The sequence below is a fragment of the Nuphar pumila genome, chromosome 1 (assembly GCF_984573655.1).
Source record: "Nuphar pumila chromosome 1, dmNupPumi1.hap1.1, whole genome shotgun sequence".
NCBI lineage: Eukaryota > Viridiplantae > Streptophyta > Magnoliopsida > Nymphaeales > Nymphaeaceae > Nuphar > Nuphar pumila.
In genome coordinates, this window is record NC_143249.1 from 22,605,259 (window position 1) to 22,852,256 (window position 246,998).

A 246,998-nucleotide genomic window follows, 5' to 3' on the forward strand; every position below is an offset into this window, starting at 1 on the left:
ATTTTAAATTCATTTAAAGAATGAGATATGATCTTCAAATTCAATTTTAAATTCTTTAAATTCATTCATCATTTAAGATAGAATTTCATCATATTTTCAAAATTCTCTTTTCAAAAACTCAAGTGATTGTCTTTTCTTCAATTTCTATTTCAAATTCATCAATTCTATCTCATCTTCAAAGTCCAAATTTTGACTTTGAAATCAAATTCAAAGTTCAATTTAACTTTGAAATTCTTGATTCATTTTCTAAATTCCAAATTCAAGTTTTCAAATTCAAAGTCCAATTTGACTTTGAAATTCATTTATATATTCAAAGTTTAAATTTTCAAATCAATTTTGAAATTCCAAATCCAAAGCCAGATCCAAATTCCATTTCAGGATTCAGAGTTCAACTTCACTTTGGATCTCAGAACCCAGATCCGTCTTCGAAAGTCCCATTTGGACTTTCAAAAACCAAAACCAAAGTTAGAATCCAATCTCCATTGTTGGATCTCATACTTCAGATCCAAAATCCATTTTAGGATCCAGAATCCAACTTTACCTTGGATCTTAGACTTCAGATCCAAAATCCATTTTAGGATCCTTTATCCAGTTCCATATTGGATCTCAGATCCAAAAACCTATTTTAGGATCCAGAACCCAATTCTACTTTGGATCTCAGACTTCAGATCCAAATTCCATTTAGGATCCAGAATTCACTTCCATCTCGGATCTCAGACTTCAGATCCGAATTCCATTCCAAACTTCGGATCCGAATTCCACCATTGGATCTCAGATTTCAGATCCAATTTCCATTAAGGATTCTCGATCCAGAATTAAATCCAGACTTTGGATTCAAATTCCATTTTAAATTCCAGATATCAAACCAACTTCCATTCTCAATTCCAATTCTTAAATCCAATTCCATTTCACCCCAGGTTTCAAAATCCAAGTTTACCTTGATTCCTAAAAATTCCAAAAGCCAATTCCATTCTCAACCTTATTTGGATCTCTTAGAACTTCAAAGTTAGAGTTCAAAACGTTTATCCAAGTTCTAAACTCTAAATTGAAAGTCCATTTATGACTTTGAAGTTTTTTTTCTTCTCCTTTTATCTCAATTTCAAGATCCTTCCTTTCAAAAGTCTAGATTATTTTCTCAATCTCTGATTATTCCAAAAAATTCAGAATTTTAAATCTTAAGTTGTGAGTTAGAAACCATTTCTTCACTCTATTGTCAGATTCATCTCAGAAATACTTGGAGATTAACAAAACATTTTAAAAAAGAGCATACATCTTTAAATTGCACAAGCATGATTCTTTGTGCATTTAGACTTAGGATAAATTCTTAGATAATTTCTTAGCAAAGCAAAAGGCATGAATTCGACCCTTGGTTCGATTACCCCTGGTAAATGCGTCAGGAACGGTCGAACCTCGTACCGACGAGCGGATTCCGTCTCCCAATTTTCCCGCAAATATTTCAAAACGGAGGCGAGTTATTTTCTCAAATACTTTCAAAATTAAGGTCAAGTGAGACCCCACAAAAGAGTTCATCTTTCTCTTCTTTTCTTATTTCTTCTCTCTTATTTTCTGTCTTTTATTTTCTCCCTTCAAAAAGGAGGAAATAGAGGTTGGAAAGAAAAAGAGAAGGAAGAGAGAAAATATCATGAGAGGAATTTTTTTTGCGATGATCACACCCCCGAACTGAAAAAGGATGTTGATGTTATATGACGCTATGTTCAACAAGCTAAAGCGTGAAAGATAAGAGATGATGTTCGAGAACAAGTATTTTGGTGATTGCTCTTGTTGGTGATTAACTAAGTGAAATGAGAAAAATAAGGTGGCTACACGAAGGAGGGGTAGAAAGACAAATATACCTCTATGTGAGAAAACAATGATAGGGTGTTGATGATGTCATCTTTAGCAAGACAGAAAGTGAAATTGTGTGTGACAAGACATGATGTTCTGTTGATTGACTGAATGCGAAATTGTGCGTGACAGGGCAAAATGTTACATGAGTTATAATTAAGGAAATTCTAACAACATAACTCACATGGGTATTCATCATACTTTGATTTTGATGTGATTGTTTCCAATCCGTAGTTTTATTGATGTCTAATATGCGAAAAACATGTGAAAAGTAATAAATACCAAGTCTACATGTCGGTGGGTAAAAACAAAAAACTACCCCGAAACTGAAAAAGAATGCAGGTTTACAGGGCGCCATGTTCAACAATAGAAATTATAAAAGTGTGAATGATAGGAGATGATGTTTGAGAATAGGTATTTTGATGATGGTTGCGGTTGGTCATTGATCGGGCAAAATGAGAGAAATGAAGTGGCTACACGAAGGCAGGGTAGAAAGACTAACATAACCCTATGTGAGGAAACAATGATAGGGTATTCATGATGTGATCTTGAATAGGACGAAATTTGAAATTGTGTGTGACACGATATGATGTTCTGTTGACGGAATGTGAAATTGTGTGTGACAAGACACAATGTTCTGTTATTTATAATTAATGAAACTCTAACAACATAACCCATGTGGGATTTGAGCACATTTAATTTGGTAATGCGATTTGAGTGTGACGTTCGACTCCAACAAATACTTTTATTATAAGTTGCATTATAAATGGTCGTGTAAAAAGATATAAATAGCACGACTACAAATTTTTATGGTAGGAAGACAAAACTACCCGTGAAATAGATGGTGTCATGTTCAACAAGATGGTGTGAAAGTGTGAATCACAAGATAAGATGTTCAACAACTAGTACTCTCGCGATGGCTACAATAACAACCTGTCTATATAAAAGAAGAAAAATTGGAGACTGCACAATGTTGGCGTAGAAAAACGAACCTACCCTTTCGTAATAAAACAACAAGACATTCATAAAGCCATCTTCAACAAGATGAAATATGAAACTGTGGGTGACAAGATACGATGCTCATTTAGTTATTGTCCTTAAAACTTTAACTACATAATGTTTGTGGGTTTTAACTAAGCTCTAATTATCATTAGCAAACTTAGCGGGTCTCTTATCTTCAACACGAACTTTATGATGGTCGGGGTAAAAAGACAAGACGATCTATGAATATGATTTCTAAGTCGATGTATAAATGGTGTTGTGGTCAACAAGAACAAGTTTGAAAATGTGGATGACACAATATAATATTAACCAACAAGAACATTGGTGGTGTAGAAAGACAATCCTACCCTTATGGTGGTGGTGTAAAAGGCAAACCTGTCATTACTTGAAAAAATAACTAGTCATTCAGAGTGCCATCTTCAACCAAATGGAATATGAAAATGTGTGACAAGATACGATGTCCAATTACTTATTATCCTTGTAATTCTAACTAAATGATGTTTGTGGGTTTTCACCAAATTTGAATTATCATTAGGAAACTAAGCGAGTCTATGGTCTTCAACAAAGACTTCATGAAAGTGAGTGTAAAAAGACAAAACTACCCGTCACGTAGATATGTAATTTGATGTATACAAGGCATTGTGGTGAACAAGAGCAAGTTTGAAAATATGGATGACACGATATGATGTTAAGCAATACGTACACACAGATGGTGATGAATATTGTTTGAGATTGATTAGATGAAATGAGAAAAATTGAAAAAGTACACAGTGGCAAGGTAAAAAGACAAACCTATCCGTGTACGACCAAGGAATAAGAAAGGCATTAATAATCCCATGTACAACAAGATGAAAAGTGGAAGTGTCATTGACAAGGTATACCTACAACTTGTAACTTTAACAATATAACGCAAGTGGGTATTCACCATACTTTAATTTTGATGTTTTATTGATGGCTAGTATAACACATCTAGGTGTACTCTCTAGTGAACTTAGCATGATGTTTTTTTTGTTATTCCAACGGTAAAATATTTTATTATAGTTGCTCAATAGAAATTGGCCAGGACGAGTTAAGAGTTCAGTACTAGTGCGTATTCTTATCGGCATAAAATGGATATGCTTGATGGTTGAATTGGCTATTTTTGATAAATATAAAAAGAGTGCTTAAAATTAATTTTAATATTATTTTAATAGCTATAACATGTGCCATTTCTCATTGACACATAATATTTTTTAGTTCTTCTCGACCGCGCTGCAGGTAAATGATCGCACAACCAAAGAATTGTACAATACGAAATGACTTGAAAAAACTAAATTACTAATTATGCAATAAAAAATTTGTGAGGCTGACTAATATTTTATGATCAAAACTCCATAAACTAAAATTATCATATATCGTATTCTTTGCAATAAAAAAAAAACCTCGCTTTTAATTTTTAAGTAAAAAAATTACCATTTTTTTTCAAAAAATGTAAGGAAGAAAAGTTGATTTTTATCACGAGAAAGTGGCTGCCGATATTTACCCAAAAAAACGTTTAGTTACTATGCTCAGCACCATTATTTTCTGTACTGATCCAAATCTGATTGGATCCGTCTGAGACAGGCTTAAAAAAGGCTTTCTTCAACCGACATTAGTACCGATTTCATTCGATCCATACCCACACCAGAGTTTACACCTAAAGCGTACTCCATACGCAATTACGCACCGCCTACGGGTTTTCTTGATAATGACAAAATTATAAATTCCGCCCATACGCAATTAAGCAATTACTCCCGCCAAGTGCCAACTGCCGTCCGCAAGCCAGATTTAAAAATCGTTACGTTCCCTCTTTCACTCTCTACTCCAAGAACAAGAACCAGAACATCGACGTCTCTGGAAGGTCCCGCTGAGCGCATCATCGTCCTCCCCCTTTCCCCTCGAGAATCAGAGACGATCTGAGATTCTCGGTCCATTCGAAGCCCTAATCTCGCCGTCTGCCGACTCTCGTCGCCGTTCCCGCGAGGCTTCTGCTTCCCTTCCGCTCCCCTCTCCACGCTCAGAGCTCGGCGATGATCGTCGAATCGAGGCGATTCGTCTGGAGATCTCCTGCGTTGTACGCGAGTTCTAAGCTGCGGAGCTGCGTGGTGTACTTCTTCTTGCGAAAGGAACCCGACCGGACGGAGGATTCCTGGGAATGTGCAGAGAGGGAGGACGATCGCGTCCCGTTTGATCTCAACATCTTCGTCGTTCTCTCTGGGTTCGCCTTCTGAGCGTACACGAGCCCGCTTATGAGTTTAGCTGCGTTTGCCTGCCTTTTTCTTTCGATTTTCATTTTTTCTTACTCCGGTTTTGGTTTTTGTGGATCTAGTGTGCGATGGTTTTGATCTCAGCGTGGTTTCTTGCTCGTTGAGGCAGGAAGATACGGGCACGCATGAGATTGGTGCCAAGTTGAGGCAGGAGAACGCGGGGACGCGTGAGATTGGTGCAGCGGAGTGCCGTAGCGGAGTGCCAGACGGTGTATCTCTCAGAGTAAGACGGTTTGATCGTTTGCTATTTTCTTTTTTCCCGATCCATTTGTTTTTAGCATACGCACCGCCAAACGATTTTCTTGATTTTAGTCAAATTCGTGTAGGAAATTCATGATCTACTGTGTCGATCTTCTTTTCGAATGATTTGTACTCAAGCGAGGTTGTTTCCATTGGTGAATTGTAGGGTTCTTTGTGTTTTAAATTTTGCATGTTCTCTTCAAAGAAGTTCTGGGTTAAGTGATGTATGTGTTGTCTGTGAAGTTGACACGCTTTTGTAAATTCATTTAGCTGTTAAAATAGTCTTGGATGCTTTCTTGTTTGTCGATTCTAACCCTTCAAAATATTTATCTGACCAGGAAGTTCCTTCGTGAGGTTTATGATGGGCAGCTATTTAATCAATTTGAAGAAGGGTGTGGATTTGCCTGCCATGGATCCTTAGGTCGGTTCCTTTTCTCCTTTGTCTTTATTGACTCATTTTGTTGAATCTGAGTTTGCTGCCTAATGGATTTGGAGAATGTAGACTGGTCTAAAATCTTTTCCATCTTTCTTTTATGTTGAAACTGATTTTGAGTTGACCAATATGATTGCGTTAGTAATTTGAGTGAATATTGGATGAGAAGTGTTAAAACTGTTGTGAAACCCGATTTTCCTGACAAACTAGACAGTGCGCCCTTCTAGTTAACCTGGGTCAACATCTGCATTTTGATATCCTAAACAAATAGAATTATCTACCACAATGCACATTAACACCTACTCGGTCTTTGGACATAGAAAATCACTTTGGATGGAGTGATAGAAGATGAAAAGGAATCTTTGCCATCTAGGGTAACTTCAGTAAGGCACTTAGACACCTTTGCATGGTCATGAAGATGAGATGCTCGTTTCTTTTTATCATGGCCTCATGTGGAGTTTGTATATATATGTATATATGTGTATGTATGCATGTATGTATGTATGTGCCATTATCTTTATTATCTTTTTTGTATTTTTGTCTGAATCCTTGTTTGGTGTGGTTAGCTAGCCCTAGGCATTTTAGCCATCTGAGATTGAAATATGGGTTTGTAAATTCTGGTTCATCTCTTGATCATTAGAGAGAAATAAGCCATTAACACTGTTTGGGTGAGGCTTTTTGGTCACAGTCTTTTTGACCAATTTATATGGACGTTCTGGGTGGCTCTGGGCTATATAATGTTTTTCTCAAGAAAATGCTATCATGTGAAAATAGTTTCTAACAAATGCATTTGTTACACTCATTGGCAGTTCCAGTAATGTTCCATTTTGAAAATAATGCCACTTACTGATACAAAATTTCCAGGAACAAGCGATCTTTATGCAGTCATACAATATGACAACCAGGTTGTGAAATGCATGCTGAAATGGTCGTAAGTTTCACACTATTCCTTCTTAGCACTAGTTGGTATGTCAGTAAAACTCAAAATTAGTTTCCTTTTTGAATTAGAATTTTCTGGGTTCTGCAGAATTGCTTATTCACATGCATGCTATTGGAATCTTTTGATTCAATCTATGTTTAACATGATTTTATTGGGTTGTTTATAGTTTACCCTTGCCTCTTAAGCTTGATTTTCTTAAACAGGAAAGCTTATCAGTTTTTTTTCTGAAAATTTTGGTCATTGGAGATCAAATTCTCTACCTAGGGTTTAACACATCATTGTCTAACTTCATTTTATTACACTATTATGAGTGCCTTTATCAAATGTTCTATTTATCTATACTAAGAATGATATTTATTGGATTGAATGTGATATCATGATCAGTAAAACTGCTATCAGCTGAAGGGTCCAGCTTGGCCATCAAAAGAAAAAAGGGGCACAGTTTCCATTAAAAAAGTGGTACACTTGTGATTTGCACCCAACATCACAAATAAATCATGTTAGTCTTTACCATTCTCATGGTATTATCTGTTATAATAGTGTCTGGCGCATGTCCATTTGACAAGCCTGATTGAGAAAGCAAATCAAAGTACCTTTTATCTGGTAGCTTTACGTGCAAGAGTGTGTAGCCTTAAGGCTTGATCAGTCTGAATGGGCTCTGTGATTGACCTGCTCTAAACCAGGTTATACGTTATCATTTTGATTGCATGGTTAGTGGTTGCTGAGTTGTTTGATTATGTCTGAGATGCCAGTCATTATGTGCAGAGAATATATTTCTGCCTGCTATGAGAATACACATGCTTGGGCATTTCCAAGAAACTGAAGTTGTATGAGCGTGTAAAATACGCAGCTCATGACAGTTAAGTTTACTTCTTTGTTAAAAAGAAGGTGCTTTTTCCTGATTTATATGTTGTGCATTTTATCAAGGATTGGTTGCTGCCAAAGTATCAAATTTCAAATATAATGCAAGTTGATCTTATGCACAGAGCAAAACATACATAATACCACATACCATGCACGTACGCCAGCTACAACTCATGCTCCAGGGTCATGCAGGTCTTCTTTAGTTGCCCTTGACTATCTGCACAGTATCCCAATCCCAATTCTAGTAAAGCCTGTGCATGATGTAGGAAGTTTTTGTTTGTCAGAGAGGCAGGGATTTGTGTAGATTAGATATTTTCAAGCCCCATATATGGACTACTTGGAGTAGAAGAATATTATGTAGTTGTTTTTAACGATAGGTATCTATTGATCAAATATTTTCTAGCCCGATATAAAGACAATTTGGAGTTGAAGAATATCATATCATTACGGTTAATGATTGTTATGGGTCAGAAGTGATGGAGGCAAGGCGGATGGTTAAACTGAAATTCTTAGTTTTCTAAAGAAATTATTGGAAATGTTAGCAATACACTTTACTACACTGAATCTAAAAGGGCTGCAATTTGATTTTGACTGTTGTTTAGTATTTCTAAGAATACTAATTGTGTTTTCTTTGCCCCTCATCCAACAAGTACTTTTATAAGTAGTACAACTATACAATTATGGGGTAAAAAAAGAAAACTACCCATGAGATACAAAACTATGTCGGTGTGTACACTGTGTTGTGTTCAATTAGAACATGCGCGAAAGTGCGAATGACACAATATGATGTTCAACAACAACTATGTTGGTGATAGCCATTTTTAAAGATTTATCGTACAAAATGAGAAAAATAACCCATGTGGGTATTAACCATACCTTAATTTTGATGCGATCATTTTCAACAAGTACTTTTATTGATGGCTGGTATGCGAAAAGTAATAAATAGCAAGTCTATACATTGGTGGGGTAAAAACGCAAAACTACCCCCGAACTGAAAAATGATGCTGATGTTTATTTGATGCTCAATTAGTTATTGTCCTTAACACTTTATCTATATAATGTTTTGTGGGTTTTCACTAAACTTTAATTATCATTAGCAATAGCGGTTCTCTTGTCTCCAACAAGGACTATACGATGGTTGCAGTAAAAAGACAAAAGTACTCCTGAATTTGATTTATATGTTGATGTATACATGGTGTTGTGGCCAATAAGAACAAGTTTTAAATGTGGATGACATGATATAATGTTAAGCTACAATTCCGTGGTTGATGGATATTGTTAGAGATCGACATGATGAAATGAGAGAAATTGGAAAGCTACACGTTGACAGGGTAAGAAGACAAACCTATCCCCGGTATAACAAGTACTTTTAACAAGGCAACAATTATTGGGTGACGTCATGTTCAACAAGATAAAGCGTAAAAGTGTGAATGATGGGAATTGATGTTCGAGAACAAATATTTTGGTGATGGCTGTTGTTCGTGATTGACTGGGCGAAACGAGAGAAATAAGGTATCTACATGAAGGCAGGGTAGTAAGACAAACGTAGCCCTGTGTCAGAAAACAATGATAGGGTATTCATGATGTCATCTTCAACAAGACAAAATGTGAAATTGTGTAACAAGACACAATGTGAAATTGTGTATGACAAGACAATGTTCTCGTAGTTATAATCAATGAAACTCTGACAACATAATACGTGGGTTTTGAGCATATTTTAATTTGGTAATGCAAATTGAGTTGGGATTTTCGACTCCAACAAGTACTTTTATTATAAGTTGCATGAGAAAAGGGTCTGCGAAAAAATTAAATACAATGACTACAGAGTTTTAGGGTAGGAAGACAAAACTACCCCTGAAATAAATATGTATTTTGATGCATAGATGGTGTCGTGTTCAACAAGATGGTCTGGAAGTGTGAATCACAAGATAAGATGTTCAATAACTAGTACTCTCGTGATAACTACAATAAGAGCTTGTACATATGAAATAAGAAAAATAAGATAGCTACACGATGACTAGGTAGAAAGACAAACATACCCTTTCGTGAGAAAACAACAAGACATTCATAATGTCATCTTGAACAAGATGAAATATGACACTGAGTGACTAGCTACCATGTTCATTTAGTTATTGTTCTAAAAACTTTAACTATATAATATTTGTGGATGTTCACTAAACTTTAATTATTATTAGCGAATCTAGTCGGTCTCTCATCTCCAACAAGGACTATACGATGGTCAGGGTAACAAGACAACACTACCCCTGAATTTGATTTCTATGTCGATGTATACATGGTGTTGTGGTCAACAAGAACAAGTTTGAAAATGTGGATGACACAATATGATATTAACCAACAAGAACATTGGTGGTGTAGAAAGACAAACCTACCCTTATGGTCATGGTGTAAAAAGACTTACCCATCGTTACATGAACAAATAACAAGTCCTTAGTGCCGTCTTCAACGAGATGAAATATGAAAATGTGTGGCAAGATACGATGTTTAATTACTTATTATGGTTGTAACTCCATCTAAACGATGTTTGTGGGTTTTTACCAAATTTTAATTATCATTAGCGAATTAAGCGGATCTATTGTCTCCAACAAGGACTTTACGATAGTGAAGGTAAAAAGACAAAAGTACCCCTCAAATAGATATCTATTTCGATGTATACAACACATTATGGTCAACAAGAACAAGTTTGAAAATGTGGATGACACGATGTGATGTTAAGCAAAGCGTATGTTGGTGATGAATATTGTTAGAGATTGATCAGATGAAATGGGCGAAATTGGAAAAGTATACGGTGGTAGGGTAAAAAGACAAACCTATCCCTGTATGACATATCAATAAGAAAATTATTCATAATTCCATGTACAACAAGATGAAATGTGGAAGTGTCATTGACAAGGTACGATGTTCAGTTACCTATAACTTGAAACTCTAACAATATAATGCATGTGGGTATCCACCATACTTTAATTTTGATGCAATCGTTTCCAACGAGTGCTTTTATTGATGGCTAGTATGCGAAAAAACATGCATAAAGTAATAAATAACAAGTCTACACATCGGTGAGGCACAAAACCACCCCCGAACTTAAAAAGGATGTTGATGTTTACATGGCGCCATGTTCAACAATATAAAGCGTAAAAGTGTGAAAGATAGGAGATGATGTTCGAGAACAAGTATTTTGGTGATTGCTGTTGTTGGTGATGTCATCTTCAGCAAGACGGAATGTGAAAGAGTCTGTGATAAGACACGATGTTCTGTTGACTGAATGTAAAATTGTGTGTGACAAGACACAATGTTCTTTATTTATAAACAATGAAATGCTAACATAACCGATGTGGGTATTCACCATACTTTAATTTTGATGCGATCGTTTCCAACGAGTACTTTTATTGATGTCTAGTATGCGAAAAACATGCGAAAAGTAATAAATAGCAAGTCTACACATCAGTGTGATTAAAACAGAAAACTACCCCAGAACTAAAAAACGATGCTGGTTTACATGACACCATGTTCAACAAGGTAAAGCTTAAAAGTATGAATGATAGGAGATGATGTTCGAGAATAAGTATTTTGGTGATGGCGATTGATCCGGCGAAATGAGAGAAATAAGGTGGCTACACAATGTCGGGGTAGAAAGACGTGAGAAAACAACAAGACATTCATAATGCCTTCTTCAACAAGATGGATTATGAAACTGTGAGTGACAAGATACGATGTTCATTTAGTTATTGTCCTTGAAACTTTAACTATATAATGTTTGTAAGTTCACTAAACTTTAATTATCATTAGCGAACCTAGCCGATCTCTCGTCTCCGACAAGGACTATACGATGGTCTTGGTAAAAAGCGAAGCCTATGCCTGAATATGATTTCTATGTCGATGTATAGATGGTGTTGTTTTCAACAAGAACAAGTTTGAAAATGTCGATGACACAATATAATATTAACCAACAAGAACATTGGTGGTGTAGAAAGACAATCCTACCTTTATGGTGGTGGTGTAATAGACAAACCTATCATCACTTGAAAAAATAACAAGTCATTCATAGTGCCTTCTTCAACCAGATGGAATATGAAAATGTGTGACAAGATACGATGTTCAATTACTTATTATCCTTGTAAATCTAACTAAACGATGTTTGTGGTTATTCTCCAAATTCCAATTATCATTAAGGAACTAAGCGGGTCTATCGTCTCCAACAAGGACTTCACGTTAGTGAGGGTAAAAAGACAAAACTACCCCTCAAGTAGATATCTATTTTGATGTATACCAGGCATTACAGTCAACAAGATGTTTGAAAATGTGGATGACACGATATGATGTTAAGCAACACGTACGTTGGTGATGAATATTGTTAGAGATTGATCAGTTGAAATGAGAGAAATTGGAAAAGTACACGGTGGCAAGGTAAAAAGACAAACCTATCCATGTATGACAAAACAATAAGAAAGACATTCATAATCTCATGTACAACAAGATGAAATGTGGAAGTGTCATTGACAAGGTACGATGTTCAGTTACCTATAACCTTAAACTTTAACAATATAATGCATGTGGGTATTCACCATACTTTATTTCTGATGTTTTGGTTTCCACGAAGTACTTTTATTGATGGCTAATATGTAAAAGTGATAAATTGCATGTAAAACTCGCTTTAAAAAAAAAAAATTATTGGACCCGGGCCGGGTCCGGACCCGACCCGGGTCCGGACCCGACCCGGGCCCCTCTTCATTAGGGTTTTAATAACTCGACTCAGGAAGAGGATTTTAAATCCTCTTCCCGAGTGCCACCCCCACCCTTCCACCTTCGTTTTCGGAAGGATTGGGGAAACCCATCGGGGTTTCCCCATTCGTCGCCCCCCCTGAGGCTTTTAAAAGCACTGCAAGGGGGCGGGGGAAGGCACACAGCCCTTCGCCCCCCCTGTGCGTCTCCTTCTTCTCTGCGCACACCTCCAGAGCCGCCAACCACCTTGCCTCCTCTCCTTCCAGGTACGCCGTCTCCACCTTCTTCTCCTCCTCCCCCTCCCATCTCTCTCTGTCACCTCGCCATGACGCCGGCAGGCGGCGCACGGCCTCTGCCGCGCCCTCCCACCTCCCTCCTTACCCATTGGAGACCCGACAGGGGGCCTACAGGGCCCCTGTCGTCCCCTTCTCTCTTTTGGGGTGCGCCGGAGTGCCGGCAGGGGCCAATGGCCCTTGCAGACCCCCCTTCTCTTCTCCGTGAGAGATCGGGCGACCGACAGGAGGTCGGTCGTCCCCCTGTCACCCTCCCCTCTTCCTTGACCTGCGTAGGGGGGGTCGGCAGGACGCTGGTGGCTCCTGCCGCCCCGATCTCTCTCTCTCTCTCTCTCTCTTACCTTTCGGCAGGGGCCATCGGCCCCTGCCCCTCTTCTTTTAAAACTCGGCAGGGGTCGATGGCCCCTGCCCTCCTCCTCTTTTAAAGACCAGCAGGGGCCGATGGCCCCTGCCCTTTTTCTCCATGAACGACAGGGGCCATTGGCCCCTGCCTCCTCTTTGAAAGACGTAGGGGGGCCTTTGGCCCCTGCGCTCCCCTCTCTCTGCTCATTCCATTTCTGGTAGGGGCCGATGGCCCCTGCCCTTCCTTTAAAGCCAGTAGGAGCCTTCGGCTCCTGCCTCCCTTTTTGGAAACCCAGCAGGGGCCGATGGCCCCTGCCCCTCTCTTAGTCGTCTGGCAGGGGCCGATGGGCCCTGCCCTTCTTTAGATATCCGGCAGGGGCCGATGGCCCCTGCACTTGTTTCTTTTGGTAGCATGGGTCATTAGACCCTACCCCATTCCGTTTCAGGTCAGTAGGGACCGTTGATCCCTGCCTTGTTTTGCAGAGAAGCCGAGACCCCAGTCCTTTGTTGCCGTTTTTCCTATTCATTTAAATGCATACTAATAACGTACCTTTGCAATTTGCGCAATAGGTCCCATTCGTGCTCCGCGGCCCGACCCTCGTATTATCCTCACGCGTAGGCGTACGCAACTGCACGACATCCCAAGGTTGGGTAAAGTCGCACAAAGGGCAATTGATGAACGTAATTAAGTTGAAATAATTAAGATGTCGATGCTAGTTGTACTTAGATTTATATTGCTTTTGCGTGGCGTATTATTCTTGTCTGCATTGCGTATTATGATGTTTGTATGCTCATGGGTTGATGTACAATTTCATTCTTCGATTATTATTTTATGTAGTTGTTTATGAATTTGAGGTGTGATTTCGTACTTTTTGAAATACATATGCCCTTGTTTGCATGTATACATTTCTGCCTGCATATTTCCTTTGAGTGAGGTACGACTTCGTGTCTCATGTATTACTTATGACCTTATGTGTCTGCCTATCTAAGTGGTCAAGGTATGGTTTGGCACCTCGAGTGTTACTTAGGCGTTTTTCACTCGATGTGCGGCATCGCAAGTCGAGAGTTGTTTGTTGACATGTTATAACCTGCATATGCTCACATTTATGGTAAATACGTACTTACATAAATGAAGTCTTGTGCCTATCCTGATTCAGTTGTCTTCAAAACACTTGAAGTTGTACTTGTGCATTGCAATTCTTTAAAAGAGGGTTTCCTCCTGCGAACCCAGTGCTCTTCAAATGGCACAGCTTTTGCAAAGTTAAGTTTTAATCCTCGCAGGATTTCGAAGTTGCATTTGAGTCCTCCCAAGTCCGCACACTTGGGAGAAATGTTTTATAACCTTGATTCAAGTTGCGGCTCAATTTAAATAACCCCGATTGGGGCCAGGAGCCTGTGATCGAGTGAGGTTATGTTGAAGGACCCATTCTTCATTTATTAAACTTAGTGTCGCGTGTCGTGCGAATCATGTCGATATTAATATAAATTTTGGATGCAAGATTGATAGTGATGTGCCTTGTGTGAATTGTGGCTTTTAAGGATGAATCGTGCCAAATGAGCACTCCTTTATTCTTGGGATCATTATGAAGTTGTGTGTTCCTTTTGAGAAGCCCACACACCTCCCTGGTTCAGTATAGCGTACTTTTAGACATGCACAACATGTTAAGTACTTTGTTGATCACACGAGAGATCCGAGATGACATTGCATCATGAAATATGAAAAATGTTGTTGAAGTGAACTCAAGACTTATCTTGCCAGGCTGTGTTGTATTAATTCTTTTGCAGATAATATTTGTTGGGGTTTCTTTTGGTGGAACCATTACCCTTCCATCGTAGTCGTACTTTTGACAAGTACGACCATACTTTTTGACAAGTACGTCTTCTTACGTTGCGATGATTGGATGAGTAGGTTGTGGCAACCTCGATGAGTGCAAATAACAAAATGTTGTGATCACCTAAATACGTGATGTTTCCGCCTTCACCGGCAAGATACTCGAATTGGTCGAAAGGCCAGAGTATGTAGAATGGGTCTTCAGTTAACTACCCCTGATGTACTCATTCGAATCGCTGACTCCTGTCAGGAGAGAGGACGGGAAGGTACAAAACTTCAATGGACAGGCCATTAATGGCAGTTACGAGCAAAAGACTCGGCTTCCCCAGTCATCGGAGTTAGGGGAATGGGACTACCATAATTATCCTAGGTGGTAGCTCTCCATGTTTGGGATGCATCCATTGCTTATGCTGCTTTGGGGATTTCTCTCTTGGTCACCGACCGTCCCCTTAGGTGCGGACTCAGTCAGCTATCCGGGTTATCATAAAATACATAGCATAATAAACCCTCGGATCAGTCTAGGCTGTTTATAGAGTCGTGCCTTGTGCGTACCCGCTTGGCCAGTTAATATCGAAACATAATTTAAATCCGATCACACAATGTGTTCAGTTATGCACGTATAAAAGTTATAGGGTACAACAGGTTCAATACTTATGGAATTGTGTGTGTGGTTGATGAAGCATTGCATTTTGCTAGTTAACTTTCTTGTGCAGTGCTTTGCTTGTAATAGTTAGCCTACTTGTGCCAGTAAAATACTTGTAATAATTTTAGCATTGTGCTCATGACAGTTGCTCTGTGAATCTGTTGAACTTAAATTGCTATATAATTGTCTGTCTACTTGACATATTAAATTATTCTGCTTAATTATGTTCAATATTGTCATGTCTGTGCACCTACCAGTTTTTAGCGAAACTGACCCATTTTATAGATAGGTAATGGATAGGTAATACAGTTTGCGATGACACGATGGCATGATGAGGTCAAGATAGAGCTCTTTCCGTGACGTTTCGCTCCTGAGGACATGTTGGTAAATTTGGTATAAAGTGTGTTTCAAAATTTCTTTTTTATTAAACCGTGAGTTAATAAAACTGTTTTAGTAAGCTTCTTTTTTATTTCAACAAACGAATTCTCAATTATTGAAACTCCATTTCTAAACCATTTGATTTCAATGGTTGTGCGGGATTTGACAAAGGAAAGTTTACGCTGTAATGCGCTCAAGATCCATTGACTTGTGGTTTTAAAAATATCATTTTCCGCTGAAGTACTATTTAAACTCTGATTATTGTATGATTTCAAAGCTTTCTAAACTATTCTAAAAGTTACAAGTCCTGGATTTTTGGGGCGTTACATTGCAAGTGTACACACCGGTGGGGTAAAAACACAAAACTACACCCTAACTCAAAAAAGGATGCTCATGTTTATATGACGCCTTGTCCAACAAGATAAAGCGTAAAAGTGTGAATGATAGGAGATGATGTTCGAGAACAAGTATTTTCGTGATGACAAGAACAAGTTTGAAAATGTTGATGATACAATATAATATTAACCAACAAGAACATTGGTGGTGTGGAAAAACAATCCTACCCTTATGGTGGTGGTGTAAAAGACAAACCTATCATCACTTGAAAAAATAACAAGTCATTCATAGTTCCATCTTCAACCAGATGGAATATGAAAATGTGTGACAAGATACAATTTTCAATTACTTATTATCCTTCCAACTCTAACCAAATATTCTTTGTGGGTTTTCAACAAATTCTAATTATCATTAGCGAACTAAGCGAGTCTATCGTCTCCAACAAGGACTTCACAATAGTGAGGTTAAAAAGACAGAACTACCCCTCAAGTAGATATCTATTTCGATGTATACATGGCATTGTGGCCAACAAGAACAAGTTTTAAAATGTGGATGCCACGATATGATGTACAAATTAAGTACAAAACAACAAAATCAATAGCACTTACCGTGCGATGCAGATGTCGGATGGTCAAGAATCACTATTTTCCCTGTCGCTCTGATACCAAGTTGTACCGCCCAAAAAATCCAGGACTTGTAACTTTTTAGAATAGTTTAGAAAGCTTTGAAATCATACAATAATCAGAGTTTAAATAATACTTCAGCGGAAAATGATATTTTTAAAACCACAAGTCAATGGACCATGAGCGCATTACAGCGTAAACTTTCCTTTGTCAAATCCCTCACAACCATTGAAATCAAATGGTTTAGAAATGGAGTTTCAATAATTGAGAATTCGTTTGTTGAAACCAAGAAGAAGCTTACTAAAACAGTTTTATTAACTCACGGTTTAATAAAAGAGAAATTTTGAAACACACTTTATACCAAATTTACCAACATGTCCTCAGGAGCGAAACGTCAGGGAAAGAGCTCTATCTTGACCTCATCATGCCATCGTGCCATCGCAAACTGTATTACCTATCCATTACCTGCTCATAAAATGGGCCAGTTTCGCTAAAAACTGGTAGGTGCACAAACATGACAATATTGAACATAATTAAGCAGAATAATTTAATATGTCAAGTAGACAGACAATTATATAGCAATTTAAGTTCAACAGATTCACAGAGCAACTGTCATGAGCACAATGCTAAAATTATTACAAGTATTTTACTGGCACAAGTAGGCTAACTATTACAAGCAAAGCACTGCACAAGAAAGTTAACTAGCAAAATGCAATGCTTCATCAACCACACACACAATTCCATAAGTATTGAACCTGTTGTACCCTATAACTTTTATACGTGCATAATTGAACACATTGTGTGATCGGATTTAAATTATGTTTCGATATTAACTGGCCAAGCGGGTACGCACAAGGCACGACTCTATAAACAGCCTAGACTGATCCGAGGGTTTATTATGGTATGTATTTTATGATAACCCGGATAGCTGACTGAGTCCGCACCTAAGGGGACGGTCGGTGACCAAGAGAGAAATCCCCAAAGCAGCATAAGCAATGGATGCATCCCAAACATGGAGAGCTACCACCTAGGATAATTATGGTAGTCCCATTCCCCTAACTCCGATGACTGGGGAAGCCGGGTCTTTTGCTCGTAACTGCCATTAATGGCCTGTCCATTGAAGTTTTGTACCTTCCCGTCCTCTCTCCTGACAGGAGTCAGCGATTCGAATGAGTATATCAGGGGTAGTTAACTGAAGACTCATTCTACATACTCTGGTCTTTCGACCAACTCGAGTATCTTGCCGGTGAAGGCGAAAACATCACTTATTTAGGTGTAAAACCCGAGATTTTTATTAGAAAATATTTCAAATTAATTCAAATTGGGCCTAAATCCATATTTCGGATCTATGACCCATAAAGGGGTATTTACGCTTAAGTGTTTGCGTTATACTAAAATAATTAGTAATAAATTAGAAATATACCTATATATATGTATATATATTAAGCAAATTCGAGGATCCACAGTTGGATCCAACTTGTGGATCCATATTTTGGGGGTTAAAATTTTTATGTTTAAAGTGAGATTTAAAATAAATAAAATTTTTAAGTTTTTAAAAGTTTATCCGAGGATCCACAGTGGATCCATTGGGATCCACTTGTGGATCCATATTTTTTTGGGGCCGGGTTGCGGGTCCCGGGTTCGGACCCGAGCCCCACTCTATGATAGCCCTTTTAAGAGAAAAGGGCAACCCGATAAGGGTTGCCCGATACGTTGTAACAGAAAAGGAAGGGGGGCAGGAGGGGGGTTACGCAGGGCGTAACCGACCTCCCCCCCCATCACGGCATGAGGGGGGCTAATAAAAGGGAGGATGGGGAGTTAGGGTTTCCCATCCCTCAGTCCCCCATCTCTCCCCGTCTCTCTCACTTGCTCGGTGCGCACACGCCGAAAGAAAGAAGGTCGCCGACGAGCAACCAGCAGCCATCAGCCCTCCTCGAGCATCCCTGTCACGACAGCAGTGGGGGGCGACTCTAGCCAGCCCGGTGCTCCCGCCACGACTGTCTCTGATCGCCGGAAAAGTCATCGGAGAAATGTACGGTACTTCTTGGACTCGGGGTGAGGAATCGAACGTGGGTTCGATTCCATGGGTGGATTGAGGGGAGGATTCGGGGATTAGGTTGTTTCCCCATTTCGAAAACCCAAACGATTTGGGGATTTTTTCTTACCTAACCCTACGTTGCAAAAATTCCTAGCCCAAACGATTTGGGGTTTGGCTGTGGTATCAGACTAGCCCCATTCGTGGGGTTTCCGATTCTTTGAAATGGATAACCCCAATTTTTGGGTGATTTCTGTTTTGGGACCCAATAACCTAAATACTAAAGGGAAAGAGGAAACCGAAGTCTGTTTATTTTGGGTGCTATGCACCTTTTGAACCGGGCCATAGCAGGCCCAGCTGACCCAGTTAGCTGGGAGCTGGCCTGTACCTCGGCTTGTGTAGATCTTTTCCTAGCTGTGTTATAAATTCTTGAAATGACATACTGTCAGATTCGTTGGTGGTTCGGTTTTGTTACATTTGTATGCTAACATAATCTTTCTCGGGGATATCCTTGTAATCTTTGTATGCCGTTATAGTAGTAACTTTCATTACGGTTGTTTCTTTTCCACTAAGTATTCAAAACTCTGTTTTCTGGAGGTGTATTTGGATTTTTCTCTCAATGATCTAGACTGTTGGCATATGGCTTGAAATAGCATACCGACTTCTGTATTTCATTTAGAGCAGTCCCTTCTTCTTCTTTTTCTCCATCATATCCCTTGAGACCTTGTGGTAAGTGATTTCGGGTTTTATGTGGTAAACTGTGTAAATATGTCTAGATTTAAGGCAGATTGTATTTGCAGATGCTGGTCAAATATTTATCATAATCTTTTGATTCATTAATTTAGTTATGAGGATTAACTTGTGTAGAAAGTGATCAGTTTTCTTATTACCAGGATTGCTTGGCTTGGATTTAGCCGCAAGATAGCATCCTATTATTGAATAGTCTGAGAACTGGGGTCATCCTTGTTCATACAGTAGGATAGGTGTATAAAATTAGCATGTAGTATTAGAAAGAATTGAATATGCAGGCTGAATGAATAATTGTCATCTGTATCTATCTAATGTAATTAAGTCAGAACTCTTTACCTTTACACTACTATAATGCTTCGGGCGTATTGAGATTTTGTTGAGCAAATGAAACCTTAATGGTCACAGATCTATATAAAAATGTATTCATTTAGGTCAGGGATTTATTAAGACTGTAAGAGGCAAAGACTCTGAAATTAACTACACATGGTCTTGGGTAATCAGATGCATATTGTACTACTTTTCCCTTGTATTCAAAACCCTGCTATGATGCATGTCTACTGTTTCAAATGTATGAATGAGTCGTACGCTTGAAAGGTTAGTTGCCTAGTAAAATACTTGTATTCTGAAATAGTTTGTGACTGCATAAATGTGTAAATTCTGGAATATGTGTGGGTATTGAGGAAGGGGTATATAACCATGCTCTTAAAAACTTTTGTAATCGGGATGGCATACTCTCTATGGAATCAATGGGCTGTAATTCTCTAATTGCTTATGAGAAATTTAGACACATGCCTTGCCGAATGGACAAGATGGATTAGATACCCGAGGCAGGTATTTGGAGCTGATAATTAATGCACATTGAAAGATAAATCTAAAGATAACTTTAAACTTAATGGTTGTGTGCTTACGGGTTTAAAGGTACCGGGGCATCGGTGCTTGTGCTGTAGAATTTGTAACATGGGAAATAGTTGATTTTTGTTAAAATGTATTGCTTTGGTACAAGTGTATACATGATAAGAATGTGAGCATGATCCAATTATTGATAATTCTTCTTGAAATGGTACATGTACACTCGCACACTTAAAGAACTAGTTTGAAAATGTGGATGACACGATATGATGTTAAGCAAGATGTACGTTGGTGATGAATATTGCTAGAGATTTATGAGATGAAATGAGTGAAATTGGAAAAGTATACGGTGCTAGGGTAAAAAGACAAACCTATCCCTGTATGACATAGCAATAAGAAAGTTATTCATAATTCCATGTACAACCAGATGAAATGTGGGAGTGTCATTGACAAGGTACGATGTTCAGTTACCTATAACTGTAAACTCTAACAATATAATGCATGTGGGTATTTACCATACTTTAATTTTGATGCAATCATTTCCAACGAGTGCTTTTATTGATGGCTAGTATGCGAAAAAACATGCAAAAAGTAATAAATAACAGGTCTACACATCGGTGGGGTAAAAAGACAAAACCACTCCCGAACTGAAAAAGGATGTTGATGTTTACGTGATGCCATGTTCAACAAGATAAAGCGTAAAAGTGTGAATGATAGGTATGATGTTCGTGAACAAGTATTTTGGTGATGGTCTCTTTTGGTGATTGACTAGGTGAAATGAGAAGAATAAGGTGGCTACACGAAGGTCGGGTAGAAAGACAAATGTAACCCTATGTGAGAAACCAATGATAGGCTCTTCATGATGTCATCTTCAGAGAGATGGAATCTGAAATTGTGTGTGACAAGACACGGTGCTCTGTTGACTGAATGTGAAATTGTGTGTGACAATAGACGTTGTTCTCTTATAATTAATGAAATTCTAGCAACAATACCCATGGGGGTATTCACCATACTTTAATTTTGATGTGATCGTTTCCAATGAATACTTTTATTGATGGCTAGTATTGCGAAAAAACATTTGAAAAGTAATAAATAGCAAGTCCACACATTGGTGGGGTCGAAACACAAAACTACCGTCAAACTGAAAAAGGTTGTTGATGTTTATTTGGCGTCATGTTCAACAAGAGAAAACATACAAGTTCGAATAGTAGGACATGATGTTTGATTGCTGATGTTGGTGGTTGATCGGCCGAAATGAGAGAAATAAGGTGGCTACACGAAGGCGGAGTAGAAAAAAAAACATACCCCTTTGCGAGAAAATAATGATAGGGTATTCTTGATGTCATCTTCAACAAGACGGAATGTAAAATTGTGTGACAAGTCAGGATGTTCACATGATGGACTGTGAAATTGTGTATGACAAGACACAGTGTTCAGTTAGCTATAATCAATGAAACTCTAACAACATAACCCATGTGGGTTTTGAGTAGACTTTAATCTGGTAGTGAGAATTGAGTGGGGCTTTTGACTCCAAAAGTGCTTTTATAATAAGTTTAACGAGAAAAGGGTCTGCGAAAAGATATAAATACCACGACTACACAATGGAGGGGTGGGAAGACAAAACTACCTGTGAAATACATGTGTATGTTGATGTATACTTGGTGTCGTATTGAGCAAGATTGTGAGGAAGTGTGAATCACTCGATAGGATGTTCGACTATTTCTCTGGTCTTGTCTACAATAAGATCTTGAGCGTATGAAATAAAAAAAATAAGAGATCTACACGATGGCGGGGTAGAAAGACAAATCTACCCTTACATCTCCAACAAGGGTTATACGATGTTTCGGGTAAAATGACAAAACTACACTTGAATTTGATTTATATGTGGATGTATACATGGTGTTGTGGTCAATAAGAACATGTTTGAAGATGTGGATGACATGATATAATGTTAAGCCACAATTGCGTGGTTGATGGATATTGTTAAAGATCGACCTGATGAAATGAGAGAAATTGGAAAGCTAGATGTTGGCAGTGTAAGAAGACAAACCTATCCAGTTATGACAACACAATAACGAGTCAACAATTATTGGGTGACGCCGTGTTCAACAAGATAAAGCGTAAAAGTGTGAATGATAAGAGTTGATGTTCGAGAACAAGTATTTTGGTGATGGCTGCTGTTAGTGATTGACCGAGTATTTTGGTGATGGCTGCTGTTAGTGATTGACCGAGCGAAATCAGAGAAAGAAGATATCTACACGAAAGTGGGGTCGAAAGACAAACATAGCCCTGTGTGAGAGAACAATGATAGGGCATTCATGATGTCATTTTCAAGAAGACGAAATGTGAAATTGTGTGTGACACGACACAATGTTCTGTTGATGGAATATGAAATTGCATATGACAAGACATTGTTCTGTTAATTATAATCAATTGAACTCTAACATCATTACACATGGGTTTTGAGCATAGTTTAATTTGATAATGCAAATTGAGTGGGATTTTCCACTCCAACAAGTACTTTTATTATAAGTTGCATGAGAAAAGGGTTTGCGAAAAGATATAAATACCACAACTATAGAGTTTTGGGGTAGGAAGATAAAACTACCCTTGAAATAAATATGTATGTTGATGCATAGATGGTGTCATGTTCGACAAGATGGTGTGGAAGTGTGAATAAGAAGATAAGATGTTCAACTGCTTGTACTCTCGTGATGGCTAGAATAAGAGCTTGTCTATATGAAATACGTAAAATAGGAGAGCTACACGATGGCGGGGTAGAAAGACATACCTACCCTTATGTGATAAAACAACAAGACATTCGTAATGTCTTTTTCAACAAGATGAAATACTAAATTGTGAGTGACAAGATACAATGTTCATTTAGTTATTGCCCTTAAAATATAAACTATATATTATTTGTGGGTTTTCACTAAACTTTAATTATCATTAGCGAACCTAGCGGGTCTCTCGTCTCCAACAATGACTATATGATGGTCGGTGTAAAAAGACAAAACAACCCCTGAATTTCATTTCTATGTCGATTTATACATGGTGTTGTGTTCAACAACAACAAGCTTGAAAATGTGGATGACGCAATATGATATTAACCAACAAGAACATTGTTGGTGTAGAACGACAAACCTACCCTTATGGTGGTGGTGTAAAAAGACAAACCTGTCATTACATGAAAAAATTACAAGTCATTCATAGTGCTATCTTCAACCAGATGGAATATGAAAATGTGTGACAAGATACGATGTTCAATTACTTATTATCCTTGTAAGTCTAACTAAACGATGTTTGTGGGTTTTCACCAAATTTTAATAAACATTAGCGAACTAAGCGGGTCTATCGTCTCCAACATGGACTTCCCGATAGTGAGGGTTAAAAGACAAAACTACCTCCAAAGTAGATATCTATTTCGATGTATACAAGGCATTGTGGTCAACAAGAACTAGTTTGAAAATGTGGATGACACGATATGATGTTAAGCAAGATGTACGTTGGTGATGAATATTGCTAGAGATTTATGAGAAGAAATGAGTGAAATTGGAAAAGTATACGGTGCTAGGGTAAAAAGACAAACCTATCCCTGTATGACATAGCAATAAGAAAGTTATTCATAATTCCATGTACAACCAGATGAAATGTGGGAGTGTCATTGACAAGGTACGATGTTCAGTTACCTATAACTGTAAACTCTAACAATATAATGCATGTGGGTATTTACCATACTTTAATTTTGATGCAATCATTTCCAACGAGTGCTTTTATTGATGGCTAGTATGCGAAAAAAACATGCAAAAAGTAATAAATAACAGGTCTACACATCGGTGGGGTAAAAAGACAAAACCACTCCCGAACTGAAAAAGGATGTTGATGTTTACGTGATGCCATGTTCAACAAGATAAAGCGTAAAAGTGTGAATGATAGGTATGATGTTCGTGAACAAGTATTTTGGTGATGGTCTCTTTTGGTGATTGACTAGGTGAAATGAGAAGAATAAGGTGGCTACACGAAGGTCGGGTAGAAAGACAAATGTAACCCTATGTGAGAAACCAATGATAGGCTCTTCATGATGTCATCTTCAGAGAGATGGAATCTGAAATTGTGTGTGACAAGACACGGTGTTCTGTTGACTGAATGTGAAATTGTGTGTGACAATAGACGTTGTTCTCTTATAATTAATGAAATTCTAGCAACAATACCCATGGGGGTATTCACCATACTTTAATTTTGATGTGATCGTTTCCAATGAATACTTTTATTGATGGCTAGTATTGCGAAAAAACATTTGAAAAGTAATAAATAGCAAGTCCACACATTGGTGGGGTCGAAACACAAAACTACCGTCAAACTGAAAAAGGTTGTTGATGTTTATTTGGCGTCATGTTCAACAAGAGAAAACATACAAGTTCGAATAGTAAGACATGATGTTTGATTGCTGATGTTGGTGGTTGATCGGCCGAAATGAGAGAAATAAGGTGGCTACACGAAGGCGGAGTAGAAAAAAAAACATACCCCTTTGCGAGAAAATAATGATAGGGTATTCTTGATGTCATCTTCAACAAGACGGAATGTAAAATTGTGTGACAAGTCAGGATGTTCACATGATGGACTGTGAAATTGTGTATGACAAGACACAGTGTTCAGTTAGCTATAATCAATGAAACTCTAACAACATAACCCATGTGGGTTTTGAGTAGACTTTAATCTGGTAGTGAGAATTGAGTGGGGCTTTTGACTCCAAAAGTGCTTTTATAATAAGTTTAACGAGAAAAGGGTCTGCGAAAAGATATAAATACCACGACTACACAATGGAGGGGTGGGAAGACAAAACTACCTGTGAAATACATGTGTATGTTGATGTATACTTGGTGTCGTATTGAGCAAGATTGTGAGGAAGTGTGAATCACTCGATAGGATGTTCGACTATTTCTCTGGTCTTGTCTACAATAAGATCTTGACCGTATGAAATAAAAAAAATAAGAGATCTACACGATGGCGGGGTAGAAAGACAAATCTACCCTTACATCTCCAACAAGGGTTATACGATGTTTCGGGTAAAATTACAAAACTACACTTGAATTTGATTTATATGTGGATGTATACATGGTGTTGTGGTCAATAAGAACATGTTTGAAGATGTGGATGACATGATATAATGTTAAGCCACAATTGCGTGGTTGATGGATATTGTTAAAGATCGACCAGATGAAATGAGAGAAATTGGAAAGCTAGATGTTGGCAGTGTAAGAAGACAAACCTATCCAGTTATGACAACACAATAACGAGTCAACAATTATTGGGTGACGCCGTGTTCAACAAGATAAAGCGTAAAAGTGTGAATGATAAGAGTTGATGTTCGAGAACAAGTATTTTGGTGATGGCTGCTGTTAGTGATTGACCGAGTATTTTGGTGATGGCTGCTGTTAGTGATTGACCGAGCGAAATCAGAGAAAGAAGATATCTACACGAAAGTGGGGTCGAAAGACAAACATAGCCCTGTGTGAGAGAACAATGATAGGGCATTCATGATGTCATTTTCAAGAAGACGAAATGTGAAATTGTGTGTGACACGACACAATGTTCTGTTGATGGAATATGAAATTGCATATGAGAAGACATTGTTCTGTTAATTATAATCAATTGAACTCTAACATCATTACACATGGGTTTTGAGCATAGTTTAATTTGATAATGCAAATTGAGTGGGATTTTCCACTCCAACAAGTACTTTTATTATAAGTTGCATGAGAAAAGGGTTTGCGAAAAGATATAAATACTACAACTATAGAGTTTTGGGTTAGGAAGATAAAACTACCCTTGAAATAAATATGTATGTTGATGCATAGATGGTGTCATGTTCGACAAGATGGTGTGGAAGTGTGAATAAGAAGATAAGATGTTCAACTGCTTGTACTTTTATGATGGCTAGAATAAGAGCTTGTCTATATGAAATACGTAAAATAGGAGAGCTACATGATGGCGGGGTAGAAAGACATACCTACCCTTATGTGATAAAACAACAAGACATTCGTAATGTCTTTTTCAACAAGATGAAATACTAAATTGTGAGTGACAAGATACAATGTTCATTTAGTTATTGCCCTTAAAATATAAACTATATATTATTTGTGGGTTTTCACTAAACTTTAATTATCATTAGCGAACCTAGCGGGTCTCTCGTCTCCAACAATGACTATATGATGGTCGGTGTAAAAAGACAAAACAACCCCTGAATTTCATTTCTATGTCGATTTATACATGGTGTTGTGTTCAACAAGAACAAGTTTGAAAATGTGGATGACGCAATATGATATTAACCAACAAGAACATTGTTGGTGTAGAACGACAAACCTACCCTTATGGTGGTGGTGTAAAAAGACAAACCTGTCATTACATGAAAAAATTACAAGTCATTCATAGTGCTATCTTCAACCAGATGGAATATGAAAATGTGTGGCAAGATACGATGTTCAATTACTTATTATCCTTGTAACTCTAAGTAAACGATGTTTGTGGGTTTTCACCAAATTTTAATAAACATTATCGAACTAAGCGGGTCTATCGTCTCCAACATGGACTTCCCGATAGTGAGGGTAAAAAGACAAAACTACCTCCAAAGTAGATATCTATTTCGATGTATACAAGGCATTGTGGTCAACAAGAACTAGTTTGAAAATGTGGATGACACGATATGATGTTAAGCAAGATGTACGTTGGTGATGAATATTGCTAGAGATTTATGAGATGAAATGAGTGAAATTGGAAAAGTATACGGTGCTAGGGTAAAAAGACAAACCTATCCCTGTATGACATAGCAATAAGAAAGTTATTCATAATTCCATGTACAACCAGATGAAATGTGGAAGTGTCATTGACAAGGTACGATGTTCAGTTACCTATAACTGTAAACTCTAACAATATAATGCATGTGGGTATTTACCATACTTTAATTTTGATGCAATCATTTCCAACGAGTGCTTTTATTGATGGCTACTATGCGAAAAAACATGCAAAAAGTAATAAATAACAGGTCTACACATCGGTGGGGTAAAAAGACAAAACCACTCCCGAACTGAAAAAGGATGTTGATGTTTACGTGATGCCATGTTCAACAAGATAAAGCGTAAAAGTGTGAATGATAGGTATGATGTTCGTGAACAAGTATTTTGGTGATGGTCTCTTTTGGTGATTGACTAGGTGAAATGAGAAGAATAAGGTGGCTACACGAAGGTCGGGTAGAAAGACAAATGTAACCCTATGTGAGAAACCAATGATAGGCTCTTCATGATGTCATCTTCAGAGAGATGGAATCTGAAATTGTGTGTGACAAGACACGGTGTTCTGTTGACTGAATGTGAAATTGTGTGTGACAATAGACGTTGTTCTCTTATAATTAATGAAATTCTAGCAACAATACCCATGGGGGTATTCACCATACTTTAATTTTGATGTGATCGTTTCCAATGAATACTTTTATTGATGGCTAGTATTGCGAAAAAACATTTGAAAAGTAATAAATAGCAAGTCCACACATTGGTGGGGTCGAAACACAAAACTACCGTCAAACTGAAAAAGGTTGTTGATGTTTATTTGGCGTCATGTTCAACAAGAGAAAACATACAAGTTCGAATAGTAGGACATGATGTTTGATTGCTGATGTTGGTGGTTGATCGGCCGAAATGAGAGAAATAAGGTGGCTACACGAAGGCGGAGTAGAAAAAAAACATACCCCTTTGCGAGAAAATAATGATAGGGTATTCTTGATGTCATCTTCAACAAGACGGAATGTAAAATTGTGTGACAAGTCAGGATGTTCACATGATGGACTGTGAAATTGTGTATGACAAGACACAGTGTTCAGTTAGCTATAATCAATGAAACTCTAACAACATAACCCATGTGGGTTTTGAGTAGACTTTAATCTGGTAGTGAGAATTGAGTGGGGCTTTTGACTCCAAAAGTGCTTTTATAATAAGTTTAACGAGAAAAGGGTCTGCGAAAAGATATAAATACCACGACTACACAATGGAGGGGTGGGAAGACAAAACTACCTGTGAAATACATGTGTATGTTGATGTATACTTGGTGTCGTATTGAGCAAGATTGTGAGGATGTGTGAATCACTCGATAGGATGTTCGACTATTTCTCTGGTCTTGTCTACAATAAGATCTTGAGCGTATGAAATAAAAAAAATAAGAGATCTACACGATGGCGGGGTAGAAAGACAAATCTACCCTTACATCTCCAACAAGGGTTATACGATGTTTCGGGTAAAATGACAAAACTACACTTGAATTTGATTTATATGTGGATGTATACATGGTGTTGTGGTCAATAAGAACATGTTTGAAGATGTGGATGACATGATATAATGTTAAGCCACAATTGCGTGGTTGATGGATATTGTTAAAGATCGACCTGATGAAATGAGAGAAATTGGAAAGCTAGATGTTGGCAGTGTAAGAAGACAAACCTATCCAGTTATGACAACACAATAACGAGTCAACAATTATTGGGTGACGCCGTGTTCAACAAGATAAAGTGTAAAAGTGTGAATGATAAGAGTTGATGTTCGAGAACAAGTATTTTGGTGATGGCTGCTGTTAGTGATTGACCGAGTATTTTGGTGATGGCTGCTGTTAGTGATTGACCGAGCGCAATCAGAGAAAGAAGATATCTACACGAAAGTGGGGTCGAAAGACAAACATAGCCCTGTGTGAGAGAACAATGATAGGGCATTCATGATGTCATTTTCAAGAAGACGAAATGTGAAATTGTGTGTGACACGACACAATGTTCTGTTGATGGAATATGAAATTGCATATGAGAAGACATTGTTCTGTTAATTATAATCAATTGAACTCTAACATCATTACACATGGGTTTTGAGCATAGTTTAATTTGATAATGCAAATTGAGTGGGATTTTCCACTCCAACAAGTACTTTTATTATAAATTGCATGAGAAAAGGGTTTGCGAAAAGATATAAATACTACAACTATAGAGTTTTGGGTTAGGAAGATAAAACTACCCTTGAAATAAATATGTATGTTGATGCATAGATGGTGTCATGTTCGACAAGATGGTGTGGAAGTGTGAATAAGAAGATAAGATGTTCAACTGCTTGTACTCTTATGATGGCTAGAATAAGAGCTTGTCTATATGAAATACGTAAAATAGGAGAGCTACATGATGGCGGGGTAGAAAGACATACCTACCCTTATGTGATAAAACAACAAGACATTCGTAATGTCTTTTTCAACAAGATGAAATACTAAATTGTGAGTGACAAGATACAATGTTCATTTAGTTATTGCCCTTAAAATATAAACTATATATTATTTGTGGGTTTTCACTAAACTTTAATTATCATTAGCGAACCTAGCGGGTCTCTCGTCTCCAACAGTGACTATATGATGGTCGGTGTAAAAAGACAAAACAACCCCTGAAATTCATTTCTATGTCGATTTATACATGGTGTTGTGTTCAACAAGAACAAGTTTGAAAATGTGGATGACGCAATATGATATTAACCAACAAGAACATTGTTGGTGTAGAACGACAAACCTACCCTTATGGTGGTGGTGTAAAAAGACAAACCTGTCATTACATGAAAAAATTACAAGTCATTCATAGTGCTATCTTCAACCAGATGGAATATGAAAATGTGTGACAAGATACGATGTTCAATTACTTATTATCCTTGTAAGTCTAACTAAACGATGTTTGTGGGTTTTCACCAAATTTTAATAAACATTAGCGAACTAAGCGTGTCTATCGTCTCCAACATGGACTTCCCGATAGTGAGGGTTAAAAGACAAAACTACCTCCAAAGTAGATATCTATTTCGATGTATACAAGGCATTGTGGTCAACAAGAACTAGTTTGAAAATGTGGATGACACGATATGATGTTAAGCAAGATGTACGTTGGTGAAGAATATTGCTAGAGATTTATGAGAAGAAATGAGTGAAATTGGAAAAGTATACGGTGCTAGGGTAAAAAGACAAACCTATCCCTGTATGACAGCAATAAGAAAGTTATTCATAATTCCATGTACAACCAGATGAAATGTGGAAGTGTCATTGACAAGGTACGATGTTCAGTTACCTATAACTGTAAACTCTAACAATATAATGCATGTGGGTATTTACCATACTTTAATTTTGATGCAATCATTTCCAACGAGTGCTTTTATTGATGGCTAGTATGCGAAAAAACATGCAAAAAGTAATAAATAACAGGTCTACACATCGGTGGGGTAAAAAGACAAAACCACACCCGAACTGAAAAAGGATGTTGATGTTTACGTGATGCCATGTTCAACAAGATAAAGCGTAAAAGTGTGAATGATAGGTATGATGTTCGTGAACAAGTATTTTGGTGATGGTCTCTTTTGGTGATTGACTAGGTGAAATGAGAAGAATAAGGTGGCTACACGAAGGTCGGGTAGAAAGACAAATGTAACCCTATGTGAGAAACCAATGATAGGCTCTTCATGATGTCATCTTCAGAGAGATGGAATCTGAAATTGTGTGTGACAAGACACGGTGTTCTGTTGACTGAATGTGAAATTGTGTGTGACAATAGACATTGTTCTCTTATAATTAATGAAATTCTAGCAACAATACCCATGGGGGTATTCACCATACTTTAATTTTGATGTGATCGTTTCCAATGAATACTTTTATTGATGGCTAGTATTGCGAAAAAACATTTGAAAAGTAATAAATAGCAAGTCCACACATTGGTGGGGTCGAAACACAAAACTACCGTCAAACTGAAAAAGGTTGTTGATGTTTATTTGGCGTCATGTTCAACAAGAGAAAACATACAAGTTCGAATAGTAGGACATGATGTTTGATTGCTGATGTTGGTGGTTGATCGGCCGAAATGAGAGAAATAAGGTGGCTACACGAAGGCGGAGTAGAAAAAAAAACATACCCCTTTGCGAGAAAATAATGATAGGGTATTCTTGATGTTATCTTCAACAAGACGGAATGTAAAATTGTGTGACAAGTCAGGATGTTCACATGATGGGCTGTGAAATTGTGTATGACAAGACACAGTGTTCAGTTAGCTATAATCAATGAAACTCTAACAACATAACCCATGTGGGTTTTGAGTAGACTTTAATCTGGTAGTGAGAATTGAGTGGGGCTTTTCACTCCAAAAGTGCTTTTATAATAAGTTTAACGAGAAAAGGGTCTGCGAAAAGATATAAATACCACGACTACACAATGGAGGGGTGGGAAGACAAAACTACCTGTGAAATACATGTGTATGTTGATGTATACTTGGTGTCGTATTGAGCAAGATTGTGAGGAAGTGTGAATCACTCGATAGGATGTTCGACTATTTCTCTGGTCTTGTCTACAATAAGATCTTGACCGTATGAAATAAAAAAAATAAGAGATCTACACGATGGCGGGGTAGAAAGACAAATCTACCCTTACATCTCCAACAAGGGTTATACGATGTTTCGGGTAAAATGACAAAACTACACTTGAATTTGATTTATATGTGGATGTATACATGGTGTTGTGGTCAATAAGAACATGTTTGAAGATGTGGATGACATGATATAATGTTAAGCCACAATTGCGTGGTTGATGGATATTGTTAAAGATCGACCTGATGAAATGAGAGAAATTGGAAAGCTAGATGTTGGCAGTGTAAGAAGACAAACCTATCCAGTTATGACAACACAATAACGAGTCAACAATTATTGGGTGACGCCGTGTTCAACAAGATAAAGCGTAAAAGTGTGAATGATAAGAGTTGATGTTCGAGAACAAGTATTTTGGTGATGGCTGCTGTTAGTGATTGACCGAGCGAAATCAGAGAAAGAAGATATCTACACGAAAGTGTGGTCGAAAGACAAACATAGCCCTGTGTGAGAGAACAATGATAGGGCATTCATGATGTCATTTTCAAGAAGACGAAATGTGAAATTGTGTGTGACACGACACAATGTTCTGTTGATGGAATATGAAATTGCATATGACAAGACATTGTTCTGTTAATTATAATCAATTGAACTCTAACATCATTACACATGGGTTTTGAGCATAGTTTAATTTGATAATGCAAATTGAGTGGGATTTTCCACTCCAACAAGTACTTTTATTATAAGTTGCATGAGAAAAGGGTTTGCGAAAAGATATAAATACCACAACTATAGAGTTTTGGGGTAGGAAGATAAAACTACCCTTGAAATAAATATGTATGTTGATGCATAGATGGTGTCATGTTCGACAAGATGGTGTGGAAGTGTGAATAAGAAGATAAGAAGTTCAACTGCTTGTACTCTCGTGATGGCTTGAATAAGGGCTTGTCTATATGAAATACGTAAAATAGGAGAGCTACACGATGGCGGGGTAGAAAGACATACCTACCCTTATGTGATAAAACAACAAGACATTCGTAATGTCTTTTTCAACAAGATGAAATACTAAATTGTGAGTGACAAGATACAATGTTCATTTAGTTATTGCCCTTAAAATATAAACTATATATTATTTGTGGGTTTTCACTAAACTTTAATTATCATTAGCGAACCTAGCGGGTCTCTCGTCTCCAACAATGACTATATGATGGTCGGTGTAAAAAGACAAAACAACCCCTGAATTTCATTTCTATGTCGATTTATACATGGTGTTGTGTTCAACAAGAACAAGCTTGAAAATGTGGATGACGCAATATGATATTAACCAACAAGAACATTGTTGGTGTAGAACGACAAACCTACCCTTATGGTGGTGGTGTAAAAAGACAAACCTGTCATTACATGAAAAAATTACAAGTCATTCATAGTGCTATCTTCAACCAGATGGAATATGAAAATGTGTGACAAGATAAGATGTTCAATTACTTATTATCCTTGTAACTCTAAGTAAACGATGTTTGTGGGTTTTCACCAAATTTTAATAAACATTATCGAACTAAGCGGGTCTATCGTCTCCAACATGGACTTCCCGATAGTGAGGGTAAAAAGACAAAACTACCTCCAAAGTAGATATCTATTTCGATGTATACAAGGCATTGTGGTCAACAAGAACTAGTTTGAAAATGTGGATGACACGATATGATGTTAAGCAAGATGTACGTTGGTGATGAATATTGCTAGAGATTTATGAGATGAAATGAGTGAAATTGGAAAAGTATACGGTGCTAGGGTAAAAAGACAAACCTATCCCTGTATGACATAGCAATAAGAAAGTTATTCATAATTCCATGTACAACTAGATGAAATGTGGAAGTGTCATTGACAATGTACGATGTTCAGTTACCTATAACTGTAAACTCTAACAATATAATGCATGTGGGTATTTACCATACTTTAATTTTGATGCAATCATTTCCAACGAGTGCTTTTATTGATGGCTAGTATGCGAAAAAACATGCAAAAAGTAATAAATAACAGGTCTACACATCGATGGGGTAAAAAGACAAAACCACTCCCGAACTGAAAAAGGATGTTGATGTTTACGTGATGCCATGTTCAACAAGATAAAGCGTAAAAGTGTGAATGATAGGTATGATGTTCGTGAACAAGTATTTTGGTGATGGTCTCTTTTGGTGATTGACTAGGTGAAATGAGAAGAATAAGGTGGCTACACGAAGGTCGGGTAGAAAGACAAATGTAACCCTATGTGAGAAACCAATGATAGGCTCTTCATGATGTCATCTTCAGAGAGATGGAATCTGAAATTGTGTGTGACAAGACACGGTGTTCTGTTGACTGAATGTGAAATTGTGTATGACAATAGACGTTGTTCTCTTATAATTAATGAAATTCTAGCAACAATACCCATGGGGGTATTCACCATACTTTAATTTTGATGTGATCGTTTCCAATGAATACTTTTATTGATGGCTAGTATTGCGAAAAAACATTTGAAAAGTAATAAATAGCAAGTCCACACATTGGTGGGGTCGAAACACAAAACTACCGTCAAACTGAAAAAGGTTGTTGATGTTTATTTGGCGTCATGTTCAACAAGAGAAAACATACAAGTTCGAATAGTAGGACATGATGTTTGATTGCTGATGTTGGTGGTTGATCGGCCGAAATGAGAGAAATAAGGTGGCTACACGAAGGCGGAGTAGAAAAAAAAACATACCCCTTTGCGAGAAAATAATGATAGGGTATTCTTGATGTCATCTTCAACAAGACGGAATGTAAAATTGTGTGACAAGTCAGGATGTTCACATGATGGACTGTGAAATTGTGTATGACAAGACACAGTGTTCAGTTAGCTATAATCAATGAAACTCTAACAACATAACCCATGTGGGTTTTGAGTAGACTTTAATCTGGTAGTGAGAATTGAGTGGGGCTTTTGACTCCAAAAGTGCTTTTATAATAAGTTTAACGAGAAAAGGGTCTGCGAAAAGATATAAATACCACGACTACACAATGGAGGGGTGGGAAGACAAAACTACCTGTGAAATACATGTGTATGTTGATGTATACTTGGTGTCGTATTGAGCAAGATTGTGAGGAAGTGTGAATCACTCGATAGGATGTTCGACTATTTCTCTGGTCTTGTCTACAATAAGATCTTGACCGTATGAAATAAAAAAAATAAGAGATCTACACGATGGCGGGGTAGAAAGACAAATCTACCCTTACATCTCCAACAAGGGTTATACGATGTTTCGGGTAAAATTACAAAACTACCCTTGAATTTGATTTATATGTGGATGTATACATGGTGTTGTGGTCAATAAGAACATGTTTGAAGATGTGGATGACATGATATAATGTTAAGCCACAATTGCGTGGTTGATGGATATTGTTAAAGATCGACCTGATGAAATGAGAGAAATTGGAAAGCTAGATGTTGGCAGTGTAAGAAGACAAACCTATCCAGTTATGACAACACAATAACGAGTCAACAATTATTGGGTGACGCCGTGTTCAACAAGATAAAGCGTAAAAGTGTGAATGATAAGAGTTGATGTTCGAGAACAAGTATTTTGGTGATGGCTGCTGTTAGTGATTGACCGAGTATTTTGGTGATGGCTGCTGTTAGTGATTGACCGAGCGAAATCAGAGAAAGAAGATATCTACACGAAAGTGGGGTCGAAAGACAAACATAGCCCTGTGTGAGAGAACAATGATAGGGCATTCATGATGTCATTTTCAAGAAGACGAAATGTGAAATTGTGTGTGACACGACACAATGTTCTGTTGATGGAATATGAAATTGCATATGACAAGACATTGTTCTGTTAATTATAATCAATTGAACTCTAACATCATTACACATGGGTTTTGAGCATAGTTTAATTTGATAATGCAAATTGAGTGGGATTTTCCACTCCAACAAGTACTTTTATTATAAGTTGCATGAGAAAAGGGTTTGCGAAAAGATATAAATACCACAACTATAGAGTTTTGGGGTAGGAAGATAAAACTACCCTTGAAATAAATATGTATGTTGATGCATAGATGGTGTCATGTTCGACAAGATGGTGTGGAAGTGTGAATAAGAAGATAAGAAGTTCAACTGCTTGTACTCTCGTGATGTCTAGAATAAGGGCTTGTCTATATGAAATACGTAAAATAGGAGAGCTACACGATGGCGGGGTAGAAAGACATACCTACCCTTATGTGATAAAACAACAAGACATTCGTAATGTCTTTTTCAAAAAGATGAAATACTAAATTGTGAGTGACAAGATACAATGTTCATTTAGTTATTGCCCTTAAAATATAAACTATATATTATTTGTGGGTTTTCACTAAACTTTAATTATCATTAGCGAACCTAGCGGGTCTCTCGTCTCCAACAATGACTATATGATGGTCGGTGTAAAAAGACAAAACAACCCCTGAATTTCATTTCTATGTCGATTTATACATGGTGTTGTGTTCAACAAGAACAAGTTTGAAAATGTGGATGACGCAATATGATATTAACCAACAAGAACATTGTTGGTGTAGAACGACAAACCTACCCTTATGGTGGTGGTGTAAAAAGACAAACCTATCATTACATGAAAAAATTACAAGTCATTCATAGTGCTATCTTCAACCAGATGGAATATGAAAATGTGTGACAAGATACGATGTTCAATTACTTATTATCCTTGTAACTCTAAGTAAACGATGTTTGTGGGTTTTCACCAAATTTTAATAAACATTATCGAACTAAGCGGGTCTATCGTCTCCAACATGGACTTCCCGATAGTGAGGGTAAAAAGACAAAACTACCTCCAAAGTAGATATCTATTTCGATGTATACAAGGCATTGTGGTCAACAAGAACTAGTTTGAAAATGTGGATGACACGATATGATGTTAAGCAAGATGTACGTTGGTGATGAATATTGCTAGAGATTTATGAGATGAAATGAGTGAAATTGGAAAAGTATACGGTGCTAGGGTAAAAAGACAAACCTATCCCTGTATGACATAGCAATAAGAAAGTTATTCATAATTCCATGTACAACCAGATGAAATGTGGGAGTGTCATTGACAAGGTACGATGTTCAGTTACCTATAACTGTAAACTCTAACAATATAATGCATGTGGGTATTTACCATACTTTAATTTTGATGCAATCATTTCCAACGAGTGCTTTTATTGATGGCTAGTATGCGAAAAAACATGCAAAAAGTAATAAATAACAGGTCTACACATCGGTGGGGTAAAAAGACAAAACCACTCCCGAACTGAAAAAGGATGTTGATGTTTACGTGATGCCATGTTCAACAAGATAAAGCGTAAAAGTGTGAATGATAGGTATGATGTTCGTGAACAAGTATTTTGGTGATGGTCTCTTTTGGTGATTGACTAGGTGAAATGAGAAGAATAAGGTGGCTACACGAAGGTCGGGTAGAAAGACAAATGTAACCCTATGTGAGAAACCAATGATAGGCTCTTCATGATGTCATCTTCAGAGAGATGGAATCTGAAATTGTGTGTGACAAGACACGGTGTTCTGTTGACTGAATGTGAAATTGTGTGTGACAATAGACATTGTTCTCTTATAATTAATGAAATTCTAGCAACAATACCCATGGGGGTATTCACCATACTTTAATTTTGATGTGATCGTTTCCAATGAATACTTTTATTGATGGCTAGTATTGCGAAAAAACATTTGAAAAGTAATAAATAGCAAGTCCACACATTGGTGGGGTCGAAACACAAAACTACCGTCAAACTGAAAAAGGTTGTTGATGTTTATTTGGCGTCATGTTCAACAAGAGAAAACATACAAGTTCGAATAGTAGGACATGATGTTTGATTGCTGATGTTGGTGGTTGATCGGCCGAAATGAGAGAAATAAGGTGGCTACACGAAGGCGGAGTAGAAAAAAAAACATACCCCTTTGCGAGAAAATAATGATAGGGTATTCTTGATGTCATCTTCAACAAGACGGAATGTAAAATTGTGTGACAAGTCAGGATGTTCACATGATGGACTGTGAAATTGTGTATGACAAGACACAGTGTTCAGTTAGCTATAATCAATGAAACTCTAACAACATAACCCATGTGGGTTTTGAGTAGACTTTAATCTGGTAGTGAGAATTGAGTGGGGCTTTTGACTCCAAAAGTGCTTTTATAATAAGTTTAACGAGAAAAGGGTCTGCGAAAAGATATAAATACTACGACTACACAATGGAGGGGTGGGAAGACAAAACTACCTGTGAAATACATGTGTATGTTGATGTATACTTGGTGTCGTATTGAGCAAGATTGTGAGGAAGTGTGAATCACTCGATAGGGTGTTCGACTATTTCTCTGGTCTTGTCTACAATAAGATCTTGACCGTATGAAATAAAAACAATAAGAGATCTACACGATGGCGGGGTAGAAAGACAAATCTACCCTTACATCTCCAACAAGGGTTATACGATGTTTCGGGTAAAATGACAAAACTACCCTTGAATTTGATTTATATGTGGATGTATACATGGTGTTGTGGTCAATAAGAACATGTTTGAAGATGTGGATGACATGATATAATGTTAAGCCACAATTGCGTGGTTGATGGATATTGTTAAAGATCGACCTGATGAAATGAGAGAAATTGGAAAGCTAGATGTTGGCAGTGTAAGAAGACAAACCTATCCAGTTATGACAACACAATAACGAGTCAACAATTATTGGGTGACGCCGTGTTCAACAAGATAAAGCGTAAAAGTGTGAATGATAAGAGTTGATGTTCGAGAACAAGTATTTTGGTGATGGCTGCTGTTAGTGATTGACCGAGTATTTTGGTGATGGCTGCTGTTAGTGATTGACCGAGCGAAATCAGAGAAAGAAGATATCTACACGAAAGTGGGGTCGAAAGACAAACATAGCCCTGTGTGAGAGAACAATGATAGGGCATTCATGATGTCATTTTCAAGAAGACGAAATGTGAAATTGTGTGTGACACGACACAATGTTCTGTTGATGGAATATAAAATTGTATATGACAAGACATTGTTTTGTTAATTATAATCAATTGAACTCTAACATCATTACACATGGGTTTTGAGCATAGTTTAATTTGATAATGCAAATTAAGTGGGATTTTCCACTCCAACAAGTACTTTTATTATAGGTTGCATGAGAAAAGAGTTTGGGAAAAGATATAAATACCACAACTAGAGAGTTTTGGGGTAGGAAGACAAAACTACCCTTGAAATAAATATGTATGTTGATGCATAGATGGTGTCATGTTCGACAAGATGGTGTGGAAGTGTGAATAAGAAGATAAGATGTTCAACTGCTTGTACTCTCGTGATGGCTAGAATAAGAGCTTGTCTATATGAAATACGTAAAATAGGAGAGCTACACGATGGCGGGGTAGAAAGACATACCTACCCTTATGTGATAAAACAACAAGACATTCGTAATGTCTTTTTCAACAAGATGAAATACTAAATTGTGAGTGACAAGATACAATGTTCATTTAGTTATTGCCCTTAAAATATAAACTATATATTATTTGTGGGTTTTCACTAAACTTTAATTATCATTAGCGAACCTAGCGGGTCTCTCGTCTCCAACAATGACTATATGATGGTCGGTGTAAAAAGACAAAACAACCCCTGAATTTCATTTCTATGTCGATTTATACATGGTGTTGTGTTCAACAAGAACAAGCTTGAAAATGTGGATGACGCAATATGATATTAACCAACAAGAACATTGTTGGTGTAGAACGACAAACCTACCCTTATGGTGGTGGTGTAAAAAGACAAACCTGTCATTACATGAAAAAATTACAAGTCATTCATAGTGCTATCTTCAACCAGATGGAATATGAAAATGTGTGACAAGATACGATGTTCAATTACTTATTATCCTTGTAAGTCTAACTAAACGATGTTTGTGGGTTTTCACCAAATTTTAATAAACATTAGCGAACTAAGCGGGTCTATCGTCTCCAACATGGACTTCCCGATAGTGAGGGTTAAAAGACAAAACTACCTCCAAAGTAGATATCTATTTCGATGTATACAAGGCATTGTGGTCAACAAGAACTAGTTTGAAAATGTGGATGACACGATATGATGTTAAGCAAGATGTACGTTGGTGATGAATATTGCTAGAGATTTATGAGATGAAATGAGTGAAATTGGAAAAGTATACGGTGCTAGGGTAAAAAGACAAACCTATCCCTGTATGACATAGCAATAAGAAAGTTATTCATAATTCCATGTACAACCAGATGAAATGTGGGAGTGTCATTGACAAGGTACGATGTTCAGTTACCTATAACTGCAAACTCTAACAATATAATGCATGTGGGTATTTACCATACTTTAATTTTGATGCAATCATTTCCAACGAGTGCTTTTATTGATGGCTAGTATGCGAAAAAACATGCAAAAAGTAATAAATAACAGGTCTACACATCGGTGGGGTAAAAAGACAAAACCACTCCCGAACTGAAAAAGGATGTTGATGTTTACGTGATGCCATGTTCAACAAGATAAAGCGTAAAAGTGTGAATGATAGGTATGATGTTCGTGAACAAGTATTTTGGTGATGGTCTCTTTTGGTGATTGACTAGGTGAAATGAGAAGAATAAGGTGGCTACACGAAGGTCGGGTAGAAAGACAAATGTAACCCTATGTGAGAAACCAATGATAGGCTCTTCATGATGTCATCTTCAGAGAGATGGAATCTGAAATTGTGTGTGACAAGACACGGTGTTCTGTTGACTGAATGTGAAATTGTGTGTGACAATAGACGTTGTTCTCTTATAATTAATGAAATTCTAGCAACAATACCCATGGGGGTATTCACCATACTTTAATTTTGATGTGATCGTTTCCAATGAATACTTTTATTGATGGCTAGTATTGCGAAAAAACATTTGAAAAGTAATAAATAGCAAGTCCACACATTGGTGGGGTCGAAACACAAAACTACCGTCAAACTGAAAAAGGTTGTTGATGTTTATTTGGCGTCGTGTTCAACAAGAGAAAACATACAAGTTCGAATAGTAGGACATGATGTTTGATTGCTGATGTTGGTGGTTGATCGGCCGAAATGAGAGAAATAAGGTGGCTACACGAAGGCGGAGTAGAAAAAAAACATACCCCTTTGCGAGAAAATAATGATAGGGTATTCTTGATGTCATCTTCAACAAGACGGAATGTAAAATTGTGTGACAAGTCAGGATGTTCACATGATGGACTGTGAAATTGTGTATGACAAGACACAGTGTTCAGTTAGCTATAATCAATGAAACTCTAACAACATAACCCATGTGGGTTTTGAGTAGACTTTAATCTGGTAGTGAGAATTGAGTGGGGCTTTTGACTCCAAAAGTGCTTTTATAATAAGTTTAACGAGAAAAGGGTCTGCGAAAAGATATAAATACTACGACTACACAATGGAGGGGTGGGAAGACAAAACTACCTGTGAAATACATGTGTATGTTGATGTATACTTGGTGTCGTATTGAGCAAGATTGTGAGGAAGTGTGAATCACTCGATAGGGTGTTCGACTATTTCTCTGGTCTTGTCTACAATAAGATCTTGACCGTATGAAATAAAAAAAATCAGAGATCTACACGATGGCGGGGTAGAAAGACAAATCTACCCTTACATCTCCAACAAGGGTTATACGATGTTTCGGGTAAAATGACAAAACTACCCTTGAATTTGATTTATATGTGGATGTATACATGGTGTTGTGGTCAATAAGAACATGTTTGAAGATGTGGATGACATGATATAATGTTAAGCCACAATTGCGTGGTTGATGGATATTGTTAAAGATCGACCTGATGAAATGAGAGAAATTGGAAAGCTAGATGTTGGCAGTGTAAGAAGACAAACCTATCCAGTTATGACAACACAATAACGAGTCAACAATTATTGGGTGACGCCGTGTTCAACAAGATAAAGCGTAAAAGAGTGAATGATAAGAGTTGATGTTCGAGAACAAGTATTTTGGTGATGGCTGCTGTTAGTGATTGACCGAGTATTTTGGTGATGGCTGCTGTTAGTGATTGACCGAGCGAAATCAGAGAAAGAAGATATCTACACGAAAGTGGGGTCGAAAGACAAACATAGCCCTGTGTGAGAGAACAATGATAGGGCATTCATGATGTCATTTTCAAGAAGACGAAATGTGAAATTGTGTGTGACACGACACAATGTTCTGTTGATGGAATATGAAATTGCATATGAGAAGACATTGTTCTGTTAATTATAATCAATTGAACTCTAACATCATTACACATGGGTTTTGAGCATAGTTTAATTTGATAATGCAAATTGAGTGGGATTTCCCACTCCAACAAGTACTTTTATTATAAGTTGCATGAGAAAAGGGTTTGCGAAAAGATATAAATACTACAACTATAGAGTTTTGGGTTAGGAAGATAAAACTACCCTTGAAATAAATATGTATGTTGATGCATAGATGGTGTCATGTTCGACAAGATGGTGTGGAAGTGTGAATAAGAAGATAAGATGTTCAACTGCTTGTACTCTTATGATGGCTAGAATAAGAGCTTGTCTATATGAAATACGTAAAATAGGAGAGCTACATGATGGCGGGGTAGAAAGACATACCTACCCTTATGTGATAAAACAACAAGACATTCGTAATGTCTTTTTCAACAAGATGAAATACTAAATTGTGAGTGACAAGATACAATGTTCATTTAGTTATTGCCCTTAAAATATAAACTATATATTATTTGTGGGTTTTCACTAAACTTTAATTATCATTAGCGAACCTAGCGGGTCTCTCGTCTCCAACAATGACTATATGATGGTCGGTGTAAAAAGACAAAACAACCCCTGAATTTCATTTCTATGTCGATTTATACATGGTGTTGTGTTCAACAAGAACAAGCTTGAAAATGTGGATGACGCAATATGATATTAACCAACAAGAACATTGTTGGTGTAGAACGACAAACCTACCCTTATGGTGGTGGTGTAAAAAGACAAACCTGTCATTACATGAAAAAATTACAAGTCATTCATAGTGCTATCTTCAACCAGATGGAATATGAAAATGTGTGACAAGATACGATGTTCAATTACTTATTATCCTTGTAAGTCTAACTAAACGATGTTTGTGGGTTTTCACCAAATTTTAATAAACATTAGCGAACTAAGCGGGTCTATCGTCTCCAACATGGACTTCCCGATAGTGAGGGTTAAAAGACAAAACTACCTCCAAAGTAGATATCTATTTCGATGTATACAAGGCATTGTGGTCAACAAGAACTAGTTTGAAAATGTGGATGACACGATATGATGTTCAGCAAGATGTACGTTGGTGATGAATATTGCTAGAGATTTATGAGAAGAAATGAGTGAAATTGGAAAAGTATACGGTGCTAGGGTAAAAAGACAAACCTATCCCTGTATGACATAGCAATAAGAAAGTTATTCATAATTCCATGTACAACCAGATGAAATGTGGGAGTGTCATTGACAAGGTACGATGTTCAGTTACCTATAACTGTAAACTCTAACAATATAATGCATGTGGGTATTTACCATACTTTAATTTTGATGCAATCATTTCCAACGAGTGCTTTTATTGATGGCTAGTATGCGAAAAAAACATGCAAAAAGTAATAAATAACAGGTCTACACATCGGTGGGTTAAAAAGACAAAACCACTCCTGAACTGAAAAAGGATGTTGATGTTTACGTGATGCCATGTTCAACAAGATAAAGCGTAAAAGTGTGAATGATAGGTATGATGTTCGTGAACAAGTATTTTGGTGATGGTCTCTTTTGGTGATTGACTAGGTGAAATGAGAAGAATAAGGTGGCTACACGAAGGTCGGGTAGAAAGACAAATGTAACCCTATGTGAGAAACCAATGATAGGCTATTCATGATGTCATCTTCAGAGAGATGGAATATGAAATTGTGTGTGACAAGACACGGTGTTTTGTTGACTGAATGTGAAATTGTGTGTGACAATAGACGTTGTTCTCTTATAATTAATGAAATTCTAGCAACAATACCCATGGGGGTATTCACCATACTTTAATTTTGATGTGATCGTTTCCAATGAATACTTTTATTGATGGCTAGTATTGCGAAAAAACATTTGAAAAGTAATAAATAGCAAGTCCACACATTGGTGGGGTCGAAACACAAAACTACCCTCAAACTGAAAAAGGTTGTTGATGTTTATTTGGCGTCATGTTCAACAAGAGAAAACATACAAGTTCGAATAGTAGGACATGATGTTTGATTGCTGATGTTGGTGGTTGATCGGCCGAAATGAGAGAAATAAGGTGGCTACACGAAGGCGGAGTAGAAAAAAAAACATACCCCTTTGCGAGAAAATAATGATAGGGTATTCTTGATGTCATCTTCAACAAGACGGAATGTAAAATTGTGTGACAAGTCAGGATGTTCACATGATGGACTGTGAAATTGTGTATGACAAGACACAGTGTTCAGTTAGCTATAATCAATGAAACTCTAACAACATAACCCATGTGGGTTTTGAGTAGACTTTAATCTGGTAGTGAGAATTGAGTGGGGCTTTTGACTCCAAAAGTGCTTTTATAATAAGTTTAACGAGAAAAGGGTCTGCGAAAAGATATAAATACTACGACTACACAATGGAGGGGTGGGAAGACAAAACTACCTGTGAAATACATGTGTATGTTGATGTATACTTGGTGTCGTATTGAGCAAGATTGTGAGGAAGTGTGAATCACTCGATAGGGTGTTCGACTATTTCTCTGGTCTTGTCTACAATAAGATCTTGACCGTATGAAATAAAAAAAATAAGAGATCTAGACGATGGCGGGGTAGAAAGACAAATCTACCCTTACATCTCCAACAAGGGTTATACGATGTTTCGGGTAAAATGACAAAACTACCCTTGAATTTGATTTATATGTGGATGTATACATGGTGTTGTGGTCAATAAGAACATGTTTGAAGATGTGGATGACATGATATAATGTTAAGCCACAATTGCGTGGTTGATGGATATTGTTAAAGATCGACCTGATGAAATGAGAGAAATTGGAAAGCTGGATGTTGGCAGTGTAAGAAGACAAACCTATCCTGTTATGACAACACAATAACGAGTCAACAATTATTGGGTGACGCCGTGTTCAACAAGATAAAGCGTAAAAGAGTGAATGATAAGAGTTGATGTTCGAGAACAAGTATTTTGGTGATGGCTGCTGTTAGTGATTGACCGAGTATTTTGGTGATGGCTGCTGTTAGTGATTGACCGAGCGAAATCAGAGAAAGAAGATATCTACACGAAAGTGGGGTCGAAAGACAAACATAGCCCTGTGTGAGAGAACAATGATAGGGCATTCATGATGTCATTTTCAAGAAGACGAAATGTGAAATTGTGTGTGACACGACACAATGTTCTGTTGATGGAATATGAAATTGCATATGAGAAGACATTGTTCTGTTAATTATAATCAATTGAACTCTAACATCATTACACATGGGTTTTGAGCATAGTTTAATTTGATAATGCAAATTGAGTGGGATTTTCCACTCCAACAAGTACTTTTATTATAAGTTGCATGAGAAAAGGGTTTGCGAAAAGATATAAATACTACAACTATTGAGTTTTGGGTTAGGAAGATAAAACTACCCTTGAAATAAATATGTATGTTGATGCATAGATGGTGTCATGTTCGACAAGATGGTGTGAAAGTGTGAATAAGAAGATAAGATGTTCAACTGCTTGTACTCTTATGATGGCTAGAATAAGAGCTTGTCTATATGAAATACGTAAAATAGGAGAGCTACACGATGGCGGGGTAGAAAGACATACCTACCCTTATGTGATAAAACAACAAGACATTCGTAATGTCTTTTTCAACAAGATGAAATACTAAATTGTGAGTGACAAGATACAATGTTCATTTAGTTATTGCCCTTAAAATATAAACTATATATTATTTGTGGGTTTTCACTAAACTTTAATTATCATTAGCGAACCTAGCGGGTCTCTCGTCTCCAACAATGACTATATGATGGTCGGTGTAAAAAGACAAAACAACCCCTGAATTTCATTTCTATGTCGATTTATACATGGTGTTGTGTTCAACAAGAACAAGCTTGAAAATGTGGATGACGCAATATGATATTAACCAACAAGAACATTGTTGGTGTAGAACGACAAACCTACCCTTATGGTGGTGGTGTAAAAAGACAAACCTGTCATTACATGAAAAAATTACAAGTCATTCATAGTGCTATCTTCAACCAGATGGAATATGAAAATGTGTGACAAGATACGATGTTCAATTACTTATTATCCTTGTAACTCTAAGTAAACGATGTTTGTGGGTTTTCACCAAATTTTAATAAACATTAGCGAACTAAGCGGGTCTATCGTCTCTAACATGGACTTCCCGATAGTGAGGGTTAAAAGACAAAACTACCTCCAAAGTAGATATCTATTTCGATGTATACAAGGCATTGTGGTCAACAAGAACTAGTTTGAAAATGTGGATGACACGATATGATGTTAAGCAAGATGTACGTTGGTGATGAATATTGCTAGAGATTTATGAGAAGAAATGAGTGAAATTGGAAAAGTATACGGTGCTAGGGTAAAAAGACAAACCTATCCCTGTATGACATAGTAATAAGAAAGTTATTCATAATTCCATGTACAACCAGATGAAATGTGGGAGTGTCATTGACAAGGTACGATGTTCAGTTACCTATAACTGTAAACTCTAACAATATAATGCATGTGGGTATTTACCATACTTTAATTTTGATGCAATCATTTCGAACGAGTGCTTTTATTGATGGCTAGTATGCGAAAAAAACATGCAAAAAGTAATAAATAACAGGTCTACACATCGGTGGGGTAAAAAGACAAAACCACTCCCGAACTGAAAAAGGATGTTGATGTTTACGTGATGCCATGTTCAACAAGATAAAGCGTAAAAGTGTGAATGATAGGTATGATGTTCGTGAACAAGTATTTTGGTGATGGTCTCTTTTGGTGATTGACTAGGTGAAATGAGAAGAATAAGGTGGCTACACGAAGGTCGGGTAGAAAGACAAATGTAACCCTATGTGAGAAACCAATGATAGGCTCTTCATGATGTCATCTTCAGAGAGATGGAATCTGAAATTGTGTGTGACAAGACACGGTGTTCTGTTGACTGAATGTGAAATTGTGTGTGACAATAGACATTGTTCTCTTATAATTAATGAAATTCTAGCAACAATACCCATGGGGGTATTCACCATACTTTAATTTTGATGTGATCGTTTCCAATGAATACTTTTATTGATGGCTAGTATTGCGAAAAAACATTTGAAAAGTAATAAATAGCAAGTCCACACATTGGTGGGGTCGAAACACAAAACTACCGTCAAACTGAAAAAGGTTGTTGATGTTTATTTGGCGTCATGTTCAACAAGAGAAAACATACAAGTTCGAATAGTAGGACATGATGTTTGATTGCTGATGTTGGTGGTTGATCGGCCGAAATGAGAGAAATAAGGTGGCTACACGAAGGCGGAGTAGAAAAAAAAACATACCCCTTTGCGAGAAAATAATGATAGGGTATTCTTGATGTCATCTTCAACAAGACGGAATGTAAAATTGTGTGACAAGTCAGGATGTTCACATGATGGACTGTGAAATTGTGTATGACAAGACACAGTGTTCAGTTAGCTATAATCAATGAAACTCTAACAACATAACCCATGTGGGTTTTGAGTAGACTTTAATCTGGTAGTGAGAATTGAGTGGGGCTTTTGACTCCAAAAGTGCTTTTATAATAAGTTTAACGAGAAAAGGGTCTGCGAAAAGATATAAATACCACGACTACACAATGGAGGGGTGGGACGACAAAACTACCTGTGAAATACATGTGTATGTTGATGTATACTTGGTGTCGTATTGAGCAAGATTGTGAGGAAGTGTGAATCACTCGATAGGATGTTCGACTATTTCTCTGGTCTTGTCTACAATAAGATCTTGACCGTATGAAATAAAAAAAATAAGAGATCTACACGATGGCGGGGTAGAAACACAAATCTACCCTTACATCTCCAACAAGGGTTATACGATGTTTCGGGTAAAATGACAAAACTACACTTGAATTTGATTTATATGTGGATGTATACATGGTGTTGTGGTCAATAAGAACATGTTTGAAGATGTGGATGACATGATATAATGTTAAGCCACAATTGCGTGGTTGATGGATATTGTTAAAGATCGACCTGATGAAATGAGAGAAATTGGAAAGCTAGATGTTGGCAGTGTAAGAAGACAAACCTATCCAGTTATGACAACACAATAACGAGTCAACAATTATTGGGTGACGCCGTGTTCAACAAGATAAAGCGTAAAAGTGTGAATGATAAGAGTTGATGTTCGAGAACAAGTATTTTGGTGATGGCTGCTGTTAGTGATTGACCGAGTATTTTGGTGATGGCTGCTGTTAGTGATTGACCGAGCGAAATCAGAGAAAGAAGTTATCTACACGAAAGTGGGGTCGAAAGACAAACATAGCCCTGTGTGAGAGAACAATGATAGGGCATTCATGATGTCATTTTCAAGAAGACGAAATGTGAAATTGTGTGTGACACGACACAATGTTCTGTTGATGGAATATGAAATTGTATATGACAAGACATTGTTTTGTTAATTATAATCAATTGAACTCTAACATCATTACACATGGGTTTTGAGCATAGTTTAATTTGATAATGCAAATTGAATGGGATTTTCCACTCCAACAAGTACTTTTATTATAGGTTGCATGAGAAAAGGGTTTGGGAAAAGATATAAATACCACAACTAGAGAGTTTTGGGGTAGGAAGACAAAACTACCCTTGAAATAAATATGTATGTTGATGCATAGATGGTGTCATGTTCGACAAGATGGTGTGGAAGTGTGAATAAGAAGATAAGAAGTTCAACTGCTTGTACTCTCGTGATGGCTAGAATAAGGGCTTGTCTATATGAAATACGTAAAATAGGAGAGCTACACGATGGCGGGGTAGAAAGACATACCTACCCTTATGTGATAAAACAACAAGACATTCGTAATGTCTTTTTCAACAAGATGAAATACTAAATTGTGAGTGACAAGATACAATGTTCATTTTGTTATTGCCCTTAAAATATAAACTATATATTATTTGTGGGTTTTCACTAAACTTTAATTATCATTAGCGAACCTAGCGGGTCTCTCGTCTCCAACAATGACTATATGATGGTCGGTGTAAAAAGACAAAACAACCCCTGAATTTCATTTCTATGTCGATTTATACATGGTGTTGTGTTCAACAAGAACAAGCTTGAAAATGTGGATGACGCAATATGATATTAACCAACAAGAACATTGTTGGTGTAGAACGACAAACCTACCCTTATGGTGGTGGTGTAAAAAGACAAACCTGTCATTACATGAAAAAATTACAAGTCATTCATAGTGCTATCTTCAACCAGATGGAATATGAAAATGTGTGACAAGATACGATGTTCAATTACTTATTATCCTTGTAAGTCTAACTAAACGATGTTTGTGGGTTTTCACCAAATTTTAATAAACATTAGCGAACTAAGCGGGTCTATCGTCTCCAACATGGACTTCCCGATAGTGAGGGTTAAAAGACAAAACTACCTCCAAAGTAGATATCTATTTCGATGTATACAAGGCATTGTGGTCAACAAGAACTAGTTTGAAAATGTGGATGACACGATATGATGTTAAGCAAGATGTACGTTGGTGATGAATATTGCTAGAGATTTATGAGAAGAAATGAGTGAAATTGGAAAAGTATACGGTGCTAGGGTAAAAAGACAAACCTATCCCTGTATGACATAGCAATAAGAAAGTTATTCATAATTCCATGTACAACCAGATGAAATGTGGGAGTGTCATTGACAAGGTACGATGTTCAGTTACCTATAACTGTAAACTCTAACAATATAATGCATGTGGGTATTTACCATACTTTAATTTTGATGCAATCATTTCCAACGAGTGCTTTTATTGATGGCTAGTATGCGAAAAAACATGCAAAAAGTAATAAATAACAGGTCTACACATCGGTGGGGTAAAAAGACAAAACCACTCCCGAACTGAAAAAGGATGTTGATGTTTACGTGATGCCATGTTCAACAAGATAAAGCGTAAAAGTGTGAATGATAGGTATGATGTTCGTGAACAAGTATTTTGGTGATGGTCTCTTTTGGTGATTGACTAGGTGAAATGAGAAGAATAAGGTGGCTACACGAAGGTTGGGTAGAAAGACAAATGTAACCCTATGTGAGAAACCAATGATAGGCTCTTCATGATGTCATCTTCAGAGAGATGGAATCTGAAATTGTGTGTGACAAGACACGGTGTTCTGTTGACTGAATGTGAAATTGTGTGTGACAATAGACGTTGTTCTCTTATAATTAATGAAATTCTAGCAACAATACCCATGGGGGTATTCACCATACTTTAATTTTGATGTGATCGTTTCCAATGAATACTTTTATTGATGGCTAGTATTGCGAAAAAACATTTGAAAAGTAATAAATAGCAAGTCCACACATTGGTGGGGTCGAAACACAAAACTACCGTCAAACTGAAAAAGGTTGTTGATGTTTATTTGGCATCATGTTCAACAAGAGAAAACATACAAGTTCGAATAGTAGGACATGATGTTTGATTGCTGATGTTGGTGGTTGATCGGCCGAAATGAGAGAAATAAGGTGGCTACACGAAGGCGGAGTAGAAAAAAAAACATACCCCTTTGCGAGAAAATAATGATAGGGTATTCTTGATGTCATCTTCAACAAGACGGAATGTAAAATTGTGTGACAAGTCAGGATGTTCACATGATGGACTGTGAAATTGTGTTTGACAAGACACAGTGTTCAGTTAGCTATAATCAATGAAACTCTAACAACATAACCCATGTGGGTTTTGAGTAGACTTTAATCTGGTAGTGAGAATTGAGTGGGGCTTTTGACTCCAAAAGTGCTTTTATAATAAGTTTAACGAGAAAAGGGTCTGCGAAAAGATATAAATACCACAACTATACAATGGAGGGGTGGGAAGACAAAACTACCTGTGAAATACATGTGTATGTTGATGTATACTTGGTGTCGTATTGAGCAAGATTGTGAGGAAGTGTGAATCACTCGATAGGATGTTCGACTATTTCTCTGGTCTTGTCTACAATAAGATCTTGACCGTATGAAATAAAAAAAATAAGAGATCTACACGATGGCGGGGTAGAAAGACAAATCTACCCTTACATCTCCAACAAGGGTTATACGATGTTTCGGGTAAAATGACAAAACTACACTTGAATTTGATTTATATGTGGATGTATACATGGTGTTGTGGTCAATAAGAACATGTTTGAAGATGTGGATGACATGATATAATGTTAAGCCACAATTGCGTGGTTGATGGATATTGTTAAAGATCGACCTGATGAAATGAGAGAAATTGGAAAGCTAGATGTTGGCAGTGTAAGAAGACAAACCTATCCAGTTATGACAACACAATAACGAGTCAACAATTATTGGGTGACGCCGTGTTCAACAAGATAAAGCGTAAAAGTGTGAATGATAAGAGTTGATGTTCGAGAACAAGTATTTTGGTGATGGCTGCTGTTAGTGATTGACCGAGTATTTTGGTGATGGCTGCTGTTAGTGATTGACCGAGCGAAATCAGAGAAAGAAGATATCTACACGAAAGTGGGGTCGAAAGACAAACATAGCCCTGTGTGAGAGAACAATGATAGGGCATTCATGATGTCATTTTCAAGAAGACGAAATGTGAAATTGTGTGTGACACGACACAATGTTCTGTTGATGGAATATGAAATTGCATATGAGAAGACATTGTTCTGTTAATTATAATCAATTGAACTCTAACATCATTACACATGGGTTTTGAGCATAGTTTAATTTGATAATGCAAATTGAGTGGGATTTTCCACTCCAACAAGTACTTTTATTATAAGTTGCATGAGAAAAGGGTTTGCGAAAAGATATAAATACTACAACTATTGAGTTTTGGGTTAGGAAGATAAAACTACCCTTGAAATAAATATGTATGTTGATGCATAGATGGTGTCATGTTCGACAAGATGGTGTGAAAGTGTGAATAAGAAGATAAGATGTTCAACTGCTTGTACTCTTATGATGGCTAGAATAAGAGCTTGTCTATATGAAATACGTAAAATAGGAGAGCTACAGGATGGCGGGGTAGAAAGACATACCTACCCTTATGTGATAAAACAACAAGACATTCGTAATGTCTTTTTCAACAAGATGAAATACTAAATTGTGAGTGACAAGATACAATGTTCATTTAGTTATTGCCGTTAAAATATAAACTATATATTATTTGTGGGTTTTCACTAAACTTTAATTATCATTAGCGAACCTAGCGGGTCTCTCGTCTCCAACAGTGACTATATGATGGTCGGTGTAAAAAGACAAAACAACCCCTGAATTTCATTTCTATGTCGATTTATACATGGTGTTGTGTTCAACAAGAACAAGTTTGAAAATGTGGATGACGCAATATGATATTAACCAACAAGAACATTGTTGGTGTAGAACGACAAACCTACCCTTATGGTGGTGGTGTAAAAAGACAAACCTGTCATTACATGAAAAAATTACAAGTCATTCATAGTGCTATCTTCAACCAGATGGAATATGAAAATGTGTGACAAGATACGATGTTCAATTACTTATTATCCTTGTAAGTCTAACTAAACGATGTTTGTGGGTTTTCACCAAATTTTAATAAACATTAGCGAACTAAGCGGGTCTATCGTCTCCAACATGGACTTCCCGATAGTGAGGGTTAAAAGACAAAACTACCTCCAAAGTAGATATCTATTTCGATGTATACAAGGCATTGTGGTCAACAAGAACTAGTTTGAAAATGTGGATGACACGATATGATGTTAAGCAAGATGTACGTTGGTGATGAATATTGCAAGAGATTTATGAGAAGAAATGAGTGAAATTGGAAAAGTATATGGTGCTAGGGTAAAAAGACAAACCTATCCCTGTATGACATAGCAATAAGAAAGTTATTCATAATTCCATGTACAACCAGATGAAATTTGGGAGTGTCATTGACAAGGTACGATGTTCAGTTCCCTATAACTGTAAACTCTAACAATATAATGCATGTGGGTATTTACCATACTTTAATTTTGATGCAATCATTTCCAACGAGTGCTTTTATTTATGGCTAGTATGCGAAAAAAACATGCAAAAAGTAATAAATAACAGGTCTACACATCGGTGGGGTAAAAAGACAAAACCACTCCGGAACTGAAAAAGGATGTTGATGTTTACGTGATGCCATGTTCAAAAAGATAAAGCGTAAAAGTGTGAATGATAGGTATGATGTTCGTGAACAAGTATTTTGGTGATGGTCTCTTTTGGTGATTGACTAGGTGAAATGAGAAGAATAAGGTGGCTACACGAAGGTCGGGTAGAAAGACAAATGTAACCCTATGTGAGAAACCAATGATAGGCTCTTCATGATGTCATCTTCAGAGAGATGGAATCTGAAATTGTGTGTGACAAGACACGGTGTTCTGTTGACTGAATGTGAAATTGTGTGTGACAATAGACGTTGTTCTCTTATAATTAATGAAATTCTAGCAACAATACCCATGGGGGTATTCACCATACTTTAATTTTGATGTGATCGTTTCCAATGAATACTTTTATTGATGGCTAGTATTGCGAAAAAACATTTGAAAAGTAATAAATAGCAAGTCCACACATTGGTGGGGTCGAAACACAAAACTACCGTCAAACTGAAAAAGGTTGTTGATGTTTATTTGGCGTCATGTTCAACAAGAGAAAACATACAAGTTCGAATAGTAGGACATGATGTTTGATTGCTGATGTTGGTGGTTGATCGGCCGAAATGAGAGAAATAAGGTGGCTACACGAAGGCGGAGTAGAAAAAAGAACATACCCCTTTGCGAGAAAATAATGATAGGGTATTCCTGATGTCATCTTCAACAAGACGGAATGTAAAATTGTGTGACAAGTCAGGATGTTCACATGATGGACTGTGAAATTGTGTATGACAAGACACAGTGTTCAGTTAGCTATAATCAATGAAACTCTAACAACATAACCCATGTGGGTTTTGAGTAGACTTTAATCTGGTAGTGAGAATTGAGTGGGGCTTTTGACTCCAAAAGTGCTTTTATAATAAGTTTAACGAGAAAAGGGTCTGCGAAAAGATATAAATACTACGACTACACAATGGAGGGGTGGGAAGACAAAACTACCTGTGAAATACATGTGTATGTTGATGTATACTTGGTGTCGTATTGAGCAAGATTGTGAGGAAGTGTGAATGACTCGATAGGGTGTTCGACTATTTCTCTGGTCTTGTCTACAATAAGATCTTGACCGTATGAAATAAAAAAAATAAGAGATCTACACGATGGCGGGGTAGAAAGACAAATCTACCCTTACATCTCCAACAAGGGTTATACGATGTTTCGGGTAAAATGACAAAACTACCCTTGAATTTGATTTATATGTGGATGTATACATGGTGTTGTGGTCAATAAGAACATGTTTGAAGATGTGGATGACATGATATAATGTTAAGCCACAATTGCGTGGTTGATGGATATTGTTAAAGATCGACCTGATGAAATGAGAGAAATTGGAAAGCTAGATGTTGGCAGTGTAAGAAGACAAACCTATCCAGTTATGACAACACAATAACGAGTCAACAATTATTGGGTGACGCCGTGTTCAACAAGATAAAGCGTAAAAGTGTGAATGATAAGAGTTGATGTTCGAGAACAAGTATTTTGGTGATGGCTGCTGTTAGTGATTGACCGAGTATTTTGGTGATGGCTGCTGTTAGTGATTGACCGAGCGAAATCAGAGAAAGAAGATATCTACACGAAAGTGGGGTCGAAAGACAAACATAGCCCTGTGTGAGAGAACAATGATAGGGCATTCATGATGTCATTTTCAAGAAGACGAAATGTGAAATTGTGTGTGACACGACACAATGTTCTGTTGATGGAATATGAAATTGCATATGAGAAGACATTGTTCTGTTAATTATAATCAATTGAACTCTAACATCATTACACATGGGTTTTGAGCATAGTTTAATTTGATAATGCAAATTGAGTGGGATTTTCCACTCCAACAAGTACTTTTATTATAGGTTGCATGAGAAAAGGGTTTGGGAAAAGATATAAATACCACAACTAGAGAGTTTTGGGGTAGGAAGACAAAACTACCCTTGAAATAAATATGTATGTTGATGCATAGATGGTGTCATGTTCGACAAGATGGTGTGGAAGCGTGAATAAGAAGATAAGATGTTCAACTGCTTGTACTCTCGTGATGGCTAGAATAAGAGCTTGTCTATATGAAATACGTAAAATAGGAGAGCTACACGATGGCGGGGTAGAAAGACATACCTACCCTTATGTGATAAAACAACAAGACATTCGTAATGTCTTTTTCAACAAGATGAAATACTAAATTGTGAGTGACAAGATACAATGTTCATTTAGTTATTGCCCTTAAAATATAAACTATATATTATTTGTGGGTTTTCACTAAACTTTAATTATCATTAGCGAACCTAGCGGGTCTCTCGTCTCCAACAGTGACTATATGATGGTCGGTGTAAAAAGACAAAACAACCCCTGAATTTCATTTCTATGTCGATTTATACATGGTGTTGTGTTCAACAAGAACAAGTTTGAAAATGTGGATGACGCAATATGATATTAACCAACAAGAACATTGTTGGTGTAGAACGACAAACCTACCCTTATGGTGGTGGTGTAAAAAGACAAACCTGTCATTACATGAAAAAATTACAAGTCATTCATAGTGCTATCTTCAACCAGATGGAATATGAAAATGTGTGACAAGATACGATGTTCAATTACTTATTATCCTTGTAACTCTAAGTAAACGATGTTTGTGGGTTTTCACCAAATTTTAATAAACATTATCGAACTAAGCGGGTCTATCGTCTCCAACATGGACTTCCCGATAGTGAGGGTAAAAAGACAAAACTACCTCCAAAGTAGATATCTATTTCGATGTATACAAGGCATTGTGGTCAACAAAAACTAGTTTGAAAATGTGGATGACACGATATGATGTTATGCAAGATGTACGTTGGTGATGAATATTGCTAGAGATTTATGAGATGAAATGAGTGAAATTGGAAAAGTATACGGTGCTAGGGTAAAAAGACAAACCTATCCCTGTATGACATAGCAATAAGAAAGTTATTCATAATTCCATGTACAACCAGATGAAATGTGGAAGTGTCATTGACAAGGTACGATGTTCAGTTACCTATAACTGTAAACTCTAACAATATAATGCATGTGGGTATTTACCATACTTTAATTTTGATGCAATCATTTCCAACGAGTGCTTTTATTGATGGCTACTATGCGAAAAAACATGCAAAAAGTAATAAATAACAGGTCTACACATCGGTGGGGTAAAAAGACAAAACCACTCCCGAACTGAAAAAGGATGTTGATGTTTACGTGATGCCATGTTCAACAAGATAAAGCGTAAAAGTGTGAATGATAGGTATGATGTTCGTGAACAAGTATTTTGGTGATGGTCTCTTTTGGTGATTGACTAGGTGAAATGAGAAGAATAAGGTGGCTACACGAAGGTCGGGTAGAAAGACAAATGTAACCCTATGTGAGAAACCAATGATAGGCTCTTCATGATGTCATCTTCAGAGAGATGGAATCTGAAATTGTGTGTGACAAGACACGGTGTTCTGTTGACTGAATGTGAAATTGTGTGTGACAATAGACGTTGTTCTCTTATAATTAATGAAATTCTAGCAACAATACCCATGGGGGTATTCACCATACTTTAATTTTGATGTGATCGTTTCCAATGAATACTTTTATTGATGGCTAGTATTGCGAAAAAACATTTGAAAAGTAATAAATAGCAAGTCCACACATTGGTGGGGTCGAAACACAAAACTACCGTCAAACTGAAAAAGGTTGTTGATGTTTATTTGGCGTCATGTTCAACAAGAGAAAACATACAAGTTCGAATAGTAGGACATGATGTTTGATTGCTGATGTTGGTGGTTGATCGGCCGAAATGAGAGAAATAAGGTGGCTACACGAAGGCGGAGTAGAAAAAAAAACATACCCCTTTGCGAGAAAATAATGATAGGGTATTCTTGATGTCATCTTCAACAAGACGGAATGTAAAATTGTGTGACAAGTCAGGATGTTCACATGATGGACTGTGAAATTGTGTATGACAAGACACAGTGTTCAGTTAGCTATAATCAATGAAACTCTAACAACATAACCCATGTGGGTTTTGAGTAGACTTTAATCTGGTAGTGAGAATTGAGTGGGGCTTTTGACTCCAAAAGTGCTTTTATAATAAGTTTAACGAGAAAAGGGTCTGCGAAAAGATATAAATACTACGACTACACAATGGAGGGGTGGGAATACAAAACTACCTGTGAAATACATGTGTATGTTGATGTATACTTGGTGTCGTATTGAGCAAGATTGTGAGGAAGTGTGAATCACTCGATAGGGTGTTTGACTATTTCTCTGGTCTTGTCTACAATAAGATCTTGACCGTATGAAATAAAAACAATAAGAGATCTACACGATGGCGGGGTAGAAAGACAAATCTACCCTTACATCTCCAACAAGGGTTATACGATGTTTCGGGTAAAATGACAAAACTACCCTTGAATTTGATTTATATGTGGATGTATACATGGTGTTGTGGTCAATAAGAACATGTTTGAAGATGTGGATGACATGATATAATGTTAAGCCACAATTGCGTGGTTGATGGATATTGTTAAAGATCGACCTGATGAAATGAGAGAAATTGGAAAGCTAGATGTTGGCAGTGTAAGAAGACAAACCTATCCAGTTATGACAACACAATAACGAGTCAACAATTATTGGGTGACGCCGTGTTCAACAAGATAAAGCGTAAAAGTGTGAATGATAAGAGTTGATGTTCGAGAACAAGTATTTTGGTGATGGCTGCTGTTAGTGATTGACCGAGTATTTTGGTGATGGCTGCTGTTAGTGATTGACCGAGCGAAATCAGAGAAAGAAGATATCTACACGAAAGTGGGGTCGAAAGACAAACATAGCCCTGTGTGAGAGAACAATGATAGGGCATTCATGATGTCATTTTCAAGAAGACGAAATGTGAAATTGTGTGTGACACGACACAATGTTCTGTTGATGGAATATGAAATTGTATATGACAAGACATTGTTTTGTTAATTATAATCAATTGAACTCTAACATCATTACACATGGGTTTTGAGCATAGTTTAATTTGATAATGCAAATTGAGTGGGATTTTCCACTCCAACAAGTACTTTTATTATAGGTTGCATGAGAAAAGGGTTTGGGAAAAGATATAAATACCACAACTAGAGAGTTTTGGGGTAGGAAGACAAAACTACCCTTGAAATAAATATGTATGTTGATGCATAGATGGTGTCATGTTCGACAAGATGGTGTGGAAGTGTGAATAAAAAGATAAGATGTTCAACTGCTTGTACTCTCGTGATGGCTAGAATAAGAGCTTGTCTATATGAAATACGTAAAATAGGAGAGCTACACGATGGCGGGGTAGAAAGACATACCTACCCTTATGTGATAAAACAACAAGACATTCGTAATGTCTTTTTCAACAAGATGAAATACTAAATTGTGACTGACAAGATACAATGTTCATTTAGTTATTGCCCTTAAAATATAAACTATATATTATTTGTGGGTTTTCACTAAACTTTAATTATCATTAGCGAACCTAGCGGGTCTCTCGTCTCCAACAATGACTATATGATGGTCGGTGTAAAAAGACAAAACAACCCCTGAATTTCATTTCTATGTCGATTTATACATGGTGTTGTGTTCAACAAGAACAAGCTTGAAAATGTGGATGACGCACTATGATATTAACCAACAAGAACATTGTTGGTGTAGAACGACAAACCTACCCTTATGGTGGTGGTGTAAAAAGACAAACCTGTCATTACATGAAAAAATTACAAGTCATTCATAGTGCTATCTTCAACCAGATGGAATATGAAAATGTGTGACAAGATACGATGTTCAATTACTTATTATCCTTGTAAGTCTAACTAAACGATGTTTGTGGGTTTTCACCAAATTTTAATAAACATTAGCGAACTAAGCGGGTCTATCGTCTCCAACATGGACTTCCCGATAGTGAGGGTTAAAAGACAAAACTACCTCCAAAGTAGATATCTATTTCGATGTATACAAGGCATTGTGGTCAACAAGAACTAGTTTGAAAATGTGGATGACACGATATGATGTTAAGCAAGATGTACGTTGGTGATGAATATTGCAAGAGATTTATGAGAAGAAATGAGTGAAATTGGAAAAGTATATGGTGCTAGGGTAAAAAGACAAACCTATCCCTGTATGACATAGCAATAAGAAAGTTATTCATAATTCCATGTACAACCAGATGAAATTTGGGAGTGTCATTGACAAGGTACGATGTTCAGTTCCCTATAACTGTAAACTCTAACAATATAATGCATGTGGGTATTTACCATACTTTAATTTTGATGCAATCATTTCCAACGAGTGCTTTTATTTATGGCTAGTATGCGAAAAAAACATGCAAAAAGTAATAAATAACAGGTCTACACATCGGTGGGGTAAAAAGACAAAACCACTCCGGAACTGAAAAAGGATGTTGATGTTTACGTGATGCCATGTTCAAAAAGATAAAGCGTAAAAGTGTGAATGATAGGTATGATGTTCGTGAACAAGTATTTTGGTGATGGTCTCTTTTGGTGATTGACTAGGTGAAATGAGAAGAATAAGGTGGCTACACGAAGGTCGGGTAGAAAGACAAATGTAACCCTATGTGAGAAACCAATGATAGGCTCTTCATGATGTCATCTTCAGAGAGATGGAATCTGAAATTGTGTGTGACAAGACACGGTGTTCTGTTGACTGAATGTGAAATTGTGTGTGACAATAGACGTTGTTCTCTTATAATTAATGAAATTCTAGCAACAATACCCATGGGGGTATTCACCATACTTTAATTTTGATGTGATCGTTTCCAATGAATACTTTTATTGATGGCTAGTATTGCGAAAAAACATTTGAAAAGTAATAAATAGCAAGTCCACACATTGGTGGGGTCGAAACACAAAACTACCGTCAAACTGAAAAAGGTTGTTGATGTTTATTTGGCGTCATGTTCAACAAGAGAAAACATACAAGTTCGAATAGTAGGACATGATGTTTGATTGCTGATGTTGGTGGTTGATCGGCCGAAATGAGAGAAATAAGGTGGCTACACGAAGGCGGAGTAGAAAAAAGAACATACCCCTTTGCGAGAAAATAATGATAGGGTATTCCTGATGTCATCTTCAACAAGACGGAATGTAAAATTGTGTGACAAGTCAGGATGTTCACATGATGGACTGTGAAATTGTGTATGACAAGACACAGTGTTCAGTTAGCTATAATCAATGAAACTCTAACAACATAACCCATGTGGGTTTTGAGTAGACTTTAATCTGGTAGTGAGAATTGAGTGGGGCTTTTGACTCCAAAAGTGCTTTTATAATAAGTTTAACGAGAAAAGGGTCTGCGAAAAGATATAAATACTACGACTACACAATGGAGGGGTGGGAAGACAAAACTACCTGTGAAATACATGTGTATGTTGATGTATACTTGGTGTCGTATTGAGCAAGATTGTGAGGAAGTGTGAATGACTCGATAGGGTGTTCGACTATTTCTCTGGTCTTGTCTACAATAAGATCTTGACCGTATGAAATAAAAAAAATAAGAGATCTACACGATGGCGGGGTAGAAAGACAAATCTACCCTTACATCTCCAACAAGGGTTATACGATGTTTCGGGTAAAATGACAAAACTACCCTTGAATTTGATTTATATGTGGATGTATACATGGTGTTGTGGTCAATAAGAACATGTTTGAAGATGTGGATGACATGATATAATGTTAAGCCACAATTGCGTGGTTGATGGATATTGTTAAAGATCGACCTGATGAAATGAGAGAAATTGGAAAGCTAGATGTTGGCAGTGTAAGAAGACAAACCTATCCAGTTATGACAACACAATAACGAGTCAACAATTATTGGGTGACGCCGTGTTCAACAAGATAAAGCGTAAAAGTGTGAATGATAAGAGTTGATGTTCGAGAACAAGTATTTTGGTGATGGCTGCTGTTAGTGATTGACCGAGTATTTTGGTGATGGCTGCTGTTAGTGATTGACCGAGCGAAATCAGAGAAAGAAGATATCTACACGAAAGTGGGGTCGAAAGACAAACATAGCCCTGTGTGAGAGAACAATGATAGGGCATTCATGATGTCATTTTCAAGAAGACGAAATGTGAAATTGTGTGTGACACGACACAATGTTCTGTTGATGGAATATGAAATTGCATATGAGAAGACATTGTTCTGTTAATTATAATCAATTGAACTCTAACATCATTACACATGGGTTTTGAGCATAGTTTAATTTGATAATGCAAATTGAGTGGGATTTTCCACTCCAACAAGTACTTTTATTATAGGTTGCATGAGAAAAGGGTTTGGGAAAAGATATAAATACCACAACTAGAGAGTTTTGGGGTAGGAAGACAAAACTACCCTTGAAATAAATATGTATGTTGATGCATAGATGGTGTCATGTTCGACAAGATGGTGTGGAAGTGTGAATAAGAAGATAAGATGTTCAACTGCTTGTACTCTCGTGATGGCTAGAATAAGAGCTTGTCTATATGAAATACGTAAAATAGGAGAGCTACACGATGGCGGGGTAGAAAGACATACCTACCCTTATGTGATAAAACAACAAGACATTCGTAATGTCTTTTTCAACAAGATGAAATACTAAATTGTGACTGACAAGATACAATGTTCATTTAGTTATTGCCCTTAAAATATAAACTATATATTATTTGTGGGTTTTCACTAAACTTTAATTATCATTAGCGAACCTAGCGGGTCTCTCGTCTCCAACAATGACTATATGATGGTCGGTGTAAAAAGACAAAACAACCCCTGAATTTCATTTCTATGTCGATTTATACATGGTGTTGTGTTCAACAAGAACAAGCTTGAAAATGTGGATGACGCAATATGATATTAACCAACAAGAACATTGTTGGTGTAGAACGACAAACCTACCCTTATGGTGGTGGTGTAAAAAGACAAACCTGTCATTACATGAAAAAATTACAAGTCATTCATAGTGCTATCTTCAACCAGATGGAATATGAAAATGTGTGACAAGATACGATGTTCAATTACTTATTATCCTTGTAAGTCTAACTAAACGATGTTTGTGGGTTTTCACCAAATTTTAATAAACATTAGCGAACTAAGCGGGTCTATCGTCTCCAACATGGACTTCCCGATAGTGAGGGTTAAAAGACAAAACTACCTCCAAAGTAGATATCTACTTCGATGTATACAAGGCATTGTGGTCAACAAGAACTAGTTTGAAAATGTGGATGACACGATATGATGTTAAGCAAGATGTACGTTGGTGATGAATATTGCTAGAGATTTATGAGAAGAAATGAGTGAAATTGGAAAAGTATACGGTGCTAGGGTAAAAAGACAAACCTATCCCTGTATGACATAGCAATAAGAAAGTTATTCATAATTCCATGTACAACCAGATGAAATGTGGGAGTGTCATTGACAAGGTACGATGTTCAGTTACCTATAACTGTAAACTCTAACAATATAATGCATGTGGGTATTTACCATACTTTAATTTTGATGCAATCATTTCCAACGAGTGCTTTTATTGATGGCTAGTATGCGAAAAAAACATGCAAAAAGTAATAAATAACAGGTCTACACATCGGTTGGGTAAAAAGACAAAACCACTCCTGAACTGAAAAAGGATGTTGATGTTTACGTGATGCCATGTTCAACAAGATAAAACGTAAAAGTGTGAATGATAGGTATGATGTTCGTGAACAAGTATTTTGGTGATGGTCTCTTTTGGTGATTGACTAGGTGAAATGAGAAGAATAAGGTGGCTACACGAAGGTCGGGTAGAAAGACAAATGTAACCCTATGTGAGAAACCAATGATAGGCTATTCATGATGTCATCTTCAGAGAGATGGAATCTGAAATTGTGTGTGACAAGACACGGTGTTCTGTTGACTGAATGTGAAATTGTGTGTGACAATAGACGTTGTTCTCTTATAATTAATGAAATTCTAGCAACAATACCCATGGGGGTATTCACCATACTTTAATTTTGATGTGATCGTTTCCAATGAATACTTTTATTGATGGCTAGTATTGCGAAAAAACATTTGAAAAGTAATAAATAGCAAGTCCACACATTGGTGGGGTCGAAACACAAAACTACCGTCAAACTGAAAAAGGTTGTTGATGTTTATTTGGCGTCATGTTCAACAAGAGAAAACATACAAGTTCGAATAGTAGGACATGATGTTTGATTGCTGATGTTGGTGGTTGATCGGCCGAAATGAGAGAAATAAGGTGGCTACACGAAGGCGGAGTAGAAAAAAAAACATACCCCTTTGCGAGAAAATAATGATAGGGTATTCTTGATGTCATCTTCAACAAGACGGAATGTAAAATTGTGTGACAAGTCAGGATGTTCACATGATGGACTGTGAAATTGTGTATGACAAGACACAGTGTTCAGTTAGCTATAATCAATGAAACTCTAACAACATAACCCATGTGGGTTTTGAGTAGACTTTAATCTGGTAGTGAGAATTGAGTGGGGCTTTTGACTCCAAAAGTGCTTTTATAATAAGTTTAACGAGAAAAGGGTCTGCGAAAAGATATAAATACCACGACTACACAATGGAGGGGTGGGAAGACAAAACTACCTGTGAAATACATGTGTATGTTGATGTATACTTGGTGTCGTATTGATTAAGATTGTGAGGAAGTGTGAATCACTCGATAGGATGTTCGACTATTTCTCTGGTCTTGTCTACAATAAGGTCTTGACCGTATGAAATAAAAAAAATAAGAGATCTACACGATGGCGGGGTAGAAAGACAAATCTACCCTTACATCTCCAACAAGGGTTATACGATGTTTTGGGTAAAATGACAAAACTACCCTTGAATTTGATTTATATGTGGATGTATACATGGTGTTGTGGTCAATAAGAACATGTTTGAAGATGTGGATGACATGATATAATGTTAAGCCACAATTGCGTGGTTGATGGATATTGTTAAAGATCGACCTGATGAAATGAGAGAAATTGGAAAGCTAGATGTTGGCAGTGTAAGAAGACAAACCTATCCAGTTATGACAACACAATAACGAGTCAACAATTATTGGGTGACGCCGTGTTCAACAAGATAAAGCGTAAAAGTGTGAATGATAAGAGTTGATGTTCGAGAACAAGTATTTTGGTGATGGCTGCTGTTAGTGATTGACCGAGTATTTTGGTGATGGCTGCTGTTAGTGATTGACCGAGCGAAATCAGAGAAAGAAGATATCTACACGAAAGTGGGGTCGAAAGACAAACATAGCCCTGTGTGAGAGAACAATGATTGGGCATTCATGATGTCATTTTCAAGAAGACGAAATGTGAAATTGTGTGTGACACGACACAATGTTCTGTTGATGGAATATGAAATTGCATATGACAAGACATTGTTCTGTTAATTATAATCAATTGAACTCTAACATCATTACACATGGGTTTTGTGCATAGTTTAATTTGATAATGCAAATTGAGTGGGATTTTCCACTCCAACAAGTACTTTTATTATAAGTTGCATGAGAAAAGGGTTTGCGAAAAGATATAAATACCACAACTAGAGAGTTTTGGGGTAGGAAGATAAAACTACCCTTGAAATAAATATGTATGTTGATGCATAGATGGTGTCATGTTCGACAAGATGGTGTGGAAGTGTGAATAAGAAGATAAGAAGTTCAACTGCTTGTACTCTCGTGATGGCTAGAATAAGGGCTTGTCTATATGAAATACGTAAAATAGGAGAGCTACACGATGGCGGGGTAGAAAGACATACCTACCCTTATGTGATAAAACAACAAGACATTCGTAATGTCTTTTTCAACAAGATGAAATACTAAATTGTGAGTGACAAGATACAATGTTCATTTAGTTATTGCCCTTAAAATATAAACTATATATTATTTGTGGGTTTTCACTAAACTTTAATTATCATTAGCGAACCTAGCGGGTCTCTCGTCTCCAACAATGACTATATGATGGTCGGTGTAAAAAGACAAAACAACCCCTGAATTTCATTTCTATGTCGATTTATACATGGTGTTGTGTTCAACAAGAACAAGCTTGAAAATGTGGATGACGCAATATGATATTAACCAACAAGAACATTGTTGGTGTAGAACGACAAACCTACCCTTATGGTGGTGGTGTAAAAAGACAAACCTGTCATTACATGAAAAAATTACAAGTCATTCATAGTGCTATCTTCAACCAGATGGAATATGAAAATGTGTGACAAGATACGATGTTCAATTACTTATTATCCTTGTAAGTCTAACTAAACGATGTTTGTGGGTTTTCACCAAATTTTAATAAACATTAGCGAACTAAGCGGGTCTATCGTCTCCAACATGGACTTCCCGATAGTGAGGGTTAAAAGACAAAACTACCTCCAAAGTAGATATCTATTTCGATGTATACAAGGCATTGTGGTCAACAAGAACTAGTTTGAAAATGTGGATGACACGATATGATGTTAAGCAAGATGTACGTTGGTGATGAATATTGCTAGAGATTTATGAGAAGAAATGAGTGAAATTGGAAAAGTATACGGTGCTAGGGTAAAAAGACAAACCTATCCCTGTATGACATAGCAATAAGAAAGTTATTCATAATTCCATGTACAACCAGATGAAATGTGGGAGTGTCATTGACAAGGTACGATGTTCAGTTACCTATAACTGTAAACTCTAACAATATAATGCATGTGGGTATTTACCATACTTTAATTTTGATGCAATCATTTCCAACGAGTGCTTTTATTGATGGCTAGTATGCGAAAAAAACATGCAAAAAGTAATAAATAACAGGTCTACACATCGGTTGGGTAAAAAGACAAAACCACTCCTGAACTGAAAAAGGATGTTGATGTTTACGTGATGCCATGTTCAACAAGATAAAACGTAAAAGTGTGAATGATAGGTATGATGTTCGTGAACAAGTATTTTGGTGATGGTCTCTTTTGGTGATTGACTAGGTGAAATGAGAAGAATAAGGTGGCTACACGAAGGTCGGGTAGAAAGACAAATGTAACCCTATGTGAGAAACCAATGATAGGCTATTCATGATGTCATCTTCAGAGAGATGGAATCTGAAATTGTGTGTGACAAGACACGGTGTTCTGTTGACTGAATGTGAAATTGTGTGTGACAATAGACGTTGTTCTCTTATAATTAATGAAATTCTAGCAACAATACCCATGGGGGTATTCACCATACTTTAATTTTGATGTGATCGTTTCCAATGAATACTTTTATTGATGGCTAGTATTGCGAAAAAACATTTGAAAAGTAATAAATAGCAAGTCCACACATTGGTGGGGTCGAAACACAAAACTACCGTCAAACTGAAAAAGGTTGTTGATGTTTATTTGGCGTCATGTTCAACAAGAGAAAACATACAAGTTCGAATAGTAGGACATGATGTTTGATTGCTGATGTTGGTGGTTGATCGGCCGAAATGAGAGAAATAAGGTGGCTACACGAAGGCGGAGTAGAAAAAAAAACATACCCCTTTGCGAGAAAATAATGATAGGGTATTCTTGATGTCATCTTCAACAAGACGGAATGTAAAATTGTGTGACAAGTCAGGATGTTCACATGATGGACTGTGAAATTGTGTATGACAAGACACAGTGTTCAGTTAGCTATAATCAATGAAACTCTAACAACATAACCCATGTGGGTTTTGAGTAGACTTTAATCTGGTAGTGAGAATTGAGTGGGGCTTTTGACTCCAAAAGTGCTTTTATAATAAGTTTAACGAGAAAAGGGTCTGCGAAAAGATATAAATACCACGACTACACAATGGAGGGGTGGGAAGACAAAACTACCTGTGAAATACATGTGTATGTTGATGTATACTTGGTGTCGTATTGAGCAAGATTGTGAGGAAGTGTGAATCACTCGATAGGATGTTCGACTATTTCTCTGGTCTTGTCTACAATAAGGTCTTGACCGTATGAAATAAAAAAAATAAGAGATCTACACGATGGCGGGGTAGAAAGACAAATCTACCCTTACATCTCCAACAAGGGTTATACGATGTTTTGGGTAAAATGACAAAACTACCCTTGAATTTGATTTATATGTGGATGTATACATGGTGTTGTGGTCAATAAGAACATGTTTGAAGATGTGGATGACATGATATAATGTTAAGCCACAATTGCGTGGTTGATGGATATTGTTAAAGATCGACCTGATGAAATGAGAGAAATTGGAAAGCTAGATGTTGGCAGTGTAAGAAGACAAACCTATCCAGTTATGACAACACAATAACGAGTCAACAATTATTGGGTGACGCCGTGTTCAACAAGATAAAGCGTAAAAGTGTGAATGATAAGAGTTGATGTTCGAGAACAAGTATTTTGGTGATGGCTGCTGTTAGTGATTGACCGAGTATTTTGGTGATGGCTGCTGTTAGTGATTGACCGAGCGAAATCAGAGAAAGAAGATATCTACACGAAAGTGGGGTCGAAAGACAAACATAGCCCTGTGTGAGAGAACAATGATTGGGCATTCATGATGTCATTTTCAAGAAGACGAAATGTGAAATTGTGTGTGACACGACACAATGTTCTGTTGATGGAATATGAAATTGCATATGACAAGACATTGTTCTGTTAATTATAATCAATTGAACTCTAACATCATTACACATGGGTTTTGTGCATAGTTTAATTTGATAATGCAAATTGAGTGGGATTTTCCACTCCAACAAGTACTTTTATTATAAGTTGCATGAGAAAAGGGTTTGCGAAAAGATATAAATACCACAACTAGAGAGTTTTGGGGTAGGAAGATAAAACTACCCTTGAAATAAATATGTATGTTGATGCATAGATGGTGTCATGTTCGACAAGATGGTGTGGAAGTGTGAATAAGAAGATAAGAAGTTCAACTGCTTGTACTCTCGTGATGGCTAGAATAAGGGCTTGTCTATATGAAATACGTAAAATAGGAGAGCTACACGATGGCGGGGTAGAAAGACATACCTACCCTTATGTGATAAAACAACAAGACATTCGTAATGTCTTTTTCAACAAGATGAAATACTAAATTGTGAGTGACAAGATACAATGTTCATTTAGTTATTGCCCTTAAAATATAAACTATATATTATTTGTGGGTTTTCACTAAACTTTAATTATCATTAGCGAACCTAGCGGGTCTCTCGTCTCCAACAATGACTATATGATGGTCTGTGTAAAAAGACAAAACAACCCCTGAATTTCATTTCTATGTCGATTTATACATGGTGTTGTGTTCAACAAGAACAAGCTTGAAAATGTGGATGACGCAATATGATATTAACCAACAAGAACATTGTTGGTGTAGAACGACAAACCTACCCTTATGGTGGTGGTGTAAAAAGACAAACCTGTCATTACATGAAAAAATTACAAGTCATTCATAGTGCTATCTTCAACCAGATGGAATATGAAAATGTGTGACAAGATACGATGTTCAATTACTTATTATCCTTGTAAGTCTAACTAAACGATGTTTGTGGGTTTTCACCAAATTTTAATAAACATTAGCGAACTAAGCGGGTCTATCGTCTCCAACATGGACTTCCCGATAGTGAGGGTTAAAAGACAAAACTACCTCCAAAGTAGATATCTATTTCGATGTATACAAGGCATTGTGGTCAACAAGAACTAGTTTGAAAATGTGGATGACACGATATGATGTTAAGCAAGATGTACGTTGGTGATGAATATTGCTAGAGATTTATGAGAAGAAATGAGTGAAATTGGAAAAGTATACGGTGCTAGGGTAAAAAGACAAACCTATCCCTGTATGACATAGCAATAAGAAAGTTATCCATAATTCCATGTACAACCAGATGAAATGTGGGAGTGTCATTGACAAGGTACGATGTTCAGTTACCTATAACTGTAAACTCTAACAATATAATGCATGTGGGTATTTACCATACTTTAATTTTGATGCAATCATTTCCAACGAGTGCTTTTATTGATGGCTAGTATGCGAAAAAAACATGCAAAAAGTAATAAATAACAGGTCTACACATCGGTGGGTTAAAAAGACAAAACCACTCCTGAACTGAAAAAGGATGTTGATGTTTACGTGATGCCATGTTCAACAAGATAAAGCGTAAAAGTGTGAATGATAGGTATGATGTTCGTGAACAAGTATTTTGGTGATGGTCTCTTTTGGTGATTGACTAGGTGAAATGAGAAGAATAAGGTGGCTACACGAAGGTCGGGTAGAAAGACAAATGTAACCCTATGTGAGAAACCAATGATAGGCTATTCATGATGTCATCTTCAGAGAGATGGAATATGAAATTGTGTGTGACAAGACACGGTGTTTTGTTGACTGAATGTGAAATTGTGTGTGACAATAGACGTTGTTCTCTTATAATTAATGAAATTCTAGCAACAATACCCATGGGGGTATTCACCATACTTTAATTTTGATGTGATCGTTTCCAATGAATACTTTTATTGATGGCTAGTATTGCGAAAAAACATTTGAAAAGTAATAAATAGCAAGTCCACACATTGGTGGGGTCGAAACACAAAACTACCCTCAAACTGAAAAAGGTTGTTGATGTTTATTTGGCGTCATGTTCAACAAGAGAAAACATACAAGTTCGAATAGTAGGACATGATGTTTGATTGCTGATGTTGGTGGTTGATCGGCCGAAATGAGAGAAATAAGGTGGCTACACGAAGGCGGAGTAGAAAAAAAAACATACCCCTTTGCGAGAAAATAATGATAGGGTATTCTTGATGTCATCTTCAACAAGACGGAATGTAAAATTGTGTGACAAGTCAGGATGTTCACATGATTGACTGTGAAATTGTGTATGACAAGACACAGTGTTCAGTTAGCTATAATCAATGAAACTCTAACAACATAACCCATGTGGGTTTTGAGTAGACTTTAATCTGGTAGTGAGAATTGAGTGGGGCTTTTGACTCCAAAAGTGCTTTTATAATAAGTTTAACGAGAAAAGGGTCTGCGAAAAGATATAAATACCACGACTACACAATGGAGGGGTGGGAAGACAAAACTACCTGTGAAATACATGTGTATGTTGATGTATACTTGGTGTCGTATTGAGCAAGATTGTGAGGAAGTGTGAATCACTCGATAGGATGTTCGACTATTTCTCTGGTCTTGTCTACAATAAGATCTTGACCGTATGAAATAAAAAAAATAAGAGATCTACACGATGGCGGGGTAGAAAGACAAATCTACCCTTACATCTCCAACAAGGGTTATACGATGTTTTGGGTAAAATGACAAAACTACCCTTGAATTTGATTTATATGTGGATGTATACATGGTGTTGTGGTCAATAAGAACATGTTTGAAGATGTGGATGACATGATATAATGTTAAGCCACAATTGCGTGGTTGATGGATATTGTTAAAGATCGACCTGATGAAATGAGAGAAATTGGAAAGCTAGATGTTGGCAGTGTAAGAAGACAAACCTATCCAGTTATGACAACACAATAACGAGTCAACAATTATTGGGTGACGCCGTGTTCAACAAGATAAAGCGTAAAAGTGTGAATGATAAGAGTTGATGTTCGAGAACAAGTATTTTGGTGATGGCTGCTGTTAGTGATTGACCGAGTATTTTGGTGATGGCTGCTGTTAGTGATTGACCGAGCGAAATCAGAGAAAGAAGATATCTACACGAAAGTGGGGTCGAAAGACAAACATAGCCCTGTGTGAGAGAACAATGATAGGGCATTCATGATGTCATTTTCAAGAAGACGAAATGTGAAATTGTGTGTGACACGACACAATGTTCTGTTGATGGAATATGAAATTGCATATGACAAGACATTGTTCTGTTAATTATAATCAATTGAACTCTAACATCATTACACATGGGTTTTGTGCATAGTTTAATTTGATAATGCAAATTGAGTGGGATTTTCCACTCCAACAAGTACTTTTATTATAAGTTGCATGAGAAAAGGGTTTGCGAAAAGATATAAATACCACAACTAGAGAGTTTTGGGGTAGGAAGATAAAACTACCCTTGAAATAAATATGTATGTTGATGCATAGATGGTGTCATGTTCGACAAGATGGTGTGGAAGTGTGAATAAGAAGATAAGAAGTTCAACTGCTTGTACTCTCGTGATGGCTAGAATAAGGGCTTGTCTATATGAAATACGTAAAATAGGAGAGCTACACGATGGCGGGGTAGAAAGACATACCTACCCTTATGTGATAAAACAACAAGACATTCGTAATGTCTTTTTCAACAAGATGAAATACTAAATTGTGAGTGACAAGATACAATGTTCATTTAGTTATTGCCCTTAAAATATAAACTATATATTATTTGTGGGTTTTCACTAAACTTTAATTATCATTAGCGAACCTAGCGGGTCTCTCGTCTCCAACAATGACTATATGATGGTCGGTGTAAAAAGACAAAACAACCCCTGAATTTCATTTCTATGTCGATTTATACATGGTGTTGTGTTCAACAAGAACAAGCTTGAAAATGTGGATGACGCAATATGATATTAACCAACAAGAACATTGTTGGTGTCGAACGACAAACCTACCCTTATGGTGGTGGTGTAAAAAGACAAACCTGTCATTACATGAAAAAATTACAAGTCATTCATAGTGCTATCTTCAACCAGATGGAATATGAAAATGTGTGACAAGATACGATGTTCAATTACTTATTATCCTTGTAACTCTAAGTAAACGATGTTTGTGGGTTTTCACCAAATTTTAATAAACATTATCGAACTAAGCGGGTCTATCGTCTCCAACATGGACTTCCCGATAGTGAGGGTAAAAAGACAAAACTACCTCCAAAGTAGATATCTATTTCGATGTATACAAGGCATTGTGGTCAACAAAAACTAGTTTGAAAATGTGGATGACACGATATGATGTTATGCAAGATGTACGTTGGTGATGAATATTGCTAGAGATTTATGAGATGAAATGAGTGAAATTGGAAAAGTATACGGTGCTAGGGTAAAAAGACAAACCTATCCCTGTATGACATAGCAATAAGAAAGTTATTCATAATTCCATGTACAACCAGATGAAATGTGGAAGTGTCATTGACAAGGTACGATGTTCAGTTACCTATAACTGTAAACTCTAACAATATAATGCATGTGGGTATTTACCATACTTTAATTTTGATGCAATCATTTCCAACGAGTGCTTTTATTGATGGCTACTATGCGAAAAAACATGCAAAAAGTAATAAATAACAGGTCTACACATCGGTGGGGTAAAAAGACAAAACCACTCCCGAACTGAAAAAGGATGTTGATGTTTACGTGATGCCATGTTCAACAAGATAAAGCGTAAAAGTGTGAATGATAGGTATGATGTTCGTGAACAAGTATTTTGGTGATGGTCTCTTTTGGTGATTGACTAGGTGAAATGAGAAGAATAAGGTGGCTACACGAAGGTCGGGTAGAAAGACAAATGTAACCCTATGTGAGAAACCAATGATAGGCTCTTCATGATGTCATCTTCAGAGAGATGGAATCTGAAATTGTGTGTGACAAGACACGGTGTTCTGTTGACTGAATGTGAAATTGTGTGTGACAATAGACGTTGTTCTCTTATAATTAATGAAATTCTAGCAACAATACCCATGGGGGTATTCACCATACTTTAATTTTGATGTGATCGTTTCCAATGAATACTTTTATTGATGGCTAGTATTGCGAAAAAACATTTGAAAAGTAATAAATAGCAAGTCCACACATTGGTGGGGTCGAAACACAAAACTACCGTCAAACTGAAAAAGGTTGTTGATGTTTATTTGGCGTCATGTTCAACAAGAGAAAACATACAAGTTCGAATAGTAGGACATGATGTTTGATTGCTGATGTTGGTGGTTGATCGGCCGAAATGAGAGAAATAAGGTGGCTACACGAAGGCGGAGTAGAAAAAAAAACATACCCCTTTGCGAGAAAATAATGATAGGGTATTCTTGATGTCATCTTCAACAAGACGGAATGTAAAATTGTGTGACAAGTCAGGATGTTCACATGATGGACTGTGAAATTGTGTATGACAAGACACAGTGTTCAGTTAGCTATAATCAATGAAACTCTAACAACATAACCCATGTGGGTTTTGAGTAGACTTTAATCTGGTAGTGAGAATTGAGTGGGGCTTTTGACTCCAAAAGTGCTTTTATAATAAGTTTAACGAGAAAAGGGTCTGCGAAAAGATATAAATACTACGACTACACAATGGAGGGGTGGGAAGACAAAACTACCTGTGAAATACATGTGTATGTTGATGTATACTTGGTGTCGTATTGAGCAAGATTGTGAGGAAGTGTGAATCACTCGATAGGATGTTCGACTATTTCTCTGGTCTTGTCTACAATAAGATCTTGACCGTATGAAATAAAAACAATAAGAGATCTACACGATGGCGGGGTATAAAGACAAATCTACCCTTACATCTCCAACAAGGGTTATACGATGTTTCGGGTAAAATGACAAAACTACACTTGAATTTGATTTATATGTGGATGTATACATGGTGTTGTGGTCAATAAGAACATGTTTGAAGATGTGGATGACATGATATAATGTTAAGCCACAATTGCGTGGTTGATGGATATTGTTAAAGATCGACCTGATGAAATGAGAGAAATTGGAAAGCTAGATGTTGGCAGTGTAAGAAGACAAACCTATCCAGTTATGACAACACAATAACGAGTCAACAATTATTGGGTGACGCCGTGTTCAACAAGATAAAGCGTAAAAGTGTGAATGATAAGAGTTGATGTTCGAGAACAAGTATTTTGGTGATGGCTGCTGTTAGTGATTGACCGAGTATTTTGGTGATGGCTGCTGTTAGTGATTGACCGAGCGAAATCAGAGAAAGAAGATATCTACACGAAAGTGGGGTCGAAAGACAAACATAGCCCTGTGTGAGAGAACAATGATAGGGCATTCATGATGTCATTTTCAAGAAGACGAAATGTGAAATTGTGTGTGACACGACACAATGTTCTGTTGATGGAATATGAAATTGCATATGAGAAGACATTGTTCTGTTAATTATAATCAATTGAACTCTAACATCATTACACATGGGTTTTGAGCATAGTTTAATTTGATAATGCAAATTGAGTGGGATTTTCCACTCCAACAAGTACTTTTATTATAGGTTGCATGAGAAAAGGGTTTGGGAAAAGATATAAATACCACAACTAGAGAGTTTTGGGGTAGGAAGACAAAACTACCCTTGAAATAAATATGTATGTTGATGCATAGATGGTGTCATGTTCGACAAGATGGTGTGGAAGTGTGAATAAGAAGATAAGATGTTCAACTGCTTGTACTCTCGTGATGGCTAGAATAAGAGCTTGTCTATATGAAATACGTAAAATAGGAGAGCTACACGATGGCGGGGTAGAAAGACATACCTACCCTTATGTGATAAAACAACAAGACATTCGTAATGTCTTTTTCAACAAGATGAAATACTAAATTGTGACTGACAAGATACAATGTTCATTTAGTTATTGCCCTTAAAATATAAACTATATATTATTTGTGGGTTTTCACTAAACTTTAATTATCATTAGCGAACCTAGCGGGTCTCTCGTCTCCAACAATGACTATATGATGGTCGGTGTAAAAAGACAAAACAACCCCTGAATTTCATTTCTATGTCGATTTATACATGGTGTTGTGTTCAACAAGAACAAGCTTGAAAATGTGGATGACGCAATATGATATTAACCAACAAGAACATTGTTGGTGTAGAACGACAAACCTACCCTTATGGTGGTGGTGTAAAAAGACAAACCTGTCATTACATGAAAAAATTACAAGTCATTCATAGTGCTATCTTCAACCAGATGGAATATGAAAATGTGTGACAAGATACGATGTTCAATTACTTATTATCCTTGTAAGTCTAACTAAACGATGTTTGTGGGTTTTCACCAAATTTTAATAAACATTAGCGAACTAAGCGGGTCTATCGTCTCCAACATGGACTTCCCGATAGTGAGGGTTAAAAGACAAAACTACCTCCAAAGTAGATATCTATTTCGATGTATACAAGGCATTGTGGTCAACAAGAACTAGTTTGAAAATGTGGATGACACGATATGATGTTAAGCAAGATGTACGTTGGTGATGAATATTGCTAGAGATTTATGAGAAGAAATGAGTGAAATTGGAAAAGTATACGGTGCTAGGGTAAAAAGACAAACCTATCCCTGTATGACATAGTAATAAGAAAGTTATTCATAATTCCATGTACAACCAGATGAAATGTGGGAGTGTCATTGACAAGGTACGATGTTCAGTTACCTATAACTGTAAACTCTAACAATATAATGCATGTGGGTATTTACCATACTTTAATTTTGATGCAATCATTTCCAACGAGTGCTTTTATTGATGGCTAGTATGCGAAAAAAACATGCAAAAAGTAATAAATAACAGGTCTACACATCGGTTGGGTAAAAAGACAAAACCACTCCTGAACTGAAAAAGGATGTTGATGTTTACGTGATGCCATGTTCAACAAGATAAAGCGTAAAAGTGTGAATGATAGGTATGATGTTCGTGAACAAGTATTTTGGTGATGGTCTCTTTTGGTGATTGACTAGGTGAAATGAGAAGAATAAGGTGGCTACACGAAGGTCGGGTAGAAAGACAAATGTAACCCTATGTGAGAAACCAATGATAGGCTATTCATGATGTCATCTTCAGAGAGATGGAATCTGAAATTGTGTGTGACAAGACACGGTGTTCTGTTGACTGAATGTGAAATTCTGTGTGACAATAGACGTTGTTCTCTTATAATTAATGAAATTCTAGCAACAATACCCATGGGGGTATTCACCATACTTTAATTTTGATGTGATCGTTTCCAATGAATACTTTTATTGATGGCTAGTATTGCGAAAAAACATTTGAAAAGTAATAAATAGCAAGTCCACACATTGGTGGGGTCGAAACACAAAACTACCCTCAAACTGAAAAAGGTTGTTGATGTTTATTTGGCGTCATGTTCAACAAGAGAAAACATACAAGTTCGAATAGTAGGACATGATGTTTGATTGCTGATGTTGGTGGTTGATCGGCCGAAATGAGAGAAATAAGGTGGCTACACGAAGGCGGAGTAGAAAAAAAAACATACCCCTTTGCGAGAAAATAATGATAGGGTATTCTTGATGTCATCTTCAACAAGACGGAATGTAAAATTGTGTGACAAGTCAGGATGTTCACATGATGGACTGTGAAATTGTGTATGACAAGACACAGTGTTCAGTTAGCTATAATCAATGAAACTCTAACAACATAACCCATGTGGGTTTTGAGTAGACTTTAATCTGGTAGTGAGAATTGAGTGGGGCTTTTGACTCCAAAAGTGCTTTTATAATAAGTTTAACGAGAAAAGGGTCTGCGAAAAGATATAAATACCACGACTACACAATGGAGGGGTGGGAAGACAAAACTACCTGTGAAATACATGTGTATGTTGATGTATACTTGGTGTCGTATTGAGCAAGATTGTGAGGAAGTGTGAATCACTCGATAGGATGTTCGACTATTTCTCTGGTCTTGTCTACAATAAGATCTTGACCGTATGAAATAAAAAAAATAAGAGATCTACACGATGGCGGGGTAGAAAGACAAATCTACCCTTATATCTCCAACAAGGGTTATACGATGTTTCGGGTAAAATGACAAAACTACCCTTGAATTTGATTTATATGTGGATGTATACATGGTGTTGTGGTCAATAAGAACATGTTTGAAGATGTGGATGACATGATATAATGTTAAGCCACAATTGCGTGGTTGATGGATATTGTTAAAGATCGACCTGATGAAATGAGAGAAATTGGAAAGCTAGATGTTGGCAGTGTAAGAAGACAAACCTATCCAGTTATGACAACACAATAACGAGTCAACAATTATTGGGTGACGCCGTGTTCAACAAGATAAAGCGTAAAAGTGTGAATGATAAGAGTTGATGTTCGAGAACAAGTATTTTGGTGATGGCTGCTGTTAGTGATTGACCGAGTATTTTGGTGATGGCTGCTGTTAGTGATTGACCGAGCGAAATCAGAGAAAGAAGATATCTACACGAAAGTGGGGTCGAAAGACAAACATAGCCCTGTGTGAGAGAACAATGATAGGGCATTCATGATGTCATTTTCAAGAAGACGAAATGTGAAATTGTGTGTGACACGACACAATGTTCTGTTGATGGAATATGAAATTGCATATGAGAAGACATTGTTCTGTTAATTATAATCAATTGAACTCTAACATCATTACACATGGGTTTTGAGCATAGTTTAATTTGATAATGCAAATTGAGTGGGATTTTCCACTCCAACAAGTACTTTTATTATAGGTTGCATGAGAAAAGGGTTTGGGAAAAGATATAAATACCACAACTAGAGAGTTTTGGGGTAGGAAGACAAAACTACCCTTGAAATAAATATGTATGTTGATGCATAGATGGTGTCATGTTCGACAAGATGGTGTGGAAGTGTGAATAAGAAGATAAGAAGTTCAACTGCTTGTACTCTCGTGATGGCTAGAATAAGGGCTTGTCTATATGAAATACGTAAAATAGGAGAGCTACACGATGGCGGGGTAGAAAGACATACCTACCCTTATGTGATAAAACAACAAGACATTCGTAATGTCTTTTTCAACAAGATGAAATACTAAATTGTGACTGACAAGATACAATGTTCATTTAGTTATTGCCCTTAAAATATAAACTATATATTATTTGTGGGTTTTCACTAAACTTTAATTATCATTAGCGAACCTAGCGGGTCTCTCGTTTCCAACAATGACTATATGATGGTCGGTGTAAAAAGACAAAACAACCCCTGAATTTCATTTCTATGTCGATTTATACATGGTGTTGTGTTCAACAAGAACAAGCTTGAAAATGTGGATGACGCAATATGATATTAACCAACAAGAACATTGTTGGTGTAGAACGACAAACCTACCCTTATGGTGGTGGTGTAAAAAGACAAACCTGTCATTACATGAAAAAATTACAAGTCATTCATAGTGCTATCTTCAACCAGATGGAATATGAAAATGTGTGACAAGATACGATGTTCAATTACTTATTATCCTTGTAAGTCTAACTAAACGATGTTTGTGGGTTTTCACCAAATTTTAATAAACATTAGCGAACTAAGCGGGTCTATCGTCTCCAACATGGACTTCCCGATAGTGAGGGTTAAAAGACAAAACTACCTCCAAAGTAGATATCTATTTCGATGTATACAAGGCATTGTGGTCAACAAGAACTAGTTTGAAAATGTGGATGACACGATATGATGTTAAGCAAGATGTACGTTGGTGATGAATATTGCTAGAGATTTATGAGAAGAAATGAGTGAAATTGGAAAAGTATACGGTGCTAGGGTAAAAAGACAAACCTATCCCTGTATGACATAGTAATAAGAAAGTTATTCATAATTCCATGTACAACCAGATGAAATGTGGGAGTGTCATTGACAAGGTACGATGTTCAGTTACCTATAACTGTAAACTCTAACAATATAATGCATGTGGGTATTTACCATACTTTAATTTTGATGCAATCATTTCCAACGAGTGCTTTTATTGATGGCTAGTATGCGAAAAAAACATGCAAAAAGTAATAAATAACAGGTCTACACATCGGTTGGGTAAAAAGACAAAACCACTCCTGAACTGAAAAAGGATGTTGATGTTTACGTGATGCCATGTTCAACAAGATAAAGCGTAAAAGTGTGAATGATAGGTATGATGTTCGTGAACAAGTATTTTGGTGATGGTCTCTTTTGGTGATTGACTAGGTGAAATGAGAAGAATAAGGTGGCTACACGAAGGTCGGGTAGAAAGACAAATGTAACCCTATGTGAGAAACCAATGATAGGCTATTCATGATGTCATCTTCAGAGAGATGGAATCTGAAATTGTGTGTGACAAGACACGGTGTTCTGTTGACTGAATGTGAAATTCTGTGTGACAATAGACGTTGTTCTCTTATAATTAATGAAATTCTAGCAACAATACCCATGGGGGTATTCACCATACTTTAATTTTGATGTGATCGTTTCCAATGAATACTTTTATTGATGGCTAGTATTGCGAAAAAACATTTGAAAAGTAATAAATAGCAAGTCCACACATTGGTGGGGTCGAAACACAAAACTACCCTCAAACTGAAAAAGGTTGTTGATGTTTATTTGGCGTCATGTTCAACAAGAGAAAACATACAAGTTCGAATAGTAGGACATGATGTTTGATTGCTGATGTTGGTGGTTGATCGGCCGAAATGAGAGAAATAAGGTGGCTACACGAAGGCGGAGTAGAAAAAAAAACATACCCCTTTGCGAGAAAATAATGATAGGGTATTCTTGATGTCATCTTCAACAAGACGGAATGTAAAATTGTGTGACAAGTCAGGATGTTCACATGATGGACTGTGAAATTGTGTATGACAAGACACAGTGTTCAGTTAGCTATAATCAATGAAACTCTAACAACATAACCCATGTGGGTTTTGAGTAGACTTTAATCTGGTAGTGAGAATTGAGTGGGGCTTTTGACTCCAAAAGTGCTTTTATAATAAGTTTAACGAGAAAAGGGTCTGCGAAAAGATATAAATACCACGACTACACAATGGAGGGGTGGGAAGACAAAACTACCTGTGAAATACATGTGTATGTTGATGTATACTTGGTGTCGTATTGAGCAAGATTGTGAGGAAGTGTGAATCACTCGATAGGATGTTCGACTATTTCTCTGGTCTTGTCTACAATAAGATCTTGACCGTATGAAATAAAAAAAATAAGAGATCTACACGATGGCGGGGTAGAAAGACAAATCTACCCTTACATCTCCAACAAGGGTTATACGATGTTTCGGGTAAAATGACAAAACTACCCTTGAATTTGATTTATATGTGGATGTATACATGGTGTTGTGGTCAATAAGAACATGTTTGAAGATGTGGATGACATGATATAATGTTAAGCCACAATTGCGTGGTTGATGGATATTGTTAAAGATCGACCTGATGAAATGAGAGAAATTGGAAAGCTAGATGTTGGCAGTGTAAGAAGACAAACCTATCCAGTTATGACAACACAATAACGAGTCAACAATTATTGGGTGACGCCGTGTTCAACAAGATAAAGCGTAAAAGTGTGAATGATAAGAGTTGATGTTCGAGAACAAGTATTTTGGTGATGGCTGCTGTTAGTGATTGACCGAGTATTTTGGTGATGGCTGCTGTTAGTGATTGACCGAGCGAAATCAGCGAAAGAAGATATCTACACGAAAGTGGGGTCGAAAGACAAACATAGCCCTGTGTGAGAGAACAATGATAGGGCATTCATGATGTCATTTTCAAGAAGACGAAATGTGAAATTGTGTGTGACACGACACAATGTTCTGTTGATGGAATATGAAATTGCATATGACAAGACATTGTTCTGTTAATTATAATCAATTGAACTCTAACATCATTACACATGGGTTTTGAGCATAGTTTAATTTGATAATGCAAATTGAGTGGGATTTTCCACTCCAACAAGTACTTTTATTATAAGTTGCATGAGAAAAGGGTTTGCGAAAATATATAAATACCACAACTAGAGAGTTTTGGGGTAGGAAGATAAAACTACCCTTGAAATAAATATGTATGTTGATGCATAGATGGTGTCATGTTCGACAAGATGGTGTGGAAGTGTGAATAAGAAGATAAGAAGTTCAACTGCTTGTACTCTCGTGATGGCTAGAATAAGGGCTTGTCTATATGAAATACGTAAAATAGGAGAGCTACACGATGGCGGGGTAGAAAGACATACCTACCCTTATGTGATAAAACAACAAGACATTCGTAATGTCTTTTTCAACAAGATGAAATACTAAATTGTGAGTGACAAGATACAATGTTCATTTAGTTATTGCCCTTAAAATATAAACTATATATTATTTGTGGGTTTTCACTAAACTTTAATTATCATTAGCGAACCTAGCGGGTCTCTCGTCTCCAACAATGACTATATGATGGTCGGCGTAAAAAGACAAAACAACCCCTGAATTTCATTTCTATGTCGATTTATACATGGTGTTGTGTTCAACAAGAACAAGCTTGAAAATGTGGATGACGCAATATGATATTAACCAACAAGAACATTGTTGGTGTAGAACGACAAACCTACCCTTATGGTGGTGGTGTAAAAAGACAAACCTGTCATTACATGAAAAAATTACAAGTCATTCATAGTGCTATCTTCAACCAGATGGAATATGAAAATGTGTGACAAGATACGATGTTCAATTACTTATTATCCTTGTAAGTCTAACTAAACGATGTTTGTGGGTTTTCACCAAATTTTAATAAACATTAGCGAACTAAGCGGGTCTATCGTCTCCAACATGGACTTCCCGATAGTGAGGGTTAAAAGACAAAACTACCTCCAAAGTAGATATCTACTTCGATGTATACAAGGCATTGTGGTCAACAAGAACTAGTTTGAAAATGTGGATGACACGATATGATGTTAAGCAAGATGTACGTTGGTGATGAATATTGCTAGAGATTTATGAGAAGAAATGAGTGAAATTGGAAAAGTATACGGTGCTAGGGTAAAAAGACAAACCTATCCCTGTATGACATAGCAATAAGAAAGTTATTCATAATTCCATGTACAACCAGATGAAATGTGGGAGTGTCATTGACAAGGTACGATGTTCAGTTACCTATAACTGTAAACTCTAACAATATAATGCATGTGGGTATTTACCATACTTTAATTTTGATGCAATCATTTCCAACGAGTGCTTTTATTGATGGCTAGTATGCGAAAAAAACATGCAAAAAGTAATAAATAACAGGTCTACACATCGGTTGGGTAAAAAGACAAAACCACTCCTGAACTGAAAAAGGATGTTGATGTTTACGTGATGCCATGTTCAACAAGATAAAACGTAAAAGTGTGAATGATAGGTATGATGTTCGTGAACAAGTATTTTGGTGATGGTCTCTTTTGGTGATTGACTAGGTGAAATGAGAAGAATAAGGTGGCTACACGAAGGTCGGGTAGAAAGACAAATGTAACCCTATGTGAGAAACCAATGATAGGCTATTCATGATGTCATCTTCAGAGAGATGGAATCTGAAATTGTGTGTGACAAGACACGGTGTTCTGTTGACTGAATGTGAAATTGTGTGTGACAATAGACGTTGTTCTCTTATAATTAATGAAATTCTAGCAACAATACCCATGGGGGTATTCACCATACTTTAATTTTGATGTGATCGTTTCCAATGAATACTTTTATTGATGGCTAGTATTGCGAAAAAACATTTGAAAAGTAATAAATAGCAAGTCTACACATTGGTGGGGTCGAAACACAAAACTACCCTCAAACTGAAAAAGGTTGTTGATGTTTATTTGGTGTCATGTTCAACAAGAGAAAACATACAAGTTCGAATAGTAGGACATGATGTTTGATTGCTGATGTTGGTGGTTGATCGGCCGAAATGAGAGAAATAAGGTGGCTACACGAAGGCGGAGTAGAAAAAAAAACATACCCCTTTGCGAGAAAATAATGATAGGGTATTCTTGATGTCATCTTCAACAAGACGGAATGTAAAATTGTGTGACAAGTCAGGATGTTCACATGATTGACTGTGAAATTGTGTATGACAAGACACAGTGTTCAGTTAGCTATAATCAATGAAACTCTAACAACATAACCCATGTGGGTTTTGAGTAGACTTTAATCTGGTAGTGAGAATTGAGTGGGGCTTTTGACTCCAAAAGTGCTTTTATAATAAGTTTAACGAGAAAAGGGTCTGCGAAAAGATATAAATACCACGACTACACAATGGAGGGGTGGGAAGACAAAACTACCTGTGAAATACATGTGTATGTTGATGTATACTTGGTGTCGTATTGAGCAAGATTGTGAGGAAGTGTGAATCACTCGATAGGATGTTCGACTATTTCTCTGGTCTTGTCTACAATAAGATCTTGACCGTATGAAATAAAAAAAATAAGAGATCTACACGATGGCGGGGTAGAAAGACAAATCTACCCTTACATCTCCAACAAGGGTTATACGATGTTTTGGGTAAAATGACAAAACTACCCTTGAATTTGATTTATATGTGGATGTATACATGGTGTTGTGGTCAATAAGAACATGTTTGAAGATGTGGATGACATGATATAATGTTAAGCCACAATTGCGTGGTTGATGGATATTGTTAAAGATCGACCTGATGAAATGAGAGAAATTGGAAAGCTAGATGTTGGCAGTGTAAGAAGACAAACCTATCCAGTTATGACAACACAATAACGAGTCAACAATTATTGGGTGACGCCGTGTTCAACAAGATAAAGCGTAAAAGTGTGAATGATAAGAGTTGATGTTCGAGAACAAGTATTTTGGTGATGGCTGCTGTTAGTGATTAACCGAGTATTTTGGTGATGGCTGCTGTTAGTGATTGACCGAGCGAAATCAGAGAAAGAAGATATCTACACGAAAGTGGGGTCGAAAGACAAACATAGCCCTGTGTGAGAGAACAATGATTGGGCATTCATGATGTCATTTTCAAGAAGACGAAATGTGAAATTGTGTGTGACACGACACAATGTTCTGTTGATGGAATATGAAATTGCATATGACAAGACATTGTTCTGTTAATTATAATCAATTGAACTCTAACATCATTACACATGGGTTTTGTGCATAGTTTAATTTGATAATGCAAATTGAGTGGGATTTTCCACTCCAACAAGTACTTTTATTATAAGTTGCATGAGAAAAGGGTTTGCGAAAAGATATAAATACCACAACTAGAGAGTTTTGGGGTAGGAAGATAAAACTACCCTTGAAATAAATATGTATGTTGATGCATAGATGGTGTCATGTTCGACAAGATGGTGTGGAAGTGTGAATAAGAAGATAAGAAGTTCAACTGCTTGTACTCTCGTGATGGCTAGAATAAGGGCTTGTCTATATGAAATACGTAAAATAGGAGAGCTACACGATGGCGGGGTAGAAAGACATACCTACCCTTATGTGATAAAACAACAAGACATTCGTAATGTCTTTTTCAACAAGATGAAATACTAAATTGTGAGTGACAAGATACAATGTTCATTTAGTTATTGCCCTTAAAATATAAACTATATATTATTTGTGGGTTTTCACTAAACTTTAATTATCATTAGCGAACCTAGCGGGTCTCTCGTCTCCAACAATGACTATATGATGGTCGGTGTAAAAAGACAAAACAACCCCTGAATTTCATTTCTATGTCGATTTATACATGGTGTTGTGTTCAACAAGAACAAGCTTGAAAATGTGGATGACGCAATATGATATTAACCAACAAGAACATTGTTGGTGTAGAACGACAAACCTACCCTTATGGTGGTGGTGTAAAAAGACAAACCTGTCATTACATGAAAAAATTACAAGTCATTCATAGTGCTATCTTCAACCAGATGGAATATGAAAATGTGTGACAAGATACGATGTTCAATTACTTATTATCCTTGTAAGTCTAACTAAACGATGTTTGTGGGTTTTCACCAAATTTTAATAAACATTAGCGAACTAAGCGGGTCTATCGTCTCCAACATGGACTTCCCGATAGTGAGGGTTAAAAGACAAAACTACCTCCAAAGTAGATATCTATTTCGATGTATACAAGGCATTGTGGTCAACAAGAACTAGTTTGAAAATGTGGATGACACGATATGATGTTAAGCAAGATGTACGTTGGTGATGAATATTGCTAGAGATTTATGAGAAGAAATGAGTGAAATTGGAAAAGTATACGGTGCTAGGGTAAAAAGACAAACCTATCCCTGTATGACATAGCAATAAGAAAGTTATTCATAATTCCATGTACAACCAGATGAAATGTGGGAGTGTCATTGACAAGGTACGATGTTCAGTTACCTATAACTGTAAACTCTAACAATATAATGCATGTGGGTATTTACCATACTTTAATTTTGATGCAATCATTTCCAACGAGTGCTTTTATTGATGGCTAGTATGCGAAAAAAACATGCAAAAAGTAATAAATAACAGGTCTACACATCGGTGGGTTAAAAAGACAAAACCACTCCTGAACTGAAAAAGGATGTTGATGTTTACGTGATGCCATGTTCAACAAGATAAAGCGTAAAAGTGTGAATGATAGGTATGATGTTCGTGAACAAGTATTTTGGTGATGGTCTCTTTTGGTGATTGACTAGGTGAAATGAGAAGAATAAGGTGGCTACACGAAGGTCGGGTAGAAAGACAAATGTAACCCTATGTGAGAAACCAATGATAGGCTATTCATGATGTCATCTTCAGAGAGATGGAATCTGAAATTGTGTGTGACAAGACACGGTGTTTTGTTGACTGAATGTGAAATTGTGTGTGACAATAGACGTTGTTCTCTTATAATTAATGAAATTCTAGCAACAATACCCATGGGGGTATTCACCATACTTTAATTTTGATGTGATCGTTTCCAATGAATACTTTTATTGATGGCTAGTATTGCGAAAAAACATTTGAAAAGTAATAAATAGCAAGTCCACACATTGGTGGGGTCGAAACACAAAACTACCCTCAAACTGAAAAAGGTTGTTGATGTTTATTTGGCGTCATGTTCAACAAGAGAAAACATACAAGTTCGAATAGTAGGACATGATGTTTGATTGCTGATGTTGGTGGTTGATCGGCCGAAATGAGAGAAATAAGGTGGCTACACGAAGGCGGAGTAGAAAAAAAAACATACCCCTTTGCGAGAAAATAATGATAGGGTATTCTTGATGTCATCTTCAACAAGACGGAATGTAAAATTGTGTGACAAGTCAGGATGTTCACATGATGGACTGTGAAATTGTGTATGACAAGACACAGTGTTCAGTTAGCTATAATCAATGAAACTCTAACAACATAACCCATGTGGGTTTTGAGTAGACTTTAATCTGGTAGTGAGAATTGAGTGGGGCTTTTGACTCCAAAAGTGCTTTTATAATAAGTTTAACGAGAAAAGGGTCTGCGAAAAGATATAAATACCACGACTACACAATGGAGGGGTGGGAAGACAAAACTACCTGTGAAATACATGTGTATGTTGATGTATACTTGGTGTCGTATTGAGCAAGATTGTGAGGAAGTGTGAATCACTCGATAGGATGTTCGACTATTTCTCTGGTCTTGTCTACAATAAGATCTTGACCGTATGAAATAAAAAAAATAAGAGATCTACACGATGGCGGGGTAGAAAGACAAATCTACCCTTATATCTCCAACAAGGGTTATACGATGTTTTGGGTAAAATGACAAAACTACCCTTGAATTTGATTTATATGTGGATGTATACATGGTGTTGTGGTCAATAAGAACATGTTTGAAGATGTGGATGACATGATATAATGTTAAGCCACAATTGCGTGGTTGATGGATATTGTTAAAGATCGACCTGATGAAATGAGAGAAATTGGAAAGCTAGATGTTGGCAGTGTAAGAAGACAAACCTATCCAGTTATGACAACACAATAACGAGTCAACAATTATTGGGTGACGCCGTGTTCAACAAGATAAAGCGTAAAAGTGTGAATGATAAGAGTTGATGTTCGAGAACAAGTATTTTGGTGATGGCTGCTGTTAGTGATTGACCGAGTATTTTGGTGATGGCTGCTGTTAGTGATTGACCGAGCGAAATCAGAGAAAGAAGATATCTACACGAAAGTGGGGTCGAAAGACAAACATAGCCCTGTGTGAGAGAACAATGATAGGGCATTCATGATGTCATTTTCAAGAAGACGAAATGTGAAATTGTGTGTGACACGACACAATGTTCTGTTGATGGAATATGAAATTGCATATGAGAAGACATTGTTCTGTTAATTATAATCAATTGAACTCTAACATCATTACACATGGGTTTTGAGCATAGTTTAATTTGATAATGCAAATTGAGTGGGATTTTCCACTCCAACAAGTACTTTTATTATAGGTTGCATGAGAAAAGGGTTTGGGAAAAGATATAAATACCACAACTAGAGAGTTTTGGGGTAGGAAGACAAAACTACCCTTGAAATAAATATGTATGTTGATGCATAGATGGTGTCATGTTCGACAAGATGGTGTGGAAGTGTGAATAAGAAGATAAGAAGTTCAACTGCTTGTACTCTCGTGATGGCTAGAATAAGGGCTTGTCTATATGAAATACGTAAAATAGGAGAGCTACACGATGGCGGGGTAGAAAGACATACCTACCCTTATGTGATAAAACAACAAGACATTCGTAATGTCTTTTTCAACAAGATGAAATACTAAATTGTGACTGACAAGATACAATGTTCATTTAGTTATTGCCCTTAAAATATAAACTATATATTATTTGTGGGTTTTCACTAAACTTTAATTATCATTAGCGAACCTAGCGGGTCTCTCGTTTCCAACAATGACTATATGATGGTCGGTGTAAAAAGACAAAACAACCCCTGAATTTCATTTCTATGTCGATTTATACATGGTGTTGTGTTCAACAAGAACAAGCTTGAAAATGTGGATGACGCAATATGATATTAACCAACAAGAACATTGTTGGTGTAGAACGACAAACCTACCCTTATGGTGGTGGTGTAAAAAGACAAACCTGTCATTACATGAAAAAATTACAAGTCATTCATAGTGCTATCTTCAACCAGATGGAATATGAAAATGTGTGACAAGATACGATGTTCAATTACTTATTATCCTTGTAAGTCTAACTAAACGATGTTTGTGGGTTTTCACCAAATTTTAATAAACATTATTGAACTAAGCGGGTCTATCGTCTCCAACATGGACTTCCCGATAGTGAGGGTAAAAAGACAAAACTACCTCCAAAGTAGATATCTATTTCGATGTATACAAGGCATTGTGGTCAACAAGAACTAGTTTGAAAATGTGGATGACACGATATGATGTTAAGCAAGATGTACGTTGGTGATGAATATTGCTAGAGATTTATGAGATTAAATGAGTGAAATTGGAAAAGTATACGGTGCTAGGGTAAAAAGACAAACCTATCCCTGTATGACATAGCAATAAGAAAGTTATTCATAATTCCATGTACAACCAGATGAAATGTGGAAGTGTCATTGACAAGGTACGATGTTCAGTTACCTATAACTGTAAACTCTAACAATATAATGCATGTGGGTATTTACCATACTTTAATTTTGATGCAATCATTTCCAACGAGTGCTTTTATTGATGGCTACTATGCGAAAAAACATGCAAAAAGTAATAAATAACAGGTCTACACATCGGTGGGGTAAAAAGACAAAACCACTCCCGAACTGAAAAAGGATGTTGATGTTTACGTGATGCCATGTTCAACAAGATAAAGCGTAAAAGTGTGAATGATAGGTATGATGTTCGTGAACAAGTATTTTGGTGATGGTCTCTTTTGGTGATTGACTAGGTGAAATGAGAAGAATAAGGTGGCTACACGAAGGTCGGGTAGAAAGACAAATGTAACCCTATGTGAGAAACCAATGATAGGCTATTCATGATGTCATCTTCAGAGAGATGGAATCTGAAATTGTGTGTGACAAGACACGGTGTTCTGTTGACTGAATGTGAAATTCTGTGTGACAATAGACGTTGTTCTCTTATAATTAATGAAATTCTAGCAACAATACCCATGGGGGTATTCACCATACTTTAATTTTGATGTGATCGTTTCCAATGAATACTTTTATTGATGGCTAGTATTGCGAAAAAACATTTGAAAAGTAATAAATAGCAAGTCCACACATTGGTGGGGTCGAAACACAAAACTACCGTCAAACTGAAAAAGGTTGTTGATGTTTATTTGGCGTCATGTTCAACAAGAGAAAACATACAAGTTCGAATAGTAGGACATGATGTTTGATTGTTGATGTTGGTGGTTGATCGGCCGAAATGAGAGAAATAAGGTGGCTACACGAAGGCGGAGTAGAAAAAAAAACATACCCCTTTGCGAGAAAATAATGATAGGGTATTCTTGATGTCATCTTCAACAAGACGGAATGTAAAATTGTGTGACAAGTCAGGATGTTCACATGATGGACTGTGAAATTGTGTATGACAAGACACAGTGTTCAGTTAGCTATAATCAATGAAACTCTAACAACATAACCCATGTGGGTTTTGAGTAGACTTTAATCTGGTAGTGAGAATTGAGTGGGGCTTTTGACTCCAAAAGTGCTTTTATAATAAGTTTAACGAGAAAAGGGTCTGCGAAAAGATATAAATACCACGACTACACAATGGAGGGGTGGGAAGACAAAACTACCTGTGAAATACATGTGTATGTTGATGTATACTTGGTGTCGTATTGAGCAAGATTGTGAGGAAGTGTGAATCACTCGATAGGATGTTCGACTATTTCTCTGGTCTTGTCTACAATAAGATCTTGACCGTATGAAATAAAAAAAATAAGAGATCTACACGATGGCGGGGTAGAAAGACAAATCTACCCTTACATCTCCAACAAGGGTTATACGATGTTTCGGGTAAAATGACAAAACTACCCTTGAATTTGATTTATATGTGGATGTATACATGGTGTTGTGGTCAATAAGAACATGTTTGAAGATGTGGATGACATGATATAATGTTAAGCCACAATTGCGTGGTTGATGGATATTGTTAAAGATCGACCTGATGAAATGAGAGAAATTGGAAAGCTAGATGTTGGCAGTGTAAGAAGACAAACCTATCCAGTTATGACAACACAATAACGAGTCAACAATTATTGGGTGACGCCGTGTTCAACAAGATAAAGCGTAAAAGTGTGAATGATAAGAGTTGATGTTCGAGAACAAGTATTTTGGTGATGGCTGCTGTTAGTGATTGACCGAGTATTTTGGTGATGGCTGCTGTTAGTGATTGACCGAGCGAAATCAGCGAAAGAAGATATCTACACGAAAGTGGGGTCGAAAGACAAACATAGCCCTGTGTGAGAGAACAATGATAGGGCATTCATGATGTCATTTTCAAGAAGACGAAATGTGAAATTGTGTGTGACACGACACAATGTTCTGTTGATGGAATATGAAATTGCATATGACAAGACATTGTTCTGTTAATTATAATCAATTGAACTCTAACATCATTACACATGGGTTTTGAGCATAGTTTAATTTGATAATGCAAATTGAGTGGGATTTTCCACTCCAACAAGTACTTTTATTATAAGTTGCATGAGAAAAGGGTTTGCGAAAATATATAAATACCACAACTAGAGAGTTTTGGGGTAGGAAGACAAAACTACCCTTGAAATAAATATGTATGTTGATGCATAGATGGTGTCATGTTCGACAAGATGGTGTGGAAGTGTGAATAAGAAGATAAGATGTTCAACTGCTTGTACTCTTATGATGGCTAGAATAAGAGCTTGTCTATATGAAATACGTAAAATAGGAGAGCTACACGATGGCGGGGTAGAAAGACATACCTACCCTTATGTGATAAAACAACAAGACATTCGTAATGTCTTTTTCAACAAGATGAAATACTAAATTGTGACTGACAAGATACAATGTTCATTTAGTTATTGCCCTTAAAATATAAACTATATATTATTTGTGGGTTTTCACTAAACTTTAATTATCATTAGCGAACCTAGCGGGTCTCTCGTCTCCAACAATGACTATATGATGGTCGGTGTAAAAAGACAAAACAACCCCTGAATTTCATTTCTATGTCGATTTATACATGGTGTTGTGTTCAACAAGAACAAGCTTGAAAATGTGGATGACGCAATATGATATTAACCAACAAGAACATTGTTGGTGTAGAACGACAAACCTACCCTTATGGTGGTGGTGTAAAAAGACAAACCTGTCATTACATGAAAAAATTACAAGTCATTCATAGTGCTATCTTCAACCAGATGGAATATGAAAATGTGTGACAAGATACGATGTTCAATTACTTATTATCCTTGTAAGTCTAACTAAACGATGTTTGTGGGTTTTCACCAAATTTTAATAAACATTAGCGAACTAAGCGGGTCTATCGTCTCCAACATGGACTTCACGATAGTGAGGGTTAAAAGACAAAACTACCTCCAAAGTAGATATCTATTTCGATGTATACAAGGCATTGTGGTCAACAAGAACTAGTTTGAAAATGTGGATGACACGATATGATGTTAAGCAAGATGTACGTTGGTGATGAATATTGCTAGAGATTTATGAGAAGAAATGAGTGAAATTGGAAAAGTATACGGTGCTAGGGTAAAAAGACAAACCTATCCCTGTATGACATAGTAATAAGAAAGTTATTCATAATTCCATGTACAACCAGATGAAATGTGGAAGTGTCATTGACAAGGTACGATGTTCAGTTACCTATAACTTTAAACTCTAACAATATAATGCATGTGGGTATTTACCATACTTTAATTTTGATGCAATCATTTCCAACGAGTGCTTTTATTGATGGCTAGTATGCGAAAAAAACATGCAAAAAGTAATAAATAACAGGTCTACACATCGGTGGGGTAAAAAGACAAAACCACTCCTGAACTGAAAAAGGATGTTGATGTTTACGTGATGCCATGTTCAACAAGATAAAGCGTAAAAGTGTGAATGATAGGTATGATGTTCGTGAACAAGTATTTTGGTGATGGTCTCTTTTGGTGATTGACTAGGTGAAATGAGAAGAATAAGGTGGCTACACGAAGGTCGGGTAGAAAGACAAATGTAACCCTATGTGAGAAACCAATGATAGGCTCTTCATGATGTCATCTTCAGAGAGATGGAATCTGAAATTGTGTGTGACAAGACACGGTGTTCTGTTGACTGAATGTGAAATTGTGTGTGACAATAGACGTTGTTCTCTTATAATTAATGAAATTCTAGCAACAATACCCATGGGGGTATTCACCATACTTTAATTTTGATGTGATCGTTTCCAATGAATACTTTTATTGATGGCTAGTATTGCGAAAAAACATTTGAAAAGTAATAAATAGCAAGTCCACACATTGGTGGGGTCGAAACACAAAACTACCGTCAAACTGAAAAAGGTTGTTGATGTTTATTTGGCGTCATGTTCAACAAGAGAAAACATACAAGTTCGAATAGTAGGACATGATGTTTGATTGCTGATGTTGGTGGTTGATCGGCCGAAATGAGAGAAATAAGGTGGCTACACGAAGGCGGAGTAGAAAAAAAAACATACCCCTTTGCGAGAAAATAATGATAGGGTATTCTTGATGTCATCTTCAACAAGACGGAATGTAAAATTGTGTGACAAGTCAGGATGTTCACATGATGGACTGTGAAATTGTGTATGACAAGACACAGTGTTCAGTTAGCTATAATCAATGAAACTCTAACAACATAACCCATGTGGGTTTTGAGTAGACTTTAATCTGGTAGTGAGAATTGAGTGGGGCTTTTGACTCCAAAAGTGCTTTTATAATAAGTTTAACGAGAAAAGGGTCTGCGAAAAGATATAAATACCACGACTACACAATGGAGGGGTGGGAAGACAAAACTACCTGTGAAATACATGTGTATGTTGATGTATACTTGGTGTCGTATTGAGCAAGATTGTGAGGAAGTGTGAATCACTCGATAGGATGTTCGACTATTTCTCTGGTCTTGTCTACAATAAGATCTTGACCGTATGAAATAAAAAAAATAAGAGATCTACACGATGGCGGGGTAGAAAGACAAATCTACCCTTACATCTCCAACAAGGGTTATACGATGTTTCGGGTAAAATGACAAAACTACCCTTGAATTTGATTTATATGTGGATGCATACATGGTGTTGTGGTCAATAAGAACATGTTTGAAGATGTGGATGACATGATATAATGTTAAGCCACAATTGCGTGGTTGATGGATATTGTTAAAGATCGACCTGATGAAATGAGAGAAATTGGAAAGCTAGATGTTGGCAGTGTAAGAAGACAAACCTATCCAGTTATGACAACACAATAACGAGTCAACAATTATTGGGTGACGCCGTGTTCAACAAGATAAAGCGTAAAAGTGTGAATGATAAGAGTTGATGTTCGAGAACAAGTATTTTGGTGATGGCTGCTGTTAGTGATTGACCGAGTATTTTGGTGATGGCTGCTGTTAGTGATTGACCGAGCGAAATCAGCGAAAGAAGATATCTACACGAAAGTGGGGTCGAAAGACAAACATAGCCCTGTGTGAGAGAACAATGATAGGGCATTCATGATGTCATTTTCAAGAAGACGAAATGTGAAATTGTGTGTGACACGACACAATGTTCTGTTGATGGAATATGAAATTGCATATGACAAGACATTGTTCTGTTAATTATAATCAATTGAACTCTAACATCATTACACATGGGTTTTGAGCATAGTTTAATTTGATAATGCAAATTGAGTGGGATTTTCCACTCCAACAAGTACTTTTATTATAAGTTGCATGAGAAAAGGGTTTGCGAAAATATATAAATACCACAACTAGAGAGTTTTGGGGTAGGAAGATAAAAGTACCCTTGAAATAAATATGTATGTTGATGCATAGATGGTGTCATGTTCGACAAGATGGTGTGGAAGTGTGAATAAGAAGATAAGATGTTCAACTGCTTGTACTCTCGTGATGGCTAGAATAAGAGCTTGTCTATATGAAATACGTAAAATAGGAGAGCTACACGATGGCGGGGTAGAAAGACATACCTACCCTTATGTGATAAAACAACAAGACATTCGTAATGTCTTTTTCAACAAGATGAAATACTAAATTGTGACTGACAAGATACAATGTTCATTTAGTTATTGCCCTTAAAATATAAACTATATATTATTTGTGGGTTTTCACTAAACTTTAATTATCATTAGCGAACCTAGCGGGTCTCTCGTCTCCAACAATGACTATATGATGGTCGGTGTAAAAAGACAAAACAACCCCTGAATTTCATTTCTATGTCGATTTATACATGGTGTTGTGTTCAACAAGAACAAGCTTGAAAATGTGGATGACGCAATATGATATTAACCAACAAGAACATTGTTGGTGTAGAACGACAAACCTACCCTTATGGTGGTGGTGTAAAAAGACAAACCTGTCATTACATGAAAAAATTACAAGTCATTCATAGTGCTATCTTCAACCAGATGGAATATGAAAATGTGTGACAAGATACGATGTTCAATTACTTATTATCCTTGTAAGTCTAACTAAACGATGTTTGTGGGTTTTCACCAAATTTTAATAAACATTAGCGAACTAAGCGGGTCTATCGTCTCCAACATGGACTTCCCGATAGTGAGGGTTAAAAGACAAAACTACCTCCAAAGTAGATATCTATTTCGATGTATACAAGGCATTGTGGTCAACAAGAACTAGTTTGAAAATGTGGATGACACGATATGATGTTAAGCAAGATGTACGTTGGTGATGAATATTGCTAGAGATTTATGAGATGAAATGAGTGAAATTGGAAAAGTATACGGTGCTAGGGTAAAAAGACAAACCTATCCCTGTATGACATAGCAATAAGAAAGTTATTCATAATTCCATGTACAACCAGATGAAATGTGGAAGTGTCATTGACAAGGTACGATGTTCAGTTACCTATAACTGTAAACTCTAACAATATAATGCATGTGGGTATTTACCATACTTTAATTTTGATGCAATCATTTCCAACGAGTGCTTTTATTGATGGCTAGTATGCGAAAAAAACATGCAAAAAGTAATAAATAACAGGTCTACACATCGGTGGGGTAAAAAGACAAAACCACTCCCGAACTGAAAAAGGATGTTGATGTTTACGTGATGCCATGTTCAACAAGATAAAGCGTAAAAGTGTGAATGATAGGTATGATGTTCGTGAACAAGTATTTTGGTGATGGTCTCTTTTGGTGATTGACTAGGTGAAATGAGAAGAATAAGGTGGCTACACGAAGGTCGGGTAGAAAGACAAATGTAACCCTATGTGAGAAACCAATGATAGGCTCTTCATGATGTCATCTTCAGAGAGATGGAATCTGAAATTGTGTGTGACAAGACACGGTGTTCTGTTGACTGAATGTGAAATTGTGTGTGACAATAGACGTTGTTCTCTTATAATTAATGAAATTCTAGCAACAATACCCATGGGGGTATTCACCATACTTTAATTTTGATGTGATCGTTTCCAATGAATACTTTTATTGATGGCTAGTATTGCGAAAAAACATTTGAAAAGTAATAAATAGCAAGTCCACACATTGGTGGGGTCGAAACACAAAACTACCGTCAAACTGAAAAAGGTTGTTGATGTTTATTTGGCGTCATGTTCAACAAGAGAAAACATACAAGTTCGAATAGTAGGACATGATGTTTGATTGCTGATGTTGGTGGTTGATCGGCCGAAATGAGAGAAATAAGGTGGCTACACGAAGGCGGAGTAGAAAAAAAAACATACCCCTTTGCGAGAAAATAATGATAGGGTATTCTTGATGTCATCTTCAACAAGACGGAATGTAAAATTGTGTGACAAGTCAGGATGTTCACATGATGGACTGTGAAATTGTGTATGACAAGACACAGTGTTCAGTTAGCTATAATCAATGAAACTCTAACAACATAACCCATGTGGGTTTTGAGTAGACTTTAATCTGGTAGTGAGAATTGAGTGGGGCTTTTGACTCCAAAAGTGCTTTTATAATAAGTTTAACGAGAAAAGGGTCTGCGAAAAGATATAAATACCACGACTACACAATGGAGGGGTGGGAAGACAAAACTACCTGTGAAATACATGTGTATGTTGATGTATACTTGGTGTCGTATTGAGCAAGATTGTGAGGAAGTGTGAATCACTCGATAGGATGTTCGACTATTTCTCTGGTCTTGTCTACAATAAGATCTTGACCGTATGAAATAAAAAAAATAAGAGATCTACACGATGGCGGGGTAGAAAGACAAATCTACCCTTACATCTCCAACAAGGGTTATACGATGTTTCGGGTAAAATGACAAAACTACCCTTGAATTTGATTTATATGTGGATGTATACATGGTGTTGTGGTCAATAAGAACATGTTTGAAGATGTGGATGACATGATATAATGTTAAGCCACAATTGCGCGGTTGATGGATATTGTTAAAGATCGACCTGATGAAATGAGAGAAATTGGAAAGCTAGATGTTGGCAGTGTAAGAAGACAAACCTATGCAGTTATGACAACACAATAGCGAGTCAACAATTATTGGGTGACGCCGTGTTCAACAAGATAAAGCGTAAAAGTGTGAATGATAAGAGTTGATGTTCGAGAACAAGTATTTTGGTGATGGCTGCTGTTAGTGATTGACCGAGTATTTTGGTGATGGCTGCTGTTAGTGATTGACCGAGCGAAATCAGAGAAAGAAGATATCTACACGAAAGTGGGGTCGAAAGACAAACATAGCCCTGTGTGAGAGAACAATGATAGGGCATTCATGATGTCATTTTCAAGAAGACGAAATGTGAAATTGTGTGTGACACGACACAATGTTCTGTTGATGGAATATGAAATTGCATATGACAAGACATTGTTCTGTTAATTATAATCAATTGAACTCTAACATCATTACACATGGGTTTTGAGCATAGTTTAATTTGATAATGCAAATTGAGTGGGATTTTCCACTCCAACAAGTACTTTTATTATAAGTTGCATGAGAAAAGGGTTTGCGAAAAGATATAAATACCACAACTAGAGAGTTTTGGGGTAGGAAGATAAAACTACCCTTGAAATAAATATGTAGATGCATAGATGGTGTCATGTTCGACAAGATGGTGTGGAAGTGTGAATAAGAAGATAAGATGTTCAACTGCTTGTACTCTCGTGATGGCTAGAATAAGAGCTTGTCTATATGAAATACGTAAAATAGGAGAGCTACACGATGGCGGGGTAGAAAGACATACCTACCCTTATGTGATAAAACAACAAGACATTCGTAATGTCTTTTTCAACAAGATGAAATACTAAATTGTGACTGACAAGATACAATGTTCATTTAGTTATTGCCCTTAAAATATAAACTATATATTATTTGTGGGTTTTCACTAAACTTTAATTATCATTAGCGAACCTAGCGGGTCTCTCGTCTCCAACAATGACTATATGATGGTCGGTGTAAAAAGACAAAACAACCCCTGAATTTCATTTCTATGTCGATTTATACATGGTGTTGTGTTCAACAAGAACAAGCTTGAAAATGTGGATGACGCAATATGATATTAACCAACAAGAACATTGTTGGTGTAGAACGACAAACCTACCCTTATGGTGGTGGTGTAAAAAGACAAACCTGTCATTACATGAAAAAATTACAAGTCATTCATAGTGCTATCTTCAACCAGATGGAATATGAAAATGTGTGACAAGATACGATGTTCAATTACTTATTATCCTTGTAAGTCTAACTAAACGATGTTTGTGGGTTTTCACCAAATTTTAATAAACATTAGCGAACTAAGCGGGTCTATCGTCTCCAACATGGACTTCCCGATAGTGAGGGTTAAAAGACAAAACTACCTCCAAAGTAGATATCTATTTCGATGTATACAAGGCATTGTGGTCAACAAGAACTAGTTTGAAAATGTGGATGACACGATATGATGTTAAGCAAGATGTACGTTGGTGATGAATATTGCTAGAGATTTATGAGATGAAATGAGTGAAATTGGAAAAGTATACGGTGCTAGGGTAAAAAGACAAACCTATCCCTGTATGACATAGCAATAAGAAAGTTATTCATAATTCCATGTACAACCAGATGAAATGTGGAAGTGTCATTGACAAGGTACGATGTTCAGTTACCTATAACTGTAAACTCTAACAATATAATGCATGTGGGTATTTACCATACTTTAATTTTGATGCAATCATTTCCAACGAGTGCTTTTATTGATGGCTACTATGCGAAAAAACATGCAAAAAGTAATAAATAACAGGTCTACACATCGGTGGGGTAAAAAGACAAAACCACTCCCGAACTGAAAAAGGATGTTGATGTTTACGTGATGCCATGTTCAACAAGATAAAGCGTAAAAGTGTGAATGATAGGTATGATGTTCGTGAACAAGTATTTTGGTGATGGTCTCTTTTGGTGATTGACTAGGTGAAATGAGAAGAATAAGGTGGCTACACGAAGGTCGGGTAGAAAGACAAATGTAACCCTATGTGAGAAACCAATGATAGGCTCTTCATGATGTCATCTTCAGAGAGATGGAATCTGAAATTGTGTGTGACAAGACACGGTGTTCTGTTGACTGAATGTGAAATTGTGTGTGACAATAGACGTTGTTCTCTTATAATTAATGAAATTCTAGCAACAATACCCATGGGGGTATTCACCATACTTTAATTTTGATGTGATCGTTTCCAATGAATACTTTTATTGATGGCTAGTATTGCGAAAAAACATTTGAAAAGTAATAAATAGCAAGTCCACACATTGGTGGGGTCGAAACACAAAACTACCGTCAAACTGAAAAAGGTTGTTGATGTTTATTTGGCGTCATGTTCAACAAGAGAAAACATACAAGTTCGAATAGTAGGACATGATGTTTGATTGCTGATGTTGGTGGTTGATCGGCCGAAATGAGAGAAATAAGGTGGCTACACGAAGGCGGAGTAGAAAAAAAAACATACCCCTTTGCGAGAAAATAATGATAGGGTATTCTTGATGTCATCTTCAACAAGACGGAATGTAAAATTGTGTGACAAGTCAGGATGTTCACATGATGGACTGTGAAATTGTGTATGACAAGACACAGTGTTCAGTTAGCTATAATCAATGAAACTCTAACAACATAACCCATGTGGGTTTTGAGTAGACTTTAATCTGGTAGTGAGAATTGAGTGGGGCTTTTGACTCCAAAAGTGCTTTTATAATAAGTTTAACGAGAAAAGGGTCTGCGAAAAGATATAAATACCACGACTACACAATGGAGGGGTGGGAAGACAAAACTACCTGTGAAATACATGTGTATGTTGATGTATACTTGGTGTCGTATTGAGCAAGATTGTGAGGAAGTGTGAATCACTCGATAGGATGTTCGACTATTTCTCTGGTCTTGTCTACAATAAGATCTTGACCGTATGAAATAAAAAAAATAAGAGATCTACACGATGGCGGGGTAGAAAGACAAATCTACCCTTACATCTCCAACAAGGGTTATACGATGTTTCGGGTAAAATGACAAAACTACCCTTGAATTTGATTTATATGTGGATGTATACATGGTGTTGTGGTCAATAAGAACATGTTTGAAGATGTGGATGACATGATATAATGTTAAGCCACAATTGCGCGGTTGATGGATATTGTTAAAGATCGACCTGATGAAATGAGAGAAATTGGAAAGCTAGATGTTGGCAGTGTAAGAAGACAAACCTATGCAGTTATGACAACACAATAGCGAGTCAACAATTATTGGGTGACGCCGTGTTCAACAAGATAAAGCGTAAAAGTGTGAATGATAAGAGTTGATGTTCGAGAACAAGTATTTTGGTGATGGCTGCTGTTAGTGATTGACCGAGTATTTTGGTGATGGCTGCTGTTAGTGATTGACCGAGCGAAATCAGAGAAAGAAGATATCTACACGAAAGTGGGGTCGAAAGACAAACATAGCCCTGTGTGAGAGAACAATGATAGGGCATTCATGATGTCATTTTCAAGAAGACGAAATGTGAAATTGTGTGTGACACGACACAATGTTCTGTTGATGGAATATGAAATTGCATATGACAAGACATTGTTCTGTTAATTATAATCAATTGAACTCTAACATCATTACACATGGGTTTTGAGCATAGTTTAATTTGATAATGCAAATTGAGTGGGATTTTCCACTCCAACAAGTACTTTTATTATAAGTTGCATGAGAAAAGGGTTTGCGAAAAGATATAAATACCACAACTAGAGAGTTTTGGGGTAGGAAGATAAAACTACCCTTGAAATAAATATGTAGATGCATAGATGGTGTCATGTTCGACAAGATGGTGTGGAAGTGTGAATAAGAAGATAAGATGTTCAACTGCTTGTACTCTCGTGATGGCTAGAATAAGAGCTTGTCTATATGAAATACGTAAAATAGGAGAGCTACACGATGGCGGGGTAGAAAGACATACCTACCCTTATGTGATAAAACAACAAGACATTCGTAATGTCTTTTTCAACAAGATGAAATACTAAATTGTGACTGACAAGATACAATGTTCATTTAGTTATTGCCCTTAAAATATAAACTATATATTATTTGTGGGTTTTCACTAAACTTTAATTATCATTAGCGAACCTAGCGGGTCTCTCGTCTCCAACAATGACTATATGATGGTCGGTGTAAAAAGACAAAACAACCCCTGAATTTCATTTCTATGTCGATTTATACATGGTGTTGTGTTCAACAAGAACAAGCTTGAAAATGTGGATGACGCAATATGATATTAACCAACAAGAACATTGTTGGTGTAGAACGACAAACCTACCCTTATGGTGGTGGTGTAAAAAGACAAACCTGTCATTACATGAAAAAATTACAAGTCATTCATAGTGCTATCTTCAACCAGATGGAATATGAAAATGTGTGACAAGATACGATGTTCAATTACTTATTATCCTTGTAAGTCTAACTAAACGATGTTTGTGGGTTTTCACCAAATTTTAATAAACATTAGCGAACTAAGCGGGTCTATCGTCTCCAACATGGACTTCCCGATAGTGAGGGTTAAAAGACAAAACTACCTCCAAAGTAGATATCTATTTCGATGTATACAAGGCATTGTGGTCAACAAGAACTAGTTTGAAAATGTGGATGACACGATATGATGTTAAGCAAGATGTACGTTGGTGATGAATATTGCTAGAGATTTATGAGATGAAATGAGTGAAATTGGAAAAGTATACGGTGCTAGGGTAAAAAGACAAACCTATCCCTGTATGACATAGCAATAAGAAAGTTATTCATAATTCCATGTACAACCAGATGAAATGTGGAAGTGTCATTGACAAGGTACGATGTTCAGTTACCTATAACTGTAAACTCTAACAATATAATGCATGTGGGTATTTACCATACTTTAATTTTGATGCAATCATTTCCAACGAGTGCTTTTATTGATGGCTACTATGCGAAAAAACATGCAAAAAGTAATAAATAACAGGTCTACACATCGGTGGGGTAAAAAGACAAAACCACTCCCGAACTGAAAAAGGATGTTGATGTTTACGTGATGCCATGTTCAACAAGATAAAGCGTAAAAGTGTGAATGATAGGTATGATGTTCGTGAACAAGTATTTTGGTGATGGTCTCTTTTGGTGATTGACTAGGTGAAATGAGAAGAATAAGGTGGCTACACGAAGGTCGGGTAGAAAGACAAATGTAACCCTATGTGAGAAACCAATGATAGGCTCTTCATGATGTCATCTTCAGAGAGATGGAATCTGAAATTGTGTGTGACAAGACACGGTGTTCTGTTGACTGAATGTGAAATTGTGTGTGACAATAGACGTTGTTCTCTTATAATTAATGAAATTCTAGCAACAATACCCATGGGGGTATTCACCATACTTTAATTTTGATGTGATCGTTTCCAATGAATACTTTTATTGATGGCTAGTATTGCGAAAAAACATTTGAAAAGTAATAAATAGCAAGTCCACACATTGGTGGGGTCGAAACACAAAACTACCGTCAAACTGAAAAAGGTTGTTGATGTTTATTTGGCGTCATGTTCAACAAGAGAAAACATACAAGTTCGAATAGTAGGACATGATGTTTGATTGCTGATGTTGGTGGTTGATCGGCCGAAATGAGAGAAATAAGGTGGCTACACGAAGGCGGAGTAGAAAAAAAAACATACCCCTTTGCGAGAAAATAATGATAGGGTATTCTTGATGTCATCTTCAACAAGACGGAATGTAAAATTGTGTGACAAGTCAGGATGTTCACATGATGGACTGTGAAATTGTGTATGACAAGACACAGTGTTCAGTTAGCTATAATCAATGAAACTCTAACAACATAACCCATGTGGGTTTTGAGTAGACTTTAATCTGGTAGTGAGAATTGAGTGGGGCTTTTGACTCCAAAAGTGCTTTTATAATAAGTTTAACGAGAAAAGGGTCTGCGAAAAGATATAAATACCACGACTACACAATGGAGGGGTGGGAAGACAAAACTACCTGTGAAATACATGTGTATGTTGATGTATACTTGGTGTCGTATTGAGCAAGATTGTGAGGAAGTGTGAATCACTCGATAGGATGTTCGACTATTTCTCTGGTCTTGTCTACAATAAGATCTTGACCGTATGAAATAAAAAAAATAAGAGATCTACACGATGGCGGGGTAGAAAGACAAATCTACCCTTACATCTCCAACAAGGGTTATACGATGTTTCGGGTAAAATGACAAAACTACCCTTGAATTTGATTTATATGTGGATGTATACATGGTGTTGTGGTCAATAAGAACATGTTTGAAGATGTGGATGACATGATATAATGTTAAGCCACAATTGCGCGGTTGATGGATATTGTTAAAGATCGACCTGATGAAATGAGAGAAATTGGAAAGCTAGATGTTGGCAGTGTAAGAAGACAAACCTATGCAGTTATGACAACACAATAGCGAGTCAACAATTATTGGGTGACGCCGTGTTCAACAAGATAAAGCGTAAAAGTGTGAATGATAAGAGTTGATGTTCGAGAACAAGTATTTTGGTGATGGCTGCTGTTAGTGATTGACCGAGTATTTTGGTGATGGCTGCTGTTAGTGATTGACCGAGCGAAATCAGAGAAAGAAGATATCTACACGAAAGTGGGGTCGAAAGACAAACATAGCCCTGTGTGAGAGAACAATGATAGGACATTCATGATGTCATTTTCAAGAAGACGAAATGTGAAATTGTGTGTGACACGACACAATGTTCTGTTGATGGAATATGAAATTGCATATGACAAGACATTGTTCTGTTAATTATAATCAATTGAACTCTAACATCATTACACATGGGTTTTGAGCATAGTTTAATTTGATAATGCAAATTGAGTGGGATTTTCCACTCCAACAAGTACTTTTATTATAAGTTGCATGAGAAAAGGGTTTGCGAAAAGATATAAATACCACAACTAGAGAGTTTTGGGGTAGGAAGATAAAACTACCCTTGAAATAAATATGTATGTTGATGCATAGATGGTATCATGTTCGACAAGATGGTGTGGAAGTGTGAATAAGAAGATAAGAAGTTCAACTGCTTGTACTCTCGTGATGGCTAGAATAAGGGCTTGTCTATATGAAATACGTAAAATAGGAGAGCTACACGATGGCGGCGTAGAAAGACATACCTACCCTTATGTGATAAAACAACAAGACATTCGTAATGTCTTTTTCAACAAGATGAAATACTAAATTGTGAGTGACAAGATACAATGTTCATTTAGTTATTGCCCTTAAAATATAAACTATATATTATTTGTGGGTTTTCACTAAACTTTAATTATCATTAGCGAACCTAGCGGGTCTCTCGTCTCCAACAATGACTATATGATGGTCGGTGTAAAAAGACAAAACAACCCCTGAATTTCATTTCTATGTCGATTTATACATGGTGTTGTGTTCAACAAGAACAAGTTTGAAAATGTGGATGACGCAATATGATATTAACCAACAAGAACATTGTTGGTGTAGAACGACAAACCTACCCTTATGGTGGTGGTGTAAAAAGACAAACCTGTCATTACATGAAAAAATTACAAGTCATTCATAGTCTTATCTTCAACCAGATGGAATATGAAAATGTGTGACAAGATACGATGTTCAATTACTTATTATCCTTGTAACTCTAAGTAAACGATGTTTGTGGGTTTTCACCAAATTTTAATAAACATTATCGAACTAAGCGGGTCTATCGTCTCCAACATGGACTTCCCGATAGTGAGGGTAAAAAGACAAAACTACCTCTAAAGTAGATATCTATTTCGATGTATACAAGGCATTGTGGTCAACAAGAACTAGTTTGAAAATGTGGATGACACGATATGATGTTAAGCAAGATGTACGTTGGTGATGAATATTGCTAGAGATTTATGAGATGAAATGAGTGAAATTGGAAAAGTATACGGTGCTAGGGTAAAAAGACAAACCTATCCCTGTATGACATAGCAATAAGAAAGTTATTCATAATTCCATGTACAACCAGATGAAATGTGGGAGTGTCATTGACAAGGTACGATGTTCAGTTACCTATAACTGTAAACTCTAACAATATAATGCATGTGGGTATTTACCATACTTTAATTTTGATGCAATCATTTCCAACGAGTGCTTTTATTGATGGCTAGTATGCGAAAAAACATGCAAAAAGTAATAAATAACAGGTCTACACATCGGTGGGGTAAAAAGACAAAACCACTCCCGAACTGAAAAAGGATGTTGATGTTTACGTGATGCCATGTTCAACAAGATAAAGCGTAAAAGTGTGAATGATAGGTATGATGTTCGTGAACAAGTATTTTGGTGATGGTCTCTTTTGGTGATTGACTAGGTGAAATGAGAAGAATAAGGTGGCTACACGAAGGTCGGGTAGAAAGACAAATGTAACCCTATGTGAGAAACCAATGATAGGCTCTTCATGATGTCATCTTCAGAGAGATGGAATCTGAAATTGTGTGTGACAAGACACGGTGTTCTGTTGACTGAATGTGAAATTGTGTGTGACAATAGACATTGTTCTCTTATAATTAATGAAATTCTAGCAACAATACCCATGGGGGTATTCACCATACTTTAATTTTGATGTGATCGTTTCCAATGAATACTTTTATTGATGGCTAGTATTGCGAAAAAACATTTGAAAAGTAATAAATAGCAAGTCCACACATTGGTGGGGTCGAAACACAAAACTACCGTCAAACTGAAAAAGGTTGTTGATGTTTATTTGGCGTCATGTTCAACAAGAGAAAACATACAAGTTCGAATAGTAGGACATGATGTTTGATTGCTGATGTTGGTGGTTGATCGGCCGAAATGAGAGAAATAAGGTGGCTACACGAAGGCGGAGTAGAAAAAAAAACATACCCCTTTGCGAGAAAATAATGATAGGGTATTCTTGATGTCATCTTCAACAAGACGGAATGTAAAATTGTGTGACAAGTCAGGATGTTCACATGATGGACTGTGAAATTGTGTATGACAAGACACAGTGTTCAGTTAGCTATAATCAATGAAACTCTAACAACATAACCCATGTGGGTTTTGAGTAGACTTTAATCTGGTAGTGAGAATTGAGTGGGGCTTTTGACTCCAAAAGTGCTTTTATAATAAGTTTAACGAGAAAAGGGTCTGCGAAAAGATATAAATACCACGACTACACAATGGAGGGGTGGGAAGACAAAACTACCTGTGAAATACATGTGTATGTTGATGTATACTTGGTGTCGTATTGAGCAAGATTGTGAGGAAGTGTGAATCACTCGATAGGATGTTCGACTATTTCTCTGGTCTTGTCTACAATAAGATCTTGACCGTATGAAATAAAAACAATAAGAGATCTACACGATGGCGGGGTAGAAAGACAAATCTACCCTTACATCTCCAACAAGGGTTATACGATGTTTCGGGTAAAATGACAAAACTACCCTTGAATTTGATTTATATGTGGATGTATACATGGTGTTGTGGTCAATAAGAACATGTTTGAAGATGTGGATGACATGATATAATGTTAAGCCACAATTGCGTGGTTGATGGATATTGTTAAAGATCGACCTGATGAAATGAGAGAAATTGGAAAGCTAGATGTTGGCAGTGTAAGAAGACAAACCTATCCAGTTATGACAACACAATAACGAGTCAACAATTATTGGGTGACGCCGTGTTCAACAAGATAAAGCGTAAAAGTGTGAATGATAAGAGTTGATGTTCGAGAACAAGTATTTTGGTGATGGCTGCTGTTAGTGATTGACCGAGTATTTTGGTGATGGCTGCTGTTAGTGATTGACCGAGCGAAATCAGAGAAAGAAGATATCTACACGAAAGTGGGGTCGAAAGACAAACATAGCCCTGTGTGAGAGAACAATGATAGGGCATTCATGATGTCATTTTCAAGAAGACGAAATGTGAAATTGTGTGTGACACGACACAATGTTCTGTTGATGGAATATGAAATTGCATATGAGAAGACATTGTTCTGTTAATTATAATCAATTGAACTCTAACATCATTACACATGGGTTTTGAGCATAGTTTAATTTGATAATGCAAATTGAGTGGGATTTTCCACTCCAACAAGTACTTTTATTATAAGTTGCATGAGAAAAGGGTTTGCGAAAAGATATAAATACTACAACTATAGAGTTTTGGGTTAGGAAGATAAAACTACCCTTGAAATAAATATGTATGTTGATGCATAGATGGTGTCATGTTCGACAAGATGGTGTGGAAGTGTGAATAAGAAGATAAGAAGTTCAACTGCTTGTACTCTCGTGATGGCTAGAATAAGAGTTTCTCTATATGAAATACGTAAAATAGGAGAGCTACACGATGGCGGGGTAGAAAGACATACCTACCCTTATGTGATAAAACAACAAGACATTCGTAATGTCTTTTTCAACAAGATGAAATACTAAATTGTGAGTGACAAGATACAATGTTCATTTAGTTATTGCCCTTAAAATATAAACTATATATTATTTGTGGGTTTTCACGAAACTTTAATTATCATTAGCGAACCTAGCGGGTCTCTCGTCTCCAACAATGACTATATGATGGTCGGTGTAAAAAGACAAAACAACCCCTGAATTTCATTTCTATGTCGATTTATACATGGTGTTGTGTTCAACAAGAACAAGTTTGAAAATGTGGATGACGCAATATGATATTAACCAACAAGAACATTGTTGGTGTAGAACGACAAACCTACCCTTATGGTGGTGGTGTAAAAAGACAAACCTGTCATTACATGAAAAAATTACAAGTCATTCATAGTGCTATCTTCAACCAGATGGAATATGAAAATGTGTGACAAGATACGATGTTCAATTACTTATTATCCTTGTAACTCTAAGTAAACGATGTTTGTGGGTTTTCACCAAATTTTAATAAACATTATCGAACTAAGCGGGTCTATCGTCTCCAACATGGACTTCCCGATAGTGAGGGTAAAAAGACAAAACTACCTCCAAAGTAGATATCTATTTCGATGTATACAAGGCATTGTGGTCAACAAGAACTAGTTTGAAAATGTGGATGACACGATATGATGTTAAGCAAGATGTACGTTGGTGATGAATATTGCTAGAGATTTATGAGATGAAATGAGTGAAATTGGAAAAGTATACGGTGCTAGGGTAAAAAGACAAACCTATCCCTGTATGACATAGCAATAAGAAAGTTATTCATAATTCCATGTACAACCAGATGAAATGTGGGAGTGTCATTGACAAGGTACGATGTTCAGTTACCTATAACTGTAAACTCTAACAATATAATGCATGTGGGTATTTACCATACTTTAATTTTGATGCAATCATTTCCAACGAGTGCTTTTATTGATGGCTAGTATGCGAAAAAACATGCAAAAAGTAATAAATAACAGGTCTACACATCGGTGGGGTAAAAAGACAAAACCACTCCCGAACTGAAAAAGGATGTTGATGTTTACGTGATGCCATGTTCAACAAGATAAAGCGTAAAAGTGTGAATGATAGGAGATGATGTTTGTGAACAAGTATTTTTGTGAAGGTCCCTTTTGGTGATTGACCAGGTGAAATGAGGAGAATAATGTGGCTACACGAAGGTCGGGTAGAAAGACAAATGTAACCCTATGTGAGAAACCAATGATAGGCTCTTCATGATGTCATCTTCAGAGAGATGGAATCTGAAATTGTGTGTGACAAGACACGGTGTTCTGTTGACTGAATGTGAAATTGTGTGTGACAATAGACATTGTTCTCTTATAATTAATGAAATTCTAGCAACAATACCCATGGGGGTATTCACCATACTTTAATTTTGATGTGATTGTTTCCAATGAATACTTTTATTGATGGCTAGTATTGCGAAAAAACATTTGAAAAGTAATAAATAGCAAGTCCACACATTGGTGGGGTCGAAACACAAAACTACCGTCAAACTGAAAAAGGTTGTTGATGTTTATTTGGCGTCATGTTCAACAAGAGAAAACATACAAGTTCGAATAATAGGACATGATGTTTGATTGCTGATGTTGGTGGTTGATCGGCCGAAATGAGAGAAATAAGGTGGCTACACGAAGGCGGAGTAGAAAAAAAAACATACCCCTTTGCGAGAAAATAATGATAGGGTATTCTTGATGTCATCTTCAACAAGACGGAATGTAAAATTGTGTGACAAGTCAGGATGTTTACATGATGGACTGTGAAATTGTGTATGACAAGACACAGTGTTCAGTTAGCTATAATCAATGAAACTCTAACAACATAACCCATGTGGGTTTTGAGTAGACTTTAATCTGGTAGTGAGAATTGAGTGGGGCTTTTGACTCCAAAAGTGCTTTTATAATAAGTTTAACGAGAAAAGGATCTGCGAAAAGATATAAATACCACGACTACACAATGGAGGGGTGGGAAGACAAAACTACCTGTGAAATACATGTGTATGTTGATGTATACTTGGTGTCGTATTGAGCAAGATTGTGAGGAAGTGTGAATCACTCGATAGGGTGTTCGACTATTTCTCTGGTCTTGTCTACAATAAGATCTTGACCGTATGAAATAAAAACAATAAGAGATCTACACGATGGCGGGGTAGAAAGACAAATCTACCCTTACATCTCCAACAAGGGTTATACGATGTTTCGGGTAAAATGACAAAACTACCCTTGAATTTGATTTATATGTGGATGTATACATGGTGTTGTGGTCAATAAGAACATGTTTGAAGATGTGGATGACATGATATAATGTTAAGCCACAATTGCGTGGTTGATGGATATTGTTAAAGATCGACCTGATGAAATGAGAGAAATTGGAAAGCTAGATGTTGGCAGTGCAAGAAGACAAACCTATCCAGTTATGACAACACAATAACGAGTCAACAATTATTGGGTGACGCCGTGTTCAACAAGATAAAGCGTAAAAGTGTGAATGATAAGAGTTGATGTTCGAGAACAAGTATTTTGGTGATGGCTGCTGTTAGTGATTGACCGAGTATTTTGGTGATGGCTGCTGTTAGTGATTGACCGAGCGAAATCAGAGAAAAAAGATATCTACACGAAAGTGGGGTCGAAAGACAAACATTGCCCTGTGTGAGAGAACAATGATAGGGCATTCATGATGTCATTTTCAAGAAGACGAAATGTGAAATTGTGTGTGACACGACACAATGTTCTGTTGATGGAATATGAAATTGCATATGAGAAGACATTGTTCTGTTAATTATAATCAATTGAACTCTAACATCATTACACATGGGTTTTGAGCATAGTTTAATTTGATAATGCAAATTGAGTGGGATTTTCCACTCCAACAAGTACTTTTATTATAAGTTGCATGAGAAAAGGGTTTGCGAAAAGATATAAATACCACAACTAGAGAGTTTTGGGGTAGGAAGACAAAACTACCCTTGAAATAAATATGTATGTTGATGCATAGATGGTGTCTTGTTCGACAAGATGGTGTGGAAGTGTGAATAAGAAGATAAGATGTTCAACTGCTTGTACTCTCGTGATGGCTAGAATAAGAGCTTGTCTATATGAAATACGTAAAATAGGAGAGCTACACGATGGCGGGGTAGAAAGACATACCTACCCTTATGTGATAAAACAACAAGACATTCGTAATGTCTTTTTCAACAAGATGAAATACTAAATTGTGAGTGACAAGATACAATGTTCATTTAGTTATTGCCCTTAAAATATAAACTATATATTATTTGTGGGTTTTCACTAAACTTTAATTATCATTAGCGAACCTAGCGGGTCTCTCGTCTCCAACAATGACTATATGATGGTCGGTGTAAAAAGACAAAACAACCCCTGAATTTCATTTCTATGTCGATTTATACATGGTGTTGTGTTCAACAAGAACAAGTTTGAAAATGTGGATGACGCAATATGATATTAACCAACAAGAACATTGTTGGTGTAGAACGACAAACCTACCCTTATGGTGGTGGTGTAAAAAGACAAACCTGTCATTACATGAAAAAATTACAAGTCATTCATAGTGCTATCTTCAACCAGATGGAATATGAAAATGTGTGACAAGATACGATGTTCAATTACTTATTATCCTTATAACTCTAAGTAAACGATGTTTGTGGGTTTTCACCAAATTTTAATAAACATTATCGAACTAAGCGGGTCTATCGTCTCCAACATGGACTTCCCGATAGTGAGGGTAAAAAGACAAAACTACCTCCAAAGTAGATATCTATTTCGATGTATACAAGGCATTGTGGTCAACAAGAACTAGTTTGAAAATGTGGATGACACGATATGATGTTAAGCAAGATGTACGTTGGTGATGAATATTGCTAGAGATTTATGAGATGAAATGAGTGAAATTGGAAAAGTATACTTTGCTAGGGTAAAAAGACAAACCTATCCCTGTATGACATTGCAATAAGAAAGTTATTCATAATTCCATGTACAACCAGATGAAATGTGGGAGTGTCATTGACAAGGTACGATGTTCAGTTACCTATAACTGTAAACTCTAACAATATAATGCATGTGGGTATTTACCATACTTTAATTTTGATGCAATCATTTCCAACGAGTGCTTTTATTGATGGCTAGTATGCGAAAAAACATGCAAAAAGTAATAAATAACAGGTCTACACATCGGTGGGGTAAAAAGACAAAACCACTCCCGAACTGAAAAAGGATGTTGATGTTTACGTGATGCCATGTTCAACAAGATAAAGCGTAAAAGTGTGAATGATAGGAGATGATGTTCGTGAACAAGTATTTTTGTGAAGGTCCCTTTTGGTGATTGACCAGGTGAAATGAGGAGAATAATGTGGCTACACGATGGCGGGGTAGAAAGACAAACATAACCCTATGTGGGAAAACAATGACAGGGTTTGCATGATGTCATCTTTAGTAAGGCGGAATGTGAAATTGTGTGTGACACGACACGATGTTCTGTTGACTGAATGTGAAATTGTGTGTGACAATACACAATGTTCAGTTACTTATAATCAATGAAATTCTAACAGCAATACCCATGGGGGTATTCATCGTACTTTAATTTTGATGGGATCGTTTCAAATGAGTAGTTTTATTGATGGCTAGTCTGCGAAAAGCCATGCGAATAGTAATAAATACCAAGTCTACACATCGGTGGGGTAAAAACACAAACTACCCTCAAACTGAAAAAGGTTGCTGATGTTTATTTGGCGTCATGTTCTGCAAGATAAAACGTACAAGTGTGAATAATAGGAGTTGATGTTTGATGGCTGATGTTGGTGGTTGATCGACCGAAATGAGAGAAATTAGGAGGCTACACGAAGGCGGAGTTGAAAAAAAAAACGTACCCCTTTGTGAGAAAACAATGATAGGGTGTTCATGATGTCATCTTCTACAAGACAATGTAAAATTGTGTGTCACTAGTCAAGATGATCCGTTGACGGAATGTAAAATTGTGTATGACTAGTCAGGATGATCCGTTGACGGAATGTAAAATTGTGTATGACACGACACAATGTTCTGTTTGTTATAATCAATGGAACTCAACAATGTAACCCATGTGGGTTTTGAGTATACTTTAATCTTTTAATGCAAATTGAGTGGGGCTTTCGACTCTAAAAGTACTTTTTTAATAAGTTGCACGATAAAAGGGCCTGCTGAAAGATATAAATACCACGACGACACAGTGGAGGGGTGGGAAGACAAAACTACCCCTGAAATACATATGTTTTTGTTGATGTATACTTGGTGTCGTGTTCAACAAGATTGTGAGGAAGTGTGAATCACTCGATAGGATGTTCAACGACTATTTCTCTGATCATGTCTACAATAAGAGCTTGACCATGTGAAATAAAAAAAATAAGAGGGCTACACGATGGCAAGGCAGAAAGAAAAATCTACCCTTACGTGAGAAAACAACCACAAGACATTCCTAATTCTAATATTCAACAAGATGGAATATGAAACTCTGAGTGTCAAGATAGGATGTTCAATTGGTTACTATCCTTAACACTTTAACTATATAATGTTTGTGGGTTTTCACCAAACTGTAACTATTATTAGTGAAACCTCGAGCATCTCTCGTCTCAAGCAAGGACTAAACGATTGTCTGTTTAAATTGACAAAACTACCCCTAAAGTAGATTTTTATTTCGATGTATACATGGTGTTGTGGTCAATAAGAATAAGTTTGAGAATGTGGATGACACCGTATAATGATAAGCAACAATTTCGTGGTTGATGAATACTATTAGAGATCGACTTGATGAAATGAGAGAAATTGAAAAGCTACACATTGGCAGGGTAAGAAGACAAACCTATCCCGGTATGACAAGACAATAATAAGGCAACAGTTGTTGGGTGACGCCATGTTCAACAAGATAAAGCGTACAAGTGTAAATGATAGGAATTGATGTTCGAGAACAAGTATTTTGGTGATCGGTGCTGTTAGTGATTGACCAGGCGAAATGAGAGAAATAAGGTATCTACATGAAAGGCGGGGTAGAAAGACAAACATAGCCCTGTGTCAGAAAACAATGATAGGGCATTCATGATGTCATTTTCAATAAGACGGAATGTGAAATTGTGTTTGACAAGACACAATGTTTTGTTGACGGAATATGAAATTGTGCATGACGAGACAATGTTCTGATAGTTAGAATCGTTGAAACTCTAACAACACAAAGTTTGAAAATGTCCATGACACGATATGTTGTTTAGCAACACGTACGTTGCTTGTGAATATTGTTAGAGATTGATTAGATGAAATGAAAGAAATTAGAAAAGTACACGATGGGAGGGTAAAAAGACAAACCTATCCCTGTATGACAAAACAATAAGAAAGGCATTCATAATCCCATGTACAACAAGTTGAAATATGAAAGTGTCATTGACAAGGTACGATGTTCAGTTACTATAACCTGAAACTCTAACAATATAACACATGCGGGTATTCTCCTTTAATTTTGTTGCGATCGTTTTCAACGAGTGCTTTTATTGATGGCTAATATGCGAAAAAACATGCGAAAAGTAATAAATAACACGCCTACACATCGTTGGGGTAGAAACACATAACAGCCCCGAAAATGGATGTTGATGTTTACATGATGCCATGCTCAACAATATAAAGCGTAAAAGTGTGAATGGAAGGTGATGATGTTCGTGAACAAGTATTTTGGTGATGTTGATGTTTACATGATGCCATGTTTAACAATATAAAGCGTAAAAGTGTGAATGAAAGGTGATGATGTTCGTGAACAAGTATTTTGATGATGTTGGTGATTGACGAGGTGAAATGAGAAGAATAAGGTGGTTGCATGAATGCGGGGTAGATAGACAAACGTACCCCTTTGTGCGAAAACAATGATAGGGTATTCGTGATGTGATCTTGAACAAGACGTAATGTGAAATTGTATGTCACAAGATACTATGTTCTGTTGACAAAATGTGAAATTGTGTGTGACAAGATACATTGTTCTGTTAGTTATAATTAATGAACCTCTAACTACTTAGCACTTGTGGGTTTTGACCATATTTTAATTTGGTAATGCGAATTGAGTGGGACTTTCGACTCCAACAAGTACTTTTATTATAAATTGCACGAGAAAAGGGTCTGCGAAAAGATATAAATACCACGACTACACTATTTTGGGGTTGGAAGACAAAACTACCTTTGAAATAAATATTTGTGTTGATGCATAGATGGTGTCGTGTTGAATTAGATATTGTGGAAGTGTGAATGAAAAGATAAGATGTTCAACAATTAGTATTCTCGTGATGGCTAAAATAAGAGCTTGTCCATATGAAATAAAAAAATAGGAGTGCTACACGATGACGGTGTAGAAAGAGAAACCTACCCTTACGTGAGAAAACAACAAGACATTCATAACGCCATCTTCAACCAGATGGAATATGAAAATGTGAGTGACAATATACGATGTTCATTTAGTTATTGTCCTTAAATCTTTAACTATATATTGTTTGTGGGTTTTCACTAAACTTTAATTATCATTAGCGAACGTAGCGGTTCTCTCGTCTCCAACAAGGGAGTATACAATGGTTGGTTTAAAAAGACAAAACTACCCCTAAATTTGATTTCTATGTCGATTATACACGGTGTTGTGATCAACAAGAACAAGTTTGAAAATATGGATGGCACAATATGATATTAACGAACAAGAACATTGGTGGTGTAGGAAGACAAACCTACCCTTATGGTGGTGGTGTAAAAAGACAAACCTATCCTTATATGAAAAAATAACAAGTCTTTCATAGTGCTATCTCCAACCATTTGGAATATGAAAATGTGTGACAGGATACGATGATCAATTACTTATTATCCTTGTGTCTTTAACTAAACGATGTTTGTGGGTTTTCACCAATGTTTAATTATCATTAGCGAACTAGGCGGGTCTATCGTCTCCAACAAGCACTTCACGATAGTAAGTGTAAAAGGACAAAACTATCACTCAAGTAGATATCTATTTCGATGTATACAAGGCATTGTTGTCAACAATATGAAATATGAAACTGTGAGTGTCAATGTTCAGTAAAACAAATCGGAAACCTACTTGATAGGAGATGATGTTCGAGAATAAATCTTTTGGTGCAGGCGGCAGTTAATGATTGACTAGGCGAAACAACATAAATAAGTTGGCTACCCGAAGGCAGGGTAGAAAGACAAACATACCCTTGTGTGAGAAAACAATGATAGGGTATTCATGATGTCATCTTTATCAAGACCGAAATTATGGTCAATAAGAACAAGTATGAACATGTTGATGACACAATATGTTATTTAACAATAAAACATTAACAAACCTACCCTTATGGTGCTAGTGTAAAAAGATGAACCTATCCTTACACGAGAAATCAACATAAAGCTATTCATAGTGCCATCTTAGATGTGATGGAATATGAAAGTGTGAGTGATAAGATACGATATTGTGTTACTTATTATAGTTGTAACTCTAAGTATACGATGTTTATGGGTTTTAACCAGAGTTACCGGAAGCGCCTAGGCAAAAGGGGAAGCGCGCTTCCCCGAAGCGCGCTTCGGAAGCGCGAAACGTCGCGCTTCCGAAGCGTGAGGGGAAGCGTCCCCCTTTTTTGGGAAGCACGCTTCCCTTTTATGGGAAGCGCGTCCCCCTTTTATGGGAAACGCGCTTCCCATAAATGGGAAGCGTGGGGGACGTTTCCCCCACGCTTCCCCCTCGCTTCCCCATTTTTTTCATTTTTTTCGCTTCCCCCTCGCTTCCGGTTCGCTTCCTAGGTCGCTTCCGGTTCGCTTCCTAGGTCGTTTCCGAGACGGTTCAGAATTTTCTTCTAAGTGGTCCCACGCTTCCCCGCTTCCTAAATTTTTGAAAGTGCCTCGCTTCCCGCTCCCGCTTCCCGTATCGCTTCCCGCTCCCGCTTCCTCGACTGGTAACTCTGGTTTTAACCAAACTTTAATTATCATTAGCGAACTAAGCAGGTCTATTGTCTCCAACACGGACTTCACGATGGTGGGGGTAAATAGAAAAAACTACCCTTAAAGTAGATATCTATGTCGATGTATACAAAGCGTCATGGTCAACAAGAACAAATTCTAAAATATGGATGCCACAATATGATGTTATCCAACACGTACGTTGGTGATGGATATTGTTAGAGATTGACCAAATGAATTAAGAAAGATTGGAAAGGTACACGGTGGCAGGGTGAAAACACAAACCTGTCCCTGTATGACAAAACAATAAGAAAGACGTTTTTAATGCCATGTACGACCCGGTAAAATATAGAAGTGTCATTGACAAGGTAGGATGTTAAGTTACTTATAACTTGAAACTTTAACAATATAACGCATGTGGGTATTCATCATACTTTAATTTTTATGCGATCGTTTCCAACGAGTACTCTTATTGATGGCTAGCATGCGAAGAAACATGCAAAAAGTGATAAACAACAAGCCTATACATCGGTGGGGTAAAAATACAGCACTACTCCCGAAATGAAAAATGATGCTTACGTTTACATGACACCATGTTCAACAAGATAAAGGGTAAAAGTGTTAATGATTGGAGATGATGTTCAAAAATATTTATTTTGGTGATGCTTGGTGTTAGTGATTGACCGGGCGAATTGAGAGAAATAAGGTGGCTGCACGAATGCGGAGTAGAAAGATAAATGTATCCCTATGTGAGAAAACAATGATAGGGTATTCATGATATCAAATTCAACAAGACAGAATGTAAAATTGTGTGTGACAAGACAGGATGTTCTGTTGACGGAATGTGAAATTGTGTGTGACAAGACACAATGTTCTGTTAGTTATAATCAATGAAACTCTAACAACATAACGCATGTGGGTTTTTAACATACTTTAATTTGGTAGTGGCAATAGAGTGGGACTTTCGACTCGAACAAGTACTTTTATAATAAGTTGCATTCATAGTGCTGTTTACGTGCAAATATCATTGACAATTATGTGACCATATAAACTAAGAAAAATAGGAGAGCTACATGGTGGTAATTATAAAATGACTAACCTACCCTTACATAAGAAAATAGCAAGCCACTCATGATGCCTTCTTCAACAATATGAAATATAAATGTGTGAATGACAAGATATGATGTTTAGTTACTTATTATCCTTGAAACTTTGTCTATATGATGTTTGTGAGTTTTCACATCATTAACAAACTTTGCGGGTCTCTCGTATTCAATAAGGGCTACAAGATGTTTGGGGTAAAAGGATAAAATTACCCCTGAAGTAGATATCTATGTCGATGTATACATGGTGTTGTAGTCAACAAGAACAAGTGTGAAAATGTTGATAACACAGTGTGAATGGTAGGCTAAGTCATAGGGATTCGGCTAGCTGGGTGCCGCACCTGCGTCGACGCGACTCAACGCGGGTGCGGCACCAGGTGCAGTCAACCCGACCCTAGGTGCGTTGACCGCGCCATGGGACTCGTGTCGGGGGAACCCCCGGACCCCCTTCTATACATATATTTACATTTTTGCCCTTACTGCACCCCGTCGCACCCTCGCAACCGCACCCACATCCGCACCCATGTGACATAGATGGTAGGAGATGATGTTCAAGAACACGTATTATGGTGATGGCAACTGCTAGTGATTAATCAGGCGAAATGTGAGAAATAAGGTGGCTACACGATGGCGGGGTTGAAAGACAAACCTACTCTTACGTGAGAAAACAATGATAGGGTATTCATGATGTTATCTTTAACAAGACAAAATATTAAATTGTGTGTGACCAGACATGATGTTCTGTTAATGGAATGTGAAATTGTGTGTAACAAGAAACAATGTTTTGTTTGTTATAATCAATGCAACTCTATCATCATAACCCATATGGGTTTTGAGCATACTTTAATCTCCTAGTGCGAATTCAATTGGCCTTTCGACTTCAACAAGTACTTTTTTAATACGCTTCATGAGAAAAGGGTCTGCAGAAAGATATAAATACCACGACTTCAAAGTGAAGGGGTAGGAAGACAAAGCTACCCTTAAAATAGATATCTATGTTGATGTACACATGGTGTCGTATTCAACAAGATCATATTGAAGTATGAATCACAAGGTATGATGTTCAACGTCTAGTACTCTCGTGATGACTACAATAAGAGGATGACCATATGAAATAAGAAAAATAAAAGAACGACACGATAACGGGGTATAAAGACAAACATACCCTTACGTGAGAAAACACCAATAAGACTTTCATAATTCTATCTTCAACATGATGGAATATGAAGTTGTGAGTGTCAAGATAGGATGTTCACTTAGTTATTATTGTTAAATACATTTATTATATAATGTTTGTGGGTTTTCACCGAATTTTAATTATCATTAGTGAACCTCTAGGGTCTCTCATCTCCAACAAGGACTACACGAGGGTCTGCGTAAAAAGACAAAACTACCCCAAAAGTAGATTTCTATTTCGATGTATACATGGTGTTGTGGTCAGTAAGAACCAGTTTGAAAATGTTGATGACACGATATAATGTTGAACAACAATTACGTGGTTGTTGGATATTGTTAGAGATTGACCCGATGAAATTAGAGAAATTGGAAAGCTACATGTTGGCTCGGTAAGAAGACAAACATATCCCGTTGTGACAACACAATAACAAGGCAACAGGTATTGCGTGTCATTGTTTTCAACAAGATAAAGCATAAAAGTGTGAATGATAAGAGATGGTGTTCGAAAACAAGTATTATGGTGATGGTTGCTGTTAATGATTGATCAGGCGAAACGAGAGAAATAAGGTGGATACTCGAAGGTCTGATAGAAAAACAGAGGTACCCATGTGTGAGAAAACAATAATAGGGTATTCATGATGTCATCTTCAACAAGACGGAACGTGAAATTGTGTGACAAGACACGATATTCTGTTGACGAAATCTGAAATTTTGTGACAAAACACAATGTTCTGTTAGTTTTAATCAATGAAACTCTAACAACGTAAACGATGTGGGTTTTGAGCATACTTTAATTTGGTAATGCGAATTGAGTGTGACCTTTGACTCCAACAAGTACTTTTATAGTAAGTTGCATGAGAAAAAGGTCTGCGAAAAGATATAAATACACGACTACAGAGTGAAGGTATAAGAAGACAAAACTACCCCTGAAATAGATATGTTTGTTGATGCATACATGTTTTTGTGTTTAGCAAGATCGTATAGTAGTGTGAATCACAAGATAAGATGTTCAACAGCTCCTACTCTAGTCATGGCTACAATAAGAACTTGACCTTATGAAATAAAAAAAATAGGTGAGATAAACGATGGCAGGGTAGAATGACAAACCTACCCTTACGTGAGAAAACTACAAGTCATTCATAATGCCATCTTCAACAAGATGAAATATGAAACTGTGAGTGACAATGTTCAGTTCGAGAAATCGGAAACCTACATGATAGGGCATGATGTTCGAGAACAAATCTTTTGGTGATCGCTCTAGTTGGTGATTGACTAGGTGAAATAAGAAAAATAAGTTGGCTACATAGAGGCGGGGTAGAAAGACAAACGTACCCCTGTGTGAGAAAACAATGATAAGGTATTCATGATGTCAATTTCACCAAGACCGAAATTGTCGTCAACAAGAACAATTTTGAAAATGTTGATGACACAATATGATTTTAAGCAACAAGACATTGACAAACCCAACTTTATGGTGGTAGTGTAAAAAGACGAATCTATCCTTATATGAGAAATCAACATAAAGCCATTCATAGTGCCATCTTCAACGAGGTGGAATATGAAAGTGTGAGTGACAAGATACGATGTTCAGTTACTTATTATCGTTGTAACTCTAACTATATGATGTTTGTGGGTTTTCACCAAACTTTAATTATCATTAGCGAACTAAGCAGGTCTATTGTCTCCAACTAGGACTTCACGATGGTGGGGGTAAAAAGCGAAAACTACCCTAAGTAGATATCTATGTCGAGGTATAAAAGGCGTTGTGGCCAACAAGAACAAGTTGAAAATATGGATTGCACAATATGATGTTAACCAACACTTACGTTTGTGATGGATATTGTTAGAGATTGACTGAATGAATTGAGGGTAATTAGAAAGGTACACGGTGGCAGGGTAAAACACACCTATCCTTGTATGACAAAACAATAAGGCATTCATAATGCCGTGTACCATAAGAAATATAAAGTGTCATTGACAAGGTACCATGTTAAGTTACTTATAACCTGAAACTTTAACAATATAACGCGTGTGGGTATTCACCATACCTTAATTTTGATGCGATCGTTTCCAACGAGTACTCTTATTGATGACTAGTATGTGAAAAAACATGCAAAAAGTGATAAACAACTAGTCTATACACCAGTGGGGTAAAACTACAAAACTACCCCCGAACTGAAAAACGATGCTGATGTTTACACGACGCCATGTTTAACAAGATAAAACATAAAAGTGTGAATGATAGGAGATGATGTCCAAGAATAAGTATTTTGTTGATGGTTGGTGTTAGTGATTGACCAGGCGAAATGAGAGAAATAAGGTGGCTACACTAATGCGGGGTAGAAAGACAAACCTAACCTTATGTGAGAAAAAATGATAGGGTATTCATGATATCATCTTCAACAAGACAGAATGTGAAATTGTCTGTTACAAGACACGATGTTCTATTGACAGAATTTGAAATTGTGTATGACAAGACACACTATTCTGTGAATTATAATCAGTGAAACTCAAATTACATAACGCATGTGGTTTTTTAAGATACTTTAGTTTGGGGGTGCCAATTGCGTGGGACTTTCGACTCGAACAAGTATTTTTATAATAAGTTGCATGAGAGAAGGGTTTGCAGAAAGATATAAATACCATGAGTACAAAGTGGTGGGATAAGGAGACAAAACTACCCTTGAAATTAGATATGTTGTTGTATTAATTGGAGTCGTGTTCAACATGATCATGTGGAAGTGTGAATCACAAGGTATGATGTTCAACGACTAGTACTCTCGTGATAACTACAATAAGAGGTTGATCATATGAAATAAGAAAAATAGGAGAGCTACACGATGACTGGGTAAAATGACTAACCAATCGTTATGTTTGAAAACAACACATTCATAATGCCATCTTTGAACCAACGATGAAATGTGAAAGTGTGAGTGACAAGATACAATAAGTTATTTATTATCTTTTAAACTCTAACTATATAATATGTTTGTGGATTTTCACCAAGCTTTAATTTTCATTAACGAATTTAGTCATCTCTCATCTCCAACGAGCACTACATGATGGTACGGGTAAAATGGCAAAACTACCCCTGGAAGAGATATCTATGTCGATATATGCATGTTGTTGTGGTCAACAAGAACAAGTGTGAAAATGTGGATGATACTATACATTGTTGACCAAGAAGTACATTGGTTATGGATTTTGTTAGAGATTAAATAAATAAAACAGGAGAAATGCGAGTGCTACACGACATTCGGGTAAAATGACAATCCTATCCCTGTATGAAAAAACAATAACGTGCATTAATAATGCAGTTTACGATAAGATGAAATGCAAATGTCATTGATAATTATGTGACCATATAAAATAAGAAAAATAAGAGAATTATACAGTGGTAGGGTAAAATGACAAACCTACCCTTACGTAAGAAAACAACAAGCTACTCATAATGCCATCTTCAACAATATGAAATATAAAAGTGTGAATGATAAGATATGATGTTAAGTTACTTATTATACTTGAAACTCTATCTATATGATGTTTGTGAGTTTTCACATCATTAGCAAACTTAGCGGGTCTCTCGTGTCCAATAAAGACTACAAGATGTTAGGAAAAAAACAAAAACAAAATACCTTTGAAGTAGATATCTATGTCGATGTATACACGGTGTTGTGGTCAACAAGAACAAGTGTGAGAATATTGATAACACAATATGACATGAAGCAACAAGAATATTGACAAACTACCCTTATGGTGGTGGTGTAAAAAGACAAACTTATCCTTATATGAGAAAACAACCTGAAGCCATTCGTAATGCCATCTTCAATCAGATGGAATATGAAAGTGTGAGTGACAAGATACGATGTTCAGTTACTTATTACTCTAACTATATATTGTTTGTGTGTTTTCACCGAGCTTTAATTATTATTACGAACTAAGCAGGTCTATCTTCTCCAATAAGGACTTCACGATGGTGGGGTTTAGAAGAAAATACCACCCCTGAAGTAGATATCTATGTCGATGTATACAAGGTGTTGTGGTCAACAATAACAAGTTTGAAAATGTGTATAACACGACATGATGTTAAGCAAGACGTACGTTTGGTGATGGATATTGTTAGAGATTGACCAGATGAAATGAGAGAAATTGGAAAGGTACATGGTGGCAGGGTAAAAAGAACATGTATTTTGGTGACGGCTGTTGTTGGTGATTGATTGGGCAAAATGAGAGAAATAAGGTGGCTACACGAAGGTGGGGCAAAAAGACAAACATGCCCTTATGTGAGAAAGCAATGATAGGTTATTCATGATGTCATCTTCAGCATGACACAATGTTCTGTTAGTTATAATAAATGAAACTCTAACAACATAACCCATGTGGGTATTCACCATACTTTAATTTTGATGTGATAGTTTCCAACCAGTACTTTTATTGATGGCTAGTATGCGAAAAAACATGCGAAAAGTAATAAATAACAAGTCTACACATTGGTGGGGTAGAAACACAAAACTACCCCCGAACTGAAAAAGGATACTGATGTTTATTTGACGCTATATTCAACAAGATAAAACGTACAGGTGTGAATGGTAGGAGATGATGTTTAATGGTTGTTGTTGGTGGTTGACCGACGAACTTAGAGAAATAAGGTGGCTACACTAAGGGGGAGTAGAAAGACAAACATAACCCTCTCTGAGAAAACAATGATAGGGTATTCATGATGTCATCTTCAACAAGACAGAATATAAAATTGTGTGTGACAAGTCAGGATGTTCTCATGACGGAATTTGAAATTGTGTATGACAAGACACAATGTTGTGTTACTTATAATCAATGAAACTCTAACAACATAACCCATATGGGTTTTGAGTATACTTTAATCTGGTAGTGCGAATTGAGTGGGGCTTTTGACTCCAAAAGCACTTTTATAATAAGTTGCACGAGAAAAGGGTCTGCGAAAATATATAAATACCACGACTACACAGTGGAGGGGTGGAAAGACAAAACAACCCGTGAAATATGTGTGTGTTGATGTATACTTGGTGTCGTATTGAACAAGATTGTGAGGAAGTGTGAATCACTCGATAGGATCCTCAATGACTATTTCTCTGGTCTTGTCTATAATAAGATCTTGACCATATGAAATAAAAAAAATAAGAGAGCTACACGGTGACGGGGTAGAACGACAAATCTACCCTTACGTGAGAAAACAACAACAAGACATTCCTAATTCTAATCTTCAACAAGATGGAATATGAAACTTTGAGTGTCAAGATAGGATGTTCAATTAGCTATTGTCCTTAACACTTTAAGTATATAATGTTTGCGGGTTTTCACCAAACTTTAATTATTATTAGTGAAACCTCGAGGGTCTCTTGTCTCAAACAAGGACTAAACGATAACTAGGGTAAAATGACAATACTACCCCTGAACTAGATTTCTATTTTGATTTATACATGGTGTTGTGGTCAATAAGAACAAGTTTGAGAATGTGGATGACACGATATAATGATAAGCAACAAAAATTTCGTGGTTGATGGATATTGTAAGAGATCGACCTGATGAAATGAGAGAAATTGAAAAGCTACTCGTTGGCAGGGTAGGAAGACAAACCTATCCCGGTATGACAAGACAATAACTAGTTAACAATTATTGGGTGACGCCATGTTCCACAAGATAAAGCGTAAAAGTGTAAATGATAGGAGTTGATGTTCGAGAACAAGTACTTTAGTGATGGGTGTTGTTAGTGATTGACGAGGCGAAATGAGAGAATTAAGGTAGCTATATGAAAGGCGGGGTAGAAAGACAACCGTAGCCTTGTGTTAGATAACAATGGTAGGGCATTCATGATGTCATTTTCAAGAAGACGGAATATGAAATTGTGTATGACAGGACAGTGTTTTGATAGTTATAATCATTGAAACTTTGACAACAAAAAGTTTGAAAATGTCCATGACACGATATGTTGTTAAGCAACACGTACGTTGGTGATGAATATTGTTAGAGATTGATCAGATGAAATGAGAGCAATTAGAAAACTACATAGTGGGAGGGTAAAAAGACAAATCTATCCCTGTGTGACAAAACAATAAGGGCATTCATAATCCCATGTACAACAAGATGAAATGTGAAAGTGTCATTGACAAGGTACGATGCTCAGTTACAATAACTTGAAACTCGAACAATATATTCCGTTTGGGTATTCTCCATACTTTAATTTTGCTGCTATCGTTTTCAACGAGTACTTTTATTTATGGCTAATATGCGAAAAAACATGCGAAAAGTAATAAATAACAAGCCCACACTTCGATGGGGTAGAAACACTGAACCAGCCTCGAACTAAAAAAGGATGTTGATGTTTACATGATGCCATGTTGAACAATATAAGGCGTAAAAGTGTGAAAGATAGGTGATGATGTTCGTGAACAAGTATTTTCGTGATGTTGTTGATTGACCAGGTGAAATGAGAAGAATAAGGTGGTTGCACGAAGGTGGTGTAGACAGACAAACATACCCCTTTGTGCGAAAACAATGATAGGGTATTCATGACGTAATGTGAAATTGTATGTCACAAGATACGATGTTCTGTTGACAAAATGTGAAATTCTGTGTGACAAGATACATTGTTCTATTAGTTATAATTAATGAAACTCTAACTACTTAACACTTGTGGGTTTTGACCATATTTTAATTTGATAATGCGAATTGAGTGGGGCTTTTGACGCCAACAAGTATTTTTATTATAAATTGCACGAGAAAAGGGTCTGCGAAAAGATATAAATACCACGACTACACTGTTTTGGGGTAGGAAGACAAAACTACTTGTGAAATAAATATTTGTGTTGATGCATAGATGATGTCGTGTTGAATTAGATGGTGTGGAAGTGTGAATGAAAAGATAAGATGTTCAACAATTAGTATTCTCGTGATGGCTAAAATAAGAGCTTGTCCATATGAAATAAAAAAATAGGAGTGCTACACGATGACGGTGTAGAAAGACAAACCTACCCTTACATGAGAAAACAACAAGACATTCATAACGCCATCTTCAACCAGATGGAATATGAAAATGTGAGTGACAATATACGATGTTCATTTAGTTATTGTCCTTAAATATTTAACTATATAATGTTTGTGGGTTTTCACTAAACTTTAATTATCATTAGCGAACCTAGCGGGTCTCTCGTCCGCAACAAGGGCTATACGATGGTCATGGTAAAAATACAAAACTACCCTTGAATTTGATTTCTATGTTGATGTATACATGGTGTTGTGGCCAATAAGAACAAGTTTGAAATGTGGATGACATGATATAATGTTAAGCTACAATTCCGTGGTTGATGGATATTGTTAGAGATCGACATGATGAAATGAGAGAAATTGGAAAGCTACACGTTGACAGGGTAAGAAGACAAACCTATCCTCGGTATAACAAGTACTTATAACAAGGCAACAATTATTGGGTGACGCCATGTTCAACAAGATAAAGCGTAAAAGTGTGAATGATGGGAATTGATGTTCGAGAACAAATATTTTGGTGATGGCTGTTGTTCGTGATTGACTGGGCGAAACGAGAGAAATAAGGTATCTACATGAAGGCAGGGTAGTAAGACAAACATAGCCCTGTGTCAGAAAACAATGATAGGGTATTCATGATGTCATCTTCAACAAGACAAAATGTGAAATTGTGTAACAAGACACAATGTGAAATTGTGCATGACAAGACAATGTTCTCGTTGTTATAATCAATGAAACTCTCACAACATAATACGTGGGTTTTGAGCATATTTTAATTTGGTAATGCAAATTGAGTTGGGATTTTCGACTCCAACAAGTACTTTTATTATAAGTTGCATGAGAAAAGGGTCTGCGAAAAAAATAAATACAATGACAACAGAGTTTTGGGGTAGGAAGACAAAACTACCCCTGAAATAAATATGTATTTTGATGCATAGATGGTGTCGTGTTCAACAAGATGGTCTGGAAGTGTGAATCACAAGATAAGATGTTCAATAACTAGTACTCTCGTGATAGCTACAATAAGAGCTTGTACATATGAAATAAGAAAAATAAGATAGCTACACGATGACTGGGTAGAAAGACAAACATACCCTTTCGTGAGAAAACAACAAGACATTCATAATGTCATCTTGAACAAGATGAAATATGACACTTAGTGACTAGCTACCATGTTCATTTAGTTATTGTTCTAAAAACTTTAACTATATAATATGTGTGGATGTTCACTAAACTTTAATTATTATTAGCGAATCTAGTCGGTCTCTCGTCTCCAACAAGGACTATACGATGGTCGGGGTAAAAAGACAACACTACCCCTGAATTTGATTTCTATGTCGATGTATACATGGTGTTGTGGTCAACAAGAACAAGTTTGAAAATGTGGATGACACAATATGATATTAACCAACAAGAACATTGGTGGTGTAGAAAGACAAACCTACCCTTATGGTCATGGTGTAAAAAGACTTACCCATCGTTACATGAAAAAATAACAAGTCCTTAGTGCCGTCTTCAACGAGATGAAATATGAAAATGTGTGGCAAGATACGATGTTTAATTACTTATTATGGTTGTAACTCCATCTAAACGATGTTTGTGGGTTTTTTCCAAATTTTAATTATCATTAGCGAATTAAGCGGATCTATTGTCTCCAACAAGGACTTTACGATAGTGAAGGTAAAAAGACAAAAGTACCCCTCAAGTAGATATCTATTTCGATATATACAACACATTATGGTCAACAAGAACAAGTTTGAAAATGTGGATGACACGATGTGATGTTAAGCAAAGCGTATGTTGGTGATGAATATTGTTAGAGATTGATCAGATGAAATGGGCGAAATTGGAAAAGTATACGGTGGTAGGATAAAAAGACAAACCTATCCCTGTATGACATATCAATAAGAAAATTATTCATAATTCCATGTACAACAAGATGAAATGTGGAAGTGTCTTTGACAAGGTACGATGTTCAGTTAGCTATAACTTGAAACTCTAACAATATAATGCATGTGGGTATCCACCATACTTTAATTTTGATGCAATTGTTTCCAACGAGTGCTTTTATTGATGGCTAGTATGCGAAAAAACATGCATAAAGTAATAAATAACAAGTCTACACATCAGTGAGGCACAAAACCACCCCCGAACTTAAAAAGGATGTTGATGTTTACATGGCGCCATGTTCAACAATATAAAGCGTAAAAGTGTGAAAGATAGGAGATGATGTTCGAGAACAAGTATTTTGGTGATTGCTGTTGTTGGTGATGTCATCTTCAGCAAGACGGAATGTGAAAGAGTCTGTGATAAGACACGATGTTCTGTTGACTGAATGTAAAATTGTGTGTGACAAGACACAATGTTCTTTATTTATAAATAATGAAATGCTAACATAACCCATGTGGGTATTCACCGTACTTTAATTTTGATGCGATCGTTTCCAACGAGTACTTTTATTGATGTCTAGTATGCGAAAAACATGCGAAAAGTAATAAATAGCAAGTCTACACATCAGTGTGATTAAAACAGAAAACTACCCCAGAACTAAAAAACGATGCTGGTTTACATGACACCATGTTCAACAAGGTAAAGCTTAAAAGTATGAATGATAGGAGATGATGTTTGAGAATAAGTATTTTGGTGATGGCGATTGATCGGGCGAAATGAGAGAAATAAGGTGGCTACACGATGTCGGGGTAGAAAGACAAGCTTAACCCTTACGTGAGAAAACAACAAGACATTCATCATGCCTTCTTCAACAAGATGGATTATGAAACTGTGAGTGACAAGATACGATGTTCATTTAGTTATTGTCCTTGAAACTTTAACTATATAATGTTTGTAAGTTCACTAAACTTTAATTATCATTAGTGAACCTAGCCGATCTCTCGTCTCCGACAAGGACTATACGATGGTCTTGGTAAAAAGCGAAGCCTATGCCTGAATATGATTTCTATGTCGATGTATAGATGGTGTTGTTTTCAACAAGAACAAGTTTGAAAATGTCGATGACACAATATAATATTAACCAACAAGAACATTGGTGGTGTAGAAAGACAATCCTACCTTTATGGTGGTGGTGTAATAGACAAACCTATCATCACTTGAAAAAATAACAAGTCATTCATAGTGCCTTCTTCAACCAGATGGAATATGAAAATGTGTGACAAGATACGATGTTCAATTACTTATTATCCTTGTAAATCTAACTAAACGATGTTTGTGGTTATTCTCCAAATTCCAATTATCATTAAGGAACTAAGCGGGTCTATCGTCTCCAACAAGGACTTTACGTTAGTGAGGGTAAAAAGACAATACTACCCCTCAAGTAGATATCTATTTTGATGTATACCAGGCATTACAGTCAACAAGATGTTTGAAAATGTGGATGACACGATATGATGTTAAGCAACACGTACGTTGGTGATGAATATTGTTAGAGATTGATCAGTTGAAATGAGAGAAATTGGAAAAGTACACAGTGGCAAGGTAAAAAGACAAACCTATCCATGTATGACAAAACAATAAGAAAGACATTCATAATCTCATGTACAACAAGATGAAATGTGGAAGTGTCATTGACAAGGTACGATGTTCAGTTACCTATAACCTTAAACATTAACAATATAATGCATGTGGGTATTCACCATACTTTATTTCTGATGTTTTGGTTTCCACGAAGTACTTTTATTGATGGCTAATATGTAAAAGTGATAAATTGCATGTAAAACCCGCTTTAAAAAAAAAATTTATTGGACCCGGGCCGGGTCGGGTCCGGACCCGACCCAGGCCCCTCTTCATTAGGGTTTTAATAACCCGACTCAGGAAGAGGATTTTAAATCCTCTTCCCGAGCGCCACCCCCACCCTTCCACCTTCGTTTTCGGAAGGATTGGGGAAACCCATCGGGGTTTCCCCATTCGTCGCCCCCCCTGAGGCTTTTAAAAGCACTGCAGGGGGGCGGGGGAAGGCACACAGCCCTTCGCCCCCCTGTGCGTCTCCTTCTTCTCTGCGCACACCTCCAGAGCCGCCCGCCACCTTGCCTCCTCTCCTTCCAGGTACGCCGTCTCCACCTTCTTCTCCTCCTCCCCCTCCCATCTCTCTCTGTCACCTCGCCAGGACGCCGGCAGGTGGCGCACGGCCTCTGCCGCGCCCTCCCACCTCCCTCCTTACCCATTGGAGACCCGACAGGGGGCCTATAGGGCCCCTGTCGTCCCCTTCTCTCTTTTGGGGTGCGCCGGAGTGCCGGCAGGGGCCAATGGCCCTTGCGGACCCCCTTCTCTTCCCCGTGAGAGATCGGGCGACCGACAGGAGGTCGGTCGTCCCCCTGTCACCCTCCCCTCTTCCTTGACCTGCGTGTTTGCGTGTTCGACCGACAGGGGCCAAGCCCCTGCCTCTTTGTGTATTCGGCAGGCAGGGGCAAAGCCTCCTGCCTCCTGCTTTGTGCTAACGGGTGGGGGGCTTGACCCCCTGTCTCTTTGCTCTTCTGGCAAGCAGGGCGACGCTTCGGCCTCCCTCGTTGCCTTCGTAAGGCAGGGGCACAACCCTGCCTACCCTTGCTTTCAGAGGGCAGGGGAGCAACGCCCCTTGCCTCCCCGTTATTTGCTGACAGCATGTCAGCAGGGGCTCGTGGCCCTGCCCCTGCTTCTTGCGCATATAGCAGGTGCGCATGTGCACGATGCCCCTGCCTCTGCTTCCATTACGTCAGGACGGTGACAGTGCCCCTGACTTTCTATTTTGGTATTAGCTTGCTAACATCGTTACTTTTGCAGCTCGTACGACGGATCCTGCTTGCGCTCCGCGACCCGAGCCGCCAATCGCGTACATCCGCGGACGACTGCAAACTTGCAACTCTCAAAGGTAGGGGAAGATTGCACAGAAGACTTGGACAATTGAATTGGGTTCAATTAACTAAAAAGGACAATTAAATAAAAATAAATGCATATATATCATATATATTTATGTGAGTACACATTTAACTCAAGGACGCAGTTTCGCGATCCTTGTCCTTTACTTGTCGTTGCGCATCACGCAAAGGTTTTGCGTTGCACCCCTGCTTACAGTCTTTACTTGCCGTTGCGTGTTGTGCCGAGGGTTTGCGTTGCACTTTTGCTTACCGCCTTTACTTGGCCGTCGCGCTTTGCGCCTAAGCTTTTGCTTTTGCATATGTGTTGGTATTGCCTTGCTATTGCAGATGACCTGAAGGTTCTTGCTCTTTGCGTATGCCTAAAAGGCATCCTCGTGGAGGATGCAAGGGGCATTTACCCCTCTCCCTCTTGCGACCAGAGTTCAGTCGGGAGCGAGCGTCACATCCTCGTCTAAGGAGAGAGATACCTCGCAAGGATCCTGGCTCTTCGTGTGTGCAGTCCGGCAGAGTCGACTTGAGATTTTAGGGAGCTACGCAAAAGCATCAAAGGCTGCTCCAAATCGAAGCATTTGGAGGGATGTGATTGACTGGTTTTGCTCGCCCTTTTTGGCATATCTCGGGTGATCCCGAATTGGGGGTTCGAGCGAACTTCTTAGCGGGTGTTCTATTGAGAAACCCGTATCCCGTCTATTGAGGTCGGTATCGAGTCATGCGAGACATGTAGATACCCTGATAGCGGATGTGATTCGAGATAATCACATGCATAATGTTGGCACAAGGTACTGTTGTTTCAAAAGATAAAGTAAAGTTGATAAACTTTACATCTTTGTGAAACCCTCTTGTTGAGGCTTCTATTGAGGAGCTATACCCCCCTGCATCCTGGAGTACTTGTAGTCATGCACGACACATCTGGGGTATTTCATTCGCTGCATCAACGCGGTCATCTAAATCTAATGACACATATATCTTAGTGTAATTGTAGGAAAATCTTAGCAGATGTTGAATGCAGTATATTCATAGTAAAATTTACAGCAGATATAATTCATAAAGGTGTGCGGCTGTTAGTATTACCAATGAAGGAACGATTCATCAGAAATTCGTATGAAGCTATGCTAGCAGAATATTGGGAATTTAGAAGAGCAGACTTACCAGACAAGGTGTGCCTTTTACAAACTTTAATAGTTGCAGAGAAGCAGAACTCGATGGTGATCTTAATTTTAAAGTTCTGTGAGTAGATGCTTGACACCTTGCAGGAAGAACAACGGGAATTAGTCACAGAGGCTGACATCGATTCTCAAAGAATTAATAAATTGAGGTTTCTCAAGGATGGGTTCCGGAGACGCCATTCGGAGGACTACATGCTCAATGATCTGGAGGAGCTGAAACCAAAATTTCAAATCGTTGTTTGTTGTTAGAAGATACTGAATCATAAAGCATAACATTTAAGGAAAGGAGGAAACAAACAAACAAAAGATTAAATCAGTTAGTCTATCGAACCATACCTAAGTTGAACTAGAATACAACCTCAAGCATAGAGCAACCAGTACACCAGTTTCATGAAACAAAGTTCTCTTCTTGAATTCTTATTATGTACAATTAAAAACAACCTGAAAATTGACAGCCTTCAATATAGATGCCCATGGATGGAAACAAGCCAGGAAGCAACCACAACAAACCCATTAAGTTACTCAAATATCTGGACATGCGAGCAAGGAATCAGTAGGTGTGCACCCAGATTTGGTGCAACTGCCGAGAAGTGGAGCCTTGGGAGGAAGTCCCATCATTTGATGGTTACTGATATTCCAGGCCTGCCTGTGGGATCCCTGATTGAGAATTGTAAAACTTTGGGTGGCCTAGAGCAGTAGTATACTGTGAGATCCGTTGCATTTATCGAAATCCAACCTGCTGATCCTGCCCCTGAAATGTGTAATATATGCTTGTAGGAAGAGCAGGTACAGACCTTGAGCCAGGAGCGTGCAACCACATACCAGAACTCTCATTCTGTGGGACAAAGACAAAATGGATGCTATCCTCGTATTGGGTACCCAGGATATCGTCATAACCAGTAGTTGTATCCCTAGAACCTGTAGAGGGATTTAATACAAAATTTGCAGGGAAATCCACAACCCTCTTCATCCTTCTAATCTGAATCCTCCCTATATTTTTACTGCTAACAAAATTAAATTCTTAAACACTAACATAATGAAGGGGCCTGATTAGGGCTTTGACTTTCCTGATTCCTGATAATGCAAGCTTCAACAAAATACACTTTCAGCAGACCCAAAAGTATATAGGTTTTGCTACTACATTCAGGAAAACAATTATTTGGACAAAACAATTTTAATCACCTGTTTGCGATGCAGCAATATAAAATATAACCTACTTCCAGGATAGGAAAAAAAACAAAGGGGAGAGGGATATCGGCCAGATGATAGCCACAAAACGAGAGATGCAAAGGCCACCAATGCCACCATTAGCAGTCAGGCTTATATATGACATCGATATAGATACGCTCAATCCACCACCCCTCATATATACCATTGCCAATTAAATTTTGAATGTAGTGATGCAAAATAACGCTAACGACGACTCATGGGAGGTAAAGCTACCAGAAGTTTGCTTTGAAATGAATTAGATACTAAGGGAGGGCAAATAAAATGAACATAGTACAGAGAATAACAATAATGAATGTGATTAGCGGATCGATCAAATATAGCCCAGAGTAAGTAAAAGAAAAAAAAAATCTAATGCAAGCAGAAAACCAGAATACAATAAGCTGTCTGAGCAGTCAGAGCAAACATAGAGAATAAGAAAACAAGCTAAAACGAGAGACAAGGTGAATCATGAACCAAGATCTTTAATGAAACACGATTGTAAAAACGAATGAGATGGTGACATATGAGTGCCCGTATGCAATGAGATCAGAACCTATGGACGATACCTATGGACAATGCTGGGATAAAGATGAAAGAAAGATTTTTTTTTTCTAAATGTTATTATGTTTAAAGCATGATTGATGCAGAGAAACCGGTGTTGGCTATATGCAACGCGATATACAAAATGAAACAGGGGATTGACAAATAAAGAGGAAACCAAAACCTAAAAGCAGAAGAAAGAAAAAAAAAGGAAGTTGTGTTGGAATGAAACATTCCGATTACTGTAGCGGCCGGTGGGTCGACACTGCTATATGTAGGTGGACCCTACCATCTATGCATTGTAAAAAAAAAACGAAGAATGAAATTTAAGACAAGGAGACACTGTAAATAAAGGAACGTTTCACAGAAAATTAGAAAAGAGAGGAAGAAAGACTCACCTCGATGTTGTTCTTATAATAGGGTCGATCTTCAGTCGCTTGGAAGAAAAATCAGAGAAAGAAGAAGGAGTAATGAAGAGGAGGAGGAGATTGAAGAACATGGTGGGGGTGAAAACGGGTCGAGAAGAAGAAGATGGAGGGGTAGAAGACGATGTCGAAGGAGAAGAAGCACATGGAGAGGTTGAAGCTGGATGGGGTAAAAGAAGCCTTTCGTGCCCCTTTTAAAGATGGAGAAGATGATTCAGGAAGGGGTCTGGAGGTTTTGAAGTTGTTAGAGATGGGTGGAGGAGGAAGGTGCCGTTAGGCATCGATGGCGGAGGAAGGGGGGTTCGGAGATGGAGGGCGATCTGGAGAAGAGAAGATCGCACATGGAGGGTTGGCCCTGGAGGGTCCGGGCGAGAGAGGGAGATGAACGAATGGAGAGAAAGTGAGAGAGAGGGTCTGAAAAACCCTAACTCGGCTTTGTAAAGGAGTGTTTTTTTTTCCAAAATTTTCCAAAAAGGGTCTTTTTAAACAATTTTTTCTCAAAACGGGTTTTTAAAGTCATTTTTCTGCAATTTTACTATTCTGATTTTTTCTTTTATTCTTTTCTTGGTCTTTTCTGATTTGATTTTTTCTGTCATTTTTGGAAGTAAAAACCCTAAGGCCTAAGCGATACGAGAGACAAGACTATTTTTTGTATTTTTGATAAATTTTTACAAAAGAGAGTTTTTTGAGAATTCGGGTTTTTATTTTTAAAAATTTTCTCAAAAAGGGGTTTGGATCCGATTCGGATCAAAACTGGGTCAGAGATAAGACTTTGAGTCCGAATTCTAACGAATTCAAGGAATGAATGGAATTTTTGGTTAAAAATTGACCTGATTACTCAGAAGACGGAGGTCAGGGGCAAAGAAGGAATTTTTGGATTTTTGGGAAAATTTGGGGTGTTCACAGAGTCACAAGATACGATGTTCAGTTACGTATTATGCTTGTAAGTCTAACTATACGATGTTTTCGGCTTTTTACCAAATTTAATGATCATTAGCGCACTAAGCATTTCTATCTTCTTCAATAAGGACTTAATGATGGTGTGGTTAAAAACACAAAACTACCCCTTAAGGTGATATCTAGGTCGATGTATACGAGGCATTGTGGTCAACAAGAACTAGTTTGAAAATGTGGATGACACGATATGATGTTAAGCAACACGTACGTTTGGTGATGGATATTGTTAGAGATTGAGCGGATGAATTGAATAAAATTATAAAGGTACACAATGGCAGGGTTAAAAAACAAACTCATCCTGAAATGTGGAAGTGTCATTGACAAGGTACGATGTTCGGTTACTTATAACTTGAAACCCTAACAATATAACACGTGGGTATTTACCGTACTTTAATTTTGATGCGATCGTTTCCAACGAATACTTTTACTGATGGGTAGCATGCGAAAAAACATGCATTAATATATAAATATCACGACTACAGTGTGGTGGGGTAGGAAGTCAAAACTATCCTTGAAATTAGATATGTATGTTGATGTATGCTTGATGTCGCGTTCAACAAGATCATGCGAAAGTGTGAATCACAAGTTATGATGTTTAACGACTAGTACTCTGGTGATAGCGACAATAAGAGGTTTACCATATGAGTTAAGAAAAATAAGAGAGCTACACGATGGCGGGGTAAAATGACAAACCAACCGTTACGTGCGAAAACAACAAGACATTGATAATACCATCTTGAACAAGATGAAATATGAAAGTGAGTGACGAGATACGATAGTCAGTTATTTATTATCTTTGAAACTCTTATTATATATCATGTCTCTGGGTTTTCACCAACCTTTAATTTTCATTAGCGAATTTTGTCTGTCTCTTGTCTCCAACAAAGACTATATGATGGTAGGGGTAAAAAGACAAAACTACCCCCGAAAGAGATATCTATGTTGATGTAAACATGTCTTGGTCAACAAGAACGAGTGTGAAAATATGGACGATACCATATATTGTTGAGCGAGAAGTACATTGGTTGTGGATTTTGTTAGAGATTAAACAAATGAAGTGAGAGAAATAGGAGAGCTACACGGCGGGAGGGTAAAATAACAAACCTATCCCTGTATGAAAAAATAATGTGCCTTCATAATGTAGTTTACGACAAGATGAAATGCAAATGTCATTGACAATTATGTGACCATATAAAATAAGAAAAATAGGAGAGCTATACGGTGGTGGTGTAAAATGACAAACCTACCTTTACGTAAGAACACAAGAAGCCACTCGTAATGTCGTCTTCAACAATATGAAATATAAAAGTGTGAATGACAAGTTTTGATACTAAGTTACTTGTTATCCTTGAAACTCTATCTATATGATGTTTGTGAGTTTTCACATCATTACCAAACTTAGTGGGTCTCTCGTCTCCAATAAAGTTTACATTACCACGACTACAGAATTTTTGGGGTAGGAAGACAAAACTTCCCTTGAAATAAATATGTATGTTGATGCATAGATGGTGTCGTGTTCAACAAGATGGTGTGGAAGTGTGAGTCAGAAGATAAGATGTTCAATAGCTAGTACTCTCGTGTTGACTACAATAAGACCTTGTCATTATGAAATAAGTAAAATAGGAGACCTACACGATGGCGGGTAGAAAGATGAACCTACCCTTACGTGAGAAAACAACAAGACATTCATAATGCCTTCAACAAGATGGAATATTAAACTGTCTGTGACTAGATACGATGTTCATTTAGTTATTGTCCTTAAAACTTTAACTATATAATATTTGTGGGTTTTCACTAAACTTTAATTATCATTAGCGAATCTAGCGGGTCTCTCGTCTCCAACAAGGACTATATAATGGTTTGTGTAAAAAGACAAAACTATCCCTGAATTTGATTTTTGTGTCGATGTGTACATGGTGTTGTGATCAGGAAGATCAAGGTTAAAAATGTGGATGACACAATATCATATTAACCAACAAGAACATTGGTGGTGTAGAAAGACAAACGTACCCTTATCGTGGTGGTGTAAAAAGACAAATCTATCATTACATGAAAAAAATAACAAGTCATTCATAATGCCATCTTCAACCAGATGGAATATGAAAATGTTTGACAAGATACGATGCTCAATTACTTATTATCCTTGTAATTCTAACTAAACGATGTTTGTGGGTTTTCACCAATTTTTAATTATCATTAGCGAACTAGGCGGGTCTATCGTCTCCAACATGGACTTCACGATAGTGAGTGTAAAAAGGAAAAACTATCCGTCAAGTAGATATCTATTTCGATGTATACAAGGCATTGTTGTCAACAAGAACAAGTTTGAAAATGTGGATTACACGATATGATGTTATTCAACACGTACGCTGGTGATGAATATTGTTAGAGATTGATCACATGAAATCAGAGTAATTGGAAAAGTATACGGTGGCAGCACAAAAAGACAAAGCTATCCTTGTATGACAAAACATTAATGTAGGCATTCATAATCCCATGTACAACAAGATGAATTGTGGAAGTGTCATTCACAAGGTACGATGTTCAGTTACCTATAACTTGAAACTTTAACAGTATAACGCATGTGGGTATTCACGATACTTTAATTTTGATGCGATCATTTCCAGTGAGTACTTTTATTGATGGCTAGTATGCAAAAAGTGATAAATGGCAAGTCTACATACCAGTGGGGTAAAAATACAAAACTGCCTCGAGCTGGAAAATGGTGCTCATATTTATATGACGCCATGTTCAACAAAATAAAGCGTAAAAGTGTGAATGGTTGGAGATGATGTTCAAGAACAAGTATTATGGTGATGGCTGCTGTTAGTGATTAATTGGGCGAAATGAGGGAAATAAGGTGGCTACACGAATGCGATGTAGAAAGACAAACATACCCTTATCTGAGAAAACCATGATAGGGTATTGATGATATCATCTTCAAAAAGACTGAGTGTGAAATTGTGTGAGACAAGACACGATGTTCTATTGACGGAATGTGAAATTGTGTGTGACAAGAAACAATGTTCTGTTAGTTATAATCAATAAAACTCTTATAACATAACCCATGTGGGTTTTGAACATACTTTAATCTGATAGTGCGAATTGAGTGAGACTTTCGACTTCAACAAGTACTTTTATAATAAGTTTTATGAGTAAAAGGTCTGGAGAAAGATATAAATACCACAACTACAAAGTGGAGGGGTAGGAAGACAAAACTACCCTTGAAATAGATATATATGTTGATCTATACATGGTGTCGTGTTAAAAAAGATCATGTGGAAATATGAATCAAGGGTATGATGTTCAATAACTAGAACTCTCATGATGGCTACAATATGATAATGACCATATGAAGTAAGAAAAATAAGTTATCTACACGATGGCGGGGTATAAAAACAAACCTACCCTTACATGAGAAAACAACAATAAAACATTCATAATTCTATCTTCAACAAGATGGAATATGAAGATGTGAGTCTCATGATAGGATGTTCAATTAGTTATTATCCTTAACACATTAACTATATAATGTTTGTGGGTTTTCACCAAACTTTAATTATCATTAGCGAACCTGCAAGGTCTCTCGTCTCTAACAAGGACTACCCGATGGTTTGGGCAAAAAGACAAAACAACCCCAAAAGTAGATTTCTATTTTGATGTATACATGTGTTATCGTCGCAAAATTTTTCCCGTCTTCCCTTCCCTGTGGAAGAGAAAGGAAAATGCTTTCGCGATTCAAACTTGACCGGATTTTGGAAATTGTTTTGAAATACTCGCCTCCGTTTTGAAAATTTGCGGGAAATTCCATGGGATGGGACTCGACCTGTCGGTACCAGGTTCGACCGTTCCTGCCGCCTTTAACAGGGGTAATCGTCAATGACCAAATTTGTGCTTGACTTAGTGAAATTATCGAAATTGTGTTCTATCCTAAATGCACAGAGAATTCAGGCATGTGCTATGAGATTTGGTAAAATATAAGTTGGAAAACTATGATGTATGCTTAGAAAACATTTGGAGTTGAAAAGCATTTCTCAGGAAAAAGATGAAAATCAATCTCTCAGGAAACTCAGACGAAGAAGATTTGAAATCTCGAGAAAGTTTATAAAGATTTGGAAAATCTTGAAGAAATGAGAATCTTGAGAAAATGGTAAGAATTTTTGAGAAAAGATGAACACTTGAAGAGGAAAACATTTGTCAGGAAAACTCGGACTTTGAGAGTTTTCTTAGGAAAATGATGGAAATTTTATAGGAAAGCTCATTGAAGAAGGAAATTCAAAACTTGGGAAATTGAAATTCTGAGAATCCTGCCCTTGAAATATCTGAAAATCGATTTTGATTCTTGAGAAAGATGAGAAATTCCATTTGAAAAGAATCTTAAGAAAATAATATTTTCAGGGAAAATCACGGGAAAACTTGACTTGGGAAATCCAACTTCGAAAATCTTCATAGTTTCTTGAGGAATCGATTTCCATGAAGTGAAAATTTCTTGAGAAAATCATGAGAAAAACAGATGATGCAGATGATTTGAATGAATGAATGCACTTTGAAAAGATTCTTTGAGAAATTTGTTGGAAAATGTGTATTAAGTCAAAATAAATCCTTCACATATTCTGACTGTGGCCATGAATATGTTTAGATTTTATTTGAGTTAATTCACAATATTTTGAAAAATTGAAAATATGATGTGCATTTCGAAGATAGCCTAAGAGTGTAGGCTCAGTGTGACTAGTAGAAAGATGATGGATCTGGGTCTCGTCCATATTCCGACTAGGGCCGTAAATATGGACTCCACCGAGTCCATCAACTCTCTAAGAGTTTGTGCATGTGCCATTCGTGTTCATCCACAGTGAATTTTTGAAAATTGAGATATATGAATCATAGAATCAGGATATTACAGGAATCAAACTACATGAGATGCATCTTAATCTAAGCAGTAAAGTAAATATTATTCCAAGTTTGATTATTACATCTCTGACGTGAGTCAAAATAAACGAAATAAACAAAATACATAGTGTAAAAGAATCAACATCCTCCAGCTTTTCCTGCAAAATGAGAATTAGTACATAATAACCAAAGAAATGAATATATATATAATATATACAACGAAGATATACACGTGTATATATAAATGCTTGAATTTGTGCTAAATGACATATGATAATGAAGATGTATTTACAAAAAGAAAAAGAAAAATATATGTGATAACAAGTGCACTTGAAGATATCTCTATACATATAAGCATATTTATATATATACATATGTATATGTATATACATGTATATATATATGTATAGGTAGATATACATAGGTATATACATATATATATATATAGATATATATACGTATAATGAAAAAAATATATATATAAGAATTAGAATTTCATATATAATGGGTAAAATCAGAAAATACAGGTATATACAGTTTCTGTAGGTTATTTCACAAAGCTGTAATTCTCAAATTATAACATATTTTTCAGTAAAATTTGGCACGAAGCTTCCCTGTATACCAATAACAAAGCCTGCCAAAGATGGTATAGAGATCATGAACGGATATGGATATATCCGTTCATGAACATAGCTGATTATCAAGACTGCATACCTGCAGAAAAGAGAGTGACTAAATGCATGATATGCAAGATGTACATGAAATATGATGCAGTCAATGTGTTTCCATGAAACACTCCTATTCTTAAATCTGGGTGTTTTTGGACAAACAGTGTGACTCCTCCATTGAGAGTTTTCTTCTTGTTTAAAGCTGCAAGACTGATGACTTTGACACAACTTATCTGCACTCAGGGTTGCTTCTTCAATGTGTTTATTAATCCCATGTCCACATGATGAGCATCACTATGAAGGCAAAGGACCACATGGGCAGCATCAGAAGGTTGGTGGTGAATGCGTGTGAGCTGAAAGATCTAATCAGAAAGGATAAAGGCACAGGGGAGTGTATGTCAACTACATGTGCAAGGAAATCTGGAACCATCACATCTTTCCCAGATATAATCCCCCTGTGGAGCTGCCAGGACTGTTTATTCAGAGTGTTCCCCAAGGTATCATATATGGATATAAACAGGCAGAGACATTGGCATCACTTCAACGTGGCAGTGTCCCATGCATCTCAGGAAATAAAAGAAAAATAGCACATAACCATAGAGCATGATGACAGATGCAACAACAATCCATGATGACCCCAGCATGGAAATCCCCTGAGCAAACCCAACACTAGATGCATCCAAGAAGGTGGACATTTCGTCTGTGAAGGATTGTGTCACTACAGATGAATGGTGGAGTGAATGATAAGGGTACTACAAAACAGGAAAATTGACTAAAAATCAAGAAAAACAAAACATAAAATGGAAAACTGGAATCGATTTCAAAAACTGGACAATGGAATGATGAACGCAGTAAATGGTTTTGTAAAAAGAAAATAATAAAAACAGAGAAATCAGAAAATCAATTGCAAAAATAGGAATTTGATGAACATGAATTAACTGTAAAATAAATAAAAAATGAAAATTGAAATAAACAGGAAAACTGAGATATATTGAATGGATGACAGAAAGAAAATTTTGTAAAGGAAGAAGTTTGAACGAAAACACCACAGGAAAATGCTTGGAAAACAGGAAATTGAAAGAAAAAAAATGGAAATTCAGGAAACAAAACAAACAGGAAATAAAAGACACAATAAAATATAACATTGAAACAAACAGGAAATTCAGTAAAAAAAATAACGCGACATCAACTAATGAAAACGATGTATTGGAACAGAAATTTATTTGTAAATCGAAACATAACAACAAACTCACACAAGGTATTGAAACTGCTAATACAGGAAATCAAAAGCATGAGCAACAGAAAAAAAATCAAAATAACAAGAAAAAAACACAAAGAATGAAATGAAAATAACATACAACCATGCGTCACCTTGTAATTCTCCTGTTCCAAACGACTTATAGCCACTGATCAAGAGGTTGATCCTCTTCTCATGGACCGGGCTGAAGTAGAATGGGAGAAATGTTGGATTTCCCCTGCTAGATGGGCTGAAGAAGATGTAGCAAACACTGGCTGGGCTGAAGTGGATGTAGATGTTGGATCTCTGCGCCAGATGACTTGTAGGTACTGGACTGAAGGCAGATGGGGAGACGCTGGCTGGGCTGCGGCTGGGCTGAAGTGGGGATGGGCAGCAACCGTTGAAGGTGGAAGGTTGAAGAAGGGCTGAGCAGCTGCTACACGAGATGGGCTGAAGGTTCCTGCGAAAAAAAAAAACCGAAAGACCAGAGAAATCAAATTTTCTCTCTCTTTCAATCGGCCAGGCTCCCTTTTTAAAAGATTTTCAGCTCTTCTCTTCAAAAGATCAAAGCTTTTCCCTTTTGAAATTCCGTTACACTTCTTTTGAAAGTTTTCGAAACTGCAGAATTCAATGTAGCCGTTTTCAAAAGGGGTGCTCCTTATGTTTTTCAAAAAAATTGTGTTTCATTTACCTAAGTTTTAGGTAAGATGAAAATTTTTGGAAAGTATGTCTGTGGCGTCGTTTTGGACTGTTTCCTTTAAAATTTTAAAAAATTTATGTAAGCAAATTAATAAAAAGAAATAAAAAAAAAATGAATAGTGAAATAAATGAGAGGCTTTTATGGAAATGCCACCTCAATCCACTTTTAAAATCCTTTTGAAAATAAAGTTTTGTTTTGTTTTTGCAAATCTTTTATTTTCAATTGGGGTGCCCCATGTGTGTGGGCCCACTAACTAAAAATAAATAAATAAACAAATAACATTAAGAAATTAAAAAGAATAATTTGCCAGTTGGTGCGATCTTCGGGTGGGTCCCTCTTGAAAATAAGAGACTTACCTGGGAATCTGAGTATGATGCTAGTTCAAAGGTGGGTCCCGCTCCATTTATTGGAAAATAAAAACATAAGAAATAACCTCTTTTTTGGAATTTTTATAATACGAGATAAAACTTTGTTTTTTTCAAGAATTTGGAAAAATTGGTTTTTCAAGGCAAAAATATGGATAAAGTAAATGTAAAAAATTCTGTAAAGAGATTTAAAATCTTTTTGCAAAAAGTTTTGAGATAAAATCTTTAAAATCAATATCCAAATATCCAGATTGTTTTCCTTGAGAAAAACTTTTGTAATTCAAAGTCCTGGGGGTAAAATGGGAAAGATTGGCAATTTTGAAATCCCAGGGTTTTAAAAATCAATTTTAAAAAGTTTAAAAATCAAATCTGGATTGACAATTTTGAAAATCAGGAGTTCCTGGACCTCGAAATGACATGCTGCGCAGTGAAATAATATGAAATGTTCGCACTGCTATGCAAAGACATGTTCTATAAAATGTCATTCTGAATCTAGAATTGGCAATTCTAATTTCTTGTCAGGAATAGGATTTTGAAAATTTGCAGTTTGAAGATGTCTCTGAACCTAAATATAGAAATTTTGAGGCTCAAGAATGAAATTTTAGACTTTCTGCAAGGTTTAATCTCAGAAAATGACCATTTTGCCCTTCATTGCTTCTGGAGGACTGAAATGCGATGATTGAGGGCGATGTCAGGGAGGTGAGTGGAAATTTGGGGTGTTTACAACATGGTGTTGTGGTCAGTAAGAACCATTTTGAAAATGTGGATGACACAATATAATGTTAAACAACAATTATGTGGTTGTTGGATATTGTTATAGATTGACCCTATGAAATTAGAGAAATTGGAAAGCTACATGTTAGCTGGGTAAGAAGACAAACTTATCTCGGTATGACAACACAATAACAAGGCAACACATATTGGGTGATGTCGTGTTCAACAAGATAAAAGCGTAAAAATGTGAATGATAGGAGATGATGTTCAAAAACAAGTATTTTGGTGATGACTGCTGTTAGTGATTAACCGGGAGGAGCGAGAGAAATAAGGTAGCTACACAAAGGTAGGCTAGAAAGACAAACATACCGTTGTTTGGGAAAACAATAATAGGGTATTCATGATGTCATCTTCAATAAGACGGAATGTGAAATTGTGAGTGACAAGACACGATGTTCTATGGATGAAATCTGAAATTGTGTGGCACAAAACAATGTTCTGTTAGTTATAATGAATAAAACTCTTACAACATAACATTTGTGGGTTTGGAACATACTTTAATCTTGTAGTGCGAATTGAGGGAGACTTTCGACTTCAACAAGTACTTTTATAATAAGTTTTATGAGTAAACGGTCTGCATAGAGATATAAATACCACAACTACAAAGTGGAGGGGTAGGAAGACAAAACTACCCTTGAAATAGATATATATGGTTATTTATACATGGTGTCGTGTTCAACAAGATCATGTCGAAGTATGAATCACAAGGTATGATGTTCAACAACTTGTACTCTCATGATGACTACAATAAGATGATGACCATATAAAATAAGAAAAATAAGAGATCTACACGATGGCGGGGTATAAAAACAAACCTACCCTTACATGAAAAAACAACAATAAAACATTCATAATTCTATCTTCAACAAGATGGAATATGAAGCTGAGTTTCAAGATAGGATGTTCAATTATTTATTATCCTTAACACATTAATTATATAATGTTTGTGGGTTTTCACCAAACTTTAATTATCATTAGCGAACCTCGAGGGTCTCTCGTCTCTAACAAGGACTACACGATGGTTTGGGCAAAAAGACAAAACAACCTCAAAAGTAGATTTCTATTTTGATGTATACATGGTGTTGTGGCCAGTAAGAGCCATTTTGAAAATGTGGATGACACGATATAATGTTAAACAACAATTACGTGGTTGTTGAATATTGTTATAGATTGACCCGATGAAATTATAGAAATTGGAAAGCTACATGTTAGCTGGGTAAGAAGACAAACTTATCTCGGTATGACAACACAATAACAAGGCAGCAAGTATTGGGTGATTTCATGTTCAACAAGATAAAGCGTAAAAGTGTGAATGATAGGAGATGATGTTCAAAAACCTGTATTTTGGTGATGACTGTTGTTAGTGATTAACTGGGAGGAGCGAGAAAAATAAGGTAGCTACACGAAGGTAGGCTAGAAAGAGAAATATACCTCTGTGTGGGAAATCAATAATAGGGTGTTCATGATGTCATCTTCAACAAGATGGAATGTGAAATTGTGTGTGACAAGACACAATGTTCTATGGATGAAATCTGAAATTGTGTGACAACGTACAATGTAATGTTAGTTATAATCAATGAAACTCTAACAACATAAACCATGTGGGTTTTGAGCATACTTTAATTTGGTAATGCGAATTTTGTGTGACATTCGATTCTTACAAGTACTTTTATAATACGTTGCATGAGAAAAGGGTCTGCAAAAATATATAAATACCAGGACTACAGAGTGAAGGTGTAGGATGACAAAACTACCCCTGAAATAAATACGTATGTTGATGTATATATGGTATCGTGTTCAACAAGATCATGTGGAAGATTTAATCACAAGATAAGATGTTCATTGGAAGTGTGAATCTCAAGATAAGATGTTCTATGGCTAGTACTCTGGTGATGGCTACAATAAGAGCTTGACCATATGAAATAAAAAAATAGGCGAGTTACACGATGGCAGGGTAGAATGACAAACCTACCCTTATGTGAGAAAACAATAAGACATTCATAATGCCATCTTCAACAAGATGAAATATGAAACTCTGAGTGACAGAGTTTAGTAAGAGAAATTGGAAACCTACATGATAGGGGATGATGTTCGAAAACAAATCTTTTGGTGATCGCTGTAGTTAGTGATTGACCAGGCGAAATGAGATAAATAAGTTGTCTACACGAAGGCGGGGTAGAAATACAAACATACCCCTGTGTGAGAAAACAATGATAGGGTATTCATGATGTCATCTTCACCACAACCAAAATTATGGGCAACAAGAACAATTGTGAAAATGTTGATGACACTATATGATTTTAAGCAACAAGACATTGACAAATCTAACCTTATGGTGGTAGTGTAAAAAGATGAACCTATCCTTATATGAGAAATCAACATAAAGCCATTCATAGTTCCATCTTCAGTCAGATGAAATATGAAAGTGTGAGTGACAAGATATGATGTTCAATTACTTATTATCGTTGTAACTCTAACTATACGATGTTTGTGGGTTTTCACCAACTTTAATTATCATTAGCGAACTAAGCAGGTCTATTGTCTCCAACAAGGACTTCACGATGGTGGGGGTAAAAAGCGAAAATTACCCTTGAAGTTGATATCTATGTCAAGGTATATAAGGCGTTGTGGTCAACAAGAACAAGTTTGAAAATATGGATGGCACGATATGATGTTGACCAACACGTACGTTGGTGATGGATATTGTTAGAGTTTGACCAAATCAATTGAGCGAAATTAGATTGGTACATGGTGTCAGGGTAAAAACACAAACCTATCCCTGTATGACAAAACAATAAGAAAGGCATTCGTAATGCCATGTGCGACTAGATGAAATATGGAAGTGTCGTTGACAAAGTACCATGTTAAGTTACTTATAACTTGAAACTTTAACAATATAACACGTGTGTATTCATCACACTTTAATTTTGATGCGATCGTTTCCAACAAGTACTCTTATTGTTGATTAGCATTCGAAAAATCATGCAAAAAGTGATAAACTACAAGTCTATACACCGGTGGGGTAAAAGTACCAAACTTCCCTGTTATCATCGCAAAATTTTTCCCCTCCCTTGCGAGAGAGAAACGAATTTCGCGAGTCAAACTCGACCAAAGTTTTGAAAATTGTTTTGAAAATTTACTCGCCTCCGTTTTGAAAATTTGCGGGAAAATTCCATGGAATGGGATCCGTCTGTCGGTACGAGGTTCAACCGTTCCTGGCGTCTTTACCAGGGGTAATTGAACCAAGGATCAATTACGTGCTTTAACTTGACTCAAATATCTAAATTATGCTCTATTTTTCCTAGAATGCACAGAGAATCAGGCTTGTGCTATGGAATTTTGAAAATAATGCAAGTTTGAGAAAATATGATGTTTGCTTTGGAAAATTGAAATGCATTTAGAAAAGGACTGGAAAATGCTTGAAAATGGAATTCCTGGGAAAATCATTGAATTTTATTGGAAATCAGAAATTTGCATTGGAAAGTGATTTCTCAGGAAAATTTGAACTTTAGAAAATCGATTTTGAAATTTGGAATTGCTTTTCTGAGAAAATAGATTTGAGAATTCTGAGAAAATCAAGAAATTCATTGGAAAATGACTTTTGAAATGGAAAATGAATTCTCAAGAAAACTGGAAAATATGAGAAAATAAATTTCTAAAAACTTGGGATTTTGAAATTTGAGAATTTGAAAACATAGGAAAATCTTGATTTGAACTTGGGAAATGCTTTGAAATGTCATTTGAAAACTTAGGATTTTGAGAAAATCAGATCCTGAGAAAGACTTGGAAATTCTTGAGAAAATTGAATTTTCTGAAATTGAAATTGGAAAATGAGTTTGAAATAATGCAATTTGAATGATATGAATGAATGAATATGAATTTGAAAAGGGAATTTCATTGAGGAATTGGGAAATCCTTTTAAAACTTTGAAAAATGTAGTGCATTTTGAAGTTAGCCTAAGTGTGTAGGCTGAATGTGGCTAATACGAAGATCATAAATCTTGGTTTTCTTCGTATTCTGACTATGGCCATAAATACGAATCCCACCGAGTTTATAAACTCCATAAAAGCTTGTGCACGTGCCATTCGTGTAAACCATAGTGAATTTGAAATAATGTGCATGAATGCATCACATATTAAAATTTTGCAGAAATTAAACTATATGCAATGCAACCCTATTCTAAGCAGAAATGTAACTCTTATTCCAAATATTACATTGATTTTTTACATTGAATTGAAATAAAAGAAATAAAATGGCTAAGTCTTCTTCTTGAATATTCCTGCAAAACTGGAAAATAAAGTTAGCACAAAAATGTAGGTTTTTCTGAATTTATCCGAAAATATGAAAAATTATCGGATATTATTCAGATATAAACCCAAATTCATACCCCCCTTTGATATAAACATAATAAATAATGAATAAATTTTGAAAATAAACTTGAAAATTCGAAATTGGGGTTCAAAATGACCAAAATACCCCTGATGACCTTGAAATCAGGGTTTTATGAAAGAATTTTTTTGTAAATTTTGGAATTTTGAAAATCAAATGAAATAAATCAAACATAATATGATAAAATATGATGATATGCATGAAATTTTGGAGAATTAGAAATTGAAATTTCGAAATTTAGGTCAAAATGACCAAAATACCCCTGACAACAAGACTATGGCCTTGAAACCAGGGTTTTCTGAAATAAATTTTGCAAAATTGAAAAATATGAAATGCAAAGGAGATTAAAATTAACCCTAATATGATTCTACATGCTTATGTACATGATAAAAACCCTAAAATGGCGAAAATATCATAAAATATCGAATTTAACCTGATTTTCGCTTGATTTTCGCTTCTGAATTTAAAGATAAACTAACACATGGAGCAAATGAACTTGGAATTAAACCAAATTTGGCATGGACACCTAAAATAACCCTAAAAACAGAATGGAGCTCGAAAATATAATTTTTTTGTATTTTTAAATATGGAAATTCAAATAAAAACCCTAAATTTTATGATTTTTGCCTAAAATATTGATTCTAAAGGGGATTTAGGATATCAAATTTCCATCAAAATTTCCCAAATTTTATGGGATGACAGAGGACAGTAAGACAAAGATTTTTGCCTTTTACACTTTCTGGTTTTGACCTATGGTCGGAGCTGTACCACTCCGGCAAGTCGGATCGGAATCCGGCGACTCTAGTAAATGAAGGAAACAGATAGGTTTCGGTAGAAAATGTGGAAAAAACGGCAGACAGATGGGAAAATGGTTGAAATTGTGGGAAAATGTCCCTGACAAATAGAGAAAGATTTGATCTTTTGTCACCATTGGGATTTGAGTTACGGTTTGGAAAAGACCACACTATTATCAGAGACCTAAATCTCTGGAATTTCTGGACATTGGAATCTGTTAGACAGAAAGGGAAAATCTTGGAAAAATAATGAAACAGATCCAAAAATTCCCAAATTTTGGAAAATGACATGAAATCATGTTAGGAACAACTTTCATGTTGAAAGTTTTTGCAGACGGACTACAGATTTGGAGGAGTCGGTGCATTAAAATCTGTCTATATCCTGACAAAAGAAAATCGGGATTTTCCCAGGGGTCTGAGAAATCCGATTTTTTACAGAGGTCAAAACTGACTGGAAAAACCTCAAAATTTCCAGATCATTAGTAGATTCAATGATGAATCTACTATGATTTTTTTAAGGACGATTTGAATCTCTCACAGGGGTGGTTTAGGACCTTAAAGTCTGCTAAAATAGAATTTGGATTTTCTAGGGGATTCAAAACAGGATATGATTTTGGATTTTTAAAACAGGGTTGCAGGTGTCAAACCAATCTGTAATTTTTTTACATAGAATTCATAATAAATAAGCACAGTTAAAACAAATTTTTCGGAATTTAACATGACTATACCCTACCTGAAATAATGATTGCATGATACATATTGATGATAACGATGCATTTTAATGAAACTAATGTAGAAACCCACAAATCAAACTAAACACTATGCCTATAGTATACATCTAAACGTAAAAAGAAGACAATAAGGGACATACGAATCATAAATTTTCAATGTGGCTGTGGAGTGAAGTGACCTGATCCATTCAGCGGATGGGTCTTCTTCCCTCACATAGCCTTTCATCTTGAGAAGGAAGCTTGGTTGGAACCGACTGAAGGTTGAAGGAGGCTGCGACTATGGCTGGGGCTAACTACACCAAAGGGAGGTAGCCGCTACGTGAGGAAAAACCTCAGAAAGCTGGACTTGCTAAAGGTGGGTACTGTAATGGAGATGCTGGCTGTAATGACTGCAGCTGTGACTTGAAGAAGGTGGTCACCAGCTGAGCGTGAAGGAGGTGTTGTAAGGGGTGAAGCCGAGTTGAAGGTGGACTGCTGGGCGTCTCTTGCTGCAAAGAAGATGCTTGCAGTGATGGCTGGCGTGAAGGTATAAATGGTTGCACCTTGTAGATGGGGTGACTATGGCCGGAACCAAGGAGCTTGGAACTAGTGTCATGGCTGGATGTTGGTGGTGATTGCTGCAGCAAGCTGGAAGAAGATGGAGGGTTGCCTTGGATAGAAGAAGATGACCTTCATGTGGCTGGAATGGTTGTTGAAGATTTGCTGCAACTTGATGAGGTAGCTGCTTCAACGTTGGAGAAGAGCTGCTATGTTGTGGAGCTGCCATGGCTGGGACATGTTGGCTGGGTATGCAAGAGAAGGAGGATGTTGGAGAGAGAGAGAGAGAGAGAGAGAGAGAGAGATGGGTTAGGAGGCAGCCGTATGGCTTTTTTTTTTTCTTCCTTTTTTTTTTTTGGTCTCTTTTAACTTAGGTCTTTATTCAGCCTCAACTTAGGGTTTTTAGGGGTTAATGAAAAGAGAGGGAAAGAGTGTACGTGAATGGGCTGGAGAAGGGAAAGGAAGGAAGGGAAGGGAAGAAGAAAAGAAAGGGAAGAAGAAGAAAAAGAAAGAAAAGAGAAAAAGAAAGGAAAGAAAGAAAAGGAGGGAAAAAGGAAAAGGGAAAGAAAAAAATGAGAAAATGGAAAGTGGGGCTGGAGGTTTGGGTGACCACCTTGTGGGTCCCACCTTAGGAAGAATAACATAATAAAATAAATAAATAAATAAAATAAAATAAAACAAACAACAAAAAAATAAAAAAAAAGATAATTTTTTTTTTCTTTTCTTATAAATTAAAACAAGAGAATGCAAATGGATGGGCCATCTCAGAGCGGGTCCAAATTTTGATTTTGAAATTCATTTTGATGATTAGAGGGGTAAAATAGTCTTTTCCAAAAGTTTCCAAACGAAACGAGCTATTTTTGGCAGTTTTTGAAACGAGCTCGGATTTTGAAGTTCAATACCTCATTGCGAAGCAAATCCAGTGTAGAATTTGAAATTTTGATTTTGAAAGAAATCCAGATTGTTTTTCTTGAGAAAATATTTCCAAACGAAACGAGCTATTTTTGGCAGTTTTTGAAACGATCGCGAATTTTGAAGTTTAATAGCTCGTTGCGAAGCAAATTCAGTGTAGAACTTGAAAATTTGATTTTGAAAGAAATCCAGATTATTTTTCTTGAGAAAATATTTCCAAATTTAGACTCCCGGGGTGAAAATGTCAATTTTGGAAACCTGAGGTTTGAAATTGATTTCTGAAAACTTTTAAAACTCAATCTGGATTGAAATTTATAAAGCTGGAGTTCTGGACTTCGAAAATGAAATGAAATGTGATGAAATGTTATGAAATGCTGAGAAATGATATGAAATGATGAGAAATGACATGAAATGTTATGCGAAATGCTAACCTTGAATAAAGAATTTTGGATGTCACACCCCGATTGACACTTGTACCAGTTTAAAAAGCATTAAAATTGATAAAATTTGCAAAATGGCTCAAGAAATGGTTTTCGGGACTCTACTGGGTCAGAGTGACACTAAAAATTGGGGTTCGAGCTGGATTGAACTGAGATGAGCTAGATTGAGCTGGGTTTTAGAGTTTCAGAACTCAAATGAACTGACCAGGCACTGACTCAACTGACCTTTCCGACTGAATTTTCAAGAAAAGTTGCCATTTTTAGAGAAATGGTACGGAATGATCACTAGAGTGAAGTGAATTACGAACCTGAACTGGGTTTGAGCTAGAACAAAGGTCAGTAATACTGATATGAACTAAAATCAAAGCTTGAACACTAGCTCAATTGACTGAACTCAGCTCAATTTCAGCTGAAAGAGCTAAAATGGACTAAAATGGGCTCCTAGACACTTGGAAATGGTTTTGAACTGAAACTGGAGCACTTGAACTCCTGGTGAGCTCAAGTTAGACTCTGGGGAACATGACTGACTGAGAATGACTGACTCAAAGACAATTTGTTTGGATTTGAGTGAGAAATGAGCTCATTTCTGAAGAAATGATCCCATTTTGGCAGGAATGGTCAAAAATGAAAATGGCTTTCTCACTATGATTTCAAATGAGCTTGAAATGACTGATATTCTAAATGTTTTGAACTCACCAATGAGATTGGTTGACTCCGACTGACTGGGGTCCGGGATGACCTAGGGGTAAAATGGTAATTTTCCTAATGAAAATGGGTAAAATGGTGATTTTCTGAAACTGACTCGGGGTTTGACTCCTACACTGACCTGACAGGGTTGGCATTGCCTGAGGAGGATTGTTTGAGAATGAGTGAGGAAAATTTGGGGTGTTTACATTCCCCCAAACTGAAAAACGATGCTGATGTTTACATCAAGGTTTTAAAACCCGTGACTCAAAACTCAACTCGTTCTTTATTGACTCGTGACTCGGCGGGTCAACTCGGTCACTTGGATCGGGTTTTGTTAACTTTTGATTTTAAAAGAAAAAATATATAATTTGTCTGAAACCATGTTTTTGAGTAAACATATAGTCTCCAAATGTCTGTAAGAATATAAAAACTGCAAAGAGCTGTAGAGGTTTGCTTGAATTTGATATCTATACAAGCACTTTGACTAATTCATGACTTGAATTAGAGGATGTGGTCACCATGAGTTCAGTCTGCTACTACCTACGGTTCCTAAAATGGCCAATCATATATGCTAGCTTGTTTTAAAAGTTTCAATTCCCTCTCTAACAAATCCATAAATGTAAAATAGGGATATATGTGCATAATGCCCAATATCAACATAAATAAGTAATTTTCTCATGTATGAAAACTATGCAGGAAATATGTTAATATTTGAATATGTACAATGCTTGTTCACATAACAAATGGATGATGAAACCTAAATGTGACTTCCTATAGGCACATTTGACCCTCCATATATAGTGAGATTTATTTCTTTAAAATATTTTGCTAGAATAGGTTGATAGCACAGGGTGAACAGTAGTTCGAACAACATGGCGATTTTATTCTATGGATTTAAATGATTTTTTTGCTGGAGGGCCGAGCCGAGTCAGCCGAGCCAACAAGTTGACTTGGTGAGTTTTAAAACACTGGTTTACATGACGCCATGTTCAACAATATAAAGTGTAAAAGTGTGAATGATAGGCGATGATGTTCGAGAACAAGTATTTTGTTGATGGTTCGTGTTAGTGATTGACCGGGCAAAATGAGAGAAATAAAGTGGATACACGAATGCGGGGTAAAAAGACAAACCTAAACCTACGTAAGAAAACAATGATACAGTATTCATGATATCGTCTTTAACAAGGCAAAATGTGAAATTGTGTGTTATAAGACACGATGTTCTATTGACGGAATATGAAATTGTGTGTGACAAGACATAATGTTTTGTTAGTTATAATCAGTGAAACTCAAACTGCATAATGCATGTGGGTTTTTAACATACTTTAATTTGGTAGTGCCAATTGCATGGGACTTTCGAATCGAACAAGTACTTTTATAATAAGTTGCTTGAGAGAAAGGTTTGCAGAAGGATATAAATACCACGATTACAGGGTGGTGGGATAGGAAGACAAAACTACCCCTGAAATTGTGTGTTAGAAGACATGATGTTCTGTTGACGAAACATGAAATTGTGACAAGGCACAATGTTCTGGTAGTTATAATCGATGAATCTCTAACAACATAAACCATGTGGATTTTGAGCATATTTTAATTTGGTAATGCGAATTGAGTGTGACTTTCGACTCCAACAACTACTTTTATAATAAGTTGCTTGAGAAAATGGTCTGCGAAAAGGTATAAATACCATGACTACAAAGTTGAAGTTTAGGAAGACAAAACTACCCCTAAAATAAATATATATGTTGATGCATACATGGTGTCGTGTTCAACAAGATCGTCTGGAAGTGTTAATCACAAGATACGATGTTCAACGACCAATACTCTAGTGATGGCTACAATAAGAGGTTGATCTTATGAAATAAAAAAAAATAGGAAAGTTACACGATGGCTAGGTAGAAAGACAAACCTACCCTTATGTGATAAAACAACAAGACATTCATAATGCCATCTTCAATAAAAAGGAATATGAAACTGTGAGTGACAATGCTCAGTAAGAAAAATTCGAAAACTATATGATATGAGATGTTCGAAAACAAATCTTTTGGTGATGTCTGCTGTTAGTGATTGACCAGGCAAAATAAGAGAAATAAGTTGGCTACATAAAGGCGGGGTAAAAAGAAAAATGTAACCGTGTGTGAGAAAACAATGATAGGGTAGGGTATTCATGATGTCATCTTCAACAAGACCGAAGTTGTGGTCAACAAGAACAAATGTGAAAATGTTTTTGACACAATATGGTATTAAGTAACAAGAACATTGACAAGCCTACCCTTATGGTGTTAATGTAAAAAGACAAACCTATCCTTACATAAGAAAACAACAACAAGCCATTCATAGTGCCATCTTCAACCAGAAGGAATATGAAAGTGTGTCACAAGATACGATGTTCAGTTACGTATAATCCTTGTAACTCTAATTGTACGATGTTTGTGGCTTTTTACCAAACTTTAATTATCATTAGCACACTAAGCATTTCTATCGTCTCTAATAAGGACTTCATGATGGTGTGGGTTAAACCACAAAACTACCCCTTAAGATGATATCTAGGTCGTTGTATACAAGGCGTTGTGGTCAACAAAAACAAATTTGAAAATGTAGATGACATGATATGATGTTAAACAACACGTACGTTTGGTGATGGATATTGTTAGAGATTGAGCAGATGAATTGAATGAAATTATAAAGGTACACAGTGGCAGGGTAAAAAGACAAACCCATCCCTGAAACGTGGAAGTGCCATTGACAAGGTACGGTGTTCAATTACTTATAACTTTGAAACTCTAACAATAGAACACATGTGGGTATTTACCATACTTTAATTTTGATGCGATCGTTTACAACGAGTACTTTTACATGTCTAGCATGCGAAAAACATGCAGAAATATATAAATATCACGACTACAGAGTGGTGGGGTAGGAAGACAAAACTATCCTTGAAATTCGATATGTATGTTGTTGTATGCATGATGTCACGTTCAACAAGATCATGCGGAAGTGTGAATCACAAGGTATGATGTTTAACGACTAGTACTCCGGTGATAACTACAATAAGAGTTTTACCATATGAAATAAGAAAAATAAGAGAGCTAAACGATGGCGGGGTAAAATGACAAACCAACTGTTACGTGCGAAAACAACAAGACATTGATAATACCATCTTGAACAAGATGAAATATGAAAGTGAGTGACAAAATACGATAGTGAGTTATTTATTATCTTTGAAACTCTAACTATATATGATGTCTGTGGGTTTTCACCAACCTTTAATTTTCATTAGCGAATTTTGTCTGTCTCTCATCTCCTATAAAGACTATATGATGGTAGGGGTAAAAAGACAAAACTACCCCTGAAAGAGATATCTATGTTGATGTATACATGTCTTGGTCAACAAGAACGAGTGTGAAAATGTGGATGATACCATATATTGTTGAGCAAGAAGTACATTGGTTGTGGATTTTGTTTGAGATTAAACAAATGAAGTGAGAGAAATGAGAGAGCTACACGACGGCAAGGTAAAATGACAAACCTATCCCTATATGAAAAAATAATGTGCTGTCATAATGTAGTTTACGACAAGATGAAATGCAAATGTCATTGACAATTATGTGACCATATAAAATAAGAAAAATAGGAGAGCTATACGGTGGTGGTGTAAAATGACAAACCTACCCTTACATAAGAACATAACAAGCCACTCGTAATGTCGTCTTCAACAATATGAAATATAAAAGTGTGAATGACAAGTTTTGATGCTAAGTTACATGTTATCCTTGAAACTCTATCTATATGATGTTTGTGAGTTTTCATATCGTTACCAAACTTAGTGGGTCTCTCGTCTCCAATAAAGTTTACAATACCACGACTACCGAGTTTTGGGGTTGGAAGACAAAACTACCCTTGAAATAAATATGTATGTTGATGCATAGATGGTGTCGTGTTCAACAAGATGGTGTGGAAGTGTGAATCAGAAGATAAGATGTTTAATAGCTAGTACTCTCGTGATGACTACAATAAGAGCTTGTCCATATGAAATAAGTAAAATAGGAGAGCTACACGATGGCAGGGTAGAAAGACGAACCTACCCTTACGTGAGAAAACAACAAGACATTCATAATGCCTTCTTCTACAAGATATAATATTAACTATGAGTGACAAGCTACGATATTCATTTAGTTATTGTCCTTAAAACTTTAACTATATAATATTTGTGGGTTTTCACTAAACTTTAGTTATCATTAGCGAACCTAGCGGGTCTCTCGTCTCCAATAAGGACTATACGATGATTTGTGTAAAAAGATAAAACTACCCCTGAATTTGATTCCTATGTCGATGTATACATGGTGTTGTGGTCAGGAAGAACAATTTTGAAAATGTGGATGACACAATATGATATTAACCAACAAGAACATTGGTGGTGTAGAAAGACAGACGTACCCTTATCGTGGTGGTGTGAAAAGACAAACCTATCATTACATGAAAAAATAACAAATCGTTCATTGTGCCATCTTCAAGCAGATGGAATATGAAAATGTGGGACAAGATACGATGTTCAATTACTTATTATCCTTGTAACTCTAACTAAACGATGTTTGTGGGTTTTCACCAAATTTTAATTATTATTAGCGAACTAGGCGGGTCTATCGTCTCCAACAAGGACTTCACGATAGTGAGTGTATAAAAGCAAAACTATCCCTCAAGTAGATATCTATTATGATGTATACAAGGCATTGTTGTCAACAATAACAAGTTTGAAAATGTGGATTACACGATTTGATGTTAAGCAACACGTACGTTGATGATGAATATTGTTAGAGATTGATCACATGAAATAAGAGAAATTGGAAATGTACACGATGGCAGGGTAAAAAGACAAACCTATCCTTGTATGACAAAATATTAAGGTAGGCATTCATAATCCCATGTACAATAAGATAAAATATAGAAGTGTCATAGACAAGGTATGATGTTCAGTTACCTATAACTTGAAACTTTAACAATATAACGCATGTGGGTATTCACGATACTTTAATTTTGATGCGATCATTTCCAACGAGTACTTTTATTGATGGCTAGTATGCAAAAAGTGATTAATAGCAAGTCTACATATCGGTGGGTGTGATCATTGCAAAAAATTTCATCTTTGTTCCCTCTTTTCCTTCTTTTGGCCTTTTTAGGCTCTATTTCCCTTTTTGAAGGGGAAATAAAAGATAGAATAGAAGAGAGAATGAGAAAAGAAAGAAAGAGAGAGATAAACTCTTTTGCAAAGGTCTCACTTGACCTTAATTTTGAAAATATTTGAAAATTACTCGCCTCAGTTTTTGAAATTTGCGGGAAAATGGAGAGACGAGATTCGCTCGTTGGAACGAGGTTCGACCGTTTTTGGCGCTTTTACTAGGGGTAATCGAACCAAGAATCAAAATTATGCATTTTGCTTTGCCTAAATATTGTCTAAGATTTTATTCTAAGTCTAAGGATGCACAGAAAATCATGCTTGTGCAATGCAAATGCACATATGCATGCTTTTGAGAGGAAAAAAATTTAGAAACTTTTTTATTTATCCATGTGATTTTTGAAATAAATTTGAAGATACTTGGAGAAATGATTCAAAGGTTTGAAGTTGGTTTTGAAAAGTTAGATTTCGAATCTAACTCAGAACTTGAAATAGATCTGGAAGAAGAGATTTGAAATTCCAAGTCTTTGGAATAATTAGAGTTCGAAAAATGGATTTTGTTTTGAAGAAATAAAAAGAAAAGGATATTTTGGAACTTGATATAGAATTTTGAGAAAAATGGAGTTTCAAAGTTAAAATGGACTTTGAATTTGAGTGGATCGATTCTGAAAAAGGAATTCTTAATTTCCGAACCTGAAAGAGGAATTGAATTTGGATTTAGACTTAAGAAATATATTTGAAAATGGTTTTGGAAATAGGAATTGGAAACAGAATTGGATTTGAAATTTGGAATCCTAGATGGAACTGGATCCGAAATCTAGATTCCGAGATGAAATTGGATTCGAAATCTGGAATCCAAGATGGAATTGGATTTTAAATCTGAAATCCAATATGAATTGGATTTTGCAATATGGAACCTACGATGAGATTGAATTTGAAAATCTGAATCGTAGATAAGATTGGATTTGAAAATCTGAATCCAAGATGGAATTGGGTTCTAAATCTAGAATCCAAGATGGAATTTGGATTTTGAAATATGGAATCCAAGATGAAATTGGATCTGAAATCTGGAATCCAAGATGGAATGAGATTTGAAATCTGGAATCTAAGATGGAATGAGATTTGAAATCTGGAATCCAAGATGGAATTGGATCCGAAATCAAGAATCCAAGATAGAATTTAGTTTTAAATCTGGAATCTAAGATGGAATTAAGTTCTAAATCTAGAATCAAAGATGGAATTAGAAGATGGATCTGGATTCTAGAAATCCAGATTGAATTTGAAAGTGGGCTTAAATTTAGAAAAAAATCAGATTTTGAGATTCAAAATCAATATCAAAACTTTGATTTTGAATTGAGAATCAAAACTCAATCTTTAGACAGGACTTTAGAGATTTTGAAAAATAAAGGATAAACTTGATTTTAAACCTGAAGCTTGAAATCAGAAGATGAATCTGGAAATTCCAAAGTTTAAATTGAACTTTGAAATACGATCTGGGTTATTGAATTGAATTTAAAATTGAATCCTGAAAATGGAAATGAATTTGATTTTTCAAACTTGAATTGAACTTTGAATTTGGATTTGAATTTGGAAATTGAAGTGAATTCGAATTTTCAAAGTCAAATTGGACTTTGTGATTGAATTTTTGAATTTTGAAATGAGATAGAATTGAGAAGATGAGTTTGAATTTATAAATAAGAATTGATTTGAGAAATGAAAAAGATATTGAAGAATTATCTCAAAATCACTGGGATTTTGAAAACGGAATTTGAAAATATGATGTAATTCTATCCTAAATGATGAATGAATTGAAAGAATTTGAAATTGGATTTTGAAAAGCATATTTCATTCTTTAAATGAATTAAAATAAGATTGAAGATATAATACATTTCTGACTATGGTAATAAAATGTTTTATATAATAATCATATTCAAATTCAAGTGAAGAATAAAACACATTTTGGTGTCTTTATAGAGTTTAAAATGAAATTAACTCTCAATATATCCTGAATATGGTCATTGATATATATTTTTAGTTAATTTTAAGTTAAACTCTGATAAAGGAAGAAAATATTTAGAAAAATATGATGATTTTTGAAAAAGATCCATTGTTATTCCATAAAGATGAAAATCATAAGTTTTGTTCACACCTTGACTATGGTCATTGATGCAAATCGTCAACTTAGGATTTAATCACCTTTTATTAGAATAATGCACGTGCCATTCGTGTTCCCATTCGTGAATTTTTGAAATAAAAGGAAAATGATATGAAACAGATAATTCATGATATTTATATGCGCATACATTCTAATCTAATACTGAAAATGTAAAATTCTCATTAATATCTAATTATTACAATTCTGAATTGAAATTGAAATTGAAAAAAACAATTCTTTAATCCAAAAAGGAATTTAACAATTTTCATCTTTCCTGCAAAACAGAGTTAACAAAATGCCATATACAAAAAAAGATAAAAATGCTATCTGGAAAATAAGAATGGGTATGACCATGTCTATTCTAACGAGGGATATTTATACAAAATGCCATGCTCATAGCATCGATGAAATGCACCTGTATATGTCTTATGCTAATGAGATCATTTATATGCATGAATATATATATATATATATATATACACACACACACACGCACAACATCTTAGATTGATGAAAGTCTATACATGAGGATGGCATATTCAAGAAAAAAAATATGTATCTACCAGGGAGACAAGTGTTACCTTGTCTTTCTAATATCCTTCCAGCCAACTATGAGGATTTTTACATTGGACGAATTGAAACTTTTCAATTAGTCCAAGACAGGAATTTAAGCAGAAATATAGAGGCTAAAAAGGGGAAATATGGGAAGATGGGAACCACAATAGTATACCGGTACTACTATAGTTGTGCAGATGGGTAATGGAGGTGCAACATATGTGGTAGAGATGTTGTGAAGTGTATAGTGGCATGAGAGGTGTAGTTGCAGGAGATGTATTGAAGATGATAATGCATAAATGCCAAGATTTTAAAACCGTTGACTCGGAACTCGACTTGTTCTTTATTGACTCGTGACTCGGCGAGTCAACTCGGACCGGGTTTTGTTAACTTTTGATTTTAAAAGAAAAACAATATATAAATTGTCAGTCCATGGGAAAGATGTATTATTCAGTACAAGAGTGATTCATCACGCCAACACCTTCATTGCCCTTGGGAACTACATGATCCCAATGGCACTAGTATCCTGTGTGATTATGGATTGCAGTCACTTGGATCATGCAATATACAAAGAATGGCAGGTCGAGTTAAGAGATTCATTATTTTGGACAAACAAAAAACACATAATGGAGTTGGACAAATTTTCTGCACCATGCATCACCTTGAAAGAATTCAAACAGCTATTAGCAACTAGAAATAAGATAGAATAAAATTTTCAATGCCTAAGATTAGAGGTTAGGAATAGTGAAATTGTTGCAGGCCTTAGATTCATGATGCCCAACTCTTAAATAAAAAAGATTTCAATTAGACAAAGGGCAGAAACAGAGATAGATGATGTTGGTAAAATGGCCCAGAAGCTGCACCAAATGCTAGACTGGGGAAAAGTATCACTGTATAAGATAAACTATCATTTACAAGAACATAAAGTGGAAAACTAAAAGTTGCCTTGGATCTCTAGTGGTCCACGAAAGGGTGGTGATGGGGCAATGTTAGTTATAGAGGCTGAGTTTTTTTATGAAGTTGTATTATCATGTATGTAAAGTAATATGTGATATTCAGATAAGGAATCCTTAGGTCCTAACTCTCCAATCTCCATGTGTCTTGAAAGAAATCCCTGCTTTTAGATGCATAGAATTCTTTGTTAATTGGGTTTATAGACTAGAATGCTTTGTTGTTTGATTTATATACTATAACAGTTATTTGTTCAAAAAGATCTTTCATGACAGTCCATGGGAAAGATGTATTATTCAGTACAAAAGTGAATATGTGTGTGTGAAATACCCAAAAAATCAAATTTCAAACATCCCAGAACTCGCCCGAGTCTGGCCGAGTCTGCAGCCGAGTTTTCGCAGCCCGAGTTAAGCTTGCCGGGTTGACTCTCTGGAGGGCTGAGCCGAGCCGAGTCAGCTGAGTCACCGAGTTGACTCGGCGAGTTTTAAAACACTGGAAAATGCAAAGTGTGGCAGATAGTGGTGCTATAAAAACATGGAAAGCTACAGTAGCCTTAGGGCTGCTGTGCTATTGAAGCACAGGAAGCCACAGCAGCCCACCGGGCTGCTGTGCTATGAAAACACTGGGAAAATCCCAGCGAGATGCTGTGATATGCTAAACATGTAGGTGGTGTACAGCAGAAAGGGGGAATGTTGACCACAGGTAGGTGGTGCTATGCCTCAAGCCAGTGGACACAGTGAGGTAATGTAGGGTTCGATGCATGTAGTGCAGCAACTACTAGTGAAAGCATGGGGCTGGTGTAGGTGAACATGCTGTGTAGCAAGTGTAAGTGAGGGAGGTCATGTGCTGGGAGTAGTGTGATGAAAGGTGGTGGCGTGCAGCAATGTAGTGTGGAAGATGGAGTGAATGCTGATGGAAGGCTGTGAAAGAAGGTTGTGCAAAATGCAGGTTAGGTGGTGCTAGCGTGAGTAGCTGGAAGTTGAGGTAATGTGATATATCTTACATTGGGGGTGTTGTGAATGCATTGAGTATGCAGCAAGGTGAAGGGTGCTGTGCTAATGTGGTGACAATACTGTGTACTGCTGCAAGTGCAGTGGTAGTAAAGGGGAGGTGTGTATTGTGCATATGCTGAAAGTGTGTTGTGGGGTGGAATGCAGTGAAGCAAATATGGTGTTACTGTGAAAAGGTGATAATGCTGCAAATGATGCTGGATCATGACTGAATCAGGGGTTAAAGAGGATAGTTATATAACAATTCCTGCAAATGCTAATATACAAAAAAAATAACACTTAATGCTGAGTAAATAACTAGCAAGGCCGTGTGAGGGGGTGATATGTGACCACCCTGAACTAGCATTAGCTTGGCAGCAGCCCAACTGAATGTTTTTAGCATGGTATGTGTTCAAATGAGCCTTTAGACTAAGGTCAGAGTCTGCTGCCTGAAGATCTTCCCACGGAAGCATTCACAAAGAATAATCTTGATATAGGATTTAGCCTTCTACCTGTTATTTTAATATCAACCTGGACATCTACATCCACAGGTAATGTTTGGTAAATTCCTACCGCTATACATCATCCTTGATACTCAAGACGTTAAATGCTAACACACTTTCACCGAGACCTCCGATTTTGCCATATACATCAACAGGTGAATTGGCCACAGAAACATCAACATCATAGCTACTGATGGTGACCTTTCATTATTGAAGCATATAACAGAAACTTTTGGGTCTGGAGTAATTATTTTTTTTGAATAAGCATTCAACATCAAAAGAAAGCAGAGATCTTATAGGAGCCATTTCCAGCCATCACAAGTAATGTGGATTCAGCAGCTCTCGGTACAGATCATGAATTATTGGTAGGCATCATGAAGTTGATCCAAATAGGTAGCTGGGGGAGGGGAGGCCATCTTTTATGATTGCTGTACAGGTGCCGGTTCAAGTGCATCCAGTAACAGTTCAAACGATCTGGGCTTTAAGCTTCATCAGATCCCTTCATATCTACAGTCTCACGTTAAAACTAATGGAAAGTAGTTAAGAGGCATTCTTCCTGTCAATGAGATTCCCCCAAGAACCAACAACCACTCTACCATGCTATGGACCTTTTGCAGACATTAAACACCTAAGAATCCCAGAAAATGGCCTTTTAAGAGCTTTCCCTTTTTCTTTTCTCTTTTTTTTTTCGAAATATGACCAGACAACTAGGAAATGCAGAGACTGTGGTGACATAATAACATGAGATGATGCTGGCGTGAATAACCATGACAAATGAATGAAGAATCAGCTAGGGTGCGAGGCATAATGGAACAACGGATGACGTGATTCAGATGCATCTACGATGAAGACTAGTATAACATTCAAAAGAGGTAATAAATACAAGAATATAACAGATTTTATGACAAAATCAGATGCAAAAAAAGGATTAACACTTTATTCCAGGGAAATGAATCAGAGTTTGGTTTGTTTTCAGCAAACCAAATCTGAATCCACTTTTAATCTGGAGCAACCTGCATGTCACGATGGACATAAGATTGATGCTGTATGGGGGGTTATACGAGTGATAAACAAGTGTTGTGAACATCGTGAAGCAGGGAATTAGATGCAAAATAGGAGATCGGAAACATGACAAGGTCAACAGATATTCAACAGAAACAGGAGATCTAAAATCAAAGGATAGTTGACATATAAACAGAAAATCGAGAACCAAATGAGAAAAAAAATGCAAGCCAATTGCAAACAGAAAATTGAACTAATAATAATAATAAAAAAATCAAAATAAGACCAGGTAGGGATTGAAATTGCGATGGATAGGATGAATTGTAAACTATGTAAAACACATAAAAAAACATCAATGAATTTCAGAAATGGGTTACGAAGAAGATAAGATCTGTATGAATGTGGACATTCCGTTACTGTGGCAACAGGTGGGTCGACACTGCTATATGCAGGTCGATCCTACCGATCATGCCTCATAACAAACAAAAGTAAAGAAAAAAAAATGAAGAAGAATGCGATCAAAACAAAGAGGTACTGAAAATAAAAAAAATCTTTACAGAAAAGCAAGGGAAGGAAGATGGTCACTTACCGTGACTCTGCTGCTGGGATGGATTCTTCTCGAATCGATTAGGGAGGACAAATCAGAAGATGAAGTAAGAAGAGGTAAAGGGGAAGAAGAGGCGATGGTGAGGAAGCGTGAAAGAGAGGTGAAAATGGATCAGAGAAGAAGAAGATGCTGGGGTGAAACGCAATGAAGAGTCGAGACCCCTGCGACTCTCTTTTTATAACGGGAAACCGTTAGAAATTTTTCGACAATGGTCCCCCAAGTTCTTTAAAATTTTCAAAATGAGGGTTGCATTTTACAAAGCTTTTTGGGATGAGGTTCTTAGAAAAAACGAATTTCAAAGAAGGGTTTCTAAGCTATATATTTTTTTTTGTGTTTTTCTTTTCTATTTTTCTATCTTTGTTCTTTTCTTGACGTAATCTACATTTTTTTGTATTTTTGAAATAAAACTTCAAAACTATGAGAAAATAAAGGATTTTAAACTATTTTTGCAAAATTTTAAAAATATTTACAAAAGATGAGTTTTCTAAGAATTCGGGTTTGAATTTTGAAAATTTCTTCAGAAAATGGGTTTTGATCCGGATTTTGAGGAAATATTAGAGTTTTTAACCTCGAATCGAGAATTACAGAGCCGCAGATCCAACTGGATGCCGGATGGACTGTCCGAACCATTCAGAATTTATTTTTGGTATTTTTGTAATTTTAATTTAAAAATTGGATGACAAGGCTGAGATCTGGATTTTGAACTGGATTCGAATTCGAAATTGAGTCAGATGTATAAAATGAATTTGGATTCCAGTGCATCCGAGAAATAACTGGAATTTAGATTGAAAATGACTCAATTTACTCAGAAAATGGGGGCCAGGAGCAAAAGGAATTTACAAAATTTTGAAAAATTTGGGGTGTTCACAGAGTGGTAAAAATACAAAACTGCCCCGAGCTGAAAAATGATGCTTATGTTTATATGACGTCATGTTCAACAAGATAAAGCGTAAAAGTGTGAATGGTAGGAGATGATGTTCAAGAACAATTATTATGGTGATGGCGGCTGTTAGTGATTAATCGAGCGAAGTGAAGAAATAAGGTGGCTACATGAATGCGATGTAGAAAGACAAACGTACCCTTATCTAAGAAAACAATGATAGGGTATTCATGATATCATCTTCAACAAGACAGTGTGAAATTGTGTGTGACAAGACATGATGTTCTATTGACGGAATATGAAATTGTGTGTGAAAAGAAACAATGTTCTGTTAGTTATAATCAATAAAACTCTAACAACATAACTCATGTGGGTTTTGAACATACTTTAATCTTGTAGTGCGAATTGAGTGAGACTTTCGACTCCAACAAGTACTTTTATAATAAGTTTTACGAGTAAACGGTCTGCAGAAAGATATAAATACCACGGCTACAAAGTGGAGGGGTAGGACGACAAAACTGTTAGAATACAGATCGGATATGGATCTAGTAGAGGATCCATAGAGTCCACGTGTATGTTATATTATAATGTAATATATATTACAAACATAGGGTAGTTTTGTCATTGTAAAAGATTTGTAAAACGTATTTTATCTTAATGAAGTTTAGTGCAGCCATCGTGAATTTAGAGTGGCTGCCGATTCCAATAAAAGAACGTGCTCTCTTCTCTCTCCTCTCCCCTTCCGTTCCTTCTGGGTGTTCAGGACAAAGTATGCCAACCAAAGGCAGTTTTATCATGGTATCAAAACAGTGCAGGTTTTGGGCGTGAAGAAAAGTTGTTAAGCCCGTGCTCCATCAACGTGAAAAGTCGACAAGTCACGTTACCTTCATCCTTCTTTTCCTTTCTGTTATTTTTATTCTCTTAAGTGAGTCTTTCTGTCGCAGATCTGAAATCTTTTCAGATTAGCTATCGTCTTCCTTTCTCTCTTAGTGAGTTTATCTGTCGCAGATCTGAAACCTTTTCAGATCTGCTATCGTCCCTTCTTAAATCGAGTTCTCTTCCACCCTCATAAAGCCGAGTTCTGCTACTGTATCTTCTTAAGTTGAGTTCCTTTCAGTTTCATAAAGCCGAGTTTTTTTTTTCCAGTTTCATTCCCATATCACGTTGCTGCTGGTTTCTGATTCTCTTCTCCATCATTTCTGGTTTCTCAGTTTCATTCTCTATCGTTTCAAAAACATCTCATTACTGCTAGTCTGAAATCTCCCTGTTACGCTTGCCTATTCTCGTTCATCTTATATTATTTTTCTGTCAGTCCTTCATTCCAGTTTTAACTACACTAGTTTTATTTTATTTTAGTTTTAGTCACTAGTGTTTTTCGGTTGTCAAACAGTCTATCAATGGATACTTGAGGTAATTCGGGTCTTTCTTCCAACTTCTTGGGACAACTAGTCTCAGAAAAGCTAACGACCAACAATTATCTGACTTGGAAAAGGCAAATTGCTCATTTTATTCGAAGTCAAGACCTTTCAGGTCACTTGGATGGCTCCACTCCAATGCCTCCAGAATTTATCACAACCGAAGCCAAAGAGGATGGAGGATTGCCAAATATTATTCGCAATCCTGCATTTGTTACTTGGATGAAGCATGATCAGGCCCTTGTCACGTACATCACTTCTACATTGTCACAAGAAGTATTGATTTTCATTCCTGATGATTGTACATCTAAAGTTTTGTGGGAGGATTTAGCTCAGACCTACTCTCAGATATCAGAGGTTAAAGTGTTGTTTCTTAAACGCGAATTTCAGATGTTAAGAAAGGGGGCAATGAGCATTATTGAATTCTTAAATCAAGTCCAAAGCATCACTGATCATTTAACTATGGTTAAATATCCATTGTCAGATAAAGAGAAGGTGCAGCAGACACTAAATGCCTTGGGATAAGAGTATCATGTTCTTGTGACCTCTTTATTATTCTTGCCTACGTTACTCAATTTTGAGGAATTACGTGCCAAACTCTTTCAGTACGAGATGATTCTGAAAAGCATGTCTGATGCTTCAGCAGGACAATCATCTACGCATGAGGTTCTTGCCACAGGGATGCTGGTTGATCGTGCACGGGGAGGACGTGGCAGAGGCAGGGGAACTCCCATCCAGGGTGGACGTGGGTTACTACCTACACCAAATTCCACAGTTAATTTTTCAAGGAATGTTCCCACATGCTATTAGTGTTATAAATGAGGTCACATCAAAGCCAATTGTTGGTACAAACCCCAAAATCGTAATAGAATACGAAGCAATAGAAATGTTGGCACATCAGGGACTGCATGTACTTTTCGGGTTAGTGATGATGCTAAGGATCTCCTCTTGTTTGCTATGGCCAACTTGAACCTGAAACAAAGTGATGATGGGATATGGTATGTGGACTCTAGGGCAGCAGCGCATGTCACTGGCAGTGCAGGTAAGTTCTCTACTTTGATTCCCTATTTTGGTAAATCTAATATTATAACTGGAGATGAGACTCACCACCCTATTTCAAACGTAGGCAATGTCCTCATCCCTTTGTCCGAGTCTTCTTCCATTCCTTTATCTAATGTTGTTCATGCACCAAATATAAAGGAAAACATTATCTCTGTTTTTTAGCTTGTTGACTCTACCAATTCATCTGTGGAATTCACTCCTACTTCTGTCTTTGTCAAGATTCTTCAAATGAAGGAGATGTTCGCTAAAGGAGAGTGACGTGGAAACATGTATGTCTTCAATGGAGATCCAGCCTCCAATGTCCTGAAGCCCAAGTTTGATCATGTCTCTAAAAGCGTCCTAAGTTTATCCAAATGTAATAAGCTAGATCTCTGGCATTCTCGTCTTAGTCATTGTAGTCAAGTCTTTATTGAAAAGTTAGTGTCCAATGGTTTTCTTTCAGAGTCTGTTTCACCTTCATTGAAGGATAAAATGTGTCCTAGTTGTCAGGTATGCAAAAGTCATGTACTTTTTTCATCAAATAAATAAAAGAGCCTCTATGCCTTTTGAGATAATATGTTCTGATGTTTGGGGTCCAGCTCACAATCCTTCCTCTTCTGGAAGTAAATATTATGTATCTTTTATTGACAGTTTCTCTCGTTTTACCTGGATATTCTTTATGAAACACAAATCAGAGGTCTTTCTTATTTTCCGTCACTTTCATGCCTATGTTAAAAATCAATTCTCTCAAAGTATTCAAATTCTCCAATGTAATGGAGGTGGTGAGTATTCCTCCAAAGAATTTTTATATTTTCTCCAAGGTAATGGGATACATCGTAGAGTTTCTTGCCCATACACTCCACAACAAAATGGAATTGCTAAACGTAAACACAAACATATGTGGAAAGTGCAATGAGTATGATGCGTGGTTGTAACTTGCCCATCAGTCTTTGGACAAAAGCTTTTTACACTGCCACTCATGTGATAAATCGTCTTCCTATGCCTATCCTTTAAAATCAGTTTCCCTATTATGTTCTCTTTGGTGTACACCCTGATTATGATGAGTTACGAGTTTTTGGATGCACATGTTATGTACATATTGACAAATCCATGAGAACTAAATTTCAAGATAAAGTCTCTATATGCCAATTTGTAGGTTATGCAGATAAACATAAGGGGTATAGGTGCTATGAATCTGCCAATAAGAAGTTCAAAATTTCCAGAAATGTTGTTTTTGATGAAAATAACTTTCTGGAGAATAAAGCTAATCATAGTCGTGAACATGGTGACACAACAGATAATTGGTATGATCCATGGCTCACTGCTGAACTTATTTCACATGCTGCTAAACATACCACTTTGGATCCTGAAAGCATACATGATGAGACGACTTCAGATAAGGTACAGAAACAGAATGTCTGAGATACAAAGGAAATGTCTACACCAGAAGACCCAGAGAGCAAACAGAGACACTTGTTGGAGAACACATGGCATTATCCAGTAACAGAGAGGCGCCAAGAAGATCAAGCAGGATAAGGCATCCTATTGAAAAATGGGTGAGTTATGATAACTTCTCTATGGATTTTCAGATCTTTCTATCCATGATTGAAAAATATGAAGAACCACTTGGGTTTTGTCAAGCTGTTCAATCTAACAAATGGATTGAAGCGATGAATGAGGAGATAGAGGCACTTCATGAGTGTCGAACAAGGGAGATAGTTGGTCGTCCCCCATATAAAAAATGTTGTTGGCTCGAAATGGGTGTATAAGATTAAGTATAAACCGGATGGTAGTATTGAACGATACAAGGCACGTCTTGTTGCCAAAGGTTTCACCCAAGAACATGGTCAAGATTACGATGAGACCTTCAGCCCAGTGGTGAAAATGGGAACTATTCGTATTATCCTTGGCCTGACTATTTAACACGGGTGGAGCCTTAGTCATCTTGATGTTAAAAATGTCTTTCTTCATGGGGATTTAAAATAATAGGTCTACATGGAGCAACCTCAAGGTTATGCAGAGGGAGACCCAAAAGAATATGTATGTAAATTAACCAGAGCATTGTATGGTTTAAAGCAAGCATCCAGGACATGGTTTGAAAGCTTCTCCTTAGAGATTCAAAGCCACGGTTTCATTCGTTCCCAACTAGATCATTCTTTATTCATGTTGATGATATAGTGATCACTGGTAATGCTCCAGACCATATTCAACAAATTAAAATTTTACTAAGTATGAGATTCAAGATGAAAGATCTTGGAGAACTAAAATATTTTCTTGGTATAGAGGTGGACAGACAAGATGGAAAAATGTCATTAACTCAACACAAATACACTCTTGATTTTCTTGCCAAAGCAGGAATGACAGATTGTAAACATGTGCCTACACCCAGTGTTGTCATTTAAAAACTCAGCATTTGTGATGGTGAGTTGTATCCTGATGCAAGCAAGTATCGCAGTTTAGTGGGCATGTTACAGTATCTTACCTTTACTAGACCAGACATTGTATATTCTGTGAATCAAGTATCTCAGTTCTTGCATGAACCAAAGACTGGTCACATGGATGCCGTCAAATGTATTCTTCGCTATCTAAAAGGCACGGTGGGTGATTGTAACGCCTTGAAATTTTAACCCAGATTTTTGAGGATTTTTTTTTTATAAAGCGGAAACAACTAAAAATTCCAGGGTTAAGTATTTCAGAACGATACAGGAAGGTAAAAGCAAATCACACCATTTATTTTTATTTTAATAGAATCCATCATCAGAGTTTTCACATTATGAGTCTCAAAATAAAATTTTCAATCCTAAAGAAAGTAGGACCGCCAGGGAACAAGTAGATCAAGTCTTGGTCAGCGCCTCATCCTGCGTCGCTCATAGAACTACTCTGAGCCTGAAAATGATAAAAAAAATTATAGGAATTAGACTACCACGTCTAAGTAGGAAAATTGTAATTATTCTTGCAAGTAGATAAGGTGTCAGGTATGTGATGTGGGTGTCAAGTGTAAATCTTTAGCATATACAATAGCACGAAAAGCAACAACAGTAATCAACAGTCATATACATGAGCAGGTAGAACATGGTATGCAACAGCAATAACAATAACATGCATAACTTTCATGTAATAGTTCAATCATCTCATATTTACCCATTTCAGGATTTCAGTTCATTTCAATTTTAAAATATAGGGCATGCTGAAAGAATATGCAAATGTCCCTTTAATAACTCCACTCACTGTGATACCTAACTGTTCTAAATAGTGTTTATATTATCTTATCCCGCGGGTACACACGGGCCAAGGCAACCATCTCAGAAAAGAACGTTCGGGGGTATATTATTCAAGGGTATTTTATTAACCCGAACATTCTAACTGAGACTGAAATCCCAAGGGAGTGGTCAGTGACCGAGAGAACCTCTCAAAGGCCAAAACCAAAACAGGATGCATCCCTAACTTCTGCAGAAGAACAAAGAGCTACCACCTAGGACATATTGGTAGTCCGGGTCCCCCAACTTCGAGGACTGGGACCAACGAGTCGCTTTATGCTCGAAACAGTAAAACACATGTCCCCGAAGTTTTGTACCACCTACCCTCTCCAAGGTAAGCCCGAAACTGAGTGAGTTGGTTTTATTATTTAATTTTTTTTCCTGAAGTACAAGGCATTTTCCAACTTCCTTCTATTGTCCTAGCAGTAGATCCCAACCTTGGTCATTTTACCAAGGTGTATAAACCATCCCAATTCCTTTCTATATTAATTGCATAAACCCACACAGAGTGCTCCAGTGCCTTTAAACCAGTCAAGCACACAAGCCCCGGTACCTTTAAACCAGTCAGGCCAAAGGAATTAAATTTAAGTTTCTCTTTAGTGTTATGATCATTATCCAGAATACTTCGGTACCTTTAAACCGTCAAGCACCAAGTAACCGTATCAGGCATTCCACCCATATTACCCATTAGGCAAGGTTTTCCAATGTAATACCCTACTAAGTTAAACTATCTTTTATATGCTATAGCATATTAAATAACAATATTAATAGCATATTGCAATATCAACCGAACATGACATACCAGAGAATGTATCTCCAACATCACTAAGAAGCACATGATTGAATCCAATTTATTCTGAGAACACAATGAATTTCACTCAAACAAATCACAGCCAACACACTAGGAGAAAGAAGCTTATGAAACTGCAACATATTTAATTTCCCACAACATCATGCATACAATTGTATAAGCTTATGATTTCAAGTACTCAGATCTGATCACAACTAACAAAATAATAGAAAAATTCAGACTTAACCGAAATCCCCAAAATAACGTATTACTCTAGTATTAAACCATCAAAATAACATGACATCTCTAGACTGTCATACACTTAGAGATTTTCTATTTTAACAAAAACATACGTTCCTGGTTTACTGTTTTAATATGTCAATCACGCAAACTCGCAATTTACTGTTTTAAACATATTACAAATTTTGATCATCCATTTCAACCCTGAAAACCGGCAAACCAGATTTTTTTTTCTTGAAAGTCATGCAGCATAATCGCATAACCACAATCTGTTTGAATCTGGTTTTACTATCTAACTATTCACAAGTATATTGGTAAACATCACAGAACCATAAGCTGTGCACAATATCAAATAATAATTGTGACTTCTACCATAGATCATGAATGTTGAACATTTATTCCAGTCACCCGGTTGATCAATGTAATCAGGAAGCATGCATATACAGGAATGAAACATGAATCATTCCATAGTGATTTTATCACAGTTCCCAATACCAACTATTCAGGAAGAACCCAAATCCATTGTCTATCGAACACCCTAAGGGTTCAGACCCTGACCATTTGTATGATTACCAGTAAATTCCTAAAGTATATCTACTTTAATGATACCCAAATGTATAAGACCATCAATGTACACATGTAATCAGAGGAATTCAATTCTGATAAAAATGAATAAAGTCTGATAACAGGTAGTTAAAGGCATATGTATTCAGACTTAGTAGCAATTAATAACAGCATATGAATAGAGAAATGACCGGAAAGCTAATCTGATAACAGGTTAGACGTTACTAATTTACACAGATTCAATTAAGCATCACAGGAGTTTGATAAACATTGCTATGTAATCTTAAATGAACCAGGCTCAATGGATCGGCTAACCTGTTACAAAGCAAATTACTATTATAAAAAAAAATTCTATTATTTATGCACCCCTTCACGTCTTAACGACTTATGCATTAAAATAGTAACTGACATATCTAAGAATTCATAAAATTCATTACAGTGTACAACCAAGAGTCGAACCCCCACTCAAATCGATTGGATTTGAGACTTTCGGGTTAGGGTTCGGCAAGAACCCCCCAAAATATGAGGTTGCAGCCACCCGGAACCCATTTCCTTTCAAAATTTCGTATCTAATACTTGGACCCCTTTTTGTATATATATATATATATATATTTTCATAGCAGTGGAAACCCCCAAATCAAAGATTTGGGGTTTCCGGCGTGGGGTTTACTGAAATCCCCAACTGTCACCACCCACTCGTGATTTGGGGATTTTCGATCCCCCACTCACTCACACCCCGAGCACGCGAGCTACCTACATAGAAAAAAGAACAGTAACCTACCATTATCCGGCGAGGATGTTGCGGCAGTCACGAGGGAAGGTCGGTCGGCTTGGACAGCACCACCGCCGGAAAGGTCAGCTTCTCTCTGCAAGGTCTCGAGCTGCAGGCCTGAGATCGGAGGGTGCTTCGAGGGTTAGAGAGGTAAAGGAGAGTGAGAGAGAGAATGAGATAGCGAGAGAGGGAGAGAAAAAAAAGGTTCGGGGGTCCCCCTTTGTAGGAGGGTGGCCACCCGAAAAGGAAGGAAGCTCCTCCCCCCGGCGGCTGCGATTTTCCCCTCTCCCACTCCCTCACTCTTTGCGTGTTAGGGTTCCATTGAACCCTAACAGGTGATTTTATCGGGGGAAGGGTTCCCCCCCCCCTTCTTATTTCTTTTATCGGGCAACCCATATCGGGTTGCCCCCCCCCCCCCCCCCCTTTTAACCCTTTTCCTGTTTCCCTTTTTACAGGGTGTGGGTCGGGTCCGACCAGCGACCCGCACCCGGGATCCAACCACGTGTTGGATCCGGGTCTTATTTAAAGATGTGGACCCATAGTTGGGTCCAAACCCCACCTAATGATATATATATATATATATATATATATTTATTATATATATTTATTTTCTTATGTGCGTATATTGATATTTAAATGGGTTTATATGTATAAGGGGTATCACTTAAGTATGGTTCTGGATCCGAAACTTGGATCCGTGCCCAATTCGGCCTATATTATGCATAAACATTAAAAAATTTAATGGAAAAAATTGCGTTTATTACAGTGATGGACTCATATATGCTCAATCTTCATGGGTAACACCGAAACAAGACATATTGGCCTATACAGATGCAGACTGGGCTCCCAGATGAAAGGAGGTTTGTTTTTTAATATTGTGTTTTCATTGGAAGCAATCTTATCTCATGGAGTAGCAGAAAACAGAAAGTTGTGGCAAGATCTAGCAAAGAGGCAGAATATAGATCTATGGCAGGTACCACAACAGAAGTAACCTGTATTAGGCATCTACTTACAGAGATGGGAGAGAGTATCTCAAGTTCAACCTTCATGTGTGATAATAGAAGTGCTATACAAATTGCGTTCAATCCTGTTCATCACAGTCGGACCAAACACATTGAGATTGACCAACATTTCATCAGACAAAAAGTAGTAGACAAAGAGATTGAACCGGTTTATGTGTCTTCAGAAGACCAAGTTGCTGATATGTTCACAAAGGGTCTCACAAGTAACCGTTTTTGGTATCTGAAGAACAAGGTGCACATGATTCAATCCCATGCACAACTTGATCCTACCCTCTTCCTCAAAAGGGACACCCCCCATATTCACCCACAAGAACCACTAGACAAAAAGCCAGACCCTAATTTCCTCGTCCTAGACCGCACTCCCCACAAACCCACCTTCTTCGCCGACTTCCCACACCAAGACACCCAACAAGCACCGCTCATGACCAACCCGTTTAGCCTCTCCTTCCCTCACATGACAGCAACTGCTTTGCTGCAGAAGGCAGCAGAGATGGGTGCAACTCTAAGCAACCAATCTAACAATCTTTTGGCAGTTGAGCATTTCAGTACTACCAAGGATGAGGCTTCACCAGAGTGCATGCAGGAGCTAGAAAAACCGCAGAATCATGATATGGAGGAGAGGATAACAGAGATGTTCTCAGCTCTAGCACAAGAAGGGCATGGTGGGTCAATTGGTGATGTGGTGAACTGTGATGATGGGTTTGGCTTACATGCAATGTTGGCTGAGAAGGAAGGGTACAAGAGCCAGTTCACAAGGGATTTCTTGGGGGGTTACATGGAGAATATTGGTGTGAGTGCTTATGAGCGTGATCACTCCCTGAGGAGACCTGATCTTGCTGGCTTCTGATTCTCCTCTCCTGCTACTCATTCATGGGAAATTTGATAGTTTGGCGCACATCTTTATTACCATGTTCATTTTTACCTTTTTTCCCTGATACCATCTTTTAGTTGCTTATTTTGTAGTAGAGGGAGTTGATAGTTTGGCGCACAATTCTACAACTCTATCATCATATTCCTTTCTCTTTTTTTCCTTACTACTGGCTTTATATTAAGTTATATGCAGGGAAATTTGCATTTGTGAACTAGTCTTTTTTGTGCTTTTGTGTGTACGTGTGCATGTGATTTTGTTTTGAATAAACGTTTAAGGGATAAACATTGGTATAGTAAATTACTTAACTTGAAATGGAATTGTGGAACACTAAATTTTTCCAGATAATACAAGATGATTGAGCTTATTTAAAAATGTTAATGATATGAGGTTATCTTTAACAAGCAGGTACCGTATCAGTAGGGATAAACGATGACATATATACAAAGGGTATTTTGGTAAATTTTGTCCATGGTAGAGCAAATACTTGCATGTTAGTGGGTAAGTGCAGAGAAGGAGAGATCTGAGTGCATGCAAATGTTTTCTTGGCGTGAAGGGATGATGTGTGCACTGCAGGTTTTTCGCTTCTTGAAATACTTGCTTTATGCTTGCAGTAAACCCTAATTCTGTCTCTTAACTGCTAAAAGTTCATCTTTTGTATCGACCATATTTTTCCCTTTTGTTTCTTTTACTGTTTAAAAAAAAATGTATAGGTTGGTAATAGTGGTAGTTTCCCTTGCCACGGTTTGTCGGGTGAGGCTTACCCAAATAGGTTATTAGTGGCAAGCTATGACAAGTAGGAGCATTATTTAGTAAGTTTTAATATACAAAGGCTGAAAGTGCACCAGGTCCAGACGTATTGTCGAGATCATTTTATTGTGCATTTTGGGATATTATTGGCGAGGAGGTGTCTAAGGTAGTGACAAACTTCTTTCATTCGAGATGAATTCTACTCACATGGTTTCGATTTCAAAAAAGTTGGGTGCTTTTAATTTTAAGAACTTTAGTCCCATTAGTCTGTAATTTTGTTTACAAGTTCATTACCAAAATTATAGTAACTCATATGAAAGCAATTCTTAACAGAATTATTTTTCACAATCAACCTGTTCTTTTAAAATGACGAAACATTCAATCGATTCTTTAAATTATAAAAAAATCTTCATGTTCCTTGCTTAAGACCAACGTAGCCAATGTCTATGATTGAGTTACTTGTATTACCAAGGGGGGGCTCCGCTCGTCTGGTAAGAGCAGTTAGTGCCTGTCACCTTGTGTTGCAAGTTAGAATCGTAATGATATAGTTGTATAACTGGTAGGGGTCTGACTAACCCCCAGCTTTCTCTGTCGAAAAGGATAGAATCTTGTATCAAAGTATCTCATATAATTTTGGCTGAACTTTATCAAGCTATTAACCATCTCAATAAAGGATGACCAAGTGAAAAATGAGTTTAAAATGTGAGTTAAAAATCAATAAAAGCAATAGAGTCAACAAAAATTCAAAAGGGACATCACCATTTTTTCTTTTAAAATCCTAGCAGCAGCAGAACACTCTATAGAATCTTTCTTATCTGATATTTTAAGGGAGTTATACTTTGACAGTAGAGAGATTAAAGAGAAAAATCAGGGAGTAAAGAAAAAATAAAAGGGGGGCAAATCTTGCAACGAGAGAAGTCGAAAGAGGAGGGAGGGTGGAGGGTGAGGGGAAGAAAGAAGTTTTTTTGAAAGAGGAGAGGGGAAGAAAGAAGATGCAAGTGAGAACGAGGGAAGGTGAAAGAAAAGTGTAGAAGGGAGGAAGGGCTGGGCGAGAGAGGCATAGCCAAGGGTGGGCTCTTCAATGGTGAAAGGAAATGGTATGCACACAATCGTTTCCCGACGAGGGGTGGACAAGAAACGATACCGTGCATTTTTGGCATTTCACAGAAACGAGATCCTCATGAGAATGAGGATATCGTTTCTTGTGTTTGGTTGTTGGCACAAAAAATACATGTTTTCCTAGGGCTTTCTACAAAAAACTTGTATTTTTTGTGACAAGCAAACGCTCCTAAGGTGAAAGAAAAGTTTGTGGAGTTCATGTATTTGAAGAAGTGGTAGCTGCCAGATCCTGGATTCGGCAATCGCTGCCAAATCCATGATTTAGTGTAAACACAAGGGTGAAAGGGTCTCACTTCCCATCCCAAATGCATAAGTGTTCATCTCAGGGCTGATATTTCGAACAGGATCACCAACTATATAAACGTCCATCCCAGCACCAAGATTCCAAACATGCCCTTAAGCCATTAGGCTGCATTTAGTTATACCAATTAGGCTGCATTTAGTTCAACGCTTCAGTCTTCAACTTGGCTATGATATGAAATTTTCCTGGAAAGATTGATCACATGCTCCTTCAACTTGGAGATGATTCGAGTTTTCTTTATCTCCAGGGGCCTAACTCACCTATCAACCTTCAACTTGGTGATGATTGAGAGATCTCTTTTGTGGATAATTGATTATGTTTGCATGACTTGAGGAAATTGGGTTGAGTGAATTCTTTATCGCTCAAGATACCTTCATTGTCTTGTTGTTAGAAGAATCGTCTTTAAGAATTCGTCATAGATATGATCAACATCGATTCATTTTTGGCTTTTCAACATCATTGAATTTTTCTCTGTCGACCATATCGAGAATCTTTTTTCATCCTTTTGGTTGATTAACAGAAAAAACTTGAATTTTTGTTCTTTTTTTACAGCAGTTTTGCTTTTTTAGAGGGAATATTGAAGGTCGCTTGAGGTAACTCTTTTGTGTAATGAATTTTTTAGAAACAACAAACACTTTTGGTAGCAAATTGGCAATATGTCTTAGAATCCTTTGTAAGTGAGTTACTTGATGTCAGATTGATAAATCCGTAACTAAAATTTGGACTTTGAAAGTTTGCCCATTTGCGAAGATTGGATTTTATTCGATTGACCAACTCGAAAGCAGGATTTTGTTTGATCGACCAGCTCGAAAGCAGGATTTTGTTTGTTCGACCAGCTCGAAAGCAAGATTTTTGTTTGTTCGACCAGCTCAAAAGCAGAATTTTGTTTGATCGACAAGCACGAAAGCAGAATTTTGATTGATTGACCAACTCAAAAGCAAGATTTTGATTGACCGACCAGCTCAAAAGTAGGATTTTGTTTGTTCAACCAGCTCGAAAGCATGATTTTTGTTTGTTCGATCAGCTGAAAAGCAGGATTTTATTTGATCGACCAGCTCGAGAGCAGGATTTTGTTTAATCGACCAGCTCGAAAGCAGGATTTTGATTGACCGACCAGCTTGAAAGCATGATTTTGTTTAATCGATCAGCTCGAAAGCAGGATTTTGTTTGTTCGACAAGCTCGAAAGCAGAATTTTATTTGATCGACCAACTCAAAAGCATGATTTTATTTGATTGACCAGCTCGAAAGCAGGATTTTGTTTGATCGACCAACTCGAAGACATGATTTTGTCTGTTTGACCAGCTCGAAAGCAGGATTTTGTTTGATCGACCAGCTCGAAAGCATGATTTTGTTTGATCGATTAGCTCGAAAGCAGGATTTTGATTGACCGACCAGCTCGAAAGCAGGAATTTGTTTGACTTACCAGCTCGAAAGCAAGATTTTGATTGACCGATCAGCTCGAAAGGAGTATTTTGTTGGACCGACAAACTTGAAAGCATGATTTTGTTTGACCGACCAGCTCGAAAGCAGGATTTTGTTTGTTTGACTAGCACGAAAGCATGATTTTTGTTTGTTTGACCAGCTCAAAAACATGATTTTGTTTGATCGACCAGCTCAAAAGCATGATTTTGTTTGATCAACCAGCTCGAAAGCAGGATTTTGTTTGATCAACCAATTCAAAAGTAGGATTTTTTGACCGACTAGCTAGAAAGCAGAATTTTGATAGACCGACTAGCTCAAAAGCAAGATTTTGATTGAAAGGTTTAATTCGAATGTTTGAAAATGATTGAGACTTGATAAAATTGCAACCCGAAGGTTGTAAAATGATTGAAATTGTAGGTCGAAGGTTTTGGAAAATGATTGTCATTGACAAGATTGTAACCCGAAGGTTGAAAATGATTGACATTGATAAGATTGTAACCCAAAGGTTGAAAATGATTGATATTGGTAAGATTGTAACCCGAAGGTTGAAAATGATTGACATTGATAAGATTCTAACCCGAAGATTGAAAAATGATTCACATTGGTAAGATTGCAACCTGAAGGTTGGAAAGTGATTGGTTGACCTGATGGTCTTTTTGTAAAAATGTGGCATTAAGCATGAAGTTGAATTTGGGAGTTCGACCTGCTCGAAAGCGAGGTTTTGAAGAAAGTCCAACTTGGAGGTTTGGATTTTTGAAAGAAAGTCCGAGTTGGAGCTTGTTTTTGAAACAATGTCTGAGTCAGAACTCATTTTTGAAACAATGTCCAGGTCAAAACTCGTTTTTGAAACAATGTTCGAGTTGGAACTCATTTTTGAAACAATATCCGAGTCGAAACTCATTTTTGAAACAATGTCCAAGTTGGAACTCGTTTTTGGAACAATGTCCGAGAGTCAAAACCCGTTTTTGGAAATATTGTCTGAGTTGGAACTCATTTTTGAAACAATGACCGAGTTAGAACTCATTTTTAAAACAATGTCCGAGTCAAAACTCATTTTTGAAACAATGTCCGAGTCAGAACTCGTTTTTTAAACAATGACCGAGTCAGAACCTATTTTTGAAACAATGTCCGAGTCAAAACATGTTTTTGAAACAATGTTCGGGTCAGAACTTGTTTTTGAAACAATGTCTGAGTCAGAACTCATTTTTGAAACAATGTCTGAGTCAGAACTCATTTTTGAAACAATGTAAGAGTCGGAACTCATTTTTAGAACAATGTCCGAGTCAGAACTCGTTTTTGGAAATAATGTATGAGTTGGAACTCATTTTTGGAACAATGACTGAGTCAGAACTCGTTTTTGAAACAATGTTCGAGTCGAAACTCATTTTTGAAACAATGTCCAAGTCAGAATTCGTTTTTGAAACAATTAGACCAACTTGGAGGTTGGATAGCATTTAATCTGAAAATCAAAATTTTGAAAATCCCCAGTGCAAGGATTGGATTTTTTTAAGAAGGATTTGATTTAAGATTGAAGATTTTGGAAATGACCATTGTTGGGACTGGTTTTAGAAAATGAGTCGATCCATGATAAAAAAATTGGCAAAATATTGGTGCTCTGAGGTTTTTGATGATTGTGATGATAACTTTGTGAAAATTCTGGGCTCAGTAGGATTTACAATTTGAATGAACCATTATAGGGAACTGTGTTACTTCTATGAATGATCTCAGGATTATCCCTCATCCTGATTGAAAAAAAAAAGATTGATGAAAATTGTTGGAAATTGATGAAAAAAATTATAGATGAAAGATTTTGTTTAACCCTGCCCGCATATGGAATCTTTGAAGTAAACTGAAAATGTTCAGTTTGAAAACTAGTAAAAATTCATTTTTGAGAAGTGGATCAACCCAAATATTGATTGTGAAAGAGATCAGTAAAATATAAATTTTTTGATGGAAAGGGTCAACCTAGGGGCTGATTTTGAGAAGATGATCAACACAAGGATGGATTATGGAAAATGATAAACACGAGGGTTGATTTTGAAAAATGATGATGAGGGTTGATTTTGGAGAATGATCAACACGAGGGTTGATTTTGGAAAATGATCAATACGAGGGTTGATTTTGGAAAATGATCAACACGAGGATTGATTTTGAAAAATGATCAACATGAGGGTTGATTTTGAAAAATGATGAACATGAGGGTTGATTTTGAAAAATGATCAACATGTGGGTTGATTTTGAAAATACCAGTTCAAAACCAGTTTTGAAAAAAGAAGATCAACAAGAGTGTTGATTTGAAATGATCGGTTCGAAGTCAGCTTTGGAAAAAGAAGATCAATATGAGGATTGATTCGAAATGACCGGTTCAAAACCAATTTTGAAAAAAGAAGATCAACACGAGGGTTGATTTGAAATGACCGGTTCAAAACCAGTTTTGGTAAGAGACTCAACCCGAAGATCGACTTTGAAATGAAGTAGTTTGAAAGCTGGTTTTGATAGGAAGATTCAACCAAGGGTTGATTTCGAAAATGATTGTTGTTTTGAAAGTCCTCGGTGACCACGATGGGGATTTTGTAAAAATTTTCAAAATTCATGATTTTGGACAGACCGTTGTAGGTAGTTCTATTGCTCTTGTGAATAATCTCAGGATTGCCCGTTATCCTAAAAAGAAATAAAAAGGGGATTGATGAAAATTAATAGAAATCAATAAAAATCGATGACAAAAGATTTTTGATCTTGTCTGCACATAGAATGCTTAAAGTGTAAACAAAATTTCATGATAAAATATGCTCCAGTGTAGCAAAGTAAAAAGATACAAAGAAAGTTGATATTTCATTGATGACTGAAATATTTATAAGAGAATGACCAACTAAGTAGAAGAAACTAGGACTACGACATCCTTACAAGGAAAGAAGACAAAAAAAGAAAGCGAGAAAACCTTGGCATTGTTGCTCTTAAGGTGTTGGTGAGCTGGCTGGTTTATCCTCTTCTTCTTCTATGAGGAGGTTTTTGTCAATGCACTCTTGAATAATATTTTTGAAGGCAAAATAGTGTTCGGTGTCATGACCCATTGTCTGATGGAATTTTGTGATCATCGCAAAATTTTTCCTCTCTAGTGTTCCTTTCTCTTCCTTCTCTTTTCCTTTCTAGCCTCTATTTCCTTTTTTGAAGGGGAAACAAAAGACAGAAAAGAAGGGAGAGGAGAAAAGAAAAGAAAGAGAGATGATCTCTCTTACGAAGCTCTCACTTGACCTTAGTTTTGAAAAGATTTTGAAAATTACTTGGCTCCGTTTTAAAATATTTACGAAAAAAATGGAGAGACGGGAGTCACTCATCGGTACGAGGTTCGACCGTTCCTGAAGCCTTTACCAGGGGTAATTGAACCAATGATCGAATTTATGCCTTTTTGCTTTGCCTAAATATTGTCTAAGAGTTTATTCTAAGTCAAAAAATGCACAAAGAATCATGCTTGTGAAACTGCAAAGATGTATGATTTATGAGAAGAATAATTCAGAAATTTTTTGGATTTATCCAAGTAATTTTGAAATAAACTTGAGAATACAGTGAATAAATGGTTTTCGAAACTTGAAGTTTGACTTGAAATGGATATAAACTCAAAGTTTAGAATCAACTTGAGTTTTGAGAAAGATAACTTCGAAATTCTGAAGTTGGAATCATATCTGAGATCAAAAGACTAGAAATGACTTCAGGTTTGTTTTGGAAGAAGGAAGATTCAATATTAAAAATAGAAAATTGGAATAGAACTGAGAATGGAATTTGAAATGGAGATTGAATCTGAAACTTTGGAATTGGATTTAGACTTTGAAATTTGAAAGGTGAAATTGGAAATCTAGATGAATTTATAAAAATGGAACTGGATTCTGGATTTCAAGTGTTTAGATCAGAGGAATTTTGAAATAGAATGGATTTAAGAAGTCCAAAGGGATTTTGGAAATAAAATTTTGGATTTGAGAAATTCAGATGAAATTTAGAAATGGACTTGAATTTAGGATTAATCTTAGAATTTTGATCCTTGATTTTAAAGTGATTTGAAGATTAAAGCTCAGAAGATTTTAAAAGAACTTGGGGATTTGGGAATTTGAAGTGAAGAATAGAGAATATACTTGATTTTAAACTTGAATTATTGAAATCAGGTGATGAATATAGGATTTTAAAGTTGAATTGAACTTTGAAATTTGATCTGAATATTCAATTGAATTTGAAATTGAATTTCTAAAATGAATTTGGAATTTCAAAGTTGAATTGAACTTTGAAATTTGATTTTGATTTGGAAATTGAATTTTAAATCTAGAAATGAATTTAAAATTTTAAAGACGAATTGGAGTTTGAAATTTGAAATAAGACAGATTTAAGAATAGAAAGATGATGAATTTATAAATAAGAATTGAAGTTTGGTCTGAGAAATGCGAAGATATTTGAAGAATTATCTCAAAATCACTTGGGTTTTTGAAGAGTATTTGAAATATTTTGAAAATATGATGCAATTGTATCTTAAATGATGAATGAATTAAAGGATTTTGAAATTTGGATATTGAAAAGCATATTTCATTCTTTAAGTGAATTAAAATAAGATTGAAGATATAATACATTTCTGACTACGGTCATAAAATGTATTATATAATAATCATATTTAAATTCAAGTGAAGAATAAAACACATTTTGGTGCTTTTATAGAATTTAAAATGAAATTAACTCTCAATATATCCGGACTATGGCCATTGATATATGTTTTGAGTTAATTTTAAGGTAAACTCTGATAAAGGAAGAAAATATTTTTTAAAATATGATGATTTTTGAAAAAGATCTAGTGTGGATCCAATGTTATTCCATAAAAGACGAAAATCTTAACTTTTGTTCACACTTTGACTATGACCATTGATGCAAATCGTCAACTTGGGATTTAATCACCTTTTATTAGAATGATGCACGTGTCATTCGTGTTCCTATTTGTGTATTTTTTAGAAATAAAAGGAAAAGGGCATGAAACATGCAATTTATGATATGCTCATACATTCTAATCTAAGACTGAAAATGTAAATTCTCATTAATATCTAATTATTACAATTTTGAATTGAATTTGAAGTTCAAATTCTTGATCTTAGAAAAGAAATTCAACAATTTACATTTTCCTGCAAAACAGGGACAGCATAAAGCAAAAATGCAAAATATAGAAGAATTGACAATGCTGTATTAAAAAAAAAACATAATTGAAAATGTTTATTCTAATGAAGAAATGAATATGCCAAATGTAATACTTAAGATGAATGGAAAGTGCATATGGAATGCCTTATGTTTAATGAGGAAATTTGTATGATGTGATAAAATGAGATAGGAAATGCATATGAGATACTAAAGATGCATATTTGTAAGCTATATGGCAAATGCAATGATTAAGTCATGCCTACACTATGCTAGAATCAGAACACTAGATGAATGACAGAAAAAGACAGTCTGTGACTCGGGAGTGGTTGTAAACGAAAATGTAGGGAAGTTAGGTAATGTGCACAGGGCTATACATATGCAGGGGATGATGGTGGAAGTGGGGATGATGGAGCTGGAAGTGTTACTGTGGTAAGATGTTGTGGATAGTGGTACTGCAGAAAGGTATGAACATGCTGTGAAACTGTCAGCAAGATGCAAAAAATTTAGGAGATGTGTTGTGGATTTTCACAGTGATATTTGACGAAGATTGGTATGAGGTGTTATGAAAAGGTAGTGGAGATGTGAGAAATGTTATGAAGAATGGCTATGAAAGGTATAGTGAATATTCATGTGCAACAATGATATGAGTGGGCCAAAGATAACAGTGAGGCTCACAGTGGATGTTTATGAAGCTATAACAAGTTCATGGAGTACTGTGTAGATGACTGGTATATGGAAAATGCCAATAGTACTTATGCAAACATCAAATGAAATTAGATGGTATACTGTGTAAGCTGTATGCAGAGTATACAGTGACCTAGAAGAAATATGCAAGGGTGCTTGTGCTAATGAGTGTATCGGTAAGACAGATGCAGGTGAGGGTGATAAGGTAAAGTGAAAGGGGAAGGTGATTGTGGGAAATATGGATGTAGATGAGTCATGTACAGTGGAGTATAGGGGCACTGTGCGCACATAAATGAGAAGATAATGGTTACTGTGGAATACAATAGGCTGATTTGCAGCAAATGTCACATATATGAAAACAAGGGATGCATTGCTCAAATCTATGCCTCTTGTTATCCCAAAGGTAGTTAGCATAGGTGCTAACGAATGTAGGTGAATTTAGAAAGTGTGATGGTAGTTGCAGCAAAGTGAAGAAATGATGCTACAGGGGACTGATAGGCAGGTGGAGGTGCGACTAATGTATGTGTGTGGTAGTTGAACTAACTAGTGTGAATATTGTGAACTAACCAGTGTATGAAACTAACTAATGTCATGCTAATTAATAACAGGCAAACAAACTGGCTAATTGATATGCTTGTGAGAGATTTACATGATATGCTATAGATAGTTTTGCAACGAAACCAAATGAATCAGATGATGACATCACAGGAGATGCTATGAAAATCAAGTGATGTGTTACAGGAAATTACATAGTATGCTGTAAAAGGGGATAGGTTGTAGATGAACAGGAACATATATTGCATAGAAAATGAAATATGAATGTTGTGGAGTAAGCTATAGGGAATGAGATGTTGCAAAACGAGGTGTTGCAGACTACTAAACAATTGATCATAAGTCCGATTTTTGTAAGGGCAACACCATGATTTTATCACAAGATGGAAAGGCCTTATACTTTCGCACTCTACATGAATTATTTGTCACACCACTGGTAACAACACAGATTTCAGATCCTTCCAATTTTTTAAAACAAAACCACTAAAAAAAATGGGCTGAGGCCCTGCATATAGTTTATAAAGCCCACACTTATCGAGTATATTGATGTTCTAATGACCAGCATTGCATATCAGAGCTTGTGTATAAAGGAACCTTGATGAAAGGACTTGTCAATTAACCTGAATGATGAACCAAATCACATCTGGCGTTAACAAGGGCTTGTTAACTTCTGGACTACAACCTGCAAACGCCCACATAGGGTGGGTTGGAGGAGGGGGGGGGGAGGCTTACAACTCATATTAGGTTTTTCTCCTTCTTCAGAAGATAACTTCTGCAGGTTGAGAGATATATCCGGTTGGAATGCAAGACATTGGAGCTAGTTGTATGACCACTGATGCAAATATTCAGTTGAGCAACCTCAGAGTATGAGATTGGAGCAGTAACCAGTGATGAGGGTGGAGTTAGGTTTGGATTGGTGGCATACTACAGCAAATGTTATACACGGTGAATGTTTAAGAGGGTAGAACGACCCCTGGGAATGCAAAATAGCCAATGGGACTTGGTTTTTCTAACTCAAGCAATCCACAAATTGCTCTTGATAGCAATAAACTGATTCCTGTGTATTAGTTTCTGTAAGTGCAAACCGATTTTTGCATAAGGCAATATTTATTTAATAACCAATAGCCAATGACATAGGTCTAAATTGACCTTTGTCCAGCCATTCACTATGCAATCATTAGCAACATGCTCTTATGATACAGGAAGATCATTTAAGTGCTAAATTCAACCAACATTTGCCGAATCAAATTAATACTGCTGAATGTCAAGATCATTGCTATGCACAAAATAAAAGAAATATGATGAAGAAGGGGCCTAAAAAATTATCGTTCAGAGCAAAGAGAAAAAGAAAAGAAAGAAAGAAAGAAAAGAAACCTGGTGTTGGCTGAATGGGCACAAGGCAATAGACCAGACGAAGAGTGAAATCAAATACATATCGAAAATCAGATGAAACAGAAAATCGGGCTGAGGAAAACCTCAGATGCAATGAACCATTAAATGCAAAATAACAAAACACAATACTGTGAACAAAATGAATAAAATGTAACTAAAGGGTCAGTCAAATGCAATAGAAAATCAAATATAAACAGGAAACTGAAATGTAATAGACAATCTAAACAGTTAAAAGCAAATGCAAAGGACAATAATGATGTTAAGATAAAAATCAAGCCTAGAAAGAAAAGATCAGACGCGAATAAAAATTAACAATGACAAAAAAAAAAATGAAAATCCATCTATCATAAAAGATAGCAACTGCAGAAACAAACAACGTAGATGACGAGTTTGCATTGTGGAAAAATAGTGAAATGGAAAGAAATATACTGGACTGAAAGGGAAAGCATGGATCTAAACTGAAATTGAAGTAAATGTGATAGATAAACCAAAATGACGTACTGACATAAAGGGGTAATCTGTGAAATAAACGTGAACACTTAAAAGTGGAACGAACACTTAAGTATAATGAAATTCAATACAAAACGAATGAAACATAGCGAATTAAAATGCAATTAGATACCATTAAAGCGAGAAGTCGAATACAAGAAAAAAAAGAGAAATCAAAATAAAACAGTACATAAATTAAAATCCCAATGTACAGGGTGATAAAGAAAGCATCGACATATGTATAACCACTGAAATTCAATAACGAAAAGAAGATAAAACAAAAGAAGAAGAAAAAATGTGGGAATGAGACCATTTCGTTAATGTTGCAATGGGTGGGTCAATCCTGCTACATGCAGGTCGACCCTACCACTGATGCATCATGATTAAAGAAAACGAAAAGAAAACGAAAAGAAAACAAGGCACCATTAAAATTGAGAAATGTAATAAGACCAGAAAAGAGATTTTCACAGGAAGTCGAAGGAGGAAGGAGGTGATCTATTATATCTAGCTGCAGTTGATCTTCTTCAATTGCTTAGAGGGGAAGCACCAGGGGAAGAGGAGAAGAGAGATTGAAGAGGTAAGAAGGGGAAGAAAGAGGGAAGAAGAGATCATGACTTTGATGGGGTGAAGATGGGTGAGTTTTGATCGACCCCTGCGAGCGCTTTTATAACCGGAAGCCGTTCGAAACGTTTCAAAACGGTTCCCTTGATTTTCTGAAATTTCAAAAAGATAGTTTCTTTTATAAAGTTTTCTCAAAAAGGGGTTTTATAATAAGGATTTCAAAAAGAGGATTGAACTTTTTCTTTTTACGCTTTTGAAGGGGAATTTTAAAAGTATAAGAGGATCCCGATGCGATTTGAGAGGATATTTATTTTTGAAATTCCAGGTTTTTTATGAAGAGGATGTTTCGTGAAAAATACTTGGTTTAGTTTCAGCAATTGGGTTTCAGAAATGGGTCTGGATTTGAGATTGGGTCAGATATGAAAATTGGATCTGGATTCCAGTGAATCTGAGAAATAAATGAAATTTTATCAAAGATGGTCTGAGCTCAATAAATATTCTATTTGGCCTATATCTGCTAATATCCTTCATATTAAGTCCACCCAAGGTTGATTCAACCTTCTACGTACCACCACATCTTCAATGTTGAGGGTTGTGATTTTTTGAGTTTGGGGTGGCTTGACAACACTCATCAATGCTAAGGTGGCTTGATATCTAGGATCATTGACAATGCATGCTTTTCCAATATTGGATCCTTCATTCGATTGCAAGTGGATCTCCAGTTGTGGATGAAGTTTCTAGTCTATTCATTTTCCTTTTGCCTGAGGTTGCAAAGATGATTTAGTGTGGGTAGAGCTTCAGTGTTAAAGAGAAACCTCTTAATGAACAAGTTGACAACTTTGTCAAACTCTCGCAGCTCTACAGGATTGATATGCTCTGCATACCATTTTCCCGCCATTCCTTCTAGACTGCGTGAAATGCATATGAATAAGGCATTGTTGTCCCTTTTGAGTCGACTGCACTTTGTGAAGAACATGGCTAAATGGGCTTTTGAATTACCAGTTTCATCAAACTTAATGAATTTACGAGCAAGGTCTTCCAGACTTTCATCCCCTTCGAGGCCATCATAGAAATCCCCGCTGGTGTAGACTCTCTTGCCTTTGTCCCGAGCCTACAAATCTTTAACCATGCGGGTCATCTCTTTCAATTGCAGCTGGATTGGATCTTTCATCGAGATATGAAACTTAGGTTTGTTTACTAACTCAGACTCCTCTGTGGTTTTCTTAGACTGATATAGAGGATTTTAGAAAAATGCAGGTTGCTCTTCCTCCGAGTCTTCTTCCGCTGAATCTGCCTTTTCGGAAGCGCTGTCTTGTTGAATTTTCTTTTTGCTAATTCTAACATGCTTGTTTATGGGCCTTCCCCTAGTTCTGCTCTTGGACAATAACTTTCTTGGACCTGTCCCAGCCTGTTTTGATATCATCTTTGCCATCATTTTCTAAAACAAATTGTACATGGCTGGATTGACATCGTCTTCCACTCCTTGACCATGTCCCCTGGATGATATGGGGGAATCCATCTCTTCTGCGCTGCTGTATTGTAGTGGAACTGTCTTCTTTCCAGACCTCGTCAGAACCATATCACAATGAAAATGCTTTCTCTACAGAATAAAGAAATGGTTTAGATTAAAAAAAATTCTGAAAGAAAGAGAGATGATAAAAGGATGATGAAGGAGATATTCAAGAATCAAGATGATGATTTCCCACTGCAATGATCAGAGGATTTACTGGAAAATGAGGTGAAGAGATTTGAAAGTAGGATTGAAACATAGGGATCAAAATCTAGGAGAAAAGGAAAGACAAAAATATACGATTTTTGAGAAAAATGGCAGGCAGGATCAAAATAAGGTTGGAAATTCAAGATTCAGAAGAAAGGAAGAAAAAAGAGAAAATCATCTGGAGTTTTGTAAAATAGAGGAGAAAAAGGATTTCCATGGTTTTGAGAAAATTGTTCTGAAGAAGTGAAGACAAAAAAAATATACTCTTGGGTTTTGAAAATAGAGGAGAAATTTTGAAAAAATACCAAAGGATTGAGAAAAATTATTCCGAAAAAGGTAAAGAAATGTAAGAAATATGCAAGTATCACAGAATCAAAGTTGTACAATCAAGGATGTGCAAACTGCATTCCCTAAAAGCTGACTCTAAATGCATAAGTTTTGAAATGGGTGTTGGACCCTGATCCTAACTCTAAGGTTTAGATCATCTGAATTCAATCAAGATATGCCGATATACTAAAGTTGAAGCTCGATGTACGTGACATAAAAATATCTCTGGTTCTAAGGTAATGGTTTTCCAATATCCTTGAGTACCTGTCAATATACTTTGGATTGGGGCCCTTAGTACGTGACAGGGGGGGTATTAGATCAAATAAGTAGCCCAGTTGTGAGGCTTTTTCCCGAACTACGTTTCATGGAGAAAGCCCAACAACGTGAAGACCGGGACAATATAGGTAGGAGATGTTTTTAGAGAATATGATCAATCATACAAGAAATCAGATAACTCTAATGCAAAGTCCTAAAGAGACAAAATTTTGAAAATTTGTAAGAAACATATACTTGCATACATTGTTTGCATTCAATCCCTAAATTGAGGAGGGTTGTATTAGACCTAAGTTTAAGTGAGCATGAATAGATCTCCTCAATTCGGTCCTACCAAACCATACTTAAGCCTATATGCATCATGTCAGCTGTGTTATAGTCTAGGCTCCTAAGTTTTACATAAAAATGAAACTGACATTTATGGAATAATGACTTAAATAAATTTAAACCAGGCAAAGGCATAAATTCGACCAGATGAAGACGGGTCCCATCACTGTCGCCAGAACTGTGATCGTTACAAAAAATTTCTTTTTTCCTTTTTAGAAAGAAAGAGAAAAACTCTCGCAAGGTCTCACTTGACCTTTGGAAAAAGTCTTTTGAAAATTTACTCGCCTCCGTTTTTACAAAATGCGAAAAAATGGGGAGACGGGGCTCACTCGTTGGTACAAGATTTAACCGTTCCTGACGCCTTTACCAAGGGTAATCGAACCAAGTATCGAATTTATACCTTTGCTTTGCATAAATTTGTCTAAAAAATTATTTTAAGTCCTAAATGCACATAGAATCATGCTTGTGCTATGATTTTGAATCTAAAATATGTATGCTTTTGGAAGGATTTTAGAAATCTGAATTTTTCAAGTGATTTTGAAATGGATTTGAAAGTATGCTTTAGGAAATGGAAGAACTTATACTTGAGTTGGAAAGTTGAATTCGATTTTGAATTGAAGACTTGAATCTTAAATTGAAAACTTTAAAATCAAATTGAATTTGAGTTCGAATTTGAAGACTTGAAGTTTGAAATTGAAAAACCTGAGTTTGATTCTGAAATGGGTTTTGAAACTGAATTTTGAATTTGGAAATTAGAGTTTGAAAATGGCAAAATGAAATTGAAGTTTGGAAATTGGATCCAAAATTAAGTTTCAAAATTTGAAATCTGAATTAATTGAAATTGAAAAATCGAAATTGGAGTTTGGAAGTTTAAAATTGAAATTGAAAATCAGAATTTAGAATTGAATTTGGAAATTAAAAGTAGCCTTTGAATTTAAAATTAAAGAATTAAAATCTTGAATTGAAAATGTAATTGAATTTGGAAATTAATTTGAAAATTAAGAATTGAAATTGAAATTTTGGAAATGAAATTGGAGTTAAGAATTGGAAATTCAAAATGAAATTTAAAATTTAATTTGAGACAAAAATCAAGAATTGAAATAAAATTAAGAATTGAAATTTGAAAATGGAAAATTTGAAATTGACATTTGAATTTGAAATGAAAATGAAATTCAAAATTTGAAAAGAAATAGACAATTGAGATTAACATTTGAAATGAAATTCAAGGTTGAATTTTGAAATTCGAAAATAGAAAGTTGAAATTGATTTTAAAATTAAAATAAAAATCAAAATTCAAAATTTCAATAGGAATTTGAAATAAATATTTGGAATTGAAATAAAAGGTGAAATTAAAATTGGAATTTTGAAAATGAAAAAGAAGAATAAAAATCGAAATCTGGAAATTGAAAATAGAAATTTGGAATAAGATTTAAAATCAGATGAGATTGAAAATGAAATTGAAAATTATTTTGAATTTGATAATAAAAAGCAAAAAATGGCTTTGAATTGAAAAATGAAAACGGTTATTGAAAATCATTTCGAGAATCACTTGTAAATTTGAAAATGACTTGAAATAATTTGAAAAAGAATGATGCAATTCTATCTTAAATGATGAATATGCTATTTTTTTTTTAAAAATCATTTGAATTTTAATGAGAATTTTATACTTTATAGAATTAAAACAAGATTAATTTCCATATATTCATGATTAGGGCCACAAATATACTTTAATTTAATCTTTATTTAAAATTTTAATAAAGAAAAGGGTTTTATACTTTTATAGAATTAAAACAAATTTAATTTTTAACATATTCATTACTAGGGCCACAAATATATTTTGAATTAATCTTTATTTTAATTTAGATAAAAGAAGGAAATAAAATTATTTATTAAAGAAATGATGACTTTCGAAAATGACTTAAAAGTGTAGGTCAAATTTTTATTTATTAAAGAATAATAACTCTAAGTATTATTCATATTCTGAGTAGGGTTGTAAATATGAACTTTACTTAGTTTTATTAATTCTTTATTAAATGGTGCACATGCCATTCGTGTTTTCTATAGTGTATTTCTAAAAGAAAAGAAAAAATGAAATTAAATTAAATAAATCAATTATGAAATTTAATCTACATGCTCATTCATTCTAAAGTAAGAATAAAATGAAAATTCTCATTAATAGATTATTACAACCCTTGAATAAATTTACAACATTTATAAAGAAAGAAAAAGAAAATCCTGCAAAATGAGCAAACATGTTAGAAATGTAGGCATTTATGGATTTTCTTCAATTATTGAAAAATTGAAGAAAATCCATAATTTAGCCTTTTTTTGCCCCAAAAAACAAGAAAAATCAAAATAAAATATAAATGATGCATGGCGTTTGAAAAGGCATTTCAAAAATAAGTTTTGGAGTTTAACATTTTCGAAATTGGGGTTTGAAACATATAAATCCATTTTAAAACTTGAATTCAAAATAAATTTAACCTTGAAATTGAGGTTTTAATGAAAATACATTGAAAATCATTGAAATAAAAAGAAAATAAACTACAAAATTTGTTTAAAATGAAGTTAAGGCATTCTAACTTGATAAAAATTATTTTTAATTTATGAAATACATGAATTATGTTTGAAAATTGAATTAAAAATTGTTAAAATGCCCAATTTAACTTAATTTTAACAAAGAAGATGTCTTTTATAAAATTGGTTTTAGAAAATAAAATGAATGAAGAGCCAAATGATCATAGAATTTTATGAAATTTGATATGGATTAACTAGGCTCAAAATAGAAGAAAACCCTTTTTACAGTTTTTGAAAATGAGTTTTCATTAGAGAGAACACGTCTAAACAAGTTGAAATGAGATTTAAGTAATGCTTAATGAGGCTAAATGATAGAGTTCTGATTTTTCATCCAAATCAGATATAAAATTCTATAGAAATTTCTGAAAATTTATTGAGATAAACTAGATATTTAGAGAATAAATCTCTAATTTACAGATCTAAAAAATGATCTCCCATTTTGTAGATCCACTCTGATCAAGTTGGCCAAAATCCTGTAAAAGAAAATCAATAGGTTCTAGTTTTTTATCTGAATGACAGATGAAAAATTGATGAAAGTTTATAAAAATTGACATTCATAAGATAGACATTCTAAGAAGAAAATTTCTTTTTGCAGATCTAAAAAATGATCTCCTATTAGAGAGATATGAATGCACCAAGTTGATTTTAGTCTTAAGCATTGCCTACGATTTTAAACAGCCAGAGTTCTAACTTAAAATACAAATGAAATAGAAATACTCCATATAAATGGACAAAATTTCACTGAGATAAGCTAGACATGCAGATGAAAAAGATAGTTTTTACAGATTTCAAAAATGATCTTCCATTGGGGAGATATGATTCTGACAAAATGGGCTAAAACCATATCCTAAAAATGACACTGTATAACATGGTTGCGTTTTTTAACCAAAATTGGGTATGAAAATACCATATAAATTGATGAATTTTGTCATGAACAAACTAGATTTAATGCTTAAGACATTTTTTTTTACAGATTTGAAATATAATCTCTGGTTAAGGAGAAATCACTCAAACAAGTTGGTTTAATTTTGGGTTAAATTTGGACGAGGCCAAATGTCAGGGTCTGAATCTGGATTTTTTTAGGGGTCAAATCAACTTAAATTGATCTGATTTTTGGTGGATATCTCGAGAACATATGCATGACGATGCCGTAAATTTTTTAGATAAAAATGATGCCTAATTATATATGAATTGATGCAATAAAAAAATGACCAGAATGGAAAATAGCATCTAAACATGATTAAGTGGAATAAAATTTCATAAATGAATTGTTCAAAAGATCGAATATAAGATCTATCATTTAAAATCATAGAAGATGATGAAAATGATGCAAAAATGTATTTAAAACATCTAAAAATTAAATTGAAATTGATTTAGCCTATTGATTATGAGATTTGATCTTTTAAAAATTAAATCTCAATTATAATTGGCTAGAATGGAAATGTATAAAGTAAATAGAAAATTGAATGAATCAAAACATAAAAAAATGGAAATTAGCATGGAACTAAGATAGATCTACATTGAAATTACAAAGAAATTCACAAGGAAAAAGATTTAATTAAGAAAATAAAAAATGACAATAAAAAAAGAAAGCAAAAGAAATAAAAAAAAAATCAAAATGGGGAAGAAGGACTTAACTTTGGGCTGAAGAGGGGTATTCTTCTCCCTATTTGGCACCAAACCCAGGGAGGAAGAAAGGGGAGAGAGGAGAAGAGAAAGAGAAAGAGAGAATTCTTTGATTCTCTCAATTTCTCAAAATTTAACTTGTAAAAGAGAGACCCCAAGGGGTCCTATTTATAGGTTTAATTGGGGACACTTTAGGCACAAAAATTAGGATATTTTTAAGCCCTTAGGGTTGATGTGGTAAAGGGGGCTCACATTTGGTTGGCGCCAACCCCATGTGGGTACTTTATTGTTTTCAAAAGTGGCAAAGTTGCCCTTTTGCAAAAAAGGTTGACAAATAATACCCTCTTGCAAGAGGGTGCCCATGTGTGTCATTTTCAACTTTCATAAATGGGAAAAATACATTTGACACATGGCATTACTTGGCAAGTGATGTTCATGTGTGATTTTAAAAGTAAAGGGGTTTTTAAAGGCATATTCAAAAGCGATTTTGATGTTGAACTTCGAAAAATACCAAATGGCGCCCCTTCTTTAAAAATGCATTTTTAAATTTTGATTTTAAAAATCAATATGAAAGTAAAATAAAATATGAAAAATTTAAAAGGGGAATTTATAAATAATTTGATTTAAAAATTGAATTTTGATTTATGAAATCCAAATTGGGCAAAAATTGGATCCAGATTGAATTTTGAGAAATTTTTCAAAAATATTGATTTTGAATTCTGAAATTCAAAGATTATTTTCGAAATTGGGGATAAAAATTGGATTTTGATTTTGAATTTGAAATCCCCAAATTGATTTTGAATAAAAAACGAATTTTGAAACTGGATCTGGATCCTTTTTGATATTTTGAAATCCAAACTAAATTAGGAACTGAATCTAGGATATTTTTCAAAGGATTTTTGCAAAATGATGGATTTGAATTCGAAATTCCAAAGATTGATTTTGAAATTAGGATAAAAATTGAATTTTGAAAGGGATTTGGATTCAAGGTTTTGAAAAAGAGTGGATCTTGATCTAGATTTGAAGGAAATTGGTTCGAAAATAGGAATTGAACCCTGAATATGGGTTTCTGAAGAATTGAAAAATGGAAAACCCCCAAATTCGTAATGAAAATTGAGATTTTGATTTTGGATCTTGGATCCAGCCCAGAGAATGAAATTGGATCAGAATCAGAATCCAAGAATTGAAATTGAATCTCAGATGTTAGATTAATCTGAGTTCAGAAATTGATTCAATTTAACCTTCTGAATGGATCAGAAGGTGGATCCAGATTGAAATGGATCCAAAATGGTTTAGTAGGATCCTGGATATCTGATGGGATATTCGAGGTCCAAGGAATGAATTGGACTCTGGATAAGGATTTTTGAATGAATTAGATGAAAAATCCAAGTCTGTGATGAAATTAGATACCAGATCCAAGGTTGGATCCAATATCCGAATTGAAATAGATTGGATCTCGGATATTGATAAGATATTGGATGAAGGAATTGATCTGAGTATGAATTGGGACTTGTCCTAGTTTAAGAAAATGTAAGAAACAGTGTTCTGAAGAAATTTATATGTTTTTGTTTTCGCCCTATAGGGGCAGAGACACTGTACTAGACTGGTTTAAATTAATTTGAACTAGACTGGATTGGAAATAACTGAATCAGAGGCCAGTTATACTCAAGTGAACTAAATCCGAAGCTAGAACACTAGCTTAACTGACTGGGGTTGGCTCAATTTGGACTGAATTGAGCTTAGACGAGCTAAAATACATGTTCGAGTGTGCAAAAAGTGACTTTAAACTGGAGCTGAGCTACTCAAACTCCTGGTGAACTTAGATCAGTCTTGTGGGGATAGGATGTATTGGGTTTGACTGACTCAGGGACAATTTGGTTGAAATTCGAGCTAAAATGAGCTCATTTCGCCTGAAATGAACTAAATTTAGCTCGAATGGACTCACATTGCTCATCGTGAGCTCAACAAGGTAGAAATGACTGATATTCTAACTCTTCTGAATTTAGAATGAGCTTGGCTAAGTCTGACAGATGACTCAGGGGTAAAATGGTAATTTTATTATCAAAATGGAGGTAAACTGAACTCTAGACTGGGATAATCCTAAGGGTGAGACTCGTCACTGTCCTGCAGGGTTTGGCATCTGAGAAAAAGGAATGTCTGGTATAAAGCTGAAAAATTTGGGGTGTTTACATGCCATCTTCAACAAGATGGAATATGAAACTGAGTGACAAGATACGATGTTCATTTAGTTATTGTCCTTAAAGCCTTAACAATATAATGTTTGTGAGTTTTCACTAAACTTTAATTATCATTAGCGGACCTAGCGGTTCTCTCGTCTCCAACAAGGGCTATGTAATGGTCGGGGTAAAAAGATAAAACTACCCTTGAATTTGATTTCTATGTCGATGTATACATGGTGTTGTGATCAACACGAACAAGTTTGAAAATGTGGATGACACAATATGATATTAACCAACAAGAACATTGTTGGTGTAGGAAGACAAACCTACCCTTATGGTGGTGGTGTAAAAAGACAAACCTATCATTACATGAAAAATAACAAGTCATTCATAGTGCTATCTTCAACCATATAGAATATGAAAATGTGTGACAAGATACGATGATCAATTACTTATTATCCTTGTGACTTTAACTAAACGATGTTTGTGGGTTTTCACCAAATTTTAATTATAATTAGCGAATAGGCGGGTCTATCGTCTCCAACATGGAATTCATGATAGTGAGTGTAAAAAGACAAAACTATCCGTCGTAGATATCTATTTCGATGTATACAAGACATTGTTGTCAACAAGAACAAGTTTGAAAATGTGGATTACACGATATGATGTTAAGCAACACGTACGTTGATGATGAATATTGTTAGAGATTGATCACATGAAATCAGAGAAATTGAAAAAGTACACGATGGCAGGGTAAAAAGACAAACCTATTCGTGTATGACAAAACATTAACAAAGCTATTCATAATCCCATGTACAATAAGATGAGATATGAAAGTGTCATTGACATGGTACGACATTCAATTACTTATAACTTGAAACTTTAACAATGTAACGCATGTGGGTATTCATGATACTTTAATTTTGATGTGATCATTTCCTACGAGTACTTTTATTGCTGGGTAGTATGTAAAAGTGATAAATAACTAGTCTACACACCGGTGAGGTAAAAACACAAAATTACCCCCAAACTAAAAAAGGATGTTGATATTTATATGATGCCATGTTCAACAAGATAAAGTGTAGAAGTGTGAATGATTGGAGATGAAGTTCGAGAACAAGTATTTTGTTGATGGTTGGTGTTAGTGATTGACCGTGCGAAATGAGAGAAATAAGGTGGCAACACGAATGCAGGGTAGAAAGACAAACCTAACCCTATGTGAGAAAACAATGATAGGGTATTGATGATATCATCTTCAACAACACAAAATGTGAAATTGTGTTTTACAAGACATGATGTTCTATTGACGAAATGTGAAATTTGTGTGACAAGACACAATGTTCTGTTAGTTATAATCAGTGAAACTCAAACTACATAACAAATGCAGGTTTTTAACATACTTTAATTTGGTAGTGCCAATTGCATTTGGCTTTCAACTCGAACAAGTACTTTTAATATAAGTTTCATGAGAGAAGGATTTGCAGAAAGATATAAATACCACGTTAACATAGTGGTGGGATAGGCTGACAAAACTACCCCTGAAATGAGATATGTATGTTGTTGTATCTATTGGAGTCGTGTTCAACAAGATCATGTGGAAGTGTGAATCACAAGGTATGATGTTCAACGACTAGTACTCTCATGATAACTACAATAAGAGGCGGATCATATGAAATACGAAAAATAAGAGAGCTACACGATGGCAGGGTAAGATGACTAACCAATCTTTACGTTTGAAAACAAAAACACATTCATAATGCCATCTTTGAACCAACAAGATGAAATATGAAAGTGTGTGTGACAAGATACGATGTTCATTTGGTTATTGTCCTTAAAACTTTAACAATATAATGTTTGTGGGTTTTCTCTAAACTTTAATTATCATCAGCGAACCAAGCGGGTCTTTCTTCTCAAACAAGGGCTATGTGATGGTCGGCATAAAAAGACAAAACTACCCTTGAATTTAATTTCTATGTCAATGTATACGCGGTGTTGTGATCAACACAAACAAGTTTGAAAATGTGGATGACACAATACGATATTAACCAACAAGAACAATGGTGGTGTAGAAAGACAAACCTACCCTGATGGTGGTGGCGTAAAAATACAAACCTATCATTACATGAAAAAATAACAAGTCATTCATAGTGCTATCTTCAACCAGATGGAATATGAAAATGTGTGACAAGATACGATGATCAATTACTTATTATCCTTGCAACTTTAACTAAACGATGTTTATGGGTTGTCACCAAATTTTAATTATCGTTAGCAAACTGGGCGGTTGGGTCTATCGTTGTAACGACTCCAACTCATACCCATTGAAAATACGATTTTTTTTAAATCATTGTAGAAACATTTCTAGAGACACGGGGCCTTTATAGTTCGACTCACCATTGGATAACCCAACCAACCATAAGAGATCTTACATTTATCATCCATACCAAACTGAACCAAACTTTTATTGAATAATTAATGATAGTCTCGAAACAATTGCGTAAGGAAATTCAGAGTGCATAAACAATTAAATGTAAATGAAAAGTAAAGAAAAGTAGATTCACACTGTCCATCTGTGAAGGGGTCTAGCAAATGTGTATCACTTGTAGCTCTCCCAAAAAAGAGTTACTTCACTGATCCTCTACGACTGCAAAAAACCACAAAAATAGGGTGTCAAAAATCTGAGAAATTCTGCGTACGAATCCTTCTAATAAATTAAATGAGCATAAAGAATATAAATAAGAATTCATGCAATATTTTGCATGTATGTAATTATGACAAATTCATAATTTAATTAACTTTTTGTGCATTAGAGACAATTATTAAGAATGAGAGAACATTTAGTAAGTAACATGGATCACAATTTAAGCAATACAATCATTTGACATGAATTAGAGAACAACATTATACATTCACCAACATTTAACAATTATGGAAACAGGTAAACATGCATGATCCAATGCGTAGCAACAATATGCACGACTTTAGTGCAATGCTTGAGTGAATTATGACAACTTATTAGAATTTTCTTTTCATATGCATGTTCCTATTAAACGCACATAATTTAAGTTTCTCTTTTTACTTATCGTTGCCTGCGGATACACCAAACGAGTAAAATCTCTGAGGTCAAGTTATGTTCCCAGGGTTGCTTAACACAATTTGTATTTTATTACTGGGTTTCAAACTTAACCTTCGACACCAAGGACCACCAATCCACAAGTGCCACTTTTTTTGGTATACCAAAACAACAACTGTGTCTACACACCACTCCCAGGCAAAATGGTGGACTCTCTCTAAAACCCTAACTAGGAAAAAGAACCTTAATATCAGGTTCAGGGCCAACAACAATGCACATAAAGTTTTTTGTATTCTCGTAGTTTCTCTAAAACCGCCACTCCAAGAGTCCCGTACTTCGGATGAGACATCTTTGAAAGTAGATTGCACTGTTCTTTTATTTTTATTAAATTATTATTATCCCATGTCTTTAATTTGCAATTCAGCATGCAAACAAAGGCAACAACTCACATCTACCCCTGTGAGAGCCATCACAAGAATCTCGCTCATGGAAACACATAGAACAGTGCAATGTAGTGCAAAATATTAATGTGATTTTTGCAATGCATTTAAAATAAATAAAGAATGAGCAAATCAAAGCTTGGGGCTCATCAGGCCCATGATGATTTATTTCAATCATCGATGCACCATATGTAAAAACCATAACACTATGCCACATATAACATAATGTCAACATGCTTTCAATGCACATTCATGCATGCCAACATAACAATGTGCATGCAACAATAATAGACATATGCATTCTGATGCGCATCCATATATGTCAGTTTAACCATGTGTATGAGCCAACAATATTCATATGCATGTGCATGATTTTGCACATTCATGGTAAGTGTATGCTTCCATCCTATACTCATATTCATATCACATGCTTTCTCTCATTCATGATTCAATTTCATTAAACCTGTGAACATGCATACAATTATGTATATGCAAAACATATCCTTCTAAGTATGCACATGTTCATGAATACAGTCGTACATCACATTCGAACTAGGTATGACCGACTAGATGCAATCACACGGGTATCCCATTCTCTTGCATGCAATAAACCCACTTGAACTCGAGTACTAATCTAGGAATTCACAAATCAAACTTAATTATATTCAAGCTATACAGTTAGAGGTACTATGCATGATTAACTTGCAATTACATGCATTCAGAACATATATCACACCCACGATAGGGCATATTATACATTAAACCCTTAAGCCATTAGCAAATGATGCACATATGTATCTGCACCTTCAAAATGTAAGCATGGTAAACATGAAAAAGAAACTGAATGATGATGCATACTTAACAAAAAATAATTTGGTATTCATATATAATTTTTTTTTTGAATACCTTGCCCGGCCGACAAAGGGCTGGGCCTATGCAAGGACACGAGGACCTGGTAGGCCAACCAAAACTGGGTTCGGCTGGGCTACCAGCCAACCCAAATACGTATGCCCAGCCGACTAACAGTCAATTGGGTTTGCAAACCTGTTAACAAATTTTTTTTTTGTAACACCCACTTGCCCAGCCGAGTGGCTTATAGGGCTTGGCAGGCCCGATAGTCGGGCCTGTCAACCTAGTATGAAGGTTGTCCAGGTCTGGCCCAGTATGGCCAGACCACATAAAGGTATACATTTTTTTTTGAAAGAGGTACCAACCGATTCGGTCGACTGGGTTTGGCTCCAGCCCAGCCGAGCTTAGTCGACTGGGCCTAGCAGCCAATTCATAGGCCCAGACCAGGCCTGTGCTCGGTGCCAAGCCTAGCCGAGAGTTGTCAGACCTAGGTTGGCCTGGTCATAAATGCATGTTATTGATATTTTGTATATTTTTTTAATAAATGCATGTCTGTAGGCCTAATCATAAAAAAAATGCAGGTAAAGTTGTGCCCTTATAAAGGCGGGTTGGAGGAGGCTGATATAGTTATAGCGATGAAGGATATCACGAGTAAGGATATTTGGTTGCATAACATAAATGAAGTTGAGTGCCAAATGACCAACCAAGTTGTTCAGTAGTTTTGGTTTGTTCAGCAACCAACCAGTCACCCTCACGTAGTTGGCAAATTTGTATCACATGCCACAAAGTATTGGATGAAAGATTACCCCACGATATTCCTCTCCGAACTTCAAGATTGGCACGAGGGCAATGAAGACATCTACTTGCCATCCATAAAACATGCTACCAATGATGATTTTATAGCCATCCAACAAGTTTCATGTTCTTCAACGACAAACAGGGTCTTTCAGGAAGAGAAAAAAATTGGATAGAAAAACAAAAAATCGTAAGTGGATCAGAGGAGGGTTGACTCTTGCACTTGAAGAAATTTGCATGCTAAAGAATATGATATGTACTTAATTAGATATGATATATACTCAAGCTAGCCTTTTAAAGAACATAAATAAGGTCATCGAGGAGATACAATCACGGCAATCACAACATCCTCAACTGTAGCAATTCACTTTATTATTTTTTATTTTTTTGTATATATTCGAAGATTAACATTATAATTTATTGACTTATATATCATGTCATTTGAATGTTTCTATGAATGAATTTTTATATAAAGTCATGCGAATGTCATTGATTTGCATATAATGTCATTTGAATGTGTCTACGAATGAATTTTTATATAAAGTTATTAAAATGTCATTGATAAAAAATTTTTATGTATGAATTTTTATATAAGGTCATTTGAAAGCATTGTTGGATGATTTGTATATAATGTCATTGTTTAGATGATTAGATATTTTAAAATTCATTTGAATGCTTATTTGTCATTGTTTGTATGTTTTCAATCATACTATTTAAATGATTTGAATGATTAAACTAAAAGCAATGTTGAATATTTAAATGATTTGAATGTTTAAACTAGAAGCACTGTTAACTTATCTGTATATAATGTCATTGTTTATATATTTATATGTTTTCAAATCATTTAAATAATTTGAATGTCTATTTACTTATATTCATTGTTATTTGGGTTGTTATATGCAAAACTTCACTTAAACAACTGAAACCACTAAAATCGTAAATACTTTATAAATTCTCTTAAACATATGTCTACTTAAATCAGAACCACTAAAATTGCATATATCATACTTTTTCGCATATAATTCACAAATTTGCTTAAATATTTTTGCAAAAATTCTACTGATTCAAAAAAATTTGACTGTTTTGCAAAAATATTATTGTTTTACATAACCACGGAAACAACTAAAATCACAAATACCCAATTCATTTGCAAAACAAAAGGATTTTGGCGAATTAGTGGGATTGTCACAAATATATTTATGCAAAATTGTAAAATTCTATATGGAAGCGTATAATATATGCAATTTTAGTGGTTTCAATTTAAGTGGAGTTTCATAAATATATTTATGTAAAATCTGAAAGCATAAGATATTTGCAATTTTTGTGGTTTCAGTTTCCCCAAAAAATTGTAAATCAATTTGTGTGAGTTCATGAGGTCCGCATTAAAAAACCTGCGATTTTGGATTTAAGTGAGAGTTGGACTTAGCCAACGGATGATACGATTTTATTGCAATAAGGCCTCAATTCGCAGTTGCGAATGGTAATGAATATTGGGAGAATGGAAAAATTGCAAGGTTTTTAGGGACTTGGGCAATTATTTTTTTTTATTTTGAATTGAATATGAAGAGACCCACGATCATACTTATTTAAGATCTAACCCATATTTAGATATATCATACGCCGATCGATTCCAATATAATATGAGTTGGAACTTCAACATATTAAATGCGCACTTCAAACAACAGAAGTACAAAAATTAACTACAACAAAAAGCTATACACAAATGGGGCAGAACTAGAAAGTTTGTTAGCCTCAATCTTCACGCTCCCTTACATGGTGGTAAAGCCAAATGTGTAACGTATTATTACCAAAACTTGCAGTTAAATGCCTATTGTAATTAGAAAAAGTTGGGTGTATTTTGATTTCCAGATGCATCAAAATACTGGTTTTTTTCTTCACCACGACTCCAAATGATTTCCCAACTGATGAGAATTCTCCTTTTGGGAGCCATTCCAAACAATCTGCAATTCCAGGGCACCATTTTTTACTTTGCACCATCCACTTAATTGTATTGGGAATCCGGAGATAGTGACAATTCCTGGTTTGGCTACTGTCATGGTGATGTACTACTTTGGTAAATCTTAGGTTATGATACATAACTTTCTTGGTATTATCGAAAAGAAATTTGATGAGAGAAAACCATGGGTCAAACCCGAACTCTACCCTTTCTCCCCCTCAAAATTTTCATCTCACCTAATCAATGATGGCTGCTGCCGTTATGAAGAGAGACCCAATTTGATACAGAGTTTAGATATTAAGGATTCCCAAGCCTCCTTCATGTGGCTTGCCGACTTTTTCCCTACACACATAAAAATTGAATCTTGACTGCCTGTCTAGCGGGTAAGGCCTCACCCCAATACAACTCCCCTAGGGGTCTCTCTCTGTTTTATCTTTTGGCAGTATCTTCAGAATATCATCAAAATTTGCCACCATGATATGAATATGACCCAACTTTTAAACTTGTACTTATCATATATACCAACTTAGGTTGTGTTAAATTGAGTCAACCAATTGGGTTCATGGATCAGGTTGGTTTTCTAACAGCCCTCCTCATGAACATCAATAGAAGTAGCTGGATTGAATATGAAAGCAAAATATCAAGCAACAATTTCTCTCTACCATCTGCACGAAATTCTGGTTTGTTTTGGAATACCAAAAATGAAAGCTTTTATCAGAAAGGTTCCCACAACAAGGAGACCCACTGACAGCTCCTTCCAACCACGCGGAGCTGACAGCTCCTACAAACCACGCGGAGCGCCCGTTGGTCTGCATTGACAACTTAACACATGTTAGCAATCAACAACCTATATTTTTTAATATAGATATTTGCCTTTTTTTTACTGTTTGTGTTTTCTTTTTTTGCATGGTGGTGGCAATTGGGCATCATGCACGAGGGTTTTACCTAGTTTCACATATTTCCAATTGGTAGTTAGCTAACGAGACCAAGAGTGTTTAATATTTAAAACCCTAATCAACATAAGGGTATTTTTTAATAAAAAATCTGATTGCACCGATTGCATTCTTGATACAATAAATGTCATTCCCTTTGATGAAAGAACCTTTTTTGCTTTTAAACCACTTGAATTAATACATTCAAATGTAAGGATCAAATTTTTATTTGGATTCAAAACAACATTTTCTATTGGATCTATGTTTGGATTCACATTAAATCCAACCAGCTTGCACTTTTTATATATTAAAAATCTTATGTTTAACCATTTTCCTGTCTGATCCAGTATAACCTTATAAATCCATATCCAAATACAACTCAACTACATTGGATCTATTTTGGATTTAGAAAAATAGGGTTTTATTTATCAGATTAAACTGGGCATGCATGTTAACTACTAAAAATTGTTCATAGCCAGGGACTCTTTCTTTTTTATAGTCAAGCAGTTAATTTTTTTTTTTAAAAGCCCAGTCCTAGCCCAGCCCTGACTGCAGCAAATAGTTTGATTTGTCCATATGAAATAGATTTTTATTAATAATTGTAGCCATTTTTTATTTTATCTCAAAAAAAAATTTTTCGGGGGCGCTGCCCCCGAACCCCCCCGACTATCACACAAATAATTTTTTTTTTCCTACACCCCTGTTTGCCCCCCCCTCACATGAATCCTAGCTACGCCCTTGAAGCTGGGGGATAACTCCTTTGGGTTTTGAACCTGAGACGCCTTGGTTATGATACTGTGACCTAACCATTTAGCTGTTCTGTGATTCTTGCCAGATGTGGGCAGTATCACATCTTACATAATCAGATGTGTATACATTTAAAAATTATTCTTAAAGTTTTATAATGTTTTTCTTTTTAATGTAAAACTAGTATAAATATTTTTATTACTATATCAAAGAAAACTGAAAAAACAATAAATCAAAATGTACGGCTTAACCATTTAACAATCACACATTCAGTACCCTCTTAAAAGCGACATATAAACTCTACTCTAAAATTTAAATGAAATGAAAACGCTATATATCAAAGCAAACTTTAAAAAAAATCTGATTGCAATCAGTGCACGAGGGATTCTTGCACTCATTGGTAGTTAACTAACGCGACCAAGAGTGTTTAACATTTAAAACCCTAATCAACATAAGGGTATTTTTTACTTTAGCTAAGCCGCCACATCAAGTAACTTGAGATAATTTGTTTTTAAAAGTTGGGCAAAGCAGTGAGAAATTATCCTTTTATTAAGAAAAAAAAGTTGCAATCTCCGAGACCCGACCTTTTTTTCCCCACGCATTTAACAGGAGTTAATATTTAAAACATAAGGGTATTTTTTGTTTTAGTTAAGCCGCCTCATCAAGTAACTTGAGATAATTTCTTTTTAAAAGTTGGGCAAATCCGAGAGAAATTATCCTCTTATTAAGAAAAAAAGGTTGGAATCTCCAAGACCCGACCTTTTATCCATTTTCTCCCCACGCATTAAACATGTCTTCTCGAGATTCTTCCGATGAAAGAGCATTTTTTCAAAATCTCAAGATATTTTCTCTCGTCAACATTTTCCCGAGAACCAGGTTTGTGACTGTGCACATAGTAAACCTGGAATTTCTCGTGGTTTTATTGGACTACTGGTTAGGTTTTCATCTGGGTAGACCAGGTTCCCACACGATTGAGGATTCTTTAAGCTTAAGATAAAAAACCAGTGGAATACGAAGCTGTTGGCTTTGCGACGTGCTCTTTTCTATTCTAGCTAAATTACGAGCTATTTGATTTCAGCTGTAGTTGGATTTTTGTACATCAATTTTTTAGCAACTATACAAAAAAAAAATTCTCATACCTAGAGGAATGTCAAGGCCTTGGCTTCTTATCATAGTGACAAAAGTTAAAAATGGCAAAACATCCGCAGTAAAAAACTTAGGAGATTTTAAATTTTTTTCATAAATCTTGCATTTAAGGATAAACATTTCGAGGCTTTTCATGATAAATATATGTTAAAAACGTAAATATCATGATATTTGTCACAGTTTGAAAATATCACGAGATTTTTATAAATCTGACGATATTTGGCACAACTCTTCTTCCTTTTAGAAATTTAAAAGTTTTAATCCTTAGGCCTGCTAGCTGCCCGTCTTTAGTATGATTTTAGCACCTGAATCTATTAATGTGAGGATGTCTGACCATCCGCTCCATTCTTTCTCTCCCAGCACTCCTTCCTTTGAGAAACAACCCGCTTGTTTGAAGCTACCACTGTGTGTTCGAGGAACCAACGTTCCTGTTATAGTCCACTGATATTCACTTTGAGCCAGTACGGCTCCAACTGTTCAACCATCTTCACCGAGTTGCTGTATTGTTGTTTTCCGATTTACCTAGGACTTAAGAATCCGTTCCGAAGCAAGTGAGTGCCTTTCTTTTTTATCTGATCGAGATTCTTCCTTTCTTGCTCACTTGTTGGTTCAGAAGTTTCCATATTATCCATATAATCACCTGGAATGTTCTTTCCAAGCCTTGTCCCACCGCTTTTATCTTTGAATTTCTTTATGAACAACGACTGGATGTTACTTGACATGTTTCCTAATGGTCTCCATCTAACTCCGAACAAAGATGTTGATATCACACAAACGGCTTGGAAACTGAAAGCCTTTACTTTGGAGTCTTTCTTGGGTGAGCAAACGGTCTACAATTGCCCATCTCGATTGATGTGATAGCAGCTCGAGGGAGGGCCTTCTTAACCCAGATGCATCAAAATACTGGTTTTTTCTTCACCACGACTCCGAATGATTTCCCAGACTGACCTTACAGATGAGAATTCTCCAAACAATCTGCAATTCCAGGGGACCATTTTTGACTTTTCACCACCCTCTTAATTGTACTGGGAATCCGGAGATAGTGACAATTCCTGGTTTGGCTACTGTCATGGTGATGTACTGACTTTCTTGGTATTATCGAAAAGAAATTTGATAAAAGAACACCATGGGTCAAACCCTAACTCTACCTTTCTCCCCCTCAAAAGTTTCCATCTCACCTAATCAATGATGGCTGCTGCCGTTATGAAGAGGGGCCCAATTTGATGCAAAGTTTAGTTATTTGGGTTGGATAAGTTGGACTCATGTTACGGATTCCCAAGGGCCTCCTTCTTCATGTGGCTTGCTGACTTTTTCCCAACACTCATGAAAATTGAATCTTGGCTGCCTGTCTAGCGGCTAAGTCCTCACCCCCAAAACAACTCTCCTAGGGGTCTCTTTCTGTTTTCTCTTTTGGCAGTATCTTCAAAATATCATCAAAATTTGCCACCATGATATGAATATGACCCAACTTTTAAACTTGTACTTGGTCATATATACCAACTTAGGTTGTGTTAAATTGAGTCAACCAATTGGGTTCATAGGTCAGTTTGTTTTTTTGTTTTTTGCCGTGAACCTCGAAAGCAAAATATCAAGCAACAATTTCTCCCTACCATCTGCACCAAATTCGGGTTTGTTTTGGAATACCAAAAATGAAAGCTTTTATCAGAAAGGTTCCCACTACGCCACAAGGAGACCCACTGATAGCTCCTACCAACCACGCGGCCCGTTGGTCCATATTGACAACTTAACACATGTTAGCAATCAAGCACCTATATTTATTAACATAGATATTTGCCTTTTGTTTGTCTGTTTGTGTTTTCTTTTTTGCATGGTGGTCATGCACGAGGGATTCTTGCACTCATTGGTAGTTAACTAACTAGACCAAGAGTGTTTAATATTTAAAACATAAGGGTATTTTTCATTTTAGTTAGGCCGCCTCATCAACAACTAACTTGAGATAATTTCTTTTTAAAAGTTGGGCAAAGCAGAGAGAAATTATCCTCTTATTAAGAAAAAAAAAGTTGGAATCTAAGAGACCCGCCCTTTTATCCATTTTTCCCCCACGCATTAAACAGGTATTAATTGAGAACTATGGGTGTGTACCGTATTTGAACTGAAGGGGAAAAGTATTGTTGGGACAAGTTTGTCTCCTGCCTTTGGTTTTAAAGGGACATGCCAGTCTCACCTAGGGCTGGTAAATGAGCTGAACTAGCTAAGCTTGAGCACATTCTTGTGGCGACCCCAGCCAAGTTGGACCTCATAATGAGCCCTAGTTAAACATACAGCGTTTGAGCTGACTTGATTATAGAAAAAACCAGTGGAATACGAACCTGTTGGCTTTCCAACGTGTTTCACTCTTTTGGTGTCAAAGCAGCCATCCAAGCATTGACTAGGGGCGTCAACTGTTCGGGTTTACCCTAACGCAACCCATCCAATTATGGGACCGGACCCGAGTCCCGATTAAGACCCATATTTTGTCAATGTAAAAATGATAAAAATATTATCGGTCTGGTTCATGTAGTTCTTATTTCTCTTATGGAGGGTCCAATTATTCTCAGGTCCGAACCCCATTCCATACCTGAAAATCTCATTGAGATCCAAACTTGGATTTGCATTTAACACACAAAATCCAGGTGCTAGTTAGATGCTTGTTCAGTCAACAAAAAATTTTGGAAATCGCAAATTCGCACATTCCGAGAAGGAGGCTGCCTGGAAGGAAAGGCTGTGAATAAGGCTATAAATTGATGCAATTAGACACAAAGGAACCCAACTTGGTGATAGAAGATGGAAGCCATAACCAAGTTCAGCTATGGAGCTTTCCGCCCCTTCTACCCTTCCATTACCACAATGCCTTCTGGCTCAAATTCAACCACTCTGCTTAGGGTTCCATCAACAACCAAGTTGCCATCTCAAAGACTGCTTAGTCTGACACCTCCTCGCAGCTTACTCCTTAACAAGGATCCTTGCAGTCTCCTCCAAAACAAAGAAGAGCAAAATGGATCATGGTACTTCCCTCTTACTACAACTATGATCCTCGCTAAGGGATGTAAATGTGTCGGAACCAGGTCGGATCTAGGCATACTGAGTCTGAGTTAATCGCATCTGCCCTAATCGGATTCTGATTTTGACTCAGACTCGGAAGAGGATGGTGGTATGCACTTCATGTACACAGCCCGGTACGGCTTGTCATCCAGGCAAATTGGCGAGTGGGCCGGCTGGGCTTGGCTGGCCCATTGCCAGGCCTAATAACAGGAGGATCAAAGAGTACTAATTTGGGATTTGACTTCTTCAGTGTGCAGGGCTGTCACGATGTTGAGCTTCAAGTTCGTGATTATGAATTGGACCAATATGGAGTTGTTAATAATGCCATATATTCCCATTACCTTGAACATGGTGAGACTGAAATGGTTTTGTTTTTGTTTCTAGTTTGGTTTTAACCATTTTTGAGCTACAGTACTGATGGATTCACCAAAATGTAACCCTGTATTTGGCTTCAGAAAAATGAGAATCAAAGGAAGAATATAAACCAATCATCATGATTTGATTTTATTGAGACGGCATTCATAGGTTTACATGTAGACACTCACAAGCATCATGATTTTGATTTTCAAGCGCACCACTGGCAATATTCTTCTTTAACATACTGTTCATCATTTTTTACCAGCTCTAATTATTTCATATTGCTGATGGAAATAAGAATTGCCTGCCAATTGTGAAACATGTGTTTCAAGATTGATTTCTCAAATTTTTTGTTTTTCTTTGATGGTTGAATGCATACATTAGTTAAAGGTCCCCTACATTCCCTATGTGTTTTAGGTTATACAGATGTGTTTGTCAGAGTTGGCCTCGATATCGATGGATTGAAGTCTGAAGGCCATGCAGCTGCAACACACAAGCTGTCTCTCAAGTTTATCACTCCTTTACAGGTAAGTAGTTAGCCATTCAATTACTGTAGAAAGTAGACACAGAGTTCGTCGCCAAACATTTAACAAGGTGTTCAGCCCTATCTACTGGGAAGCAGATCAGGTCATGCTGAAAATGAGCGTTTTTGCTCATGCTGACATCGTGGCCATCCGATTTGCATTTTAAAAAGCTCAAAAGTCAACAAAACCACGTGGCATTCATCCAAAATGCAAACAGACGGCCACGATGTCCTCATGAGCAAAAACGCTCATTTTCAGCATGACCTGATCTGCTTCCTATCTACTGGTGCTAGATAGCGGCTGCCCCCGGGGAGAACACTAATAAAGTTCTTGGCCCTTTTAAGAGAAAGAGAGGGGGCAGAACACTCTGCTTCTGCTTCCCGCCTATCCCCCTAACGAAAAGGGGGCAAACACTTATAAAGTGCTTGCCCAGAGGCGTGATTTGGACCATTACTGTTTCAATATTTCCACTCAATGAAATAAGTAGGGGTCAATATCATTTTTTGTTTATTTTGTGTGATGCACAATAAATTACTAGTTTCAATTTATATAAGATAGATAGATAAAGGGTTTCTTCCATGATGCTAAGAAGTTTACACTTTGTAATTGTGGATGCAGCGTGGAGATAGGTTTGTCCTCAGACTGAAAATTTCCAAAGTTTCTACCACACGTCTGTTTTTCGATTTCTTCATTTTCAAGCTTCCAAATCAAGAGGTGACTATCACAATTGACAGTAAGATGAAATCATGTCAATTCGATGAAAGAAAATGAAAAAATTGCTGACTTTTTGCTTTTTAAATTCTCAGCTAGTCTTGGAAGGAAGTTCAATAATTGCTTGGATTGATAGAAACAACCATCCTTCACGTATTCCATCGGAAGTAAAATTGAAGTTGCAGTCCGTTTGATGCTACTCTTGTACACATTGTCGTGCATAGATGCATGTTTATGCTAGAGGTCATCAATACAACATCCACAAAAGCAAAATTCCCTATTGTCAATCATCAATAAATCAATGCTAGACTCATTCCCATTCCTTACAATTCCTAGCGCAGTTCCAAAAAACAGGGCATGCTTGTTGAGTGTAATTCTCGTGGGAAAATGCTGAGCTGTCATCCCTTTTTCTTCCTTTGCTACTATGAGTGAAACAAACATCAAATTATCATGGTAGGAAAATGCCGTGCTGGCATAAGTGGGTCCTACCACTTTTCTTGTGCAAATCCTTTCATACCTCCCCACCTATGAAAGCTTTCTCTATTAGCGTTCTTAAAACATAATCAAAATGTAAATGCACGAATACATACCGGTAGACGCCATGGATGAAATGAGCACTGGTGCAGGTGCACGGTGTTCTCCTTAGCTTATTGATGCTCACGATGAGCCCAGGCCATCAAGTTGATGGTGAGTAGGACCCTAAATCCAAATGAGAGAAAGATGACACCTTGGTTGCTCTCATCAAGCAATTATGCTTCAATTTATAATGAGAGGAGGGTTGGGGTGCATTTATATATGTGAACTCTTCACATTCATGTAACCGTCTCTCTACTATATTTTCACTAATGCCTTCATTAGTACCTTATGTCAAACTATGTCACTCAAGGTTGGACCCGATCTGAAATGTTCAACATTCTCCCACTTAACCCATTGACACGAAAAGGCATAAAATCAAGGTTCTTTATCGTTATCTTGATCCAATTTTTATCTGGGTTCACATGCTATCCGATATCACAAGAATGAACAATATGACTCATGGATATGAACACCTCTTTATGAAATGTCATATTTTCATGCACTGCAATATAATTCATAATTTCTTTTCAGTGCTTTAGGATGTTAAGATTATCTTTATGAATATATTGGTCTCTAACACATTCTATTGGTCATTTAATATTGTTATTATGTTATTCTCTCTACTTAAATGAGAGATCCTTTATGCAGAATCAATAATACACAAAGTTATAGAGAATCAATTTAGTTTCACAAATGTGATCACATATAACCATAATGTATTGTTATACATCAAAAGAAATCAAACAAACCCATTCCCTTTACATGTTGAGAATATAATCCTAATTTTAACCCTTTAGTAAGGAGATCCACAATCATTTTCTTTGTACTGATTATATCAATATACATTAGATGATTCTCAAACATTTATTTAACAGCAAAGTATTTTAACTCTATATGTCGACACAAGGTTGAGCTCTTGTTGTTATTCAAGAAGGATACAACAACTTCATTATCACAAAAGATCTTTAGTGGTCTCTCAATAGAGTCCACAATCTCATGTCTCATAATAAAGTTTCTTATCCAAATAGCTTGAGTTGAAGTCTCATATAGAGCAATGAATTTCACCTTCATGGTATGAGCAACAGTTGTAGACTGCTTTTTACTTCTACATGAGACAGCCCCACCTAACAGTAGAAAGATATATCCAATAATAGACTTTATACTGTCGAGACATCCTTCCAAGTTCGCATCAGAGTATCCAATGACTTTTAGGTGGTCAACCTTTTTGTAGGTCAACATATAGATCTTTGTTTCTTGCAAATAGCGCATGACCTTGTTCACTGCCTTCTAGTATGCAATGCCTAGATTAGATTGATATCTACTAAGCATTCCTACACTAAATGTGATATCTAGTCATGTGCCGGTTTGCGAGTACTACAAACTCTCAACTACCGAAGCATATATGACAGTTACCATCTGAGCCTTTTCATTATCATTCTGAAGTTAGTCCTTTAGGCTCAATTTATCCCCTTTCACTATGGGTGCTGAACCAGGAAAATAATTCTTCATAACTTATATTTTAAGAACCTTAAGAATATAAGATTTCTGAGAGAGGCCAAGGACAATCTTAGTTTTATTACTATGGATCTCAATTCCAAGGACATATGCGGCCTCAGACATGTCCTTCATGTCAAAATGAAAGAAAAGAAAATCTTTTGTCTCATGTAATATGCTCAAATAATTAGTTGCAAGAAGAATATCATAACATATAAAACTGGAATTATAAACTTACTCCCACTAGCCTTAAGGTATATGCACTGATCAATAGTATTTTCAGTGAATTCAAAGTTCAAAATTACCTGATTGAACTTTTTATGCCACTCACGGGAGACTTATTTAAGTCAATAAATTAACTTCTTTAATTTGCAAACTAAATGATTTGAGTCATCTACACTGAAATTAGGAGGTCGTTGTATATATACCTCATCTTTTAGATCTCCATTTAGGAAAGAAATTTTCATATCTATTTGATGTAGCTCTAAATCAAAATAAGCTACAAGGGTCATGATTATCCTCAATGATTCCTTAGTTGAGACAAAAAAAAGTCTTATTATAATCAATGCCCTCCAATTGTGTGAAACCCTTTGCAATGAGCCTAGTTGTGTACCTCTCTGCTTTCCCTTTGGAGTTTGTCTTGGTCTCAGGTGTTACTCCATCAGGTCGAGGTACCAGATCCCACAGTTGGTTCTTAGCCATAGAGTCAAGCTCTTCTTTTATGGCATTGATCCAATGTGTCGATCTTTCAATTTTAATGGCTTCTGCAAGAGTGAAGAAATCATCAGTGTACTGGCTCTAGCCTTATTATAACTGACAAACTGAGCATCAATGGCTCCTAAGAATTCCTTAGTTGTCTTACAGTGAAGGATGACACTTCGAATATTTTTAGTCACTCAAGGTTGCAAAAGCAATAGGCTAAGTCTATTCGAGCGTTTCCACTTTTTAGAAGTAGTCATCTATTCGACTATACTCTGCTCAGTAAGAGCGAGAGGTTCGTCAATCGTAAGAGTCAAATCGAGGTCCATGTAACCTAGAGTGAATAATATTATTTCTTTTCTAGAGTGAATAATATTATTTTTTTTCAATTTGAAAAATTGGATCTGTCTAACATGGGGATATAACTAGAATCCTCAATAATGAAAGAACCTGGTACAATAAGAAAATAAAGAAAAAGACCTAATTGCTCAAACGAGACTCATGTTGAAAAGGTAAAAAACTAAGACCCTTTATTAATTATCTTTTCTAAGACAAACATAATTAGACCATTATTGTTTCATTTTAGTGAAAACGATAATGCTCATAGTTGCTTTGTCGCCTCAATTCATAAGGAATTGACTTCAATTGGTGAAACTAGCACATCATGTAACTAGATGCAATTGAGCATTTTACCTTTAGGTATAAACATGTTTTGTGGGCTGGTATCCACATCTACTATTACACCCTGTGTAAATTTGTAACACAATAACCTACCTTTGGGGAGAATCATTGTTTCATAAAGTCACACACAATCATAATATTGAATCTTAACATGTTCCAAAGAATCCTCAATTAACATAACTTAAATCACTTTGGTGATTGTTGAGTCAGTTAATCGAGATTTTTACCATAAACATATTTGTATTATGGAGCATGTGTTACGACAATGAAGCCATACACGATACTTTAAGTACAAGGTTTTGATGATGAACAAGTGGATCAACTGCATTTCAGCTAAGGCAATGAAGAAAGATGACAAGAATTGAAGAATTCAATGAAGAATCTTTGAAGACTAGTGTGCAAATGTAAAATTCATTAAATATCTTAGATTCTTGTAAGAGCCTTACTTAGAGTGCATATTTCAATTGCATTTTACCTAAAAACCTGAGCAAATCCCTGTGACATATAGTTGGATATATATGTTGAGATGGATATTTAGATTTATTTCATGTTGGTTATCTTGCATTTACTTTACCCTACTTAAATTCTAAACATGATGAAACTCCCTTTGGGTCGCTCATCGTTTCATGAATTCAAGTACAATGCTAATATTGGATAAAACTGTATGATAAAAAAAATGATAACATATATGCATCTAGTTACTTTGGTAACATGAATTCACTTAGTTATCTAAATATCCTTGATTCCAATATCAATCGTACATAATGCATGCATAATCATACATGAACATGATATATATGAGAAAAAAAACTTTAACATGTTGCAACTTGATGTTAATGCCCATAAACCAAAGAAGAAATAAGTATCCAAATAAAAAATATAATGAACCAGTGAAAAAATGGCCTGAACTGATCATTAATCAACTGTATCAGCTCTTAAACCTTATGAACCGATCATAAAACTCCCAAATCTGATCCAGAAATACAAAGGCTATTGGATTCAGGCTCTGGGATCTATATATTGGTACCCAGATCCGACCCAATAAGCTTTATGGGTCAGTTTGGGTCCACAGATCTGGATCCAAATAGTGACTCAATCTAATAGAACATTATGGATCAGATATGAATCCAGAATCCAAATCGGGTTCCATGAACCCAACCCAAATCCAAACCCAAAAGGGTCTGGGTTACAATAGCCTTGGGTTTCTTACCCGAGAACCAGATCCGATCTGAAATCTCTTATGGATCGGTATTGGGTAAGTTAGGTCCTGATCCAGATACGGACCCGACTCGAGAACATCAAAGGCTCCCCTTATGCGGTTAGGGTTTCAGAAAACCCTAACTTAGGTTCTCTCTCTTTCTCCTCTCATGACTCGACGATCATGAAGTTGCAGAGGTCGTCCCGATGCCAAAAGGTCACCGGAGGCGGGCCTAATCGATGACTACACAGAAAAAGGGTTGGAAAATCCCATCGGTCGATGTTCAGTTGACCGAACCATCTGAGCAAAGAACAGGAACTACGAGAGAGAAGGGAAGGGCAGGAGGTATCCGATCGGCGAAAGCCGACCTTGACCACACCCAGACAGAGAGGGTTTCACAATTTTTTTTTTTGATTTGGGCATTTCAGAAAACAGCTGGCACAATGCCTGGCCTTTCCCAAAACCGACAGAGTTGGTCTGGCCCGCCTGTGGCCTGTACATAGCGCCTGCGCCTCCTTCTCCAATACGGCCCAGTTGAGTCATGGAGAAAGGCGGCACTGTTCAGACAGACCGAGACAACCCATCGAAAAAATAAAATAAAATAAAATGCGCATAGGCACAGAAGTGTGGACCCATAGCCCAATGTTGTGGCTTGCGCAGAAGTGAGGCGAAATATACCTGAAGCGGCCATGTTCATCTGATAATGGTCGTAGAGTGAAATTTGTCATGAGTGGTCTCTGAAACGTTTGTCTCCTCAGCCGATCACAACCCTCGATGAGCGCAGGCCCTTCAACGATGGTGAGCAGGATCGAATCCCAGAGAGAGATAATGTCTTGATTAAGCTTCAATTAGCTTGATTTGCTTGACTTTCTTGAGGTCTCTCATCAGTACCCCTTTTATATCATTAACCATCATTAGGAAACATTTAAGAAAACTATTCCCTCCAAAACGATGAGGTTTATCCCATAAGAACACCTTTTGGGGAGTCCTTATATGTGGGTGACTCCAACAAACTTTGCTTTCATGTGTTGCCAAAATGGGTGTGCTTCACCAATTTTGAACATTTACTTTAATGTATGCATAAGCAGCATAACCGAACCACTTTCCTATTATAACGTTTTAATTGTTCATGTTTTTTTGTTTTGCATTTAATAATAAATACGTGTATAGCCCTATAATCTATAAATTTGACCATGGTATAGTCAAATGAAAGGTGTGAATAGGCCCTTAACATTTATATCATTAAGAACAATAGCATAGGGTGGGATAAATGATTTCATGCCCTAGGTGCTGAACTTATAAGGTGGACAAATTTTTTTTTTAATGCTTACACGGAGAAACCGCCCCAAGAAAAAAAGACCTAGCCGCGCTGCGCTGGCTCTACCTGTCGTGCTTACGGTTACTGTCCCGGTAGCTTAAAACTCCCTAGGCTTACCCCTTGCCCCAAGCGAGTCATTATATGGTCGACAATTTGAATGCAATAGCCAAAAAGTTCAAGTGGTTATGGATTAAACAAGTGAATGGCTGGGCACTATTTTGTCATTTACTCTAACAATTTCGAAAAGTTTCTCCTAGTTGTCAAATTTGGAGAATGCCACTAAAAGAGCTCAAACCGGGCACTAGGGTGAGACATGAAAACTAGGGCTGTCAACGGGTCGGGTTTGGTTCGGACCCAGATTTTTGGGTATGGTATCAGGCCGGACCCAGGTCTAATCGGGTCTACTATAAGAGAAACCATACCCGGACCCTATAAAAACTACATGAAATAGATACAAACCATACCCGGTAAAATAATATTTGTTATCATTTTTACATTGGAAAATTGCGGGTCTTAATCGAAACTTGGATTGGGCCCGGGTCTGGTATAAAATTTCACAAACTATATCCAGATCCATGTATTAATTGGACCTTCAGGTCCAGACCCGGGTCTTAATCAAGTCTTCTTATTTGTCACCATACCCGGACCCTATATGGTTTGGTCATCCGGGTAAAACCGACCCGTTGACACCCCTAACGAAAACATCGGATCCCATGTCAAAAGGTTGGGACCAGGTGAGCAATATGGTTCAGCTGGAAATGGAGCAGTATATGATATAAGTAACATTGCTGGCTAGCTTTCGAATTGCCTTGTGTAAATTTAAACATGGTATGGAATGATATTTGCGTGAAAATGAAAAACATGTCTCAATGTAATTGAATAATGAAAATGGAATCATGTGTCTAAGTGATTGAACTATGTTATGAAGAGCAATCAGTACCGTTCAGTGAAAACCTGGTCTATGGGCCTAAAACTAAGGGTGTCAACGGCTCGGGTTTGGTTGGGACCCAGTCTGAAACCAGACTGCAAAATGAAACCAGGCTTTCATTTTGCAGTTTGTTTGTGGGTGGCTGCAACTACTCGATCACCGAAAAATAGCTAGGTTGGTTTCCTCCAACATGAACGATACCAGTTTAGTGGCTTTTCAACATTTTTTTTAAAGACCAGCTGGGGTTAGGCAGACCCCACCAGTTATTATTTAAAGTACCACTGGGTTTTGAACCTGCAACGTCCTACCACGAGGAGACGTGCACTGACAGCTCCTACCAACCACGCATAACTCGTTGGTGCTTTTCAACATCACTTTCCCATTTTTTGACCGTTTTCCAACCATCTGACCATTGAAAATTCTCATTGGACAATACCATCCAAACTTCTAACCGATTTTTGTGTTGCATAGTAGCTGAAAATCCAATGAAGAAAAAGAAGACCTTGTTTTGTGAGGGTTTTGTCATCCAAACACATTTAAAAGGTTTCGATAAGCTCAGCTTACCAAAACCTGAGATTTTAACCAAAATCTGGACTTTTGAAGACCCAAGCTTTGGTATACATAATCGAAACGCCTCCATAAAGAGCTGCGTCCAAAGACCTAAAATGCAGAATAGGTTATAGTCACCCATATATTCTTGCTCAGGTTGCATAAGATTGCAAACCTAGGGATTTTTTTTTGCCTTTTACTTAAAAAAAAAAAAAACAGCCGGCCAACAAGAGCTCCTCTCATCTGGTAGGTGCAAGCTGACGCCTAGCATAGGCCTTGGGGTCAGGGGTTCTAGCCTTGGAGTTTTATGCCGCCCGCGGGAAGACCATAGGTATGGCAGGCTGAGGTAGCCCGACCAAGCCTTCATGCTGGGTGTGTTTTCTTTGGGTTATAAATCCAAAAAAACTTGTGAAGGTCATGCCACCGAGTTTAAAACCCATCAGGAACATCCTTGCTGTATGGTCAAAGCTAGGCGTACTCTCCCCAGTGGGCAGGATGGACCTCAAGGGTTTACCAACTAAAAGCATGTTAATGGAAAGTTGGTAAGAGAGGATTAGGGTTTGGAAAGAAAGAAAAAATAGAAAAGAAATATAACATAGGCAAGATGAGCATGGATGAGATAACATAGCATTTTCTTTTTACTAGGGCTGGTAAACAAGCAAAAGAAGCCAAGCTTGGCATGTTGAAGCTCCGCTTGAATCTTAACTTGAGCTTGGGCTAGACTTTGCAGAGCTAAGCAAAGGACCCCAAGATCAAATTTGCTCGTTCGAAAAAAAAAGAGATTTTAATTTTTCATTTCCTAATAGGATTCAAACATCCGATCATATTTTCTTTCAAAGCATACACATCAACCAATTAGGCTACACCATAAAAAGTGAAATCATAGACAATATAATTGGGAAAGTATTTGCTACTCTCGTGGACAAGGAGGTGTGAGTTGGAACTCAGAAGAGGTTGTTTTGATCAAATCTGATCCCATGTGTTCAGCATGGTCAAAATAGTAGGAATTAGCATTTCTATCGTTATTTTTTTTATATAAAAAGGTTGACATTTTGGAACATTGTAGACTATTGATTTTCCAGCTCCCGAAAAAATCCAACATAAACCTCAGAAAAACATGATCCAAAGATTGGTTTCAACTAAACCAAACATGTAGAGCACATCTGGAGGGTTAAATCTGCCAAAAAAAATTACAGTTTTCCACTAAAGAGTTCCTTGCCCAGAGAGTAGCAAACATTATCCTCATATAATATACAAATTGTTAAAATATGTAATCTCATAGACAGTTCATGTATCTCATATGTAATCATAGGTAGCTCATGTAATCCCTTAATATTTTTCTTTTTTTTTTCTAGTTAGTTTTTAGTTTGATTAGTTCTAGTTAAAACCCAACTAGAACTAACTTAAAACCCCATTTTAGGACCCTCATAGGCTTCACCTTTTTTACTAGTCAAAAAGGCCTTTTTGACCAAGCCAAAAAGGTGCAGCTCCAAGGGAGCCGTTGGACTCCCAAGAGCGACTCCCTTGAGGCTCCTCTCATTCCCTCTATAAATATGGGGTTATTTCCCTTGTACATATTATTCTCTTGAGTGTGGGATTTTATCCCAAGTTTAATAAAAAGTTTATTTTTTCTATTTTTGTTGTGAATACCCTCTTTCGGGTATGATGTATGTTTTGTGTTGATGCTCTCTTTGTGAACCTTTGTGGTTCTTGTAATCTCATTGTGAGAACTTGTTGAGAGGTATTTTTTGTAGATTGCATTTTCTTACATTGTATTAGAGTCGTTGGTGGACGTACATTGGGAAGCATGTCATTCAAGTATTTCTTCAAGAAAGTGAAGGCTCTTTGAAGAATTGATTGTGTGTAGCCGTGAAAAGCTTGGAAGGCTACCCATTCTTGTTTTCGTGGTAAAAAAACTTTTTTTTTTCTTATTTGTTCCTCTCTTCCTTTTTTCTTCTCAAGATTGTAAAATGAATGACAATGATAATGTCACCATTAAGCTCATAAAATTAAATGATTCAAATTATGTAACATGGGCTTCTATCATGAAGCACTTCATTTGGGGAAAAGGTCTATAAGGCTTAGTGGATGGAACCGATGAGAAACCTCGACTAACTCTCACCAAAAAAGGAGGTAAAGAAGTACCTCTTTTGGAAGTTGAAAAAAATAAAGCTATCTCTACATATAAGAAAATTTGCAAAGAATAGAGAATGGGTCACACCAAGATCATGTATTGACTAATATCTAGTGTGGATATAAAGAAGTATTCAAGTCTCACAAAATTTGAGCCCGCCAATGATGCATGGGAGTATATTAAGAGAATGTATTCTCTTAAAGATATTGCTTACATTTGTAATTTGGAAGAAAAAGTTTAGAATATGCTTCAAGGGGAGAAGAGTATTAGGGAGTACTATAATAGCCTATCTGAGCTATGAGAAGAGTTGGCTTTTCTTGAACCAAAGTGGTATTGCCCACAAGATATTGAGCTTCACCAAAATCAAGTAAATGCAGAGCATTTCTTTCAATTTATCAATGGGTTGAGACTCGAATTTGAAACAACCAAGTCCGCTCTTCTACATCGGGGAAATGTTCCTTCTATTGAAGAGTTAAGTATGGAAAAAAATAGACTCAAGAAGCGAGTTGCTAAGAGTAATGATGATACAGTTCTAGATGTATCAAGACCAGGCAATCACATTCGCACTTACAAACCGCCACATATTGAAAGGACAAATAATGAAAGACAAGGAGGCGATTTTGAAAGAAGAAAAGTTATTTGTTATTACTGTCATGAACCAGGACACGTTAAACTTACTGTCTAAAGTTGAAAAAACCTTATGAAAAAGGTAGCTATTGTGGAATCAACGAAAGAATCGAATGAGACGTTCATTGGAAACATGTCTCTAACTTAGCTGGTAGAGGCACTACAACCTCTTCTCAAAGGAGCTTTTTCCTCTGCCGGAGCCGTCGTTTCTTCTGTTGGCATCTGCGATCCAGGTAAACCTCTATGGCTTCTTGACTCTGGTGCTTCCTTTCACATGACACCAAACATAAAATTTCTTTCTCAATGTAATAACTCAAGTGGTTCTAATGTTTTTACTGCAGATGAAACAACTCTTGAAATTAAAGGAATAGGGAATTTCAAAAATAGTTCTCAAAACTCAAAAGGATTTTGTGTTCCAAAAATTAGATATATTCCTAAACTAAATTTAAATCTCTTATCTATATCTCAGCTAACTGACCATGGGTGTAATGTTTTCTTCTCTTCTCATGCTTGTCGGGTACATGATCACCAATCAGAGAAGCTGATTGGGGAAGGTCATATAGAAGGAGGTTTGTACTACATGATTTTTTTGAAAATACCCAAGAATACATTATGCTGCAATGTTCAAAAATTAGGCTTGGATCTTTTGCACCAAAGATTTGGTCATCCTTGTATATCCAAGCTTCAGTTCTTTCTAAACATCGAAAATTTTTGTAATCTTGAAACTTTTAAATGTGAAAAATGTATTCTTAGAAAATAAAAAAATTACCTTTTCATGAAAGAACCTTTGTCTCTACTCGACCACTTGAATTAATACATTCTGATATTTGGGGTCCTGCACCAGTTGTGTCAAAAGATAGTTTTTTATAATACATTCTGATGTTTGGGGTCCTGCACCAGTTGTGTCAAAAGGTGGTTTTTTGTATTATGTAGTTTTTGTAAATGACTTTACATGATATACTTGGATTTATTTTCTTAAGCATAAGCCTTAAGTGTTCTCATTTTTTTCAAATATTTCACAATATGGTCAAAAACCAATTTAGAAATGATATTTCAATATTTTGTATTGATTCAGGGGAAGAATTCTTGTCAACTGAATTTAAGGAATATTTGAACTCATATGCGATTTCACATCAAAAATCTTGTCCCTATACTCCTCAACAAAACGGGTTAGCGGAAAGAAAGCACAGGCACATTATAGAAACATCTAGAACTCTTCTCTTCACACATCAAGTCCCTAAAGTCTTTTGGGCCGAAGTTATTTCAACTGCAGTTTATCTTATTAATAGAATGCCCTCATCTTCAATAAATAATATCTCTCCCACTAAAAAACTTTATAAACAAACTCTAGATTATTCTAGACTAAGGGTATTTGGGTGCAAATGTTTTGTTTTTACAGATAAGAATGACAAATTTTTTACCCGTGCTATTCCCTATGTCTTTTTAGGATATGCTAGTCATCAAAAGGGCTACAAGTGTTTCGATCCTAAAAACAACAAATTATATGTTTCAAGGAACGTGTCTTTTCTAGAAAATGAAAGCTTTTTTGAAAATATACAGTCTACTGAAATAGATGAGTATTCCTTCTTGTTGGATTTAGTTCCAAAGAATAGTGAAAGAGAAATTGATTTGGATGATCAAACAAATATGATTGATTCTTATCCAATTAACGACAATCAGGATTGTATTCAATACTCTAGGCGAGGAAACTTAGAAAGACAGTGTGCCCTGGACAAATACACAAGGAAACAAGAAGTTGCTTCTTCTAGAAATTCCACTAGGATCTTGAAAGTTCCTGAAAAGTTTGTGTCTTACGAGTCTTTTTCACAAAAACATCAAGCCTTTATTGCCCTAATTCATTCCTATATAGAACCCCCCAGTTATGATATAACCAAGGATCAACCAGAATGGATCGAAGCTATGAAAGTCGAATTAGAAGCTTTAGAAAAGGCAAACACTTGGACCATCCAAGATCATCCTCCAAACAACAAAAAACATATTGGTTGTCGCTGGGTATACAAGGTGAAAACTAAGAGTAATGACACTCTTGAAAGATTGAAGGCCAAATTAGCGGCAAAGGGTTATTTCCAAAAATATGAAATAGATTACGAAGAAACCTTTGCCCTAATAGCTAGAATGACTATTGTTAGAATCTTAATAGCTCTAGCAACAATAAAAGGGTGACATATTTTTTAAATGGATGTTAAAAATGCTCTTCTAAATGAAAATTTACTTGAAGAAGTATACATGGATCCACCAACAAGTTTGAATGTTCCCAAAGAGAAAACTCTTCACCTAAACAAGGCTTTGTATGGTCTCAAACAAGCTCCAAAAGTTTGGTATGATAAGTTTAGTAAGGTTATGCTTGATTTTGGTTTTAGTTTTTGTCTTACTGACACAACTCTGTTTGTTAAGAATTCTAATACAGGTATTATCATCCTTCTACTCTATTTTGATGACATGATCATCACCGGAAGTGATAAACATTGAGTTTATGATATTAATTTTTTTTTCAAAACACACTTTGAAATGAGTAATTTGGGTTTCTTGAAATACTTTCTTGGTATAGAAGTTGCATACTCACCTAAGAGATACTTGCTAACTCAATCTAAGTTTGCATTGGATATTGTTGTCAGGTCAAGTATTTCAGATGAAAGACATATTGATACTCCTGAAATTGTGAATGTCAAGATGAAGGTTGATGATGGAGAACCACTTGAGAATCCAACTCCATATAGACAACTTGTAGGGGCTCTATCGTATCTGTCAATCACAAGACCTGGTATTGCACATGTCGTTCATACAACCAGTCAATTTCAACATGCCCCAACTTCTATTCATATGGGCGCAGTCTTGCGCATTATTAGATACATTAAAATTCTATTTCTCGAGATTTGTTTTTATCTGCTTTTTATAATTTAAAATTGTTTACTTATACTGATGCAGATTGGGGTGCTGATCCAAATGACCGCCACTCAACTACATATTTTTGTGTCTTCTTAAAAGAATCCTTGGTGTCATGGCGATGCAAGAAACAACAAAAGGTCTCCCTCTCATCAACAGAAGTTGAATATAGGGCAATGGCCACAACCACTATGAAATTAGTATGACTTCGACGTCTCCTTTCTGATATGGGAGTTGAAAGTTCAAAAGCATCAAATCTGTATTGTGACAACAAGAGTTCTATCTACATTGCAAGCAATCAGACATTTCACGAATGCACCAAGCATATAGAAATGGACTGTCATTATGATTGAGAGAAATTTTTGCACGACATCATCAATCTTCCTTATGTTGCTTCAGAATATCAGTTGACCGATTTTTTCACCAAGCCTCTCGCTCTCTTAGATTTCACTTTCTCTTAGGCAAACTTTCGGTTATCTAATCGTAAGTTTGAAGAAGAGTGTTAAAATATATAATCTCATATCTCATATATAATCTCATAGGCAATTCATGTATCTCATATGTAATCTCATAGGCAATTCATGTATCTCATATGTAATCTCATAGGTAGCTCATGTAATCCCTTAATATTTTTCTTTTTTTTCACATTAGTTTTTAATTTGATTAGTTCTAGTTAAAACCCAACTAGAACTAACTTAAATCCCCATTTTAGGACCCTCATAAGCTTCACCTTTTTGACCAAGTAAAAAAGGTACAGCTCCAAGGGAGCCGTTGGACTCCCAACAACTCTAATAGAGCCGTTGGGAGTCCAACGACTCCCTTGAGGCTCCTCTCATTCCCTATATAAATATGGGGTTATTCCCCTTGTACATATTATTCTCTTGAGTGTGGGATTTTATCCCAAGTTTAATAAAAAGTTTATTTTTTTCGATTTTTGTTGTGAATACCCTCCTTCGGGTACAGTGTATGTTTTGTGTTGATGCTCTCTCTGTGAACCTTTGCGGTTCTTGTAATCTCATTGTGAGAACTTGTTGAGAGGTATTTTTTTGTGGATTGCATTTTCTTACACATATAACACATTATTAATAGACCTCTACAACCCAAGCTAAACCAGGATGGTTTGTTCGCACTCAGCTCGTCGATTGCCCCCCTGAGGAAAAATTAACAAGCACAAATCAACGTCTAATGGAACAAGCTAAGCTGACCATGAGCTGCTCGTCTCGTTTTCAAGCCCTACCAGTTACTGCTATTAATACAAGGCCACTTTTGCTTCACTTTTATATGATTCAAAATCACACGATTCCATCTCATGTAATTGTACATCATGTGATTTCAAATCAAAAGGTGGAGAATTTGATTTGGAATCACATAAGTGAGTAAAATGATCTCAAACATCCGTTTGTTTCGTGCAGTTTCATGGGAAATTGCTGAGCCAGCATCCCTTTCTCACCATGGGCGAAACAAACAACCAAGAATTATGGTAGGAAAGTGCTATGCTGAAGTAGGTCCCAGTTTTCCCACCACCTTCCTCTTTTCATATGCAAATCCCTTCATACCTCTCCTGTTACTCAAGGACTTCTATGGGAAAGCTGATATGGCAGGAGTTTTGGAAATCTGTGCCTTTTCAGACTTTCCTCCCATCGGAATGAAACAAACGGGCCGCAAATGTGATTTCAAAATCTTATCAGGTTTGCTTGCAAGTGAAAAATGAAGCAAATAAGAATTATTCTCCCACAACCATGAGAAAAAGATTCTCATTTGGGCCAAGCAAATGCGCCACAGATCTGAGGTTGACTAAGAATTAACAAAAACATGGAAGAGGCTCCAGGAAAGCGGCATACCTTTACATATAACAGCAGAGAAAATTGGCGTATTTTCAATCTACAACATGGCAATCGAGTAATTTATTTTTTCAAGGAGAAATTGCAGCAAGGCTCAAAGGCAACTAGAAGAGAGAGAGAGGCCATTGGCGTCATCCACACCTCCTTGGTGCTACACTACAACATGCAAACTTGAAAATGGAGAAGAGAGGGTGGCTAACATGGGGCATACAGCACACCACTCTGAACATCCGGTGCTTTAGAGAATGACCTGCGCCACCAGATCTGGAATGCCTTGCTCAAGTTTGGGCACTCGTTGCCATGCTTGGTGAAATACTCAAACCAGCACATGAGCAGGCTCTGCTGGTTTTTCAGTGGAAGCGTGAGCACAGCCTGTCCAATTGCCTCCTCCAAAAGCTTCATATCGAGGCCTTTGCTGCACCTCTGCAACCACCCAAAGTCTGACAGCATCGGTCCCAACCAGGCTTCCACAAAATGGCACCTGACATTGCCAGCACATTGCAGCCGACCTCGTCCCATGGCAAGAAACAAACATGCTGAAACTCTGCTAACTTCGTATCGGACCATTGCCGATGTCTCTTTGTACATCATCAGCAACACAGGCTGATCAGCCCAAACAGCTACAAATTCCTCTGCCATTTGCTTTTCTATGAGAATCTCCAGTAACCAAGTAAGATTATCTACTTGCAATGACATCCGTCCGATTAAGGGCAGTGAGTCTTTAGCTGTCCGATCAGCTGGGGATGGGTTGGTGGCTTCAGAAAAAAGGGTAATCAGTGCCTGAAGACAGGAATGACACATGCTGTAGATCTCATCCTTGTTGAGGTCATGTGGATCCTTATGATAGACTGAGCTCTTGGACAGAAGCCCTTGAACTAGAGACTTAAGTTCCCTTCTTGCTTTATCATCCGTTCCACTAATAACAGACTGAAGCAGATGCATTGTGAGTTTTTGACAGGATGGTTGTTCTTGTGGCTGCAGCCTGGCTAGCACGTCCTGTGCAGTGGGCTTGTAAAGCTTATATTTGATGAACAGGTTTCGCATTGCTTCCTCTTCCTCCTCAGTCCATGGGACAGCTTCAAGGTACTGAAGGCATGACCTCACACCTGCTTCAAACATGATGGAAAAGGACACCTAGCCCGAACAAAAACATTTTTAGTGAGTATGGCAAGTGCCAAGACAGAAGAAAGAAGGATACCTAGCTCCGACAAAATCAATGGCAGTAAGTACATAAGTGCCAAAGACAGAATGAAGATGAACAGGAAGGTAAACAGAAGGGAAAAAAAAGGCATCATCCAGTAAAGGGAGGAAAACAGCAGTTTGCATGACTTGCTGAGAGAATTGCATCTTCTTACTTTTCATCAGAACAGCTGCAAGAACAAGTTCATCATACTGGCCTAATATCCTTTCAAGTGCAACCAATTTTACTACAAATTCGGAATGACCGTATAAATCCAAGCTTTCAGCTGTAAAGATAGCAGTAGGAGCATCCGATTAGCTCCAAGAACCATACAACTATGTACAACATGCCTCATACCATTCAAATAATACATAGATTGTAGAATGATTGCAACAACCAACAATGGCGAGAGCCTCAGGTAGTTGCTCCCATAAAACTTAAAAGGCTGACAAGAGCTACAGAAGAAAAGCAGCCACCCACAACAAATAGGAAGAGAAAAGAAAAGAAACCAAAAAACAAAGAAAATGTAGAGAGCCAACTTGACAATCAATGCTTAGGTGACAGAATCAAGCATGAAACTGTGCAAAACATGAAGGTAGAAGTAGAAAGTAGCACTTTATGAGAACACAAAGGTGGAGACAAAAGGACAGTAAATCAAATGCTTACTTTGTGAGAAGCAGGAAAAGAGCATGGAAAGCAAAGCTTTTAAAGCATTGCAGTTACTAAAATTTCAGGAATACCCGCATTGTTAAATGTGATGAAGTCAGTAATGAACAAGACAAAAGAGGGCCGCAAGCACCACTTACTAGCTTTATAGCAGAGAATAAATAAATCCTATCACCATTAAATCAGACAGCACCTTTGTCTATACACCCTGATTCATCTTTCATATAAAACTAAAAAACGTAAGTCACAGAGTACAAGTAAAAAAAATTATAACTCAACATATAATATAACCCTTGAAAGACCATTTGCTCATAAAATGATAACGAGAACATGTTCAACTAAGAAAATTAACCATGGCAACTTGCCCATCCACTACATGCATGAAAATTGACAACTTAATGACTTATTCATACACTAACCAGTCAAAAAAAGGAATGGATTAACAGGCATCAGGGCTGTACTATAAGTAAACATGGAATATGAACAAAGCAGCCCTAGTTAAGATGCCATAGCTCTGAACAGTCATTGCACCAACCCTTAATTTCCGTTGTAAAACAAGCAACTACATTGCAATTTTGTTTTCATCCTCAGAAAAATAGACTGAACCGATTAACACATCACCTCCATAATAGGATAGTGCAACTTTGTCAGGCATCAACACATCTTATATGCATTCATACGTTGTCATCATGAGCATCCGGGTGCATATGACTTAAGAACCAGTCTCCAACAGTTTTATCTGCTAAATGGGAAAAAAACTGATAAGAATTTTGTAGTCCTTCATAGTCCTGTTCACTTTTCACGAATTGTAATTTCATGAGTAAATGTTCAATTGTTTGCACTATCTTTTTCAAAATAGAATGTATATGAAGCCTGTGTTTTATCAGTCTAATGTTTAAATTAGACTAGGTGACTTTTAGTGGTTCAACAGTCAACTAGGCAATTCCATCCATATCAGCCCCAAACCAAGATGCAAAAGGAGGCTGCTTTGAATCAAACAGGAAATCAACAAATCTTGCCATGTCTTATGAATAGTCATATTGGATCCAGAATCTTGAAATATATTTAGACAAAGCTGAAACGTCACACAAATTGAAGGAAATAAGAGAGTGGAAACTGATACAAGCAGTCGACCTAGAGTACTGTTGTGCCCTAGCCAGAAGGGAAGGATTGAGTGGAAGAATTCAAATTTGGCATTACCTATTACAATACAATACAATACAATACAGATATATATATATATGAACACACTACAAAGCAAGAGATTCACAATGAAATTCAGAGTACAACAAGAAGAAGTTACATACATCCAACTTTACCGAGGGACCAACCACAAAATGCCTTTCATAAGGCATCCATGGATGCCATGACTAGTGGTTGTAGAGTTCATGATTTCCTATGTCACATGGGTGCGGGTACAGAGCGTCCGACACGGCAAATTCGAAAAATATGGATATGGGGACACAACTATATATATCATGAAAAAAGAAAATATGTTATTTTAAATATAAAAAAGTAAAATGAATATTTTTAAAAATAAAAAATAGAATATGTTTGAGATTTTTCATTCTCTTTTCATTATAAAATATTTTTATTTAATTTACTGCTCTTTTGCCCCTTTTATAATAAAAAGGTGGATGGGGGTTACCCTTTTATTATAAAAGGGGAGAGCGCCTCTGATCTTTTATTATAAACCTCTCCCCTTTTATAATAAAAGGGCAATCCCCATCCCCTTTTTACTATAAAAGTGGAAGGGGTACCCCATAACCCTCTCTCTCTCTCTCTCTCTCTCTCTCTCTCTCTCTCTCTCTCTCTCTCTCTCTCTCTCTCTCTCTCTCTCTTTACATGAAGGAGAATGAGAAGGAGAGATGAAGGGGGAGGAGACAAGGAGGACCCCAGCCCCACTGCCTCTCATTCGCCATGAAAAAAAGGATTTGGGGTTTCGGGTTGGGTCTTAGTTGGACCTGACCCAACCCACAGGCCCAACACGTATCTGTGCCACACCTGGTATCAGTACCCATGTCGAGACATGCCAACATGGGTACATGAGCTGTTTTATCATGTCTATGACATAGATGATTTCCTATCATCCACATAAGCTGAGGGATCTCATCTTGATCACGCTTGCGGTTTTTTTATAGATTTACTACAGAACTAGAGAATTTTTTTTGAAGATTTGAATCAAATATTGGATGCTAAATCGTCCTTAGTATTTCTCTCATGCTCTAGAAAAGCAAAATGCAAAAAACATACACCAAGACAAATGCCAAAGAAATTCTGTCATATGACATCATAGGCCTGGTGTAATCAGATAAAGTTTCTTTTCAAATGGCATTCATCTGTACCTAAAATCCAGATGGAAAATGGTTTTGCATCATATTACTAAAATTAATACACTTAATTCTCAATTCATTGTTTGCACCCGCTTAGACAATAGCTTCCCAACTAGACTATATTTTCCCTTTTTGTCAAGAGGCAGTCTTCCAATATCAGAGCTCAATCATGCACAAATGGTTAACATAAGACACCTGATATTGAATTAGGATATTTTTCCACTAGACTATTATTATATTATATGTACATGAAGATTACCAACTGAATAAGACAAACTCAAAGTGGGCACTTCTGTAAAAGTACGCCATTAATGATCACCAACTGTCATGAAACCATAAAACAGAAAAAAGGTTGCAATTTTCGTTCCCATTCACATACTAATGAGTACCATCATTTGCAGTATATCTAAATGAGTTACTAGAGAATAAAGAAGATAAGTGATCATTGCATCCGTGTAATACTGCATTAAATAACAATTTGCATACCCTAAACCCCAGCTCAAGATTTGTCATCTTCCTCTAAACCCAAAATAAAACCCAACTATACATAGCTTCATCAAATCAGCTGGGAATCATCATTCTTTGTTGGCCATCAAGTTGCAGGAATTGTATCTAGATTCAAAGTAGTTTTGCAATCAGTCACATCATGTCACAGTTTCTAGAAACTTCTTGTCTTTACAAGTAGTTTCATGATCAGCTATACCATGTTATAATTCTCTCTGCAACGATCGTGAAAGAGGTAAAACAGTTTTTACATTTCCTCATATTACCTAAACACTTTCAACTATTTTTGCTACTCTGATAAGGATTTAGTTTCTTAGAAGCTGAAAAACAACAAGAAGCGACCCCACAATCTCCGAACTCCTTATCCCCAAGAGAACACATAAGATGTCAGCGGAACAAGTCATTGATAGTTTGATACCACACTCCGAAGGGGACTTCAAAGAAACCAAACTAACAGCACTTGCAAAGAAAATTTCCGAAAGATTTAGGGCATGTTCCTTTAGTTCCGACAGAACCTGAGAAAGCTATTCTAAAAGCCCTGATTTTCGAATCATTCTGATTAGAAATCACAGCAACCCGTGAGATTTGAAATCTCACGATTTGCCCTGGGATTTGAAATCATTCTGATTCCAAATCAGAGTGCGAGTTGAGGGGCCGAACGTACCCTTACTATACAGAAAGTGCCCTCTGAAACAGATAAAACTGGCCGTTTCTCACGATCATGTTTCCTACAATAAGCATTCGAGCCCCATCATCTTAATGGGTTGATTCTCGCTCTCCAACAACAAAGATTCACACCCAATAGTAAAATCCTTCCCACTTCATATCAAATTAATAAACCCACAAAAAAATACACGAAAATCCATCATACTCCCAAACACCATCAATAAGTGCAGAAATGAAAACCAATCATCAAGAATTACAATTTTCCAAAAAATCAGTTTAGAACATGAAAAAATACCAAAAAAAAGAAAAAGATGAACAACATAAGAACGAAAGAAAGAAAAGAAAAATGTAAAACGGAATCAAGAACCGCAAAGTACGGATGTCACTTAGCAGAACAGAAAGAAAACAATAGCAATTAAGAGGGAAAATGAAGAACCCTAACAGACGATCACCTCGAGTATGCGGATGGATCGAGAAACTCCGGCCTTCATCAGCCTCCCGGGGACGTTCCTCTCGTACATGAGCTCGATTGTCTCCCTGTAAGCCTCCACGTCACTCAGTTCCGCCACCTCCACCCAGCACCTTCTCGGCCCGGAAGCAGCGGTCGCCCTGGACTCCGAGATCTTCGCGGCGAACACCGAGCTCCGGGAGCAGAGCACCTCCGAGTGCAGATCCATGAGGATCCTCTCCCCGGCCTTCCCCCTCAGGCTGAGCCTCACGTCGCAGCCCCGAACGAGGGCGTTCTCCGCTCGCCGGAACCCCTCGGACGGGGCGGAGTCCTCCCCGCCAGGGCCTCTCTGGGCGGCGGAGGCATCCCCGGCCTCCGAACTCCCACCGGGCGGAACCGAAGGCTGAGGAGGCGGAGGCGGAGGCGGACGCGGACGCCGATGAGGAGGAGAGCCCTGGTCCGGCTCTGGATCGGACGGCATCGAGGCCGATTCGATCGGCGAAACCCTACCGGGGGAGAGGATCCGGCGGCGGTCGATGAACCCAAGTCCCAGGCGGCTGGAGACGGGGGATTCCGGCGGGTTGGAGATGGACTTGCGTGTGCTGGAGGGGGATTTCGGGTAGCGCGAAGATGGGTGGTGGTGGTGGTGGTGGCGGGACAGGTGGTGGTGGTGGTCGTCGTCGGGGCTTGCTGGGGCGATCGAGGAGCAGCACCAGTTGTGCCGGAACCCTAGCTTGGTCCGGTCTCCGGACGAATGCCTCCGTACGCCGGACTCCGCCATCGGCGCGGCCGGTGGGTCAGCCCAAGCACCGGAGTAGCAGCAGCAGCGCGAGCCGCTACACCACCGATGGCTTTCCCGTTTCTTCTTCGCTCATTTTAATTTTTTTTTAGATTTTTTTTCCCTCCTGTTTACTCCACTGAGTCACTGATCTCGATCGCTTTCGCCGAGCTTTTGTTTTTGTCCTTTTGAGGTCTGTCTAGTCTGTCTGCGGATCTTATTTTGGCACGGTTCTGCTGGACTGGAGCCCCGACCTCGTGTGGTTCCCCGCACACCCTTGGGGGTTGGGGCCCAGGAGGGAACGTAGGCGGGGTTTTGTGGGCCCCACCTCCTTCTGTTCTCTTTGCTGGCGGGGGTGTGGGGTCCACGGTATGGCAAACCCACGATTACGTGGGCCCCGCCATCTGATTGTATCATCAGGAAAACTGTGGGTCCCACTTTCGTGGGCTTTGCGGAGAGGTTTGGTGGGTCCCACCACTTACTTTGAAAATTAGGTCCGGTGGCTGGTTTGTGGAGGGCCTTGTGAATTGCGATGGGCCCCGCTTTGACACTGTGGGTCCCACTGATATGGTTGCGTTGGTAAACGAAGAGAGCAGCTCGTGACTTGGCTCGGTTCGACTCATCATAAGGTCGTTCGTGATCGGCTCATATAGCTGGCGAGAGCAGTTCGTTTAGCTTAAACAAGGCAAGTTCGAAGACACTAAAAAAGATCGTATAAATAAAATATATTTTTATATTTTAAGTGTAATATATAAAAAAATGCATTATATATGTATTTTTTTTTGCTTTTAAAGGCAAGCTGCGGTTAGGCATACCCTTACCAGTTATTATTCAAACCTATCACTGGGGTTTGAACCTGCAACGTCACACCAAAAAGAGACAAGTACTGACAGCTCCTCCTACCAACCATGCAGGGCCCGTCATGGTTTGAACTGTATATATAACATATATATATATATATAGAGAGAGAGAGAGAGAAATGTGTTTTTCATGAGTCAGTTTGTCTTTGGCTCATCTCGTTCAAGAACGGGTCGAGCTCGAGTTCAGCTTGACTAAACAAGTACACGAGTTGAGTCATGAGCTCAATCGTAAACAAGCCGAGCCAAAATATACCTTGTTCGGTTCATTCAACTTGTTTACCAGCCCTACTGAAGATGTCCTTGTGGGCATAGTTTGGTCGCAATCCAAGGGTGTGACAAAACTGTCATGGACAAAAGTGTCTAGGCAAACACTAACTATTAATGGATTGGCTTGGGTCACTAATATTCTTCATGTTGTTTGCACGTCTAACCCCCAAAGATGATCCACATGTTCCGGTTGGTAAAAAGCAATGATGATATTCTAATGTGTAAGATTTTACAAGATTTGAAAAATCAACAACTTACAACGTAGTAAACTTTCAATGGTATTTTATATTGAATATATATATATATATATATATATATATATATATATATATATATATATATATATATATATATATATGAAAGTTTAGCTGGGGTTAGGCGGACCCTTACCGGAACATGAACCTATAGGGTTTGGTACATGTCAAGTCGGGTCCTGGTCAAACCCAACCCATTGACACCCCTAGTTCTAGAGAAAAAGGAAAAATGTGGTCAATAACTTCTGATCTCACTCATTTTGCACATGACAGGCACCTCCAGTGAAAAAAGATCACTAGGGGGTAAAAGCTCAAACCGGATCTGGATATTTTTTTTCTCTTGAAACCTAACTTTTTGCATATAATTTTGAAAATGACATTTCTTTATGAATTTGTGAATATACTATATAGCTTAAATTTTTTGAACAATTGACAAATAAGGACCTGACGTGACATATCATTTCTCTGCACCATTTTAACTCCGCGAAGTTAAATGTTTTTTCTTACGACAAAGAATCCTCGCCGAAGTGAGAAAAACCCAGGTGGGGCCCACGACCACCAGTGGCTCACCTCTGAAAGCTACAACACACTCTTTGCGCCAATGGGGTTAAATGTTTTAAAAATGATGAAAATACTTTCACTCCCTTTTCTTTTTTTCCACAGTTTGGCATGTGTTTAAAAGGGCAATCATGTGTTTTTAGTAAAGATAAGCAAAAAAAAAAAACTTTACAAAACTCGAAAAAGTTTTCCACCGTTTTGTTTGAGGGTGGTTAAGCCAAGGTCCTGATTTGGCACTTTTGAGAAATATTATTCTCTATCTGGGATTTATGAACGATTGGTAACGGACATGGACAGGTAAAAGGTGGTCATGCATTCAAGAAAACTTTTCTTAGGGAATTCCAAGTTTAAGTGGTAATTCCCAGAATTCCCAAGCCAAATTTGAATCCACAACAGATCTGACAAAGTCGATTGTTTCCAAATTTGAATTGTATGTGGTGTTGTGAGATATGGTAAAAATAGGACGAAGACAACCACTTTTACATATAAAAAAAGTAAGCATATATATATATATATATATATATATATATATATATATATATATATATATATATTAGAATGCGCTTATAAATCAAACTAATGAAAAGATAAAATAAGTGAATGCCATTTAAGATGGTAATCAAACATGTACAAGAGGTTGACATGATACAAATAAAAGAACTAGGAAAAGAGGAAGATCTTCCAGGACGCTCAAAGGTGACATGAAGGATTGAAAAGTGATTGAAGTTGAAGCTCTAGATAGACTGGAATAGAGAAATTAATATAATTCACAAAGCTGAGGCTTGAGGGTGATGATAAGTAACAAATATCAACAATATTTTCAAAAATATCATTTTTTGTTATATATATTGGGAGCTAGATATAGTCTCCAAAAAAGACACAATATCTTCAAAATATCTCCTACTTTGAAAAATATTGTATTGTTGCACAACATTGTTGCATTATTAGCACGATATTATTATTTTTTAAAAATTTTGTTATATTTTTATATATTTTCTTACATAGTTTTATTATTTATATGCAGGGTTGAAAATATTGTTGGATTCCTGCATGTTCCGGAGGGATTGGGATCTGGGGCCCATGGAACGGGTGTAGGACCACAAATGATGTGGGACCCACTTTGTCATTGAAGACTTAGAGGGTGGTCAGACTTTTGGGTTCTTGCTCCTCTTGGGGGAGATGGTATCCAAGGCCAAGGATCTTAAAATGCAGGGTGTACGAGCTGGACCTGATGAAGGCCAGTGTCCTAAATTTGGGGCCCACTTCTTGTCAGAATCTCATAGTTTAGACTTGTATGGGATCCTATTAATAATTTGAACAGGATGTGGATTAACACAAAAGAGTATAAAACTAGGGTCCCAAACAGGGACGGACCCAGACCCAGACCCAGAAACTTTTATTGGGAGGGGCCAAACATAAACCGAATTTTTTTTCTTAGGGGGCCCAGAAAATATTTTTTGGGGCGGCCCAGAATTTTTTTTACCTATGTTGAGAGCAGCCAGATAAAGGCTCCAATATAAGTTTTAAATTCTTGGTGGGGGGAGGAGGCACGGTCCTAATGTAGGTCCGTCTCTGGTCCCAAATATCTGGGCCCCGAAGTAGTGAGTTCGTGTATCAGAATTTAGATTTTGAGTTGGTGTGGGTCCTACTTTTGGTGTTGATGGCATGGGACCCCTTTTTGAAGGCTATTTCTTGTGTGCATTTTACAGTGTGACAAATATCGCGATATCTTTGAATGGTCAGCCGTTTAAAACTTTTAAGATATCACAATATGTCAACAATATTGCGATACTTTTATTTATTTGAAGTTACCAAACATTTTTAGCTCTTTAGTGGGCGCAAATGGGTCGGGCATATACCAAGTTCCTGACCTGACCTGTCTCGAACCATATTCTGGGTTATGGGCATAGAATATTTTTGTTGGATAATCCAACTTGACCCAGTTTGGCCTGAGTATTTTGTACATATGTTTAAGCAAAAATTATATGTTCCAACTGCTTTAAAATTATTTTAGTGTCAGGTCTGGGCTTCTATTTTCTTGATCCATATCCTGCATCACCTATTCGAACCTTGAAGAAAGAACCCCTATTATACAAGCCAAAGTTGTCCCTCCTGTCAGGGTAAGAGAGTTATATTAGGATGCAAACGGATTGAATTCAGGGTGGAGGTTTTTCATTTTTTGGCTGATTCAGATCCATGAGTTTGCATCCCTAAGCTCTCTCTCTCTATATATAGAGAAAATTTGGTAGCAACTCACACGTTAGGTAATAAATGATATGTGTTAAATGGGTTTTTCTGCCCTTTTAGTATTTTTTCGCGGTTCCGACCCCATAAATGTGTTGGGCATGACCGATTTAAGAACTCACACCTGAATCATGTGTTTTCAATGAAAATGATATTTGAAGCCTAAAAATTTTACAAAGATTTTGGACGGTTGATTTTTTAACCTTATAAGAACCCATCCATGTGTCTCGAATGCTTCAAGAGCTGATCCCTATAAAATCAAGTACATAGATCACATTTGTATGGTCAGAATTTATAAAATAAATTGAAAAAAGACTGAAAAATCTATTTAGCACCTAATGTGTGAGCAGCTATCAATCACTATATATATATATATGTATATATATAATACCTTCTTATCTACACCTAAGTGGATGCACACCATATTCACTAGGCATTTTTTTTGGGCCCAAAAGGGCTTTAGCCACTGACCATCAGATGGTTGTCCAAAAAAGAGTTTTTACAACTGTTTGGCGCCCGACCATGGATTCTGCTGTCTGCCCCTATCTTGCTCAGAATGTGGTAGGCAGCTACACTTTCTTTCCCTCTCTCTCTTTATATATATATATATATATTAATAATAATAGGGTACTCTTGGACTACTTACTCTTATATAAATAGTTGGATTGTTTCTAATCTAATGGTTCAGATGAAGTTGAAATTGAGATAGCTTTTCATAATTAATGACTTTGAGAAAAGTAAATGAAGGAGGTGAGGCCATATTTGGGAATGAAATGCATATAGATGAATAGCATCAATGCATAAAATGAGTGAACGACTAATAAGGATGCATGACATATTCATACATGCATGATATGCATTCATGACTATCATCTCACGTGTTTTTGCTTTTTGTAAAAAAGTTGCCCTTTCTCTATCTCTAGTTCATATTTGTATATTGATGCATAATACATATGAATGGACAGATGATAGACATGGACACATGCATGGATGATCAACATGATGCATGGCTTGAGCTCATGGCGGAATGTCACAATAGAGAGAGAAAATTTTCGATGTTAAATCTTTTACTCCACCAACCACGCCACTCTCGTCTAACTTTTGAGAACCATTAATAGTGCAAAACCATTAAATTTATTGCCTTTTTTCCTCCTCCATTTACTTTTTTTTGAAGCCATTAAATATTGAAGACCATCAAAATTTCAACCATATTTAAACCGAATGAATGCATTTGAACGGCTTATATAAGGGAGTAGGTGCATCGGGGCTAAATGGAATATGCTAAATGGGGTTTTTAGGCTTTTTCTTTGTTTATTTTTAAATTATGATTGTACATATGTTACGTGATCTATGTACTTGATATGATACATGGGTAGTTTTTATAAAGCTTAAAAAATAAATGGTCCAAAATTTTGTAAACTTTTGAATCTCCATTTTTTTTTAAATTGAAAACACATGACCCATGTATGGATTCCTAGTAAATCTACCATGCCCAACACATAAAAAGCCGAAAAACCTATTTAACATGTTTTATTTTGCACTATTATAACCAACAAGTCTTGGGTTAAAATCTTATGAGGGTTATTCAGCACCTTGCATATATACAATTTAAAAATAAAAGTTTGAATTAAAATAAAAGCAGCAACTTGCAAAAAGCACAAGGTTTGATGGACTTTGCTCCTCCCTTGCACTCACGGCATTGGTGGGACCTCCTTAACTTTGGGAGCATGAACCCCAAGCCACAGTGGGGGTGTAGGACATGGACTATGGAGTGAATGTTGTTTGTGGGTCCCATGGGTCTTACTCTTGCTACTTCTAGTTCCCACATATTAGAGGATGTGGGTCCAAGTTAAACAGAATTTAACAAAATTTAAGATGGTGTTCTTTACGTAGGATCTTTTAGATCCCTATCACCAGGGGTGTAGCTAGGATTCATGTGAGGGGGGGGGGGCAAACAGGGGTGTAGCAAAAAAAAAAATTTATTTGTGCGATAGTCGGGGGTTTGGGGGCAGCGCCCCCGAAAAAAAAAAATTTAGATAAAATAAAAAATGGCTACAATTATTAATAAAAATCTATTTCATGTGGACAAATCAAACTATTTGCTGCAGTCATGGCTGGGCTAGGACCGGGATGGGCTACAAAAATGGATAAAAATCTATTTCATATGGAATCAGGGCTGGGCTAGGACTGGGCTTTTAAAAAGAAAAAAGAAAAATTTGAACTGTTTCGGGAGGCAGGACTGGGCTATATACAGCCCAGTCCTGCCCCCCCCTAGCTACGCCTCTGCCTATCACATATATGGTGAAGGGTTATCGGATAACAGGGGACGCGCTAGAAGGAGGGGTTGAACCTCCAATCTCGTGAAAACACACACTCTACCAATTTGAGCTATTTCAACCTATCTTTAAGTGTGAGTTTCTTCACAATCCTTCAAAGAGCTCAAGGATGGTTCAGTTGTCTCATCTGTCATGGCCATGGTCTTCGTATATAAGCAACCATGAAGGATTAGAATTATAATAACTCACTAATTAGAGATAATGCCTCATAAAATCCAATAACCCTCCATAACCATTTTATAGGTTACATGCAGCCCATAAAACATATACTTATTATCCATAATTTAGCTTAATGAGCCACGTGGCTCTTGGGGGGTTTCTCTTCGAGACCCTATGGCCATATCCGGAACTGGTACCAAGATCCAACACTTTATAGTATCGGATCTGGAGCTAAAGGATCTATGTTACGACTATCAACGGATAGGATGTGCCTCAGACATATGACCCAACCTGAACCTGTTTACCATAGTACCTATCATTAAATAAAAAACTAAGATTCCCAATAATAAACTAAAATCCCCCACATAATTAGTTGCAAGCACTTTTTGACATATATTTTTCTGTAATTGGTTGGGTAAACCGAACAACCCATTAACAGACACAACACATTCCTACTAGTTTCTAAAAAAAATGGAATTTTATCAAATTGACATTTTGAAAAAACTCATATAAACAAAAAATCTCAAATGTCCTTCATTATAATTATCACTGTAATAAATAAGAACCATGATTCCAGCAGTAATGATTAATATGGACATAATAAAAATAAGTGGATCGATCAAGTAGAACTCTTAAGGAAAAATCACTAGTGATGCTCCAAGACTGGATCTTCATAAATTGAGCAGACATTTATTTGTTGGATCTCCAGTTTGGTGGAAAAGGCCTAAATTTGGGTAGGATACACTTGGGTCATCAAAAGTTTGGGTGGGATCCCCTTGGGTCATCCAAAATTTGGGTGGAATAGCCTTGAGTCATCGAAAGTTTGGGTCTATGTCTGATCCAAATTGAAGTTACCGTCATAAAGCTGGGCTAAGGTGAAATCGTAGTCTCATTAGTAATTGTGATTCTCCCAAATATGGTAAACTCACGTGATAATTTGGGGATTTTAACACAAGAAAATGTGGAGGTATATAGTAATAAAAACTGATTTTTTTTAATTAAAAATCCCAATAATATTATGATATATTAAAAATAGGCAGGCATTTGCTAAAAAATTTGAAAGTTAAATTCGGGGTTGGCCTGGATTGTGCACATAGGGAAACTTGAAACGGATCATGGAAATGAGATCCAACCAATACATGCATGTCCTGAATCCATAGTCGGTATATCCTTTAATGTGCGTTTGGCCTGCTTTGCTGACCTAATGCCTGACTTCTCTGATCAACTTTCAAAGATTCCAGCACCATACCCTGATGGATCCATATCCAAAATCAGGGTAGATCCAGTTGAAAATAACAAGATCCGTGATTTTTGTTTTTACCCAAAATCAAGTATGGGAATTCTCCCTCTATTTTTTGCCACATTGTTGCTAGATTTGGAACTGGACCAGGATAAAACGGAGGTCCAAGTCCCACGAAGAACCCAAAGTTAACGGTCTACCTTAGAAATCCTCCCAATTGCCTTGGTTTATTTGGTAATAGGGCCGCTCTATTAGACTTTGGAAGGGTCCATGGAATTCTAAAAAAGGTGCAGTCTATTCCACTATGAAAAGTTTATTGGCTACGTTATTGGGTTCAAGGCAGGTCTTATTGACCAATCTTGACCCATGGATGTGCTCAAAATGGTTCGTTTATTGGTTAACCTTTGGTATCCAACTATGAAAAGTTTAAAAGAAAAAATATTGGCTATATTAGTGGGTTTTGAACCCCCTAGCTGAAACTCATAGAGGCAGGTCGTGTTGACCAAATATGACCCCCAAAGATGTGCTCAAAATGGTTAGTTTAGTGCTCAAAATCTGACCTCCATACATATAGTTTCAACATGATTTTTACTACAAAATCTTAATTTAAATATGTTGTTTTTGTGATATGGATATATTTTTACTGCAAAATCTGAATTTAAATATTTTGTTATGCATGTTGTGTACAGTCCAATTTGTACTGAATTCAATGTTTTCAGTATGATTCACGTGTATGCTTTTATGCATGTGTATAATTAATTTGAGACTGAATTCACTGTTTTCAGTGTGATTCATGTGTATGTTGTTATGCATGGTGCGTGCAGTCCAATTTGATACTGAATTCAATGTTTTCAGTGTGATTTATATGCATGTAGGTTGGTATGCTTTGTGTAGTCCATTTGGGACTTAATTCACTGTTTTCATCATGATTTATATGTATACAATTTTGCATGCTATACGTAGTTAAATCTAAGCTAATTTTGGTAATATAGTTATGTTTTGCAACCTGTTTTGAATAAGAAAATAAAGTATAAATTTCAGTATTACAAGGTTAAATTTCTGATTCGCCCATATGCTATACGTTCCAATTGATGTAGACATTGAAGTATGATCAATATGATCAGATTGTGCAAGTTTAACACTAGATGCATGACAAGTGTGCAGTGTATGCATGAAATTATCTTGTGGTGGTCCAAGGGACTGATTAATGCAAAATGTGCATTGTATGCATAAATGGCATGATACATGATGTGTTGTATGATTCATGAGTGAATGCATGAAATCTTGCTATTCCATTATTAGAATTCCAAGTGTGGCAATGCGTTCAAGATGCATGATGCATTTGAGCGAATAACATAGATTTGAAGGGTGTTGACCCTAAGTGTGACTTGTTGCATGAGATTTTGGGTGTTGACTTATGGTTCTGAGAGGGGACATTTTGATGCATTGACATTGATAATTAATAATAAGTTACACTAAAGTTGGTCACTTGAGGTGACGTATAACTCGTTAGATGTGAACGAGTAGCTTGTCAGATGTGAACAAGCATGAGCACCGACGTCATGGAAGGTTGTTAGGTTTTTATATGATAGTAGATGTGCCTTGTGCAGTCTCCTAGTATTGTACAATCGTATGCTTAGTAGTGCACTATATTGACACAAAGGAAAGGGACAAAGTGTCTCAAACTTTGATATCTCAAGGAAAGTGAATGAAAATGAAGTTCTCAGACTCTGGTGCAAGCATCTCGATGTTATCCCAAGGGTTAAAATGTACAAAGAAATGGTTGAATGAATAACCTCTAAGCAACTCAAAGATGCCCATAGTGGCCCGAGGATTGGTGCCCTCATGCAAGTAATCAGGATCAAAACTTAATGATGTGTGTATGAGCATAACATGTAATGCAACAACAACTAAATGAAAGGATTAACTAAAATATTCAAGGTTATAGGTAGACATTGCATGAGTATGCAAGTTTGGTGCACTTATGTTCCTGAGGGTTGACTCAGCCTGAGCTGATGGTCGACTCCTCTAAGTTCGTTCAAGTGTGTTGAGTTTACCTGAAGGTCGACACCTATAGCTCAAGAGTCGACTTTTCCTAGTTTATAACATGTGTTTTTACCAGGTGAGTTTTTCAACCATACATACTTTACAATACTAGCTAGTGGTTGTGTTTGAATGGTGAGACATATGTTGTCTCACTCCTCTAATTGAAATGTTTCAAACATCTAGTAATAGACTAAATGAGTAGCGAAGAACACAAGAGGCTCGAGGATATCAAAGGACATGGAATTTTTGTAGTTTTGAGTCTCTGGTGCTCTTAAGTGATGACTTTTGTAAACTCTTCAATTATGAGTGAATGAAAATATGTTTTTGCTAAATGGAGCATGTGTCTTATCTTGTGATCCTTTTTTGGGAACAATGTTTGGAAAAAGGTTTTTAATTAGATGACTTCCACTGTGTTATAAAAAAAAACTTTGAGTAAATTTTTTTGAATTGTCTAGGTCAAGTTCTAAACTTGTATCGAAAAATAAAAATTTGAAACTGTTCACACCGTCTTGCCATTAGTAAGAATATATATATATATATATATATATATATATATTGGCTACTAATGAAGGTACAAAACTAATGAGCCAGAAATCATAGGTGCAAGTTGTATTGACTCAATCTAACCATATAGATGTGTTCAACATGGTTTGTTTGATAAGGATCATGCTGTGGATTGTGCTTTTTTGATGTAAAAATATAATCTTTTGAGTTATAAAAATTTGCCACATTGTGGGCCATTGATTTTTGGACCCCTTTAAAAACCTAATCATGTTATAATTACATGATTCAAAACAAGTTTTTTACTAAACAAACCATGTAGATCACATCCGTGGCATATGATCTACAAAAAAATTGAAAATTTTTGAACAAAAAGGTGATTTATACTCATTAGTTCTATACCTTCATTAGTAGCCAATATTTACCATTATATATATATATATATATATATATATATATATATATATATATATATATATATATATATATATATATATATATATATATATATATATATATAGTGTGTGTGTGTGTGTGTGTGTGTGTGTGTGTGTGTGTAGTAGCTGCCCATGCACTATCTGGTTAGATATGTAATATCCAGAATTTTTTGAGACCTATTCATGGATTTTTAAAATTTTGTATTATGTGCAAAATTTTCAAATTTTAAAATTTTAGCTAGAAATGCACTAAAGGTGTTTGTGAGGTTAGTTGAGAACTTTTAGGAATGGAAAATAATAAATAAAACGTATTTGTTTTCCTACATGCCTAGAGCTTTTGGAAACTCAAGTCATATTTTGGTAAAATTCAGATTCTAACCCTAGAGAAATTAATTAAAATAAATAATTAATATACTCAAAATTTAAAAAATATATTAATAAAATTTCTTTAGGCATGAATTTGCTTAAAGTACATTTATTAGAATTTTATGTGAATTTTGAATAAATTTCTAAAGTATTTTAATTTAATTTAGAATAAATTTGGCTTGAATTTCATGAAATGAATTTCAAGAATTAATTAAAATTTATAAAACGGTAGGAGTCTATAGGTGGTCTCTCCCATCCTATGTGGCATCCTATTTAAAGTTCTTAAAAGTTAAAAACAAAAACAAACTTGAGATTTAGGTAAAATTGAAAAGTTTCTAAAAAACAAAGGCTTGAAAAGTCAAAACTTTCCAAAAAGCTTAGAAAAGGCCCTATAAGGGGGCCACCATTTTGGAAAAATTCTAGAAGGGGCCAGCAAGGGTTCGACCCCCCCCCCCTTCCCCTTTAGGGATTGAGAAAGTAAGAAAAAAAATGAGAAGTTAATAAAAAAGAAGAAGAGAAAGAGTAAACTTGCAAAGCAAGCAAGCTGAAAATTTTGGAAAGGGGGCCAATCTATGAGGGTCAACCACCCTTTCTATTTTTTTTAAAGGTTGTAACCTAAGTATACCTACTACAGAATATATGTAATGCAGGTTATTTAAAATGCTGAAGAATATATATATATATATATATATATATATATAGAGAGAGAGAGAGAGAGAAAGAATTAAAAAAAAAAAGAGGAAATGGAAATTTAAGAAAGTTGGGATTTAGAAACTATGCTACATTAGATCAAGGGCTAGGATTGATCACAACCCTTGACCTAATTCAAAAACCTATAAAGGTAAAGGAGGGGTTCACACACCCCCATTTGAACCTCCATTGTTTTTTTTTTAGTTTTTCTCTCTCTCTCTCCCAAATATTGTCTTCCTCTCCTCTTTTTATTCCTTTTTCCACACTAGAAACTTAGTGTTTTCTCCCTTGGTTCAACAAGGGAGGCCTTCATGTGATTGGAGATAACTTTAGGAGCATCTCATCGAGGCCGTAGCATGCGTGGAACGATCAGATTGCACGAAAAGACCCGTCAAATTTCATAGGAATAATTTTTTCGACAAAAGGTAGGTGGATTTATACATTTCTTGCGAAACAGAATTCATTGCATGAATTTTACTGTTTTTTCATAAGAATAGATCCTAAACAAACATTTTCATACATGAGTTTGGCTTAAGGCTATCAAAAGATGGAAAAAGAAGGCTATTTGCATATACATGTCTGATTTATATAGTAAAAATGTGTCTACCTTATGCCATGAATGAAAATTTTGATAACTAAACATGTTGAGAAAAAGGAAGCTAAGCATTAGTGAATGGACCGAAGGGTCCAACATGCAAAGTGTGATGTTAAATTCCAAATGTTAGTTATGGTTGTATATTTGTACATGTTATGATGACAATAATGATGTTGATAAGGATGATGTTGATGTTTCAGTTATGTGGATGCATACAAGATATATTTCTTTATCATATTATTCGTGTACATGCATATGTGTTAGCTAAAGCATGAAATATATAAAATCTTTATTTATGCTTAAAAGCATAAATGAATTAATGTTTCACTACTTTGCAAGTGCACCCATTGCCCTATATGAGGCCAAATTCTTTTGATGAATTCGAGTATGATTTCATGTAAAACATCAAGTAATCAAGTAAAATAACACATCGCAAGTAAAAGATACTTGTTGGGAGACTGTCAAGTGATACAAAACTTCGTGGGTCAAGTAACTTTTGAGCACAAAAGGTTGCTCATCTCCTCTCACGATTTTATGAGAAAACCTTTGTATTAGACTGCAGCGTAGAGGGCTAAGGTACTCATAAGAAAATCTGATTTATCGGGATTAAAGGCATTGAGAATCTCTCTTAAATTATCTTCCCTCGCACTGTCACTGGTGAAAGGACTCTGGACAGGTCAAAGTCACCCTTATGTATGAAAATGCCCTTGCACCGTGGTCCTGATCCAGTTTTGAAGCCTGTGTCGTACTGGTGGGGCTAAGAAGTGATAGCTTGAAGATGTATACGCATTAGTTAGGCATTGCATTCATCATTTAAGAAAGAACACTTAATCAAAGATAATTTTTTTTGCATGCATTCAATGACTTCTGCATTTGGTAAGTTTATGTATTCTATCTGTTCATGCATTTTATTTTATTTAAATTAAGAATGAATAATGCATGTTTGTTCAAAATTGATATTTCCTATGCTTGTTGCTCAATTTAAATGCACGTTTAGTCTCTTAAGTTTAATTTACTATAAAAAAATTAGATGAAGTTATTGTTTCGTATTTATGTTTTACAAGTTTAGTATAATCTATTCTACTGAGACAAATTGTGTCTGACCCTTCTGATTTTAAATTTTTTCAGAAAGTAAGTAGCTTACATGTGAAGACGAAAGGTTGCGACGGGGACTGAGCCTACCTTTTCTTTGCTTTCACAAAAACTTTGGACTCTGATTTTATTTTAATTCAATTCAAGGATAGTTGTAATAAATTTTGGATATTGTGGACATTTAATTTTATTTTATGCATGGTTAATTAGTTGTTAAATTTTGAATTCCATAATTACATGTTTGCAAGTATTCATGTGAAGTAACACGCCAAATTTTTAACCTGATGTATTTTTCTGCTATATTTGTTAGAGTATTTAAAAAAAAATATTCACCATTTTTCGGGTTATAAAAATTAGGGTGTTATAAGATGTCAGCAGACGCCTGTGCTAAAATGCAAAATTCCTTTAGCAGCACCTTTGAAGCATTGTTAAAGGCCTTTCTTATGCACGCAATAGATGCTCAGTGTGCATCCACTGCCGTCTAGTTAGAAAGTGGGCATGCAACTACCACTTTATATATATATATATATATATATATATATATATATATATATATATATATTAGTGTTGTGAGAGGCGAACGCCTCAAAGGCGAAGCACAAGCTCAAGGAACTGAGGCGTTGTAGTGAGGCATTTACAGGCTCGAAGCGCACGCTTCACATGAGTGAAGCACACGCCTCACATAGAGGCGCGCTTCGCTTCTAAGGCGTACGCATTATCGCCTCTGGCATCTCTCGTGACTATTTTTGGCTGGTGAGATCTCTCTCTCTCTGTTTTCTACTTCAAACCAACTTCATTCTTCTCTTCACTCCTCTAAGTAATAGGCCCATTTGCATCTCCAATCAAGCATCAATCTGCCATCCATAGTACTTAGTAAGATGATTCAACATAGTTTTGTGTTATATGCTTTCGTTGTTGATGGATAGGCTAAACTTGACCAGATCAACAGTTTTTTCTTTGACCGTTGTGGTTATTCTTGATGGGTTTTTTGGGGAGTGAGAAGTTGTCGATCAACTGTTTGATGAAATGCCTGAAAGTGATTGCATCCACGGAATCTCATGTTTTTGTTTCTTTACTATGTGCATCTTTTTATTTGAGAAAGTAGTTCTTCTTGTAAAAAAAATTTAGTTTGATGCTTGAGGTGCATGTGAATAGTTTTTTCTTTGACCGTTGTTTATTCTTTGTAGATCTTTTAGGGAGTGAGAAGTTACATATCAAATATTTGACAAAATTCCTGAGAGAGATTATGTCCACAGAATCCTATGTTTTCATTTCTTCATCCATTTTGAGTGTTACCATATGCATTTTTTATTTAAGTCAAGTAGTTTTGTATAACAGTTCTAGTTTGATGCTTGAGGTGGTTGTGAATGTATGCTCTGAGAACTATTTGGATTTAGTTCCTTTATTTGAAGTTCTTTTTCACGTCAAAAGTCGAAGCAAATTTGTTGTTAAGATTCTTGCAGAAATGATAAGAAACAATCAAAGTTTTAAATTTTTTGGCATTTATCTAACTTGTATACAATATTTAGTATGTTTCTACAATTT

General features: G+C 36.5%; 2 protein-coding genes across 2 annotated transcripts; one reads left to right on the forward strand and one right to left on the reverse strand.

Moving 5' to 3' along the window:
* The first annotated feature begins 4,895 nt into the window (after positions 1-4,895).
* LOC149848324 (uncharacterized) lies at positions 4,896-210,768 on the forward strand. The gene is made up of 8 exons (XM_090003992.1): positions 4,896-5,083; positions 5,217-5,355; positions 5,715-5,793; positions 6,670-6,736; positions 208,943-209,043; positions 209,467-209,576; positions 210,192-210,287; positions 210,380-210,768. Exons 1-8 carry the CDS (start codon positions 4,896-4,898, stop codon positions 210,476-210,478), a joined length of 879 nt encoding a protein of 292 aa, XP_089860118.1. The 3' UTR covers positions 210,479-210,768.
* A 14,451-nt stretch (positions 210,769-225,219) lies between these two features.
* Positions 225,220-231,936, reverse strand: LOC149848325 (BTB/POZ domain-containing protein At2g13690-like). Its single transcript, XM_090011121.1, has 2 exons — positions 231,035-231,936; positions 225,220-226,367 (listed from the first exon to the last, which is right to left on the reverse strand). The coding sequence occupies exons 1-2, from the start codon at positions 231,809-231,811 to the stop codon at positions 225,429-225,431; spliced, it is 1,716 nt and encodes a 571-aa protein (XP_089867247.1). The 5' UTR covers positions 231,812-231,936; the 3' UTR covers positions 225,220-225,428.
* Between the last annotated feature and the right edge of the window lie 15,062 nt (positions 231,937-246,998).

What these genes read in the sequence shown, in the direction of transcription:
- LOC149848324 (XM_090003992.1), top strand. Translation starts at nt 4,896, where the DNA reads ATGATCGTCGAATCGAGGCGATTCGTCTGGAGATCTCCTGCGTTGTAC. An exon ending in AAATGCATGCTGAAATGGTC is followed by an intron (nt 6,737 to 208,942) that starts GTAAGTTTCACA and finishes TGACTTCTTCAG; the next exon opens with TGTGCAGGGCTGTCACGATG. An exon ending in TTCCCATTACCTTGAACATG is followed by an intron (nt 209,044 to 209,466) that starts GTGAGACTGAAA and finishes TATGTGTTTTAG; the next exon opens with GTTATACAGATGTGTTTGTC.
- LOC149848325 (XM_090011121.1), bottom strand. Translation starts at nt 231,811, where the DNA reads ATGGCGGAGTCCGGCGTACGGAGGCATTCGTCCGGAGACCGGACCAAG. An exon ending in GATCCATCCGCATACTCGAG is followed by an intron (nt 226,368 to 231,034) that starts GTGATCGTCTGT and finishes TGTTCGGGCTAG; the next exon opens with GTGTCCTTTTCCATCATGTT.